This window comes from Globicephala melas, chromosome 3 (genome assembly GCF_963455315.2).
Source record: "Globicephala melas chromosome 3, mGloMel1.2, whole genome shotgun sequence".
Lineage (NCBI taxonomy): Eukaryota > Metazoa > Chordata > Mammalia > Artiodactyla > Delphinidae > Globicephala > Globicephala melas.
In genome coordinates, this window is record NC_083316.1 from 77,628,388 (window position 1) to 77,916,745 (window position 288,358).

At 40.0% G+C, this 288,358-nt stretch overlaps 2 protein-coding genes across 16 annotated transcripts; one reads left to right on the plus strand and one right to left on the minus strand.

The window, feature by feature from the left end:
- The first annotated feature begins 48,040 nt into the window (after positions 1–48,040).
- On the plus strand, positions 48,041–181,046 carry CAST (calpastatin). 13 transcript variants are annotated; one of them, XM_060296040.1, is made up of 33 exons: positions 48,041–48,230; positions 50,574–50,674; positions 67,368–67,430; positions 85,848–85,919; positions 117,940–117,999; positions 132,701–132,766; positions 133,511–133,552; positions 134,954–135,010; positions 135,408–135,521; positions 136,521–136,604; positions 140,912–140,980; positions 142,108–142,206; positions 143,727–143,807; positions 144,458–144,496; positions 144,987–145,079; positions 145,224–145,313; positions 146,257–146,358; positions 149,648–149,731; positions 151,043–151,090; positions 152,255–152,350; positions 154,029–154,124; positions 157,678–157,779; positions 158,254–158,337; positions 160,611–160,661; positions 160,831–160,902; positions 162,020–162,118; positions 164,014–164,121; positions 165,458–165,550; positions 167,221–167,265; positions 167,699–167,791; positions 169,115–169,186; positions 178,033–178,098; positions 179,000–181,046. In XM_060296040.1, exons 5-32 carry the CDS (start codon positions 117,979–117,981, stop codon positions 178,081–178,083), a joined length of 2,151 nt encoding a protein of 716 aa, XP_060152023.1. In that variant the 5' UTR covers positions 48,041–48,230; positions 50,574–50,674; positions 67,368–67,430; positions 85,848–85,919; positions 117,940–117,978; the 3' UTR covers positions 178,084–178,098; positions 179,000–181,046. The 13 variants fall into 13 exon arrangements, with proteins under 13 accessions (XP_060152023.1, XP_030704069.2, XP_060152019.1 ...); XM_030848209.3 differs by lacking the exons at positions 48,041–48,230; positions 50,574–50,674 and adding an exon at positions 52,437–52,672; XM_060296036.2 differs by lacking the exons at positions 48,041–48,230; positions 50,574–50,674; positions 134,954–135,010 and adding an exon at positions 52,437–52,672.
- On the minus strand, positions 180,529–214,887 carry ERAP1 (endoplasmic reticulum aminopeptidase 1). Of its 3 annotated transcripts, XR_011377327.1 has the most exons (20): positions 214,692–214,887; positions 208,561–209,101; positions 206,390–206,528; positions 202,919–203,053; positions 201,733–201,853; positions 200,510–200,664; positions 200,039–200,152; positions 198,716–198,847; positions 195,151–195,282; positions 194,932–195,003; positions 193,498–193,652; positions 191,936–192,015; positions 191,184–191,367; positions 189,649–189,805; positions 188,770–188,954; positions 187,911–188,072; positions 187,282–187,422; positions 186,656–186,737; positions 185,573–185,702; positions 182,522–182,651 (listed from the first exon to the last, which is right to left on the minus strand). XR_011377327.1 is itself a non-coding variant. In XM_030848199.3 (19 exons), exons 2-19 carry the CDS (start codon positions 209,085–209,087, stop codon positions 182,496–182,498), a joined length of 2,829 nt encoding a protein of 942 aa, XP_030704059.2. In that variant the 5' UTR covers positions 209,088–209,101; positions 214,692–214,885; the 3' UTR covers positions 180,529–182,495. The 3 variants fall into 3 exon arrangements, 2 of the variants coding, with proteins under 2 accessions (XP_030704059.2, XP_060152017.1); XM_030848199.3 differs by lacking the exon at positions 185,573–185,702 and having other exon boundaries at positions 180,529–182,651; positions 214,692–214,885; XM_060296034.2 differs by lacking the exons at positions 185,573–185,702; positions 214,692–214,887 and adding an exon at positions 211,703–212,054 and having other exon boundaries at positions 180,529–182,651.
- Positions 214,888–288,358: the final 73,471 nt, after the last annotated feature.

The following is a 288,358-nucleotide window of genomic DNA, read 5'->3' on the forward strand; positions in this document are numbered from 1 at the left end:
AGACTTAAAAAACAACAACAACGACAACAACAGCTCCCTGGTGTTCAAGTTGAAAAGAGAAGAGAAAGAGGCAATCAATTTTACTAAATTAGATTATTAATCCAGAAGGTACAGAACTCTTAGTACAGTGAAAATAGCAACTTTAGCTTTATTATATAGACATGAACCCTCTTGGTGTTACCCTGGAGCTGATATTCATCTTCCTACTAGATTAGTCTTTTAATCTTTCCATGTTGCACATTTCCTTTGTGAATCTGAAAGTTGCAGAGTACATCCTACTCTTCATAGGCTCAGGCCAAAGCCCTAATCATAATTCTTACCATCCTGTCAAATGATGATGATTCCTGGTGACATTAATGTCACCAGAGAAAGTTATCCAGTGTTTGTTAAGCATGATGTTAATTGCTCTTGTTTGTATCCAAGAGCATCGTCACCTGCCACCTAGTGTCTTAATAAAAAACTGCAGTATATGATGCATTCAGCCAAGGTTCTCCCTGAACTCCCCGTTGGACTCCCCAGGGTTTAGCTTCAAACGCTTCTGGATGGCAGGCAGCTCACTCTATGAGAGGCTACTAGACCTGACTTCTCCACTCTGAACAGCAGAAGCCCACCTGTCACAGTCGGGTAGGGTCCCTGTGGGCTATATGTGAGAATATTCAAAGGCGTGTTCTGACTCAGAACTTCATGGGAGAGTCGGGGATGGCTGAGAATGGCTGAAACATACCATGGCATGAAAAGTATTCAAAGTACATACAGTTCATGTAATAGTGTTACTGCAACAATAATTGTATGTAACCATTACAACGATATTTTACTTTAACATTTCACAAATATTTAAGCGTTTACTACAAGCTGGGCACTGGGAACAAGGCAGGGAGTGTCAGATAAGGATCCTGCCCTTGTAAAGCTTATGTTCTATGGAGGAAGATGGGTAACAAACAACCAAGATAAGTCCATATTAGGATATATATATAAGGGAAATAAACAGGGTCACCAATTAAACTTACTGGACAGCTTTGTTTAAGGTGGTCAGGGAAAACCTACCCCAGAAAGTGGCATTTGAATGAGGCTCACATACTGAGAATATGCCAAGTGTAAAAGTGGCTGGGGAAAGTCGTTCCAGGCAGAGGGAACAGCAAGTACAAAGGCCTGGAAGAAGAAAGGGGCCTGGCGTGTCCAAGGGCCAGAGAAAAGGACAACGTAGATGAAGTGTGATGAATGAAGTAGAGTGATGTTTGCTCTCTAAACATTGCCAATTCAGGACAGGAAAAGAAGTAAAATTGCCCTCTGAGATTTAAATTTTGAAATCAGTACATGATGGATTATATATTTATTGGTACACTTTTTGTTTCCAAGAGACAGAAATCTGAATCAAACCAAATTAAGAGAAAACAAAGTGGGTGGGGGAGGGTTTTACTGGTTTATGTAATCAGAAAGGACACAGGTGAAAGGGGGCGCTGGAACCATTGATTCTCTGTCACCAGCTTCTCTTTCTCTACTTCTATTTGCATGTTGGTTTCAGTCTCTCCTACCACTAGGCTAGAACCATGGATGCTGACAGCTCTGAGCTCACATACAGCATCCTAATCAAGCAACAAACATTGCTTCTTTCCTCCCAACTCAATTTGAAAAACTCAGGGAAGGACTCTGATTACCCTGACTTTGTACTCACTCCTTGAACCAATCCCTGTAGCTAGGGAAGTGAGGAACTATGGCCCAGATAGCCAGTGTCCTGTGCCCGTCCCTGTGGCCAGTTACTACAAATGGAGAGGGAGTCTGTGGTAACACGGGTATAGCCCCTGGGATATCAATATCACTCTAATTTGTCTATCAGAAATGAGAAAAAAGATATGCTACATCATATTAAGGCTGGAATGTCAGTAAGGTATTTCTTTAGGTTAAATAGTAAAAGGAAGACAAAGAGGTATTGAGTGACATTAATACTACCCAAAGAAAGAATGTGTTCTTCTGAGTCTTGTTTAGCCATTAAAATACAGAAGAAAAAAAAAAAAAAAGTCCTGGAGGTGAAACCTGGCAGTTCTCACCTAAATGATGTCTGGGGGAAGAGAGTCCTGGCCAATGGCCCCTATGGTGTGGTATATTGTTGAATCAGCCACTGTCTCTGAGCTAGTCCCTCTGTGGCCCATCCCCTTTTAATTCAACATGATCACTGAGTTTCTGATATTAATTTGAAGTACATCCTCACTGAAGAACTTAAGAACATTTAACATAGCCAGGAATACTCTTAGTTCTTTTCCCCATGAGATTTTTTCTTCTTTCATGATCCAGGTTCTGTTGATGTGCCTGTGTCCCATACCAGCTCAGTTGGGATTTTGCTTCCTTTTAATATCCTTAACAAGCATATCTAAGTCTCTGCATCAACTGCTGCTGTTAGCTCACATAGAATTTGGTATCCTTTTTGCTAAAAAGACTTTACTTCTCTCTAAAGCGTTCTACAAAATGCTCTCCGGCTAGCTACTGGTTATGGGAAAATATCTTCTCCTTTGATTTGTATGACACTGCAGTTCAGGTGTGTGTGTGTGTGTGTGTGTGTGTGTGTGTGTGTGTGTCCCTCTGGCTACCTGCCTTGTCTTCGGCATGATCAGCAGGGAGTGTCAGACAACCCACTTTTTGGAGAAAGTTCTATATTCCATTGTTTTTGACATAAAAAGTAACGTTTAACCACTGGAAATAGGTCCAATCTTGGACAAAATTATGAATGACAAAGATTGAATGAAAAATATTAAACACCATTCTAGACTGCATAGTGTTTCTTTTATTTTCCCTGTGTATTCACTCACTGACTAATGTTTATTGAGCATTTTTTGGGGGGGGAGTGCATTGGGTCTTTGTTGCTGTGCACGGGCTTTCTCTAGTTGTGGTGAGCGGGGGCTACTCTTTGTTGCGGTGCGCGGGCTTCCCATTTGCAGTGGCTTCTCTTGCTGTGTAGCACAGGCTCTAGGTGTGTGGGCTTCAGCAGTTGTGGTGTGCAGGCTCAGTAGTTGTGGCTCACGGCTGTAGAGCGCAGGCTCAGTAGTTGTGGTGCACGGGCCTAGTTGCTCCACGACATGTGGGATCTTCCCGTATCGGGACTCGAATCCCTGTCCCCTGCATTGGCAGGCGGATTCTTAACCACTGCACCACCAGGGAAGCCCCAGGGCAGTATCATTTTACAAACTATATATATATATGCATGTATATGTGTTTGTATATGTCTGTAACGATCTGTAATGGAGTCACACAGATACCCATAAAGCAGTGGTTCTCAATCCTGACAGCACATCTGAATCATCTGGGGAGCTTTTAAAAAACCATACCACCCTTGACCCCACCTGAGATTCTGATTTAATGGATCTGGGGCCCCAGCATCAGTATGATCCTAATAGGCAACCAACTGCCCCAAGGAGAGTGGTACAGAGAATTGAGGAAGAGCTCTGGAGTTAGATAAACCTGAATTTGAACCCTATTTCACTATCTATTGGCTTCGTCATTTTTGGTCTATTATTTAACTTCTCTGTGTTTTAGTTTTTCGTCTGTACAATAAGAATAACACCTATTTCGTGGAGTTATCCTTAGGATTAGGGATAAGATGTGCCCAGTGCCCTGTGCAATAAATGTTGATGGAATGGCTGAGAGCCAGGATGAGGGGCTAAGACAGAAGGAAGGGGCTGGAGGAAGAGAGAAGCCAGAGCAGAGAAGAGAGGCAGGAAAGGGCCCTACAGAGCAAACTGAGACCTGCCTCCACCTTTTAAAGATGTGTTTCCTGCTTCTCACATTTTTCTTGAAATCCAGCTAACAGCAAGAGGTTGGCTCAAAAAAAGTGTGAAATTTCACCCTGATGAAGCCCTACAGTGTGGAAAACCTTGATACTCCCAATCACCCTTCTCTTTTGTTTGACTTTGACTTGGGAATGCTTACAGCACCTGTGCACAACTTGAAACCTGGTTCTTGGGGTTTGATGCCAACATCACACCACCCTAATGGTCCTCAAGATGCCAGCCCCGTAGCATCAGTATCATGTGGGAATTTATTAGAAATGTGAAACTTTGGGGCCCTTCCCCAGACCTACTGAATCAGAGAATGGGGAAGGGGCCCGGCAAACTCTTTTACAAGCTCCCCAGATGATTTCGATGCTAAAATTTGAGACCCACTGTACTGAAGTATTATGACAGGTGCCCTCAGCAATAAAAACAGTTAGCAGTAAGTCAAAGCCACAGCACTTTTCATTTCATCCACTATTGTGTCATGTTAAATAAACTCCTAAGTCTTGTCTTCTTGGCTCAGTAAATTTAATAAATGAGGGGATATCCAAATAATTTAATTTTCCTTCAGAAAGAAATACAAAATCATCTTCTAGACTTCAGTTGCTAAAGCCCTCAGACAACACTTAAAATTACAAATTTCTAGTATATTTACTGTGTATGAATGTGTGTTCTTTCATATATTTAAATATGTATTTAATTATTTATTCACCTTTGCAAAGAGTTCCTTTCACAATCACTTTTCTAGATGTCACAGGTTACTCTGCTGCTCTTCCCAATTAGGTGTGTTCTTCCAGTCAGGTTGGTCTGTCACTGGTGAGCCTGATTTCCAGCCACAATGCCCTTCACAGCACAAGGAGAGACCCCCAGTACAGGATGTAAAAGTTTGGATTCTGGAATCAGCCAGGCATAGGTGTGATTATGTGTATATTATCAGAGACATTAAACTTGTATTTTGGAGTAAATTACTTATCTCTGAGACCCTTATTTCCTTATCAATTGAAATGGGGTCAATAATCCTACCTGTGCCTACCTTATGGGGTTTTTGCAGAACATGTTAAATACTCAGTAAATGCTACCTGTTGGTATTGTGACTTCCAGAAGTCTCTTAATGATGATGTGAAGTACTTGTCGATTTTTGAAGTAAGGAGACACAAGTGAATAATAGGATTTTTGTGGGATTTGTGATAAAGCATTCAAAGCAGTGCTTTTTGAAGCTTAGCATATGTATGAATCACCCAAGGTTCTGTTTAAAATGCAGACATTGGTTGATCCAGTATGTTTGAGGTGGGGTCTGACATCCTGCATTTCCAACAAACTCCCAGGGGACACCGATGCTACTTGTCCCAGTTTAAAGCACTGGGCTTATGCCCTGGAACGTGTTGAATACTCAATAAACATTAGCTATTGGTACTGGGACTTCCAGAAGGCTTGTGCTTTTAATAACAATTTGAAATACTTGCAGGGACTTCCCTGGCAGTCCAGTGGTTAAGACTCCGCTCTTCCACTGCAGGGGGCACGGGTTTGATCCCTGGTTGAGGAACTAAGATCCCATATGTCAGGTGGCGTAGCCAAAAAAAAAAAAAAATGTATGAAGTACTTGCAGAATTTTGAAGTAGGTAGACATTATGTAAAATCTGTATCTTTCAAAACTAGGAGATTACAAGATCTGGCTGTTCTTAATTGCTTTATTTTGGTAAAAAAAAAAAAAAGAAAAGAAAGTGAGGTGAGGAGAATATTTTTCCTCTTTATAATGAGCTGCTTCCCACCCCAATCAGAGGACTTTTCCTCAGGTGCTTCCTCTTCCCCTCTACCTGAAATCCCCTCCCTTCTCTTTTTTCCCACTCAAATCCTAACCTGATCTCAACCTCCAGCTCTTAGGAGAAATCAAGCTCTCAGCACATGAATGTTTTACTGTACAACTTTGCGTGGTGTGATTCCAAAATAATGATATTGGGTTGGCCAAAAAATGCCTTCGGTTTTTAAGTAAAAATCAAAGACACATTTTTCATTTTCTCCAAGAACTTTATTGAACAATGTATTCACCCTTTTGTTCCACTACCTTCTGCCATTTTTCAGGCAACGTCATAATTCCATCTTTCCAAAACTTTTTATCTTTTTGAGCAAAGAACTGTTCAAGGTGCCTTTTACAGTCTTCCAGGGAATTGAAATTTTTTCCGTTAAGAGAATTTTATAAAGACCAAAATAAATGGAAATCCGAAGGTGCAGTGTCTGGTGAATACGGCAAATGAATCAGAACTTCCCAGCCAAGCTGTAACAGTTTTTGCCTGGTCATCAAAGAAACATGCGGTCTTGTGTTATCCTCATGGGAGATTACACGTTTTCTGTTGACTAATTCTGGATGCTTTTCGTAGAGTGTTGCTTTCAGTTGGTCTAATTGGGAGCAGTAATTGTTGGAATTAATGGTTTGGTTTTCCGGAAGGAGCTCATAATAGAGGACTCCCAATCCCACCATGTACACAACATCACCTTCTTTGGATGAAGACCGGCTTTTGGTGTGGTCGGTGGTGGTTCATTTCGCCTGCCCCATGATCTCTTCTGTTCCCCGTTATTGTACAATATCCACTTTTCATCGCCCGTCAAAATTTGTTTTAAAAACAGAACGTTTTCGTTACGTTTAAATAGAGAATCGCATGAGAAATTTGATCAAGAAGGTTTTTTCCACCTAATATACGTGGAACCCAAACATCAAAGCGGTGAACATAGCCAAACTGGTGCAAATGACTTTCAATGCTTGATTTCAATATTTTGAGTATGTCGGCTGTCTCCCGCGTGGTATAACGTTGATTGCTCTCAATGAATGTCTCGATTTGATCACTATCAACTTCAACTGGTCTGCCCAGCCGTGGAGCATCATCCAGCAAGATATCTCCAGCATGAAACTTTGCCAACCACTTTTGACACATTCAATCAGTAACAGCACCTTCTCTATACACTGCACAGATCGTTTTTTGTGTTTTGGTTGCATTTTTACCTTTCTTGAAATAATAAAGCATATATACTGAACATGTTGCTTTTTTCTTCCATCTTCAATATTAAAATGGCTACAAAAATTTACCAATTTTGATGTCTTTCTTTTTTTTTTTTAATGTTACGCGGGCCTCTCACTGTTGTGGCCTCTCCCGTTGCAGAGCACAGGCTCCGGACGCGCAGGCTCAGTGGCCACGGCTCACGGGCCCAGTCGCTTCGCGGCATGTGGGATCCTCCTGGCCTGGGGCATGAACCCGTGTCCCCTGCATCGGCAGGCGGACTCTCAACCACTGCGCCACCAGGGAAGCCCCTGATGTCTTTTTTAGAATGCATGCTGATATGACAGCTGTCATATATAATCTAATAAAATCGTTTCAAATGAAGTTAAAGACAACTAAGTGCTACTAGAGCCATCTTACGGAAAAAACCGAATGAACCTTTTGGCCAACCCAATATCACATTTTAAGTAAAACCACAAGCACCAATATACTTGACAATCAATGCTGCCATTCTTACCATTGAAAGAGACTATGGGTTTATGATGATGCTGACATCGCTTAGAACAGTTTTGGAACTTGTTTTATTTTTTTCGAATTGTCTCTATTAGTATGCGCTAGGCTGTGTTACATGGCAAAAATATTCTAATATCTCATTAACTTAATACTATAAAAGTTTATTTCTCAGTCAAGCCATAGCCCAAAGCAGGTCTGGGGCCTTCCCTGGAGACTTTCTGCTCCAAATACTGATTTAGGAGTTAAGGCTCCTTCCATGGTGAGTTTCTGGCGCCTTAGAATGCTTGGCTACAGGCTGAGGGAGAGGAACATGGGACAGTTGCACAGGAGATCTATGATCAGGACCAGAAGGGCTCCCACAGTCCACTGGTCAAAACCCAATCAGGTGGCCCCCAGCTAACTGCACGCAGGATCTCCCAAATCTCTGTGCCCAGATAAAGGAAACGGTATGGGTGAGCGTCTGCCAGGTTCTGCCACATAGCCAGTGTCATTTTACAAGCTGGGCTGGACGATCAGCTGCACTGTGTTAAAGAGCTTTCCAGCCAGTGTCTGAGACACAGGCACATGCAGTGATTAGTTATAGGTGTGTGGAGATACCGTACACTTCAGGTCTCAGGGTGGCTGCACAGAGATTGTGGCAGCAGAGGGAGCTCCCAAGATCTCCACATCTGGTCATAAACAGCCTCATCCATTATTATCTAGGGTGCCATGCAAATAGCATTTCGTAGTTTGGGGGGAAAAAAGGCACTACTATTTGGTCATACCTAGTTATTGACCAAAAGCCATTTTATCTGACTTAGCCACTCTTTTGGCTCTTCTCCAGAATCAAATTTATCTCCCAGATATCTTCCCAATTAGAGAAACTCAAGCTAGAGTGCTATATACCCTGAAAGTAGTTCTAAGAGGAGTTCAAAAAATATTTTAATTACTAGTGAAATCACCAGGATAAATGTCCAAGTCATGAGGGGGCTACTTTGAATGGGATAGCCTTCATTTTTATGTATGAAGTAGTGTGTTTGCTAAAATAGCAGTGTGCAAGTTGACTCCATCCTGCCTGGGATATTTCTCCTCCTCTCCCTCCCCTCCCCCTTTCCCTCCCCCCCCTTCTCCTCTCCCCCGCTTTCTTTCTTTTTTTTTTCTTCTTTATTTCAGGTATGTTACAGGCCAGCTGTTCTTCCCCTTGTAGCCTCCCCCTAGTAAACAGCTTGCTGCTAGACCCCTGATAGGTGCCCAGAGAAAAGTTATTGGTTGATTAATTTGCTCTGTAGACATGTTCATAAAACAAAGTAGGCTTAAGAGATCTTTTAAGGTGAAAAGTTTTTTAAATTCCCTCCCAGATATAATTATTTAATCTCAGAATCATTTATTTGGAAGGATTTCAATCCTCTTTAATGATCATAGCCATATTTTAATATATGTCATTCATTTTATGTACATTATCTTTCTTTCTAAACTGTTTCAAACATAAAAATTCCAGAAAATATTATTTTAAAAGTATCACTAACCTTAAATTATTAAATGATACAGATCTTATTGAATTATTAAATGTTACAGATCCTATTCCAGTAAGGATACAGTATCCTTACTGGAATGCCATCATCTCTCCCTCACCAGACACAGCTACTATCCTAAATTTGGTGATTATTATTCACATACCTATATTATTTCTTAGTGCATATGTACATATACAGAAATAATTTTAATAATATTTTACAGGTTAGAACATTTTATAAATGGTATTATTTTCTTCCTGTATCTGACAACTGCCAATTTTTTTTTTTTTGTGCCTAACATTATGCTTCTGAGATATGTGGGTTTTTTATTTTTGGCTGTGTTGGGTCTTCATTGCTGCGCGTGGGCTTTCTCTAGTTGTGGTGAGTGGGGGCTACTCTTCGTTGCGGCGTGAGGGCTTCTCATTGCAGTGGCTTCTCTTTTTGCGGAACATAGGCTCTAGGCACACAGGCTTCAGTAGTTGTGGCGTGTGGGCTCAGTAGTTGTGGCGTGTGGGGTCAGTAGTTGTGGCTCACGGGCTATAGAGTGCAGTCTCAGTAGTTGTGGCACACAACTGCTCTGCAGCATGTGGGATCTTCCCGGGCCAGGGATTGAACCAGTGTCCCCTGCATTGGCAGGCAGATTCTTAACCGCTGTGCCACCAGGAAAGTCCCGGTATGTGTTGTTATGTGCATCTCTAATCCATTTGTCTTAACTGCCGTATAGTATTCAATACCACACGAAAATGTATTCATCTATTCTACTGTGTTAGTGTATTTCTAGGTTCTTCCCAATATTTTTGTTTTTACAAGAAAAGCTTTTGTTTTTACAAGAAAAGCTCCTTGTAAATGCCTCCTTGGGTGTGTTTCCAGAACAAACCCATAGGAATGGGATTGATGGCTTTACAAGGTTTTGCTGTTAACTTTACAAGGTCATGCCAAATTGTCTTCCAGGCGTGCTGGGCTAGTTTTCACCCCATAGTCAAAGAGAATGCTCCTTCACTGGGTATCATCAGACTCAAGCTGGTGGTTGTAAGATAATTTTTTAAATTTGCATTTTGCTGTTAAGTGCCAAGGCTGAGCACTTTGTCATATGTCTAACATATGTAGTATTTTTGTGTGTGTGAAGGGCACATTCATGACTTTTGTCCATTTTTCCATTGGGTTATCTGTCTTTATTTTCTTCATTTATAGGAGTACTTTATGTATTCTGATATGAATCCTTTGTCAATTATCTATTAAAATATCTTCCCCCAATCTGGGCTGGTCTTTTCACTTTGTTCATGGTGTCTTTTCTTGCACAGAATTTTAAAATTTTAACGTAATCAAATGTATCAAAATCTTTATAGTTTTGGCTTACGTGATTTTCTTTAATATTTTCTTCCCTACATTGAGATCATGAATATTCTCCAAGATTCTTAGTTTTGCTTTATACATTTAGATCTTTAATCAATCTGGAAACAATTTAACTTTGTATATGGTATAAAGAGATCAGATTTTGTGTGTATGTATAATTTTTCCATATGAATAGCCAATTATTGTAGGACCATTTATCAATTAGCGTATGCATTTTCCATTGATTTGTAATGCCACCACTGTCATATATCAAATTCCCAAATATGTGTAGGCCTCTTTCTGACTCTCTATTCTGTTCCACTGGTCACTATGTCCTTCAATGTGTCACGCCACACTGCCTTAACTATTATAGTTTTATAGTAAGTTTTGATGTCTGGTAGAGTGACTATTCCATCTGGTCTTCTCTTTCAAAGTTGTTTAAGCTATTCCTAGCCCTTTACTTTTATGCAAACTTTAGAATCAGCTTGTCAAGTTCAACAAAAATCCCAGTTGAGGTTGTCATTTGAATTGCATTAGAAGAGATGAATTGGAAGAGGACTGACAGCTTTACAATATTGAGTCTTTCTATCCTTGAACCTGGTTTCCTCTCTCCCTTTATTTAAGTCTTTTCAAATGTCTTTCAATGAAATTTCATACTTTTTTTTTTTTACAATTGAACATCTTTTGTTAGTTTTAATAGTAGGCACCTTATATTTTAAATTATGTTAATTACATTTTCTGTTTAAATCCTCACAGTGCTATGAGTTAGATATTTTCTTTTCTATTTTATAACTAAGAAAAGTAAGGTTCAGAAAGATTAAGCAACTCATCACATGTCATTGGTGGCAAGTGACAGGAATGGGATACAAAATAAGTGCTGTCTGACCCCCAATCCAGTGCTCTTCGCCTCCAGTCCATACTGTCTTGTGATGAGTGTCTTCAATGATAACATTTTTTAATTAAAAACTTTGCTTTCAAAAGCACAAAGTAGCAATAATAAAATCATTTATCTCTCTGGGGAAAACATCAAGAACAGTGCTTCTCAAACTTCAGTGTCTACACAGATAACCTTGAAATCCTGTTAAATGTACCTCTCGATCTAGTAGGTCTAGAGTAGAGTCTGAGAGTCTTCTTTTCCAAGGAGCTCCTTTATTTAGGCATCCACAAATATCTTTCAATGAAATGTTATACCTTTCTTCGTAATTACCAATTTTTTGTTAGGTTTAATACTAAGCTCTTTACATCTTTTATTATTACTGCTCGTGTTATCTACATTTTCTGTTTAAATCCTCATAATGCTATGAGTTAGACATTTTATAACTAAGAAAACTAAGCCTGAAAAGATTAAGTAACTCGCCAGTTGTCATAGGTAGTAAATGACCAGTAACACCCAAGGAGCTCACTTTGAGAACCACGGCTCTATAGTTTTCTCTGGAAAGTGACCCTCTAATTAACAATGATTAAAGGTGGTAATTCCACCAGATGGCAGCAGAAGTTCATTATTTTACCAGGACTGACTTTCCACTTCCCTCTTGATTGTTATTGGCAGATGCCTGACTTGTTAGATTGTTTCAAGGAGAGGAATCAGGTTCCCTTCACCCTGTGGTTCTGTGATATCCTACCTACCATAGCGCTTCGCTGTGGACAGTGGAGTTTCAGCAAGAGCACCCAGCTGGGCTAGGGTATCACGACCACAGCTTCTCCCGAAAAGCTTATTTCAAGGGGCTTATACATGAGAATGAAAAATGGTTTTCTATCAGTTGCTTTTCCATCATAGGAAGTTCAACTTAAACACTTAACCAAGAATGAGAGGCATGATTTGAAATGTTTGGCAGGATGTGAGAGGAGGAAATGATTCATTCGTTATGGCGGAAGGGAAAACTGTTCAGGCAGATAAACCTGAAGTAGAGTCCAAAGATTCAGGGAAAATCCAAGGACCATTAGCTTCATGACAGAGCCCAGGCCTAGCTTGTACTGAGGGTCCTCAGGCCATTCCTCTTACTCAGTTCTTTTTCTCTTCTTCTTCTGAAAAAAAAAAATTTTTTTTTTTAAATCATGGAATGGAATCCTAATGTTCCCACCCTGAGCTTGGTAAGGTGAAAACAGCCTCATTAAGAAGGAGAATGGACTCCTGACTTGTAGCTGCTCACGAGGATAAGCCTGTGCACTGGGGAGGCCCCAGTGTCAGCCTCAGTGTACCCTGAGCAGGCTCAAGTATGTGGTGGTTTAGGTCAGTCGCATCTCCTCATCTCTCCTTGTTCTACAGTTACCACCTCTCCCACCGATGCAGTCAGCATGCATCTTTCAGAGCGCACTGCCCCCGTCTTTCAGATTGCTTCATCAGCGGGGCAAATGGGCACTGCAGAGAATGAAGCAAACAGAAAAGGGTAGTTTGAGGCTGTGCTTGGCCGAGATTAGCACTGACTGAGAAAGTAACCTGCTCCACTGCTCCAGAAGCTAGGCAGGCCAGGGAGCCTAAGAGGATCGTGGTTACGAGATTTTCAGTGACCCTATTAGTTAAGGGTTGCTGCTTCAAGGTTTTGCTGGGACAGAGAGCTCAGAGAACAGGTTTCATGCCACTGGGGCCCAGAAAATGGAAGCTCAGAGAGGTCAGGGCCACTGCTCCAGAGTCATATGGCTACAGAGTGTGGAGCTGTGCTATGAACCCAGGACTCCAATGAGTGGGCTCTCAGACACTGGGCTATAACACCCGATAGTTGTTTATTGAATTCATTTATTTATAAGAGAAGCTGTACTTTGTAAAACAAACAAACAAAAATACAAAACACCAGAAATAAGAAACCAATCATCTAGAGATAGGTTAGAGACAAAGAGAATAAGAAAGTCTTAGGCAATCAGCTCTGAACCCCATGGCTTTCCTCTGGGTCTGAGGACCCTGGTTCTGTCACTGTGGGGCGTGGTGCCCCAGGCACTGGAGCTTTCAGCCACATTTCCCTGCTGCTACCGTGACCACATCTTCCTTATGGCTCTCTGCCTTCTTCCTTTGATGTATCAAGGCCATAGCCTGAATCACAGGTTAATACGCTGGGGTCAGTTGCTACAGTGAATCATTTCATAAAACAAAGATGTCTTTTCTAAAAAAATTAAAAGTCATCTAAGTTAATTCTTGCTATTTCACCAGGGCTTCTCAGCTCTCTTTTGGTCACAGATTCTCCTGAGAATGTAGTGAAAAGCTATGGACCTTCTACCCTATAAACACACACACACACACCAGGGAACACAACTTCAGGGAGGTTCATGTCCCCCCTGAATCCAGAAACCTCAAGCTAGGAACCCCTGTCTTAGATGGTTGTTATTTGAGTTATTTAAATTAAGACACACTCACAAAATGCCATTGACACCCTTTAGTAAGGGATAAGCTAAAATAGGAAGGGATAGGATTTGGAAGTTATTCATCTTAAATTTGTACCTTTTACAACTTTAGGTGGACGTGAATAATAATGCTTTTAAAACTCTGGAAAAAGCATTTTCATAGGAAAAATTTAAAGGTATTTTAATAGTTTGAAGTGGTTGTATCTGGTAAAAAATGAGGGAGAAAGATTTGGAGGACATTTCCCAGTGGGACAAGGACCTGGGTTCTGCCCCACGGAGCGCTAGGGTCTGCTCCCTGCACAGTACAGGGCTCTCACTTGCTGTTAGCTACTGGGTGCGTGGAGCTGGGGACAGGGGGTCCTAGTTTGGACTGGGAAGACAGACCAGAGGAGACTTTAGTTCCATCACACAGTCCTGCTAAGTCTACTCCACAGTCCACCTCTAGAGAGGGGAGCAGATTCCCAGGCTGAAGGTAAAAGTCGAGCATCTTAGGAAGCTAGAGCCAGCTCTTTAAGGAACTCTGTCTGGACTCTGTGCTTCTTGGGGCTTGAAGATGGTATAACAGAGCTTTGCTATCAGACGGCTAGAGTGACCAACCATCTTGGTTTGCTTGGTGCTCTCCTGAAAGATCACCTGCATCTCAGGAAACCCTTCAGTCTTGGGCACACCAAGATAGTTGGTCACGCAAATTGAGCTCTGGATTAAGTGATGCTTAATCTCTCTGAGCTGCAGTTTTCACGTCTGTAAGGTAAGGCTATCAACCCTGTGTTTCAGAGTTTGCGAAGATTAGATGGGGATAATGTATGTACAGGTTTTCCTCAACTTACAATAGGGTTACGTCTCAGTAACTCCATCGTACGTTGAAAATATCATAAGCACAACAGAAAATGCACTTAATACCCCTTAGCTACTGAACAGCGTAGCTTAGCCTAGCCCACCTCAAACGTGCTCAGAACGCTTACATTAGCCTACAGTTGGGCAAAATCATTTAACACAAAGTCTATTTTATAATAACGGGTTGGCTATCTCACGTAATTTATCGACTACTATACTGAAGGTGAGAAATGGAATGGCTGTGAGTGTATCAATCGCTTACTCTCATGATCACGTGGCTGACTGGGAGCCGTAGCTCTGTTGCTGCTGCCCAGCAACTCCAGAGAGTATCTACCGTGTATCGCTAGCCCAGGCAGAGATCGAAATTCAAAACTTGAAGTATGGTTTCTACTGAATATGCTCATTGCTTCCTCACCACCATAAAGTCAAAAAATCAAAGGTCAGCCACCGTAAATCAGGGACCACCTGTGTAGTACCCCCAGGATTTAGCAGGCAGTCAGCAAGCAGAGGAGCAGTCTTTCAGTGATGCTGTTGTTGTTATTGTTGCTGCTGCCTTTGTTGCCAGGAAGGCCAGGCTTTCTGGGGTGCCTCGGGGCTACTAAAACACCTGCAGTTCCCTCCTCCAAGTCCCCTAGGGCCTCTAGGGCAGGTTTGAAGCCTTCAATCCATGGGAGTCAGGAGGACATGCCCAAGATTAAAATGTGATAGCGGCAAAGCCAACCTTTAACTCCCTTTCCAAATCCTTGTTTCTCTTCCTCCCACACCTTCTTCCTCTTGAAACTCCCCACAGGCACCTCAAACACCCTGCCTCCCCCCTCAAAATCTGCCCTCAGGAAAGGGAGTTGCTAGCAGTCATCTGTAGTTCAAGTGATTTAAAAGATACTCCTAGGGACTTCCCTGGTGGCACAGTGGTTAAGAATCTGCCTGCTAATGCAGGAGACACGGGTTTGATCCCTGCTCCAGGAAGATCCCACATGATGCAGAGCAACTAAGCCCATGAGCCACAACTACTGAAACCCGCGCACCTAGAGCCCGTGCTCCACAACAAAGAGTAGCCCCCACTCACCGCAACTAGAGAAAGCCTGAGTGCAGTAATGAAGACCCAATGCAGCCCAAAATTAAATAAATTAATAAATTTATTTTTAAGAAAAGTAAAGAAACTCCTAAAAGTGTTGGCATTTTAAATCTGTCTTGTAAAATAAAAGTCTTTGTCTCCCAGTAAAGGAAATTCTCACACCGGAGAGTCTGACGCTTTGATGGCTACATCAGTTCCGTGAGGTTCAGCTGCCCATAGGAGAAAACATAAGATTATAGCAGTTAAGCAAGATGGAGGTTGATTTCTGCGCCCTCATGAAAGGTCTGGTTTGGCAGTTTTACAGCCGTCATGGACCAAAGCATCTTCAGGCTTTCTCTCCCTCCCTCTCAGAGCTGGCTTCCATCCTAAAAGTCACTTTCTGATCCCAGAGGGCTGCTGGAGCTCCAATCATTACAGGCCATTTAACGCATAAGAAAGAGGAAAGGTAAAAGTGTACAGAGTCTGACTGCTGAGTCAGTCTCATTTGAGCAGCTTTCCCAGAAGTCCAGGCAACACTTATGTTGACGTCTCATTGGTCAGGCTTAATTACATGATTACCACCAGCTGCAAAAGATATTGGGAAATATACTGTTTTCTGGGTAAGCTTCAGCCTTACATAAAATCAGGGGTTCAGATACTAAGGAAGAAAGGGGAAAATGCACCTAGAAAATGTACCAAGTGGGGAGCCCATACTTAGTGACAGTTTTGTTGTTTTCCCTGGCGGCTGGCTGTTAGAATCACTGTAGCTTCAGGTCTCTCTGTCCCCCAGTGCTGGTGACCAGCCCAAATGTAGTCACCCCTCAGTGATCAATAAAAGAAAGAATGAAGGGAATTATACTATTGGGTATACTAATCATTGGGTCAGATTTCCAAAGGATGTTTGGTCTCAGGATTTTAAAAACCTACAGTATAGACTTTTCATTTATCTGGGGGCTTAAGGATTGTTGTGTTCTCCTAGGTTCTATATATAGCTTCCCGATTGTTCCTCATCTCTGTAATGAAATTAACTTCTGAAAGCAGCCAGGAACGCTTAAGAACAGAGACTATTTCTTCTCTAACATTTATTGATCATGACTCACATAGGAAATATAAAATGACCAATGAACCTTCAGCTCATGACTTAGAATTGGTAATATAGTGGTGGCTGATTGCCACAGAAAAAGAAATCTTTTGAGACAATTTCTAGCCTGTCCAAGGAGTAAATCATTTCACCTTCGTTGCTATGTGCAAACTGGAGCTAACATTGCTAAAGACATCAGCTGGGTACAATGCACATAGTACTTAGCCTGATGCTAAAGAAATTCTTCTGATTCTTTTCCTAAGGACACAGGATTCTCTCTAATATTCAGGTTTAATCTCAGAAGTACAGGCAATAAACCAAATCAACCTTTGAGCTAAAATTAGTGATGAGAAGTAAGTGCTAGAGTTGGCTGCACAAATATGACAGCTATGACCAATGACGGAAGCGTCACTAGATATGTGAATTAAGTGCCTATCTAGGGAAAACACTGAAAACAAAGTCAACCAGGAGTTATCTTCATTTCAAACTGAAAAACAGGAACGGGCAGGCCTTTTTCTCAAGGAAGAAAAAGCAAGATTTGAAATGTACAAGCAGTTGCCATTTGCTGACTCATTCTTTGTGGAACCCTCTAGAAGGAGATGATACATTGCCAGGAGCAACTACAGTACATAAGCCCTGATGGAGAAAGGGCACTTAGTGCTGTTTTCTGAGTTCAGAGCAGTCATGTCCAATTGTGTCTCTTAGTGAAATGCCTCATTGCATGAGAAATATAAATTGGTTTTCCTCCACGAATAGATTTTATCTCTGGTATTTCATAGGTAGCATCATATCCAATGTGCCTCAGTAATTTTTATAACCTGATTCTCTTAACTGTCCTCTTCTGTGCTTGTGTCTAGGTGACAGGTCACAGGATCTAAAATAGCACTTGTTTTCATCAGTTCCAAAGCAATCAGTAAAGAGAACATTAAAGCTAACTGACACTGCTAAATCCATAGTATAATACACGGGCTTGAGCATGGAGCCCTTGGGTTAATTCTTCCAAAAGTCAGTACTAGCAATAATAACAGCTAAGTGGAGAACCCACTCTACATACAGCTTTACATTCATAGTCTCATTTAATTCTCTCAGCAGTGCTCTAAGGGAGTATTTATGTCCCCATTTTTCAAAATAGGAAAGAAAGTCTCAAGGTCTTGTTGAGATCAAGTGGCACTGTTATTTAAATCTGGGCCTGTCTGAATCCAAACCCATGCTACCTTCTCCTACATTTGATTGCCTCATGAAGGTTCAAATTCCTTTCTCCTCTGACATTATTTTAGCATACCTTCTTGGAAGAAAAGGAGAGAGATGTTAGGGCTTTTTTTTGGATCACAGTAATTTTATTAATTTTTCAATGAAATTTAAGCCACACTATTTTAGTCAGATCTAAGTTGCTCCCAAAGCTTTCTGTATCTTTTTCTAGATTATTATTGGACCTAGCATTTATCCATGTGCTCTACCAGCACTCTCCACAAATGTTTATAGGTATAATGAGGAAATAACCACTACTATTTCAAGAGGAAGTGTTCTGATACCCACCCTGTGCGTGTATTTTCTAGGCACACCTTTCTGTGGGAAAGGCAACGGAGCACTTCTACCCACTGATGCAGTGTATATCATTGAACAAGTTTAGAACTGTCTGGGAAAATAGTATAGTGAGATTCCAATCTTGTAAATACACACGCATGTCTAGTTTGTTTTATAATATATGCATGTAATCTGGCAAGAATTATACCAGAATTATAACAATAGTTACCTCTGAATGGTAGGATTCCAAGTGTTTTTTTCTTTTTGGGTTTTCCAAATTTCCTAAAATAAATGGGTATCGCTAATATAATGTACCCCAAAGTGATATTTTTAATGTTCCCAAAGCATGGAATAAGTGGCTAGAGGCACAGCCGTATAGCATGAAGCCTCATAGTATTACACTGTCTCTTGTTTATGAACATGATCATTAATAATAAAGATCTTTGATATTGACTTTGACACTTTTCATAAGCTGGAAAGAGAAACTGGTCTCAAAAAGAAAAAAAATGGCAAAGCCAAAGGGTTTACCATGGGGTTAATCACTACGAACCAGCATCATTTAGTGAGCAAATATTCTCATCCCTTCATATGGCTTTGTGTTTGTATTCTCTTTGTACAAGGATTGCTTCTAGAGATAGGAAATCATGGTATCATCTTGGTTATCTATTTCCATGTCAATACATAGATTCAGGGAAGAGCTCTTGTGCCTTTGCTATTTAATGTGTGCAATTTTTATGGACACATGGTCCTTCTAAGTTAGTAAGGTTAATTTCCTGTGAGACTGTCTCATTTGTTGTAAATATTTGAAGCAGAAGTGAGATACAATTTTGGTTCTCAGAATTTACATTTATGTCAGCAATTCTGAGCAGCAGTACAGAGCACTAGTACTCTGAAAAATATCTCATTTTTCATGAAAGTTCTCTCTTAAGATCTCAAAACAAAATCTTTTTAGGATTACTAGTTAGTGCAGAGTGTGACAATGATGGTGTTTCTAGTTTTCTAGTTAAGGTTCTATATTCTCTCTTTGCATCTCTCTCTCATATATACACACACACACACTGTAGAAAGTAGAATATGAATTCTCCCTTAATCTTTACTGAAATAGGATAGACCAAAATTTTGTCCAAAATTCTCTCCTTGTACTGTTTTCCTGGTAAATGCTTGAAACTAGCAACAAAATTGTATAGAACACTGGGAGGCAGAATTCTGATCTTATTTTACCACAATCTCTGTGATCGTGGACAATTTCCCTAATGTCTCTGTGCTTTCAATTTCTCATCAGTAAAATCATCTAAGCTAATAAAAGTAAGGCAACCTAGTTTGAAAGAAGAGTGAGAAAGCAGAAAATAGAAAAGTAGGATTGTCTCTATTCCCCACTCCAACACAACTTCTGTTCCCTTTTCCTCCATAAGTGCAGGGTTCACAGAAAGAAAGAAAAAAATGAAAGAGGTCGCCTTGCTGCTGGCCAAGTACGCATATGAACCCCCAAAGAATTTTCAGGTTATCGTTCACATCGGGTTCAAGCAATGTATTCACAGGCCCCCAAAATCCATACAGTTGGGGGAGACACAAGCTGGTTTATCTAATGGTACATTAAATTTATACCCACCCAATTTATCCCGACACTCAGGGATGTAGGTCTAGATTTTCAGAATAAACAACAACCCTCTCTCTCTTATTTTGTTACTCTCCCTAGTATTTTTTTAAGAAGAAAGGGAATTTGTTAAAGGATACTAGGGAGTTCATGGGCTTTCCAAGAGGGCCAGTCTCTGAAGAGCAGTATCTAATTACATCTGTCTCTCTGGGGTCTGCAAAGCCAGGGAGAAATAACCAGCACAAATGGCATCCTGCTGGCTCAGCCAACTGGACCCTGGCTATAATCTGGGAAATCCAGGAAAGACACAGAGTGACCCGGTCTTGGGGAGGTCACTCTAATCTGCAGGTGAGCCAAGAAGAGGCACCTGAACCAATGAAACTTTACCTACTCCTTGGCCCTCCACTAAAACTCCAGGCCCTCTGGGCAAGCTGACTGCATATCGCTCATCTAGGGCTTTCAGGTATTATTAAAATGTCCCCCCATGCTTTCCCGGCTGGTGAGCCGCGAAACCAGCATTCCAGCCCAGGATCTAGGTCTCTGACCCTCCAAGTGTGGTTTGTGGACGAGCTGTGTCAGCATCACCAGAGCTTGTTAACCTCACATTCTCAGCCCATGTTCTTGACAGGTAAGAGGAGAGTAGTACACGCTTCGCCTACTTTAGAGGCTGGTGGTGAAAGTCATTGACGAAAATTTTACTCCTCTGCAGAGAGAGAGAAAATTCAGGGTAGTGTAGCGAATTTTCCAAAAGGTCAATTTTAGGCGGCTTCAAGGACTCTTTATATGAAATGACCTCCTTGCTCCTTTGCTATGGTGATTGTATAGGATAATTTTTTCTCTCTTAAATATCTTATCTGACAAAATACAAGTTGGACACTCTGTTGATACTTTTTTTTCTTTTTATAATTTTACTAGTCGTGAAACCCAAAAATTCTGCAATCCACCATGTGAAAATGCTTGGATAGCTACAAAAGTGTAAAAAAAAAAAATGAGGTGTTAATATTTTCTTATTTAAGCACAAAATACTTTCTGAGAAAACTCCTGTTTGAAGGGAAGAAGGTTGTGTTCAGTGGCCAGAAATGTAAATGTCCTTACTGTCTCCTGGATTGATTGTGATTGCAGGGTTTTTGGGAAGGAAGAGAAGGGCCAACAAGGTGATTAGTTCCTTGTGCCCCTAGGATACCACCAGAAGGTGTTAGGACCCTCTTCAAGTCCCACGCCTCAGGCACCCTGTTTCCTGGTCATAAAGCGAATGTTGAAGGTGAAAGTTAGCCTTTTGCCATTCTTTCCTTTTCATTTCACTGGGCATGTGCCTCATCCTACAAGGTGAAGAGGAAAGATTTGTTGGTCCATTGATTGCTATTGGTGATTCTATCGTAGGAGCCCAATACCTGTTTTAAGTGAAAATAAATGTTACCTTTTCTTCTACAGACATTGAGAAGAGAAGTAAATCCTTTTAAACATTGTTGATTTTTGAAGCATCCTTTTAAAGTGACCATTTCAGTGCACAAAAACTTTTCTCTGCTTAATTATCCATTTATCATTCACCACACAAAGGCCCCATTTGTAATGATATGCACTAAATAGTTTTGGCGATTTACCTAAACTTGTTTAAAAATGCTCTATAGAAAAGAAAGTTAACGAATAAATTATGTTAGCAGATCAGATACTCCCCCATGGCTAAAATGTTTGAATTTTAAAAGGTGTCACTCAATTACATGCTGCTCAGAAGAGTTGCTTGCCCCCAAAGATGGCAAGAATCAGTTTTAACCCTTCTATAAATACATAGCATTAAAACTGCGCATGTGAACTGAATAAGGTTTCTATTTGCGTGTGATATGTATGCCCTGACAGCACACGAAACATTAACAATGGAAGGAAATATATCAATAGAAATCATCCAATCAACCTGTTTTAAGAATCTGGGAGACTGACTGATGTAGTTGAAAGTATGTTGGTTTAGAGCCAGGCAGGCAGGTCTGCCCAGGCTTGGCTCTGCCATTTGTCACCTGTGAGGCCTTAGGACATCATGCATCACTCACACCCCAGCTTCCTTATCTGTGAAGTGAGGATAATAATACTCTGAGATAACCTAAGTCACAGAAACCTGGGATGTTAAGTGGCTTTCCCAAAGTTACCCAGTTTAACCTTCAGAGCCCAGATTAGAAAGCAAGAATGCGATGCTGTTTCCCTGCACTATTAGAACACAAACGATTAAGAAAGACCTTGTCACTGAAGGAAGGGGTCATATGATTACACAAACTGCTTTTTATCTATGCTGGCCCTTCTTGGTTCCTGCGGGGTCTGCACTGCATATCTCATCCGGAAGTACTTAGAATTTAGCATCTGGAACAAATAAGACCTTGATTTCACAGGCATAAGTGGGAGCATCTTGATTCCTGACATTCAGTGACCTATCTGTGAAAGAATTCCTCCTAATTAAACGACACATAATATGGAAAGAGCCTGGCACTGGGACTTCAATGAAGTTCATTTCCTCCCTGCCTTTCTTTTCTCTTTTCTTGAAGATAGTAACATTAAAGGTAGAATTAAAGAGCTTCCGCTCGAGCAGCTTGGGCTTGCTTACTTCCTGTTTTTCAAATCCACTGCTCTGCTGCCTTAGAGAAATGCCCTCCCCACCCCTTTCTGCCCAACTGTGACTTACCCAGGCTGAGCCGTGTGTCACAGCCCTTATCCGGTGATGACTTTGGTAGACATGAACTTCTTTTGCTATCAAGTGCTATAAATTTTGCAAACACAAAATTAAACTACAGCCGAGCCCTAGACCAGCTAAGCCCAGGATATCATGGACGAGGCTCAAGAGTATTGGTTTCAGTCAAGGCAATGCCAGGCCGCTCGGGGCCTGACCTGGAGGAGGCTGGATCTCCTGATCACAGCTCTCTGCCTTTACAGTTAGGCATTCATTCAACTAATTTGTATGGAGCACTGTCCTAGGCACCTGGGACATATCACTGACTAACACAATTATGTTCCCTGACCTCAGAGCTTACTATTGGATTAGAGATAAAAACCCAATAAACAAACAAATAAACATAATTGCCTGTGCAGAATACTAACAGAATGCAGTGGTGGAGAACAAAGGTGAGAAGTGGGAATCTACTCATGGTGGGGTCGGGGAAGGCCTCTCTAGAAAAAGACATTTAAGTTGAGCTCAAAAGATAGGAAGTCGTGAGCCACGGAGAGTCAGGGGAAGAGCATTCCAGGCAGAGGGATTATACCCAGACATCCTTCATTTATTGATCAGTTAAGTTACTTCTAAGCTGAAGACCAAAATACAAGAGGAAAGAAAACCATCTTTTAATCATTCAAGAAAATGACATGAAAGTCACCGTTTTAAAGTGTATACTCTAGTGGGTTTTAGTATATTCACTATGTCTTACAGCCATCACCACTACCTGATTCTAGAATATTTTCATCACCCCAAAAAGAACTCTAGTACCTATTAGCAGTTAGTCCCAATTCCCCTTTACCCCCTTAGCAGCCACTGATCTACTTTCTTTCTCTATGGATTTGCATATTCTGGGTATTTCATATAATTGGGATCATACAATATGTGGCTTATTGTGTCTGGCTTCTTTCATTTAGCATGATGGTTTCAAGGTTCATGGAATGGATTAGTACTTTATTTCTCTCTGTGGCTAAATAATATACCAGTGTGTAGATATACCAAATTTTGTTTATCCACTCATCAGCTGATAGATATTTGGGGTATTTCTACTTTTTGACTATGGTGAATAATGCTGCTTTGAACATTTACATACAAGTTTTTCTGTGAACACCTGTTTTCTCTCTCAGGTATATTTAGGAGTGGAATTGCTGGGTCATATGGTAATTCTATGATTAACATTTTGAGGAGCCACCAAGCTGTTTTCCACAGAGGCTGCATCATTTTGCATTCCCACCAGCAATGTATGACTATTTCATTTTCTCCACATCCTTGCCAATGATTGCTATTGTCTTTTTTTAAAGTATTATTACAGACATCTTAGTGGTTATAAAGTAATATTTCATTATGACCCAAAGAGGGCTTGCATTTCCCTAATGACTAATAATGTTGACCATTTTTCATGTATATCTTCTTTGGGGAAATGTCTCCTCAAGCCCTTTGCCTGAATTTAAATTGGGCTGTTTATCTTTTTGTTGTTGAGTTGTAAGAGTTCTTTATATATTCTGGATACTAGACCCTTATCAGATGTGTGATTTGCAAATATTTTCTCCCATTCTGTGGGTGGCCTTTTCATTCCTTAACGGTGTACTCTGACACACACAAGCTTTTCATTTTGATAAAGCCCAATTTATTTATTATTTTAAATTGCTTATGTTTTGGGTGTCATTTCTAAAACACCATCGCCTAATACCATGTCTTGCAGATATTCACCTATGTTTCCGCCGAGAGTTTTATAGTTTTAGCTCTTATACTAGGTCTTTGATACATTTTGAGTTAGCTTTCATATATCGTGTGAGAAAGGAATGCACATTCATTCTTTTACATGTGGATATTCGGTTGTTCCAGACCATTCGTAAAAAAGACTATTATTCCCCCCATTGAATGTTCTTGATACTCTTGTCAAAAATCAATTCACCATAAATGTGTGAGTTTATTTCTGGATTCTCAATTCTCTTCCATTTGGTCTGTATTACCATCTGTATGCCAGTACCACATTTTCTTGACCACTTAGACTTGTAGTAAGTTTTGAAACCAGGAAGCGCATGTCCTCCAACTTTGCTCTTCTTTTTCAAGATTGTTTTGGCTATCCTGTGTCCCTTGCAGTTGGAAATTTAATAAGGATTGCATTGAATCTGTAGATTAATTTTAATAGTATTGCCATATTAACAACAGTAAGTCTTCGATCCATTTTTTCAGATCCTCTTTAATTTTTTTAAACAATGTTTTGTAGTTTTCAGTATATACGCCTTGTTCTTTGGTTAAATCTTTTCTTAAGTGTTTTTTTTTTCTTTTGGTACAATTGTAAATGGAATTGTTTTCTTGGTTTTCAGATTAAGCATCTTCTCATGTAAAACTTTCCGTGACCTTTACTCCCCCAAGTGAGAAGAAATAACTCTCCACTCAGTGTTCTCTCTTTACCTGGCATATATCCACATTATAATACCCACCGCAATACACCAAAAGGTCCAAATCTGTGTAATGTGCATTTCCCTTACTTGTGGGCAGAGACCATGTTCTGTTCACCTTTTTTGTCCCAAAGACTTACTTAGGGGCAGTCATACAATAGGAACCCAGTAAATGTTTATGGAAAATATAAAAGAGGAAAGAATTGCCACCACTGAGGCTTTTGAATAAGACTGAGCAGGTCAATTAGGAGTGCTAGGGAGAGGGAGGAATGGGGAATGAGTCTGGAGATGAAGATAGGACAGAGGCTGGAGCTGGTCTTTCACTCTCCACACAAAGGGGAGTAGCGACATGAGGATGATTCTACCAGTGTTTGAAGAAGATTGATAGGTGGTTTGTATTAGGGGAATGGCAGCCTGGAGAGTTCCTGCCAGGAACTTGCTCAAGTATGGTTGTATGGAGGTGAGTTTGGTGTATGTTAATATGTGTAGAAATGGGAAAGAAGGAAGGGATGGGAGAAGTGTTAGGAATTAAGAATTCTTGGGACTTGGTGGCTGGTTAAATCTGAAGAAGAGGAGGAAATCAATGATTATAATGTTTTGATTATGAGAGGCCAAGAAGACGGACAGAAATAGCAAAGTCTTGGTATGAAGCTAGGCCTGTCTCCTTGGTAATTTTAGCAAAAGCCTCAGCTTTACTCAGAAACACAGTCTACACTGGTCATTCTGGGAGATAGCATCTCAGATCTTCCCTTTCTTAAAATCTATTCCTCTCCTTTTAATCACAGCCAGTGTGTATCTCTTCTCTAACTTTCCAACCAATTAGAACAACTCATGACTCAACCTAATTCCCCCAGTTTAAAAAAGGAGAGAAATTATGTTTTTATTCCCTTAGTGTTTCTGGGTTCGGGCTAGCCTGGTAGTATAAGTTCCTTGAGCAAACCAAATATTATACTGTGTACACTATGGTCGTGTTCTCTGACTACATAATGAACTTATCATCTGTAAGAGCACAAAGCAATGTTTCGATTTTGGAAGAATGTGCACAATTTTTTTTAGCAGAGTGTGCATGTTCCATTTAGCTTTTTACTGTGCTTTTAAATCAGTTTAACTTTTATAATCGAATCAGAAAGAATAAAAGTGGTTCAAATCTTTGTTTTTTTATTCATTGACCTATGCCCATTATCTAAGTTTCATGAAAGTCAGTTTCTACAATGCACAGTTGTTGTAATGATTATCTGAAACTATGTATATAAAGCCCCTTGCAAATAGATGCTTAATGTATGTTAGTTTCTTCTCCCTTTCCTTCTTTTTCAAAATATGGCATGCTTTCCACACTTAAACTTCAGGTAAAGTGAGTCAAGCAGAATGGACTCTTATCTTGAAATAGGGGACCAGAGAGCTGGGATTGGAGAGGATAGAAGCAGCCTCATTTCCTGAACATTAAGGGCATCTCCATTCTGAACCCCATTAGTAAAACACCATCAGTAGTGCTCCCTCTGAAATGAGATGTGTTGTACCCAACATAGTTTACATTTTTGACCAATTTCTGGTATTCTACCAGGACTGTAATTTTTTTTACTCTTTTTGAGCTTTTAAGCTCATTAAACCTCAAGGATGAAAATAAACCTACAAAATTTTGTGTGATTAAAAACAAATATTTTCATTCTGACTGCTCAACAATTTGGGGGATACAGAAAAGCACTGGGCAAGGTTTCTTTACTTAAGGAACTCACAATCTATTTGGAAGTATAGGTATTGTATCACAGTGTAATTCAGCAGTAAACTTTGTGATTCAGACTTCAGGTATCATAGAAATTCTGAGAAGAGGATGATCTTCAAAGGCTTTATGACTAGAATGAGACCTTGAACACTGAGTAGAATATGACACATTAGGTGGGTAGATTGCCTATGAGAAAGAATGCTTCAAGTGCTGGAAGAGCCATGTGAGCAGAGACATTGTACCCGGAAATGGGTCTTGATGTTCAGCAGGGTGAGGAGATTTAAAACATGTTGACCTGGGCTTCCCTGGTGGCGCAGTGGTTGAGAGTCCGCCTGCCGCTGCAGGGGACACGGGTTCGTGCCCTGGTCCGGGAGGATCCCACGTGCCGCGGAGCGGCTAAGCCCGTGAGCCATGGCCGCTGAGCCTGCGCGTCCGGAGCCTGTGCTCCGCAATGGGAGAGGCCACAACAGTGAGAGGCCCACTCACCGCAAAAAATAAAAAAAAAACACCTTGACCTAAGGTAGGCTTTTGTGATGGGACGTTACGGGGAAATAATAGTAGGTGGAATCAAATTATTTAGCCTTCCCTATTCTCTTTTTTTTTTGTTTTTGAGTGGGCGAGATGAGAGTCTAGAAGGAACAAATATTACTAGGCACACATTGAAAGAAAACTTAGATACAGTCACCCTCTGAGTTGATTGGGAACTGTGGACTATTTATAAAATCAAGAGGTTGCATGGGATCTTGAATGCATGGACTCCATCTCTCTGGGCTGAGGCAGGGTAAGGTAAAAGTCGTCCTAGGCTGATTTAGAGCTGTATATTAAAGTTTCTAGATACAGAGAATACGATCTCCTTGGTAATTTTACAGTTCCAAATCAACCTCCACATCAGAAAATCATTTCTTTAGTACACTGAAGTATCTCTTGTTGTGACCTAAGCCCCACGCATCTGTTTCCGTCCGAGTGGATATCAGGAAGAGAGGCTCACCACCCATTCCGCTAGCTATTCCAAGACTGGGTTACTGCCATTCAGTTGCCTCTTTGAAATAGTAAATTACCTTCATCTGTGCTGAGTTAGAAAATTGCTTCTGCTTCAGGTTGAAGATTCTTCAACTCGGCCCATAAGAGATAATCTTGAATGGCATAATTTCCTCTGCTTTTTCCTATCATCATTTCATCCTCCCTCCTGCTTCCTAAGACCCTGGTTTTTCTCAATAACTAATATTTAATCTTGGAAGTGTCAAATTCCGTTTGGTCCAGGTACACAGCCACGTGTAAGAAGCAGGATTTTGAAAGTCAAAAACACTTAAATTCCCAACTTGATCTCTCTATGACTCAAGTTTTCTTACCTGTAAAAGGATAATAATAATAGTACTATCCTCATTTCTTACCTAAAATCTTAAACTTCAAGAAATTGAGATTTTCCATGATTTCATCAAAGCCTATGTTTAAAACTACCACCAAAATTGGGGAGAGTAAGGATCATCTCTTGACCAATGAGGTATACTTTATAGTATTTATTTTAAAAATGTGCAGTATATTTACAAATTTAAGATTCAAAAAAGGTAAAATGATATACAGTAAAAACTCTTCCTCTCACCCTGTCCTCCAGCTAACCTGTTCCTCCTCTAATAGACAATTAATATGAGTGGTTTCCTGTGCATCTTCCATAGATACTCAATACATATTCAAGCACATACATATCTTTTTTCTTTTTTCTCCCCTTTTAGCCAAATAGCTGCATCTTTTTCATATTGCTCTGCACTTTGCTTTTTATACCTTGGAGACCATTCCATAGTAATACAATAAGAGCTTCCTCATTCTTTTTTATGGTTGTATGCACCATAATTTATTTAATGAATACCCTATTGATAGAAATTTAGGTTGTTTCCAAAATGTTATTAAAAGCAGTACTTCAATTAAAAACTCCTAGAACCATTTTGTATATGTGCAAATATGTCTATAATATGCATTTCTAGAAGTTCTATGGGTCAAAAGTTAGATACACTTGAATTTTGATAGATATCGGTAATTATTTGATATCCTGTTTCTCTATGTTCTTACCAATACACCGTTATTGAAATTGGCTACATTTGCCAGTTCTGAGAGTAGAAAAAATGGTAATGAGGTATAATTTTAATTTTATTTTGTCTTATTATGAGTTAAAATGAGCATCTTTTCATATGTTAAGAGCTGCTTATGTTTTTTAATAAAATTTCAATTAATTTTTTAAACTAATTTTTATTGGAGTATCGTTGCTTTACAATGTTGTGTTAGCTTCTACTGCACAGCAAAATGAATCAGCCATTCATATCCATATATTAATGAGCCTCAAAATATAAAATCCTGTAAAAACAGGATTATATCACAATTTAATGATGTAAATAAATACCCTTTCTCTCTGAGCAGCCTTCCTATGCAGATAACACGGTTTTATAGGAGTAACCAAAGAGTAATCTTTAAAAGAAGCTGAATGGTTGGCCAATTATGTCTTAGGTCAGCACAACAGCAGTTGTACTAATACTAATGTAGTTTTACTACTATGTTTACTATGTGCTGAGTGCAATCCTAAACACTTTACATTTCTTTTCTCAGTTAATTTTCATAGCAACCATATAAGATAAGTTCCATTTCACAAATGAGAAACTAAGGCACGCGGAGGCCAGGTAGCTTACCCAAGTCTACTCAGCTAGAACATTCACACAGCTACTCAGAGATTTTTAACTCATGAGTGTCTCATATAACCAAAAATTTCCGGAATGTGGCTTTCTAGCATTCCATTATTCCATTTTAACTAATCCTAGTCCAGGAGTAAATGAACTCAGCTTCTTGGGACACATCTTGCAAGTAACTTCCCCTGGTGAACTGTTGTAGGATCAGTAACCAAAGGAATTTCAGGACCATAAAGTAACATTAAGCAGATAAAGACTGGCCTGGCTTCATGAACCTTTGAGAGTTAGGGTAAAGATATCTCCCCAAAAGAATAACATGAAAATAAGCCCAATAAAAGAGCTCATTTTTCTCATCTAAATACAGATTATTATTTTTTATTAATAACTAGTTGACATTCTATTTGATAAAACAATCTTACAATATAAATAAATTTTACTGTTTAAGCAAATTATGATAATGTAATATTCTGTCCACCTAAGTAAGTTTAAAAAGTTAAAGGTTAAACTTATATACAGGGTTCATAGTGTGAAGAGAAATGTGAGTGGGCCTTGGAGAAAGATGATTGGACCCCTGGGTCACCACTGTGTTTTGTAAAGCTTTAATGCAGATCTGAGACAGCCTTCTCCTCTGGGTGGACCAGCTGGAAAAGTCACCTTCCCTGAGTAGATGGAGTATCAGGCAGAGCACAGGGTTGGCAAGGGAGAGTTAGGGCCCCTCTCTGGAGTGTTCTTATGCACATACGAGATGCACAGCTGTAAGTGATGGCCTTACCAGGCCCTACACCTCAATTGCTTCTCTTCCTTTGGAAAAAAGCCTTTTACATCCTTCAGAGGATCCCAGAGACTGCCCCAAAGACCTTGGGTATTTTGTGCCGGAGAGTGTCAGGTTGGGGTAATACAAGGCAGCTGAAACTTCCTCCTTTCTTTATCATCTGATCATTGGTCTCAGACCCTCTGTCCTGGGGTAGCCAGAAAGAACACTATAAAAAGCCCAACTTGTACATCCCCCCACAGTGAACCTATTCACGGCCATTATCAACACCAAGGAAACTTTCACTTTCCATGAGTCTCTTAAACTCACAGGTCTCAATATTTTATATGCGCTCCATCTAATTCCAAGGGTTTCTTCCTGAAAAAAGCATACATATGCTGCAGAGGAACATTTCACTACCACGCATTTGTCTATCCCTTCTCAGTTTCCTCTCCTTCTCTCTCCTACAGCCCCCAGGGAGATTATTACCAAAAAGGGCCAGCCTGCCCCTGAGGACTTCTTCCCTTCTCTAGACCCACTGGGCCTGGTATGTGGCTCCTGTATTCTTCTTGAGAACTATTTCATCTTTTGTTTTTCAATTCATGTGTTGGCTCTTGGTCCTGCTCCATGTCCAGCATCAATAAATCATCCACCAACATTATATAACTCTTATTTTTAGACCTATTCATCCTATGCATCTGGGAAAGATGAAATTGCTGTAAACCAATGAAGGTGTACAAAAGGAGAGAGATTTCCCAGGAAGCTCATAAAGCTTGAACTGCAGGGACCCACACCTGTGATCAAGGTGTTTAAGAACTACGATCTATCCCTAGAGTTATGGAGGCCACAGTTAGCTCTTCTATGCTCTGTGGAATAGAAATGTGAAGTCTCAGCCAAACACTCATCTGTGTTTTTAATGACATACAAAATCATGTCTGAGAAAAAAATAAGTTGGCTTTTCTTGGAGTTTCCTCTGTAGTCTTCCTCTTTGAGCTAGTGGATTGTCCTCAGCTGTGGGCAAGCATGTACTATCAGGAGCCAAAATGTTTATAGAGGAATGTGATACTTGGTGCATGACATTGGGTATCTATAACTGGGGATTTCTTTTTGGTCAACAAAGCAGGATAGTTGCCCTTACAGCATTCTCTAGAGAGATTAGTCTTGATGTAATTGCTATTCAGGTCCTATTAATAGAGATGAGGGCAGTTTCACATCTAGACAACTTAACGGACCTAAGTTCTACTGTTACAGGTAGTTAGCTCACCAGACAGAAATGTGTTGGAAGTATTTTAGATCCACTTAAATGTACTAGAATTATTTTCTATGCCCTTGGCTTTTATCAAGTTTCAATTTAAAAATTGGTTACAGAATCATTTCTAAATCTTCTGCATAACCACTGCTGACTACAATGCTCCTTTGATAACTTACATAAACATAGAGAGATATACATATATGGAGAGAGTTCCATGTAGAGAGATACCTGTATTGATGTATATATCCATAGAGACAGAGGAGGAAAGAGGGACAGAACCAAATGTTAATAGTAGTTAATATAAGATAATGAAATATTCTTTAAACGTTGCTCTATTTTCCAAACATTCAACAATAAAACTATATTGTTTTCATAATAAGAGAATAATTTTTTAAAAGAACTAGGTAACTTTGGAAAGCACTGTTTTTCTTTTTTAACATCTTTATTGGAGTATAATTGCTTTACAATGGTGTGTTAGTTTCTGCTTTATAACAAAGTAAATCAGTTATACATATACATATGTTCCCATATCTCTTCCCTCTTGCGTCTCCCTCCCTCCCTCCCACCCTCCCTATCCCACCCCTCCAGGTGGTCACAAAGCACCGAGCTGATCTCCCTGTGCTATGCAGCTGCTTCCCACTAGCTATCTATTTTACGTTTGGTAGTGTATATATGTCCATGCCACTCTCTCACTTTGTCACAGCTTACCCTTCCCCCTCCCTGTGTCCTCAAGTCTATTCTCTATGTTTGCATCTTTATTCCTGTCCTGCCCCTAGGTTCTTCATGACCTTTTTTTTCTTTTTCTTAGATTCCATATATATGTGTTAGTCTATGGTATTCTTTCTGACTTACTTCACTCTGTATGACAGACTTTAGGTCCATCCATCTCACTACAAATAACTCAATTTCATCTCTTTTTGTGGCTGAGTAATATTCCATTGTATATATGTGCCACATCTTCTTTATCCATTCAACTGTAGATGGACACTTAGGTTGCTTCCATGTCCTGGCCATGCACATATGGTCACCTTATCTTTGATAAAGGAGGCAAGAATATACAGTGGGGAAAAGACAGCCTCTTCAATAAGTGTTGCTGGGAAAACTGGACAGGTACATGTAAAAGTATGAAATTAGAACACTCCCTAACACCACACACAAAAATAAACTCAAAATGGATTAAAGACCTAAATGTAAGGCCAGACACTATCCAACTCTTAGAGGAAAACATAGGCAGAACACTCTATGACATAAATCACAGCGAGATCCTTTTTGACCCACCTCCTAGAGAAATGGAAATAAAAACAAAAATAAACAAATGGGACCTAATGAAACTTAGAAGCTTTTGCACAGCAAAGGAAACCGTAAACAAGACCAAAAGACAACCTTCAGAATGGGAGAAAATATTTGCAAATGAAGCAGCTGACAAAGGATTAATCTCCAAAATTTACAAGCAGCTCATGCAGCTCAATATCAAAAAAACAAACAACCCAATCCAAAAATGGGCAGAAGACCTAAATAGACATTTCTCCAAAGAAGATATACAAATTGCCAACAAACACATGAAAGAATGCTCAACATCATTAATCATTAGAGAAATGCAAATCAAAACTACAATGAGATATCATCTCACACCAGTCAGAATGGCCATCATCAAAAAATCTAGAAACAATAAATGCTGGAGAGGGTGTGGAGAAAAGGGAACACTCTTGCACTGTTGGTGGGAATGTAAATTGATACAGCCACTATGGAGAACAGTATGGAGGTTCCTTAAAAAACTGCAAATAGAACTACCATATGACCCAGCAATCCCACTACTGGGCATATACCCTGAGAAAACCATAATTCAAAAAGAGTCATGTACCAAAATGTTCATTGCAGCTCTATTTACAATAGCCAGGACATGGAAGGAACCTAAGTGTCCATCAACTGATGAATGGATAAAGAAGATGTGGCACATACGTACAATGGAAAGCACTGTTTTAACTAAAGACAAAGGGGACTTCACATAAATGCTGTACTATAGTTGATAAAGCTGTTCCTTATGGGAATAAAGATCAGGAATTCTGGAAGCACTGTACATGTAAGCTGGGATTGAACAAATAAGTAAATAGTGGCAGACGATGAGATCCAATTTTCTCACTTTTGGGGCTGAAAGTTACAGATAAGCAAAAGAGAAGGCTAGAATGGACCCTGTAGAATGGATTAGAGTTGGATATATCAGTATGAACTCATGTTAAGCTTAATATACAGTAATAATTAAAGATCTGTATGTAAACATTGGTTAGTATACATACGCATATTTCCTAGCTCTATCCTAGAAGCTATGACACCTCAGTAGCAATGATCACACACACCCCAACCCCCAGAACTTTGTTTCTAATACCATTTTCCAATAAGAAGAATCAGGACTCCTTGAAGAAATGGCTAATTTCTAGTGCTGCAGCAGCTTATACATAAGATGAACCTGAAGCATCTTGTAGTGCCGGACAGTAAGGGAGTGTTCAAAAGCAAAACGAAACAAAGGGAAACATAGGCTGACCTGAAAGAGCTCCCAATGGCCAAATCTAGAACAATTTGAGCAACAAAAGAAATAGTGTAGTGTTAGATATAATCCAAAGTATAAAGTAAATATCTATGAGTTCACACTGATATAAATAAATAATTGAATAAATAAATAAGTAGGAGAGAAGAGACAAATATCCCATACGGGAGAACTCCAGCTACTTTATGTCGATACTCCCTCCTCAAGGAAGTTGAGCATAACTCTCCACCCCTTGAGTGTGGGCTGTGTCTCATCGCTTGCTTCCAAAGAGTATAGAAAAGTGTAAAATGTAACTTTACAGTGGAGGAACCTGACAAACACCGCAACATCCAGGCAATGAAGATCAACGTAATCAATGATAAATCATGTTGATAGTGAGTACTCCTGATATGATGTTATAAGAATGACCCCTCACTTCTATGGAACTTCCTCCCCCAAATTCATAATCCCAGACTAAAAAAAAAACATCATCAGACAAATCCAAAGTGAGGGACATTCTTCAAATACCTAAGCAATATTCCACAAAAGTGTCAAGTTCATCAAAACACAAGGGAAGTCTGAGAAGCTTTTATAGCACAGAGGAGCCTAATGAGATGTAATGACTAAATGTAGTGTGGTGTCCTGGATGGGATTCTGGAACAGAAAAAGGACATCAGGGGAAAACTAAGGAAATTAGAATAAAGTATGGTTTAGTTAATAGTAATGTACCAATGCTGGTTCATTGGGTGTGACACATGTACCGTGGTAACATGCAATTGTAGCAATAGGGGAAATTGGATGCAGGCTATATAAGAACTCTCTATACTATCTCTGCAACTTTTCCATGCATCTGAAACTATTCTAAAGTTAAAAATATATATTAAAAATAATTAGAAATAGATTTTCATACAAATATATACTGACTCAGAATTTCTATAGAGAAGTAAAGAACAGAGCCAAGTAAACACCAAGGTGAACGTCAGTTCCATTTGCTGGAGGCCATCATGTTTTGGCAAGACAGCAAAGTGCACGAAACACAAGAGCTTTAGCTTCACACAGCTGTGTTCAAATCCCAGCTCTGCCATTTACTGATTGCATAACCTTGAGCAAGTTACTTAATCACTCTAAGTCTCAGTTTCCTTATCTGTTTCCTGTGGATAATAAAACATAATACCTACTTCCTAGGGTTATTCTGATAATTGAGTGAGGTGACATATAAAAGCACTTAGCTTAGTGCCTTGTGTATGATAATTGTGCAAATAAATGCTGGCTGCAATTATTACATTGCATATATCATCATTATTAATTGAAAAATTTTAAACCATAGAGTATCTTTTGGACAATTGACAAACCAATTTTGGCTGGATCCCAAGTCAGAAGCAATGTCCTGTCCAGTTGATGAATGTTTTAGATCTGTCCCCATTCAGCCAGCATTCTGGACATTCTCTAGACCATAGGATGATCCACAGCTGAGTAGTACTCTAGGAAAGCTCTAATCCAGACTCACGTATCTGACTGAACTGGCAGGCAGAATTCGCCCTGACGTGTTCATGCCTGAAAATGGGTGCTTTTCCATTTCCTCAGGAAATATGAACTTGATGGAGTTATTTGTTTCATTTGTGTTTGTGCTGATAGAATGCCTGGTTATTTGAAATAGCTCCAGTATTTGCTAGGCAACAGGGAAACAAGTTTGGGATGATGTGTTCATGGTCAGGGATACCTCAAACCCTAAGTCCTGTAGTTCCCATCCTGGGATAGTACCATGTTCATTATGACCCCTCAGGCCTGGAGGCAACACAGGGATCAGTCATGCAATTAAATATTCTGGCTGGCAAGTGGATCTCTGGAAATTAAGTTATATTCTTGAAACCTGGCTGCTTCCCTCTAACTTCCATTTTTCTTCACTCACAAACACCATTTTTATTAAGTTAATTTTCTAGATAGAAATTTTAGCAGCCCAATTCTCTCAACAGCAAACAGCTTGCCTCAGATTCTTAACAAAGCCAGATTAATCCTTTAATGTGTTGTTTCTGTCTGGAATTTACCAAGACAAAGTTGTTCATAGGAATCAACTTTTATGTATGAATTATTATATTCTTGTGATACAGAAGTTTTCAAAGCAATTTTCTTATCCTTTCTATATGTCTTAATCTACCCTTCCCACTCAAAAAATAGTCATCTCATTTCCTCTCTCAGCATGTCTTTTACCCATTAAGAACTGTTGCTTGAAGCATGTGCAGAAAGTATTTAGACCGGGCTGATACACTGAGCAAACCATAATTCTTCACTATAGAGAAAAAGAACACAATTGGTCATCAACGTGACTCACCCAGGCTTCTACCACCACACCCAAACCATACGACACTGCAAATACTTTGGTTAGATTTAACCAAGAAAATAAAGCCATCATGCAGGGCAAGATTTTGTGTACCATTGTATGCCTAATATGACCTCTCTCTGGAGTTTATAATAGTCTTGGTCTTTCTTGTTGCAGATCACTTTACATTACATAGTTAATGGTGATTTTTATTTTTTCCCTACATTTCTGTTGTTTCAGGCTCATATTGTCACATGTGGGCAATGTGCCCTTTTTAAGAGGTTTTTCAATGACCTGCAAGCTCATCAGAGTTCCATATTTCCTTTTGTTGAGAAAAAGTCTTTCTTTGGTTATAATACTCAAAGTCGTTTTGGGCACTTGCATAATCTTTATTTTTTAACCCAATACATAAGAGATCCCCTAATTTCTGGAGCAGAAAGAGTTGAGAGCATGCACCAGGGACCATATGGAGTGTCCTCTCAGCCCAATCCAGTTCCTCCTTCTCTGGGGTGGAATCCCAGAGCCCATTAGGATTTCATTACTCTACCCCATTCCTTCCAACCCACAGTTGATTGGACCAAGGGTAGGGCTGACTTAAACTGACCTAAATGGGTTTGCTTCCCTCATTGGGAGGTAGGGACTGGATAAAGAAATGAAGGAGACAGAGAGGAAAACTTTCTAAGTGGCAAGAACTGTGACATGAAGCACATGTACCTGAGATTTGCTGTGGGAACTGACAACTCAGCAAGCCAGCCTGCAGAGAAAGGACATGGCAGGACCGTCAGGAGAGCAGAGATGAACGACAGTAGCAGAGGAGGCCGGCGTCCTTGCAGCCTACCAGCTATGAGTTCTGGTCCCAAGTGAGGCCTTGTTGCATTCCAGCTCTTTCGTTCTGGCGGACCCTTAAATCCTTGGAACAAATCTGCCCTCCTTTTTGTTTTAGTACAGTTGGCTTTTTCGGTTACTTAGCAACAAGGGTCTTAACAAATTCAGAGCATCACTTGAAAATCCTTCCTCTCACTCCTGCACATCACATTCACCATTCTCTTTCTGAGCTACCATTCAAACCCATTCCTCCCTGTTTGGTTCCTGGAGAAGATAAAGAAAAGTTGTCCTAAACCTTCCCTTTGCCTGGGTTCCTGCTTCCCCCAGTCATACTCCCCCTTCTCTGCAGGAAGTCAGCTGTCTCCCACTGGCAGGTCTCCTCACTGGGCCGCGAACCCTGCTCCTTTCCCCTTCTCTGCAGTTTTCCATTTTGTTGCCCTGCCTGGAGAGTCTCACCCCCTGATTACCTAAGCCTTGCACATTCTTCAGGGCCCAGCAGAAGCCCACCTACCATGAGGCCTGACCAATCACTGCCCCACATTTTTTCCTTTTCTGATCTCCTTGAAGTTTCTGCCACATATTTACTGACACTGAAAAAATTCAGGATCCTGTGTTAGGTGAAGAACGCATTTACAAAATAGCATATACATTCCAGAGCTTTAAAGATTAAAGCTATGCATCAATAATTTAACTGTGCAATAAGATTTGGGGGTAATTTTATTTCAGTCTTATTTTCCCAGTTCATGTTTTCTTAGTTATTTTTACATTAAACATATAAGGTACAATAAAAATAATAAAAGGAAAAATCTATGTTCCTTGATCTGTCTTTTAAGGACTTCCATAATTTGAGCGGTCTCAAAATTTAGAACAAACCTACGTGGTCTTTAATTGTTTTCTTCTCATATATTCAGGTTGGCTTCCACTTCCAAATGTATTGCAATTTTCAGATTACACTTTCTTCTGTTCGCCTCATCCTGATGAGTTATTAATTGATTAACTTATTCTTGATAACATCTGAGTAAAGTTATATAAGAGCTCATACTATGTATAAGTGTGTGCACTCCCTCTGAAGGATGCGGTAGTCAGACTTTCATTACTGGGGTCCCTATGGCTGCCATTTCTGTCACCAGCTTTTTTTGGGGGATACTTCAAGTAGCACATCTTATATTTTGCATTGCATTGTTTTAATACAGACAAGATGATCACGTATCCAAATATATATGTCAAGCTGTGAATTTTAAAATAAACAAATCGTATACAACTCATTCCTTGAGTGGGTTTGGCTGAATGCTATATGTCAGGAGGCTCTATGACATAGGGCGTTTAAGTGGAGGCGTCACAGAGGACTTGCCCAAATATGTTTTCCTCTTTGTGTGTAGCAACGAGCTGATTGTATCTGTAGCTAAATGTATAATTGGGTACTGTGGATTACTCAGTGGACTTTTCTGCTTTTTTTCCCCTTCCCTATGGTTTTAATTGAGTACTAATTAATGCTTCAGCTATAATGATATAAATCAATTATCTTTGCTTAAAAAGTTCCCTGTGACCCATTTGCTTTGATTATCAAAAAAACAAAGGCAAATATCACAGCCAGAGTTGGAAGAGGCCTTAGGGTTGTCTAGACCTTGCATTACCTGAATCATGTCTTCTTAGGACCATCCCCACCAGAGGTCATCTGACCTCTGCCCAGGTGACTACTGCAGGTAGGATTCTGTACTGGTGAAGGGTGTGGGCTTTGGACTCAGTTAAATATAGGTCTGAGTCACAGCTCTGGTGCTTAGCTGTGAGCTTTTAGGCAATTTACTGAATCTCACTGAGACTCAGTATCTTTATCTGTAAAACAAGCCTACTATTCCATACCTTACAGGGATGTTATTTTTTAAAACGTGTTACAGGGAACTTCTGACCAAATGCACAGATTGAACATGTGTCTTGATCCCTCCTCTCCCCTGAAGCCCCACTAAAAGGAGAGTAAATGAATTTAAAACAAATAGGAAAGTTATAAGCCCACAAGGATAAAGAGAATAGAACAGGAGACAATTACAGACAGGAGAAAACAACACATTCCCGGAAAATGGACAGTGAGAGTGGAGTAGTGGAAACTGATTTAGAGAATGGAGAAAGTGACAACCCGACCACCTATAGAGAAGCTACTGACAGAAGTGAGCCAGGCTGAATGCCAGGTTGAAGTTCAGAATTTGGGGGTGGGACATGGGCTGAATCAATCGAGATGGGTGGGCATCTACAGATTGCGGTTAGCACCTCAGGCCCTTTCTTCCATCCCACACAGCAAGATAACTACCCCTTTCCAACCTCAAATGAGATAGAAGGCTCACAAAGAAAAGGACCAGACCGCGGAGAGGATGAGAAAATTAGAGATCAACTCAAGACATGCAATAGAGAGGAGGATATAATCAAATAGTGCCATTTTTAAAAACCCAGAAGAACTGACCAAAAGTAGTTTACACAGACACACACACACACACACACACACACGAGAATCAGGTAGATAGGAAGTAGGTAGACAAATAGGTACATGGAAAATATATCTTGGGCTGATGGGTAGAGAAAGTGGAGGAGAGAACTTTGAACATTGCATAAAGTAACTTTTTTTTTTTTTTTTTTTTTTTTTTTTTTTTGCGGTACGCGGGCCTCTCACCGTTGTGGCCTCTCCCATTGCGGAGCACAGGCTCCGGACGCGCAGGCTCAGCAGCCTTGGCTCATGGGCCCAGCCGCTCTGCGGCATGTGGAATCTTCCCAGACCGGGGTGCGAACCCGTGTCCCCTTCATCAGCAGGCGGACTCTCAATCACTGCACCACAAGGGAAGCCCTGCATAAAGCAACTTTGCAAAGAAGTTTTTGAGGAGGAGGCATGTTGGAGGAGGATTGTCTGATTATTAACATTGACTGTCTTTCAACATGCAAAGAAAAAATACTAATATATTTACTTCAAGAAGCAGTATATTAGTCAGGATAGGATAGGCTATAATGCAATAACCAACAAATCTGAAACTTCAGTGGCCAATCAAATAGAAGAGCATTTCTTTCTTAGGCAAAGTTCACTGCAGGTCCATCGGCTCCCCAAGGCAGCTTGCTTTCAAGTTATCCATGCTGTTTTTGACTTATAATGTCATCATTTCAACTTGAGGCCTAGGCAGGGGAATGGAGAATGTATGGAAAGTTCATAACCAGTCTTCTTTTTTTATTGAAGTATAGTAGTTGATTTACAATGCTGTATTGGTTTCTGGTGTACAGCAAAGTGATTCAGTTATACATATATATGTTCTTTTTCATATTCTTCTCCATTATGGTATATTATAGGGTGTTGAATATAGTTCCCTGTGCTTTACAGTAGGTCCTTGTGGTTTATCTATTTTATATATAGTAGTGTGTATATGTTAATCCCCAACTCCTAATTTATCCCTCCCCCACCCCCTTTCCCCTTTGGTAACCATAAGTTTGTTTTCTATGTCCGTGAGTCTGTTTTTGTTTCATAAATAAGTTCATTTGTGTCATATTTTAGATTCCACATATAAGGATATCATACGATATTTGTCTTTCTCTTTCTGACTTACTTCACTTAGTATGATAATCTCTAGGTTCATCCATGTTGCTGCAAATGATATTATTTCATTCTTTTTTATGGCTGAGTAATATTCCAATGTATATATGGACCGCATCTTCTTTATCCATTCCTGGGTTGATGGACATTTAGGTTGCTTCCATGTCTCAGCTATTATAAATAGTGCTGCTATGAATATCGGTGTGCACATATATTTTCAAATTACAGTTTTCTTCAGAAAAATGCCCAGGAGTGGAATTGCTGGATCATATGTTAGCTCTAGTTTTAGTTTTTTAAGGAACCTCTATACTGTTCTCCATAGTGGCTGCACCAATTTACATTCCCATCAACAGTGTAGGAAGTACAACCACTCTTTTATGCTTCAAACTGGTTAACCTACATCACTGCACTTCCAGTCAAGTGGCCAGAACTACTCACAAGGCCAATATAATTACAAGGGAGTCTGGGAAATGAGGGGGTTCACATGGATATTTGGTGAGCGTTAAATGTCTCAACCACAGGCTGAAAGTGTGGATACGATGCCTGGCTCTGCCATGTACTGTGTGATTTACTTAACCTCTCTGTAACTCAGTTTCTTTAACTGTAAGATAGAGATAGTAACATCCAACTTATGGTGTTGTTATAAGGATTATATGAGAATATTCAAGTAAAGCATCTAGAGCAGTGTCTGTCACAGAGAAAATTCTCAGTGACTGTTAGCTATTATATCCCCATCATTATTATCTAGCTTGCTGTATCTACCAGGGTTTAGCTAATCTTCGTTACCTCTACTAACTTGAGGTTTAGGTGCAGTGCTAAGGAAACATATTACATATGCATAGCATTTTATAGTTTAAATACCCATAATAAATCTGTGAATCATGCATGATGAACATAATTCCCATTTAGTTAATTAAGAAAGATAAGAAACTGCTCAGTTGGGTCAAGGTCTCATCGCTGGTTCTGGGAAGAAGACTAGAATCCAGTTCTCATGACTCTTTGGATAGACTTGTCCACTGGCCCCAGACTGTCTTATCAAGGCAGAAACCAAGGTGGCAAAGGCTGACTGATCTGGGCCACAGAACAGATCAGTGGAGGAGAAAGAGAAATCTGGTCCCTTGACTTCAAATATTTAAGAGAAGGTGGTCAACAATGGATCCTGGGAGAAGCGACATTCCCAATCCCAGGCACCAGCGGTCTTTCATGGGGGAAGAACTTTAACCATGCCTATTGAAACAAAATGTCTGAATGTGAGAGAGCCGCTAAGGTCAGGAACACACAATGACAGAAACACAATAATGAACTGTCCTTGTCAGAAACCAGGGGTGCAATGGGAGTCAGAGCTCATGGATATGGGGGAAAAGTCTTAAAACAAATCAAGCAGCAAGATACTGAACCTTCTTTTAGCTTAAATCCATTTAGCAATTGTATAAGGTTAAATTGTATGAAGTTGTCATCTCTGTAGGTCAAACATTTTGAATATAGGCAGTTTTAGATGGTTCAACCTCATAATTGCCGTAGAGAGGTTTCTTCCCTTATGATGCCTCTTTCCTACAGCATAGTAATACCCATACAGAGCTACAAACACCTCCTGCAACACAAATATGAATAGTGCACCTACCCTGTGCTGCCACTCTTCTGAGGAAAGATTAGTGCCCTATTAGTCAGACTTGGCTTAGCAGGCCGTCTTTACTGAATGTGATTCCCAGAGTCAGGGCTTCAGAGTCCATCCAACCTGTGATGATTCCTGGCTCTGTGTGACCATGAACAAGTGTCTATATCTATATATATCTATATAGTGTCTCTCTCTATATATATAGTCTATATAGATGTATATATCACATCCAACTTGTGATGATTCCTGGCTCTATGTGATCATGAACAAGTGTCCATATATACGTTCATAGTACAGAGGTACTGAATAAATATTCTATAAATTGTAACCATTAGATTTATGAGCAATTTGTTGAAAGATCTTTTCTTCAAAGATTTTGCCATTTAAAGAAAAACAATATCCCAAAATACTAACTTAAGTGCTGAAACTTCAACCCAGAGAGAGAAATGAACAGGTTTGTGAGGGCAGGAATGTGAAGGTGACACCATAGAGCAGAGGGGTGTCGCTGACTGGCCCTGTTCTGAGAGGCTTGAGAGCGCCAAGACCAGCAAGGCAGTGAGCTTCAGACAAGTTGTGAAAGAGAGTGTTGAAAGAACGGAAGAAGAAAACTTGAGTAAGAAGATCCAGGGCTTCCCTGGTGGCGCAGTGGTTGAGAGTCCGCCTGCCGATGCAGGGGACACGGGTTCGTACCCCGGTCCGTGGCGATCCCACATGCCGCGGAGTGGCTGGGCCCGTGGGCCATGGCCACTGAGCCTGCGCGTCCAGAGCCTGTGCTCCACAACGGAAGAGGCCACAACAGTGAGAGGCCTGCGTACCACAAAAAAAAAAAAAAAAAAAGATCCAAAGCCTCATAGTAAATGTAACTTAAAAGGTGGATTCATCCACACAGAGAGAAGTGACATCGTAGCCCTTCTTCCTAAGAATGTTGTAGAAACAGAACCCCAGTTGAAGAGGTAGTTACTCTTTCTAGACTAAATGCTCAAATCAGAATTCAAATTCACGAGAGGCATTTCCTGGTACAGGAAAAAACTGGAGAAGGTCTGAGTCATTTTGAGCTGGGATCTTTATACTTGTGTCCCGCATTCCCCATCCTGAGTGTATTAGTTAGCTAAGGCTGTCATAACAACAGCTAGGGCTGGCTTAGAACAATAGAAATGTATTCTGTCATAGTTCTGGAGGCTGAAGCCCAAAAGCAGCATGTCCGCAGGGCCACGCTCCTTCTGAAGGTGCCGGGGAGGATCTGTCTCAGGTCTCTCTCCAGCTTCTGGTAGTTCCTGGGCTTACGGCAGTATAACTCCAGACTGCACATGGCATCCTCCCTGTGTGTGCACCTATGCCTCAATTTCTCCTTTTTATGACACCCATCATACTGGATTAGGGCCCATATAATGACCTCATTTTAATTTGGTAATCTCTGCAAAACCCAATCTCCAAATAAGGGCAGATTCTGTAGTACGGGGTTAAGACTCCAACATACCATTTTTGGAGGGACACAGAAACACAGAAAAACACAGAAAAAGGAAACTGATCTACTCATAAAAGTGCTATTGGCTTGAATAGTACCAAGTGATACCTCTTGGAAAATAATCCAAAATTCATATAAGTAAAAATCCTATTGCAGCAAAAGAGTATTACAAAGCAATGAAGCTTCTTTGCCAGAAGGCTATTTTTACCACAGAACTATGCTATGTTGATTTGAAAAACAAGTCATGCTTAAAGTATGATCTTCTGTAACCAGTGCCTTTAGACTCTGAACTGGATCTAATTAACAAACACAATATAATGAAACCAAAAGGGTACTTTTGACTCCGCAGGTAAGGAGAACTGGGCTGATAACAGAGTAGTTTTTCCTTCACAGTTCTCTGTACGTCACTAGGCAGCAACAAACCACCCAAGTACCCTTCACCTAATCCCATCATAAACATGACAATTATACCAGCAGAAAAGCCAAGCCACTCATAGAAACAAAAGTAACCCAAGTCTCAAAATTATTCCAGAAGAAGATGGCAAGACAGAGGATGTATGTTCATTATAACTTTTCAATTGCTAGTTCGTAGCAGAGAGGCTGGGCCTCAGTTAAACTTCACCCTCTCAGTCAATTGTAATCACCTTTGTAAGTCTTATAAAATATTTCAAAAAATAAGAATAATTTTCACATTTAAAAATAATTTGAGGGCTTCCCTGGTGGCGCAGTGGTTGAGAGTCCGCCTGCCGATGCAGGGGACACGGGTTCGTGCCCCGGTCCGGGAAGATCCCACATGCCGCGGAGCGGCTGGGCCCGTGAGCCATGGCCGCTGAGCCTGCGCGTCCGGAGCCTGTGCTCCGCAACGGGAGAGGCCACAACAGTGAGAGGCCCGCGTACGGCCAAAAAAAAAAAAATTTGAGTGTGAGCTGGACTTAATGACTTGCTTCCAAAGAATAGAGTATAAGAAGGGAGAGATTATACTTTTCAGTGGAGAAACCCAGCAAACACCACCTTACTCAAGTGACTGAGGTTACTATCACTAGTGATAAATCCCATGGATATCAGGTACCCCCAATACAACGTGATGATAAGCCACTTACCACTGTGGTATTCTTCCCCCAAACCCACAGCCCCAGCCTAATCATGAGAAAAACATCTGATAATCTCAAACTGAGGGACATTCTACAAAACATCTGACCAGTACCCCTGAAATCTGTCAAGGTCATGAAAGCCTGTCAAGGAAAGACTAAAGAACTGTCACAGACCACAGAGGAGTCTAAGAAGATGTGACCATAGTGCGGCGGGCGATATCCTGGATTAGAACCTCAAACAGAGAAAGGACATTGATGAGATAACTGGTGAAATCCAAATAAAGTCTGGAGTTCGGCGAATAATAGTATGCCAGTGTTGGTTTCTTAGTTTTGATGAATATATCACGGTAATATAAGATGGTAACTGGGGAAACTGAAACTGGGAACTCTGTACTATCTTTGCAGCTTTTCTGTAAGTCTAAAATTATTCCAAAATAAAATTTTAATAGAAAAATAATTTTATGTTTAACAAGAATTTTCTGAGAATAAACACCCCTAAAATGTTTGAAATAAATTTTTATTCATAATAACCATTTTTAAAGGTTTAAAGATAATCTTCCAGCAGCACATTCATTGCTTAAGTGGCTAACCAACATGCAACCTGAATCTGCCAAGTAGAAAAGTGCTCCTGTTGTGAGTATCTTTCCAAAACCCTTGGAGGAGCAGCAAATGTTAAGTGGGTAAACAGAAGTTTAAGTGAAAGACTTGTACTACAGAAGGATCTTTTTTTTTTTTTTTTTTGCGGTACGCGGGCCTCTCACTGCTGTGGCCTCTCCCGTTGCGGAACACAGGCTCCAGACGCCCAGGCTCAGCGGCCATGGCTCACCGGCCCAGCCGCTCCGCGGCATGTGGGATCTTCCCAGACCGGGGCACGAACCCATGGCCCCTGCATCGGCAGGCAGACTCACAACCACTGCACCACCAGGGAAGCCCAACAGAAGGATCTTAAAGTGTTCTTTTGAAATTCATAGATAGCTATCATGTTGAAGACAGATTTATAAGGAAGTATTTTTTAAATAACAGCTTAATTGAAATATCATTCACATACTACACAATTCACCCAATTTAACTATGCAATTCAGTGGTTTTTAATATATTCACAAACATGTAAATCACCAGTCAATTCTAGAATATTTTTTATCACCTCAAAAAGAAACCCCAAGCCCTTTAGCTATCTCCCTCCTGTCCTTACAACCTCCTCGCTCCACCAGCCCTAAACAGCTGCTAATCTACTGTCTGTCTCTACAGATTTGCCTATTCTGAACATTTCATATAAATGGAATCATATAATATATGACCTTTGGTGACTGGCTAGGTGTATTATTTTTATCATCTCCAGATACACTCTGAAGACCAGATAGTTAAAGTACCTTAGAAAAATTTACTTTTATCATTGCAGATATTAAATTACTAATTTAGAAATATAATCTCAATCTCCACCCGCAAGGTGTCATGCAGCCCATCCACATCCCCAGTCCATTATCAATGTTTGTATACAGCAAAGAGTAATCTTAGAGCAGTGGTTAGGAGCACACACTAGAGAGCTAGCCCACCAGATTCAAATGCTAATGCTGTCACTTCGCAGCTCTGCAACCCAGGGCAAATTATTCAACTTCCCTGGGCCTTAGTTTCCTTACCTATAACATGGGGCAAATAACAGTTCCTACCTCACAAGGGCGAAGTGAGCAAATACATGCAAAGTCCTTTAAAAATTCCTAGTACATAGTAAGTACTATACGTGTTTGATTTACTTACAGTCATTATTGACTGTGAGAGCCATTCAATACAAATAGTATCACGAAGTGTTTAGACAGTTCTTCTGACCTCCTGATCTTATGTGATCAGAGACCATTTCAATTATAAGTGTCTTTTTAAATTACCCAGTCTACTCCTTTCATCTTTTAAGAAGGAAGGTTAGCCTGGAAAGACCCAGCAATGTGTTCTTATTCATTCCACAGATATTTATTGAGGACATATTCTGTGCCAGGCAGAGTCTCACGTTCTGTGAATAAGATTGAAATGATCTTTTTGGCCATGGAGTCTAATGGAGGATATAGACAAGCAGTTATGAGGCAGATAAAAGAACATTAATATTCACAATGATTTTACCTCCTTCGGACCCTTTAGGAGGAATTGTGTCATTGCAGAAGGAAACAAGAAGGGGGAATAGAACAAGAGAGCATCTTCTGGTTGATTTTCGGAATGTTTATAGAAGAAGTTTCTCAGCATGGGGGGAGACAGTGGGAGTGAGATAGAGAGAGGATTTTTAAGATGTTTTGCTGAGTGTTCAGATTGTGTGCCCATTCAGGCACTTTCAATTGCAGTAAAGGGATTGCAGTGAAGATTGAATGATTTTAGTTACTTTTGGAACACTGGGCCCCTGTTTCTTTAAATATAAGCCGAATTTAGTATTGAGCCATGAGGATCCTGGGCTTTATATGGGCTTAGACAGTTACAATATAATGCAGTGTTGGGGAAAGTTAAAGCTTTGGGAATGGGAAGGGAGGAGTATTTCAGGAGAAGGAAAATGAGCAAAGGCAGGAACTCTGGGAAGAGTCCGGTGTGTTCTGGCATCTGAAAGCAGGAAGGCATGGCTGGAACACAGTGGCATGAAGGCACAAAGCTGCAGACAAGGCTGCCCAGGACACAACCTGCAGGCCCTGGGAGGCCATGTTAAGGGATCAGAATGTCATCCTGCTGGCATTGAGGAGCCATCAGGAACTGCGAACCAGGAGAGGGATAATCTACACATCTCTAGTTAGTTGTTGACACCGCAGAGCATAGCGTGCTAACTGTGCAAGCTGAGCTCTTTTCGTGAACCCACAGCCACAGGACAGAAGGTTGCAAACCTAAGGGAAATCATCAAGGAAATCAGAAGAAGCTGAAGGCTTAGAGCTTCCTGGCAAGCAGAGAGTGTCACACCTACTTCCTCACCAGCTGCCAGACCTCCAGAGCAATCTCTTTTGTTTTGTTTTAATACCACTAGACAAAATTAGAAAATAAAAAGCTTATTTTATCTTTATACCCATTCTCAGCAATAAAAGTGGTAAAGTTGTTGTTTCTGTATATCTGGATAGTAGTATTGACTCTATGGAGGCTGGCTGCTCTGTGAAACAAAGTATTCTTCACTATTGCCTTCTTGAAGACAAATGCCTTTGTAAAAGGGGGGGAAATTTAATAAAATGGGTAATGTTTTCAAACCTAATGTTCTGTTATACAGCAATATGACAGCATACTTTTGCAATATTGATTCTCTCCTCCATTCTTTTTCCAAAGTTTTATGATGTTACATAGCCTTGGGGAGTGTAGCAGGTGTGATCAGCTACCTGAATCCCCGTTGGGGATAAAAAGGCCCTACTCCAGCTCCTGGAGTGCCACCAGCTGACAACACTCATCAGCCACTTGGAGGTTGCCACAGCTTAAGGGAGATGCTTCCCTTCCTTAAAGCCATGCTGCCTCCCTCTTCAACCATATCCAAAGACTGGTTGATGCAGGCTTATAAGGGCTCAGCTCTCTCTTGCCAACCCTGGACATCTCTGAAGGGCATCACATCTTCGTCGTTCCCTGAAGGACCATGTGAGGCTTCTACTGGATCTGTATCCCAGCTGAACTTCTCCCTTTGCCCATCTTTCCTTTGCTTCGACAGGTATTGATCCCAAGAGCACTCCCTAGTACAGCCCTGGAAAGCAGTTGTGACTCAGCCCTCTGTGTTCCACACAGACAAGAAGCAGAAAATTGTGTCACGTTAAAGAACAAGGCCTGAAGGTATATGCAGGTGTTTCACTATCTGGAGGGACGTGAAGAATGAGAAGTAAAACCTGAGGTCCCACCTATAGGTATGTGTATGACTCAAGTTCTTGTTTGGTAGTGGTGAAAACTAAAAACTACTTCATCTCCTGTTGGTTCTCTTTCTTGTCTTCTTCCCCTGTCCCTCCAACCTTCCATCTCCATTCTTTCCCCCTTCCCCTACCTCATCTGCCATCCATACACAAGCCCAGTGAACTGAGAAGCAAGGTGTCTTAGCCCATTCAGGCAGCTATAACAAAATGCCACAGGCTGGAGGGCTTAGAAACAACAGAAATGTTTTTCTCACAGTTCTGGCGGCCAGAGGTCTGAAATCAGGGTGCCAGCATGGTAGGGTGAGGGCTTCTTCCAAGTGGTAGACGTCTTCTTGCAGCCTCATAAGGTGGAAGGGGCAAGAGAGCTCTCTCAGGGATCTTTTATAAGGACATTAATTTTATTCATGAGGGTTCTGCCCTCATGACCTAATCACTTCCAAAGGTCCCACCTACTAATGCCACCAACTTGGGCATTACCATTCCAATGTAGGAATTCGGGAGAACACAAACATTCAGACCACTGCACACGGCAAGGCTCCTATGGTCTAAACATTGTCTCCTACTGGCCAGCCCACCTTCACCTCCTTTACACACAGAACTTCACCACTGAAGCCATTCTTCTAGATAATTCAGGTCAGAAACATGAAGCTCCTACTCAGATACATGCCTGTTAAAAGGGAAAGGAGACTCTGAGAGCCTTTGCCTATTTTGCTAATTAGTCTTTGCCTGTTTACAAGGATTTTTTTTTTTCTGGTTTACTTAGGAAAACATTACTATGGAGTGGGGCAAACTTGGCTGAGAATCTTGAGATGGCAGATAGGACGGATGAGTTTCAGCAGGATCAGAGGGCACTTGGATGTCAGCCAGAAGGTCCAGGTTTTCTGGGGGTAACTTCCCCTCCAAGAGTGTAGAAAGAAACACCATCCAAAGTGAAGGGCACTGTCCAAACTGTGGGTACCTTGGAAAAATGCCCTGCCTCCTTCTCAATTTTACCCCCTGGCTGGTTTATCAAAAACCTCTCAGCTGTCAGAGCAAATGGACACTCCCTGCATTGTCTGACCCAACCTTTGAGTGACGTTTCATACTGTGGGCCAGCCCTTCCTTTCAGAGGGCCTCCTCCCTGGACCTTAGCGTCCACTTTTCCACTATCTTCCTTCTGCAGCACCTTCTCAGGCTCCCCTGGCTCCTTCTCTGGACACCATCCTGCCTTTATTTTCCTCATTTATACATTTCCCAATGAGAAGTGATGAGTTCCTGCACAACTACAGCAGTAATGGGGACAGGGGGAGAGGAGATACAATGTGGAGATTATTCAGAGGAGGTTTCAACTAACTCAAGTCAAAGATGTGGGGAGGAAGCAGCCCTGGGCTCCCCCCTCTCCCCAGCCTGCCCACCCTTCAGTCAGAATAAGAAGCCCCTCCAGGGATCCAACAGCACTCTTGGAATACATCTGCCGGCCACTGCCCTCATCACATGGTCATTGTGGATTTATTTGTCTGTGTTTCCTACTAGACTGTAAGGCCCTTGAGTGCAGAAGGTCCCTGTTACCTCCACAGAACCTGTCACATAGCAGGCATCCTGTTACTGAGTAAATAAAGAAATAAAATACAGGCATCCCCTCAGGTTTTATTGCACCTCACTTCATTGTGCTTTGCAAAGATTGCATGTTTTACAAATTGAAGGTTTGTGGCAACCTGACATCGATCAAGTCTATAGGTGCTATTTTTCCAACAACATTTGCTTAGTTCATATCTCTGTGTCACATTTTGGTAAATCCTGCAATATCTCAAACTTTTTCATTGTTATTATACTTGTTATGGTGATCTATAATCAGTGATCTTTGATGTTACCATGGTAATTGGTTTTGTTTTCGTATTTTTAAACTAAGGTATGTACATTACTTTTTTAGACTTGCTATTGCACACTTAATAGATTACAGTACAGTGTAAACGTAACTCTTGTATTCACTGGGAAACAAAATATTCGTGTGACTCAGTTTATTGTGATATTTGCTTCACTGCAGTGGTCTGGAACCAAACCTGCAATATCTCAGAGGTATGCCTCTACTTAGAATATGTGCAAATAAAAATGTAGCAAAAGGTGTCATACATATTTAAAACGAGCTTCCCCAAGATGCTCAAATGCTGGTCATGGTATCAAAGTTCCAAATTCCTCACTGACTGCAAGAGAAAGTGAAAACATCATCCTCTTCTTCAACTTCTTTGAAATTCTTCTTTACTTACAATCATTAATGTGCTGTTTAGCCTGTAATTGTTCTGCTTATATGAGTTCTGACTCTTGAGCAAAGCCTGAAGGCTGAAGTCATTCATTCTCTTACAGATTTTGGTATCAACTGTATCAGAAGCATAGTGTGGCTGCTTAATAAATAAGTTAATACATGGATTGATTACTCCGGACCTTGGACCAGAGGCTCCAGCCAGGTGGGTGGGCTCCATTTTATTTCCTGATCTGTCCCCACCCTTTCTTCTTCTGACCACATCCCACCAGCCAGCCAGCCCTTTCAAGCCTCCTTTCCCTTCCTATAATCCCCCAAACCCACAGAACCCCAAATTCCCAAAGCACATTTGTACTTATTCACACACTGTATGTCTTTCAGTGCCACCCAAATGATCATGTGTTACAAATGCCATATGACTTCAGCTAAACTCTAAGTTCCTGGAGGGCAGGAAATATGTATTTTAACTTTTATATCGCTCTCTCTATAGTTCCTTTCACTGTGCTTTACATGGAAGCCTTTCAAAATATAAAACCAACTGGTTTAAGTTCAATTTTAAATACTCTGTTAGAAAATACCTCAACTTTAACAGGAACCGTTCTTCCAGAGTCAGAATAATGTACTCGGGGGATCCTGAATCTAGGCCCTCTAGGATCCTGAGTTAGATGCTTCCAGGTCCTGGGCCTGGAGGTGGGTCTATTATCTCACCCCGTTAGTTCTGTGTTTGCTTAAATTACTGTAGGTGTTTGGTCACAATCATAAAAGCATTTTTCATGCTTATGACATATTTTCCTTAATTATAAATGTAGTTGAGGCCACCAATCAATTTTTCTTGAATGGACAATCATAGGCCCCATATCCAAGTTGATTCATTTCTACGTATAAATTCCTGTCCTACCGCCTGTTTGTTGGAAATATCAGATACATAGATCGTAAGTGGAGCCCTTTAAGAGGAATTGCGTTTAAATCATTCCTCCCTGCTGCCCCCATCAAGAATGAGGCTAGCCAGTCCCTTGAATAAACGGAAGTTAGAATCCCTAAAAATGAGAAGGGGGAAGAAAACAAGAATTCGATTCTGCCAAATGCCATGCACCATTGACCAATCTTTCCTTACAACCTGCCCCCTCTCTCTCCAACGGTCTAAAACACAACATGGAAGGCAGCAGTGACCCTGAGTCCCAAACTGTCAATGTCATTGCAGGGTAACAAGTTTTCTTCTGTCAGATCTGATCACAAACGGGCAGCAACTACAGGCAGACCATCGCTGCAGAGGAGCGTTTTCTAGTCAGGCTTGTTATATTTCACTTCAGGCTTGTTACATGTCACGGCCCCAAACCAGGAAGTGCTGTTTAAAATGAGCCAAAGACAAAAGCAATCCAGCCTCCAAAACAAAATTCGGCAGTCTCCAGAAAGCCTATAGGGGCTTAAACTTGGGACTGTTCTTCGGTCACACACACACACACACACACACCACACACACACACACACACACCACACACACACACCACACACACACACACACCACACACACACACACACACACACACACCCCACACACACACACACACACACACACCCCAATTTGGTTGTTAATCCGCTTCCTAATCCAGACGGTCCAGGCTTGGGCCCCATTTCAGTTGGTAAATTCTTCTCCTAGCTAAACCAGGGCAGATTGCAGAAAAGGTGTCTAATTCTTGAAATTCTTAGGGTGGGGTATTGAGGCGTAGACGGGCCACGCCCGGGTCCCGCTCGCCCGTTGCAACTGCAAGCCAAGTCTGGGCAAGTCGAAGGAGGAACCCCGCGACCTCCAGCCTCTCCTCTCTGTGAGCCACGGGGAACCCAGCAGTGCTAGGGTGGAGGTGGGGGCATCACTGGGAGAAGATTCGGGGCCGAGGGTGTTAAGTTGCAGGCCGGGAGCCCCGGACCGCTACAGCCCGGGCACAGCCAGCGGCGGGCAGGAAGGGGAGGGCCCAGCGGGGTGAGACAGAGCCCCGGCGCGGGTTCGGGGCTGGGTCGGAAAAGCTGCCTCACGGGGCGCGCCCGCCAGCCCTTCCACTCCCTCCCTCCCTCGCTCCCAACGCTCCCCGCCCGGGCCTCCCTTCCAGTCTGCGCTCCCCACGGCCTCGCCATGTCCCAACCGGGCCAGAAGCCCGCCGCCTCCCCGCGGCCCCGGCGCGCTGCGGCGGCCCGCCACACTCAGGAGGTGAGTGGCACTTGTGCCGGAGCCGCAGGGCTGAGCGCGGGGAGGACCCCGGCCCCGGAGCCGTGGGCCGCCTCCTTGCGGTAGCCTGCCTGGCCTGCTGCCCCGTGCGCCCCCTCCCGAGCCTGAGAAGGACTCAGAACTCAGAACCTGCCTCTGGGCAGGTGACGGGAGGTGGCTGGGTACTGCCGGGCCTGGGCCAAGTGTATTGGGCGTGGAGCAAGCCAGATTGGAGTTCGCCTGCGTTGGGAAAAGTTGATGGATGAGACCGGGGTGAAAGGCGGTTGAGGATAAAAGGGTAATACATTTCATTCGGGACCCCGAACTGGGTGGGGTAGTTCAACTAAAAGTCGGGTCTTCCGCGTAAAGTCCGGGCTGCAGGGCGTGGCTGCCTGGAAAAATAACACTTCTGCCCTAACCAGCCTTGCGCCAAATTGGGCGGGGCGGGGTCAACCCGGCAGGGCAGGGCCGATGTAGGCCCCGCCCAGGTGCCTCCCCCGCTGACAGCTGTGGGGCTTGAAAAGCTCAGCGCCAGCCAGGTCCGGGGCTGGTGGAGTGCGATCCCGCCCTTGCTGCGCTGCACCCAGTGTCCTCGCCGGGTTCTCCGCTGCGCGACTCAGAGCAAATCGGTTGTCGCCATGGCATTCGCAAGCTGGTGGTACATGACGGTAAACTGGAGCGATCGTGCCTGGGCAGGACCGGAAACGGAGTGGGCTTTGCTTTTCTGGGCGTGCAGGAGAGGTTATTGTGCAGGGTTTGGCGGGGAAGGGGTGGGGACCAGGTGCGACGTCCTCTCAGACCTTCAGTTTAGGCTCCGGGAGAGGCTGAGACCTACCCTGTGGTGGTATGTGCGAGCGAGCCCCGACGTGCAAGTCGGTGTGAGCAGACGCACCAGACTCAGCTCACGCTCATGAGTTGAATGGAGCAGGAATTGTTGCTGGAGGAATTCCGCCCTTGGACGCGGATTCCTGGATGAACTCAGACTCAGATCGAAAGAGCGCAGATCGAAAGAGCTCAGATCTAGTATTTGTTTTTAAGTCATAAGTAAATCTCAAAACTTTTAGAGGCATGTTGTTGGACGTGCATTCTCCAGCGCAAAGAAGAGGCAGCTGGGATTGGGTTCAAGGAGAAAATCCAAAACTCCAAGGAGCAGAAGCAACCGAGATCAAGACCCTTGTTGAGAATGAGAAAGAGGGAGAGAGAGACAGCGAGAGAGAGAGAGAGAGCCCACTGCTCTGTAGTTTATTACTTGGATGAGGGACAGAGATGTTCCGTTTGTTTAGTGCATTGAATGCTTGTCCAACCAACTAGGTGTGATATCCAGTCAAGCTGGTACTTGTAATGTTTTGAACCTCCAGGAAGCATGATTTAACATTACGATGCTTTCCAAAAAAAAATACACAAATTTTGTTGACAGAAAGAATAAAAATATTTATATCCCATTGATTTATGGTGAGAACTTAAAAAAATAGTTAAAGTACACCTCTCTCGGCATGTGGTATTGGGAAAAGCAAGGGTGTTGTAATAAGACAGTATTTAGAGAGAAACAGCGTGTTGGAATCAGACAGTATTTAGAGAGAAACGTTGTGTTGGAATCAGTAAAATGTCCCTTTTCAGCCAATGGCCATTCACTGAGCACCTACCAAGTGGCAGACCCAGTAGTAGCCTCGAAGTGGAAAACAAGACAGAGTTCTTGTTCTCAAAGGGCAATGAGTCAACCTTTTTGAACCTGTTTCCACATCTATAAAATGTGGGTGATAATAGGTACCACATAAGGGTTGGTGAAGACTATTTACATTCATGAATCAAAGTACCATACCCATATACCTTTTTTTTGAATTTTATTTATTTTTTTATACAGCAGGTTCTTATTAGTCATCAATTTTATACACATCAGTGTATACATGTCAATCCCAATCACCCAATTCATCACACCACCATTGCCACTCCCCCGTGGCTTTCCCCGCTTGGTGTCCATATGTTTGTTCTCTACAGCTGTGTCTCAACTTCCACCCTGCAAACCGGTTCATCTGTACCATTTTTCTAGGTTCCACATACATGCGTTAATATACGATATTTGTTTTTCTCTATCTGACTTACTTCACTCTGTATGACAGTCTCTAGATCCATCCACATCTCAACAAATGACCCAATTTCGTTCCTTTTTATGGCAGAGTAATATTCCATTGTATATATGTACCACATCTTCTTTATCCATTCATCTGTCAATGGGCATTTAGGTTGCTTCCATGACCTGGCTATTGTAAATAGTGCTGCAATGAACATTGGGGTGCATGCGTCTTTTTGAATTATGGTTTTCTCTGGGTATATGCCCAGTAGTGGGATTGCTGGATCATATGATAATTCTATTTTTAGTTTTTTAAGGAACCTCCATACTGTTCTCCATAGTGGCTGTATCAATTTACATTCCCACTAACAGTGCCCCATATACCTTTAATGATTGGAAATTCCAGTTTCCCTTGAGATGTTTCTTCATGAATGCTTCCTACTACATTTTCTGGGTTTTTTAAATGTAGCATCTTATTGGTGTGCTAAAAGCAAAAGTTTGCTTTGAGTCATTATTGTTCTAAGGTTCTTATCAAAATGCATCACATGAATTATCTGCAAATATGGATGGCAGTTAATATGGATGGTTTAGAGTTAACATCAGTCTTCTTCCAAATTCATGATTCTCTAAAGGAAATTATGCTGGAATATCTGGATGAAAATAGTTTAAATCTATGTTTTTAACCCTGTTATGTTTAGGCATAGTCTGACATTTTTTGCTAAAACCTCTCTTATAATCCAATGTTGGAACTATTCTAATTTTTTTTTTTCTGCTAGTAGGAACCTCCTAGAATCAGCAACCTGCCTGTGATCAAGCTTTGACTTTTCCCAAACCAGTGCTGTACAATATAAATATAGTGTGAGCCACATATGTAATTTTAAATTTTCTAGTAGTCACATTAGCTGACAGGTGAAATTCATGCTAATAGCATATTTTATTTAACCCGCTATATCCCAAATGTTATTATTTCACATGCAATCAATGTGCAAATCATTGGGATATGTACAGTTTCTTTTTCACGTTGATTCTTCAAAATCCAGTGTGTATTTTATACTTAGAGTGCATCTCAGTTCACACTTGACACGTTTCAAGTGCTCAATAGGCGTTGAGTGGCTAATGGCTACAGTATTAGGACAGTATAGCTCTAGACATCGGTTTCTAACCATTTTCGTTTGATGGCTGTGAGGGGATGACCACAGCCCATTTTGAGAATTAAATGAAAGTTTGTGCACCATTTTCCCACAACAAAATATACATATACACACACAAAAGCCCATCCATAATCCCCTAGAGATATATGGAGCCAATTTATAACATATATATATATATATAATTTATAGTATTATACACTATTATATATAATATTTATACAATTTATTAATACAAAAGTTTTATACAAAAACACACTATATATAATATATGTATGTATGTATTATATATATTACATATGTCATGCTTTTGGTAAATCCTGTTATTAAAATATTTTTACTGGGATCCTTTACTGAAAAAGATTATGAATGCAATGACCTAACTTTAAAAATTTAGGCAGAATAAGATAAAATAATTGAAAGATGTATCTATGATGTGTTTTGTTTAAGGGACTGCCACCTATAAAGCCAGTCAATGAAACATTACAATGTACATTTCCCCATTGAATACCATCAATATTATTGATCTTATCTTTTGAAGAACTATGTGGTTTTAGTAAAAAAAAAAAAAAAAAACTTACAAAGCTAGATTTCAAGAACATCTGATGAGCTTGGTAATGATGAAGCATGAAAGAGGGTAAATTTGGTTGGCTGACACCTGTTATCACATTCCTGGGTCAAAAGTTGACTCTAGTAGTTCATGTTAATTAAAGGTGTTTCTTAGCCTAATTAGACCTGTCGGTCCAGTGGCAGCGTGATCAAGGAGCTCAAGTCATTTGGGAGGCCCCATCATTGTGGCCAGCCTGGGAAGATTGTCACAAGCCTTCCCTGCAGGACAGACCACTTGACTGCAGTGACTTTTAGGAGTAAGGAATGCAGATTACATATTCTGCAAAAAGGGCACAGGCTTTAGGGTACTGGGAGAATGGAGGTCACACAACTGTCCTCTTTTGTTTTTTGGGTTTTTTTTTTTGCAGTACGCGGGCCTCTCACTGTTGTGGCCTCTCCCGATGCGGAGCACAGGCTCCGGACACGCAGGCTCAGCGGCCATGGCTCACGGGCCCAGCCGCTCCGCGGCATGCGGGATCCTCCCGGACCGGGGCATGAAAACGTGTCCCCTGCATCAGCAGGCGGACTCTCAACCACTGCACCACCAGGGAAGCCCCAACTGTCCTCTTTTGTTTCACAGTTTCTGAATTGGTTTGCTTCCCATTGCAAATAAGACTTAAATTAAGAGTATACCTTGACATTATTCTTTAATCAATTTTGATACTTCCCAGAAAGTTAATTATATTCTACAGGTACTTTTTAAAGAATGATGTAGCTTGCTGGTGGTGGAAACAGTGGGTGGCTAGTTGATATTCCAAGGTGAACTGGTGGGAAATTAGTTCTGAGTAGGCTGTCTCACTGGCATACTAGATTTCTCTAAGCAACACATCTTTATTCTATTTTTTCCTTGATGTTTTTAAAATTTTTTATTGTGGTAAAATACACATAACTTAAAATTTACCATCTTAACCATTTGTGAGTGTAAAGTTCTGTGGAATTAAATACATTCATAATTCTTGTACAACCATCACTACCATCTAGCTCCAGAACTATTTTAATCTTGCAAAACTGAAACTCTATACCCATTAAACAATAAATTTTCATTCAATTTACATATTTACATTTGAATACATAGGACTGTATTCAAGTATCTGTGTTCCTTATCATTTTTTTATTGTATTGTAAGAACACTTAACATGAGATCTACCTCTTAACCACTTTTTAAGTTTATGGTACATTGTTGTTGACTATAGGTACAATATTGTACAGCAGATGCCCTCAAGATTCATCCATGTTAAAGCATATGTCAAAATTTTCATCCTTTTAAAATGGCTGAAATATATATATATTTGCTTATCCATTTATCTTTCAAGGCACACTCAGGTTGCTTCCTGGTATAGCTATTTTTTGAGGAACCACCTTACTGTTTTCCACAGTAGTTGTACCATTTTACCTTCCTATCCTCAGTACACAAGGGTTCCAATTTCTTCATATACTTGCCAACACTTGTCCCACTGCCTTCTGACCTCCAACATCTCTGGTGAGAAATCTGTTTACAACCTTACTGAGTATCCCTTATATGTGATAAATCATTTTTTATTGCTACTTTCAAGATTCTCTCTTTGTCTTCCAATAGTTTGATTGTAACTTGTCTCCATGTGAACTTTGAGTTCATCCTACTTGGAGTTTGTTGAGTTTCTTGGTTTATGTTTTTCATCAAATTTGGAAAGTTTTAGGTCATTATTTCTTAAAAAAAATCTTTTTCTCTCTCTTCATTTCTTTGGAACTCTCTCAATGTGTAGGTTAGTCTACTTGATGGTATCCCTCAGGTCCTGTAGGCTCTATATACTTTTCTTTAATCATTTTCCTTTCTGTTCCTCAGACTCAATAATTTCAATTGTCCTATCTTTAAGTTCACTGATTCTTTCTTCAGCCTGCTCAAATCTGCCTTTGAATCCCTCTAGTGAATTTTTCATTTCAGTTATTGTACTTCTCTGCTCTAGAATTTTTTTTTTTTTTTTGGTTTCTTTTTAGGTTATTTATCTTTTTATTGATATCTCTATTTTGTTTTTACATTGTTTTCTTGACTTTCTCCACACTTCTTTTAGTTCTTTGAGCATCTTTAAGACAGTTGTTTTAAAGTTTTTATCTAGTACATCTGCCATCTGCTCTTTCTCAAGGACAGTTTCTGTTTTTTGTTTGTTTGTTTTTCCCATTGAATGGGCAATAATTCTCTGTTTCTTTGCATGCCTTGTGATATTTTAGGTTTAAAACTGGACATTTGAATCTAATAATATGAAAGCTTTGGGAATCAAATTCTCCTCCTTCCCCGGGGTTTGCTGTTTTGTTTTGCTTTGTTTTGTTTTTGATTATCATAGGCTGTTTTTTGTGCTGTTTTTTTCAGCCACAAGTGTACACTTAAGAGCTTCTCAGGTCTTTTCTGATCCTGCACTTTCCCTGGGCATGAGCAATCGGTGATCAGAATACAGATCCCCAGTATTTGGAGGACAGAGTCCTTTTTGCCTTTCTGGTTCCAAGCTGCATGCTCTAATGCACAACTGCTTGCTGTGAGTTGGGAACGGAAATGGGCAGCTGCTGCTGAGCTGAGCCGAAATTGATGAAAATTAACCAAAACTTACCATTTAAATCTTCCCCTGGAAGTTGCAAGTCTTTGATAGACTCCAGAATTTCAAAATAGTTATATCAGACACATTCTGCCAGGGAGATTTTTGTCTCGATGGGAAGATGGATTCCTGGTGCCTCCTACTGCACCATCATCCCAGAATCCTCTCTTTAAATTGTTTTAAGGATTGAAATCCTATTAATGTGATTCTAAAGCTCTGTTCTTCAAGTTATCTCATAAAAACTTACCCAGAAAGCTTTGCAGCTACCATAAAGGGAAAAAAATCAAGTGTCTTTCAGTTAAGAAAAATGTACAATAACTCCATCCAATGAGTACCTTTTATGTAAGTGCCTCCTCAGATGGGAGAGTCATTTAACCCAAGAAGAAAAAGGGTCTATGGTTAGAGTTTTCATAAAATTTATGGAATTCATTCTGACTGTGGGGAACTTATAGAACACAGAAATGATTTGGTAAAGGCCAACGATGTTCACAGTTGCTTATCGTCCACCTACTATGTGTCAGGTTTCATACTGTGTGCCGTGGACACAAAAATAGTGCTGATAGTACATTTCTGGTTTTTTCTTGCATTTTTCATAGATAAAAATCACGAGCACATCCTAATGACTACTATAAAAGCAGCAAAGTAACTATTGAAATTCTCATGGCATCATCTTTGACTTACAGGAAGTTCAGAAAGCCTTACTGAATGTGGACCCCCTAAGCTAAACATGGCAGAAAGGCAGTCAACGCTTCTTCTGAAAACTGGACAAAAAGAGGGTGTGCCCTTACCCTGCCACCTGGGCATATCCACCAGAATGTTGAAATATTAGAGAAAAGTGTATGGAGTTCAGGTGAAATATGGGGATTTCAGAATTATAGTTATGCAGTTAATCCTTAATATGTGTCTTCTTTTATGAGAAGCCCAAAGAAGGTTATCCTATATTTCTATGGTTTGATAACAAATGTTTCTAGAGAAGAAGAAAGATATCATGTATCACACCTTTCATTTACTTACTTTTAAAAAATAATTATTCTCCCCACAACACCTAGCCCACAGTGGCTACTCACTGATTATTTTTTTAGTAAATGAACTCTTCCTCTGACACTAGCCTTCTCCATTAGTTTGGGGTTTTCAGTATTAAAAACAAGTAAAATGGCTAGGATATTCCCTTTGTGTGACTCCAGGGAGGTACATACTCTTGAGATAAGACTCAAAAATTTTTTAAACTTTTTATCACAGAAGAGAGAATAATATAATGTACTCCTCATGTACCCATCACCTTCTATAATTATTAACATTGTAACATTGTGCCTATCTTGCTTTATCTATCCAACTCCCAGACCCACCAACACACACATATGCACACACACATGCACCACACCCTGACGAAGTATTTTATAGTATAGGAATTGCACATTAAACGTTATCCCTGTGACCAGCTTGGTATATGTTGTTTGAAAAATGAATTATCTATTCCCTGTGTACTTTGTTTCCTTATTTGTAATATGGAAATATGAGACTAATATAATACAGTGTCCTGAGACAGGCAAAGTACTAAACATAAAGTTATCAGATGAATCTGGTTCCTCTGTACTTATGAAAAGTAAAACACTAACTTCTCTGCTGTATTATTTACAGCCTTAGAAAATGAAACCTTAAACCTTTGCTTACTTCTCATATTCATTTTATTGTCTCATAATTAACCACAATCAGATTGATGCCAGAGAAGAAGAAGGGAGTGGAATAACTTTTATTGTATTCTTGAAATGAAGGAGGCAATGGGCCAGGCTCCTCATTAATATCAGCTTGTTTCATAAGTAAGCCAGCCCCTGGGGTAGACACCATTACCTCCATTTTACAAGAAGAAAACGGAAAGTTTATATTATTTGCTGAAGGTCACATAGCCTTTCAGACCCACATTCCTTCTGTCTTATTAGAGTTTGTCAGGGAATGGAATGCAGGGAGTTGGTTACCCAGGTAACAGAGAGGCTGGGAAGCCAGCTGGGGTGGATGAGGCAAAACAGAGATTAGAAATCTCAGGAAGCTGCTACCATTCCAAGACTGGAAAGAAAGAGGGAGAAGCAGGATCACCCTGCAGAAGCTGAAAGCACTACTGGCCCATCCTGCAGGAGACCCTACTGGAGGGAGCCAGTACACATCCCTGCTACACCAACTGACCAGGGTCAGGGCAAGGAATCCACCTCAGGGCAAACAGGTCCACATCTACACCAGGGAGACTGTCTTAAAGCAAAATCAGCTTTACAACTTGGGCCTCTGTTTGTTTGCTGAACAGTCTTGTTTCAGAAAGCAGAATACATACAAAAATAGATTTTAAGGGATTTTGCAGGAAATATCAATTTGCACATTGTCTCTTAATTTTTTAAGCTATTTTTTTCAACTTTTAAAATCTTTTATCTTGTTTACTAACCTGAAAAGAACGAATGTACTTCTCAGGGAACTTTTAGAGGTTTGTGGAAATGCAGTCATTCAATTATGAATTATTTGTCACATCCCCACCACAGGACTAGAAAAAAAAAATAATATAGTTTACCATCTGGGGACTTCCCTGGTGGCGCAGTGGTTAAGACTCCACGCTCCCAATGCAGGGGGCAACTAAGAGTTCGCATGCCACAACTAAGGAGCCTGACTACCGCAACTAAGGAGCCAGCGAGCTGCAACTAAGGAGCCCACCTGCCACAACTAAGACCCAGCTCAACCAAATAAATAAATAATAAAATAAATAAATATTTTTTAAAAATTTACCATCTGGTTGAAAAGGCAAAATATATGTTTATGAAGTAATCAGTAAGCAGGAGCGTATACAATAAAGTGCTAACTTGTTTGCTTTACTAAGAAGCTAGAGACTAATATGCAATATGAAGGTATGGTGTGCCATTAATAGGGCTAGTCAGGAAATGTTGGGTTGAACACAGGAGAGTGGGTTCCTGCATTGAGCAATCGGTTTACCCAGGAGGCCCCGAGCTGCGCTGGCCTGCCTGACCTGGGGAAGCTCCCATGGGTGCCGACTCAGTGGGGTGATTGGAGGAGCAGAAACCTCCACTTCCTGTTGTGGTACCCACAGATCTCCTCTCCAAACAGTGGTTTCCAATCCTAGCTGCATATTAGAATCAACTGGGGAAGTTTAGGAAAATATATCTGTGCCCACGCTCCCCCTGAACAAACTAAATCTAAATCCCCGGACTCTGGTTTGAGTGTTTCCAAAAGTGCTCTGGGCGCTTGTGACCTGCACTGAAAGATTAGACCCGTAGCTAAATGAAGGCTTTCTGATCCTTAGGAAGCAACCCACCCACCCCCTTCCCTTGACAAGCCTTTATCTCTGTGTGCAGCGGTGGAGCAGTGAGGGAGCTGAGCTGTGTGCACTAGAGTCCAGAGGGCACCAAGATTTCATTGCTTCGTGATTTTGCCACAGCTATCACTGGACATGCAAATATTGACCTCTATTGGCATTCTCCAAGTTGCAGAAGGAAAATCTTCAAGCTGTTTTCAAATAACCTTTCCTGTTTTCTTAAACAGCTTTATTCAGACATAATTCATAAAATATCATTTCATTAATTCATTAATTCATCAATTCATTAAAACATACAATTCAGTATTTTTTAGTATATTCACAGGGTGGTCCAAACATCACCTCAATTTAATTTTACAATGTTTTTGTCACCCCCTAAAAGAAACTCAGTACCTTTTTTGAAAAAAATTAAGCAGAGGCATTTCAGAAGCACACTAGCTTTTGGTGCTCTTTCATAGCTGAGCTTGGATTTGCAGAAGCTCATTTTTTGTCTGTCTTCTTTCTTATTTAATATGTGTAGAAGTTTGATTTTTATCTTATCCTGTGATGTATACCCTTGTCTGTGCATGTATCAGGGTGTATCTAGGTAACGATGGGGAGGGTGCCCCAAATGCTCCAGAGTGGAAGACTGGCGCTGGCACAAATCCTTAGCTGGGTGAGAGCAAAGCTCCAAGCTTTACTGCTCCTTGCTCCTGTTGATTTCCTGACAGGTTTATGCGTTTGCTATGGCAGAAAATTTTATGCATATTAATGCTATCTTCTAGAACGAGGACAAAGGACAGCTGTACTTACCAAATATGTAGTGATGCCAGGAGGTGGAAACAGTTTGGAAAATTATTCCTTTTTAGGCAAGATAGCAAAACTTTTATCTGGTATCTTCCCTTCCTCTGAACTCCTGTCACTCCATTCCTTCATCTATCTTCATCTTGGCTCCAGTGTTTCCTGTCTTCTGGGGCCTTATCCTCCCAATGAAATGTTTCCTGCCTTAGGGCTGGTATCTTGCACTTCCTGTCTTTGCCTCCTCTCCAGCTTCTAATACAGAATGAAACTTATAAGCCTTGTGTGTCTGATTAATTTTATAAAAACAAACCAGTTTTAGAATAGGAAGGTTTTGTTGATTTGGGGCGTTGTTTTCTCTTTTATAGCATTGGATTGAGACTTTCTTGATGGGCATCAAAAGTTTTTAGCTAGCTTTTGGGGCTTCCCTGGTGGCGCAGAGGTTGAGAGTCCGCCTGCTGATGCAGGGGACGCGGGTTCATGCTCCGGTCCGGGAAGATCCCACATGCTGCGGAGCGGCTGGGCCCGTGAGCCGTGGCCGCTGAGCCTGCGCGTCCGGAGCCTGCGCGTCCGGAGCCTGTGCTCCGCAACGTGAGAGGCCACAACAGGGAGAGGCCCGCATACCGCAAAAAAAAAAAAAAAGTTTTTAGCTAGCTTTTAACTAGCCTGGTCTCTGGCCCACAGACTTATAATCCTGATACATAATGTGACTGAGGAGGATCTTACCTTTCAGATCCTTATTTCTTTACCCATAAAACGAGCTGCCAGTGTGTCCCTAGAATTTCTGTGGCAGTAAAGGAGACCACATAGGGGAAATGCCCAGCACTGGGCTTAGCACAAAGGAGATGCTTAGAACATGTTAGTTTCTTTCCCCTCTTACAGAAAAGTCCTTCCCAAATTTTTCAGGTTTGGGGTTCAGTTCCCAACCTATCACTCCTTCCCTTCTCCATGTTTCTCTCACCTCTTCCCAACCCACCAGCTATGTGTAGTAGTAGTAGACGAAGTTTTCTGTCTTCACTCTTTGAAAGACTTGCTGCAGGTTCCTATGCTGGATCAAATTTGACATATATCATTCCCAAACATTTCATTTCACCAGCAGAATGGAAAGTATGTGGAAAGTACTCAGTTATTCCATGAATTTAAAAATCAGTCACCTTGAATTTCAGTGAAAAGCTATAACTGATTTTATATCATTAATAGACTCCTGAATATTGAGTAAGCCCCAAGAAATGGTCAGGGCAATGATTCATTTATAAAGTCGCTATTTACTGGATATTGAATGGTATTAGGTGATTCTTATTAATTCTGTTAGAGTTTTGTTGGAGTGATGATGTATTGTAGCTTTATGTAGGAAAAAGTCCTCAAATTAAGGAGATGCTTGATGAAATGTTTAGGGGTAAAGTTTCAGGATATCTGCAATTTACTTTTAAATGCAGGTACATATACAAATATAGATAGATCTTTGTCCGTAATATAAGCAGATATGGCAATATACGGCAACAATAGTTAATAGCTGTTGAATCTAAGTGATGGGACTATTGACATTCATTGTATTATTCTTTCAACTTTTCTGTATCTTAGAAATTTTTTATAATAAAAAAGCCAGATTAAAAAAACTGGAAAAATATGATCCATACAGTTCCTAAAAAATGTTGCCCTTTCATTGTGTGATTTTTATGTCATTATATCATTATGCTTACTCTATTGAGAGCAAATATATCTTTTGAAATTACAAAATACCAATTCTTATAATATATAATTTTTATGTTGTCATTATATCTCAACATTTTAAAAAGCATTTGCTATATATATACATCATTCTCAAACTATTATTTGGAAACTGCATAATTGTGAGGGATTTGAGCATTTCAGTGGAAGCAAATAACTGATGATGTTGGTTAACCTGGAGGACTGCAATTTTGAAACACCACCGGGAAACAACTTTATAAATGTTTTTAAGTAAAACATCTATCTACCTGTATTTTAGAGAGAAAAGGCTGTCTGCATGTTTACTTTAAGGTAATAAATCATAATATATGTTTGCCAACGAGCAGGAAGCGGAGTGGGACCTTGCGGAGAGCATGGAGCCTTGCTCTAGACGAGAGCCAGTTGCCTCTTTAAGTTTTCTCATTTGTAAAATGGAATAATCATATTTCCTACAAGTAAATGAGGCACTCAAAACAGTATGCTCAGTGGATATTGTTGTTATTAGGTATTACCTATATCTAATCTGAAAAAGGTATAGAATTGGTGATAAGAAATGAATGTGATATCAGTTCTAAATTTACCAGCTCTGGAAGGAGACAGATTGGGTAAATCTGCGTCATTGTAGACCCATCCCTCTCAAATTCTCTCTCCAAATGTTGAATAATTCTTCTGCCTACTCCAGCCTTTAAGAATCTTTTGCTTACCAATTATTCTAAAACTTATCAATTACCATCTAGCTCTGATATATATATATGTGGGCTTTTAAATGCCTCCTGTTTTTTCAAGATCCATTAATTACTCAATACCGATTGCTCTCAACTGTGGACAAACTCTTGACTAGGACATCTGGGTTAAACGAGCCCTGCAGAGAGCTTCATTCACCAAGCTGCTGTAGTCTGCCTGCTTTTCTGTGGGGTCTACCCACTAATCCATGAGAGGCTTTTGTCTGGGGAAGAATTTTCCATTCATGAAAGTGATTTCTTTCTAGTTTTTTATGCAAAGAACTACTGAAAGATTTCACCCACATGTCTAATATTGCTTGGCCTTTTTCTTTTTTTTTACAAAAATATCTGTTGATATGATCAAAGGGAATATTATCTTATTTCATTTATCATAGTATAGTGACAAACAATAGATTTGAAGTCAGAAAACATGCTCTGCAAACTTCTCATTTACTAGGTGTATGTCCTCACTGAAAGCACATCACATGACTTTTATTCTTAGTTTTCTTAATCTATGAAATCACACGAGCCTCTTTTTTTGTATCAGATAAAAGTGTATATGAAAGAGCCTTGTAAATAATAAAGAATGATAAAAATTATTACTATTATTGCCATTCTTTTTAATTCGAATAACTTAAAGTGTCCTACATATTCAGGTTGTGATTCAGCTCTAGAGAACATAATGGGATTTTATGTTTTGATTTAACTAAAGGTGATTGGGGTCGAACCCAATGGTGAGCTTTTTATTTTCTTATATTTAGATTTCTTTTCCCACTTTCTTGCACATCCCACATGTGCAAGAAATGAAATAATTCTTTTTTATTCTTTTATTTTTTTTTGCGGTGCGCGAGCCTCTCACTGCTGTGGCCTCTGCCGCTGCGGAGCACAGGCTCTGGACGCACAGGCTCAGCGGCCATGGCTCACGGGCCCAGACGCTCCGCGGCACGTGGGATCCTCCCGGAACGGGGCACGAACCCGCGTCCCCACCATCGGCAGGCGGACTCCCAACCACTGCTACACCAGGGAAGCCCTGAAGTAATTCTCTGTACCCCCTTTTCAGGAACATACGATTTTTTTTTATTTCTCAAAAAAATTCAATAATCTTCATGGCTTCTTTTATCTTATCAAAACAAATGAACATGTGAGCTATTTGAAGCTTTCACGTACCACGTAAAAATATTTCCTTTAATCACCAGTGTTCTAGTGAGAAAAATAATTCTGTTTCAGAACATAATGAAATTCTAAAGCCATAGTTAATGAAAGTTGCAGGTATGGTCTTTCCAGTGCAGGATTTATTATCTTTCTGTGTTGGTAAATACTCAGACAGAAAGAACTCCAGAGAATTTCCAAGAGCCATTGAAAGTGATGGTTGATAAGGGGTGGCCCTCCCTTGAGTTCATGCTGAACTGAGGCTTAAGTAATGGCGTAGGCTCAGCATGGTCCTCAGACATCTCATCTCCATGAGGAGCCAGGTGTCTCTTATGCTGGCTTAATTTGGGCTTTAAAATTCCATGAGACATTTTGTAGGAGACGAGATGCCACCTTAGCATCACCATCAGATCTGTCTGGTTAATTACAGACTGATTTTCTGCATCCCAAATGAATGTCTGTAGCTTCCCTTAATTTTTGAAGGCCACCTACGTTGGTATCGAATTATCAACAATTCTCAGGAGGAAGATGAAAGGGGTCCTTGTTTTTACAGTCTATATATTTAGCCCTTTGGGATTAAAGTCACTATTATATTATCTTGTATCACCTCCCTCTATTAAACATTATCTTTTTAAATACTTTTATAGCATGCCGATGGAAAAACCAGTGGATCGCCTTCAAAGTCAGGAGAAAAGAAAGGATCAGATGAGGTAATTTCCACAATACTGGGTTTTCATTTTCTCTTGTTTTTAAATTGTGAATTCTGTCTTGAAGTAAATAATGAGGTAGCAAATATCTCCTACTGGAATATTGGTAAATTTAATTTTAACTACGATTTGATTTAACACTATAAGTGGAAATCATTAAAAATAAATTAAAAAAATAAAGTTCCTTGGAGAGGAACATCTAGAAGTTGTTTCCGTTCAGGAATAGAACTCAGTTATTTAGGGTGTTTTCCCTGTAGGAATTGGTGAATCTTAACTGTTTTTTGTTTGTTTTGGTGAACGAAACATGTAGGAGGGGAAACCAAATGCTATAGTTGAAAAGGAAATCTTTTTTTGTTGTTTTGTTTTTTTGTTTTTTTGTTTTTTTGCGGTGCACGGGCCCCTCACTGCTGTGGCCTCCCCCCGCTGCGGAGCACAGGCTCCGGACGCGCAGGCCCAGCGGCCATGGCCTACGGGCCCTGCCGCTCCGCGGCACGCGGGATCCTCCCGGACCGGGGCACGAACCCGTGTGCCCTGCATCGGCAGGCGGACTCTCAACCACTGCGCCACCAGGGAAGCCCCAGGAAATCTTTTTTTATGAGAGTCACTGTGAAAGGAGGGCAGTGATAACCTAGATCAAACCAGTTATTCAGGTTCATAAACAAAAGGGAGAGAAAAGGACTATTTTTACTTGGATCCATTCTGTGGAAATACTAGTAAAACCAAATCTCCTCACTTTGAGATGTGTTTTCTTTGAGCCTGTGAATTTCTTCTTTCACTGAATGATGCCTCATTATGTGCACTGTTAACATGGCCTGCTCTCCATGGAAGAGTCATGTGAAAGTTCTATCCTCCAAAAGGGTACTGGGCTTGCCTTCCTTTTGCTGCTTTTCACATTTTAAATCTCAATGGAACATTCATCTTCATTCAGTAGAAATTGTTATCATTTCCAGTTTGTAAAAGAGCCAGGTCCTGAAAGGTAGCTGGAAATTTAGAAAGCAAAAAGTGATCATTTTATTTTTCTCTATATTATTAACGTGTTTCCAGAAACCTAGAATCTAGCTCCTCTTTCTGCTTATTTGCTGCAGTTTTGAAATATTCAATATATTTCAATATATTCAGTATGAAGGCCATTATGACTAGAACTTGCTATGAATTCTGCACTAAGGTTTTGTCCACAGCTGTCTGTTATTGTTTCCATTACCAACACCCATGAAAATATATTTTAGATTATTTCTTACCACGCAAATTTGCAGTAAGGTTTTGTACCCATGGAAGGCAAGATTTCTTTACAAAGTAAAAATAAACTTTTATTAAGATTTTATCCTGCTTCTTGGTTATATTATTTAAAAATTTTTTCCATGGGAAGAATACCACATTTTTCCCCTTTTACTAGCATGAAAATCTATATAATATCACTCAGTTCCCCATCAACCCTACTCTTTAAATATATTCCCAGATATCTATCAAACTGTTTGAAAACTATAGTGTCTCTTTTTTCTCCAGACTAGGAAATAATGTTTTTAGATGTTATTCTCTATTAATATTTATCAAGTTTAAACTATTTGCACAAAAAAGGAAATCTTCTTTTCCAGTACAATCAAGTGGATAGTGACCTAGTTCTTATAGGATTATTCTCAACAATTATGTTATTATGTGGAAGCTTAAATATTATGCCTTGAATGTACAGGTATTGTTGGTTTAGGCAACAACTGCTTGCCCAGTGATAGGTCTTTTATATATCCAGACTATAAAGTGCCTTATTTTCATATTTATAAAGGGCCTGGGAAAACTGATAAGTAGTCCTGTTATCAATGCAGCCAGGGGAGAATTTGAAACTTCTGTGTCAGTATGATGACTGTACTTTCAGTTTTTCGAAACTGAAAGGCTGAACTTCCACCTTGAGAGAAGAAAGAAAGAATTTTTCTTTTCTTTATCAGCAATTCAGGCAAGTCTGACATTGTTTCATAACACTTCTGAGAAATTCAGATTTACAACTCTTGCACTTGTGCCAGAGCCTGGTCATGTTGGTCTGTTCTGCTCCGTCCCAGCTGGCAGAAGAGAGGAGATAGAGGCTTTGCCCTGCTATCAGGGCATAAATCACTGCAGAGATTCAGATAGTCTGAGACTGAAGATTGTTCATTATCTCACCAAATTCTGCCCAGATCTATTTGATAGGGTGGACAGATGTGTGGGTATGATAACTTGGTAGTCGAGTTATATTTCCGATATGGTCTGTCTCTAAAGGATCTCTGATTCTTTATGTCATGTGCAGTTAAGTCATTGATGACATACTATGGCCCTGGAGACAATTCAAGGAAACCATCCTACATTAGACGTTATTTTAGCCTTTATGTTCATGATTATAAAACCATGTGCAATCTGGACTTGTAATCTGCCTATCCTACCACCCACAGTTGGCTGCCATCCTCTTAAGATTACCAGAGAAAGGTTTCCCAAAACTGATTCTTTCTCCCAAATATTTTCTCATCTACTGCTCTGTTGAACAAGAAGTAAGATTAAGAAGCTTAGTTTGGGTTTTTGGTAATCCATTTTCAAACTAGCATGTGCCTCCAAAGGGTGAATAATTTGTTGTCCCCAAGCATATGCAAACATACTGGTTAGGCTTCCAAGGACAAACTCAGGCCTTTGAAACAAAGTCAGTTTGAAAATGTACTTTCTATGCTCAAGGGTACTTCTCAGTGTTTTTTCCTTCTCCCTTTATTGTTCTGCTGCATTTCATTTGGAGATGCAAGAAAAAAGGTATAGAGGAGGGCTTCAGGAAGACTTAACCCAGAGTGAAAATGATTAGGGTTAGGCAAGAACCATTATTATATTGTCATATGTAAAAATATCTGGGGATGAATGCAGCTGTGTGAATTTCAGAGCTCTTTTTCTCCTGCTACCATAAATAGCTCTTACTTGTCTTGAGTATGACCCCTATACAACCACTAAGTGATCCTAGGAGGTCTGCAGCAATTTCAGTAGACTCTTGCAACTAAAATATCATTTGTCATATTGCATTTGCAATATAAATGCTTGAGGATGGAGTTGAGTGTCTATGAGAATTTTTTTTTTTTTTTTTTTGCGGTACACGGGCCTCTCACTGTTGTGGCCTCTCCCGTTGCGGAGCACAGGCTCCGGACTCACAGGCTCAGCGGCCATGGCTCACGGGCCTGGCCTAGCCTAGCTGCTCCGCGGCATGTGGGATCTTCCCGGACCGGGGCACGAACCCGTGTCCCCTGCATCGGCAGGCAGACTCTCAACCACTGCGCCACCAGGGAAGCCCAGCAAATGTTATTTTAAGGGGTGATAGGTTATTACAATCTCTTGTCTGTTTTAACTGTGGGGAGTTGATTGTGGCTGGACAAGTTCATGTCCCAGTGCCAAGAAGGAGGCAAAGCTGAACAGGTGCCCCAAGGGCAGTCCCACCTGGCTTACCTAGAGATCCAGAATCCCCTGGGTGTCTGATCTGGAAGGCTAAACTCACTAAAGGAAGTTCCAAAATCCTTTTCAACTGTAGTTTCCCCATTGTTTAGTTCTAAATTTTGATTTATTTCTTCATTGACTAGAATATTTTTAAGATAATTTTTTTCTGCGAAGGAACACAGATGGTGATTTTCTGTGTCTGTGTGGATCCTAAGCATGTTTTTCTGCTGGCTTCACACAAGAAATTAGTACAAAATTGTACATTTTGGGGTAACAGTTCTGTTCCCTTGAAGTTCAGTACCTGTTGCTCCATGGTCTTCTGACTTTTTGTGCTATAGAGAAGATGTCTGGGGAAGCCTTATATTTATTTTTAGAAAGCTTGTTTTTCCTGCTTCGGTGCATGTGCGGTTTCTTTTTCTTTTATTCTTACAATTTAGAATTTAGTATTTTCTTATGTGGAGCCTACCAAATGGGTCTACAAGAGCAATCCATGAATTTAAGTTCAAAACCTACAGTTAAAATACCAGACATTATGTAGACATTCAAATAGCCTATTTATCCTAAGACATGTATTCAGGTTGAATTCTGAGAAAAATGCGGGTAGTTTATAAAATTCAGGAGAAAAATGCTTTGCCATTCTGAGACCACAGTGAGAGCATCTTCTTTCTCACGTGCTGTGGAAGCTTTGAAGAGCCACACTCCTAATCCAGTTAGCCTGCCACCCAGTCCATGGTTCCCATGGAGGCAGCACATTGTAGTGGCTGCGTGCAGACTCTATAGAGTCCCACTGCATGGACTTGCTCCCAGCTCTGCCACTTCCTAGCTGTGTGTTCTTGGGCCAATTACTTTGCTTCACTAAGGGTACCTTCCTCATGTGTAACATGGAGATAACAATAGCCTCTGCATAAGTTAATGTGAAGATCAATGAGACCAAGCATATGAAGTGTCCAGGACAGTGCCTGGGACACACGAAGTGCCATATAGATGCGAGCTGCTATTATTGTTATTATTATTACTACTATTATTATTGTTGTGGCCTTATTATTAGTACTATTACTAGACAATGAAGAGAACTTTGTTTAGCAATAAAAGTGAGCCCCTTATTGATTTCTAACCAGGACTCAAATTCTTTTGTTGACTACATATTGCCAAGCCTTTCCCATTAAAAAAGGAAGGAAGTTTGGTAGTTCATTAAGCTTAGTAGTCCTTTTGTTTCAAAACAACTCTGTGTAACACCCAGAAACATATGCCAATTGCTAGAAAGTACAGTCCCTCTTTAACAAAGAATATGAAAATAATGTGCTTTTAGATTAAGAATCTGTGATATATAAAATGTTATATAAGTAGTAGGGAGTAGCTAATAAAAATAGTTAAGCATTTTGCCTCTATAAAAGAACATATAAATATATGAACATTATATCATGCAGCAATAAAATACCCTTCGTTCTTGCACTTTGGAGTAATGAGCCTAATTGCCCAAGATCGTAGGTCCCACCAAAATTGTCTCTGAAAAGTGTACCTTATAGCATAGGAAATTGGAATCAAAGTTAACAAAATATCAAAGGAATTGAATAGGAGTTAAATTTATTGACTTTAGAATAGGTCATAAGTCCTGGAAACCTGATGGACAAGTCAATTAAATATGAGTCCTGAAATATCCTGTTTTAAAGTTTTTATTTTTTCAGTCTTACCTCTAGACTTTATTAGCTTCTCAAAGATACAGGAATGACTGATTCAAGAGGGATGAAAGGGATGATAACCTGAAATTGTGCCCATAGCAAGATACCTGTGTCATCTAAGGACTGAATATGTATGATTTCTGTCATAAAGTCAATAATATTTTATCATATACCAAATGTACATAATAGCTTGTTGGCCTTCCAAAAACAGTTCATTCGTGAAGTCAAAATCTCTCAGCAAGTTGCCGTCATAAAGTCTTTTATGTTTCAATCAGCATTATTACAGAATGCTTGATGAATGTGTAGAGCACTGATTTAGTGTCATAAAAAATTATTAAAAACTCTCTATCCCTCACCTTCTAGGACATTATGTGAGATGATGCGGTGATTCTCAAGTTTTAACATGCCTAAGAATCACCTGGAGATAGGATGAAAATTTCAGACTCCTGGACCCCATCTCCAGACATTCTGATTTATCAGATCCAAGATGGGATCAGGGAATCAGTATTTTTACCAGTCACCCCAGGTGACTCATATCTTCTGATGGTGGTCTTCTGAGCACATTTTGAGTAACACACATAATTCTTATGGCGTGCATAACACAGTTCCTGGTACACATGAACTTTTCTTGGTTTTTTGCTCTTCTCATTTCCTTTTTCCTTTATTTTTAAAATGCCCCCCACCAACCCCATCCCTTAGCCAACTCTGCTTTACCGTGTCCTGGGGACAGGGTGGCTCTGAAGCACATCAAGGGTGCTGCAGTTTCAAGGGATCATTGAACCACATGGGAGGCTTTGGTTGCAGGGAGCTGGTACTAACCCTATTTCTTCCCACTTCTCCTAGGACCTTGTTCCTTCAACTATTCCCTCATTCGTTTTACTCTTTATTTAATGACTCCTCTTTAGACTACTTATCGGTTTAGTCTTCCTCATCGTAAACCATTTAAAAATATTTCTTTTGAAACTGCTCAAGCTCCCATTCCATCTTCCTTTCTAACCCTCACTGCCAAAATTCTTGGTTGAAATTATCGAAGAAAAGAGTGTAGAGAGAGAAGAGAGAAACTAAAAGCAAACGTTGATAAATGCCAGCATGGAGGATGTAGGAAGGAGAAACCAGTGAACAAGTGAAAGAAGAAGCAGCTAAAGGGGTGGGGGAACCTGGATGTTGCAGTGCCATCTGTGGGGAGGCTGGAAGAAGGGTCTAGGCTGATAATAGTTCTAGAATTGTGAGGGCTGAGGAAAGTTTCTTGTTTGGAGACTGGGGTATTGTAGGTTCCCTTGGGAGCTGTTCCTGTTATGATTAAGTGGATTGAGTAAGTGGGTGCTGAGTAAGTGGAGATTCTGCATAGATGACTGTTCTCTTCCAATGTACATGCATTTATATAGCAAACATCAGATAAAGCAAAAAAAAAAAAAGTTGAAATCAGTGTTCATTTACACAAAAAGAGATAAGTGTGACCAAGATGGCATCACACGGTACAGATTTCTTGGATTGTTTGCCAGATGTTCACAGGTAAATTGATTCATTTATCACAATATCAAATAAGAAAGACATTATTTGGAAAGCACTCTGGAGTGAATTCTAAACATATGTGTATCTTAATCATTAAGAATGTAGACTTCCTGGTTAGTTTTTCACAGTAAGGTTGGCACCCCTGTTCTCTTTCTTTTGCAGATCAAGCCTCTTACTCCTAAGTGGTCTAATTTGAGCTCAAGATGCAGAATATTTGGACTTTAGTACATTGCAGAAATATATCACTCTGAAATCTGCAAATACAGTCTCAAAGAAAACACTTTACTTACAGGAAACTGAGAGCTAAAGTGATCTCATATTCACATTTCAATTTTGGTTTCACTTAGTGCTTGGGATAAAAATTACTTCTCTGAATACAATTTTGTTACTTTTTTCTCAGCTTACTTTCTTAAAACACTGAGTAGACTCAGTAAAGTCTGAAACCATACATCTATTTCACTGAAAAGTGAAAGCCGAGTAGAAAGCTGAATGGCTAAATTTTTAAATAATGCATTTAAAAAATAATGAGGGGGTGCTTCCCTGGTGGCGCAGTGGTTGAGAGTCTGCCTGCCGATGCAGGGAACACGGGTTCGTGCTCCGGTCTGGGAGGATCCCACACGCCGCGGAGCGGCTGGGCCTGTGAGCCATGGCCGCTGAGCCTGCGCGTCCGGAGCCTGTGCTCCGCAACGGGAGAGGCCACAACAGTGAGAGGCCCGCGCACTGAAAAAAAACAAAAAAAAACAAAAATGAGGGTTCTTACTACCAGCTATGCGATGAGACGTTGCTGAATTGCTTGTTATATAGATCTGGTAATAGCTGTCTTACTTTAAACATACACTTCAGGGGACACCCAGTGGTTAAAAGGAGGAAATTTCTTGTACAGTGTTCAGTTGGAATAAAATATTTCTTGCCTCAGCAGTGATAATACCTTGCCGACTTTGTTTTTCTGAATGAGCATATGTTAGGAGTGTGTGTGTGTGTGTGTGTATGTTTTAAGAAGAAAGGGCTTTGATTTTGACTTTTATATAAATTTCTTCAAATATTTGAAAACTTAAAAATTATAAGATTAGAAATGTTAAAAATATGATTAAACTTTTCCTTTAATGAAGACATAAATGGTATTTAGAAATGAGAAATAAGTGACTGAGAGTCATGAATAAGAAAAAAAATTTAATCTTTTTGACCAAGAAATTCCAATTCTAGGAATTTGTTTCAAGTACATAATCAGAGGTGTACTCGATAGCTATGTACAAAGATATTCTCCATAGCTTTATTTATAATAATAACAAACTAGGGGAGAAACAAGTGTACAGCCATAATGAATTGGTGAAATTACAGCACAAACATAGTGACTAAGGCATCTTTAACACCATGCTTTGCAGAACATGTAGCAGTGGAGGAACGTGTTTATGTTATAGGTAAAGAAAACTGATGAAAGACCAGCAATTCCATGTATTTAACAGATTGTGCATATTTATGTATTTGCATAAAAATAGAGAAATAACTGAAAGTAGTTGTCTTGATTGGTAAGATTGGGAGTAATTTACGTTTTCTTCTTACTACTTTTCTCTTTATTCTAAATGTATTTTCTTTTAATCAGAGGAAAAAGAATAATAAACAGCATAGATAGTAAAAGAATAATGGAAGAGAGTGTTTTAACAATGATCAAAACTAAATCTATGCATCTGTCTGCTTAGACCTTAAAGGGAGAAGTGTTTTACATGTGCATCTTTTTCCTTTGGAACCTTCCAGAGTAAGGCGGCTGCCGCCACCGTGTGTGTGGGGGGGCGCGTGTGCATGTGTTTGACTAGAAGTGCATCTCTTAGATATGGACAGAGAATTAGGATTTAAGCACTAAGGCAGCTTAGAGGGCAAGGATTTTTTTTTTTTTTTTTTTTTTTTTTTTGACTGCGTTGGGTCTTTGTTGCTGTGCACGGGCTTTCTATAGTTGCAGCGAGCAGGGGCTACTCTTCCTTGTGGTGCTTGGGCTTCTGATTGCGGTGGCTTCTCTTGTTGCAGAGCATGGGCTCTAGGCGCGCGGGCTTCAGTAGTTGTGGCATGCGGGCTCAGTAGTTATGGCTCGCGGGCTCTAGAGCACAGGCTCAGTAGTTGTGGCGCACGGGCTTAGTTGTTCCGCAACATGTGGTATCTTCCCGGACCAGGGCTGGAACCCATGTCCCCTGCATTGGCAGGTGGATTCTTAACCACTGCGCCACCAGGGAAGTCCCAAGGATTATTAATTATTTTTAGCTTATGGTCCCTTCAAAATCCGATGAAAACTGATCTTTTTCTCTGAAAAGGACATACATATGTGAATACAAGAATGCAAAAAAAAAAATGTGACATACAACTTAAAGAGGTTTAGAGATACACACCATCCCCACCCCTGAGGTGGGGGCAGTCTTGTCGAGTAGATATATTCAGGAGGCATCATCTAATATTTTCCCAGTTGGCTTGTTGTTGACGGCTGAAATTCCACTGTTAGCAACTTCCTTAAACTTTGAGTTAAGCATTGCCTTCCCTTGGGTCCTCTTTTAAATTGTGGATGTTCCTAGGAGGGATAATATGTTAATTATTAACACTTTGGTGAGAAGTAGTTTAATAAGAGGGAAAATGAATTATGTAAGAACTACTTTTACAGATTTGTTAAAGGTAGTAGAGAACTATCGATCATTTGATATTGATAGCTAACACATATGTAGGCATTACACACACACACACACACACGCGCACGCACACACACACACACACACCTTACAAGCACCCCATTCTCCTGATGAGAAAATTGAGGCACAACTTGATTAAATGACCTGTCCAGGGTCACACAGTTATATAATAGTGGAGCCAGGATGGAACATATTTTCCAGAGTCCATACTTTCAACTAGTATCCAAAACTGTTCATAAAATTATCTATTTTCAGAATTCTACTTAAAGCTAACTCCATAGACTTTCTTACCACTGTTGTCAATTTTTGTAACTCACTTCTCTGACTTTTCACTGCCTTCTTTCTTCCTTGTATTATACCCTCTTTTTACTCAGGAAGATCATAAAACAAGGTTAAATCATTCCCATTCCTTTGGATCTAAAATGTAAGTGTAGGTACAGCTGCTCCCTCCTTACGGATAGTAAATGAGGCAGGGAAGGAAGCTAAGTCACAGCAGAGGTAGAGCCAGGAGAAAGATAGCGTTCTCCTGACTCCCAGTCAATGCAGCCATCTCGAGAGTAGAAAGACATGAGATAGACCACTTCAAGGACTTCCAGTTGGAGATAATGAATGGCACTGAGTAATCAGGAAAAAAAATTCAGTGCTGGCCACCATAACGTGTGTTATTAAGGGCTTTGTGGAGGCGACGTTTCATTCACTGAGTAAATTTCTATGTTAGGTTGTGAGTTAATAAGAAGACATCATTATGACCTATTTATCAGTGTTTCCCAGGGGACTAACATATCCTATTTACCAAATTGCATTGGGGGTAGCACCCATTTATACTTCCTTCTGTAGTCATAGCAACTTGTACTTGTTTGTAGACTACTTAGAACCATGGTGTAAACGAACATTTGCGAATAAGAGTCACAGCCTTGTGATTGCTAGTGTTGGGGTACCTGACCTCCCTTTGAAAGATGTCTTTTCCTAGATACTATTTTCCAATAAAGCATGTGTTTTCATGTGGAAACACAATATTTCTTTTCATTCTAGGGGGTGACTATTAACTAATGGAACTGATTTGTCAACAAATGTGTCAAAACATATATTTTAATGAGAATTCTTATCCTGAAAAATACTACATTTCATCAAGCCTAGGACACCACTGATCTAAAAATGCACTGATTAGAAAATGCTAAGAAAGAAAAAAACTGTCAGCTAAAAATAATGTTGAAGTTTCTGAAGACCATTCAACAAACAGGATTTTAAAAATGGCTTGAGCAATTATTTGAATGTGTTAGCTACCAAGTTGAACCCTTGAGGGTTTCGATGTTCATTTAATGCAAACATTCTTGTGTATTTGTGTGCTCACAAATTCTGTCAAATATAACATCTAATCTGTTATGTAACGGATTATCTCAAACTGGAGAATTCCTAGCCTGCTTTCTCTTGAGGGCTATTACTTTGGTGGAAATGTGGACCAGCTCCCTTTCTCACACTTCGGGGTGGAGAAGAGAATCGCTGGATTGGAACCTTCAGGAACTCTTTGACACCTTCATGGCAGGGAAGGGCACTGTGTCTTAGCTGGGGCAGAAGAACTCTCACCCACAGGTTGACTTCATTATCACTGGAATCTTTGGGGGATGGGAATCTAAAACCCAACTTGACCCTTTCTTCGTACCCAGCTCCTCACTCTTAAAAGGTATTTGTTGAGCTTCTTGGATTGGTGAGTTTATAGTTTTGATCAAATTTGGAAATGTTTTGACCATTATTTCTTCAAATATTTTGTTTTGTCTCCTCATCTCTCTCTTCTTTGGAGGCTGCGGTTGTATATGTATGGGCTGCTTGGAGTTGCCCCACAGCTCAGTGATGCTCTGTTCCCTGTCCTCTAGCCCTTCACTCTCTGTTTCATTTTGGATAGTTTCCATTGCCAGATCTCCAAATTCACTAATCTTTTCTTCTGCAATGTCTCATCAGTTCTTAATCCCAATGTATTTTTTATCTCAGACATTTTTATCTTTAGAAGTTTGATTTGGGTGGTTTTTAAAAAAATATTTGCGGGTGGTTTTTAAAAAAATATTTGCTATGTCTCTCCTGAACATACTTTTAAAAAACTTTTTCTTTTGAAATAATTATAGATTACCAGAAAGTTGCAAAGATAGTGTGGCTGGTGCCGTGTATCCTTCACCCAGCTTCCCCATTGGTTACATCTCCTGCAACTATAGTACAATAGCAAAACTAGGAAACTGCCATTGGTACACGTATATATAGTTCTATGCCATTTTGTTACATGTGTAGATTCACGTAGTCAGCCCTGCAATCAAGATACTATGCTTTTTTGGGCTTCCCTCGTGACGCAGTGGTTGAGAGTCCGCCTGCCGATGCAGGGGACGCAGGTTCATGCCCCGGTCCGGGAAGATCCCACATGCCGCGGAGCAGCTGGGCCCGTGAGCCATGGCCGCTGAGCCTGCGCGTCCGGAGCCTGTGCTCCGCAATGGGAGAGGCCCCAACAGTGAGAGGCTCGCGTACTGCAAAAAAAAAAAAAAAAAGATACTATGCTTTTTGAACATTATATTTTCCTGTGTTTGGAAAACAAAGTTGTATTTTTCTGCTTCTATGCATGCCTTGTAATTTTTGATTAGATGATAAACAGATATGAATTTTATATTGCATTGAGTGTTTTTTATTATTGTTGCTTTAAGTTTTCCTGAGCTTTGTTCTGGGACACAGTTAAGTTACCTGGAAACACTTTGATCCTTTGGGGTTTGCTTTTAACCTTTGTTTGGCTAGAACAGAGCAACCTTTAGAGGAGGCCTACATTTTTTTTTTCTTCTTCTTATTCAATTGAACCTGTGCCCCCTGCAGTGGAAGCATGGAGTCTTAACCACTGGACCACCAGGGAAATTCCAGTCCTACTTTTTCTTCTGCATTCTCTACCCAGTGATTCTGACTGCTGGAAACATGTCCTATTCCTGGTCCCTGGGAGCCCCTGTGATTATGCCTCTGCTCCTTATGGGTGGTCTTTCCCCAGACTCAGGCTCTCCTCACAGGCATGCACATGCAGATTTCTGGAGCTCACTTTTGTAGCTCTCCTCTCTGGCGCCCTCTCTTTGAGCCCCTCGAGTGCCCTTGACCCTCAAACTCCCAGCTCCATCTCCTCAACCCAGAGAGACAGACAGCCGTTGCATGATCCGGCAGCTGGAAACTCTGCAGGCAGTAAGCTGTGGCGATCACAGGGCACCCCTGGTTTGTTTCCCTCGCAGGGAATACTGTCCTTGCTGCCTGGTGTCCAGCCTCTGAAAACCACTGTTGCATATAATTGTCGAGGGTTTTCTTGAGTTATTTAAGGCAGAAACACTCCTTACTTTTTAATCCAAATTTTCTTACATAAGAACATCATTAATGTAAAAAGGAAACAAAGCTGTATTTGAAAGGAGGCTGTGGCCCAGCTTACAGACTGAAGTACCTTCCTTGACTATGAAGTTGAGTTAAATTTTTCTCATTTATAAGCCGAGTCACCGACTTCCTTCTTTGTTCATTTACTAATGAGTTTTAGTGTTCTCCAGATATTTTACTAATATATGTGCCACCCAGGCTGTTGAAATCACCTGTTCCATATCCTGTCCTGACACCCTGTAGTACCTCAGCAGGGTCCTTGCCACTCTCAGGAAACATATTGAGGTCATGTCTATTCCTGCAGATCTTGTTGACCCTAAATCACACCCCCCCCACACACGCCCACACTCACACACCGTGTGACAGTGACGACACCTATGGGACCTATCAGAGCAAGGTCCAGAGGGGCCGTCATCTTTGACAGCTGATGCACGAATATCAGGACCTGCTGATCTGGCTCTGGTCGGCCTAACTCATTAGGTAGGCCTTTCAGCATCAACCCTGGAAGTGGTCCCGGGTTTCCCTTAGCTAGCATTTATTGAGTCATCATAGTATCTCTGACTGTGGGCTTAGATGCATTGCATTTATACTTTCATGTAATCTCCAGACCTCACACAAGGCCAGGAACAGGACATGTTCTCACCAGTCGGAATCACTGGGTAGAGTACTCAGAAGGGTATCATTGCTGTATTGAAAACAAATTACTTCTATCTGAAGGCTGCTCTTGTCCAACCTAGCAGCGCGTAAAAGCAAACCTCAAAAGGATCAAACTGTTTCCAAGTAACTGCATCCATTAATAGAATCATGGCTAGTCCTAAAGAAAAATCACTTTCTATCCAATGCAGAAACAATTCTTTTTCTATTATATAAATAACAAAAGCTCATAGAAAATTCTCAACAGCCACTAAGACCCCTCATGAGTTGAAATTAGATGCACTGGGGTTGCCCTGGAGAGATGAGTCTGTCCCATTGCTACCTGTTCAAGGCCTTGGGCCTCTCTCTTCAGAGCGGGGTTTTCCAACATGTGGGCCACAGAATTCAGGCCATACCTCATCTCATTTAATCCTCTCAGTCTCTCTCTGAGGTACAAGTAGGGTTATTCTCATTTTTCAGGTGAGAAAATTCGTGTTTAGAAATGCTCATAAACTTCCTTTTCTCACAGCTGGCATTGGGTACAGCCAGGATTCCTGCCACATGTGTCAAAAAGTAGGACCATTGTTCTAGAGAATTCGGCACTTTTCTTTACAGATTCACTAGGTCTCAGGATGACATGAAGCCTCATCGAGGGGCCTTTCCTGAGATTTTAGGAGATAATGACACAGCTTTGCCTGGCTCTTGGAATTTCACTGTTACTTGAAAACAGTTTTTAAGACTTGAGTTCTGATTCATTCAATAAAACCTTTTATTATGAACCACAACAAACATACAAGAAAGGCACGCCATTAATTCTATTCATGTCTTCCTACAGCAGCATATAGGATGGATCTAATCTGTGCGTTCTTTATCGATCTTGTCTGTGCAAGCAGAGGTGCCTGTTTTACCAGTCTTGTGGCTGGCAGACTCTGAACCTCTTTTGAGATGGGGGAGGCTGCTTCCAGTAGAAGGTGTGGATTCATAGTCCATGGGAACAGGACCTGTGTATACTCAGGAGTCTGCACCCAAGCAGGAGAAATCACACAAGTTCTCTGTAAATGGACGGGACTTGATGTCCTGGGGTTAGAGTCCAGTAGAGGTAAATCTGGTGTGGACGATTACACTTCTGCCCCTGTCAATCATCAGGACTGAGGCCCTGTGACAGGCTGTCCTGCAAGGAACGAATGACTCAGCCAGGCCTGCGACCTGATATAGAGGAATGAGGGCAAGCTGTTGCTGACCATTGCCTTTCTATAAAACTTAAGTTAAACAAAGAAGTGCTCATAAATAATAGAGGGAATGTGATTGAATGGCAAGGGAAAATCTGCTCAGTAACCTTTAGTCTATGGGTTTATGGAAATGAAGAAAAATAGTTTAACTCAAAATTTGAATTATCCTAGGATTGGTGTTCTCATTTAACATCTTAATCTTTTAGAGACCACAGCATACCTGTGTGTTAGGACAAATGCAGAATCATGTATGAGTGAGCTTGTTTTGAGTTTTCACTTACTTTGAGTAAATGAATTCTGTTCTATCTGAGGTCAGATCCAGCCCTATCACAGTTGTGAATATGCAGACCTAGCTGGGTGAGAAATGTGTCCAGGCCAGAGTGGGATTTCTAAGGACCGATGCTGATGGTGAGGGTGAGCGGGAGTGAGGGTGAGGAAGACACTGCAAAACTAAGGACAAGGTGATGTGAAGTCAAAGGACTTTGAGAACTTTTCACATGGAGGCAAAGGAGGACTCACAAGGACTAGATGGTACTCAGAGAAGGTCAGGAAGCAAGCCAAGGCCTGGAAGAAACTGATGATCCCAAACACACCCGACTGCGGGGCCATAATGAACCCACCTCACTTCAGACCAAATATCTTGATCCAGCATCCTGTATCATCTCATACCATGTATGCCTGTGCCCATCTTGCTTCAGCTGCAGGAACATATTTCTGTTCCTCCAACTTGCCAAACCCATCCCATCCTACCTCAGGGCCTTTGCATGTGCTACTCTATCCACCTAGAATGCCTCCCTTCCCCCATGCGATATTAACATGATTGGTTTATTTATAGTCAGGTCTCAGTCAAATGTCTTTCTTTGTCTGTCCTGTCTGAAGGAACCCTCAGCCAGCCACTCTCTGTTACATGACCCTGTTTTATTGACTTTATAGCACTCATCACTCTCTGAAATCATCTTGGCTTTTGTTGACTTATTTAGAATCTGAGTCCTCCTACTGGAATGTAAGCACTACGAGAGTAAGACCTTTTTTTGTTTGTTTGTTTAATTGGTCATTATATCCCCACTGCCTAGAACAGGACCAGGCTCCTGGCCAGGGTTCAATAAATGTCTGTCCAATAAGTAGAGGGATGCATGAAGTCAAACACAATTGAAGAGAGAACCACGTCATATATCAGCCAAAACAATCTGTATGGTTACTAATCTGAGAATAAGGGGTCTGTGCTCTGGTATGTATGTGCATTTCTAAGCTTTTGTGTTGTGTTTTAAGTGCCTGACATTATTAAGCCCTTTATAAATATTAGATAATAGAGGATCATTTTTACAAATTCTACTCTTGTTTCAGCTAAACTAAATTGGTCCTTTGTAGACTAAGTAATTCAGGCAGCTCAGAGGGCAAGGCAAACTTCAATAGGTCATACCCACAGGAAATCTGAGATATCCTCAGTTGAGTTTAAAAATATTGAATTTATTAATAAATTATTTTTCAGAGTAAATCTTAAGTTTATATACAGTTAAAATTAAAATCAGCATGTGTGCTGAGTTTATATAAACAATCAGCATGTGTATTAAGTTAAAATAGTTATTTTTAACTTAATAGTATCATAACTCAGCCAAAGAGCAAGTTTTTTTAATTCTCACGGGCAAATCTTAGCTAATGTGTTGTAGTGGAATTCTTCTACAGATAAATCAGAGTCTGGTATGTGCATTTTGATTGTGAGAATTGAAGCTGTAGTTAGTGCAGGATTTAAATGGGACCTTCCTTGATTATAGCTGAGACCACAGGCTAATAGCTAGAGTGTGGGACAGCTATGGAACAGTGTACACTGACCTGACCTTTCTGGGCTTCAGTCTCCTCACTGGAAAATGAGGAGGTTGAATTGGAGAATGAGATTAAAACGAATAACCCCAATGCTGTATTCTTGTCTTCATTTCTTATATCCAACCCCTTACACGGAATCCACGTATACATTATGGTTATCAGAAGCTATTTGTTAAGACACCTTGTATTTTGAAAAGAGACTTGTGATATGGATAAAACTTAGGCCATCCCCTCCTTTTACCATCTCCCATATCACACTCAAATTACTAACTTTTTAGCAGCCTCCTTTATTTCTATCCCATTTATCTAGGATTTTTTCTTCCTTTGGTTGATGGTAGTGCATGAATGCTTAGGATAGACTATTTGGTCTACAGGTAATACCTGGCTTCTGCAAAGGCCTCTCAAGGCCCTCAGATACCCATCTTATTAAAATGTGTCCACCCTGTTGTTTCGGGGATCTTCCTGAAGTGCTCTGAGAATGGTCAACCCGTGGACACATAAAGATTGTACTCTGAGGACAGCAAGCTAAGTTCTGTCTTTTCTTCTTGCTAAGGTAGTATTTGCCCTGAAGGAAGAGAAGGCTTCAGCTCAAGCTTCCGTGGCAGGCATTTTTCACAAAGTTAAGCAACATAAATTTTGCTAAATATCTTCTAAATGTTAAAGGATTCAACCAAATTGTTCTCAATTATATATTTTTCAAAAATTTTCAGAAGTTGTATGTATGTGGACATACAATTCTTCACTGTGTTATATATCACCTAATTAGCATGATCATCCCTCCTGTATTCAATTCTTACAGTACATTCTTCACATTTTATAGATGTTGGATCATACTGTCACCATTTTACATTATAAAACTTTATACGCTTGCTTCTTTGAAATATAGATATTCATAAGTAAAAGATAGAAGATATCAAGTCCTTGTTGAGAAAGCAACTGTGTATTTTACCTTCCCCCCCCCCGTTTATTGTCCTTTCAACAGTTAAGTAGTTATAGTTATATAAGAAATTACAAAAAAAGCACAATGAAGCACTCTTAACCCCACTATCAGAAGATAACCCCGTATGAACTTGAGACCATATCATTCCTGTTATTTTATAATGTGACATTTCTTCATGTGAAATATTAATAATATACTTGCATTTAATGGAATATTCTTCTAAACCTGATCATTAAATAACCATATGATATTTCATCCTGTAACTGTTCATAACATAACCCCTTATGTGGGAGGCAGTGTAGGTAGGTAAGAGAATAGGGACTGAAACAGACATGCTACTTTTGACTAGCTGTGACCATGGCCAAGCTGTGTACTCATCCCATTCCTCCATCTCCTTACCCATAAAATTGGCATAACAACTTTATTTTGGGTAATTTGAAGATTGAATAAGTTGTAACACATGGTACTTAAACAGAGCACTGACAATAGTGCTGTACTATACTCTATTATTAGAGCATTATTATTCTATTATTACCTATAATTTTATTATTCTAGTAGAATAATTAAACACATGGTAAGGCACATGGTAAGAACTCAATAAACATTCATTATTACCTATATTGTTTTTAGCTTTTTGATGTTAGAATACTGTGATGAATATATTTGAAGAAAAAAGGCTTTTGCTCTTGTCATATTATTTCCCTAAGATAAATTTTTAGATGTATTGCCATCTTTGATACTTGCTGCTAAGTCACCCTCTGTGGAGGCTGTACTAACATCTGCTCTCCGTAGCACTCAGGGTAAGAGAGAAAGCACGTACTTTCTCACGGTGAGCGATGATGTTCTGGGAGTGCACTGTGGTGGAAAATGACAACTCCCATGTGAGGATTTCTGTAGTGCTCCAAACCACTGAATATTGAACAACTGGGGACTATTCAATGTACAATACTCTTTGTTTTTAATATTTATATAGTCTTCTGGCGAAGACATGAAAAAATAAAAACATGTTCTTTTTTTGCGTACTTAGTATATTAGTCTGAATTTTGCCTGAAAAGATATTTGTATTGATAGGAAAATGTACACTTGACTACGTTGTGAAGATGTCTCCTCCTATAGAAACTAATATTTCCTATTTTCAGAAAAAAGCGACAAAGCTTGGGAGCAGTCAACCCTCCAGAACTCAGGCTGGTGGAACAGCTCCGGTCACCAAGGTCAGTCATTTCCTGAGCAAGAAAAGACCCCTACTCTACAGGTGTACCATTAGTGGGTGGGACTTGTAGGGAAGGTAAACAGTGTCCATATATCACTGAAAGTTTTTAAACAAAGTACCAATTCTGTGCTGGTGGGGGTAGTGTGAGGCAGGAGGCATGTAATTTCTTACTAATGATTTGAATGATTTAAAACTTCGCAAAGCTATTTATGTTATTATTCTTACTGGCATATAATAATGTGTCCAAAAATATGCATTATTACCACAAATATCTATAAATAATATTTGACTTTTGCACACACCAGATTTTCTTCATGAGTATTAACCACACCAGGCTCTTTGCTAAGCGTGCTATATAATTATCTTAGGTAATCCCGTCACAACCTTATAATTATTATTCCTTTATACCTGAGAAAACCTGGGCTCAGAGAGGTTAAGTAACCTCGACAAGATCACAAAGCCAGTAAGATGGAGGTAGGGTTCAAAGCCAGGTTTCCAGTTCACACAAGGTCCTGGACCTTATAAACTCTGATTGAGCCTTCTTTGGTAATATGACACTACAAAGCTTCGCAACTTATAAAAATCACTGAAATTTCATCTTGCAAGATAAGACGTAACTACCATTTTAGCTAGTAGTTTTCAATATATAAAATAGTTTTGTTCCTCCCATTTCAGCTTGTGATCTTCCAGTGTGTCCAAGATTATCAAAAACCTTAACCTATTTCAGCATTGCCTATACAACTATTGTAAATAAGCATTTTTCCTTTAAAACTGGTAGCTCTCCTATGGAGGGCTGTGGACTTTCTCATGGATGTTACTTGCTTGGTGAAGAGTTCGTATTTTAGTGCCTTCTGGAGTCTCAGCTGCTCTCCTAGCCCCTAAAATGTACCCAAAGTAAAACTCAACTGAGAAATGAGAAGAGGCTGGGCAAATGTATCTCTGCTGCGGTTGCCCTCGGTAGTCCTCATCTTCTATTGTTTGGAGGTCTCCAACTAAAAAAGATTTTCTGGATACTTCCTATCTTTTACAGTATTAGGACCTGTATTTAACTTATGCTTAATAATTTAAAATGAGAAGTCTCATTAGCAAAACCCCAACCTCATGAGGTTTAGTGAATCATTTGTAAATGGTTTCTAGAATTATCATTACCTAAACTCCTAGAGGGTCGGTACCTTGTGGAAAATCGTGCTTAGTTTTTGTTTTTGTTTTTCCCTTGAATTTCGTGGTAAGAAGCAGTCCCTTTCCCATCATTTTTCCACACAGGAGTATCATCCAATCATTTCAAGATGGAATGCTTACAAAGAATTTGGCCATCCTCCCCAAACCCTGCTAGGTCTCAGGAAGCTGTGGGAGGGAGTGTAACTGGGAGGTGGACACATTTAGCCACATAGTTATTGTTTTAGTTTACTGGCAAACTTGTAATTCTTTCCTTGGCTTCTGACACTGCCTTCTCCTATCTCTCCTTGGCTTCTGACACTGCCTTCTCCTATCTCCATTCTTCTCTTGATTATTCGTTTTCACTGTGGTTTCCTGACTCAATTTCCTTCACCAGTTTCCTGAATATTAGTTTTTCCAGGATTTAATTCTTCATTCCTTCCTTTCTATATCTTTAACTCTTATAGAGTATTAGAAGAAAAAAATACATATGCTTTCTTGTTTTTCTTATTTTGTCTTTTGATGCCAGATTGAAAGGGCTTGGTATCATCATCACCTAAAAATGATCATTCCCATGCATCATTCAGAAAAGCTGGGGGTAATAGCATTTGTGATCCCTTGAAGCATTTTATTACACAATTAATTATCATAACACACACAGGCAAATAATATTCTCCCAACACATGACATGACAAAATAGTAAATACAATTGGCAGTGAGAATTAGGCCTGGTTTTCTTGATTCTGGACACATTCAACTCGAAAGTTAAAGTGACAATTTCACAATTATTAAGAAAATCATAGTCTGTATTAAGGATTCAGTATTTAATGATAGAATGGTTAGTTACCATGTATTGCAGAACTGTTTTATGAGACTTCTTACAAAATCAGTAATTATGTGCACAAATAATACCACTTCTGCCATGCAGTCCTGGGCTTGGAGGATCCAGAGCACTTAAATGGCATAGATATCTCTATTGAATAACTCAAAATAATTATTATAAGATGTTTAGTGATTAAAATTAAATTTTTGATAAATTAATAATGAGGACTAATGAGGCTATAGAAATTAGACTCTTGACCCGGGTTCTTGGGTGGGGCTAATGGAGGACTCTCGGAGGGCTCACGCAAAGGAGTACTTCCCAGGACTTCTGTTGCCAGTGTCCTTGTCCTCACGGTGAGAGATAGCCACCCCTACCTCTGCAGGAGACCCTCCAACACTAGCAGGAACAAGAACTTGATGAAGAAATGCAGATTCCAGAATCTTGGACAGAACATTTACAAGCCGTGTGGATGAAAGGCTCTTGGTGCTACAGCCAGGAGTCAGTGCTGTGCCTCTGAGGTGGGAGAGCCAACTTCAGGTCACTGGTCCACAAGAGACCTCCCAGTTCCACGTAATGTGAAATGGCGAAAATCTCCCAGAGATCTCCATCTCAACACCCACACCCAGCTTCACTCAACGACCAGCAAGCTACAGTGCTGGACACCCTATGCCAAACAACTAGCAAGACAGGAACACAACCCCACCCATTAGCAGAGAGGCTGCCTAAAATCATAATAAGTCCACAGACACCCCAAAACACACCACCAGTTGTGGACCTGCCCACCAGAAAGACAAGATCCAGCCTCATCCACCAGAACACAGGCACTGGTCCCCTCCACCAGGAAGCCTACACAACCCACTGAACCAACCTTAGCCACTGGGGACAGACACCAAAAACAACGGGAACTACGAACCTGCAGCCTGCCAAAAGGAGACCCCAAACACAGTAAGATAAGCAAAATGAGAAGACAGAAAAACACAGCACGTGAAGGAGGAAGGTAAAAACCCACCAGACCTAACAAATAAAGAGGAAATAGGCAGTCTGCCTGAAAAAGAATTCAGAATAATGATAGTAAAGATGATACAAAATCTTGGAAATAGAATAGAGAAAATGCAAGAAACATTTAACAAGGACCTAGGAGAACTAAAGAGGAAACAAGCAACAATGAACAACACAATAAATGAAATTTAAAATACTCTAGAAGGGATCAATAGCAGAATAACTGAGACAGAAGAACAGATAAATGACCTGGAAGATAAAGTAGTGGAAATAACTACTGCAGAACAGAATAAAGAAAAAAGAATGAAAAGAACTGAGGACAGTCTCAGAGACCTCTAGGAAGACATTACATGCACCAACATTTGAATTATAGGGGTTCCAGAAGAAGAAGAGAAGAAGAAAGGGACTGAGAAAAGATTTGAAGAGATTATAGTTGAAAACTTCTCTAATATGGGAAAGGAAATAGTTAATCAACTCCAGGAAGCACAGAGAGTCCCATACAGGATAAATCCAAGGAGAAACATGCCAAGACACATATTAATCAAACTGTCAAAAATTAAATACAAAGAAAACATATTAAAAGCAGCAAGGGAAAAACAACAAATAACACACAAGGGAATCCCCATGAGGTTAACAACTGATCTTTCAGCAGAAACTCTGCAAGCCAGAAGGGACTGGCAGGACATATTTAAAGTGATGAAGGAGAAAAACCTACAGGCAAGATTACTCTACCCAGCAAGGATCTCATTCAGATTTGATAGAGAAATTAAACCCTTTATAGACAGGCAAAAGCTGAGAGAGTTCAGCACCACCAAACCAGCTTTACAACAAATGCTAAAGGATCTTCTCTAGGCAAGAAACACAAGAGAAGGAAAAGACCTACAATAACAAACCCAAAAGAATTAAGAAAATGGGAATAGGAACATACATATCGATAATTACCTTAAATGGAAATGGACTAAATGCTCCCACCAAAAGACACAGATTGGCTGAATGGATACAAAAACAAGACCCATATATATGCTGTCTACAAGAGACCCACTTCAGACCTAGAGACACATACAGACTGAAAGTGAGGGGATGGAAAAAGATATTCCATGCAAATGGAAACCAAAAGAAAGCTGGAGTAGCAATTCTCATGTCAGACAAAATAGACTTTAAAATAAAGACTATTAGAAGAGACAAAGAAGGACACTACATAATGATCAAGGGATCGATCCAATAAGAAGAGAGAACAATTGTAAATATTTATGCACCCAACATAGGAGCACCTCAATACATAAGGCAAATACTAACAGCCATAAAAGGGGAAATCAACAGTAACACATTCATAGTAGGGGACTTTAACACCCCACTTTCACCAATGCACAGATCATCCAAAATGAAAATAAATAGGGGAACACAAGCTTTAAATGATACATTAAACAAGATGGACTTAATTGATATTTATAGGACATTCCATCCAAAAACAACAGAATACACATTTTTCTCAAGTGCTCATGGAACATTCTCCAGGATAGATCATATCTTGGGTCACAAATCAAGCCTTGGTAAATTTAAGAAAATTGAAATTGTATCAAGTATCTTTTCTGACCACAACGCTATGAGACTAGATATCAATTACAGGAAAAGATCTGTAAAAAATACAAACACATGGAGGCTAAACAATACAGTACTTAATAATGAAGTGATCGCTGAAGAAATCAAAGAGGAAATCAAAAAATACCTAGAAACAAATGACAATGGAGACATGACGACCCAAAACCTATGGGATGCAGCAAAAGCAGTTCTAAGAGGGAAGTTTATAGCAATAAAATCCTACCTTAAGAAACAGGAAACATCTTGAATAAACAACCTAACTTTGCACCTAAAGCAATTAGAGAAAGAAGAACAAAAAAACCCCAAAGTTAGCAGAAGGAAAGAAATCGTAAAGATCAGATCAGAAATAAATGAAAAAGAAATGAAGGAAACGATAGCAAAGCTCAATAAAACTAAAAGCTGGTTCTTTGAGAAGATAAACAAAATTGATAAACCATTAGCCAGACTCATCAAGAAAAAAAGGGAGAAGACCCAAATCAATAGAATTAGAAATGAAAAAGGAGAAGTAACAACTGACACTGTACAAATAAAAAAGATCATGAGAGATTACTACAAGCAACTCTATGCCAATAAAATGGACAACCTGGAAGAAATGGACAAATTCTTAGAAATGCACAACCTGCCAAGACTGAATCAGGAAGAAATAGAAAATATGAACAGACCAATCACAAGCACTGTAATTGAAGCAGTGATTAAAAATCTTCCAACAGGGCTTCCCTGGTGGCACAGTGGTTGAGAGTCCGCCTGCCGATGCAGGGGACACGGGTTTGTGCCCCGGTCTGGGAAAATCCCATATGCCGCGGAGCGGCTAGGCCTGTGAGCCATGGCCGCTGAGCCTGCGCGTCCGGAGCCTGTGCTCCGCAACGGGAGAGGCCACAGCAGTGAGAGGCCCACGTACCACAAAAAAAAAAAAAAAAAAAAATCTTCCAACAAACAAAAGCCCAGGACCAGATGTCTTCACAGGTGAATTCCATCAAACATTTAGAGAAGAGCTAACACCTATCCTTCTCAAACTCTTCCAAAATATAGCAGAGGGAGGAACACTCCCAAATTCATTCTACGAGGCCACCATCACCCTGATACCAAAACCAGACAAGGATGTCACAAAGAAAGAAAACTACAGGCCAATATCACTGATGAACATAGATGCAAAAATCCTCAACAAAATACTAGCAAACAGGGCTTCCCTGGTGGCGCAGTGGTTGAGAGTCTGCCTGCCAATGCAGGGGACACGTGTTCGTGCCCCGGTTCGGGAAGATCCCACATGCCGTGGAGCGGCTGGGCTCGTGAGCCGTGGCTGCTGAGCCTGCGCATCCAGAGCCTGTGCTCCGCAACGGGAGAGGCCACAACAGTGAGAGGCCCGCGTACCGCAAAAAAAAAAAAAAAAGCAAACAGAATCCAACAGCACATTAAAAGGATCATACACCATGATCAAGTGGGGTTTATTCCAGGAATGCAAGATTTCTTCAATATACGCAAATCAATCGATGTGATAAACCATATTAACAAATTGAAGGAGAAAAACCATATGATCATCTCAATAGATGCAGAGAAAGCTTTTGACAAAATTCAGCACCCATTTATGATAAAAACCCTCCAGAAAGTAGGCATAGAGGGAACTTTCCTCAACATAATAAAGGCCATATATGACAAACCCACAGCCAACATCGTCCTCAATGGTGAAAAACTGAAAGAATTTCCACTAACATCAGGAACAAGACAAGGTTGCCCACTCTCACCACTCTTATTCAACATAGTTTTGCAAGTTTTAGCCACAGCAATCAGAGAAGAAAAGGAAATAAAAGGAATCCAAATCAGAAAAGAAGAAGTAAAGCTGTCACTGTTTGCAGATGACATGATACTATACATAGAGAATCCTAAAGATGCTACCAGAAAACTAGTAGAGCTAATCAATGAATTTGGTAAAGTAGCAGGATACAAAATTAATGCACAGAAATCTCTGGCATTCCTATACACTAATGATGAAAAATCTGAAAGTGAAATCAAGAAAACACTCCCATTTACTATTGCAACAAAATGTATAAAATATGTAAGACTAAACCTACCTAAGGAGACAAAAGACCTGTATGCAGAAAATTATAAGATACTGATGAAAGAAATTGAAGATGATACTAATAGATGGCGAGATATACCATGTTCTTGGATTGGAAGAATCAACATTGTGAAAATGACTCTACTACCCAAAGCAATCTACAGATTCAATGCAATCCCTATCAAACTACCACTGTCATTTTTCACAGAACTAGAACAAAAAATTTCACAATTTGTATGGAAACACAAAAGACCCCGAATAGCCAAAGCAATCTGGAGGAAGAAAAGTGGAGCTGGAGGAATCAGGCTCCCTGACTTCAGACTATACTACAAAGCTACAGTAATCAAGGCAGTATGGTACTGGCACAAAAACAGAAAGATAGATCAATGGAACAGGATAGAAAGCCCAGAGATATACCCACGCACATATGGTCACCTTATCTTTGATAAAGGAGGCAGGAATATACAGTGGAGAAAGGACAGCCTCTTCAATAAGTGGTGCGGGGAAAACTGGACAGGTATATGTAAAAGTATGAGATTAGATCACTCCCTAACACCATACACAAAAATAAGCTCAAAATGGATTAAAGACCTAAATGTAAGGCCAGACACTATCCAACTCTTAGAGGAAAACATAGGCAGAACACTCTATGACATAAATCACAGCAAGATCCTTTTTGACCCACCTCCTAGAGAAATGGAAATAAAAACAAAAATAAACAAATGGGACCTAATGAAACTTCAAAGCTTTTGCACAGCAAAGGAAACCCTAACCAAGACCAAAAGACAACCCTCAGAATGGGAGAAAATATTTGCAAATGAAGCAACTGACAAAGGATTAATCTCCAAAATTTACAAGCAGCTCAATAACAAAAAAACAAACAACCCAATCCAAAAATGGGCAGAAGACCTAAATAGACATTTCTCCAAAGAAGATATACAGATTGCCAACAAACACATGAAAGAATGCTCAACATCATTAATCATTAGAGAAATGCAAATCAAAACTACAATGAGATATCATCTCACACCAGTGAGAATGGCCATCATCAAAAAATCTAGAAACAATGTATGCTGGAGGGGGTGTGGAGAAAAGGGAACACTCTTGCACTGCTGGTGGGAATGTGAATTGGTACATCCACTATGGAGAACAGTATGGAGGTTCCTTAAAAAACTGCAAATAGAACTACCATATGACCCAGCAATCCCACTACTGGGCATATACCCTGAGAAAACCATAATTCAAAAAGAGTCATGTAGCAAAATGTTCATTGCAGCTCTATTTACAATAGCCAGAAAATGGAAACAACCTAAGTGTCCATCATCGGATGAATGGATAAAGAAGAAGTGGCACATATATACAATGGAATATTACTCAGCCATAAAAAGAAACTAAATTGAGCTATTTGTAATGAGATGGATGGACCTAGAGTCTGTCATACAGAGTGAAGTAAGTCAGAAAGAGAATGACAAATACCGTATGCTAACACATATATATGGAATTTAAGAAAAAAAATGTCATGAAGAACCTAGGGGTAAGACAGGAATAAGGACACAGACCTACTAGAGAATAGGCTTGAGGATATGGGGAGGGGGAAGGGTAAGCTGTGACAAAGCGAGAGAGTGGCATGGACATATATACACTACCAAACGTAAAATAGATAGCTAGTGGGAAGCAGCCGCATAGCACAGGGAGATCAGCTCGGTGCTTTGTGATCACCTAGAGGGGTGGGATAGGGAGGGTGGGAGGGAGGGAGACGCAAGTGGGAAGAGATATGGGAACATATGTATATGTATAACTGATTCACTTTGTTATAAAGCAGAAACACCCCATTGTAAAGCAGTTATACTCCAATAAAGATGTAAAAACAAAAAAGAAAGAAAGAAAAGAAATTAGACTCTTATTAAATTAGAAAATAGTTGCGATCCTCAGTCAGGCAACTGTGTTACTGGAAAAGTTCTCAGGCAACTTCTATCGTAACCATCAACTTATTCAGGTAAGGAAAGCGAGGTTGAACTTGCATCAGGACTGTCTCTGCAGGAGAGCACAGCTATTAAGAAGAAGTACTGGTTAAAGCTGTCAGTTCCAATTGGAATTTACTCTGACTAGTTCAAGCTAAAAAGGAATTTCTTAAGGGATGGCGGGTAGCTCCTAGAGAAATCCAGAAGTCTCCAGCAGAAGGAATGTAGTTTCACAGCCAGGAACAATGCCCGGACACACCTTGGGAGCTTCTCCTTGCTGCCACTGCAGCTCAGCACCTATCACATTTTGGACTGGAGGCCAGAAACTCTGGCACTGCCAGTCTCAAATGCTGAAAGGCCTTATAACACAGATCTACCGGTGGGTGGCGCCTCCACACAGGCTTATTTTCAATCTCACTCTTGTGAGGCACGGCTGATTGGCCAGTGCAATTCCCATGCCTCAGCTCTGCTGCGCGGAATCTGGGGTTGGGAACGCTCTGGTTCTCCTCTGGGAAGGTGCTTATTGATTAGGTGGGAAATGATCCGTGAGTAGTGAGGATTTTTCAAGTGTATTGCCAGCTATCCACTACAGAAAGGAAAACAGGAGAATTACCTAATTGAACTGGAGGAAAATCACTGATTATAGGTTGTTTAGCAGCATTAGGCCTTTTAAACAGAAGAGGGTACAAACAGCTTTTCTCCCAGTTAGAGAGGAGAAAATCTGCACAGGAGTAAGCACCCACCAGAGAAGTCCTTCTGTGGTTTTGGCCCTGGTTCTGCCATAACTAGCTGTGTTAACTTTGGCGGCACAGCCCTCCTCCCAGGCCTTTACTTTTCTCATCCATAATATGACTGAGGGGCTGAATAAACTCTGCATATTGTGGGAGGTATTCCATCGTTCAGTGTCAGCCTCACCCACAGAACCGCTGGACCACATGTGGTGTGTTTGATGACTCTGTTCGCTAAGCAGGCAAGCGTTTCTATTTCAAAAGTTCTGCATGTATTTTAATGTGCTAGGAAAGTAAACTAGCACTTCAAACCGTGATCCCATGGATGGTTTTGCTTAAGACAAGGCTAGATTAATGGTTAAAAAGGTAAATCTATTTTTTTAAAATATTAAGTACATGTAGCTGTGGCAGATTAAAAAATATTAAGTAGGTAGTACACAAATAACCAAGGTTTGGGAAACAAGATCAGAGCAGTAATTCTCATATTTTAATGTACATACTGAATCGGTGAGGTGTTTACTAAAATGAAGATTCTGACTCAGAAAGTCTGGGGCGAGGCTGAGATTCTTTCTGCTTTTCTAACAAGCTCCCAGTTGCTGCTGCTGCTGGTCTGGCGACCACACTTTGAGCAGCAAGGATGCTGAATTGTGCTGAATGGGTAATTTAGACCACCTGTACCTTAGATTACTTAAACATCGATTAGAAAATCTGGTTAAAATGCAGATCCTCAGCTTCCAAGCCAAAAGAATCTGATTCACCAGGAGGGGGCAGGTCCAGGATTTTCTCTATTTAATAAGTACCCTCCAGTTTTTCAGATGCGGGTGATGTGGAGGCCCCAGTGGGGGAAAGGATGAGCCTCAGGGACTGGGATAGACACGGCACACCTGGCAGTGATACATCCCTCTTCATCTCCAGGGAAGGGAGCCCCTTTCTACCTGTCCTGCAGGACAAGAACCTTTGGAAAATTTACTTCATAACCATGTAATTACTAACCTGTACTCTTGAGGAGCTCAGACATACTCACCCTCATTGAGGGAGTTATGCTGCCTAACAGTGGGGCTCTGGGACCCAGGACTCATCCCTCTCGGGGAGTGGCCCAAATAAGTCATCCTAGTTGTCTTTTGTCTCAGGAAAACCTAGACAAGCTGAGGTTTATTTGAGAAACAAAAAAGCAGAGAAAATACTGACAGTAAACAAAAAAGGAATTTTAAGCTGAATTTTCATCAAGAAGAATTATGAAAATCTACAAACAATAAATGCTGGAGAGGGTGTGTGGAGAAAAGGGAACCCTCTTGCTCTGTCGGTGGGAATGTAAATTGACACAGCCACTATGGAGAACAGTATGGAGGTTCCTTAAAAAACTAAAAATATAACTACTATATGACCCAGCAATCCCACTACTGGGCATATACCCTGAGAAAATCATAATTCAGAGTCATGTACCACAATGTTCACTGCAGCACTGTTTACAATAGCCAGGATATGGAAGCAACCTAAGTGTCCATCAACAGATGAATGGATAAAGAAGATGTGGCACACATATGCAATGGAATATTACTCAGCCATAGAAAGAAACGAAATTGAGTTATTTGTCGTGAGCTGGATGGACCTAGAGTCTGTCATACAGAGTGAAGTAAGTCAGAAAGAGAAAAACAAATATCGTATGCTAACACATATATATGGAATCTAAAAAAAAAATGGTTCTGAAGAACCTAGGGGCAGGACAGGAATAAAGACACAGACGTAGAGAATGGACTTGAGGACACGGGGAGGGGGAAGGGTAAGCTGGGACGAAATGAGAGAGTGGCATGGACGTATATACACTACCAAATGTAAAATAGATAGCTAGTGGGAAGCAGCCGCATAGCACAGGGAGATCAGCTTGGTGCTTTGTGTTCACCTAGAGGGATGGGATACGGAGGGTGGGAGGGAGACGCAAGAGGGAGGAGATATGGGGATATATGTATGTGTATAGCTGATTCACTTTGTTATACAGTAGAAACTAACACAACGTTGTCAAGCAATTATACTCCAATAAAGATGTTTAAAAAAAAGAATTATGAGGACAGGGTCTTCTCAGGGAATTATAATAAAATATTAGAGTTGGAAGGGCACTTACTTCGCCACCTTTATTTAACAGAAGTAAAGGAACACTGATAATAGACAAGGTGGTTGTGAGGAACACCTAGCAGGAGAAGTCAGGGCGACCCCACGTGCTTTGACTGCCGGGAGCAGGCGGGTGCGCCGCTGTGCGCTGTGCCGCTGAGCTCTCCGCCTTCGGAATGCTGTCACCTCTGGCTTGGAGGCTGAAGGACTGGCTGCTCAGTTGCCACTAGCTATCGGCCTGAGGCCTCGGGTCCTCAGCCTTCCGCCACCGCAGCCTCCTCCACTCATACCCCAAGCTCACTGTCCAGAGTCTTCACTGTGATTGCTTTATGGCTTTGGGAAAAGTTGGCTTCCCATATTTCCTTTAAATTTTGGAACTCTTCTCTCTAACCCCATCACTTACATATATTAGTTGGCATTCTTCTATAAGGGAGAGCATTTCCTTCTCCCCTATATACTTATTCATTCATTTATTTATTTATAGCAATATGAATTCATGAATTCTTATTCTGTGGCTTAAAATCCCTTCTTAGTTATTTTGAAATGTTTAGTCATAATGTACCACGTCCAGTAATTCAGTAGAATTCTAGTTCTGTTCAACTGCTCTTTAAAAAAAAATCCGTTATACAGTGTGAATTGTTAACTTACTTTATAGCTTCAAAAGTAATATTTGGGGGCGTGTGTTTGCAAAGAGCCCACTTTGGGCCTTTGGCGACATCCTAGGAGTGGTAGACCTCTGCCATCGGCCGGTGGCCTGCATCACAGGCCGCGCTGTTTAGTCTGCCAGCCTCCGGGATGCCAGCCCCGCGATGAGTCGGCGGCGGCGGGCACCTCCCTCCTGGAACCGCGCTGGGGGCGGGCGAAGGGGGCGGGGAGCGGCCAGCGTCGCGTCCTGGGGCCGCCCCGCCGCCTCCCTCTCTGCGGGCTGGGCTGAGGCTCCAAACGGAAACTGAGAGGGCCGAGCCCAACCGGGAATGCAAACATCCCCCAAACCCCGCTGAAGTCTCTGGGCCCGGAAGCCGGACGCGGAGTGAGTACTGATTTCGTCTGCTTCCCAGGCGGGCAGCCCGCGCTGCCTTCGCGCCGGCCCTGCGCGTCCCAGGCTCGGACCCTGCCACGGCTCCCAGACTTGGACGTGCGCTCTTACCCGTCTCTTACCCTTGAGAATCCATTTCCTTCCAAACGGATTCTAAGTTCACTTGTGTTACTAGTCAACCCCTCCTCCCTGTCGGCGCCACTGTTGCTGGCTTCTGGGCTGGGAATGTGTCTGGTGATCGTACACGGTAGGGTTACAAAACCAGGAGTTTGTGTGATCCGGAGAAAATGCTGAAAGAAGGAAAGCAGGAGCTCTGTCGATTTGGTTTGGCACTTTTATCTCTAGGGTTAGACCCAATCTTCTCCCCGAGCCCTGCCCCCTCCACTGTGATGACCTCCGTTTTAGAGAATGCCGCCTCACTGTGTATAACCTCTCCGTTTACCTGATACATGCTGGGTGTGGTGTGGCAAATGTGACATGTTTTGGTTCTATTTCCTTGAACACAGCCTGAGACTGTGGTCGGATGACATCACTGAGGGGTACTTTGTACCTGTATTTCAAGAATGGAAATGTTTTCATGGAGATTTGACGATCTTTTATGTATTGTTAGGGTCCTAGCATTCCTCAGTTATAAACGGGTAAGAGGCAAGTTCTTTATACCCATTTTACAGCTGAGAAAACGAGTCAGAGTTTAAGAAGCTTCCTTAAAGGGCTGGACCTTAGGGCCTCTGACGAGCCCTCTAGGAACCCACCTATATCTACATCAGAGGAAGGGAAGTGCTTAATCAGCAGCTCTGGAAAGTTCCTGATATATGAGATGTTTCTAGAGAGAAAACCTCTGCATTGCAGCGAAGCTCAATAAGGAGTGGCATCTAGTTCAAAAGGGTAAAGTTTATTTTCTAATGAGTAATTTAAAGAGTGCCTCTTCCTGACATTTTGTTTGTGGGCACTGAATTTAACTTTTGCACACTGATTTTTCAGTATCTAAAGGATATTTGTCGCTGGGAATGCTGCCTGGCTTCTAGGAGACAGTATAAGATTAAAACAAAGTAGTGACGTTTAGCAAAATCATGCCGAACTAGCAAAGGCCGTATCTGCTGACTGATGGAGAAGGGCTAGGTGGCCAATAGCAATGAGGATGGAGTGGGAATCCTGGTGGATGCAGCAAGGACCCTTGGTGACTATTACAAAAAAGTGAGCTTCACAGACTGCATGACAGTGTTTATGAAGCAGTGCATTCAAGTGTAAATGTTGGTTATGGTTCAGTTCACATGCTTTGAGAGAGGATTCCCACTGCAGAGAGGAGTTGATTATAGTACAGTATTAGTGGTAGGTTCAGTTTCTTGATGGTTCCATGAATTGGCTGAGTATAATTCTTCTCTCACAATGAAAATTTAAAAGGTATCATGTGAAATAGCAGTTTGAAAGAATGAAACAAACAAAATTAAGAAAACATGAGGAATTAATTTGAACTAACTTTTTAAAATCAGTCAAATATTTGTGTTCCTATTCATTGTTTATAATAACAATTATATCTTTAATGCATCACCAATTCTTAGGTAGGACTATTTACTTTTCCCAAAATATGAACCATCTAATTGTTTAGTCCTGTTTAAATATAAAGCCCACAGCCTATGTTCTCCTGTATACATAGATGTCTTTGTATCTTTTCTTTCATTATACCTCAGAGTGCCCTCATTTTGAAGACTATAGGAATCTGGAATATGTGTTTTAGCATCAATGTGTCTGGCCTCATAAAGAGGAACATATTTTATCCTATAATTTTTGATACATTGAATTAATAATCTGCATACTGGGAAAGTACAATGGGTCTTCAAAAACAATTGTGTTTTATTTTTTTCTCTGTGAATAGCTTTTAACTTAAAAATGTCAGCTACCCAGTGTTTCTCAACAGAGTTCTAATGGCATTTGGGTTGATGATTCTTAGTTGGGCAGGGCTGTCTTGTTCCCACTGAATGCCAGAGCATGACAAAAACACTGTCTCTCACACGTCTTAAAATACCCTTTAGTTGGGTGCTACTTCCCCTTAAGAACAATTGGTACACTATTTTTATGGTAAGCCATATAAATAATTACTCAGTCCCATTATTTCCAATTTTTAAGGCACTTTACAGTATCCCTTAAGACATGTTGACTTCTGAGCAACATGACTTCCGTATATTGACTTCCGTTGACTTCTGTATATTTGGACGTTGGAGATTTGGGTGGAGTCTATGTGTAATCCTATTGCTAGTGAAGTGTCACTCTTACCCTTGTGCCCTTCTGTCCACATTAGGCAATAATAATAAATTATTAGCAAGTGACTTTAATAGGTTTCAGAAAAAAGAACAGATCAGTACAATCTGTATTAGATCTGAGTATTAATAGTTATAGCTACATTTACTGATGATTACTGGGTTCTAGGCATATGTTGAACACTTTACATGATGTGATGATGATGCAGTGATGAAGTAGATACCCTTATTATGCCCATTTTTCAGATTAAGAGCCTGATCTCTTAACCATTGCACTGTATTGTTTCTCAGGACATGTTGAACAGCTCTCCATAAAATACTTTCCAAAAAATGAGTTTTAGTGGGTGAAGTTAACACACACTAAAGTCTCGTTTGGTTACATAGTCTCATTTGGCTACCTTTGGTTACCTCTGATTACCTTTGTTCTTAGAATACCAGCTTTTCACTATACTGGGAGCCCTTTGAAGACAGAATCCACATCTTTGGACCCCCATCGCATCTACCACGGTGCCTTCCACATAGTAATTTCTCAATAAATATTTATTGAATTGAAAAAGAATATTGGTTTTATCTTAATATGAACAGAGCCTTAAGATACCACTGCACTAGTTTAGAAATTTTTCCTAGGTAGGCAGAAAAAGTAAAATAATATTCATTTTTGTTCTCTAGAATTTATAAGTAGAGTTTTTAGAACTTAACATCTGTTTGTCCTTTAGCTAAAGATTAAGGAGTAGATAATCAAATTATCAGTAATGAACTCTTTTCTTATTAACTTCTACAATGGCCAGACATGGTGCTAGGAATACAGAAGTGAAGTATGGTCCATATAACAAATATAAAGACACAGTGTAAAAGGTGCTAAAAATCATTGCTATCAAGGTGCTATGAAAGCACAGTGGAAGGTTGAGGGAAGGGGGCTGAGGTTAAGCTTGGCCCTGTTTTTCTGGGAATAAACATTAGGAATGTTAACATTATAAACATTAGGAATATGAGTCCCTTAAAGCAGACCTGCAACCAGTCAGTTGGATGCAGGACTCTTCAGAGGTCTGAACACATCCAACTTCCCAAGCGTTGGCTCTCCTCCTTCAGTATTTTCTTAATCCCAGCTTTCCAGACTTGCCCTTAACTACCAGTACCATGGTCTCCCCCTGTATACTTTTCTGTGTGCTGTTATGTAGGACAGAGAGTTCTGATTCATTCTAGGGCTCTCTTATGAGATGTTCTTGACAACTGTCCCTTGTAGACAGACTGGATTTCCATCCGCTGTCAACTATACCTGAGGTTTCCATTTGTCCTGCACTCTACACAGTTGAACTGGAGACCCCACAGCTGACTGAGTCTGTGTTGTCCGTCTTCCAAGCCAGCTTTGAGGGTGACAAGTTTCCGCTGCTCATCTTCCTGTTTCTTTCTTCACCACCCAACCTAAGGTGCAGGGGAAGACAGACAAGCGCGTCAACAGAATAACCTGCCCCTGGATTCCAGACACTTAGCTCTAAGGACACATTGTCTCAATTTAGTTTCTTATTTCGCATTTGGCATCTGCCTCGCCGTGGGTACATATCCTTAGCGAGACAAGGAGAACCTCAGATGCCTATCTACTCACCTATTATCTTTTTTACTGACTCCTTCCCTAGGAATAATTGGCATACATTAGTTACAAAGGTACTGCTTGGCCCGTTTTGTTGGTAGTGTTTATTTCTTTTCCCACAGATCCCTTTGCAACACTTAAAAAAAAAAAACAACTAACACTAGTTGTTTTAGTTTTATTTGGGAGGATTTCTTATACGTTGGAAAGAGGATTTGGGTCTGCTTTTACTGATTAACCAAGTTAACTTTGGTAAACAGTTTTTTGTTTTTTACATATTGCCAACACGCTTATAATTATCCTCAGTTTTCCAGGCCCCATGGTACATACTGATCCTAATGGCTAAGATATGGGTGAGTGGTGATGACGCTGTGGCTTGTCATCATCAGAGTCCTGGAATAGAAGGTGTTTCCCAGTGAGTCCTGCCAAGGGACTACTGAGGAATGAGGAAGCTGACTGTAATCAAAGCAAGGCTTCCTTAATTGCACAGAGCTGTGCTTTAACAGTTGGGGGTCTCTTTAGAAAAGAGAAGTTTCTTGGTTCTCAAATAGAAAATGCAGGCCAGTAGGATAATTCCAGACTAATCCATGGCCCTGGGGCTCTCCCGATCCTTGTCCTGGGGATGTACTGCACCCCCTTGGAATGCTCTAATTCAGTGTTTCATGATATGTAGTCTGGAGAGCATCTGCGTCAAATTCACCTGGGATACTTATTTAAAAATGGAGATTTCCCAAGCCCCATCTCAGACTTACCCAATCAGGATCACTGAGGAATCTATGCCTTAATAAGCTCTCGAGGTAAATCCTTACACCTGTTAAAATTTGATGAGCACTGCTCTAAGAAGTGAGTTGAGCTAGCCAGAGCCTATCTGTGGGCAGTCGTCTTCCGACCTTAGCAATGCAGTGAAATCTTGGTGAGAGCTGTAGCTGTTCACAGGGGCTGAGACTTTTGAATCATACTGAGGGGCCCCCATGAACGGGCGTGATTGATGTTTATGGCCCTCTTTTGGAGCCCAAGAAAGGGCCTGGACCACTCCCATTTCACTCAAAGTTGCTATAAGAGATTGAGCCCGTTTAGTGTGCAGGCATACTCTTTGGACTCTATAATGGATTAAGGTCCCCTGTACAAGTGACCTCAGTATAAAGACCTAGGTGAGACCTTGGCGCCTCCAGAGATGCCCAGAATAGAGGTGTTGCGGGAGAACACTGTTCCTACAGAGAAACCAGGGGCTTAGTCTCCTGCATATTGTTTCTTTATTAGCTGTACTAAGGGTGGCCAGACAAAGGAGCAAAGAATAAAATTATTTGTATGTTTTTCAGTTGTATAAGCCTTTTCTGTTTCCTCCTTATCATGAAAATAGGAAATTGTGTTTATATCCAACAGGGCAAATAAGATCCTCATCTAATGCCATTACCATGGCTTGTCATCATCAGAGTCCTGGAATATAAATATCCTCATGCTTTTAGACACGCATCTTTTCATAATATTTTATTTACAAAGATGTATCAGGTTCAGAGGCCTTGGTCTACAGCAGGGAATTGAAACTTGTTGCCAGAATTTTCATCTTCCAGAGTTCTCCACTTCTCTTTCATATTCACCATCTCTTGATTTATCTCTTTATTTAATTAATGTTTTAATGTTAAATTTTATACAGTATTGCTTTGTGTCTGGAACAGAAGGGGGCTCTTGAATCAGAATTCAGATTAATTTTATTAAGCCTGCACAATGTATTTAAAATGTTTGAAAGCCTTTAGATGAGGAACACATGTTCTATTTTGTCATGAGGCCTCCTACTCCCTCTTCATACTGGCCTGATACACTCATTCACATCCCCCAACGTATATTTTCATTTGAGTTTTAGACTCCTGATTTACAGAGATAGGCAAATATTATTTTTCTGAAAACTCAATAAATATTTTGAAAATCGCACTTTTTTTTTTTCTTAAATCCTTGCAACTGAGCTATATACTAGATGTGTGGATGTGTATAGCATTAAGAGTTTCTCTAGTGGTCCAGAATATCTGCCTATAAAATGACAGCACTGTTGGGCTTGGTGATGTCTACAGCGTTCTATATTTTTCTGTTGTAAGAAAAGTGTGCACTACAGGCATAATCGCAAGTATCAGGTGTCCTCAGGGTTTAGGGTCATGAGACTGGAGAAGACAGATATTCTTGGGGTGTTGCAGGACTGTCTTTTTAGGGAACATATAGGCTCTTTAGTAACCTGGGCTGGCAGTATCAGCACTAAAAATCTTTCTTTCAAAACCAGCTGGAGGGCTTCCCTGGTGGAGCAGTGGTTGGGAGTCCGCCTGCCGATGCAGGGGACATGGGTTCGTGCCCCGGTCCGGGAAGATCCCGCATGCCGCGGAGCGGCTGGGCCCGTGAGCCATGGCCGCTGAGCCTGCGCGTCCGGAGCCTGTGCTCCGCAGCGGGAGAGGCCACAGCAGTGAAAGGCCCGCGTACCGCAAAAAAAAACACAAAAAGACAAGCAAAAAAAACAGCTGGAAAGTACTTTTGAAAAGTAACTTTGTGAATCTATCCTATTATCTAATGCATTCTAGTACCTTCCTTTTGACCAAATGAAAGCAGGAAGAGGCTGTTTGTCATCAGAAGGAAAGTGCCAGTGGATAACAATAGACCGTAGAAAAGAGTGGTCATTTCACCCACCCCCTATAAAGCCATCTTGTTTAAAACAACCTAAAGCAGTCATTCTCCATGTAAAGGAGTTTGAGAATCACTTGGGGGGGGAGGGCTTACAGCTTTTTAAGCTGTAATCCTTGCTCCCTCTTCCTCCTGCCCTTTCCCTTTTGTAAGTTTCTAAGTGTCCACTGCTGCCCTCCCCTGATCCCCACACACTGGCTATGAGTGATTCTGGTCCTGGGCCCAAAACCACTGAGCTAAGGTGTTAATGCTCGGCCAGTCACATTGTGCAATAGCTTGGCATAACATTCGTTGCCTGGAATCATTATATACAATTTTAGTATAAAATAATTAAATATCTATGAATATTAATTAAATATTAATTAAATGTGTATGAATATCCTGCATATTTTGCATATAGTTTCACTGATTAGAATTAGTGATCATTTTTTCCCCCAGCAATATTATAAAATTACATCATCTTCCATGTGATGGAATCTAATCTTGAGTTTTAAATCAATTAATTAGTTAATTATTAATTGTTTGGAATTTTAGCCACAAAGGATCCACATTGCTAAGAAATAATGTACCCCCTTGCTGAATATCTAGAGATTAACAAGGAAAGGCTAACTTCTTTTGGTTGTTGAGTTTGAGCCCTCCCTTGGCTTTGAGAATCTTTTTAATTATTGTGGTAATGGGTGCTGAATTATTCTCAATGTTCTTGTGATAGACCAGGATTCCTAGCCTAGCAAAAGAGAATTGTTTCCTTCTCCAGTCCTCTGACAATCATATTCTTGCACCTCTTCAATGTTTCCAAAGACTGAATGTGATGAACACTGATCTACATATTTGCAATTAAAATCTTGGCAAAATACCCCGATTGATTTCCAGTTGAACCAGTGATAAACCATATACCATATCTTTTCCGCTTGTGTATAACTTCTCCACCTTCTCCTACTGATCAATGAACTGAAGATTTGGTTACTATTCAAAATGGAAAGACAACCAATAGGAAACAAAAGACGTTCTAGCTAGTTCTGATAATCTGAAAATAATTCTGGAAAGCTGTAGGAGAGGGGTTAGGTCCAGCAGTATGTATGTAGTTTGGAGAAGCTCTCCAGGATCTAGATAAATGAAAATAAGTGGAAAGAAGAAAAAGAAACCAACCATTTATTAATTTGTTAAACAACTACTATGCTAAGTGATTTACATAGGATTTCATGTAATCCTCTTAAGAGTTGCATATTTTGCAAATGGGTAAGTGGGTATTAGGACAATTTTTAAAATGAGAAGACTAAGGCCCAGAGAGATTAAATAACTTACCCTGGGTCACACAGATAGCAAGATTCTATTCGATTCTATTGCTCTTTTCTGTAGACCAGTCTTATAAAATCCTAGACTCAGTAGTTTATATCCAGGCAGTTTAAATAACCAAGAGAGGAATTTGTATCTAAATTCAAAAAGCACTATAAATTAATATTGTGCCCTCTATTATTATGCTCAATATCTTAATGCTGTTGAAATTCTCTCTGATGAATGAAATTTCCTGCTTCTGTGAAAGAGAGCATTGTACACTGATTGGAATTAGCAAATAAGAGTTTTGTTGACAGAGTTTCTTTAGATGTCTTAATAAGCAGTAGAGAAGGGATGAATTAGACACCTTTGAATACGGTGAAATTTTTAAAAAGCAGGATTAAATTACATAGCAAAAAACTCCCTTATCGTGTAGGAATACAGTTGCTTAGACGGAAGGATAAGCTGCACTGTTCATATTTTTACATCAAGTTCAAATGAAGCCTATTTTAAAATCAGTTCTCCTATTGAATTTTTATTTTAGGTGAAAGTGGGATGAAATGTGGTAGAAGATATTATGATTATTTCCACTTTACAGATGAGGAAACAGGCGCAGAGCAGTTAGGGAATTTGCTCAAGGTCATATAGCTGGTAGCAGAGCTGGAATTCAAACTCAAGTGGTCTGGCTCCATAGCCATTCTCCTAACTACGTAACATCACCTCTTTAACATTTGCAAAGATTAAGCTTGCTGTTAGTGTACATTTGTGAATTTGTTTTTCCTATGTGGTTTCCAGAACGACGTTTTATTGCACCCCACATTTTCATTTTGGTTATTCGGAAAGCATCTTGGAGAAGGGAACTTTGTAATAATTCCTGTCATTTAAGCCTTCTTATTAAGAGCATGCTTCACTGAGAAGCCAGCTGCAAGAACAGTCACGTGACAGGCTCATCTCTCAGCCGCCACACAATGGCTGTATGCCAGTATTTCCTCGTACGTGCTCTCTCAGTTGCGTTGAGACACTTTGAGTCTGTCATCCCTGTAGAGACGGAGGCTGGCAGTTGGTCTTATAACACAACGACCCATAAAACTTCTCATTTCTCTCACACTCTGTTAGGTCTGTGCCTAAGGAATGAATTTGAAAGCACTGTGGAAACCAAGCTGAAAGGCTCTGAGGCAACTGTTCAGCAGAGCTCAGAAGTTTTTATTCTTATACAATAATCATATCATCAGTAACCATGTATGCTTTAGATGAGCTCATAATCTTTTAGGATAAACAAACCATGCATTTCAATCCAAAAAAAAATTCTTAATGTAAAATAGTGTTGCCCTTTGTCTTTAAGATAAACAACATGCGTGTGTAACTTCTCAAAGCAGTCAGTGGTCACCACAGAAGTGCTCCACCATTCTGAGACTGAGGAGAACTTTTGAGGTTGTTGATATTTGTAAAATAATACAGATCACTTTTGTTTCCTGACTTACCATGTGCCAGGCCTTATAAACACACCCTCATTAAATCCTCACTACCATCTTATGAGGTAGGTGTCATCTTTATACCCATTTAACAAATAAAAAACACAGGTTTGGAAAGGTTAAGCAGCTTGCTTGAAGTTGCACAGCTAGAATGAGACCCCAGGTCCATGGGACTCCAGAGGCTAAACTCCTGTGTTTCCCATTTGAACATCTATCATTGGGTACGTTATTTAATAAGCTTTACATATTTATAGCATATCATATTAGAGTTGCAGAACAACAGAGTTCGCAAGCCTGACAGTTTACAGATGAGGAAACTGTGTTCTAAAGAGGTTAAGGCTTAAGTTCAAAGATCTTGTCATGGGCTGTCTTCCTCATTGTTCATTATATCGCTTCTAATCTGCTGAAACTGCGTGACTCACAGGCTTAAGAAGATCCTAGATGCACAAACCTTTACTAGGGGAGGGGCCACAAGAGGAAAGTAGGCTGTCTTTTCTGGGTCTAACTTCTCTGCTTTGTCTTGGGCAGCCAAATTCAGACATAGCTGGAATTATTTCATGCATCAAGAAAAGCAACCAGAATCCCTAGAGGCATGGACGCAAGTTAAAAAATAAATAAAAGCTGCGTTTCTACTCTTTGATGACTAATCCAGGCTGCGTGCCTTGCTCTCTTCTTACAAAATAATCATCCCGGGGCAGAGAGGGGGAAAGGGGGAAAAGTGGAGTTCACAAAGCAATGAAAATGAAACAGTTGTTTTATAGTACTGGAAGTTCAGCTTCATGCGTTTTGTGGATTTTTTCTAAGCACTTGGGGTGGTCCTGTGTTAGACCTCATAATCAGGCACTCACAAGGTGTGGCCAAATGTTCTAAGGTCTCTCTGGCTCTTGGATTGCCATCACAGATCAACTGTGGTTACTGTCCCAGTTGCCAGGCAACATATGGATGTTTATTTTGAGGTCTGCCCACAGGGTTGCATCAGAAACCAAAGCTGCCCTGTGCTCTCCACTTCCCAGAGCAAGTAGAGCTCAGGCATTCTATTTTTATCATAATATATTATTAAGATAATATATCTTAATATATTTTAATTATATTTAATTAAGATAATTAAATGTATTTTAAAATATATTTTAATATATTTAACTCTTTAATGTAATATATTTAAATATATTTATTTTTATATTATTTTAAGATAGTTCATGAATGTATAGCATACTCAGTTGAGATAGAATCATACTCTGTTCCCCCAGGCAGTGTTCAGTTTGCCTCATTTTGCCATGTTCTACTTCATCCAACCGGTTGTACTCTGGTCTGATTATCTCTGGTACTTTCCCACCTCGAAGTCTTGCTCAATCTGTTCTGCTCACCTGGAATGACTACCCCATCTCGGGCTCCAACTCCATGTTTTGTAAAACTAAAATCTTTTATTTTACTTTTTGAAAGTAAGGGAGTCAACTTGTTACAGCAAAAAGTTCGTGGGCATTATCGTCAATGTCTGTGTTCAGATCCACGCTCTACAACTTCTTAACTGTGAGATCTTAGATAAGTTACCTAACTTCTCTGAGCCTCAGTTTTCTCATTTATAAAATGCAGATAATAATGATTAGGTCCTAGGATTTTATAAAGATATATTGAAATCAGATGCCCAAAGCCCCTGCCACAGTTCCTGGCATATGGAAGATTCTATTAGTCCTCACCTACCTCCCCATCACACTGCAATTAATACTAAGTAAATTGTTCCCATCTCCTCTGTGAAGTTTTTCCTAGCCATCTTCAAACCCACACCTCAGAAATAGTCTCCCTCTTCTGATCTCTTATAACTTCATATTGTACTTAAGATCCTATCGCAATTGACCTGCTCTTATATTACATACATGCTGAGATGTAAGTTGGTGCCCTGATTAGATCTGCTGGCACAAAGCCATGTTCTCCCGGAAAGAGATGGCTCAACTTCATTCATAGATGACCCATTTCATCAGTATCACGTTTTCTGTTACGATTAAATACTATACTTTGTTAGGTGACTGAGTTGCAGTTCTCTTTAGAAGCACCATTATTATGTTAAATAATTAAAGGCATTGCAAGACAAGACGGTATGTCATGGTGTGACTGCGTGGCAAACAATAGAAAGAGCTAAACATCTGAATATTCATCTCCTAAAGTGAATAATCCATCACCGGGAACCTGTTCTCACTGGGTCCATGAATGGTGTTTGTAAAGAACGTCAGTGCTTTTTTTAGAAAGCCCCTCATTAGCCGTCTATTGTTTGTTCCAGGTGTCTTACAGGAAGCAGCTCAGGGATTTTTTTGTGTATATGCGTTTTTTTAAAGTTATACAAGTACTGGGTAATGACAATAAAGATGTAAAAGACTAGATATTTATGTTTTCCTAACCAGTTTTCTGACCTGTGCTTTGGACAAAATTTCTGATGATTGAATAAAACTCGTATAATGTTGCTTTTGAGCCATCAGATAATACTCATGTTTATTCATGTACAAATGTATACATTTATTTATTTAACACATACTTATTAAGCAACTACTGTGTGCGATGCTTGGGTGCCTGCAGCAGCTGAGACAGGCATGGTCCCTGCCCTCATGGAGTTCAGGTTTGGGTCTGTCTGACAGATCCTGTGAAGAAAGAACTTTAAAAAAACCCCATGATTTCTTTTCTTTCATTTTTGGGATATGTTATTAAGGTAAGAATCTCATTATGGTTCAGAAGCAAATTATACATTTCTCTCTTGTGCATCTAGCAGAGCTAACTTTAAAAGTTAAAAATCAGTTAAGTTGATTTTGATTTGTCAGAACTTCTTAAATTAAAAAAAATTTTTTAATATTTGTTTTGTGCTTTGCCCAGATTGCCCTAATATTTGGTATGTAATTGACTCTCGCAATAGCCCTGTGGGGTGCATGGTATTTCCACATGGGAAGCCAGTTGCTCTTCAGGTTTAATCGACTTACCTGTGGACTCATCACCACTAAGAAGCTTTCAGGCTGAACCTTTCTTCTGAGTTATTAATTATATTCTTGATTCTAGCTTTTTTTTAAAAAAGAACCAAGGTATTAAAACTATACTTCATTCTTTGTTTAAATGAAACTTTAGTTGACATTTAGAAAATGGAAACAAATATTGGAATCAACAGTGATTTTTGAGCTCCTCTCTGCTATTAAACACTGTGGTAGGCACTGTGGAGAATAGAAATGACCCCTGCCTCTTGATCAATTTACAGCTTCATTGATAAGACATGACATACACTTAGAAAAGACTCGGTAACCCTGAACAGCATATATGATTACGTGTTCAAGTGAGAAGTACAAACATATGAGAGTTGAGAAGGTAATATGAGCTAAAGCAGATACAGGTGTTGTTATCTTGAGCTAAATCTTCAAGGGGAGGGTAGGAGCTGTCTGAGCAGGGAAAGGCTTCCTCAGCCGTGGGGATGACAAGAAAGGCTTCCTCAGCGGTGGATGGGAGCCTGATGGTGATGATAGCACCGACCAGCATTTGTCCAGCACTTACCACTTGCCAAGTGCTGTTGTAATGGGTTCATGTACATCAACTTATCCTTAAAACAACCCTATAAGGTAAGAATTGTTACTATTCTCATTTTATAGATGAGGACACTGAGGCACAGAGAGGTTAAGTAACTTGCTCGAGGTTGCACATGAATTCAATGCTAGCTGGAATTCCACCAGTCTTGAGTCCAGAGACGCCTCTCACTCTCTTAACCAGTGAGTTATGCTGCCCGATGAGGTTCTCCTGAGACAGGAAGGACAGCATCCTGGGAGGTGGGGAGACATGGTGTGGGGCATAGCAAGAGACGTAGTGGAATGAGGAGATTAGGTCAAATATGGAAAGTCAAAGGTTCAGGCAGAAGACATTGGACCTTATCTAGGACAGTGAGAAACCACTGAGAGTTTAGTATTTCATCAGAGTGGGAACATGGTATGCATTGATTTCAGGTAAATTAGGCAGCGATAGAAAGGAATGGGAGCTAGAAGTGGGGGTGGGGATAGGGGTGGGAGAGAACAAGGCATGGAAACTATTAGAAAGGCCTTGATGTAATCCAGGTGTGAGAGATACCTGATTAGACCAGGGAAAAGGATGGAATGGTAATGAGGACTTGGAGGTAGACTCCAAGCAATTCAGCGGCAGATGAGTTTCCCTGAATTACGTCATTAGGCCCTTACAGCAACTCCAGAGGCAGGTGGTGTTACTCCCATTTTGCAAATGAGGTTGAAGCCTTCTGGGAGGATAATTAATGTGAATGAGTAAGTGCTGGAGTCGGCATTTGAGCCTGCATCTGACTTTCTTGGCTTCCTCCCTTTAAGGTAAAATAATGTTGTCTGGTAATAAAGTAGGGCTGCTGATAAAGTATGGAGAACTGTTCACATAGTAAATGATATTTAAAATCATGGGCGGAGGGTAGGGGGAGAAGAGGGACTTCCCTGGTGACGCAGTGGTTGAGAGTCCACCTGCCGATACAGGGGACACGGGTTTGTGCCCCGGTTCGGGAAGATCCCACATGCCGCGGAGCAACTAAGCCCGTGCACCACAACTACTGAAGCCGGCGCGCCTAGAGCCCCTGCTCCACAACAGGAGAAGCCACTGCAATGAGAAGCCTGCACATCGCAACAAAGAGTAGCCCCCACGCACAGCAATGCAGACCCAACGCAGCCAAAAGTAAATAAATAAATAAATATATTAAAAAAAAAATAAAGTCATGGGGAGAAATCAACTCTCCGAGGATGCAGTAATATAAGAGAGAAGGCAGAGGGTTTGTGACTAAATATTAAAGAAAGAGAAGAATGGAGCAAGTGGAAAAGGCTTCCAGAAGGAAACAGGTCAGAGGGCTGGGGATTGGACCTGGAGCTCCCTGCGTCACAGCAGCCCTGGGGAAGAGGATGGTCAGTGATTCAAAGTGAAACTGCGGATGGATTATCAGGTGGAAAAGGGCAGCACATACGTGGGCTGGCATTCTCAGTAACCTCCGCAAACAAAGGCAGCTGGGGTGTGTGAAGGGTGACGTGCTGCCGGTGGGAGGCTGTGGGAACGCTGGCAGTGAGGGGTGGGGAGAGGAAGCAAGGTATGGGGTGAGCGGCAGCCGCTGACTCATCTGCTGGGTGTGCTCTGGGTGCACTTTCTGAACTGAACTGGGGCAAGGAGGGAGATCAAAGTGAGGCTGAGTGACTGGAGGGGAGGGTTCCCATGAACCAGCTGACAGTGCCTGGAAAGAAGCTGTTTTTTGGGAGCCCAAGCAAGTGAAAAGACTCTAGGACATGGGAGACAGAGAGGTAAGGAGCCGAGGGAATGAGTTTTTCATCAGCCAGATTTAATGGCAGCAGAATGGATGAGTAAGCCCTCTAGGACCCCGCCCCTTCTGAAGAAGCCCTTGGGTCCAGCCAGGACCTGTGGGCGAGCTCACAACCCTCTCCGCTCACATCCAGCATCACAGGATCGTTGGCTTGGTCCTAGGTCTTGCTTCTCTTCTCGTGCAGCCTCACTAGGCATCCTGTAGAATCAAGGGAAAGCCTTGGATAGAAACCTGCCGTGAGTAAGAGTGGGGGTGAGCAGATTAGTGTACCCAACAGACAGCTCTTTTAAAGGGACCCCATGTGGTGGAGGAGAGACTTCATGCCGCAATTAGGTCATTACTTGCCTGTATATGGTACTGTAAGTGAGCGGGGATTGGCGAAGGCGGATGGATGCCCACTTAGGATTGCAGTGGTTCGGAAGTTACAGTGCCAGGGCTGGCGCTAGTGAGATACACCTGAAAGGAAGGGCATGTAGGATTCGGATATTTGGGGAAGAGAAGCATCCCAACCAGTGGCACTTATGTGAAAAAAAACATAAAGGGGGAGGTGAGAGAGCTGTGCTCTGAGAAAGGGATGGGCTGGCTGCCTGGAGCAGATGTTCTACGCTGGGAGATGCGGTGGGATTGGAGACTAGGGTCTTTAAAGGCAAGAGAAAGGATTTCTGTGTGATACAGGGGGTAACAGGAGTCATCATCGCAGGCTCTACTATAGAGGGAGGCATGCGCGTGGGAGTGACACGTGCGAAGACTAGCGTAGCCAGAACAGGTGAGAGAGCTAAAAGGCTGTAGTATGGGAGACCTTTGCAAAATATATGTGAAAAAGGAAAGCAGTTTCCATTTTTCAGGGATCTTAAAAGCATACCATCTCCCCCTCATATTTCTAATCATTTCCTGCAGTGAACTCCAAAATTCTTATTGTAGCAAGTAAACAAATTTAAAGAGGTTTTGTTGAATAAAGCCAGAACGTTAACATGCCATACTGGATAAGTACAGGATTAAATATTAATTTTTTCTAGGCTGCAATTACTTTCTTTGATCGATATTGCTTTGTTTTAATGAGATTTGACAACACAGTAAGATTACTTCAGGTGGGCCTACAACTGACTTAGAACCAAAACATTTCTTCGGTCACCTAGGATTTTCTTCATACCTGTTAGAGCACTTAAGTTGTAACTAAACCTGTTTGATGTCTGTTTATTGCGCTGGACTGTGAACTCTTTCAAGGCTGTGACAGTGACATTCATTGTGTATCCTCAGCCCCAGGCTCATTGCTTTTTAAACAGCAATTGTTGAGTGGCTGGGTGGAAAATAATTATATTAAAGTACTTTTTCTCTGTTCTTTGTTACTCTGATTTGTGCCCTAATTAAAGATTATAAATGATTCATAATACTCTGGATGTCAAGAGATTTGCATGGGTCATTTAGGAGGGAGAGTATTGTTATGGCCGCACTTTAGTCTGATATACAGTCCTAATTCCATAGAGAGATTTTGGTATTTGAGCACTGATGTTGCTTTAAAACCGTCTATGCCTTGATATTAGGACCGGCTGAGTGGTCGGTCCTGCAGCAGAGAGTCACTGGTTTAAAAGTCAGGGGGCCTGGCTCAGCCCTGGCACAGACATCTCGGAGGGTCCTCCCCGCCTTCTGCCTGGGTGATGCCCCCGTATCCTTCAATCTCCACATTAACTGTCACTTCTTCAGCATCACCTGTCCTGACTGTCCCCTGAATTAGATCTGGTTGCCTAGTCTGTGGGACATGGGACCCTGTGATTTTCCTTTATAGCACTTATCACAAGTAGTTACTAAAGTGGTTATTCTTTTTTTAAATTTATTTCATTGAAGTATAGTTGATTTACAAGGTTGTGTTAATTTCTGCTGTACAGTGAAGTGATTCAGTTATACATATGTATACACATTCTTTTTCATATTCTTTTCCATTATGGTTTATCACAGGATATTCAATATAGTTACCTGGGCTACACAGTAGGACCTTGTTGTTTATCCATCCTATATATAATAGTTTGCATCTGCTAATCTCCATCCCTCTCCCCCTTGGCAACCACAAATCTGTTCTCTATGTCTGTGAGTCTGTTTCCGTTTTGTAGATAATTTCATTTGTGTCATATTTTAGATTCCACATGTAAGTGATATCATATGGTATTTGTCTTTCTCTTTCTGAGTTACTTCACTTAGTATGGTAATCTCTAGGTCCATCCATGTTGCCGTAAATGGCATTATTTCATTCTTTTTTTATGGCTGAGAATATTGCATTGTGTTTGTGTGTGTGTATACATATATATATACATATACACCACATCTTCTTTATCCTTTGTTGATGGACATTTAGGTTTTTGTCATGTCTGGCTATTGTAAATGGTGCTGCTGTGAACATAGGGGTGCATGTGTCTTTTTGAATTATAGTTTTGTCCAGCTATATGCCCAGGAGTGGGATTGAAGTGGTTAGTCTATTAATGTCATCTCTGACCAGACTGTAACTTTCACAAGGTCAGAGACAGGTCGGTCGGTTTCCCATCAGCTAACACAGTACTTGACACAAACTATGTTCTGGATAAATACTTACGGAGCCAATGAACTGTGGTAAATTTTGATGGGTCACTTAATCTTTATGAGATACCATTTTCCTCATCTGTTTAAAACCTACACATTCAAAGTTTTTCTCTAAGGTTCTTCAAAGATTTATGGTTAACTCTTCAAAATTCTTAAATTATAAGTTATTCACACCTATGATTAGAAAGTCAAACCATGTAGAAGATTTAAATTGAAAGTGTATATATTCCCCCAGTAAAGGTAAGAAATAGTAAACTTTCCTTGTCTTTACAAATAAGATTGAACACACTACACTTAGCCAGAGTTGAACCAGCCCATAACAGGGTGGGATTATTTGCCTCCTTTCCAGCCCCCATGAAGTAGTTTTCCTATTTTAGTTTCAAAATGTTTAGTACCTTAGTGACGGGATAAAACTTTCACGGAGGAATCTATGCTGAGAACAGGTGTGGCCAAGGCCTTCAGCTAAATTCCCATTACAGCCTGCTCCATGCTTACTTATAGGCATTCCATGGAGATCTGACTGTCCTTGGTGAGCCTTTGAAAGTCTTCTTTCTAGGATTTAAGGATCCCTTCCAGCTATTGCTTAATAAAGCAGTAAGGCAGATTGGAAAACCCAAGGCTATGTAATTTCAGGAATGTTTTAATAAACTTGGATGTTTAGAAAATGAATGTTCACCCGAAGATTTGCAGCTTAAAAAGAACCTTTGTGTGGAGTGTTTGTCTTGGGTGGTTTTAGATGGCTGAGGGAAATCACTGAAGGAGTGGGATGTAGCTAAGTGGAACTTCTTGAGTTTGAATGGACCTTTGTACAACCAATTCTACTTGTGGAAAGACAGAATTGTATAGAATGGGAATGTTAATCCCCACAAACTAAAAAAAAAATTCTCCAGGAAAAATGCATATTCACATATTTGTCCATTAATTTGATGAGGGAAATCTACTTTGGTACCTCTTCCAGTTCTTTATCCCAAAGAGAATGTGAGAGAGACAGCACATGCCTGCCACAGTGACAAGGTGTGTGTGTGTGTGTGTGTGTGTGTGTGTGTGTGTGTGTGTGTTTTAGGGTGGGGGGCTGCTTAAGGGTGCTCAGGAATAGTTAAGTTCATATGACTATGTTTGAAAAGTCAGTATACTAAAGCTTTGGGCTTTTATCTGTAAAATGTGGCAATTTAACTCTAAGCGCCAACATGCTCTACATTAAATGAGGTCGGTGGGGAAAGTGATCGTGTTCGTGGGCCATGGGTTATAGTGGGTTCACGCAGTCACCTTGAGTGTGGTGTGTCGAGGTAGGGGAGCTGGGGCACCAGCAGGGATGGGTCCATCCTGCCCGGGGACTGAGCTTCTGAAGTGGCTCAGGGCCAGGCATCAGGGGATGGGGCTCTGGGTGCTGCTGGCAGGGAGCAGCTGTTTACTGACAGCCAGTTACTTAAGAAGACAACTGGTGCCAGATGGAATCCCTGGGCTCTAAAACCTAATGGAACTCAAATGTTAAGGAGGTTTAAATGAGCCTGAGTTGGAATTCACAAAGAATGTAATTGTGAGTTTAATATTAACCAGTGTAAGTTACTAGAGTATGTATTTCTCAATACCATGCAAGTGTCCACATCCACATCCCCCTGCTTGGGTGATTAGATTGCAGGGGCTGACTCCACATCCCTAGGAAAGGTGTTTCTTGAATACTTCAGTTACCATTCATCACCTTTGCCCTCCAGGGAGGAGCCTAGATGAGACAGATAATATAGCAATATCCCCTCTGCAACACGATCTCCCACCTTCTCTTCCTTACATGACGATTCTAATCTACCTGAGCCTATTTCCCAGAGCTATGCCTACTTGTCTATCTTACAATAGCCTAGGAATAATGCACTAGCAATTTAATGAACACCTATAATGTGCCAGGCATTTTACCCACATTATCGCAAATAATTACAACCCTGCAAAATAGACATTATAGGCCCCATTTTATATACTTGGAAAACTAAGACCCAAAGTCACAGAGCTAGTAATAGGCAAAGTGGCATTTGAACAAAATTCTGTAAGTTTCAAAGTCCATGTTCTTTCTGAAAATAATACAAACAATAATTAGAATAATATTTACTGAGTACTTAAATACCAGGCAGTAATAAACTTAGAAGGTGGTTGTTACCTACGGAACAAAAACTGAGAAAGGGGAAACCAAAGATCAGAAAATTTAAGTAGCTTGCCCAAGGATTATTTAGTAAGTAGCACACTCCAAATGTGAACCCATTTGATCTGGTTACAAAGGCTTTTTACCCACTGGGCAACACCACGTACTGAACTTTTATGGGAGTGGTACTCTCGGTGAGGTAAAACCAAGGTAAAGAGTTAAGAGTAAGTATGGTTAAAAGGACCTGAAGGACAAAGAAGGTTGTAGGTTAACTATAATTAAGCTTCTTATTTCTTTCCTTTCTAGGTGACAACTTCCTCTGCTTCAACCAGGAAGTCTTCCAGTATGAATCCCACAGAAACCAAGGTATGGAGAATCTTCAAGGGTCAACTTGGGTGAATGCCTTTCAGTTGATTATATGGTAAAGCAAAATGAATGTGGGCTGTTGACAGATGGGTTATGTGTCCTAGGAAACTTAGGCTATGGAAGTAAACGTTTTCTTCCTAATTAATGAGAGTCTTTGGAAACTCAACTTTCCTTTCAGTATTTCCCTCAAACACCATCTATACACTTATACGTCATTTTAGAATATCTAGAAAAGAGTAGTCAGCAAGAGTTTTTTGGGTTCTAGACTTGAGTTTTTTAAATTGTAAGATAATTTCTCTAAATACATTTCTCTGGATCTAGAAAAGAATATAAATTCTTAATTTCTTGCTAAAATGGTTTTATTATCCTGGCCACTTAAAACTAAATCTAAGAATGAGAAAGGTTACACTAAGTGAACATAGAAAGAAGTGATACAGATACTGGTTATTTCAGATGCTTTCTGAAGTTTCTTTCTGAAATTTGAGTCATGTGGGGTACCATCTTATTGATAAACCTTTGTCAAGTTCTTGGGATTTATTCTGATTATAATTTCTTGGAATTTCAGAAGAAAAAATACAAGCATGTCCTCCAGTGTGATTGCCACGTGGAGTAAGCCTAGTTCTGAAGAGCTGGCTGAGCTGCCTTAAACCCTCTCCCCTAATTACCATGACTCAAACCGTGTTTCTTGGGAGTGTTTTGGGATGGAAGATTAAAGAGAGAGCATTCTCAAGATGCTCTCAACTAATTCTTATGAGCTAATATTCTTTAGTGCCTTTAAGAGTTACCCCAGCTCCATTATTATCAAATTTCGCTTGTTGAAAATTACCCACATACTTTTGCTCTTTATTTTCCTTGTAACTTGACTATCCCAAGTAGGATCCTATGCCATAACTTAGTACTGGCACCATAACTTAGTGCTACTGAGGGATCCTATGGCCTCATCTTGAACTTTTCTTTAAAGGACATTGCAAATACCTTGAAACACACTGTCCCACTCTAAGCTCTTATAAATGTCATTTAGCACTCATTTTAATTTTTAAATTTATTTTTAATTTAAAGTTATGTTTTTACTTAGTAATTTACATTTACATTAATTTCTTAATTATTTTCAAAATATATGTTAACTGATCCGTAATTAATCTATTAGCTGTCACTACTTATTTATACCAAGCTTAATCTTAAAAAATAAAAAAAATCTGACCTTAATCTTAAAATAATCTTAAGACTGTAGTAGAAATATTTACCCCCCCCAAAAAAAAATTCTCATTGAACCTAGAGTCCATGAAAGTTAAAGTAAGGAGAGAAAGGAAAGCCAGAAATACAGGATTTCTGTTTTATTATTTTGGTTTCATTTGACACAATGCCTGTTTATAATCCACCCCTGCTGACTCTCAGCTTGAGGACCAATGATTATTTCAAGTGTGCCCTGTTATCCAGAGTAAGTGTCAGCAAACACTTCAGCCATTGCTAAGCATGAATCATGAGAATTCCTGGCACTTCTACGGAACTGGATGAAGAGAAGAGAGAGAGAGGAAAGTAGGAGAGAGAAGGAGGGAGAGACAAAAATAAGATGCACATGATGAAGTGTCACCAGTGGCTGACTCAAGACCACTTTTTGCCTCAATTCTCTTTCCTTGGTGGATTTCAATCACACTATTCTCATTAATCATCTTATCTTCATGTGCTGCTTTTAAAATTTTTTTTTTAATTTTAAGAAATGTTTATTTTATATTGGAGTATAGTTGATTTACAACGTTGTATCAGTTTCAGGTGTACAGCAAAGTCATTCAGTTTTACATATACATGTATCTACTCTTTTTCAAATTCTTTTCCCGTTTAGGTTATTACAGAATATTGAGTAGAGTTCCCTGTGCTATACAGTAGATCCTTGTTGGCTATCTATTTTAAACATACTAGTGTGTATATGTCAATCCCAAACTCCCAATTTATCTCTCACCCCAACCTTTCCCCTTTAATAAGCATAAGTTTGTTTTCTAAGGCTGTGAGTCTGTTTCTGTTTTGTAAATAAGTTCATTTGTATCATTTTTTTTAGATTCTGCATGTAAGTGATATCATGTGATATTGTCTTTCTCTGTCTGACTTACTTCACTTAGTATGATAATCTCCAGCTCCATCCACATTGCCTCAAATGGCATTATTTCATTCTTTTTAATGGCTGAGTAATATTCCATTGTATATATGTACCCCATCTTCTTTATCCATTCATCTGTCCACAGACATTTAGGTTACTTCCATGTCCTGGCTATTGTAAACAGTGCTGCAATAAACACTGGGGTGCATGTATCCCTTTGAACCATTGTTTTCTCCGGATATATATGCTTAGGAGTGGGATAGCTAGATCATCTGGTAGCTCTATTTTTAGTTTCTTTTTTATTTTATTTTATTTATTTGTTTGTTTTTGCGGTACACGGGCCTCTCACTGTTGTGGCCTCTCCCGTTGCGGAGCACAGGCTCCGGACACGCAGGCTCAGAGGCCATGGCTCACGGGCCCAGCCGCTCTGCGGCATGTGGAATCTTCCCGAACCAGGGCACGAACCCGTGTCCCCTGCATCGGCAGGCGGACTCTCAACCACTGCGCCACCAGTGAAGCCCCTATTTTTAGTTTCTTAAGGAACCTCCATACTGTTCTCCATAGTGGTTGTACCAATTCACATTCCCACCAACAGTGTAGGAGGGTTCTCATTTCTCCACACCCTCTCCAGCATTTATTGTTGGTAGACTTTTTGATGATGGCCATTCTGACTGGTGTGAAGTGATATCTCATGGTAGTTTTCATTTGCATTTCTCTAATAATTAGCAAGGTTGGGCATCTTTTGATGTCCCTCTTGGCCCATCTGTATGTCTTCTTTGGAGCAATGTCTATTTAGATCTTCTGCCCATTTTTTGATTGGGTTGTTTTTTTTTTTTGATATTGAGTTGCATGAGCTGTCTGTAAATTTTGGAGATTAATCCCTTGTCGGTCACATCATTTGCAAACATTTTCTTGCATTCTGTAGGTTGCCTTTTCATTTTGTTTATGGTTTTCTTAGCTGTACAAAAGCTTTTAACTTTAATTAGGTCCCATTTGTTTATTTTTGTTTTTACTTCCATTACTCTAGGAGACGGGTCCAAAAGGTATTGCTGTGATTTATGTCAAAGTGTGTTCTGCCTATGTTTTCCTCTGAGAGTTTTATAGTATCTGGTCTTACATTTGGGTCTTTAATCCATTCTGAGTTTATTTTTGTGTATGGTGTTAGAGAATTTTCTAATTTCATTCTCTTACATTTAGCTGTCTAGTTTTCCCAGCACCATTTATTGAAGAGACTGTCTTTTCTCCATGATACAATCTTGCCTCATTTGTTGTAGATTAATTGACTATAGGTGCGTGGGTTTATTTCTGGGCTTTCTATACTGTTCCATTGATCTATATTTCTGATTTTGTGCTGGTACCATACTGTTTTGATGACTGTAGCTTTGCAGTATAGTCTGAAATCAGGGAGTCTGATTCCTCCAGTTCTGTTTTTCTTTCTCAAAATTGCTTTGGATATTCGGGGTCTTTTGTGTTTTCATACAAATTTAAAAAATTTTTGTTCTAGTTCTGTGAAAAATGCCATTGGTAATTTGATGAGTTGCATTGAGTCTGTAGATTGCCTTGGGTAGTATAGTCATTTTGAAAATATTGCTTCTTCCAATCCAAGAACACGGTATATTTGTTTGTGTCATCTTTGATTTCTTTCATCAGTGTCCTATAGTTTCTGGAGTACAGGCCTTTTACATCCTTAGGTAGGTTTATTCCTAGGTATTTTATTCTTTTGATGTGATGGTAAATGGGATTCTTTGCTTAATTTCTTTTTCTGATCTTTTGTTGTTAGTGTATAGAAATGCAACAGATTTCTCTGTATTAATTTTGTATAATGCACTTTACCAGATTCATTGATTAGCTCTAGTAGTTTTCTGGTAGCATCTTTAGGATTTCCCAGGTATAGTATCATGTCATCTGCAAACAGTGACATTTTTACTTCTCCTTTTCCAGTTTGGATTCTATTTCTTTTTCTTATTGCCATGGCTAGGACTTCCAAAACTATGTTGAATAAAAGCAGTGAGACTGGACATCCTTATCTTGTTCCTGATCTTAGAGGAAATGCTTTTGGCTCTTCACTGTTGAGTATGTTGTTAGCTGTAGGTTTGCCATATATGGGCTTTATTATGTTGTGGTATGTTCCCTCTGTGCCCACTCTCTGGAGAGTTTTTATCATAAATGGGTGTTGAATTTTGTCAAAAGCTTTTTCTGCATCTATTGAGATGATCATATGGTTTTCATTCTTCAATTTGTTGACGTAGTGTATAACACTGATTGACTTGCAGATATTGAAAAATTCTTGCATCCCTGGGATAAACCTCAATTGATTGTGGTAGATGATCCTTTTAATGTATTGTTGGATTCAGTTTGCTAGTATTTTGTTGAGGATTTTTGTGTTCATCAGTAATACTGGCCTATAATTTTCTTTTTTGGTGGTTCTTTGTCTGGTTTTGGTATCAAGTTGATGGTGGCCTCATAGAATGAGTTTGGGAGTGTTCCTTCCTCTGCGATTTTTTGGAATAGTTTCAGAAGGTAGGTGTTAACTCTTCACTAAGTGATAGAACTTGCCTGTGAAGCCATCTGGTCCTGGACTTTTATTTGTTGGGAGTTTTTTAGTCACAGTTTCAATTTCAGTACTTGTGATTGGTCTGTTAATATTTTCTATTTCTTCCTGGTTCAGTCTTGGGAGATTGTACTTCTCTAAGAATTTGTCCATTTCTTCTAGGTTTTCCATTTTATTGGCATATAGTTGCTTGTAGTAGTCTCTTATGATCCTTTGTATTTCTGTGGTGTCCATTGTAACTTCTTTCTCATTTCTAGTTTTACTGATTTGAGCCCTCTCCCTTTTTTTCTTGCTGAGTCTGGCTAAAGGGTTATCCATTTTGTTTATCTTTTCAAAGTACCAGCTTTCAGTTTCATTGATCTTTTCTATGGTTTTCTTTGTCTCTATTCCATTTATTTCTGCTCTGATCTTTATAATTTGTTTCCTTCTACTGACTTTGGGTTTTGTTTGTTCTTCTTTCTCTAGTTGCTTTAGGTGTAAGGTTAGATTATTTATTTGAGATGTTTCTTCTTTCCTGAGGTAAGATTGTATCTTCCCTCTTAGAACTGCTTTTACTGCATCCCACAGGTTTTGAATCATCATGCTTTCACTTTCATTTGTCTGTAGATATTTTTTCATTTCCTCTTTTATTTCTTCAGTGATCCATTAGTTGTTTAGTAGCATACTGTTTATTGTTTAGCCTTCACATTTTTTTCTTTTTTACAGTTTCTTTCTTGTAGTTGATTTCTAATCTCATAGAGTTGTGGTTGGAAAAGATGCTTGATATGATTTCACTTTTCTTAAATTTACTGAGACTGGCTTTGTGGCGTAGGATATTATCAATCCTGGAGAATGTTCTGTGGGCACTTGAGAAGAAAATGTATTCTGTTGCTTTTGATTGAATACTCTGTAAATATAAATGAAGTCCATCTGGTCTGATGTGTCATTTAAGACCTTTGTTTCCATATTGATTTTCTGTCTGGATGATCTGTCCATTGATGAAAGTGGGGTGTTAAAGTCCCCCATTATTATTGTGTTACTGTCAATTTCTCCTTTTATGGCTGTTAGCATTTGCCTTATATATTAGGGTGCTCCCACGTTGGGTGCATATTATATTTACAGTTGTTATATTATCTTGTGGATTGATCCCTTGATCATTACATAGTGTCCTTCTTTGTCTCTTGTAACAGTCTTTATTTTAAAGTCTATTTTGTCTGATATGAGTATTGCCACTCCAGCCTTCTTTCAATTTCCATTCCCTCACTTTTGGTCTGTATGTGTCCCTAGATCTGAAGTGGGTCTCTTGTAGACAGCATATATAAGGGTCTTGTTTTCTATGTCTTTTGGTTGGAGAATTTAATCCATTTACATTTAAGGTAACTAGATGTATATTCTTATTGTCATTTTATTGTTTTGAATTTGTTTTTGTGGGTCTTTTTTCTCCCCTTCCTCTAGTTCATTATTAAACATTTCTTGTGTCTTCTCGATCTGTGCCTCCATTCTTTTTCTGAGATCTTGGATCATCTTTACTGTCATTACTCTGAATTCTGTTTCAGGTAGATTGCCTATCTCCACTTCCCTTTGTTGTTCTTCTGGGGTTTTACCTTGTTCCTTTGTCTGGGACATATTTCTCTGCCATCTCATTTTGTCTGACTTTCTGTGATTGCAGTATCTGTTTTGTAGGCTGCAGGGTTGTAGTTCTTCTTGCTTCTGCTGTCTGCACCCTGGTGGATGAGGCTGTCTAAGGGGCTCGTGCAGGCTTCCTAGTGGGAGAGCCTGGTTCTTGCCCACTGATGGGTGGAACTGGGTCTTGTCCCTCTGGTGGTGGGCAGGGCTGTGTCAGGGGGTGTGTTTAGCTGTGGGCTTAGGAAGACTTTAAATAGCCTGTCTGCTGGTGGGTGAGGCTGTGTTCCTGCTTTGTTGGTTGTTTGATCTGAGGCATCCCAGCACTGGAGCCTACAGGCTGTTGGGTAGGGCCAGGTCTTGGTGAGAAAATGGCAGCCTCCGGGAGGGCTCACACCAATGAGTACTCCCCAGAGCTACCGCCACCAATGTCTTTGTCCCCAGAGTGAGCCACAGCTACCCCCTGCTTCCACAGGAGACCATCCAATACCAGCAGGTAAGTCTGGCCCAGACTCCTGTGAGGTCACTGCTTCTTTCCCTGGGTCCTAGTACACACAGGACCTTGTGTGTGCCTTCCAAGATTGGAGTTACTGTTTCCCCAGTCCTGTGGAATTCCTGTGATCAAACCCCACTGGCCTTCAAAGCCAGACGCACTAGGGGCTCCTCCTCCCAAAGCCAGACCCCCAGGCTGCAGAGCCTGACATGGGGCTCAGAACTTTCACCCTTGTGGGAGAACCTCTGCAATATACTTATTTTCCAGTCTGTGGGTCACCCATCCAGCAGGTATGGGATTTGATTTTATTATGATTGCGCCCCTCCCACCATCTCATTGTGGCTTCCTCTTTGTCTTTGGATGTAGGATATCTTTTTTGGTAGGTTCCAGTGTTTGTTTCTTTGTTTGTTTTTGTTGATGGTTGTTCAGCAGTTAGTTGTGATTTTAGTGTTTTCATGAGGAGAGGAAAGCTCACGTCCTTCTACTCTGCCATCTTGTCTCCACCTCCCTTCATGTACCTCTTTTTTTCTTTTTTTTTTAACATCTTTATTGGAGTATAATTGCTTTACAATGGTGTGTTAGTTTCTGCTTTATAAAAAAGTGAATCAGTTATACATATACATATGTCCCCATATCTCTTTCCTCTTGCATATCCCTCCCTCCCACCCTCCCTATCCCACCCCACTAGGTGGTCACAAAGCACCAAGCTGATCTCCCTGTGCTATGCTGTTGCTTCCCACTAGCTATCTATTTTACATTTGGTAGTGTATATATGTCCATGCTACTCTCGCACTTTGTCCCAGCTTACCCTTCCCCCTCCCCATATCCTCAAGTCCATCCTCTAGTAGGTCTGTGTCTTTATTCCCATCTTGCCCCTAGGTTCTTCATGACCAATTTTTTTTTTTTTAGATTCCATATAAAATGTGTTAGCATACGGTATTTGTTTTTCTCTTTCTCTGACTTACTTCACTCTGTATGACAGACTCTAGGTCCATCCACCTCACTACAAATAACTCAATTTCGTTTCTTTTTATGGCTGAGTAATATTCCATTCTTTATATGTGCCACATCTTCTTTATCCATTCATCTGTTGATGGACGCTTAGGTTACTTCCATGTCCTGGCTATTGTCAATAGTGCTGCAACAAACATTTTGGTACATGACTCTTTTTGAATTATGGTTTTCTCAGGGTATATGCCCAGTAGTGAGATTGCTGGGTCGTATGGTAGTTCTGTTTGTAGTTTTTTAAGGAACCTCCATACTGTTCTCCATAGTGGCTGTATCAATTTATGTTCCCACAAACAGTGCAAGAGGGCACCCTTTTCTCCACACCCTCCCCAGCATTTATTGTTTGTAGATTTTTGGATGATGGCCATTCTGACCAGTGTGAGATGATATCTCATTGTAGTTTTGATTTGCATTTCCCTAATGATTAATGACATTGAGCATTCTTTCATGTGTTTGTTGGCAATCTGTATATCTTCTTTGGAGAAATGTCTATTTAGGTCTTCTGCCCATTTTTGGATTGGATTGTTTGTTTTTTTGATATTGAGCTGCCTGAGCTGCTTATAAATTTTGGAGATTAATCCTTTGTCAGTTGCTTCATTTGCAAATATTTTCCCCCATTCTAAGGGTTGTCTTTTCATCTTGTTTGTGGTTTCTGTTGCTGTGCAAAAGCTTTTAAGTTTCATTAGGTCCCATTTGTTTATTTTTGTTTTTATTTTCATTTCTCTAGGAGATGGGTCAAAAGGGATCTTGCTGTGATTTATGTCATAGTCTATTTTTTTTAAAGGGGTGACACAAGGGGTGTGCGTGATGCAACTGTTCTTTGTTTTTTATTTTATTTATTTTATTTATTTACTTTTGGCTGCATTGGTTCTTCGTTGCTGCATGCGGGCTTTCTCTAGTTGCAGCGAGCGGGGGCTGCTCTTCATTGCGGTGTGTGGGCTTCTCATTGTGGTCGGAAAAGATACTTGATACGATTTCAATTTTCTTAAATTTACCAAGGCTTGATCTGTGACCCAAGATATGATCTATCTTGGAGAATGTTCCATGAGCATTTGAGAAGAATGTGTATTCTGTTGTTTTTGGATGGAATGTCCTATAAATATCAATTTAGTCCATCTTGTTTAATGTATCATTTAAAGCTTGTGTTTCCTTATTTATTTTCCTTTTGGATGATCTGTCCATTGGGGAAAGTGGGGTGTTAAAGTCCCCTACTATGGTTGTGTTACTGGCGATTTCCCCTTTTATGGCTGTTAGTATTTGCCTTATGTATTGAGGTGCTCCTATGTTGGGTGCATAAATATTTACAATTGTTCTATCTTCTTATTGGATCGATCCCTTGATCATTATGTAGTGTCCTTCTATGTCTCTTCTAATAGTCTTTATTTTAAAGTCTATTTTGTCTGATATGAGAATTGTTACTCCAGTTTTCTTTTGGTTTCCATTTGCATGGAATAACTTTTTCCATCCCCTCACTTTCAGTCTGTATGTGTCTCTAGGTCTGAAGTGGGTCTCCTGTAGACAGCATATATATGGGTCTTGTTTTTGTATCCATTCAGCCAGTCTGTGTCTTTTGGTGGGAGCATTTAGTCCATTTACATTTAAGGTAATTATCGATATGTATGTTCCTATTCCCATTTTCTTAATTCTTTTGGGTTTGTTATTGTAGGTCTTTTCCTTCTCTTGTGTTTCTTGCCTAGAGAAGATCCTTTAGCATTTGTTGTAAAGCTGGTTTGGTGGTGCTGAACTCTCTCAGCTTTTGCTTGTCTGTAAAGGGTTTAATTTCTCCATCAAATCTGAATGAGATCCTTGCTGGGTAGAGTAATCTTGCTTATAGGTTTTTCTCCTTCATCACTTTAAATATGTCCTGCCAGTCCCTTCTGGCTTGCAGAGTTTCTGCTGAAAGATCAGCTGTTAACCTTATGGGGATTCCCTTGTGTGTTATTTGTTGTTTTTCCCTTGCTGCTTTTAATATGTTTTCTTTGTATTTAATTATGGACAGTTTGATTAATATGTGTATTGGCGTGTTTCTCCTTGGATTTATCCTGTATGGGACTCTCTGTGCTTCATGGACTTGATTAACTATTTCCGTTCCCATATTAGGGAAGGTTTCAACTATAATCTCTTCATATATTTTCTCAGTCCCTTTCTTTTTCTCTTCTTCTGGGACCCCTATAATTTGAATGTTGGTGCATTTAATGTTGTCCCAGAGGTCTCTGAGACTGTCTTCAATTCTTCTCATTCTTTTGTCTTTCTTCTGCTCTGCAGTAGTTATTTCCACTATTTTATCTTCCAGGTCACTTATCCGTTCTTCTGCCTCAGTTATTCTGCTCTTGATCCCATCTAGAGAATTTTTAATTTCATTTATTGTGTTGTTCATCACTGTTTGTTTGCTCTTTAGTTCTTCTAGGTCCTTGTTAAACATTTCTTGTACTTCCTCCATTCTATTTCCAAGATTTTGGATCATCTTTACTATCATTATTGTGAATTGTTTTTCATGTAGACTGCCTATTTCCTCTTCATTTGTTAGGTCCGGTGGGTTTTTGCCTTGCTCCTTCATCTGCTGTGAGTTTCTCTGTCTTCTCATTTTGCTTAACTTAGTGTGTTTGGGGTCTCCTTTTCGCAGGCCGCAGGTTCGTAGTTCCCGTTGTTTTTGGTGTCTCTCCCCAGTGGCTAAGGTTGGTTCAGTGGGCTGTGTAGGCTTCCTGGTGGAGGGGACTAGTGCCTGTGTTCTGGTGGATGAGGCTGGATCTTGTTTTTCTGGTGGGCAGGTCCACGTCTGATGGTGTGTTTTGGGGTGTTTGTGGCCTTATTATGATTTTAGGCAGCCTCTCTGCTAATGGATGTGGTTGTGTTGCTGTCTTGCTGGTTGTTTGGTGTAGGGTGTCCAGCACTGTAGCTTGCTGGTCGTTGAGTGGAGCTCAGTGTTGGCGTTGAGATGGAGATCTCTGGGAGATATTTGTCGTTTCATATTATGTGGAGCTGGGAGGTCTCTTGTGGACCAGTGTCCTGAAGTTGGCTCTCCCACCTCAGAGGCACAGCCTTGACGCCTGGCTGGAGCACCAAGAGCCTGTCATCCACACAGCTCAGAATAAAAGGGAGAAAAAAGAGAAAGAGAGAAAGAAGAAAATAAAATAAAATAAAGTAAAATAAATAGTTATTAAAATAAAAAATAAAATTTTTTTAAGTAATTAAAAAAAGAAAAGAAGAGAGCAACCAAACCAAAAAACAAATCTACCAATGATAATAGGTGCTAAAAACTATACTAAAAAACAAAACAAAACAAAAAATGGACAGTCAGAACCCTAGGACAAATGGTAAAAACAAAGCTATACTGACAAAATAACACACAGAAGCATACACATACACACTCACAAAATGAGAAAAAGGGAAAAAAATGTATAGATCGTTGCTCCCAAAGTCCACCTCCTCAATTTGGGATGATTTGTTGTGTATTCGGTATTCCACAGATGCAGGGTACATCAAGTTGACTGTGGAGATTTAATCCACTGCTCCTGAGGCTGCTGGGAGAGATTTCCCGTTTTCTTCTTTGTTCGCACAGCTCCTGGTGTTCCGCTTTGGATTTGGTCCCGCCTCTGCATGTAGGTCGCCCGGGGGCGTCTGTTCTTCGCTCAGGACGGGGTTAAAGGAGCAGCTGATTTGGGGGCTCTGGCTCACTCAGGCCGGGGGGAGGGAGGGGTACAGAGTGCGGGGTGAGCCTGCGGCGGCAGAGGCCGGCATGACGTTGCACCAGCCTGAGGCATGCCATGTGTTCTCTGCGCCTTGTGTTCTCCGCGCCGTGTGTTCTCCGGAGGAAGTTGTCCCTGGATCATGGGACCCTGGCAGTGGTGGGCTGCACAGGCTCCCGGGAGGAGAGGTGTGGGAGTGACCTGTGCTCGCACACAGGCTTCTTGGTGGCGGCGGCAGCAGCCTTAGCGTCCCATGCCCGTCTCTGGGTCTGCGCTGAAAGCCGCGGCTCGCGCCTGTCTCTGGAACTCCTTTAACTGGTGCTCTTAATCCCCTCTCCTCGCGCACCGGGAAACAAAGAGGCAAGAAAAAGTCTCTTGCGTCTTTGGCAGCTCCAGACCTTTTCCCAGACTCCCTCCCGGCTAGCTGTGGCACACTAGCCCCCTTCAGGCTGTTTTCATGCTGCCAGCCCCAGTCCTCTCCCTGCGATCCAATCTCTGAAGCCTGAGCCTCAGCTCCCAGCCCCCGCCCGTGCTGGCAGTGAGCAGACAAGCCTCTCAGTCTGGTGAGTGCTGGTCGGCACCGATCCTCCGTGCGGAAATCTCTGCTTTGCCCTCCGCACCCCTGTTGCTATGCTCTCCTCCGTGGCTCCGAAGCTTACCCCCTCTGCCACCCGCAGTCTCCGCCCGAGAAGGGGCTTCCTAGTGTGTGGAAACCTTTGCTCCTTCACTGCTCCCTCCCACTGGTGCGGGTCCCGTCCCTATTCTTTTGTCTCTGTTTTTTCTTTTTTCTTTTGTCCTACCCAGGCACATGGGGAGTTTCTTGCCTTTTGGGAGGTCTGAGGTCTTCTGCCAGCGTTCAGTGGGTGTTCTGTAGGAGTTGTTCCACGTGTAGATGTATTTCTGATGTATTTGTGGGGAGGAAGGTCATCTCCATGTCTTACTGTTCCGCCATCATGAAGCTCCTCTCCCCTTCATGTACTTCTCATGTTTGTTTCATAACATTTATATCAGCCTCCTCTTGGAGATTTCTGTGAACTTTATGAGCATATTTCTCTAAATATTTTGAGCTTTTAGAGAAAAGATGTTAATTCAAATAAAGCCTATATCAAATCCTTGTCATGTTCTACAGCTTTGAAATGAAAGTCAGTCTAGCTCTGGAGGTAATATGTCTAGATCTATGTTCTCTCTCTCTTGTCCCTCACACTAGAATTGGTAGTCACACTGCTGCGTGTAGGATGAAAGGTCAGATCATTGTTAATCAGGTTGAGATCTCTGAGAGGCTTTGTAGAGTGGACACTGGAGCCAGACGGCTTGGCTGCTATTCCTAGTTCTATGCTGCCTGTGATGCTGGAAAATTCCTCTTGGCTTTCATTTCCTTTTTTAATTTAATTTTTATTTTATATTAGATTATAGTTGATGTACAATGTTGTGTTAGTAGTTTCAGGCATACAGCAAAGAGATTCAGTTATATATATACAGATATCCATTCCTTTTCAGATTCTTTTCTCATATAGGTGATTATAGACTATTCAGTAGAATTCCCTGTGCTATACAGTAGGTCCTTGTTGATTATCTGTTTTATATATAGTAGTATGTATACGTTAATGCCAAACTCCTAATTTATCCCTCCCCACAGCTTTCCCCTTTGGTAACCATAAGTTTGTTTTAGAAGTCTGTGAGTCCTTATCTGTACAATTTGGAGGAGGATGATAATAGTACCTTTCTCACAAGACTGTAAGGAAACAGAGATAAGGCTATTGAACAGTGCCTGTCCCACAGCAGGTGCCCAGTAGGAGCTGGCTGGCACTGGAGAGACAATGCAGTGCAGTGCAGTGATTGAGAACACATAACCCCAGCTCCACCATGGGTGTCCTTGGGAAGTTATTTAACTTCCATGTGCCTCAGTTTTCATCCATGAAATGGGAATGATGATGATGATGGTGATGATAATAATGATACTCATTATACCCGTCTCAAAGGATTATTATGAGGACTAAGAGGGTTGGACTAAGAGAGTTTCAAACAGTCCCTTGTACTGAGAGGCTATAATAAGCATTAGTTATTATTGTCATCAGTATTATGTTCATCAGCCTCACCACCACCAAAAATAAATTTAGGAGATGTGTCAGTGATTACTGATTAAAATGTATATTTCATTAGAAGCTGCTTGCGCCTGTGAGTATACATTCTTAATTGTATTGTAGAGTTCTTCCATGCAAAATATTGCCAAAATGCCAAATTACAAATTAGAAGCTATTAATAGACTCAAACCTTTAAAATACCAGCTGGCTTATTTTCCTTGTTAATCATTTAATAAATTCCATTTGCATAAACTCATAAAAAAAGCAGAGTAGCATGTACAGAAACTCATTAACAAGGATCCAGTTTGAAAGGATCCAAAATTTTAAATTTTAAAAACATTTCTTTGTTCCTGAACTTTGTTTCCTTTCCAAAACAATAAGTGTGTTGGCATAACAAGGGTCTATTATGTGAGGAACACATGTGCCTTCATTACTGAAGCACAAGACATGATAAATTAAGAGGATATTTGGCATCAGTCTCTTCAAATGATAGAATAAAAAATAGGAGTTTGTGGGCTTCCCTGGTGGCGCGGTGGTTGAGAGTCTGCCTGCCGATGCAGGGGACGCGGGTTTGTGCCCCGGTCCGGGACGACGCCACATGCCGCGAAGCGGCTGCGCCTGTGAGCCATGGCCGCTGAGCCTGCGCGTCCGGAGCCTGTGCTCCACACCGGGAGAGGCCGCGGCAGTGAGAGGCCCGCGTACCGCAAAAAAAAAAAAAAAAAAAAAAAAGTAGGGGTTTGTGCTGATATCACCGAGCAGATAAAAGGGGAAGAAATGGCAGAAGCATCAGGCCTAATTTTTAATCTCTTACTTTGAAAAGTTCATAAAATGTTTAATCAGATTTTATTCTTGTTTTCATATCTTCCCTATACGGAGAATGCATGTGTATACTTAAGTAATTGTCTTTTTTGACACAGGTAACTTTTGGGTGGGTAGAATTGTAAAATACTCCACTAAAGATCCTAAATAACAACCAGCTCTTCAGAAGCATTCCTAGAACTTTAGATTCGATTGCTAGATTTTTATCATGCTACAAAAATCCATGCGCTATTTACAAAATTGTTGTAATATTGTGCTGACAGAATTTCAGAAAACTTTTGACAAACCTTTAGCCCTGTTTATTCATGTTACTTATTTGACTGCCAAATAAAATAAAATCACACTTGGGGCTGTTCTCTTATATATTAGGCCATTCCAGTCAGCAAACAGTTGGAAGGACTGCATTCTCCTAATAAGAAAAGACACAAAAAACAGGTGATGTGGTTCATTGTACTAGGGGACATTTCTGTTTACTAATGGTCACTTCAGCTGCTTAACACGTGCTAATAATTTCAGTTCACAATCTTCTGCAACACTTTGACCCATCAGGGGCTTCTGGTAGGTTTAGTTACCCATGGCTCACATTCTGGCACTAAAAATCAATTTCACTGCTTCCTGTGTTCTTGATACTGTCAGCCTCCCATTGTTTTACATCATCAGCTGAAACCTATGCTGAGGATTTCACTCATAAAGAGATAAACGATGTTAGTGGCTTTGAAGGATGAGGGTTTTTATTTTAGTTTGCTTATGTATTAGCTACCATGTTCATAGTAATAAATCTTTACATAATTTTAATACACACAGAAGTAAGATGCAAATTGCCATCTGAGTAGTAAGAGCAGACTGTTAATTAGTGTGCTTAAGTGTTTATCTAAAGAGTTACAATTCCGGGAATTCCCTGGCGGTCCAGTGGTTAGGACTCCATGCTTCCACTGCAAGGGGCACGGATTTGATCCCTGATTGGGGAACTAAGATCCCACAAGCCAGGTGGTGTGGACAAATAAATAAATAAAGATTTACAGTTCCAAGAAAAGTATAATTTTAACTCATGAAGTTTATATTTATAAATACATAAAAATTATCTTTTTTAGCTTCCTTAGTTGAAGAAAATATATGATAAACTTTGTAAACTATGTTCATTTTTCCTTCCTTTCTTTTTCTTTCTTTTTCTGAATTTAGGCTGTAAAAACAGAACCTGAGAAGAAGTCACAATCAACTAAGGTAAATGATTTAAGTCAACTAGTGAGTTATTTGGAGTCTTTGCAACAATAATGAATAACTCATTTCCTCTATTGGTGCTACTAAATGGTAAAAAAAAATTTTGTCAGCTAATTAAATTAATTTTAGATTACCCTTTTGAACATGATTATATAGAGTGTATATAAAATAATTATAACATTAAATCCATATATTGCTAAAATGAATAGTATTTTATAAGTCTACTTCAGAAGGCATTTTATTCAAATCTAGATTTTTGTTATAGCTGAAGTAATTTTAAAAAAAAGCAACAGGAACAAAGGACAAGGGACAAAGGGTAATGAGTATTTGATTACTGATTAATGATGAGACATCAAGAATAAAGGTGTCTATTGAACCCAACACCTAGATAACTTAAAGATGAGAGTCTCTCCTTAGACTAGGCCCTGGGTTTATCTTGATGGTCTTATTTCCATTGGTGGAACTAGTTATCAGTTACTCAGGAGACAGCTCTGACTTTCCCTTTGGAACGGCTTCCCTTGCTTTCCTGACTCATGGCTGTCTAGACTGAAAGCCAATTCCAGTCCATATGGAGATGACCCCAGGGTGTCTGCAGGCAGGGCAAATGTTTCTCTTCAATAAGGTGCTATACTTTATTTCTTTCAAGTACACTTGAGCAGTTGCCTCAGACCACAAGGTTTCCTGTAGGGAAGCACAAAGATGATTTGGGCTGAAGTACTTTAAGTGCAGGCAAGGGTGGGGAGTGCGGTGGGCAGAGTCATCTGGGTGAAAGATGAAACTTATATGATTTTGTGTAAGGCCTCTTGGCCCCTGAGGATGGTAATTATATAGTCCCCTATAGAAGAATAATTCAGCAGCCGGTGGAAGTTGTCTTCTATTCCATATTTAAATGTTTTTGGTTACTCAGTTGGGCTTCTAGTGATACCTGTCTTCTCTACTTGTAGCACAGAAAAAAACATATAAATCATTTAACTAAAAAAATACAGTGTTCATCTCCTATGAAAGGAGATTTTTTTTGAAAATCAATTTTAATTTCTAAAGTAGGATTCCCTATCAACAAACTCAGTGGTCAAAGTGATCATTTGATGTCTCTGTGGATGGACTTGCCGTTATCAAATGATCTACATGAGTTGTGGAAAACAGCCAATAATTTAGAGATACATAGCTATTTGAAAAATTATTCTAGATGAAATACTACATTTTTCATTATTTTTCTGATAATTATCATTATCAGACTGTTGGTAGGATTATTATCAACCAGACAGCAACATCTACTTCTCTAACTGGGCCTTTCCTAAGAGAGGCAGAATGGTCTAATTGGGATTTTTGGTTTTGAGCTTATTTGGAAATATAAAAACAATGTACTCTGATGTAATTGAGATTTTATCGTTTGAAATTTGACAGCCATCTGTGGTTCTTGAGAAAAAAACCCAAGAAGTAAAGCCAAAGGAACACACAGAGGTAAATGATCATCATTAGGACTTGATATCATAAGGGGAAACTTTTTTTCTTTGTTTTTTGGTGAAGGATAAAATTCTGAACTCTCATCTTTCAACGTTCAAGTCCTACTGAGCATGGCTGGTGTTTGTTTTCCCACTAAAATGGCACCACCATGTGGCATTAGCAGGATTTGCAATTTGCTCAGGTGATTCTTGCTGAATTTGGGAGGAAGGATTTGCATTGTTTCAAATTTTGTACTCAAAGTGAAATTTTGTCACATATCATTCTAATTTAAATTTGCACAATAAAAAACTGCATAAAACACAGTTGTTATGAATACTTTCTATTCCATAGAGAAAAGTAGCAATATTTATCATATCGTTAACATTGTGGGACGTGTGTGTGTATGTGATTTCAGCCAAAAAGCCTACCCAAGCACTCATCAGGTACGGGAAGCAAGCATACTTATAATGAAAAAGCAGTTTCCAGACCAAGTGAGCAGCCAACATCAGAGAAATCAGCAATACCAGAGGTAAATAAAGCAGACCGATAGGAAAACACTAATGTCAACTAGGGAATTGACAGGTCCTCTATCTACATTGATGTGTGTAGGTGAATCTACAGAGCTACGCCAAATATATCTTGTATTGTAAAGATTTGGTGCTCTTATTTTGCTGGTGTTGCAAATAAGCTTGTGGAAACTTGGGACTAAGTAAGGCCCGAGAAGGGCATCAGATAGGTCTGGGGGATGTTCCATCGTGCCCTCTCCACCGTGTTGTGACTTTGAGGCAGCCGAGTCTGGTGTCTCACAGATGGGAAGCTTGGGATTGAGGCTGCCTCCTGGACCCCTCTCCTCGTGGGCTGTGGGAACTCAGATGCACTGCGAGATCTGCTCTTTACCTGGAAGTCTTAGAGTTTTTAGGGTCTTGTTGTAGGAGAGATCAACTTACAGAGCCAAAAGTCAGACATATATTCTGTATTTCCAGAATACAACTATTCAACTGCTAGAAGAATAAACATCTATGAGAACTTTTTCATTGAGAGCTCTTGGAAGATAGGAAATAGGCCTGCTTAACAATATACCTTCTATCAGAGACTGCAAATTTGTGGCCCACCAGTTGCAGCCACTTGTGTATTTTATTTGGCTTACAGTAATCAAAATGATCTTTAATTAGCTGCCAACAAATAAAGTCAGAATACTTCACATAAAATGCAAATTTCTAGCTTCTCTTGAAAAATTGGAATATCTGGCAACAGTAGGCTCACATGGCAACAATTGACTAGAGGCTTTACAACCTTGTATGTGCCCACGTGGCCCACTTCGCCTATGTGTGTTAACCTGCATGGGCTCTGTAAGCTCTTGAGTCCAGCTGTATGTGCCCAGCATTGCATCATATGCAGTAGAAGCTAGTGACCATTTCCCTACAAGATGTCTGCTAGGGGAAACTGGCTCCTTAGTGACATTTGAAATGTATGATCTTGAAAATAGTCATTCAGAGATACTTAGTTCTGTCAATCTTTTATCCTTTAGACTAAGTCACAGGACACAATTTCCAGTGGTGGAAAGAGTGCTGTTACTGGCATAGCTGCAGCATCTGGCAAACCAGTTGACGAGGTGAGCACACATAAAAGATGTAACGTGAACAGGGGCCTCAATGCTTATCAGGTCTCTTTTATGAGAAACATATGCTCAGCGAAGACCCACTCTACCTGGCTGGCTCTGTTTAACCATTCAGTGTTCCAGTGCTGTCACAGTCAAATAACCTGTCATTTGCTAAAACTGAACACTTCATACGTGAAATTTTGTGAAGAAGAGCATGCATCTGAAGGACAGAGAGAAAGCAAGACACCAAAAAGACACTATTTATTGAATGAATGATTTTAAAATTCATGCATTCAATAAATAGTTACTATTCAGTGGAATATTACTCAGCCATAAAAAGAAACGAGATTGAGTTATTTGTAGTGAGGTGGATGTACCTAGAGTCTGCCATACAGAGTGAAGTAAGTCAGAAAGAGAAAAACAAATACCATATGCTAACACATATATATGGAATCTAAAAAAAAGAAAACAATGGTACTGAGGAACCTAGTGGCAGGGCAGGAATAAAGACGTAGACATAGAGAAGGGACTTGAGGACGTGGGGAGGGGGAAGCTGGGATGAAGTGAGAGTAGCAGCGACATACATACACTACCAAATATAAAACAGTTAGCTAGTGGGAAGCAGCCGCTTAGCACAGGGAGATCAGCTCGGTGCTTTGCGATGACCTAGAGGGTGGGATCGGGGTGTGGGATAGGGAAGGTGGGAGGGAGGCTCAAGAGGGAGGGGATATGGTGATATATGTATGCCTATGGCTGATTCACTTTGTTGTACAACAGAAACTAACACAGTATTGTGAAGCAGTTATACTCCAATAAAGGTCTATAAAAAAATTTTTTTAGACCCCATAAATAAATAAATAAATAGTTACTGAGTGCCTGCCACGTATAAGACCTCATCAATACCAAGGAAATTAAAATGTGAGTTGACTCAGATCCTGCCTTCAAGATTTATGGCTTTGAAATAAAGCACATAAAATGGCCATGAGCATTTGAATAAGCATTACTCTCAGATCTTAATATGAACACTGCCATCTTGAAATGAGCAAATTATGTGCAGTCATGACACGTACACGGATTGATATTGGGAGGTTTTCAAAGGAGCGTCACAAGCCCTCTCGGGAGAGAGTATATGTACCCCACTGGCAAATCATGGGCACCTTCCTTAGATCCTTTGGAGAGACTAGCTTGGGAATGTAAGACAAGAAGTAGTCTACCTTTTCTACCCATAGGAATACAGAGTTAGTCATCAGAGTTAGTAATCAGTTTGGAAGCCATATCGTCCTAGAAATGCTAAGACGTATTTCTCTTAAAGCCACAAGTAACTAACTGAAGCAACAGTAAGATGGAAATGAAAGCAGAAAAAAAGTAATACGTGTTTATCTATTTTCCCGCTTCTCAAAATGGGAACAGTTATCCCTCTGCAGGCTAAGGAAAGTAAGGAAAGTCATAGGATAAAAGTATGGCCCATGTCCCTGAAACATCAGTTTTTCTTAGATTTCGAAAAAGAAAAGGCACATTATTTTTCTCCAAACTAATGCAGAAAGCATGTGGCATGATGGCAAAATTTACATGAACTTTTCAATGAAAATACTCAAAATAAAAAATGTTTGATTTTTTTCCAGCAGACCCCTTGTATATACCTTGAGATCCCTACCCCCATCCTGGGGATACACTTCACTCTCTTGTGTTGAGGAGGGATAACTAGATGCCATGGTTTGGAAAATGGATAAATTTAAGACAGAGGCTTAGATCTCTTAGAATAGGTTTAAAATGTAATTTGAACCTATTCTGAGAGATTTGTAAATGTAATTTTGTAACCTATCTGTAAATGTGTTTTTCAAATTTTGATAATTTGAAAATTTATGCCACACATCATCTAGCCAGGGTTATCCGTAAAATCTAAGCAATAAGATTAGGCGAGGTTTATACGGAATTCTGCTGTGCATTGATTGACTTGTGCTACGACTTGTGGCAAATCATTTCACTTTTCTTTGCCTCTGATTTGTCTCCCAGAAAACGAGATTGGTCACATCTGCTTTTTCTTTTTTAGTCCGTACCATGTGTAAAGCACTGTGGACTGTGGTCTGACACTGCAGGACACTGAGCTGCAGGCTGACCCCTCTAGGGGTGGGATAAAACTATGTACCCAGGACTGCATTCAAGGCAGATTAAGACAAGTCCCCACAGGGAGCTGTTTAAGGAGAGAGGGGGTCTGTCTGATTCGGGGGAATCCTTGGGGACTCTGAGTAGATCCAGTTTAAGTTTGGCATGAAAGGATAGCTAGGATTGCAGGCTTGCAAACATAACAAGGGAGAAAAATATAAGATGTGATCTGGGTACAAAGTGCATTACGGTGTGGGTGAAGCACAGGAGAGGTGAGTGGGACTGTAAGATCAGAAAGACAGGTCGAGGCGCTGCTGTGGAGAATGTAGAGGTGTGTTAATCCATGTGGTAGTGATACAACGGGCAGCAGGTAAGCATTGAAGATTAGAGAACAGATGGAGAGATGCGATTAAAACCAAGTGATTAAAACCGAAGAATTAAGCGACCGCAGTGGCTGGGATGAGACGGAATAAGAGATCTTAAGGTGGGAGGCTGGTCAGGGGCTGTTTCAGTCATCCTGGGGAGTCCAAAGTTAACCTAAATTAGAACTGGGATAGAATAAGTGAGCGGGGAGCAATGCAGGAGGCGTTGCAGAGGTGAAACTTTCAGGTTTTAGGAAATTAGTGGCTGCACTGGGCAAAGGTGAAATAAAATCTCAGGTAACCTGGGGCTTCAGCGTCTCAGTGAACCAGGCTGCTAACCCTAAGGTGAGGCAAGGGAGGCACCCACGGCCAGGTTCGTGCCAGTGCAGGGGCAGCACCTGCAGGAGTGAGCGCCTCTTAAGTGAGCCCGGTCCTGATTGTCACTGACAGGTGGACAGAGGTCAGAAGGGGAACTGCTGGAGACAGAAAAGTGATACCTGCTTTTAGACAGGTTGAATTGAAATGTCTGAGGTGCCCCGAGAGAGAGGCGATTAGCACATTGTTTTGGAGTCCAGGTGAATGGAAAGGGAGAAGCAGGGAGAGAGGGGAGAGTGAAACTGAATGAACGTCTCCATGAGGTTGTGGTTCAGTCAAGGAGCTGGATTCAATTGCCAGGACTCAGGCTCACCCTGATGCTCCCCATGATCTCTTTAATATAACAAGTACAGCAATCACTTATTTAGTACTTATTTATATATCTAGTACTTATGAGTACTTAACGTGTGCACAACTACCGGCTTTCATACTTTAATAGATGAATTCGTTTAATCCTCACAACCCCTTGCAGTAGGTGCAGTCACTGTCCTGGTCTCATACATGAGGGTACAGAGGTTCAGGAGGAGACGTGACCTGCCTGAAGCCTCCTGCGGCCAGTGCGTGTGGGCTGGTGTGCAAACCAGCCTGTGCTCTCCACCTCCAAGCTCTGCTGCCCAGATTTCAGAGACCTTCACAGAAGACAATTCCCTGTTGTCTTAAACCCAGCGACTTCACCATTTCGTTCCTGCCTGTCGCTGAAAGCATTTGGCCCCTGACCGTAGAGAATGATTGCCTAGGACCACCAGTACAGGCAGAAACATGTGTGTGGCAGGGAGCAAAGCAGGAGAGATGCCAGAGGTGGCAGAGAACAGAGGGCACAGATGCCAGCACAGAACGGGGATGGTGCTGTGAGAGATGAGAGTCGGGAGAGGGGTGCTCACCAGAGTAACTCCGAGAAGATTATGTCTGGGTAAAGCCATGGAAACTGCAGATTGGAAAGTTATTGACAATCATTGATGGAGCAACTGAAGCCGTGGTGGGAAGGACATTGATTTTAGGGAGATGAAAGAAAGAATGAGCGATGAGATACCAAAGCAAGGCAGGGTGGAGGTCTTGATGTGAAGGGGCACAGACCGAGAGAACAACATCTAGACATAATGGCTGCTTGTAATAAGAAGGAATTCATGGGTGTTGCAGAGATTAGCTGTGGGCCCTGGGAGAGGCAACCAAGAGCAGTGAAGAAAGAGAAGGGCAGTCCTGGATTCAGATCTCAGTGCTGTACTTTACTGTGTGACCTGGGAAGTTACTCAACCTCTCTGAGCCTTGCTTGTCACATCTCTAAGTGAGATTAATATTATCAATATTAATATTATTTATGCTTTTCTGAAAAAGGACATAACACATAAAGTGTCTGGCACAGAGCAGATGTTTAGTATATGAGCCATGTTATGTTATAATGTATTCATTTTAAAGTCTGTAATATTATTGAATTTTATAAAGATATATGAGGAGTTTTTCTTTCCTTCTAACCCCCACCAGAATATAGAAAATAAATCATTAATGTCAGCCGTACCAGTTGAATCCAAACCAAGTGAACCTTCTGGAAAGGTATGAAGATAGCAGTGCCTTTTTACATATTTATTCATAGTCTCCGTGTCTCTTGTGATCTGATTTCTTGAGGGTAAACAATATGAGGTGAGGGTAACTTAAAGGACCTTTTTAATGAATTATTGTTTGAAGCTAATATGACTGGGTTGAAAGTGGGATTTTCTCACGTATGTTTGTAACATTTTACATTCTAACCCTGTGTTCTGGAAAGTCCAGTTATGTCTCATGGAGTTTACATTCCAGTTTCCCTCCTGCAAATGCACCTTCTCTAAGCAGAGGTATCACTAAAGAATGCCAGGCACTTCTTCATTCTGAAATTCCCAATTGAATCAGTCTAAAGCTAACAGGCCTCACATTCTATTACACAATCAGGTGAGTTCCCAAAGTTGTAGTGGAAATATGGTAGTTGCAAAAAAAAATGTAAACAATCATTTCTAAGCTGAGTTAAATAGTAAAGGGTCTTTCCTCAAATTGTTTTCCCTTTCAAATGTAGCTTATTCTTCACAATGAATCATTCTTAACCTCAAAAACAGGATGGAAGCACTCTTTCATTCATTATACTGAGTTAAGCCCATATTGACAGAATAAACTGTCACTTCTTGTAAATTTAACGTCTCTCTCAGGGAATTTCTATTTGTAAGCATCTTCAGACAAGCAAGTAAACAAAAAGCCACAAATGAATAAAAGAACACAGGGCAATCCATTTTTGAAATATATTTTATTTGGTAGAGGTGGAAACGATTGATAAGCAAAAATACTAAGCATTTCCTCTCTTGCATATAGCAACATGATTATAATTCTCTGTAGTTTGTTTCCTTTTTTCTTTAAACTATCAGTACAGTGGTCTGGCAGCTGTAATGAACCATACGCTTGTCCATGTAGTTCATGCCTTTAGACTTATTGAAATTGTGGTTCTTAACCTGAATGTGGCTTTCTATCTTGCCAACCTAGAATCTGTACTCTGGGACTTTAAATAATAAGTTCTATTACAGACGAGATTTTAACCATTTAAGAACTTTTGGTGTTTGGTGTTTTTCTACACAGAATTTTTTTTTCGGTAGTTAAAAAATCAAAATGAAATATGTATAACAAATAACATTTACATACCTGCTCTTTTTGTTTTCCAGTTAGGCATGGATGTGGCTTTGGACGACTTAATAGACACTTTAGGAGAACCTGAAGAAACCAAAGAAGATGATACAACATATACTGGACCTGAAGTTTTGGTAAGTGATCTTGATGTCGATAAAGATTCATACTTAATGAGTAGGAGAGCTAGTAGGTCATGGTCATGATGCACAAAAGAATATATAGTGTTCTGTCACTTGGAGAGAAACAGTATGCTGTCAGTATCAGTAATAGCAACTGAAAATTAGTGTTGTGGATGGAAACTGTCCTAAGGTGGCTATGCGATTCCGTTGGTCAGCAAATACTGATTGATTGTCTCTGCTGAGACTGCAGCTGGGATATAGTCTGTTGGATCACAGAGACTTATTTTCTTTCTTCGAGGCTTAAGTCCAGTGGCCTTCAACTTATTTTAGTTTCTAGATATTTCCCATCCTATCACTTGAACTTATCTTGATTTCTAGATATTTTCTATCCTCAGTTCATCTCTATTCCTGATTCATGAAAAGCAAGAAAGTTATGTTCCTTGGCATTAATAAAAGACATTCCATAGACTGTAAGAAAATATTGCAACAGTCATAACAAAGGATTTGTTTCTAGAATTTATGAAGATTTTTTAAAACTGAGAAAAAGACAACCCAATAGAAAATTAGGAGAAAATTTGGCCAATAGACACATGAAAGTCTCCCTAGTAATTAGGAAAATGGTACTAAAACACAGAGAGATAGCACTTCATACTCATCTGATTGGCAGAAGTGTAAAAGTCTGACAACTGGCCCAGAGCCTGTGGATGTCACATGAAGATGTGCACACCCTCTAACCAGCAACCCCACGTCTAGAGAGACTTGCTGAAGGGAGCCTTGCCCAGGTGTATAAGGAGTTCTAAGAACAGGTGAAACATTTGGAAATGATTTTGTTCAACAGGAGACAAGATGATATATTGGCACACTTTATAGCGGTTAAAATGGCTTATTCATGTATCAAGATGGATAACATTACAAAAATATAACTTTGAATAAAAATAGTACATTACCAAATGACATAAGAATTTGATACCATTTATATAACACTTGAAAATAGGCAAAGTAATGGTGTATATTGATTATGGGTATCTACATGTGGAATAATTGTTTTAAAATATACTCAACTTTACGTTGATGGATGTGATAAAGTTCAGGATGATGGCTATCTCTGGAAAACAAGGAAGAGGAATTGGATTGGAGAGTGCTAAAAAAGAAACATCACTCTGATTTTTTTCTTATTACGTACGAAATAACTAGATCTGTTGAGTTATATAGAAATTCAGTTATCAACTGCTCTTTTGTAGGTATAGAAATATTAGATAATGAAAAATATTTTTAAATAAAATGCATTTTATATATGAATGAAATTTAATATAGTGGTTTGAATATTTTATAGCATTACTAATGGGTTAGCCAAGTAAATATGGGCAAGTATTTGTGGAAACCTAGAATTTCAGAGTTGTGTAAAATATTGGCTTCTAAATGATTTATATTTACTCTCGATAGTTCCATAAATTAATAATGCAATAGTACTTTGGTTTAAGAATATGTGTATAACATTCTCAGCTAATAGCCTTATGTGTACGGTTTTCTTCTAGGATCTGATGAGTTCTACTTACATAGAGGAATTGGGTAAAAGAGAAGTCACACTTCCTCCAAAATATAGGGAACTTTTAAATGTAAGTTAAACAATCATTGACTTATACTTTATTGTTTCTTTTTTGGAATTATAATTTTTATCACATTAATATATCCAGGTTTTTTTAACTTAGATAATATAATGGGCGTGCAAAATTGTCATTACTCTGAAGCTCACTGTATTACTTTGGTAGGGCTGCCATATCAGAGTATCACAGACTGTATGGCTTAAACAGCAGAAACTTACTGTCTCACAATTCTGGGGGCTAGAAGACTGGAATCAAGATGTGGGCAGGGTTGGCTCCTTCTGAAGGCTGTGAGAGGAAGATCTGTCTCAGGCCTCTCTCCTTGGTCTATAGATACCTCCATGTGGAGTAATTCCACATCTTCTATGTGTACATATCTGCATGTTGTCTTTTCTCTACGTGGATCTCTGGGTCATTTCCCCCTTTTATAGGAACACTGGTCCTATTGAATTAGGGCCCCTTTTAATGTTCTCATTTAACCTTAATCACCTCTTTAAAGGCCCTGTCTTCAAATACAGTCATTCTGAGGTTCTAGGGGATAGGACTTCAGCATATGAATTTTGGGAGGGCACACTCAGCCTATAGCATTCACTGAGCTATGCATTTTGCCAGTTGTAAGGATTAATTCTGACTTCTCAGCATCATCAAATTAATATTTGTTTCAGAAAAAAGAAGGGATCACAGGGCCTCCTCCAGACTCTTCGGTGAGTTCACGTAACTGTCTTCTAAGATCAGATTTAACACTTTTTATATCTTTGGTTGGGGGGATAGAGTTATCAATTCTATATTTTGGGATTATGACTATATTAATCTCTAACTCAGATGAAGTTTCCATCTGTTCCGAGAACGGGGGTGGGCCTGGGGGTTGTTTCAATGCGTGTTTATTTCCTAAGTAGATTTTTGAGGGAAAGAAGAATGGGGACAAGAAAGTTTTAGGATAAATTAAATGTTAATAAAAATAGGATGAGGATATCCTAACATGTAATATGTTGAGAAGAGAGAAACAGGAAAATAATATTTATTGAGCATCCAGTTTCCTCCCAAACATAGGCTTTCCTCTGAGTTATTTCGTTGATCATCTCATTTGGTAGTCAAGGAATTGCAAAAGTCCATTCTTCGTTTGCTGGGTTTATAATCTGATCTGTCACTTGAATGATTCCCGCGTGTGACCCGTCGTGCTGCCTGTTTCTTTAGAAACCCCTGGGTCCCGATGATGCCATAGATGCCTTGTCATCAGACTTCACCTGCAGTTCTCCTACGGCTGATGGGAAGAAAACCAAGAAAGAGGTATTGTTTTTAATGTAATGAGGCAAACTTTTAGAAACCATCTCATACTTTAAGACAACAACAACTTTTTAGTTCTGGTTATTACGATTTGGTTAATACGTTTCCTTCTTCTGTAAGTCAAATCTTTTGTATTTTGTTTTTCAGAAGTCTACAGGAGAGGTTTTAAAAGCTCAGTCAGCTGAAGTAATCAAAAGCGCTGCTCCACCCAAGGAGAAAAAAAGAAAGGTGGAAGAGGTATAAAAAAATTACTTCTTTAAAATTAAGCACGGTCCGCCTGACAGCAGTTGCTCTCCTGAGGCTCATCTAGCTGACTGGGGAGAACCCCAATAGTGCATCCCACCTACTGAGCATCTTTGCTCCCTCGGGCCTGTGTAGAATAGTGAAACCAGTCAGGGTTATATTGGTCATCTCCAGGCAGGCCTGCTCCGTTTCTACAAATGCTTAGGGGTGATTTCAGCACACTTGCCTCGGTTGTGGAATAAGATTATCTCACCAACACACTACACAGAAGAGCAGGATCCCAGAGGAACTGCACTCTTGGGACATGAAATCTTCAACTTGATTTTCTAAAGGAGTTTGAGTCCTGTGAATCACTAGGGGGATGTTGTTATAGCTGCTTCTCTCCACCTTAACCACAGTTGACTATAACTTAATTCTTGTGAATCCTGAAAGGTGGCACTGCAGCTCTGGGCTGGATGAGAAAACATGCCCCATCTGCAGGTGGTCCAGCCGCTTCAGGGCCCCCTGCTTCCTGGGCTTAGCTGTCGTGCTGAAGGACAGGGTTGTCAGAAGTCATTTTTAGAGACATTTTTAGAAAAAGAAAAGCAGGATACTGAAAGTTTACTTCTTGCAGCTTTTATTTTGATATGAGTATTTTATAATATAATTATTATTACAGTTACACTTCTAGCTTGCTAAGTAAGAGGTGAAGTGTACCTCTGAGAGCACTGTTACTGTAGAAACGAGTCCTAAGCCCCAGTTTTCACTCACTGGTAAGTTCTTCTTTCTTTCTCTCTTTTACTAGGTTTTAAATAAAATTGCCTTCCTAGAGTCCTTCCCCAATCCACAACTTATTCTTAGAGATTTAAAATTTTGAATTTCACAAAGAAATGGGTGGATTGTTCAGGTTGAGGAGATGTTTTCTTTTTAATGTACAGAATTTTTTTTTCCCTCACAGGACACAATGAGTGATCAGGCACTCGAGGCTCTGTCAGCTTCGCTGGGCAGCCGGAAGCCAGAACCTGAGCTCGACCTCAGCTCCATTAAGGAAGTCAATGAGGTACTGACCTTGGAGTTCACATACAAAACCTGTTAGTCTTCAGGTTACAAGGTTACAAAGCTAATGCATTACACATGTTTAGAATTCTTGTACCATTTTTATCTTCTTAGAGATTTTAAATGAACTGTTCTTTGTCCTGCCTTACTTTCAGGGTCTGGCTAATTTAGATATTTATTGCTGGGGAGTTAGCAACCAGAAAGGATATTTCAGTGTTTGTCTTGTTAACCATCTAGAATTTTAATACTTAAAATGAACACTAATCTTCTTTGCCAATTCTCAAACGACACCTGACTAAACAAGATAACAACGAGGCAGTGGCCTGGTGACAAATAGTTTTGTCCGCTCTCATGGAAATTGGACATTTGTATTTTCAAAACGTTCCAGGTGCTTCTCTTTATAAGGAGAGAAGGATGGTTGCAGATGGGGTGGGAGATCCTTTTTATAACTATGGGGGAAAATGTTGAAAACTTGTCCCAAATTAGAATAAAATCAAGCAACAATTACTTTATAACTGGATTTGCCGCATGTTTAGAGTGTGATGCTGGGGAGAGTTTACCCCACCACACGCCAAGACCTTAACAAGCCTTACGAGCCCAGGCAAGCTTGTATTTGGCGGAAGAGAGTGTTCATATTAAATTTCAATTTTTAAAGAATTGTTGAACTGAGTCCTCTGGGGGAAAAGAGGAGGGAAGGCATAGAGCCGCCCGGCGGGCATCCTTGGCCAGGCAGTGTGGTGGTGGGGACCCTCAGGGGCACCAGCCTGTCAGCTCAGGGTGGGAGCTGGCACTTGTCGCTGTCACAATGCTGCTGCCTCCGCTGTCACTTCCTGTTCTGAGTCACCGGGGAAGGTGAGTCTCGCTGACTCCCAGCAACGCCCCCTGAGTCTGGGACTGCCCTGGTCTGAAATGGGCCAGTTTCTATCTTCGACTTTCTCTGAGGTCTTGCCGGGCGCAGTGTGGTACGACAGACTTTGTGAAGGCGAACACAAGGGAGCAGGGGAAGCAGTCCTTGTCCTCCAGAACCAAGTAATGTATTGGGAGAAAGGGAAACTTTGATGACAACATAGTGCGAGGTGCACAATGTCTCAAGGAAAGGGTGGTCCTGGCAGGACCCTGGCGGTCCACCACCGAGGGCTGCATGGCAGCCGGCCAATGGCACATCTGCCTCAGGCTGTTTACAGATGGTTAAGGTGATTTAAGAAGATGATAATTTGGGGGCAGAAAGTATAAACATAATCCCAGGATGAAAAGACTCTTAGAGTGACTAAAATCGGATAGGTAGGTGTGAAAAAGTTATGTGAAAATAACTTTTAAACAGTTTGGGTTTAGGGATGCATACAAATGTATTAAATTTCCTCTGGAAAGTTAGCAAACTCCTAAAGTTTGAACAAAAAGGACTATTCTACTCTTAACACTAGTTTTCCTTTTTAATTGTGTACAAAGTATAAAGATTCTCCAATCCTCTGGATTCTTAAGTTGAATTTTTAGTACCTGATGGTGAATTCACTACTTCCTGGGTAGTCTGCTGTGATAAGGCTCATAAAGGTCGATATGCTATAGGAGTCCACGGCCACTCCAGCACGTTCCGCACCAGATGATGCTTCAGAGAAGAGGTCCATGCCTACTTGTCATTCTCATAATGTATCATAATGCATTGATTCTGTAGTGATACCTCATTATTAATCTCCCCTATTTCTAGTGTAGTTACCTAGTCTGGAACTATTTCAATTCAGGGGATGTTTGTTTTCACCTCCTACTGGATACAAACCACAATGCAGTCATTTAAAGAATATAAAGATCAAAGAATAGAAAGGATCTAGCTGTGCATGTGACTCGCTGTTCACAAGCCTAAGTGGAGAGGACAGTCCTATACAGGTGACGCTTTCATGAGGACTGTTTTATAGCCAATGACCTCACAAACCCCTGAACTGGGGAGTACCACTATATAACAGGACTTACTTCATATCCTGCAGTAGAATGTAACGGGAAATATTTTTTTAAAAATCCTTTCATCCCAGTTATAATTCTATAGAACAATACAACTATAATTCCAAAGCCTAGAAAAGTACCTGCCTTATTAAAAGTGCTCATCAAATATTTTAAAATTAATCAACTAACTAAGCATTCAATGGAGAACCACAATCTTAGGCTGAGATGTAGATGGGAGCAATAGGCTGAGCTACAATCAGCTAAATACCCATGCCACCCGCCCCCCCAGCACACACACTTTTGTGCCCAGGAGCTCCTTGATTTGTGATTTAAATCCATACCTTGATACAGGTACAAATTATTACATATCATAGAACTTCGTATTACCCACCAGGAGTTTAAAATCAAATGTTACATCCTAGAAGCCACTGATCTGCCATGGAACTGCACTTTTATTTGTAATGCATTTGGTTGTGCATGGTTCAGTAATCCAGTGACGTCTTGGTGTTACTGAAGGGAGTTCTTTTAAAAGCAGTAAAACCAGGGCCTCCCTGGTGGCGCAGTGGTTAAGAATCCTCCTGCCAATGCAGGGGACACGGGTTCGAGCCCTGGTCCGGGAAGATCCCACATGCCGTGGAGCAACTAAGCCCATGTGCCGCAACTACTGAGTGTGTACTCTAGAGCCCGTGCTCCGCAGCAAGAGAAGCCACTGCAATGAGAAGCCCATGCACCACAAAGAAGAGTAGCCCCCGCTCGCCACAACTAGAGAAAGCCCGCACGCAGCAATGAAGACCCAATGCAGCCAAAAATAAATAAATTAAATAAGTTTTTTTTTTTTAAAAAAAGGGAAAACTAATTATCCTTGGATCAGCCAAGATTTGTGATGGGATGCCTCTCCCCTTTCTGAACCGTGTTTAACATTCATGAGAACTCGTTGTTTTCTCCCCCTTAGATAACTGCCTCTTTCAGTACGACAGGCGGAGGCTGTAAAATGATTGCAGCCAGCTTGTGCACTGTGCTTACTTTCTTCAAAGGATATCTTACTTAATTTTCTCTGCTGATCCTTCCTTACAAGTCAGCAAGCTAGGTAAGGATTCTTAGTAGCCCCATTTTACAGCTCAAGAAACTGAGCCGAAGAAAGCCTGGGTGGCTTCCCAAGGTCATAGAGACAGGGCAGGGACACCTCCCCGGGATTCCTGGCTGTGTTGTTTTTTTGTCCATCACCCTACACTGCCTTCCTCCTAACGGCTCACTGGGCACTTTAATCTGATTTGGTCTCCTCCACGACACCCATGGATAAAGTGATGTCTTATTTCACATGTATTATCGAAATGCTTATTTTTTTTCTCCACCTTCCTCAGGCAAAAGCCAAAGAAGAGAAACTAAAGAAGTGTGGTGAAGATGAGAAAACAGTCCCACCAGAGTATAGATTAAAACCAGCCACGGTACGTTGTTTGCCACGGTGCGTGACAGCAGCTCACTCCTCCTGCCTTCGCATCGCATTTTGTCCTGTCTGTCCCCATGATGCTTAAGGACGTGTCTGATATTAACTCTGAAGACCCCGAACGCTTTATTCTCTGTCTTCTACAGTTGGACCCTTTAAAAGAGGGTTTCCTAAGTAATGACCGTGTGGTCATTAAAATTCCCTCAAATTCAAGTGTTTCAACTATTAACCATGCTTGACATAGGTCCTTAACCTTAAAGCAGAGGAATAATTTGGGAGTAATATTTTCTCTAACTGCTATATGGATAAAAGCACATAGATCTTCTAAGTGGTAGATAAACATACAATGATTTACCAGTATCCTCAGTGAAGATGGTTTTGTTATTGTTGGTTTCAGTTTGACGTGAGGATGGTGGACTTATTCCTGTACTTACATTTGTAATTTATCTTTGAAATAATACACATAAACATATGGTGGAAAATAGCTACAATGCTTATATATGGAAAGTTTCTCATTTTTTAGAAACATTCTAAATTGTGAATTCTGAAAAACCAGTTTTATAGGAATGATATCTCACCTCTTCACCCTGGGTTAGAGAATTGAAGCTTTTTTCAGTCTTTCATTGATGCAGCTGCATCTTTCTAGCCAAAGAACTTTTTTAAAAATTCTACTTCCTTATCCAAAAGATGGAAATTATTTTTCAGTAATTTTTTAATTTTATTTATTTATTTTTGGCTGCACTGGGTCTTCGTTGCCACGCGCGGGTTTTCTCTAGGTGTGGCGAGCAGGGGCTACTCTTTGTTGCGGTGCGCGGGCTTCCCGTTGCGGTGGCTTCTCTTGTTGTGGAGCAACGGGCTCTAGGCATGCAGGCTTCAGTAGTTGTGGCACGCGGGCTCAGGATTGTGGCTCGTGGGCTCTAGAGCACAAGCTCAGTAGTTGTGGCACACGGGCTTAGTTGCTCTGCGGCATGTGGGATCTTCCCGGACCAGGGCTTGAATTCCCCATGTCCCCTGCATTTTGGCAGGTGGGTTCTTAACCACTGTGCCACCAGGGAAGTCCCTTCAGTAACTTTTAAAGAAAAGTAATTGCATTATATTTTATAGCATTTGGTTTCTTGATTTTTGCAGCTCAACTCCTTATTCTGATACTTTCTAAATAAATTAATTTGAAACACAAACTCACTCAGATATATGGCAAAAAAAAAAAAACAATCTCTCCTCTCATATCCTGGAATTTCTAAAACAAACTTAATGGGACAAGAAAGCAAAATTTTCTATTCATTTTAAATGTATTTTTAATTTCATTTTACAGGATAAAGATGGAAAACCACTCTTGCCAGATGTTGAAGAAAAACCCAAGGTTAGGAAATAAGTGTTTTTTGGTACTTAGAAAACAATAGAACTGTAAGGTATAAACAGATAATTTTGACAGACCAGATCTCACTGTAGAGACTTGCATGACAGCCTACTATTAAGGAAAGAGGAACTTTTGACAGCAACACCTGGCTTAGATCTCTGACTCTTTTTCACATATTTTAATGATTATTTATCTCATGAATTATTACTAAAATATTACAAATTTACAGGTGATGTTCGTTGAACATTAGGAGCCGATATCAAGAGGGCCCTTAAATTAGGTTGTTAGCACTTGGTTTGATCCTAATTACAGCATCAGGTGCTCTAATGATTCTATGCTGCCTTTACTTAATTTGGTGTTAATCAGCATAGTTACCTATCATGATGATATTAAGCAACTACATTTATTAGTCACTTACTATGTGCCTGACACTACACTAAATGGTGTTGTGTGTTATCATTTTGAGTCCTCACTGAATGAGGAAGGCACTATTATTATTCCCATTTTACAGGTGAGGAAATTGAGACACAGAAGGATTCTGTAAATAGCCCAAAGTCAAACAGCTAGGGAATAGCGAGGCTAGGACTCGAAACTCTGTCTATCCAACCCTGGGGCCCAGCTTCTGAATTACATGCCATTCTGTCATAGATCAGAGCATGTGGAGATTTTGACTAATTACAGTAAACGAATAATACCACTTCACCTGAAGGAACTAGGGATAGCAGAACTTTCCTGCCAAAACCGCATGTAGTCATAGGGAAGGAGTATATGATCTATGTTTCCTCTGACTTATTCATAAGGAAAGTCGCTGGAAGTAGGAAAAACCATCACATAAGGAAAAACGATAAAGATCTTCATTGGAACAAACAGGCAATCTTATTTGAGCAAAATTACTCTGAAATTGAAGTATCAGGAAAACTTTTAACTAAATAAACCATTAACATGTTTGTGGTACTGAGGTGTTTAGTATTCCTTATTTGTTGCATGACACTTACCTTACATCGATAAATGAAACATATACCCTGTATAAATTAACTTTTGGTTTTAGATCCTACAATATGACATAATATGTGTTTACCAGAAAACCTTTTTCTCTATGAAAGCTTTTTTCTTTTCTCAAAGTAAAAATAATTTTCTTCATATTATATAATATTTCTTATGTTACAGCCCCTGAGTGAATCAGAACTCATTGATGAACTTTCAGAAGATTTTGACCAATCTAAGTGTAAAGAAAAACAATCTAAGCCAACTGAAAAAACAGAAGTACGTTTCTAAAAATAAAAATCGCTAGTTTTTGTTGCTTTTTAATGTTTGTCTATAATCTTAAAAATGTGAGACCAAAACTTTTAACAGGAAGTGGCTGATAAAAAGGCCCATTTTGCCATCTTTTTTCACATGCAGTTTTCATCTTGCCTGTTTCTGGATGTGCTTTATTTTCCCAGGCTGACCCTCATATTCTTGCAGTTTAAGTCCTTTAGTTAATTATTCCTTCAGGAAGGCATTCACACCCATGCTTTTCTTTCCATTCCTGCTTCTGTAACTGACCTAGTTAAAGTTGTCATCACTCGTCACCTCAAGATGGCAATGGCCTGTGTCTTTGTTCTCCTTCTGGCCCATCCCATATGTCCACCGGCATTATTCTTTCTCAAGCATGTTTGTAGCCACAACATTCCCCTGCTCCAACCCTCAGGAGTTCCCATTCCCTACAAAAAAGTTCCTGCTCATGCATTTGGGCCCCAGCTTCCTTTCATGCCAAGATGTGTCCCCCTATCACTAAACTCAGATTGTAAGTACTTGTGTGTTTTCCAAGGCTTTTCTCATATGGTTCCTTCTGCATAGAATAACCTCTCCAAATTCTAGATCAACTAAAATCGTAGTCATCCCTTTAAGGCTCAGCTAAAATATGGCCTTTGTCTCCTGCATTTCCCTCCCCAAACCGTACCACCCTTCCAACTCTTGTTAAGCAGAATACAACACACCAGGGAGGTCTGTCATGCTTTCTTTATATATCCCTGTTGAGGCATGTTGCAAACAAGATTTTAGCTGCGCTGGGCTTTACTTCTAACATTTATACATATTTTTAAATAGTAAATTCCTTGAAAGAAGAGCTCATGCCCTATTAATGATCATCTGCTGAGCACCTTGCATACAGGATAGGCTTCCATAAATGTCTGGATTAAAAGCAATCTGTTTGAAATTTTACTCTTGTAACAAAATAGCACAGTGATTCTCAAACTTCAGTACACATCAGGATGACGTGGAGTGTTTGTTAAGGCACACATTACTGGGTCCCAACCCCAGAATTCCCGATTTAGTGTGTTGAGGGGGGGATCAAGAATTTGGATTTCTAACAAGTTCCCTGGTAGTGCTGAGGCTGCTGGTCCAGGGACCTCACTTTTAGAACCCCTGGGATAGTCTTACTACCTTGCATTTGTACGTAGCTATTTACAATTTACAGGGTGCTCTTAGATATGTAAAAATGAGGTATTTAAATAAAATATTGTATTGCATTTATAATTGGTATATTATTATTGTTACATATTATATGATGGCAAATAATATAAATAATAATAGTTGATAAAATTCACTGAGCTTACTGTGTTCCCAGGTACTATGCAAAGCACTTAGCCTGTTTTATCTCATTCAAGGCCCCTATCAACCCTTGAGATATAGGTACTATAATTGTCCTCATTTTGCAGAAGTGCAAACTGTGTCTCAGAGAGGTTTAGTAACCTACCTAAGGGAAGAGGTGAAACCAAGGTGAAGTCATGGTAGCTGAAGAGTTTCAACATGCCTTGACTTATTTACTGCTCAAAATCCTTGGGCATTCAAGAAAGTCATGCTCACAGCATATGGTGTAGCAGACTGTATTGTTGGTCTATCATTGTTCAGTCTTAATAAATTTCTAAAAATTCGTCATTGTACCTGCTTCTTTCTGCAGGAGTCTCAGACTGCTACCCCTACTCCTGTGGAAGCGGCCGTGCCTCGGACCTCCTTGTGTTGTGTGCAGTCGGCCCCGCCCCCGTCAGCCTCGGTGGTGAGTGGTCCTCTGGGCACTGAGAAATGTCTTGAGAAAGTAATGTTCTTCCTCCTCTGCCCTTTCTGCTGTGTATTACCGTCATATTACTGTATTCTAACAAAATAAAAATAAAATCTTAGATAGCTATATTATCCTCTGTTTAGGCTTCTGGGAGGAGCTAGAAACTCAGGCTAGATTTAAATTTTTAATTCAACTGCTGCAAACTGTTTTGTTTTGTTTTGACCTTCTGAAATTGTTTCTAGCTCCTCGGCTACTGTGGTTAATCATGCTTCTTCACATTCCTGTGTCTTTCAAGCTGATTTGGTGTCCCACAAATAGCCCGATATTACTTTTTATTGACTCTCCTGGTGGAATCATCTGTACCTTTGTCATCATGACTCCTCTCGCAACTGAAGGGAGACAGGTGGACTCACTTCCTTTCCCCTTCCTTCTTTTCTTGCCTCTCTCACTTTCTAATTTTTCTATAAAGTATGATATTTAACTAGTTGAATCTGTTTTCTTTGGAATTCAGTGAGTTTTGTTTCCATTAGCAGACAGAATCTGACTCAGAGAATAACAGCTGATGGAACTATGTTTCGTTAGTACAGACTTAATGAATCTACACTCTGAGTAACTAAACTTGTTCTAGATGCTTTGCAATATCTTCTCATTAAAGTTTCACAAGGACACTGTGAAGGCTGTTCTGATCATGTCTCTCTTATAAACGAGGGAAATGAACTTCGAGTTGACCTTGAGCAATTCACTTGACCTTTCAGAACCTCAGCTGAGATGTAAGATATGGCCCCTGCTCTCAGCCCCCTTCAGGTCTAGTTTGGATATGGGCCAGGTTCAGGCTTACAGTTTAGTTTGATCATTCTCATATGGGAAAAGGGCAGCAGGAACATGGGTGAAGGAACTGCTTTCCAGGAGGAACTCAAAAAGGTTTGCAGGTGGAGGACAGGATCCTGCTGAGAAGTGGGAACAGCACGGTTCTCCTGGGGAGACCAGCAAACCCAGGACAGCCCAGCACAGAGGTGTGGAGCCCTTCAGGTATTGGGGTATGTGCATTTAGTTGTTTGAGAGAAGAGGGCCTTGAAGAATATGTAGGACAAGGGTCCTGGGTACCCTGAGTGGCTGCTTCCTGCCAGGGAAATCCTGGGTGCCAGTCCCCTCACAGTCCAGGGTCTCCCTCCTGCCTTAGGACGTGACCTCCTTTTTATTTGGCGGGAGAGTCTCAGGGTACCCTCCAAAAACTTTTACATTGTGGTATTCAGGCACAGGCCACAGTGGTAAAGAACAGGAGAGGAAGAGAGAATCTGGGAAGAGACTGGTGGAGGAAGTAGGCACAGAGGCAGTGATTGGAATCAAAAGACAGTAGCCAATATTCCAGGGCAGAACTCTTGTGACCTAAACATGTGTCATCTACCTGTTGTGTCAACTGTGACTGCCAGGGCCTTAGAGCCGAGTTAGTTCCTTTCCAGCTTTATCCTGACTATAGAGAGTTGAGCATTGGATTTTTAATGGAGAGGAAAAAATTAAAAAAAGAGCTCTTGTTTTTCTATTCTCTGACTGCCTTTCCTGGGCCTCTACTCCACCAACTCTGGTTACCACAGTTGCCGAGTTTATCATCACTGAGGTCAGTTGGCATTTCTGGGACTGTGACACCCATGGGAGCCAGAAAGAATAGCCACAGAGTGTGATAAAGGTCAGAGAACTCAAGAGAGGCTGGAGGATCAGTGAGCAAAAGGAAACAGAAAGCCCAGGGGAAGGAGATGAATGTCTGCCCTCTGCAGTTCTTGTTGTAGAAAAAGAAAGTTTATTGAGCAAATCCAAAGACCTGAGCTCTAGTTCTGAACCTGACAACAAAAATAGAAGCTTTGGGGCTTCCCTGGTGGCGCAGTGGTTGAGAGTCCGCCTGCCGATGCAGGGGACACGTCTTCATGCCCTGGTCCGGGAAGATCCCACATGCCGCGGAGCGGCTGGGCCCGTGAGCCATGGCCGCTGAGCCTGCGTATCCGGAGCCTGTGCTCCACAACGGGAGAGGCCACAACAGTGAGAGGCCCGCGTACCGCAAAAAAAAATAGAAGCTTTTGTCATTGGTCCTGTTTCCAAATTCTTTAGCTCTTAAGACTGCTGCTTCTCCTAGCTTTTCTAACTCGGTTTCACTTATTTCCTGAGCCAAAGGGCACAGGCTTGGGAAGCAGTAGTTTCCAAAGATTCTGCAGCAGAGAGTAGAAAACAGAAGTGTGAGCAGGTGACTTGGATCAGGTAGCAATCAGATTGCTTGGCTAAGACTTGGGGACCGCTGCAGCTCTTAGTTACAATCCCAAGCAGGTTGGAAACATCAGGGATGTTTGTTGCCCCCCAGAATAAAATCTATGCAGTGTCCAACCACTAGATGGTGATAAATCACTTTCCACTCAACGGCCCTTTTTTCACTGGTGATCTTTACTTTTGTGGTGCAGCTTAGCAACACTTTTCTTACTTAGGACGATGGCTAATCTATATAAAACAGAAAGACGCTTTTCCTCTAAAAGTCCAATATGTACTCCATGTGAAGTCAATATTCTTTTACAATAAGAATCATCTTTGAGACTGTTTAATTCAGGAGCTTTCACACTTTTGACCAAGACCAGAGTTGGAAATTCATGGATTCTGCAACCCGGGACCCGCACAGTAGAACAATAGTTTAGTAAATGATACTTATCCTTGGTATGCATGACGCATTCTATTTTATATTCTTCATTTAAAAAAAGTCCTGACCATGAACTACTAAATTGATTTTAAGAGCTCATCATGTATGGATCATGACCTGTGCTTTGGAAAAAGCTGGATCTAGTCCTCTCTTTAGCCCAAACATAATTTATCCTTTATTTTCCCTTTATGCCGTTTATGTTCTGTGTTCATCCAGTTTCATTTTAAATACCCCTGTGGTCAGAGCTCACTATATCACAGGGAGCACATTTCATTTTCAACAACTGGACCCCAGGTAGACTGTTCTCATTGGGCCACTCGGGTTAATAAGTCACAGGCCGTCACCTGAACTGGCGTGAATCCACTCTGACCAGTAGAAGCCCCATAGAGAACGCAAGCTTCTGTGCCTCAGTAGAGGCTCAGCCGAAGCCGTTGCCTCCGGGGCCCAGCTGTTTCACTGGGAAGAGTGTCCTCTCGAGGGCTTTTCTGAAAGCTTTCCTGTGCCATCTCTAAAACAGTCACATAAAGATCACTTCTTTCTTCTTTCCTGGCTTTCAGCTTCTGTGTGGTGTTACCCATTCTCTTAACTTCCTAATTTCTCAACCAAAACGTGGGTTAGATCTTAAAAGTTTCTCACTGTCAGTACATAAATTGCACACACTTGATGTTTAACCTAAGAAACTTGCTCTAACTTTTAACACTTCAGGATTTTTAAACATAGATTCTAATTCAGTTGATTTTTTAGATGATTAAAAGATGACATGTGCTTCTTATCTAGGCCTGAAATAAGGCTATGCCCATCTGAATTGTTTGTTGTAGTCTCTTTTAAAAGGAATGCTTAACCACCTACTTAGTATACCCCCTGGTGTGCTTTTAGAAGGGCATGGGGCCACGTGATGCTGTAGAAGCCTTGGCTGGAAGCCTGGGGATAAAGGAAGCTGGTCCAGAAGTTGGAAAGCCTGTGGAGGATAAAGTCAAGGTAATGGCAGCTCAGATACTTCTAGGAAGGAGCTATCGTTGATCGCCCTGACTCCCCAGATAACTCAGTCATTTTTTAAAATTTCCTACAACACATGACCAGCTGTCTTTCTCTGTTATTGTGCATGTCCTGTTTAATAAGCAAACCCTGAGTGAGCATCAGTGTTTAGGTGCAGCAGTGGATGGCTGGCGTGCACATATCAGAGTTCTGAGTCTCACCTTGTCCACCTGCAATTCTGTTGCTGAGGAGTCAGGAGAGAAGTGGCACTGCCTCTACCGCTCCTCACGACTGCCTCTTAGCCCAGCAGGCTAAAAGTGGTGCTGTCTGAGCCTGCTAAACCAGGATACAGTGTCAAAGATGGAGTTGCTGTAGGAACCTAACAATGGATTTGTTGACCTCAAATTTAGTCACTCAGGCCTCCACTTTATGAGAAAAAGATGTATTAACAATGAAAGTGGTTTCATTTTTATTCAGGAGAAAGCCAAAGAAGAAGATCGTGAAAAACTTGGTGAAAAAGAAGAAACAATTCCTCCTGATTATAGATTAGAAGAGGTCAAGGTAAACAGGCTGGGATCTTTTTCTAATTTATTTTAATTTATATTGAATTTCATATACATGAAAAAGGGACATGCGAACAGACCTGGGATATAAAGATCACGTTTCTTAGTATTTCTACACCAAATAGTATCAGTTCACTAATATCCTGTTTGCACACCAGCTAGGAAACTAAAATATTCCTAAGTGGGCTTTTACTCCTCCCTTAGGTGAAAGAAATATAATGTCTTAACTACCTAATTTTTGCCTAATAGGTGGCTTGTTAGAATACCAGAAGCAGAGAAAACTTAGGAAACCTTCATACAGATAGGAAAACCAAAATGAGCAACAATCACTTCCTGAGGAAAGATTTACAAACCTTAAATATAAGTTGACAGATAAGAGAGCCTACTTGACACTGAATATAGTGAGTGATAAACTGACCCATTTCTTTTCTTTTGAACGTAGCTTGTACAGACCAAGTGTCAAGGGGGAGGCCGCTACTTAAGAGATATGCCACTTCATGGATAATGCAGGAAAATCCGATTGATGCTCCTCGTATGCAGCAGGTGTACTAGTCCATTTATCTGGCAAAGGCAGGAAATATACTGAGCTTTCCCTGATTGAAAGTTTATTATTCTGGATACCTTTAGTCTGCTTCCTTTCTGCATTTCACAATTCAGTTGAAACCACGGACTTCCTATTCATTTCGGCTTGTTTGTTTGCAAGGTTCTTAGACTATGTGGCCCTTAAGCAGCTGTCACATTTGAAAAAAGGCTGGTCAGGTGCCCGTAACTCTCTTCAGAGTAGGAGGCTGGTTACTTTCTCTCTCCTTTTGCTGAATTTTAGTAGCAGTTTTTAAGAATGCAGCTGATTAGCTTTCCTGACCGCTCTATTCTGCGGTAGTTTCATCCTTCTCTGAACTTGTTGATCCCACCCATTACTACTTACCTGTAGCTTTATAGCATTTCCAGGTGCTGGCTTGATCTCTTGTTTAAATCCTATGTTGTTCTTCTTCAGCTCTGCTCCCATCAGGCCTCTTCAATAGATTCAGCTCCCTGAGGGTAGACCACAGGTTCCCCCTTCCAGACACGGGATGATCTCAGTTTGAGTGTGGAGCAGACGTGCCCTCGCCCCTGCTCCTGTGTGTCACTTGGGAAATGTGCTGCCTTTGCAGCTAAAGGATGGTGGAGAGCAAGCCTCAGGCTGTTTCCCTCCTCACTGAACAGTGGTCAGAAGGTATATGTGAACGTGCAGAGGAGGTGGAAATGGGGGTAAAGGAGTTTGTCAAAAGGGAAGCTGCTGATACTCTCAACCATTGCATCTCCTTGAATTTTAACAAAACAAAAAACACCTTGACCAGTTCATCAGGAGAAGTACACGGTTGACCCTGGAGCAACGCAGGTTTGAATTGTGTGGGTCCACTTATATTCGGATTTTCTTCAGTAGTAACACTACAGCACTATACCTTCTGCAGTTGGTTGAATTCATGGATGCAGAACCACAGACACAGAGGGCCGAGTATAAATTATACACAGATTTTTGACTGCTTGGGAGGTCCATGCCCCTAACCCCCGTGTCTTCCAAGGGGTTAACTGTGTGTTTAAAGAGAGAATCTTGCACTTCTTTTTGCGTGTGTAGATACATGGGATTTACCATTTATTTATAAATCTTCTTTTACTGAAGAGCCCCAAATGCTTTAGCGATTTTGTCCTGTTCCTCAGAAGTGGCACTCAGAGTCATTGGAAGGTTGGCATCATCTGAGCCTCAGGGTGAGCTCCCCGAGGGCAGGGATGTGTCTGTCCTACTTTCTGTGGTATTCCCGGTGCTTAGTAGAGGGCTTGGCGCAGAGGTAATTCAGGATGTGCTGCCTCTACAGTTAACCAGCTTTTTCAAGGCAACTTGTGCAAAGCCCACTCCCCAGGCAGGTGAGGGTCTCATCCCCGTGCTCCCTCAGTGTCCTGTGCACACTGTCACAGCCCCACGTGCCACGCACTACATTAACTGTTCACGTGCTCCCCCTACAGTAGTGTGGGCTTCTGAGGTTGGCAAGCCACGCTCTATCCGTTTGCAGCCCCCGTGCCTAGGGAATGCCCGATGTGTGCCAGCTGTTTGTTGACATGAGCTAATCAGAGGATATTTCCTGGTGAGAGAATCTATTTCCTGAAATGATGAATCAAATTTGTAATGTACAATATCATCAGGTATAACCTGTCGACCTCGTATAATGTTTACAAGGTGCGTACGTAGGATACACGTGAAATGACCCAATGCCATGTTTCTGTCCCCCTGCATAGGATAAAGATGGAAAACCACTACTGCCAAAGGAGCCCAAGGAACCACTCCCAGTAAGCAAGCCAGTTTTCTCTGAGTGTATCTCTCTCCTTTGGCCCCGATGGTTAATGCGGGGAGGGCATAGCTTTCTGTGGAATGAGTTGATCAGCATATAAACAGTGACAACATTTTGAAGAGACTGATGAGGTGGTGTTTGTTGATACATTTCCTGGTTCTTTGCAGCCCTTGAGTGAAGACTTCCTCCTTGATGCTTTGTCCAAGGACTTCGCCGTTCCCCCAAGCACTTCACCTCTTGTAAGTCTTCTGAGATTCCTGGTTTTATTTCCGTACTTTTAGGGTAGCAGAAATAAATGGAAACTTGTGACTTAGAACCTGATGTGGGAGCTGAGGAAACAATCACAAAATTAATGGCCCTCAACACACTGTAGCCATAAAAAATGTGTTCCATTTGAAATATTGGTCCAGCACAGTGGATGTTTTCGACCATGTAACTAATTGAACCAATGAGCATGTACTCTATCACGTATACCTATGAAAAGAGAATTTAAAATTGAGTTGTCCAATACATTTGAAAAATAAATGCATAAAAATATGAAAAATACTGAAAAGCATTTTTCAGTATTTTTAGGGAAGATTAACCCAACTAAACACCAGGATTTATTAACAGTAATGACAAAAAATACAGTTCTGATTCAGAAAGCGAAGCCACAGGCCAATGGGAAAGAAATCCAGAAATGAACATAAATGACAGATTCAGTGTTTCTTTAAAATGAGAAAAGAAATCATTATTTCAGAAAGATTCTAGAATAATATACCATTTAACATTAAGAAAAAAATGATACAACTGAAGCTTCTTCATCCCATATACCAAGTATTAAAACAATAGTAGCACATAATTTTACACCTAATACATGATCAGAATTAAAATGTGATAAATCTCTAATTTAGGCAAGCAAGGCCATGGGAAACAGGCATGGCCATTCGTTGCTTGTGGCACTGTGAATTTCTAGCAACTTTGAGAGGGCACTTGGCAGAATATAGCTAGCACCATAAAAAAAGCCACTTCTAGAAATTATTCAGAGCAATTAATTACAGAGAAGAAAGCTGAAAACTCCAAACAACCTAAACGTGCAACAAGAAATGTATAAACTACAGTACTCTAAATCAGTAGCTTGTTGAACGTTTAGGATTAATAAATGGGAATAGGAAATTGTATAAAATAATGTATGGAATAGGACGTAGAATAAAAATGGCTCTTAAGATGCTGTGTTGCTGTGCTTCCATTTGGATCAAGAGAAAAACAATCAAAAAGCTATACTGAGAGTTGTATTTAAGAGATGGTATGTGGGCATAATTTGCATACACCATATGACTGGTCAAAATCTTTTTTTTGTTTGTTTTCTTACAAAAGCAATTAGAAGATGCTAAACTTTCAGCTGTCATCTCTGAAGTGGTTTCCCAAACCCCAGCTCCAACCAACCACTCTGCAGATCCACCCCCAGACACTCCGGTAAGCAACAGAGTTTATGAGTACTTTCTTCAGCAGCAACAACAAGGAGAAAGAAAATAGGACTCCTCCTCAGAGTAAATGAAAATCAACAAAATTGTTAGGAAGAACAGGCACCTTCCGTTTCAGAAGAGGTAAGACTGGTGAGACAGGGAGATGACAGAGAATATCTAAAATGATTAAATTTATAAAACAATGTATATGAAAGTATTTTACACACAGTGAAGGAGCTTAATATTGTTGCTTTATTAGAATTGAAGTACAATAATGTGCACTGTGTATATGTTCAGATTAGATTTTTAAAAATTATTTAGCTTTCCTGATAATTGATGTTCTCCTCCTTTATATTTTTCCTGATCCATGCTATAAATACTACTCATTATTTAACCTCAAGTTTACTTTAAGGAATTGCTCAGTGTTTGAGCTTCTCTCTGCCCCTAAAATTCACAAACTCCTCATGGAATAGCATTGTCTTCCTCCCATTCACACCAGTAAAAACTTGTCATTTTCATGCTAGTAATAGAAGAACCTTAGTATCAATACTGTTTTAATTATTTACATGTTCTGAGGTAAGACTGTGGGACCAGAGCTTTTCCAGACTTCCTTGATTGATTTTCTTTGCAGTACCAAATTATACATTATCCAGGAGACCACGGCACATCAAAAGATAAAGAAATCGCCCTAAACCAGATCCCCATGGTTGAGACCCATCCTTGGTTGAGAAGAAGTGCCCCATCTGCTAGTTGGAGATGAAGTAGCTTTAGTGAAGTCAGCTATGCTTCCTTTCCTTTTGATGAAGCATCAAAGCTTACTTAGTACTGTACTCTGAGATTCTGAGTGAATTTTCATCCTGTTGGGTTAATGTGGGATCATCTGAGAACATCCAGAGGCACAAATGACAAAGCCCAGACCCAGCTGTGGGTAGCACCACCATTAGCTGCTATAATCCTGGGCTCTAATGAAGCACTTAAAACCAGTAAAATGCCCTCTCTCCATGTGTCTGTGTGTGTGTCTGTGTATGTACACACAGCCACAATGACAGAAGTCCCTGTGCAACAGAAAGGAAGGCTGCCATTTACACTTCAATTCTTTTTTTTTTTTTTGCGGTACGCGGGCCTCTCACTGCTGCGGCCTCTCCCGTTGCGGAGCACAGGCTCCAGATGCGCAGGCTCAGCGGCCATGGCTCACGGGCCCAGCCGCTCTGCGGCATGTGGGATCTTCCCAGACCAGGGCACGATCCCATGTCCCCTGCATCAGCAGGCGGGCTCTCAACCGCTGCGCCACTAGGGAAGCCCTACACTTCAATTCTTAATACTCAGATTCTAGGGGCCCCTGTGATTGAGGCTGTTAATAAACGTCCACAATCAAAAGCCTTTTTGCGTTTCACAGGTATGTTTTAGAATGACACCTTTACCATCACTTTTCCCATCAGAGTTTCTAGTGTTAGTTAATATTTTGTTTGAAGATATCATTAAAACTAGGTATAAATCTTTCTTTACAGGAATACAGTTGGGAATCAAAGAGTAAACTAAGCTATCATAATTCATGTGACTTTTCTTTGCTGGGAACATACTGTTACATATATTGAAAGCATCATAAGACATAGTTTCTAGAAGAATCAGTCCAGGAACCCCATCTTTTTAGGGAGGGACCTATTTTCTCAGAAGAGAAAGACATCCAGGGGTGGGGCGGGGTAGACGGGTGCAGACAAGTGCTGAGAGTGAAAGACAAGAAGGAGCACCAAGCAAGGATCGCCGATCCAGCGCCTCTGCCCACCTGCCCATCTCCCTGGTGACAACCCCATAAGCTTATAGAAGTCTTAGTGGCAGTGTCAGGGCTGCACTCCAACGGGCGACCTCATTTGGCTAACCAGTGACTGATTCAGATTTACTTTTTAGCGGAGTGACGACAAAGAACTTGACGATGCCCTGGATCAACTTTCTGACAGTCTCGGGCAAAGAAAGCCTGATCCAGATGAGAACAAACCCCTAGAGGATAAAGTCAAGGTAAAAGAAAAATCATTAATAAGTGAAAATTGAAAGTTATTATAGCACAGAATACCCTACCCTCCACACAAAGGGGAAAACCCGCTCTGACTTTGCCTGGAGTCAGTGAACAGTTGGATAAGTTCAGCCTCTGACTTTGCCTGGAGTCAGTGAACGGTTGGATAACTTCAGCCTAATTTTTTCCTACTCCATGGTCTATGTCGTGTCTCTTTCCTCTCTGAGGTCTGTGCTATGGCACAGATTCAGGCAAACGTCCTGTTCATGAGGCTAGACTTTGTGATGATGGAAAAGCCAGCCCTGCTTTGTTAATTTTATTCTCTTCCCACATTTTTTCTTGGTTGTATCTGGCAGTAAGTTTATCATACATATCTGATGCACACATGTGCATTTTTTAGGTTCACAAGTTGTGTAAATGTAGTGGCAGAGTCTTCCCTAGCAGTCATCCCTGCTATCGAAACTAACTGCATTGGACCAGGAGTTCAGCACCACAGAGGTGTCCACAAGGTGCAGACTCTTAATGCTATATATCTTGTACAACATGTAGAAGTGTACTTATTTATACTTAATATTCAGTACTTAACAGTCCATTTAGCTTGGAACCAGAAAGGTAACGTCCCACACAAATCTATGTCTCAAAGACAGGGCATTTCAAAGAATCCTTAGGTCTCGATTCTACCATTGTCATAGGAATATCGAGGTGAACTTAACCTGTATTTGAAAAATGAAATTATAATGATGCAGAAAAATAAAATCTGTACCCCACCCCTGGGATGGGGAGCTGTTCCTGAATCCAGGACCGAGAGACCAGCCACGTCCCACTGAGGCACGGATGCTGGGAGGTGGGTACTGCTTACTCAACAGCAGGTATTTGCTCACCTGCAACACAAACAAACAGCACGTCCCTTCAGATTTGCTCCTGTCCTGGTCCTTCAGGGCTCCTTCTAAAGAGGCAAAGTTGTAAATAGTACCTCTTAAGTGCCAAAGTACAGCAACTTGATTTTTTTATTTAAAAAGTGAAACAGTGAAAGATATTTCATAACCGTGGGTTTTTATCTCCTTCCATGGTTTCTGAAGATAATTATTTAATCATTTACTTCCATTTAAGATACAGGTAGAAAATTAATAGGTGTGGATTGACAAACAGAAGCACTGGGTTTACTTGTTTCCATCAACTGAAAGTCTGTTGACATTGTTGTTCTCTCGCTTACAAATTTAAAAGAGACCCTATTTTTTTTGCCTCAGAAAAGTCCAGTAAATGCTGAATGCTGCATTTTAGAATGTACTCTCTAAGTGAAGGCGGAACTGAATCGTAATTATATACGTTCAATGTTTACAGGAAAAAGTGAAAGCTGAACACAGAGACAAGCTGGGAGAAAGGGATGACACCCTCCCACCTAAATATCAACATCTCTTGGATGATGACAAGGAGGTAAATGAGGGCAATGTCTAGGTTAGATGGATATATGCTCCAAAGCATTTGAGATCCACACCTCACTTGAAATGAATAGGAGGTACACTGTAACAATAGCATAAAAATGTAACATGACTGATGTTTTTAATCTGTCCCCACTGAGCAGGCTGTCTAGAATTCTGTTTAATATTTATTTGAGCCAGTACTGTTGGATGTTTACTGCGCTGGGCACTGTGGCATAGAGAGTTGAATAATGTTCATTCACTCACTGATGCTTAACAGTGATTCTGTGGCATGTACATATATGAATTCTCCTTGCAAGAAAAGGCTATAAAAAGAATGATATTTGTAATCTTGACTGAAGCAGAGTTTCTCTGTTGAAGGAGAACAGAAAAAGAGCTAGTATTGGAATAATTCATAGGGCAAATACGACCCCTCCAAGACCTGCTGTCTCTCTTTCTTCTCCTACAACACCACCTGTGCTGTTGAGAGTGAAGACAGACAAAGCCATATTCCCAGTCACAAGTCCTATTTCTCTATCTAAATGCACTCCGTCAAGAAGTCTCTGTCTTTGTCTCTAACATGGAAGCCAGTTTCGCTTAGGTCAACCTGGTCTGTACCCTACCCCTTCCTATTTGGCTCTTAGTTGCAAGTCCATTAGATGTTAAATAACCCTTTCCAGGTCTGTTCACCCAATAAAAAACAAGGAAGTGTAAATTACATCATCTTTCTCATTCTGCATGTGAGGGGTTTGATGGCTGTGGTTTATAGAATATTATCAGCTGCAGTGTCTTCTGTTACAGGAATCTGTTCTCGCTTGTGTCAAATAGTCACAATAGCAGCTGTGCATCCTGCTAGAATCCTCCCTGCTTTGATAGTCACGTGTGACTCTGCTGTATTCTTTAGGAAATGTATTATTTAGTAGCCTTGCCTTTGCAGATGGGAAAAATCCCTGATGAGTTGTCCTTGTAATCTTCACTGAAAAAAATCTATCTATAGACCATTCCTTCCCAAGTGTAATAAGCTATAGTAGATAAGCATATAGTCAATTAGTAAATAAGACATAAAAACACAAGTTACTTTTTGTAACATTTTAACTAGAATTATACAATGACAAAGTTGCTAAAATAGTGTTTCTTTCACTTCTAGGAAAAGACTCACCCTTGCATTTTCTCCAAGGCTATTGAAATAGTTATAGGGTAGGCGTTAAGCAAAGCTGGTGAAGAAATGATAGGGACACAGGTTTATCAGTTATGCAAGTCTATACAGTCGTCCCTTGGTGTCCATGGAGCATTAGTTCCAGGACCCCCAGATACCAATGTCTGAGGATGCTCAAATCCCTTATATAAAATGGCATAGTATTTCCCTGTAACCCTACACACATTCTCCTCTATACCTTAAATCATCTCTAGATCACTCAGAATACCTAATACAATGTAAGTGCCATGTAAGTAGTTGCCAGCATGTGGCAGATTCAAATTTTGCTTTTTGGAACTTTCTAGAATTTTATTTCCCTAAATATTTTCGATCTGCCGTTTGGTTGAATCTGCCAATGCAGAATCCACAGATGCAGGGGGCTGACTGAACTCCATTTCAAGTCACTGGATAAGAGATTATATAAATACCGACTACACCTAAGTAAACCTTTACAAAAATTTGTTTAACCAAGAGTCTGCTTTGTTTCTAAGGGCAAATCAGCGACGCCACCTACAAAGAAACCCGAGGCATCAGAGGTAAATACCGTATCCGCGTATTTCCGTAAAAAAGATTTTTTTAAACTCTAGCTGCGACTTTTACATTTTAGAAATCTGAAATTCACTGAATGCCTACCTTGTGCTTGGTGGGATGCCAAGGCACGTGTGTAAGAAAGAGTGTATTATTTCTGTCTTCCCAAGTCCATTCAAGCTAGGCAGTTCCATTTTCCAGGTTAGAAAATCAAAGCTCAGAGAATACAAAGAAACTTGTGTAAAACAGTAGAAGAAAATAGAGCTGGCAAGATTTTCCTGTTTTAAAATATCTCTTTTGTAATACACTAGTCTGTTAGGAAAAGAATGTCAGCAAGGTTTTCTATTAAACAAACATATTTTCAGGGATGTGGGGAAATGTCCTACGTAGCATCTTTGCCTTGTGCTTCTTCCCTGATGGTTATTTCTGTTAAAATCTCAGAAAGCTGCAGATGCCCAAGACCCCATTGATGCCCTCTCAGGGGACTTTGACAGCTGTCCCTCAACTACAGAAACCTCAGAGAACACAGCAAAGGTACTGTGCTCTTTCCTATTGACTTGCTTTGAATGTCTATATATACACAAACACACACATATGTATATAATACATATATATTTTTATATTGTAAAATAAACTGGTTAATGCCATCGAGAACTTGAAAAGAAAAAAATTCTATAATTCTGCTACTCCACAAACACTATTATTTGGTATATTTCTTACCTTTTTCCATATGTATATTTTACATAGTTGTACTTATTGTCCACATATAATACATTGCTTAACATTATTTCTTAAATGTTTTCCATGTTGCTTTATAATCTCCATAGCTACCATTTTTGATCGCCACACTATATTGTTGTACAACAGTAATGCTTCATCTGTGTTCATTTAAAATGAGAGCAGTCCCTCACTATATACCACGCCCCTTGCCCTCTGGGGCTTCCTCCCCTTTTCTGCCCGGAGCAGCTGGCTGACTCTCCTACTCACCTGTCAGGACCCAGTTCAAACATCAGCTTCTCCTGGAAGACTTCCCTGTCTGCTTCTCCCTTCGCAGATCAGGGATGTTGCCTACGTGCCCTCTCTGCACTGTGGGTTACCTGTCACATGTGCATCACACCACTGAGCTGCATGCAGCAGTGATGTGTCTGGTACCTCTGTGCTCAGCATTAGCAAAATGCCTGGTACACAGCAGGTGCTTAAAACATGATCAAAAGCGAATGAAAAAATGTGTAATCCATCAACTAGAGGGAAAAGTGACATGAGTGCCCTTCATTGTTATTTCAGAAAAATTAAAATTGCACATCTCTTTGCTATTGTTTTGGCTGTTATTAAACATATCTCCCAATCAATCAATCAATCACTGAATTGTCAGTCTTGCCCATCTTGGGTGATTTAATTTCTAGACCACATCAGCATCCTATCTATCTCTCACTCCTGGAACTTCATAAATAATGCCTTTCTGGTGAATGGACTTTCTTTTTGTATAGGACTTGCCCTAGGCTCTCCCTGGTTGTTACATTCTCTTCCATAACACTGAAAACAAAGTGTCCTGTTGGCACAGAAAAACCAATCCTGATAGAAACAAGCTGTTTTGGTGAGCAAAATACAGTCTGGGTGAACGAGCATCATCAGTGTGACTCATCTTTTCCTCATTTTTATCCTTTTTACCCGCCACCTTGAACACCTCTGTGTACTTTCAGTGTTGTTCGAAAAATCATGACTAAAATACTCAATTTAATTAAATTGGAGATTCCAGGCTACTAAAAAGAATAATCTGGATTGATTTGATAGCAGCAGCAGTTAATTGCTAGATGGAGTGTTGATAGCAAGAGCCTCATTACATTTCCTTTGCTTTAGGACAAAGACAAGAAGACTGCTTCCAGCTCCAAAGCACCCAAGAACGGGGGTGAAGCAAAGGATTCTGCAAAGGTAAACTGAAGAGTAAATAGACTACAAATTAACTTGGCAATGACATCGAGTGGTGTATCCCTAGTCAGTTAGTTTCTGATTGGGACCTATTCAGAATAAAATAATTTTTAAATACTATCTGTCCCCTAGCATGTCTTGGTAAAGAAATTGAAGTTTTAGAGACATTTAAAGTAACTGATACTTTAGAAATCCGAGTGAACATTCTTAACACAATTGAAGTTTCCTGCATTCCTAGCCCTTGTCACACAAAGTCCCACTGTCAGCTGTGCTAGTCTGGAATGAGTGCAGGCCCTCTCCCCTTCATCAGACCCCACAAACCTCATGCTCTCTCGTAGCTGCTTTCCCTCACTGTGTGCAGATAGCCTTGCCTTCTACTTCAAAGAGAAAATCGAGGCTGCCTTGCAGAAAATAACCAAGATCCCCTTCCTACCTGCCTCCCAACAAACCCTCTCCCCTCTTGCCCTGCAGCCCCTTCTTTCTCTCAGGGGGTCAATAACTCTCTCCGGTATCTTTGTCTGAATTCTTTTCCCTTGTAATACAAACACATTCAAATTCTTTCATAACTTCAAAAGCCCTATTTCCCTCCATCCCTTCACCTCCTCGAAAGATTTGTCCCTATGACCCTGCTTCCTCTTTCTGAGCTCTGCCCGAGAACAGCAATGACACGCTGGTTGCTTTATCGCTGGTACCTTATCTATCCTTAGTTTACGTGATCTCTCAGGTATGCTCTTAGGCATCAGAGTTGATGCTGTAATGGACTGTGACTTCGGGGAATGTTGGGATGGGTGAATCTATTTTATGCCTTCAGCTCTCCAAAACCCAGACTGCCACTTCCTACTCCACATTTCCACTTGGATAAACACTGACAGTACAGATCCATATACTATATTTCATCAAATCTAAATCACCATCAGTTATATATCATTAAGAAAAAATGTCAACAACTTGATTATGATGTTATTCATCATAACAACCAGCAAATTAAGACATGTTAAAATGTGTGTGTGTGGGGGGGGGGCAAGGGAGGTGACACCACCAGGGAATGTGGTTTATATGAATCTTGGAACATGGAAGTAGTATATGAAATTGAGAAGATCTTACAGTTTCTGTGATTCAATCTACTCACATTAAATACTAGTAGTCTTTCCTCCCAGGTGATACCTAATTTTTCACATTGCTCTAGAAAGCAAAACTAAGACTAATGAGTAGAAGTTATAGGGTCTGGTTTCTTAGAGTTGGGCATTAATTCAGCACAACACTTGGAAGTTTCCTATTAAAATTACTGAAACTGTGGCCAGGGAAGGAATGGAAATTGGATTAGAAAACTTCTAGGTCCCCTCCAATTCTAAAAACATAGGATTCAAATGGTTATGACTATGATCCCAAGTATAATGAGAAATAAAAGATACAGGTTTAAAAACAATAGTCCAGCTGAATCAAAACTCTTAAAAAACAAGATAGTGAGTTCCAGTTCAAGATGGTGATGTAAAGAAGATCCTCAACTCACCTTGTCCCATGGAAACACCAGATCTACAGCTGCATATGTGACCATTTCCTCTAGGAAAAAACCCCCAAATTATCCGTGTGACTCCTATTTATCTGGCAAATGAGAGAAGGCTGGCATCAAAGAGGGTAGGAGAGGCTAGGACACAGTCTCAACATAAACTCCACCCCAACACAGCAACCGACCATCAGGAGCAAACTCAAAACTTCTCCCTGCAGATCAAAAAATTTGAAGCCCACATCAGCACCCAACCTTAAAGACCACCTGAGAAATGAGCCCCCAAAACATCTAGCTTTGAAAGCCCATGGAGCTTGTGTCCAGAAGACCCACAAGGCTACAGCAAACTGAGAAACAGTTCTTAAAGGACTTGTGAGCTCTGACTCATCTGCCCACCCCAAAGCAATCAGAGATACAGTTCTTGGCCGGCTACCATCCCCAGAGTACTGCACAGACAGCAGACTAAAACATATACCCCCAGTCTTTCTGTGTAAGAGGCCTACTTGCTTGTCCTGGAGCTTTGGCCTGAGGGGCAGGCTTCCGGTTTGGCACACATCTAGACACCTACGGATGTGCTCTTAGGAAATGTAAGCCATCTTTGTGCTGTTTCTCCACCTCGCTCCAGGTCACCAGCATCTCTTAGAAAGGGGGCTTATACACTCATCTAGAGGTCCAATTTTTGTAACTGCCACCCAGGGGACACTTGCTGATCACCTGGCTCTGGTAGCCAGCAGGACTTATGCTTGTGGTCCATCCTACAAGACTATATATATTTGTATATTTTAAAACCTGCTACCTGTGGAACTGGCTTCCATTCAGCCTGAATCTAGGTGCTGAGATTCTCCCCTTTGGGACACTGACACACACACGCACACCCTCAACTACTGTGAACCACTGAAAATAAAATAGGCAGCTTGAACACTTACAATGTTTTGAGAGACGATCAAGAGTTAGGGCAGGGTTTAACAGTACGGTTCATCTCCTACCTGAGGCCACTCCTTTAAGACTGGGAGAGGTGGTTGTTTTATCTAATGCACAGAAACCAACACAGAGAGTCAAGGAAAATGAAGAAACAGAGGAGTATGTTCCAAACAATTAAAACCTCATGATAAAAATCTTAATGAAGTGATTTACCTGATGAGTTAAAAATAAGTCATAAATTTGCTCACCAAACTTGGGGGAGGAATGGATGAACACAGTGAGAACTTCAACAAAGAGATAGGAAAATACAAGAAAGTAACAAATAGAAGCCACAGAGCTGAAATATACAGTAACTGAACTAAAAAACACACTAGAGGGGTTTAACAGCAGACTAGAAGAAGCAGAAGAAAGGATCACTGAACTCAAAGACAAAGCAATGGGATTCACCCAATCAAAGCAGCAAAAAGAAAAAAAATGAAAAAAAAAAAAGTAAAGATCACTGAAAGGACTTATGGGACAACATCACACAAACCAACACAGACGACCATCTGCATTCCAGGAGTCCCAGAAGGAGAAGTGAGAGAGAAAGGGACAAAGAACTTATTTGAAGAAATATGGCTAAAACTTTCCCTAACATGAGTAAGGCAACAGACAACCATATCCAGGAAGCCCAGAGCCTTCCAAATAAGAACCCAAAGACACCCATATCAAAGACACATTACAATTAAAATATCAAAAGTTAAAGACAAGGAGAGAAACTTAAGTGAACCAAGAAAAAAATAACTTTTTACATACAAGGGAACTCCCTCAAGACTCTCAGCAGATTTTCAGCAGAAACTTTGCAAGCCATAAAGGAGTGTCATGATATATTCAAAGTGCTGAAAGAAAAAACTTCCAAGAATACTCTTCTTGGAAAAGTCATTCAGAATTGAAGGAAAGAACAAGTTTTTCCAGTAAGCAAAAGCTAAAGGAGTTCATCACCACTAAAAAAGACTTCTTTAAGCTGGAAAGGGTGCTAATTAGTAACAGGAAAACATATCAAAGTATAAATCTCACTGGTAAAGGTTAACATACAGTAAAATTCAGAATAGTCTAATGTTGTAAAGCTGGTGGATTAATCACTTATAAAGCTAGTATGAAGGTTAAAAGACAAAAGTAGTAAAAATAACTATAATTATAATAATTAATGGATACACAGGATTAAAAGATGTAAAATGGACATCAAAAACATAAAATAGGGGGTGGGGGAGTAAAAATGTAAAGCATTCAAACATAACTTGTTATTGACTTAAAATATAAATGTTAAGTTGTTATATGTAAGCCTTATGGTAGCCACAAAGTAAAAACCTATAGTAGATACACAAGAGAGAAAGAGAAAGGAACCTAAGCATACTACTATAGAAAATGATCAAATCACAAAAGAGAGCAAGAGAAGAAGGAACAAAGGAACTACAGAACAGCCAGAAAATAATTAACAAAATGGCAATAAGTACATACTTATTAATAAATATTTTAAAAGTAAATGGGCTAAATTCCTCTATCAAAAGACAGAGTGGCAGAAGGGATAAAAAAGCAAGACCATCTATATGCTGCCTACAAGGAACTCACTTCAAATTTAAGGACAGACTGAAGAGATGGAAAAAATATTCCATGCATATGGAAACCAAAACAAAGCTGGGGTAGCTATACTTACACCAGACAAAATAGTCTTTAAAACAAAAACTGTAATAAGAGACAAGAACAACATTAAATAATGATAAAGGGGTTGATGCACAAGAGGATTTAACATTTGTAAATAGTTATGTACCCAACATAGGAATGTCTAAATATATAAAGCAAATATTAACAGATCTAAGGGGATAAATGGTAGGGGACTTTAATACCCCATTTTCATCAACTGATAGATCATCCAGACAGAAAATCAATAAGGAAACACTGGCCTTAAATGACATGTTATAGCAGTTGTACTTAATAGCTATATACAGAACATTTGATCCAGAGCCACAGAATACACATTTCCTCAAATGTACATGGAACATTCTCCAGAATATATCATATGTTAGGCCACAAAACAACTCTTAATAAATTTAAGAAGACTGACATCATATCAGGCATCCTTTTTACTACAATGGTATGAAACTAGAAATCAATTATAAGAAGAAACTGGAAAATTCACAAACATGTGGATTTCATAAACAATATGCTACTCAACAACCAATGAATGGGTTAAAGAAGAAATCAAAAAAGAAATTAAAAAATACCTTGAGGGCTTCCCTGGTGGCACAGTGGTTGAGAGTCCGCCTGCCGATGCAGGGAACATGGGTTCGTGCCCCAGTCCGGGAAGATCCCACATGCTGCATAGCGGCTAGGCCCGTGAGCCATGCCTGCTGAACCTGCGCATCCAGAGCCTGTGCTCCGCAACGGGAGAGGCCACAACAGTGAGAGGCCCGTGTACTGGGGAAAAAAAAAAAAAAAAACCTTGAGACAAATGAAAATGAAAACACAATATACCAAAATTGATGGGATCCAGAAGAAGTAGTTCTAGGAGGGAAGTTTATAGTGATAAATGCCTACCTCAAGAAATCAGAAAAATCTCAAACAACCTAACTTTATACCTCAAGGAACTAGAAGAAGAATAACAAATGAAGCCCAAAATCAGTAAAGGAAAGGAAATAACAAAAATCAGAACAGAACTAGATGAAAGAGATTAAAAAGACAATAGAAAAGATAAATAAAACTAAGAGCTGTTTTTTTGACAAGATAAAGTTCAGAAAACCTTTAGCTAGGCTGACCAGAAAAAAAAAAAGAGGACTCAGATAAAATCAAATGAAAAAGGAGACATTACAGCTGATACCACAGAAATACAAAGGATCATAAAAGACTGCTATGAACAATTATACACCAAATATTGGACACCTTGAAGAAAGAAACATACACCTACCAAGACTGAATCATGAAGAAATAGAACACATGAAAAGACCATTACTAGTAAGGAGATTGAATTGGTAATCATAAACCTCCCAACAAACAAAAGTCTGGGATCAGAGAGCTTCACTGGTGAATTCTACCATACATTTAAAGAAGACTTAAAACCAATCCCTCTCAAACTCTTCCAAAAATAGAAAAGGAGGGAATACTTCCAAACTCATTTTACAAGGCCACCATTATCCTGCTACCAAAACTAAGCCAGGGAACCAGAAGAGAAAATTACAGGCAAATATCCCTGATGAAAATATATGTATAAAATCCCCAACAAAATATTAGCAAACTGAATTCGACAGTACATTAGAAGAATCATACACCATGATCAAGTAGAACTCATTCCAGGGCTGCAAGGTGGTTCAACATCCGCAAATCAGTCAGTGTGATGATATGCCACATTAACAAAATGAAGGATAAAAATCATGATTATCTCAATAGATGCAGAAAAAGATCTGAAAACCCACATCCATTTATGGTAAAAACTCTCCACAAAGTGGATACAGAGGGAACATACCTCATCATAATAAGGGCCATACATAACAAACCCACAGCTATCATCACACTCAACGGTAAAAAGATGAAAACTTTTTCTCTAAGATCAGGAGAAAGACAAGGATACCCACTCTTGCCACTTATTAAACATAGTATTGGCAGTCCTAGCCACAGCAATTAGGCAAGAAAAAGAAATTAAAAGCATTCAAACTGGAAAGGAAGAACTAAAACTGTCCCTATTTGCAAAACTGACATATTATATAAAGAAAACCCAAAAGACTCCACCAAAAACTGATAGAATAAACAAATTCAGTAAAAGTGTAAGATACTCTTTCTAGACACTAATAACAAACTACAAGAAGGAGAAATAAACACATATATGCCATTTATAATGGCATGAAAAACCCTCAGAATAAATTTAACTGAGGTGAAAGACCTATCCAATGGGAATTATAAGACAGTAATAAAAGAAAGTGAAGAAGACATAAATAAATAGAAAGTTATTCCATGCTCATAGATTGAAAAAAATATTGTTAAAATGTCCATACTACCCAAAGCAGTCTATAGATTCAGTACAATCTCTATCTGTACTCCAGTGACATTTTTCATAGAAATAGAAAAAATAATCCTAAAATTTGTATGGAACCACCAAAGATCCCAAACAGCCAAAGCAATCTCAAAAAAGAAAAAGGTAGAGGCATCATGCTCCCTAATTTCAAACTATATTACAAAGATATAGTAATCAAAATAGTATGGTATTGGCATAAAAACAGACACATAGACCAATGGAACAGAATAGAGAACCCAGAGAATTCCCTGGCGGTCCAGTGGTTAGGACTCTGCGCTTTCACTGCTGAGGGCATGAGTTCAATCCCTGGTCAGGGAACTAAGATCCTGCAAGCTGCACGGCACAACCAAAAACAAAAAATTGAGAGACAGCCCAGAAATATGGTCAATAATTAATGATAAAGGAGCCAAGAATATACAGTGGGGAAAGGACAGTCTCTTCAATAAATAGTGTTGGGAACTGGACCTCTATCTCAAACCATACACAGAAATTAACTCAAAATGGGTTAAAGACTTGAATATAAGATCTGAAACCATAAAACTCCTAGAAGAAAACATAGGCAGTAAGCTCTTTGACATCAGTCTTAATAGAGATTTTTATGGACTTGACACCAAAAGCAAAGGCAACAAAAGCACAAAAGTAAAAACAAACAAGTATAACTACATCAAACGAAAAAGCTCTGCACAGCAAAGGAAAACATCAACAAAATGAAAGGCAACCTACTGAATGGGAGAAAATATTTGCAAATCATATATCTGATAAGAGATTGATACCCAAAATATATAAAGAACTAATACAACTCAACAGCAAAAAAAAATCCAAATGAAAAACTGGGCAGAGGATCTAAATAGGCAGTTTTCCAAAGAAGACATACAGATAGCCAAGAAGCATATGAAAAGGTGCTCAACATCACTAATCATCAGGGAAAGTGCACTATTGGTAGGAATGTAAATTGTTATAGTCACTATAGAAAACAGTATGGGATTCCTCAAAAAATTAAAACTAGAACTACCATATAATCCAGGAATTCCACTTCTGGGTATTTATCAAAAGAAAATGAAAACTAACTTGGGAACTTCCCTGGTGGTCCAGTGGTTAAGACATTGCCTTCCAGTGCAGTGGGGGCAGAGGTTCAATCCCCAGTTGGGGAGCTAAGATCCCACATGCCTCGCGGCCAACAAACCAAAACATAAAATAGAAGCAATATTGTAACAAATTCAATAAAGACTTTAAAAATGGTCCACATCAAAAAAATCTTTGAAAAAAAAATAACTTGAAAAGATATCTGCATTCCCATGTTCATGGCAGAATTATTTACAATAGCTAAGTTATGGAAACAACCTAAGTGTCCATTGATGGATGGATAAAAAAAATATGGTATATATACCCAATGGAATATTACTCAGCCATAAAAAAGAATGAAATCTTACCTTTTCAACAACATCAATGGACCTCGATTGCATTATGCAAGTGAAAAAAGTCAGAGAAAGATGAAAGCTCTATGATCTCACTTATATGTAGAATCTAAAAACAAAAACATGAGCTCATAGATTGGTGGCTGCCAGAGAGGTGAGGGATGGGGGAGTAGGTGAAATTGGTGAAGGTAGTCAAAAGGTACAAACTTAAAATATTTAAGTCATGGGACTGTTATGTAAAGCATGGTAATGACAGTCAATAAATACTGTATTGCATATTTGAAAGTTGCTAAGAGAGTAGATCTTTAAAGTTCTCATCACAAAAATTTTGTAACTATGTATGGTGATGGATTTTAACTAGATTTATTGTGTTATTCCACAATATTTATAAATATGGAATGCTTACGTTATACACCTGAAACTAATATGTCAATTATACCTCAAAAAAAGTGAAATCCATGAAAGATACAAGAAAACAGATTGATAATTAGTTGCTCATGCCATTATATCTGATTAAATATTTATTATTTAATACAAAGTACATACTCAAAAAATAGAAAGCACAGTAACCCTATATGCTGAGTGGATTAGCTGCCGGGTAAGCCCCCAAGTATAAGAGAAGGATGGATCACTGTGGAACGAATGGATACCATCCATGAACACCTATGTATTTTTTTTCTTCAATTATGCTGGCCTTCAAAAACAAAAATCCCCACAAAGTCTAGAGTAAAAAATTTAGAATCATTTAAGGTTATTTTTAGTTTATAAACTTTAAGGGGAAGAATTCAGTGTATGGGCTAAATGAGATACTTTAAAAGGACCATCTTATTTTCCCCTGCTGACTGCCATTTTTGCCCTTTTAATTCTGAAAAGCCTATTTCCTCATAAGCCTCTTCTGGTTGATCAGTTTTTGGCACTTAATCCAGAAAATAAAGAGCTCACTGATGGTTTTTGCTTGTCCTTCTAGGCAAAGGAGGAAACTTCCAAGCGAAAAGATGATGGAAAAAGTACAAGTTAAAGTTCACACTATTTGGTAAGTTTGGTGCTTGTTGTAAATGAAGACGATTGTACCTTCTACCAGCCTATGTGTTATAGGTGAGAGAAACGAAGTCCCCTTCTTGAGTATTTCATGTTCTCTTTATGCTATTGGCGTGAAATACACATTGCAAAATCTATAGAGTAATTCCCTGTAAAGTAATAAATGGTGCTATCGGAATGTTTAAAAACATTAATCTTGTAATTAAGAGCTCTTTAAGATATTAGGCCAGGCTCTTAAAGAAAATGACTATCTAAGTCTACTTGACTGAAACCCAAATGCTCATGACTGCAGGTTACTGGGGCAGAGCAGAACTGGCATGTTACATCTTATAGTGAAATGGCCTTATGATATAGATATTACCCAAAATACAAACACATTGTGGAGTGAGGAGAAGTACCCCCCTAGGGTCTGATGGTAATTAGAGTTTTGAGAATAGGGCAAATGAAAAGATTGACAACTTTTGTTCATCTTAGTTTGAGAAAGTAAAGCTCTGTGTTTGATTCTACTGTATGGTAACTAAAGAGCTGGTATGGACGAGGGAGTCTGTGAGATCTATCTTGAGAGCTGGGCCCTTATTAACTTCAGAGAGAACAGGTCTTATTCTAAACCATAAAAGCTTACAACCACTTGCTGCCAAAAACCTAAAAGAAATGAAAATGTAGGTTAAATTGGGTTAGGCTCTCTCACCGTGAATCCACTTTTATTTCCTACAAAGAGGGAGGTATACTGATTAGAACTGCTCCAAAGATTTTCCCCAAAATTATAAAAATAAATTTCTTTTAATTTTTGACTCTCATATCAACTTTAGTAAATTCCCCCTTAAATTTATTATGCCTGTAATAAGAAAATTACATATCAAATGCTTCACTGGATTTTCTTCTTTGAATTTTTCAAGGTATCCGCATATAAAATCTTCAGCTGGTCGATGGTGACTTCTGAAGAACAAAAGCCTTTGACAGCAGAAAAATTTTCTGAGTGGCTTCTAGACAGCAGTATTTGTTGAGTCTCTTGACATCCTAAACATTGTTTGTTACTCTTCTCCTGAAAAGAAACTGAATTTGTCTGGTTCACCTGTGTTATTCTACTGAGTACTGATAAACTTCGGATTTTTAAAAATTGTCTTCAGTTGGGAGAGAAAGGAGCTTTATATTTCTAAGAGATATATTTGATAGCTTCTTAAAGCAACACACACAAAAGGAAAAACCTTTGCAAACTTTTGCACCTTCTACCCTGTGCCTGTAAATCTCATTAGTATTTTCAATTTGCACTTAATTTTTTTGTTGTTAGCATTTGGAAAACAATGCTTTACATATTCTTCAGTATTCTGATTTCTCGTTACCCCTTTCCTCTTGGGCTTTTGAACTGTATTTGATGTTTCTTTGGGTTCATGTTTATAAGGCAAACATAAAATATCGTACATTGGGCACATGTCTCTTCTTGAGCTGCTAACAATAGATAACCTGGACAGACGAGGAAGCACTGCGCCCCTTTTCAGGCTGAACTCTTCTTTGCCAGAGGTTAGGACGTCAGCACAGGCCTACTGAGACTTGACTCGAGTCAGAAGAGCAAAACGCAGACTCTGCGTCTTGCACAGCAAGTTCCAAGAATAACAAAATCTAATTCTTAGAATACTCATATGGCTTGAACTCTGCTGGTTTACTGCATTAAGCTGGGCTTTCCAGCCTCTCTCTGTAAAACCTGAGCAGCAGTTGTTTGCTTAGAGCCATTGCCACATTAGTCTTGCACTGTACAGCATGTAGCTTAATGGAAGTTGGGTTTACCAAAAACACAAACTTCTGCTTAAAAATAAAGAAAAAGATCTTTTAAAAAATTTAAAAATCTGCTTTTCCTCCACAGCAATTTAAGAACTAGTGTCTGATATCCCACAACTTGGAATGGTTTCTCATACCTCTCTGAACGGTTTATGAATACAGCACCAGTGTCATTGATGAAATTAAATATTTATCAGATCCCATCTTTATTTCCTGATAGCGAATGCAGGAAAAAATATCAGGTACACATCATGAAACTGATTTGGAATTCCTTGTTTTCAGAGAGCACAGCCTTCCTCAGCATCTGTTTAAACTATTTATTAGGATTTAGCAACTTCACTAAAAATAAGTAATATCACCAATACCATCTAATGGGGTGGGAGGCAAGCAACAATAACCATACTGCTTATAATGGGCATCTAGTTTTGTTAATACGACCTAAAAGTTGTCTCCAAAAATCATGCATATACCTCTGAGATTTCAAACTGCATCCACTTCAAATGCTATGTCTCCATCCCATCAGAGATGCAGGCATTATTAGTCTAAATCTGGGAAATATAAGCCAGGATTATGGTGACTAAACAGACCTTTTCAAGGCACTAACAAGAAAATAAACTTTTCCTGAGGGATTTCAACTATGTGTCTATAGGTAGTACAAAGTGGTTTTGTTTAAAAAAAAAAAAAGTGAAACCTTTGACATTGACAGATGTGTTTGCAAGGATATGGCTGCAGTATTACTCATTTACATGCATACATATAAGTATTTTAAAATTACATACCAAAATCCAGACATTTAGGAAATACCTGTTAAAGTAAACATATAGTTAAGGTACTCAGAATATGCCTTTTTGTTTATTAGAAACGTGTTCAACACTTGGGTGTTTGCTAGTAATTAATGATGAGTTGAGTAAGCTACAGGATCTAAATCAGTCCTTTTTACCCATCTAATTTGGAGTAAATAACTGCAAATATTTGCTTAGAGGTAAATAACAATTTTTTATTACCAAAAAGGGTTTTGCACATTGTGTGGCAATATTGTGTCTCTTTAGAAAATGGACTTCTCTAAAAGCAAATGAAAATAGGTTCCTCAGGTGACCAAAACTGAAAACCACTATTTTCCATGTTTCATTAATCAAGATATAAGATGCAATTAAAGAAAAATATTTTACATTAAAATCTTGGCTTTGTATGTTTTTTTAGAAGAAAAACACCTGGGGATGGAAATTACCAGTGATTTCTGGTTTTAGTTCTCAAGCCATTAAGCCATGCAATATGTATAAAAATGGAATTGCAAAACACATTTACGTCCAGAAAAGATCCTCTATTCCATACTGTATTAGAAAAACACATTGACATTTTTCATATCATATTCCTTTATCATAAATTTTGCAATATATTAAAAAAGAAAACTCATAAAATACTTCAATTCCAATACAACACACTGTCTTCACTTACTTAGGCTAATATAAGCAAGTATTTTCCATTTCTTATCAATACCTTATCATTTACTAGAGACTGCAATGCCTTACTGGCAATAAGTGCCAATAACAACTTATTTAGAGTTCATAAACTGGGCCAAATAAGGAGCAAGGAGAGGAAGCCTCACCTACCTAAGGATCAAAAGCTCTGAGGTTCAACTTCAAATGAAAGGTTTCTCTTCCAGACCTGAACGCACTTGGCTTTTTCAGAAGAGACACTATTATTCAGGGTCCTGAGGACATAGATGGCACACTCAAATTAGGATTATCCGAGGAGGGTTCTATAAAAGGTTTCTGTGGAGTTTTTTGTTTGTTCTTTAAACAAAAATGTGAGCAGGATGTATGGAAACCACAAGTCCAGCCAGGACTAATTAAGCCAGGCTCCCACTTCACCCTTCACCCTGAAGGGATGTGAGGAGGAAGCACTTAGTAGAACGCACAGATGGAGAAGGCTTGTGGGAAAGAGGGCCACCTCCCTAGAGCTGAGACCTTCGGTGGAGGCCAGCCTGAGGCAACCTGCAAGGGAACCTGGGGAATAAACACCATCATCACCTACTCTCTCCCCAACCCCAGCTCTTATCTGCGCTCCTGGGAGGTCAACCAAAAGCCAGAGGCCAGGGAAGTCTCATGATGTGGCCCTCCAACAAGCCAGCCCCTGGGCACGCAGCCAGGGAGAGAAAGGTGGAAAGCGGATCCGGGCCCTCCTGGCTCAATCACTGCCCCAGGGGTTCATGGTTCAGTAGCCACTACCGTTCAGAGTCTTCCCAGGAGACTGACACAACAGTTTATGAATGACAAGCACGTGGGGAGCAGGGTGTGGGGACCAGGGGTTTGGAGACCACAGGGCTTAAGTATAAAATATAAAATAGAAGAATAAGGTACTTCACTTCTCCATAGTAGGGAACCCACCACTTGGGTTTACATTTGGGGGTAACACCTATAATGGAACACGTGGGGGCAATAACCCCCTGATGAAAAAGTTAACAGCCAGTCTTCATAAGAAGGGACGAATGAATAAGGAGTTGAAGGAGCAGGAAATATCTTCACTGGGTGCCAAGACAACCATCTCTATTTTTAAAATATTCACATTCAATAAAATTTCGGAGATTACACACCACAGGAACCAACAAGGAACGGATTGTTACAGCAGTTCAAGCTTTTCATTTTGTAGCCACACTCTGATTTTATCAAAATTCTTATCCATCCAACGTATGTTTTCCTCAATGGTTTCAATTGTTTGCTGGACACAACGGAGCTGAGACCCATTTTCCTTCAAAGAGCTGAAGAATTCTTTTACCTTGTGAGGAAAAATTGGTTTTTTAAAATTTTGTTTTATTAAGTTACACAAAGTTCAGGCTAGTTAAAAGAAAACTGAAGCCAAATTTCCAGCATTTTTCAAAATTCTACATAGAGAACAGGGCCAGGTGTCTGGATACGATTATGTACATAAACTTAAGCTCTATGAAATGAGCTCATGCCTCACGATGTCAAGTTTTGTGTTTTTTCTCTGCAGCTTTTTTATTTATTCACAGTTGCCAGATTCTAAAAGACTTCACTGTTTACCATTTCATAATTAAGTTTTAATCGCATGTATCTAATGTGTATTCTGTTATAGACACACAGATGCAAACTTAACTTTTTTAAACATAGCTGAAAAAGCAGAATGTGCAGAGTATCTTCTCTGCCAAGCAAAACAGTTTCAGCCACATACGTGCAGTCTTCCTCCATGGGCCTGGCCTTGTCTGTTATGATAGAAACACTGGGGAATGGGGTTCTTAGCAAGTTATGGTGGTAATACCCCAAACCTTGCCAATTTTTTTTATCCTAATCCACAATTGATGTATTGTTCCTTCAAGATGAAATCCACCCAAAGTTCCCCGTGGTTTTAAAGAGATAAGAATCGCTTGACTATCTCCTCAAAAATATCTTTGCTATTGTTTCACCGATGGGTACTTTATCCCCTTTAAGCTCACAAGAGGAATAGGTTGGCTTTGCAACAGCATTGACCATTGTGCTACTCTGTCTCACCTTCAAGTGTTCTTAAACTTTTCCCATACACTTCACGTTAATCCATCAATTTTTTGATTTCGTAGACAGGAAGAAAGTCTAAGCCAAGATACATTATTCATTCAGCATGGATTCCAGACAGTTAATTCCTTAAAAATCCATGTCATAACATCGTAAGTTTGGGGAAAGGAGGGGGGTAAGAATAGGCTTTTTGAAAGATCAAATTCCAATTTTAAATGATTCGGGGTTGTTTTAAAATTAAATCTCAGTAGAACTTTTCTGTGAGCTGAAGGCATGCCCTCCTACTATAGCAACTTAGAAAACACTTAACCCGCTTCACTGTCCCGCCTTAAACTGTAGCACAATCTACTGTTTTGTCTCTCAGAACTCAAGATTAATTAATAGGCAGTTTAAGAAGTAACTCTGGCAATATCCTGTGATAAACCATAATGGAAAACAATAAAAAGAATATGTGTATAGCTGAGTCACTTTGCCTATAGAGCAGAAATTAACACAACATTGTAAATCAACTATACTTCAAAAAAAAAATCACTCTGGGCACTCTTCAGTCAAACCACATCAATATTTTTACTAATTGGTCCAATTAATTAATTAATCCTGAAGAAGCCTACCATGATAGTACTGAAAAACAAGCCTGCAAGAGCTCTAACAAAGCCAGCTGTTAACCCCTGCCTGCCCTTCTACTTCTCCTGACCCCAATTTATCACTCCTATCTTCATCTGCCTTGGGAAATTCAGCATCTCAACTGAGTACGTATTTGATTCAAACCTGCCTCCTTGAGAATATTTTCTGTGCATATGGGTAGAAAACCAGATTTATGCTACTAGTTGGTGAGTAAATGATTAACTTCTCTGGGACTAGGATTCCTCCTTTGTGACACTGCAGAGCGTTGGTGAGGATGTCGTCGTGTAATGTGGGTGAAGTGCAGAACCTAAAGCCCAGCAGGTACCAGGGACTCCCCCTCACCCATTTCTTCATGAATCTCTACTCTGGTACTTATTCATTTCTCCGGCTTGATTACTGTGCGAGACACTGAGGATGAGGCAATGAATCAGGCAAGCACCCTACCCTCATGAAGCTTACAGTCTGCCTGGGGAGACAAGCAATGAACTCTGCTGACTCTACACTGCTGAGGAGAAAATAAACCGGGGCTATGATAGCAACTGGGGAGGGGGTGGCCTGCTTTCGACAGAGTGGTCTGGGAAGGTGACATCTGAGCTGGGGCCTCGAAAGGATAAAATGAACCCTTCCGGTCTAGAGTTGGGGAAAGAGCAAGCCAGGCAGAAGAAGAAAGCGCAGAGGCCTCGCGCAGGAGAAACACCTGGTGGCCCAGGAGCAGGCTGAGGGGCTGGAGTGGGCGAGACAGTGAACACAGGAGCATGTGAGAAAGGGCCGGAGAGGCGGGCAGGAGCCAGGTAAGGACTTTCTCATCCACATGGGAAGGAGAGGTTTGCGACTTCAAGAGTGACAGGCAGGGTTTCAAGACAGGGTCAGTCGTGGGTTGTTTTTCCGTTTTAAAGGTGGGAGATGGTGTGGTATTGGCAAAGTGGCAGGAGGGAGGCCAGTTAGGAAGGAGGCTGTCACCATAGGCCACACAAGAGGTGAGAAAGGCTCGGCCGGGGTAAGAGCAGAGAAGTGCACAGATGGGGTGTAGATGCCGGAAGCAGAGCCAACAGGACTTGGGATGAACTCGATGTGAGGGGAAGGAAGGGCTCAGGATGACTCCTGCATTGTAAATGTCAGTAGGACACTCTGCATTCGGACAACATCTCGGGCTCTTTCATTTACATGTCCTGCCACAGGGTTTCTGCACCCGAGGTTTCCTCTGCACACAGCACTCTCCGCCTAGATATCAGCATTTCCTTCAACATCTCCTCAAAGGTCCGCGAGTCATCCCACAGGACACAGCACCACTCCCTTACCCAGTCACTCGCTCTCCTTCCCTTGCCTTTTTCATCTTCAGAGCATGTAACTACCTGACATGAGTTGATCTGTCTGTAATTGTCTGGTTCCCCCAGTAAAATGTAAGCTCTATGAGGGCAGGGGCTTTGTCTATCCTGTTCGTCATTGTAGCCCTGGAACCTAAAACCACACCTGTTGTAGAGTAAGAATGTAATATGTCTTGAATGAATTCATGAGAAAATTAATGAAAGAACAAGATAATGAATGAAATGTTTTGTTGCTACAGACCTGGTCTATCTGGTCCCAGCCCATAGATGGCTCTGCTGTCATCACACAGAATATCTCTGCTGTAGACTTCGCTAGAATTCAGGCTTGAATTATTATGTGCAAGTTAATCTTACAAACCTGGGTGAGGCTACTGAAAAATTGGAGAAAAGGGTTGTGACATTTCTTTCCCATTTTCAAAGCACTCTCCATCGAGCTAGATCATGGTGTAACCAGACTACACAATGGAACCACCCCTAAAAAAGTTAATATTAGGCTCTCAGCTTTTATCTAACTGCACCATTTTTAAAACCATGTAAAATCTGCTCTACAGCTTTACTATAGAGAATATTATTATAGAAAAGCCACCGCAACAAAATGACCCATACAGCAAACTCCTCAGAAGTTTAAGACTGAGAGAAAAGTCTGCTTTTGTGGAAAACTTGTATGTTCCATGGTTCTCTCTTACCTGACAATAACGCATACTGTTTTCTCATCTTTCTTTGGCCGCTAGGAAGCTATGATAAACTTAGGGTACAACTGCAATAAATTATCCTCAGCATAAATCCCTCATACAATTTCCTTTCTGAACATTATGCAGCTTTTTGTTCTTTATTTTAGCATTATTTTATATATGGACCTTAAAAGTTGCCTAGAATTCTTTCTGAAAGTAGATGGTTCATAAGTAAGTAATAGGAAATCATGAGCTCAAATAGTGGAGAGCCTAGCTTCCAGACCTGCCTCTTTCAAAATAACTAGAGGATCACTTCAGTCACTTAAACCTCCGATAATCACTTGTAACATCCTAAACAGGGATTAAATGTCTAAAGTAATTTTTAAGCCCTAAAATTTTTAATGGCAGAGCTAAGACTTCTAAATGTGTTTGGGAAGAGGCACAGTTTTCAATGGTTTATTTGTAACTGATTTTTGCTCATGTCAAAAACACCACACTAAACAAAACACCCATCCAAAAAGAACGTTTACCAAGTGACCAAATCCACTTCTAACTCATCAGGCCCTTAAAGTATTTTGCCTACCTCATATTTATTAGATAATTGTCACTGAAGTTCAAAAAGAAAGCTTTTTATTTATTTATTTATTTTTTACCTCTTCAAGCCGTGCTCTTGTCGAGAACTGATTTGTTGTTCCCATTACCATGTAGGCTATGGAACCTGAGCCAAGTTCAAACCTAGAAATAGAAATTGTCAAAATGTATTGTGAAGTATTTGTTCATTCGACATGTGTTTTTAAGTGCCTCATATATGTGATAGCAATTAACTAAAAACTGGTTAGGCGTGAAAAAGATAAGACGTGATCCTTTGCTCCAATGGGCTAAGATCTAGTTGTAAAAAATCAACACACCAGCCGCTGAATAAAAGATGAAGTACCCAAAAGAAAATGACAGAAGCAGTAGGTGCTACAAGAGTTTGGGCAGATACAACAAGTGGAAGTACTAAACAGAAGACTTGCCTGAACTGTGCAGGCGGCTTCTGGTAGGTCACGGGGTGCGGGAAGAGATTATTCCAGATGGAGTGAAACACTTGACCATCCAGATCCATTAGTTAGCACTGAATTAGAGTTTCATATTTTCTAAGGGTATTTAAAGTACCTCTACTTCCTTTCTTCAGTCAAAAGAATCCCTTTAGATAATCACTGTTATTTTACAAACGTAGCTAAAACAGCCAGGTTTAGGAATTTTTGCCAGTCACAACACAATTTTGGGCACTACTTACTTTTGTACAAGTTTATTCCAATTTTCCCTCAGAAACTGCCAGGCCAGTGGATATCCCACTGGGTTTCTGCCGATAGTTCTAAGAATATCTGGAAACTCTTGAGTTTTTATTGTATCTCCCTTAAAACTTTGATCTAGTAGCCTAGAATGATTAAGACAAGAAGTGTTAGCAACGAAGAGGCCCTGAAAAAGTTCCAAACAACTTTAATAAAATAATTTGGGAAAGAAAAAAGCTGATCTGCCAATAATAAAGACACAAAAGATAAATAGGTTACCAGAGAAACTCCCTATAGCTACATAATAATAAAAACTAACATTTGTACAGTGTTTACAACACCGATTCTCATATATTCTCTCATTTGCTCACAAATGTAGCTGAGATAGATATATCCGGTGTAAATTTCTAAATGTGTTATTTTAAAGATATACGCAAATACATACTCCTTTAAATATTTTTCCTGACACCCGCTGCTCTCTAATTGTTTACCGTACACATTAGATGTGTGCCCTCTTGCATAAATGTTCCCAGCAGGAAATGCAGTTCCTGGCCAAGAGGACAAAAACAGATGCCAGAAGGATCTGATCTAATTTAATTCCTCTTGGCTACCTGAACATGAATGAATTACTTACCACTGAAGCTTTTCTTTATTGTGGGTAATACAGAGAGCAAATTCAATTTGGTGTTTCTCAGTACTGGACAATGACGATTGATATTTACTATAAAGAAAATCCCATCCTTCTGGGTTCTGGGCCCCTACAGCAAACACTGCCAAGGTCACATCGCTGGGCAGCCTGTGGAAAAGAACACACCCAGGGAGAGGCTGAGATGACGGAAGTGCGTTTGCATGCACGAGAGAGGCAGATTATGAAACGATAAACTGGACCCACAATCAGAGAAGCATGCCTGGAAATATAAACAAAAATAACTTCTTTCCCTCAGTAACACTTTAGGAAAGAAGCAAGAGAAAGTAACTGAAAGTAGGTTTTAAGTAGCCTTCTCAAAAATACATTGTGAAATGCCACTTCTATAAATACCTACATTTCTAACATACTTTAAGGATGCTGAGTGACTCAATAGGTGGTCACTTTTCAAGTCAAAAGAAGGAAATTCAAACTAGACTTAAAATGCAGTCCATGAACAAAAGTCAGGAATCCAATAGGACCACCTGTTTGTAAGCACTTTTATGAATAGAAGCATGTATATTGTTGGCTTAGTATTTCCTGGATAGGACTTAAGCCCCAAGTCTAAAAGGACCGAATCCCTGCCGCCCGCCTCCCCATTAACCAAACCCCCGGCCTCCTGTCAGGAACTTAAAACAGAAAGTTGAGCAATGCATAGATAAGTCTAAAAAACAAAAAATTATTTTCCCAAAAAGGACAGCAGGGGAGACTTGTTATACTTGTTTTTTCTCCCAACATTTAGCAATGATGGTGGAAAAATAAAAGATACCCCTTATCTGAACAAACCGGTTGTTCGATAAAAACAGACCTCAAATTCCCATTGGCTTCCTGCCACTGTCTGAAATAGCCTTCTGCCTTCTGCACACAGGGCTGGTACTTGCGCACACAGGCCAGGAGAAGCAGCTGACTCCGCAGCATTCGCTCTGAGATGGAACCCTCATCCGTCCAAGTCTGCTTATCAATGAGGTCCCTCAGCAGCCCGATGAGAAAGGCCTGTGGGAAAGCCACACATGTCACCAGTCCCGTCCCAAGTCATCTCATGGTTTATATAATCCAATACACCCTCAGGTGATGGGGATTATTTTTTAAAGCTTAGTCCAATTCATATTTCCAAAACCATGCAGTTGTTTATATTTAATTATAAAAGGGGTCAAAAGCAAGAAATGATGAACGATTTCAGTATTTGTGTAACAATCTTTTATAAATATATCCTTATCTACTTAAAATCAAGATGAACTGCCACTTTCAAAGCAAACTAACAGAGACAGTTGATATGACTAAATTTTGAGAGCAAATTATACAAGACGTCATTACATTTTGCCAAAAGGAGCAATTTTGTGCCTCTTGCTTAAGTACCTGAGTCCCAGAAAATCTTAATAGCAACTACCACAGTACAGAAGTAAAGTGACATAAACAATTAGCCTAATGAGGGAATGGCAAATCTGTGAAACTTAAGAACAGAATCTAACAGTGCCATGCCTATTTTTAGTGCCAAAATAAAACCAAAGTCTTCATTGGTCAACCCAAATACTGAGGTCATTGTGATTTTCTTTAAAATATATCAAGATATATATAAGATACATATATTATATATATATAATATACACCATGATAAGAACTCTTTTCCACACCTACACCAAAGCAAACCAGTTATCTAAAAACTATTCAACTTATTTCAGGCTTTTACCTTGAATTGAGTTTCCACTTCATTCATATCTCTTTTCTCCATTAACTTATACATAGGTATCAGTTCATTCAAACCTTGGAACACTGGCATGATTTCAGTTTCACGTTTCAAGTACAAGGTTAAATCCAAGGCTTTTTCAATGGATAGCTTTCCAATGCTGGTCAAGAGACACCAGGGTTAGCAGTTTAAAAGAAGATCCAGGAAATCAACTATTTGTTTCAAAAGTTATTTGAACAACCTTCCAGCAAAACATTCAATCAGATATAAACGCTCCCTTATAAATAATTACCTTTATACTAACATCTTTCCTGTCACATACATCACAACATGTGGCATGTTTACACTGTGAAGGAACTTTCTCAAATAATAGAGCTAGGGTTAACTAGCTCTATGAGTTGTGGTTAAGATGCGATGGGAACAGGTCAGCATCTATCCCTCTGTGAAACGTCGGACTGTGCTGAACTTGCAGAGTAAAATGGAAAATTTGATCAAAGATCCTTCAGGAAGCCTCACCTGAGACTGCCACTCAGTCACAAGTATGAGTCCCTGGAGTCAACACATCCTCGTCTCCATTTCAAAAAGAAACTGAATATAGATATCAATTCTTCATTACAGAGGGTTGGTGTTAAACATCTTAGTGGTAGGGTGCACGCTCATGTAAATAAACACAAAATCCCCTATGATGTCATCAGTAATGCGCTATGGAAGGGAATATTTAGGCAGGGCAGAAATGGCTAGATAATCAACCCCTATCTTTATTCCCCACTGCTTTCTGTCACCTCAAGAGGCCCAGGAAAGGAAGTCCACAACATTTAGAGCAGAGACACGTGGGGCTGAGAATTACAGTATTCCCTCCCACTTGGGTGATTCCCCTTAGACTTCAGTTCTACCTAAATATTGAAGAAGGTTGAGTTTTAGGCTTGGGGAACATTTCCTGAAAAGCCAATGTTATGGGGCAAAAAAAAAGAGTGAACACTATCCTCACCCACTCAAAGGTCACCTGGTTGGGCCACATTCTATGAGCCATAAAGATGCTATGCAGTTCAGCTATCCAGTTTGGGTGGGGTGGGAGTGGGGCGTGTGGATATCTCTCCTTTAGTCTGAGAGATGTAATGTCCACAACTTGGGCCTGGGCCACTTGGTCTTCCAAGAAGGCTTCCGGATTGTCAGAGACCCAGCGGGGAGAAACCTGATCTGTTACAGCAGGGCCAGAAAAAGCCGCAGGACTAGGCTTTAGGGACCAGGCAAAGGGCTTCTCCAGGATGTTGGTCTCCTGGTTTTCTACACTTTTGTCTCAGTCTGATCCGAGTCATTAATGATAAAGATTAAAATACAGATTCCTTACTTTTGCCTTACTCAGCGGACGCAGATAAGAGGTTAATCCTAAGACTAAAAGCAACCTTGAACTGTTAGAAGAACTTAGGAGAAAACACTCTTCAACTTATTAGCAATCACTTTCATCTTTAGAAATCAAGGATTTGAATGACAACAGCAGCTTTCAGAAACAAACCAAGACTGTGAAGAGCTTGTATTACCTGACAAGCTGAAAAGCATTGTTAATGAGACTGGCCCGATCACTACTGCTGATGGCCGTGTGTGTTCCTTTTAAAAGGCCAGTCAAAGAATCCCATCCATCATCCTCATAATGCACTATGTAATAGCCATTCATTCCAACATTAAATTTGATCCATTCCACCTCTTCTGGGAGGATGAGCACATCTAGAGCAAATAAAATAAATCATAGCTCCATTTTCTCTCTTGCCTGGAGAAAGCTTTTCTGATCAGAGACTGGACAAGGAAATTAAAGGCGAGTTTAATACTGAACAATTTTAATACTGAAATGAGTTTCATATTGAACACATTCCTTTTAGAAACCAGAAAACAGCATCCCAATAGACAAAAGCCAATACTAGTTTTAGACACTAATTTTGTGAGATTTATAGACCGATGAGAAGAATGCCATGTTTCAGGCCATATGTATGATATAACCCAGCAATGTTAAAGTAAGGGGAAATTTTCCCAAGTATCTCTTCTCCTCAGCATTACATAACTCAACTGTTTTAATCCCTATCTGGCAAGATACTGTCCTTCCTTTTTGGCAACCAGACAGTATTTTCAAACCTATATTCTTCACTAGAAATTGGGTCACAGATCTGCTTAAGATAAAGGCTGACCTGATCCTTTTTGTTTTAACCAAGATAAATAGCAAAGAAAACTTATTATCTAAGTCCTACACATTTCCATAGTTCCTTCTTGAAGAAAGCTAGTTAGTTCCACAACAAATTACCTGTTCTTGTCTTCAGCAAAAATCGCTGGACTGAGTCTGAGTTGCTGGTAATGAATGTCAGTGGGACGTGCCACAGGTACCTGCAAGAAAGGAGGATGGATTTGTTCATTTGCTGATTCACTGCAACAAGCAGTTCTTAAATCTCCTACCACGCTCCGGGCACTGGCTCATTTAAAGAAGGATGGTACCCAAAACTGCTACTGTAAAGAGCTCAAAACATCCCCAGCCCATTTTCCAGCTTTGTAGGAGTGGCCAGCTGGGGCACTATTCATTCTTCTTGGACTCCTTGAATAGAGCTAGGAATTTGGGCTCGAGTGAGCCCTGACAGCCTGCGCAGTGATTGCCTCAAGGGATCTCAGGGTGCCTAACTTTAAAAATGTGACCACTAGTAATGGCAGAAATTGATAGCATGTGCCTTCTAAATCATATACTCAGAAGAACACAGCATCGCTTCTGTGGAATTCCTGCCAAGGATGCATAAGCTGAACCTGATCGTGAAGAAACAGCGGAAGACCCAAATTAAAGGACATCCTCTAAAATAGCTAGCCTGTACTCTTCAAAAATATCAAGGTCAAGAAAGACAGACTGAGGAACTGTTTCAGAAAAAAAGAACTAAAGAGATGTGAACAGTAATACAATGTGATCCTATGTAAAATCCTGAACCAGGTTTCTTTCTTTTGCTATAAAGATATTATTAGGACCACTGAGGAAAGTTGAATAAGGTTGATACATTTGATAATAGTATTTATCAAGTTCACTTCATAATTTTGATAAAGGTACCGTGGTTACATAAATGAATTCTCTTGTTTTTTAGGAAATACGACACTGAAGTATTTCAGGGTAAAGAGGAAATCATGTCTCCAACTTACCCTCAAACATTTAAAAAATATATATATGCCATATATATATAGAAAGAAATAAAGATCATATTTTTTGGAACTGTTTGATATTTTAGGTTATATGGAGAGAGAGAGAAAACAAGTGTGGTAAAGAGTTAACACATATCTGCGCAAAGAATATATGGAACTCTTTGCTCTCTCCTTGTATTTTCTCCATAGGTCTGAAATTATTTCAAAATAAAAAGTTTTGTAAATAGTGTCCATCCAGGGTCAGTCCAGTTGCAGTGTCTCATTTCCAGTGATGTCCTCTGTAGTGTTAAGCTGACAAACAGGTTCTGGGATCTAACTCAAGACTTCCAAAGAAGAGAATGGAGTCTCTTGTATTTCCCAGAAATCACCTAAATGTTTATGTCCTTAGCTCCAACCCAAATGCCAGGCACTATTGTAACTAAGTGGCAAATGCTTCTACTGGAGTTGATTTCAAGCCAGTAACTGGAAATTACCATCATATCTAACTACAAACCATGAGAATGTTAAAATAATTATACATCATCTTCATCCTTTTGAATAGATGGTGGTGGATAAGTCAAATTCCTAGGATATATAGATTTGATTAAAATATTTTAGCAACAAAGTTAAGGGCACTACTTCAAAAATAAGGGTTCACCCTACAAGACAGATGTTACCTAGGCAACAAAATGAGTTTCTCTCTGTGAACGTTACCCAGTTTCTGGGGCGTCGTCCGGGCCTTTCACATAGTGCTCTTGCTTCATGTGTACATTCCTCCCTCTCACGGTGATGGTTATCAGGGGAAAGCCCTTCTGAAGCGTCCAGGTGTTCATCATGGTTTTCACATCAAGGCCTTCCTGTCGCCAGTGCTGGTTTATAAGAAAAAGGCAGACGCGTGACCCACTTGGACCCAACTCTAGGAAAAGAAAGAACCCAAGCTTGTGCTCACAGCGCTGCAACCAGTGAAGCTCTTCTGCGTCCCTTCCCCTGCTCCCTTCCCCCGCTGTCTCCAGCCACTGTATGCCCATTAAAGCACTGACTGTTTACTTTTCATTCTCTTTCTGTACACATAGATGTCTTGAGAACAGGTACCACACCTGGTTCTCCTGGGCAGACCTTAGCTTGGCACCAGGCACAAAGCAGGAGTGTGAATGAATGCAGGGGGAGAAGGGACAGAAAGTGGCCACGCGTTCAACACCTGCATAACGATGCTGGCTCTCAGACAAGCAAGGTGGGGAAAACATGTCCCATCAAGAGCCTGTACTTCCCAAGCGATAACACCGACATGGCTCACACTTAACAGATGGCCGTGAACTCAAACAAGGATCTATTCTTTGATACTAAAAGTTTTCAAAAAATATTTAAGAGCTAATAAAAGGATAAAACGTACTACAGGACACATCTAGTAACTACTGAATAAAGCTGTCTCTAAAAGCAAAAAAGCCAAGAAAAGAAAAATCTGGTGGATAAAATCCTGTTGGATCTCCAGACTCACCCTCAGCTACCTATGAAAATACTCCACAAGGCCAGATAAACAGAGACTCAGACTGTTTTGTGATTCAGGTGTTATGAATTCTTTATAGTTTAGCAGTTAAAGACATGAGTTAGATCTAAATTCAAATCCCCACTCTACAATTTACTAATCATATGCCTTTGGATTTCCTATTCCCATCTGTAAAAACAGGGATAACAGTACTCGCTCATAGGCGTGTTGTGAAGAGTAAAGCAGATGATACACGTAAGTGCCTCAAACGTGCCTGAAACATAGTAAGCGCTCAAGAATGCTCCCATCATATGTTTTTTCACAAATGAAGAGCTATGGAAACGATCGACATGGCCTGATGGATACAGTCCTGACCTACCACAGAAACATGTCATAAATCCACTGCTTTACAGAGAGTGAAGCTGAAGAAATTAGTATCAGTGAGATGTGGTACCAAAGAAGGTTGGACAACTCCCTTGCGTAGATAGATATAAGAAAAATTGTGGAAGTCTGTCAGTCTGGTATAGTTTAAACGCAGCCTTATCTATAGAGAGACTGATATCATCAAGGACCTCGGAAAGTTCAGCACAGAGCTATCTATCCTTCAAACAAAACGGAGTCAAAGAATGTGCTTCGGGGGAACGTGTACAGATGTAAAAACTTACTGAAGATGAAGATGAATGTTCACCTCTAGAACAAAATCCATCCATTTGTTGCGTGCCATCTGTAGGGCAAATCTAAAAACCAAAAATAAACACATCACTCAGTTCTGTAAAACACACTCACGATTCTTCTCAGAGGGATTAATGTGGTGCAGAGCAAAAACAAAACAAGATAATAGGCCTGTCAGTCCCAAACACAGAGATACACAAAAACATACTCACACTTGCCATACTATTCCAAAGGTCCTCGTTTTTTGTGTTTTTATAGCTATACTTCTGCAGATAATTTACAATACCACTTTTAAATGCATCGGCACCAAGATAATCCCGCAGCATATTCAGAACACAAGCTCCCTGAAAAGACAACGTAAATAACTGTTAGCTGTAGTTTGCCTCCATCTAATCTACCCTCACACTATTTTGGAGTCATTCTTTAAAATGCAGATACAGTAACCTTTTTAGTGTCTAGCAATTCAGGGAACAATTAGAGAAAGTGGGTTAAACCTGGACCTGTTGAGGCAGGGGATCAACATGACTGTTTATGCTTTTAGTCCACTGGAACCGTTTTCTATCACTAACCAAGCCTCCCCAACATCTGCGACCTTCCATTATTCACAGGTGAGTGGACAACGTACAGACTAAAACTGAACTTGAACGAACCACCACGTGGCTCTCCTACTGCCGCTCTGGGGTGGGAGTGGGGAGGGGTAGAAGCAAAGGTGAGTAACCGGTGAGGAATCTTGGAGCCCAGGCAGGCTTGAGCAAAGAGAACTGGCAGGGCAAGAGTAACAATGAGAAAGGGAGCAAGAGAATTCCTAAATACTCTGCATTCCCCTGATAAGAGCTCTTCTCCCCTCCACTCCCATTCTTGTAGATCATGGGTCACAAACTCAAATGCCTCCAGTGGTCAGACAGGTGACAAACGAGGGAAGTAGTCCAAGGATAAAAAAATGTTCTTTTACGTTCTTTGTTTCCCCCTGAACTTTGCATACAACTAACCACCAAGGACTCTTCCTTCCTTCCTCCATCCCTGTCTCTCAACAACCACCCTCTTTCAAGTCTTCTTTTCCTAAGAAATCATGATTCCCTCTTCCGAGAAAGCCCTTTCTACATTCTTTACTTCCTGAAAAGCCCCATTTCATCTATTTTCTTAATTAATTTTTATTGGAGTATGGTTGCTTTACAATGTTGTGTTAGCCTCCACTGCACAGCCCAATTCATCTTTAAGACATAACTCAAAATCTTCTTTTCCAGGAAAATTTCTTAGGTCCCCCCTAGGCAGAGGTAGTCTCTCTCTGGTTCTAGGGGATCATAGAGTCACTAGATAGGCAAGGCCCAGGTCCCTGAATGTCTACATGGTGTGCATATTCCTGCCAACAGGACTGGTGTTTTTTTTGAGGTATAATTGACATATAACATTAGTTTCAGGTGTACAACATGAATCAATACTTGTATATAGTGCAAAATGATCACCACAATACACCTTGTTAACATCCATCATTACACAGTTACAAATTTTTTTCTTGTGAGGAGGACTTTTAAGATCTACTTTTAGCAACTTCTGAATACACAATGCAATATTATTAACTATAGTTGCCATGCTGTACATTATATCCCTATAATGTATTTTATAACCTGGAAGTTTGTACCTTTTGACCTCCTTCATCCATTTCACCTACCGCCACCCCTCGCCCCTGGCAACCACCAATCTATGAGCTCATTTTTTGTGTGTTTGTTTTTACACTTAACATATAAGTGAGATCATACAGGATTTGTCTTTCTGACTTATTTCACTTAGCATAATGCCCTCAAGATCCATCCATGTTGTCACAAGTGCCAAGATTTCCTTTTTTATGGCTGAATATTGCACTGTGGAATGGTCACTTACGGAAACAATTATCTTGGCTGTTGTAAATAACACTGCCTGGAACGTGGGAGTGCACATAACTCTTTAAGCTAGTGATTTTTGTTTTCTTTGAATAAATACCCAAAAGTAGAATTGCTGGATATGATAGCTTTATTTTTTAATATTTTGTTTTCCACAGTGGCTGGACCAATTTACATTCCCACCACAGTGCACGAGGGTTCCCTTTTCTCCACATCCTTGCCAACACTTGCTATTTGTCTTTATGAGATGAGCCATTCTGACCAGCGTGAGGTGATGTCTCATTGTGTTTTTTGTTTTGTTTGTTTTTTTTTTTGCGGTACGCGGGCCTCTCACCGTTGTGGCCTCTCCCGCTGCGGAGCAGAGGCTCCGGACACACAGGCTCAGCGGCCATGGCTCACGGGCCCAGCCGCTCCACAGCATGTGGGATCTTCCCGGACCGGGTCACGAACCCGTGTCCCCTGCATCGGCAGGCGGACTCTCAACCACTGCACCGCCAGGGAAGCCCTCTCATTGTGTTTTGATTTGCATTTCCCCAATGATTAGTGATGCTGAGCACCTTATCATGTACCTATTGGCCATCTGTTTGTCTTTGGAAAAGTTTCTATTCAGTTCCTCTGCTCCTTTTAAAATCAGATTGTTTTCTTTAGTCATTGAGTTGTATGAGTTCTTTATATATTTTGGATATTACCCTTGTCAGACATATGGTTTGCAAGTATTTTCTCCCATCCAGTAGGCTGCCTTTTCATTTTGTTGTTTTTTTGTGCAGACAGCTTTTAATTTGATGCAGTCCCACTTGGTTTTTGCTTTTGTTGCTTATGCTCTTATACTTTTGGTGTCATATACCATAAAAATCACTGCTAAGACCCATGTCAAGAAGCTTTTTCTCTCAGTTTTTATGAGTATTATGGTTTACAGTCTTAACATTTAAGTCTTTAATCCATTTCAAGTTAGTTTTCGTGAATGGTGTAAGATAGTGGTACAGTTTCATTATTTTACATGTGGTGTTGGGAGAACTAAATGATCATTTTTTTAAGAGACTCTCCATTCCCCATTGTATATTCTCAGGTCCTTTGTCATAAATTAACCATATATGCATGGGTTGATTTCTGGGCTCTATTCTGTTCCATTGATCTATGTGTGTGTTTATATGTCTGTTTTATGTCTGCTTTTATCTCCTCTGCACTATTGGTGGAAACATGCAAACAAGATATACTTTTCCATTTGCTACACATAAAACAGCCAAGCATAATGATAAATGACACATTCTCTGCCAAGCATAATGATAAATGACACATTCTCTGCCTTGGTGAGGATAACAGAAACGGTTGGGAATGGAAGGGAAAGTGGAAAAGCAGAACTCTGATCTCATAAAGGAGCCATGACTTAGCTCCAGTCTACGCTGCTAAGGGAAATATAGGCCTGGTATGACCAGAATCCTTTTTCCCTCCAATCGAAGCCAAAAATCTGGATTTTTATTTAAAATCTCCCAATTATTATATGTTGGCAACAATTTCCAATTCTTTTATTAAACACATTGTGCAGGACAACTGTTTCTGAAGGCACCAAAAGCTATACAAGGGCAGAGGCTTTTGCCTGGTACACAGTTGATGCTCGATCAAGACCTATTTATTGAAGGATAAATAAAAAGCTTCTGTAGGCCATGAATATTCAACTTAAGAGAGTAAACAAACTGACCACAATATAATCTTTAGGATTTTAAGCTAAACTTCAAGTTAGGCCTAAAAGAGTTAACTCTGGGCAGCATGGGTGAGAAGAGAAGGAATTCAATCTGGGCTAGTCCTTATGAAGGGAAAGTCACCCCAAAACACTATCTATAACCTCTCCACCCCACATTTTTAAGTGTAGGGTCCAAACTGTACCCTTATAATCCATTTTTACCTTTTCATAAGAAACTTCATCAAATAGCTCCCGAATCTGAGCAGGATTCTCCACAGGTGTGGACACAGGGTGTGAGGAGTTTAATGCATCTACCTCCATAGCATTAAAACACTTATCAAAGAAATAATCTTCCTATTGAGACACAAAAAAAGACAACATCACCAATGATTTACATTTACTTGAAAAAAATACGAAATGAGGATGGTCTGACCTGGGATAATAGGTTCACACTCTCAATTTCTAATCTAACCTTTTCCATATTTATAGAATTTACAAAATTAAATAGAATTACTATCTTCTAAAGAACAGCCAAGAAACAGTGATCTTAGATCAACACTGAAATTTTTGTTTAAATACTTATCACCTTAGAATAAAGAAAATTTCCTATTAAAAAGAAAAACATTATGCCTACAGTCCAACAGTGCCAAAATCAGAAACTAAAATGTATAGTGATTTAAGTATCTCCAATCATCATCTATACTATTTTAAAGCAAAGAAATTTAGCTTTAAAACCATGTAGTGAAAGAAAAAGTAATGAAAAACAAATCCCAACTATAACCTGATTAGGGCATATTATCCAATAGAATAATATCCATATGTAATCATTTTTATTATTAAAGACTATGTGGAAACAGGAAAATATTTATGATCCACTCTAGTGTAATAATTATATGTACATTATAATTATAACTACATAAAAGTTATGTGTATTGGAAGATGAAAATGGGATACGAATATGTCCAAATGAAAATTATAATATGATAAAGGATTGCTTTTACATAAAGTTTCTTTTTAATTTTACTGCATTTGATTTTCACAAGTTAAACACATGATTTTTAAAGTCAACACGTAGAGGTTCCAAAGCATTAAGTCTGTGACCCATGAGTCTAGGTTCTTATACAATCAAATGTACAATGATCTTAAACATAACTCATTTCATCTGGCAACCAGGACCCTATTGAAATAACAATCTGTACCTAATACTTCTTCAGTGAGCAACCCGAAGGTTGGGGAAGTGATATGGAACAGACAGGTTGTCACTATTTCTATTTCTTTGATATTAAGGGAGGACAAAATTTAATACTAACTTCATAACAATCATAGATTTGGAAATAAGCAATTGAGTTTGGAAATAAACCTTTGCAATGTATCTTTAAAGTTCACTAGCATTTTGGAAACCTGATTCATATTTAAACTCCCAGGGAAGTTATCAATCTTTCTATGAATTCCATGATCTAACATCAGTAAGTATTTTCCAGCAACATTAAACAACACAACAGATTGATCTAAAATGTAAAAAAAAAGTAAGTAAATACAACTTACAACTTTCAGTTCTGGATGAGTCACACTGACAGACACGAACTCCATAAACTTGGCAAATCCCTCATTTAGCCAAAGATCATTCCACCATTCCATAGTGACGAGGTTCCCAAACCACTGAAAGGAAAACATTACTCAGGTTATTCACAGATTTCTATGGAAACTAGATTATCTACATGGTCATAAACGTCAGACATTCAGAAGGAAATATATTTTATATGTGTAAGGTCAGTATATGAATGTTAACATATTTATAAAGCTAATATTTTTTTCAAAGTAAAAAGAAAAACTTCACAATGTGTATTATAAAACATGGTACCTAATGCTTTAAAGAAATCATTTCTTCTTCTGGGAAAAAAGACATAGTAAAAATGAATTGGTAGAATTCATACAACAGTATGAATAGCCTATGTCCCAGAAAAGCAATATAGATATAGTTAACATTTTTTTGAAAGTGTGATTGAGCTTATATACCTGGTGGGCGAGTTCATGGGACACAGTCATCGTGATGCCAAGCTTACTTGATGCAGAAGACTTTTCAGCATCAAACAGTAGAGAAGATTCCCTGTATGTTGTCAGTCCCCAGTTTTCCATAGCACCAGACTGAAAGTCAGGAATAGCAGCAAGATCTTGGGAAGGAAACAAAAACATCTTACCAATCTCGAGCTACATGTTGCCCAAACACACTAACTTTCAGAGTGGATGGGCGTAGGGATCAAAGAAAAACTACGTGGCTCACGCAGAATCATGGATTATTCTAGACTGAAGAACCTTTCACAATAAAGAAAAAGGACTCAGTGACTCATACAGAGTTACTTTGCTGCTGCAAGACAAAGTCAGGCTTGGGTTTCAGACCTCCTGACTCCATTTCTAATTCTCTGACAAGGTGCTTGAGGACTAGACAATTTTAACAATTGTCTCAATAATCCACTCGACCTTGGATGCCCAAGACTCCCATACACCTAAAAACTCAAAACACACAGTAGTTTTAAGGGCTCATGTAAGAAAGAAAATGCAGATTTTCTCATGCTCTATCAATGAATTCATTCGAAAAATTCATTGAGTACTCTATGTTCCTACCAAATGTGTGCCAATCATGAAAAAAATACAGCCTCTGTCCTTTGCTATCTGCCCAATAATATAGTTGTGCTTGTCTTTAAAGTCAGAAGGCAAGGACTTCCCTGGTGGTGCAGTGGTTAAGAATCCACCTGCCAATGCAGGGGACACGGGTTCAAGCCCTGGTCTGGGAAGATCCCACGTGCCGTGGAGCAACTAAGCCCATGCACCACAACTACTGAGCCTGCGCTCTAGAGCCCGCGAGCCACAACTACTGAAGCCCGCGAGCCACAACTACTGAAGCCCGCACACCTAGAGCCCGTGCTCCGCAACGAGAAGCCACCGCAATGAGAAGCCTGCGCACCATAATGAGTAGCCCCCGCTCACTGCAACTAGAGAAAGCCTGCACATAGCAACGAAGACCCAACACAGCCAAAAATAAATAAATAAATTTATTTTAAAAAAATTAATTTAAAGTCAGAAGGCAAAATTATCTCCATGACATGTGTCTCAGGAACCTGCCAGGTTTTAACGACTTGTGGGCCTGCCGAGCTGAGGGGGGAGATGCCAATTAGGAGGATATAATCTACTGCTGGGGTCAGTAAATGCCACACTTTGTAATACCTGTGCCAAATCTATACCTTGTTTGGATAAGGGATATGGAATGCTGAAATAATCCTCATAAAATTCTAGAAGAGTCACCGCGGCATCCAGTGCATAACCTGCCTGATTTATCTTGTCTGGGACAGCATACACGGAAACCTGAAGAGAAAGGTACACGGAAGTTATCCAAATGCCACAGTGGCTTCTCTAGAAGACTGACATTAACAGCTTCATATTGTGGGATATGGTTGCCAATATTAAGAAAGACAATTGGAAGTTCTATTTCTTATATTAATGCTGACTGTTCCTGATCAAACCCCCCTTCTGAAAACTACAACAAACGCTGGATAACAAACATGTCTTTTTAAATGTTTACATGAGATAGTGAAAAAGGAAAGCCGACTTAGTTGCCAAAAATGAGAAGTCAGCAGAGCACTGCAGCCAGCTTTTGCCCTGAGGACACTGGCCTAGTACAGATGGACTTGAGTTTGGGTTTTCATGGCATTAAAGAACTCAGGGGATAGGAGACAAAGTCCCAAGCCTGCCCAAGGTGGGAAACCTGATAGGAAATGTACCCCTATTTAAAAAAATGAGGTAACTTCAAATAAAGTATCCCGTCCCTCCTCTCCAAAAATCTTATTTGCATTCAGAGCCACAGCGTACAGTTGAGCAGGTTGTTCACTACACAATAGTACCCACCCGAGTGGCAAGTGCTCTTTGAAACAAGATCTTTTTCTCTAGTACTCCAGTATTCCCTGGCCCAAATGCTCTCCCCAGAGCCATTTAATACTCCAAGCAGACTGCTCTATCTTACTTCCTTCCCATGGTTAGAAACTCCCGCTCAGGTAGTCCGTGACATTCACTTCCAAACTGCATGAAGTTATACACAGGAGCAACCTTAGAAACCATTGCAGGATCTAGTCCAACTTACACATTTTAAAAAAGTATAAGCTAACTTCCAAGGGGAGCAGGGCAAAAGGGAGCAGAAAGTCAGTTAGTGGTGGAGCCAGGACCATGACCCAGGCCAGGCCAGGCCTCACCGCATGTTTTTGCTATTAGAACCCCACTGTAAATATGAGTATCTGAGACAACGGGATGACCAACCAACTGGTTTGCCCAAGACTGAGGGGATTCCTAGGATGCAGGACTTCCAGTTTTAAAACGAAGACAGTCCCAGGCAGGCCAGGACAAGCTGGTCACCCTATGTGACAATCGCAGGTTCACCTTGATGCCACTTTTGGTCATCTTGCTGACAGACTTAAAATCTGAAACAATGAAGGCCACCAGGTAGGTGCTCATCTTCACGGTCACATCAAAATGGTCTTCTACGAGTCCTTCAGCAATAGTCACAGATTTAACCTAAAATCAGAATAACTGAAATCATCAAATACAATTACCCAAGACATTGAAAACATTTTATAAAGAGAAATTTCCTAACTCTCAGACATACTGAAAGTATATGACATGACATTTGTATAATTATTTAGAAATATCTCTTTCCGGGGCTTCCCTGGTGGCGCAGTGGTTGAGAGTCCTCCTGCCGATGCACGGGACGCGGGTTCGTGCCCCGGTCCGGGAAGACCCCACATGCCGCAGAGCGGCTGGGCCCGTGAGCCATGGCCGCTTAGCCTGCGCGTCCGGAGCCTGTGCTCCACCACGGGAGAGGCCACAACAGTGAGAGGCCCGTGTATCGCAAAAAATATATATATATATCTCTTTCCGATATCTGATTACAATTTAGACATTAAGGCCAAACCATTCTACTCCATTTCTTTCTTTATCGAGATATAATTCACACACCATAAAGTTCACCATTTTAAAGTATACAATTCAGTGGTTTTTATTATATTCAGTTATACAACCATCACCACTTAATTTCTTTTAAATAATCCAGATGATCACAAACTCACTCATATTTGGCACATGAGGATTGATAACATGGGTGGGACAAAGCAAAACTGAGATTGCTGGCTTCGCCAAGATGTAGCTCACTTAAATACAAGGTATGAGAATGATCTGGAAATGCAGAGTCTAATAGGGGTCACCGAGGACCACCTAAAAAGAGCTTCTGCTTTCCTAAACAGTTGAAAGTAACCCATGCCTGGGCCTGACCCTGCAAAGCCTCCTCCAAACTCTGATTTGCTTCACTGGAATCAGTTTTTCAATGCAATCAGGGAGCAGCGTGGCAGAGTAGGGTTGGGGTGATAAAGGTACAGTCTAAGATGTCGGCTTCCAGAGAAGAAAGTCTAATGCCTCAGCCAACAGAAAGCACTGGGCAGGACCCTGGAGAGAAGACCATCCAGAACGAATCTGAGAAGTTCCATGTTAACACATGCATTGTTCCTGTAATCTTATTTCTACCTCTATTTCTCTGCCCCCTTATCCTTCTTCTTCTTCTTCTTTTTTTAAAATTTATTTATTTATTTATTTATGGCTGCATTGGGTCTTTGTCGCTGTGCACGGACTTTCTCTAGTTGCGCCGAGCAGGGGCTACTCTTCGTTGCGGTGCGCGGGCTTCTCATTGCGGTGGCTTCTCTTGTTGCACGGCACAGGCTCTAGGTGTGCAGGCTTCAGTAGCTGTGGCATGCGGGCTTCAGCAGTTGTGGCTCACGGGCTCTAGAGCACAGGCTCAGTAGTTGTGGTGCACAGGCTTAGTTGCTCCGCAGCATGTGGGATCTTCCCAGACCAGGGCTTGAACCCGTGTCCCCTGCACTGGTAGGCGGATTCTTAACCACTGCACCACCATGGAAGCCCCACCTCATCCTTCTTTTTAGTACCCATAGCCACAAGCTATGGTGCCTGCTGGTCACCCTTTGGTCATTCAAACCCTAACTCTGATAGCCAACCTAGGTTTACTCTTGAAGGACCCGAAATTACCTTTCTTTATAAAATGCCTTCAACCTACCCCTAACAGTAATTTCTATTCTTGACATTGTTTTAATTATTAGCACAATGTCGAGAATAGAAATTTAGATGTGATTAACTCCTGCCCCAAACACTTCAGTGTTCCAAAGGTGTATCTGCTTTTCTAGCCTCCAAAAAGATCCTTTGAGACCCCACTGCTCTTCCCCTCAACCCCAAGTCTGCATCTAGAGTGCAGGCCACCCTGTTAAATTTCTGCCAAGGGAAGAGCTTTCTTGTTCAAGAGCAAGATTACATTAGATTTTCTGATCCTCAACAAGTGGGTCCCGGACGTCCATGGATTTAGACTCCAGCATCTTTGGGGAGCCTTGGGGCTCTTGCCTTCCCCCTGCAAGCCTACAAAATCTCCACCAATCTTGTTTAGTGGGTCAGTCTGTCCCTCATTTCCAAACCACCCCTGTTCCTTTTTTCTCCTTAAGCTGTAATTCTCTAATTAGAGAACTCACTCCCATCCCAGGGAGCAATACCATAATATTTGGGGAGGGAACTATAATTTGAAAAAGGATTTTCTCTATCTCAAATTTATATTAGGAAAATGGCATAACTGTTTCTTATCTTGCTATATACAAATGCGGTGGGGAGAGAGACAAAAGTTCTTGGCTGGTAAGGATTCACAAAAGTCTGCTTTTTATACAGCCTTCTAGGAGGGAATGGCAGACTCCCTTTTAAGGGATCCTTAAGGGACTCAGTGAGCAATATAGAGTTCTAAAGGTTGAGAAATACTGTACTAGAGGTTGGCTTGTGGCTCTGTGAGTCCCTTCCTGTGAAGCTAATGCCTCCCGAGTCAGCACAGGGATGAGGCGTGATACCCTTCTGGACTCTGGGCAAAGCCTATTCCACCCTGAGTCTCACCCACAGTGAGCTTCTCTGATCAAAGGGTGTGTGTGCTTCTGGAGTTGGTACGCATCGGGTGTAGAATGACAGCTCAGCTTATGTTTTCCCAGTGCTACCAGAACCATAGGATAATGGCACTTACTAAGTAATGTTATTCATTTGGCGAGGTCATCTTCTCCTCACTACTTTTAAAAATCAGAGGGGTTTTGGACTAGCAGATGCAAACTATTATATATAGAAGAGATAAACAGCAAGGTCCTATTGTATAGCACAGGAAACTATATTCAATATCCTATAATAAACCATAATGGAAAAGAAAAAATAATAAAAATAAAGAAATAAGAATCAGAGGGAAAACTGTCCACATCTGCTTTGAAACTGGGAACTGAGCTAGCTATCATTACTTACCTTTACTACCATAATAATCTTAAAATATTACTGTTTTTTTCTTTTTCCATCTGACCAACTTTGTGCCATAGTTACAAATTGCATAGCTAATATTATTAGTAATATAGTATATAGAAATTATAGAGAATGACTATATCATAGAAACATGGCCTTATTCAACAAAGCATTCCCTTTAAAATCCTTTTAAAAGAGCATATGAGAAAATAAAAGTGAAAGTGCTTTGTGAAGGGCACTCTCAGTTAACCTGACCTGAATTGTCTATAAAGTTTCCCTCCCATCAACACCGCACCTGCAATGTCACTCTTACCTAAATTTTGCATGTTTTTAGGGACAATTTTTTTCTTTGACTATAAATAAATTGTTACTTGAACCAAAAGCATAGGTTGGAAATGAAATAGAAAAGTTAGCTATCTGTAGGCAATAAAACAAACAGAACAGGCAACCTGAATGTTAACTGTCAGTGAGGTAATACAAATCACAGTGAATCAATGGACTTGTCTTGTGAGTAGACACACAGGAGTTTAGACTCACCAGTGGCATGTTGGAGATGGCGAGGTGTCTTGGTTCCCTTCTGATCTTGATTGAAAAACTCGCTTTGAAAGCAGGTTCATCAAAGCAGGGAAAGGCCATTCTGGCCGCAGTCGGTTCAAAATGTGTTGATGCAAGTATCCTAAAATTACGACAAGGGAAATAAAAATATACCATGAAGCACCAGGGACTATCAGTTAGGTGTGTGATCATTTTTTAATTCCTAAAGTTATCATAATCTTGATGAATCTCACTATTAAAAATTTTTTATATGACCAAAGCTATCATAAACTAAAAGACAAGCAAAAGAAAACAGGGAAAATTGATTGAAAGGTATTTGACAAAAGGTTAATAACCTGAACAGATAATGAGCTCTTAAAAAATATGTAAGAATTATACCCAGCAACCAAGTAGAATAGCAGGCAGAGGTCATAAATCAGCAACTCACAAAAGAAGAACCTACAAATAGTCAGTAAACACATCCGAAGCTGCACAGCTTCCTTAATGATCGATGTAATAAATTAAAGGGAAAAATCCATTGGCGTTTTGGCTTTAAGAGGATTGCCAATACACAGTATTAGTGAGGAATATGGCAAGGGATATCAAAAGTTTATGGACCCTTTGACCTAGCAATTTTACTTCTAGGCATTTATTCTGAAGAAATGATGTACGAAGATGCTTGTCAAATTATTGCTGATGGCCAAAAAGTTGGAAACAACCTAATTTCCATCCATCAGGGATTAGTTAAATAAACCAACACACAAACATATATTTTAATAAAGTCGTTAAAATGATGTATAGGGATAGTCATCCGTGTAAAATACATCTCCTCAACATATTAAAAAACTCCCTCGTGAAACAGAAAATATAGCATGGCTCCATTTACATAAAATAATGTGTACGCATATCCAGAAAAGAGTCTAAAGGCTATTCCCCTGGAATAGAAGCAGTAGTTATCTCCAGAGGCTATAATGAGGGTACATTTTACTTTTGAAAAAAATCTTTTTGGTAGTATCTGACTTTTTTTACCTCAAAAAAATAATATGAAATCTGAAAGTAAGTTAGTATAATCTACTAACAAATGAAATTTGATTTTAAAATTTAGTATAAAATCTCCCAAAATATCTCATTAAAAACAGAACTAGGGCTTCCCTGGTGGCGCAGTGGTTGGGAGTCCGCCTGCCGATGCAGGGGACGCGGGTTTGTGCCCCGGTCCGGGAGGATCCCACGTGCCGCGGAGAGGCTGGGCCCGTGGGCCATGGCCGCCGGGCCTGCGCGTCCGGAGCCTGTGCTCCGCAGCGGGAGAGGCCACAGCAGTGCGAGGCCCGCGTACCGCAAAACAAAACAAAACAAAAAACAAACAAACAAACAAAAACACAACTAAAGCAAGGCAGGAGAGGATCCCTAAAAAAGTTTTAACTGAGACAAAAATCTTAATATTTCCTCTAATTGTTTGTATGGGTTGAATTGTGTCCCCTAAAAAGATACATTGAAGTCTTATTACCTAATATCTGTGTAACTTTATATAGAAATAGGGTCTTTACAGATGTAATCAAGTTCAGATGAGGCCATCAGGTTGGGCCCTAATCCAACAGAATCGGTGTCCTTATAAGAAGAGGGAAATTTGGAGAATGGCCATGTGACAGGCAGGCAGAGACTGGACTGATGTAGCTGCAAAGCCAAGGAATGTCAAAGACTGACGGCACCACAAGCTAGCAAGAGGCAAAGAGGGGCTCAGAGACTTAGAGCATAGGCCTCCTGACACCCTGATTTTGGACTTCCAGCCTCCAGAACTGTGAGAGAAAAAACTTCTATCGTTTTATGCCACCCAGTTTACGTGCTTTGTTAAAGCAACCCTTGGAAACTAGTACATAGGCCAAGAGAATTTAAAATATTTATTATATGCCAGAAATCTAATTAAATAAACAAATAGGTATTCCCTCTGATAGAGCTGGAGGAAAGAAAACTGGTTAAAACAGATGAAAAAGGAGATCCCCCAAAACAGGGAAAAAACTATAAGCCATTTTTAAATCTACAAAGAGATGCAAAACAAAACCAAAGAAAGAATTCAACAATCAAGGGAATTTTAAAAGACAATCCACCTGAAGTAATAAATTTCGTGTGGGTAGCACTTGAACCTTTAAAAAAAAAGAGAGAGAGAGACGAAAAAATACCTCACTTCCCCTTCCTTGGTTCTGTAGGTGCTTTTATAAAATCCATAGAAACTCTCAGAAAGATTGCCAGCATAGTCAATGACAATGGTGTACGGGAGCCCAACCACCAGGGGCTCAGGAGCCAGGAGTGCGATTTGCTCCTGAGGCGGGTATTCCAGGACTCTCAGCGGCTCTTCAGACTGCCTCTCACCAGCTCCCTTCCTCAGGGCGGCCTTAGATATTTGCAGGTGGTGACTATGCAGGATGATGGTACTGGTGGGCTTGCTGGCTGTGATTTCTATTTCCGTGGTTCCCCCGAAAGTCAGCGTGGTGAGGTTGGCGTGAATCATGAGATCGTAATGAAGTGGGATGATGTGCTCAGGAAGTCGCATTTTATTCCAAGGAAATGGTGCCCTGTTACTAGCCTTTGGAGGTGTTGTTTCACTGCTCTGACACCCGGATGGAGTTGCCACAGTTAAGAGCATCAACAGTGATGAAAGCAGAAGGGACACAGTCACAAGGGGCCGTTTGACGGACAGAGGTATCATCTTGCTTGAACTGCCTAGTGGCACAAATGTGTAAAAGAAAAAAAAAGAGTCACTAAAATATTATCAAGACAGCATAATCTCAGAATGTATCCATCCAGAATGAACAGATACAGATACAAACTTTCAAAAGTACTAGGTCTTTTCCTGAAAGTAAAATTACCTTCCCTGTGTTAATGATTCATAAGAAGAAAGAAGTTTATGGTCAGCAACAATCATTAACACCTACTGTAAGGCATCATCTGGCATTCAAAGTTTAAATTAACTCTGACCAGTCAGGGTTCTCTGTTGAAAGAACAAGCTCTGGCTGAGGATCCCGGGTAGCTCACTAAATGGGTCACAGGGTTGCCAGGTCATTTGGGAAACCAGGCTCATAAAACAGGCAAAAATGGGCGGCCAGAACCACATCAGAGAAACACCTGATCAGGTGACCACCCCCGACCCACACTGGACCTTAGAAGGAGCCACCCTACTGCCTAGAGATTAGACTCTGAGAAGAAGCCACCCTACTGCCTAGAGATTAGATTCGGACACCCCTGCAGCCACCAGCAGAGTGAGGTCTCCACTGCCCCTGCAACGTTCTGTTGTTTCAGCAGAAGCGAGGTGTCCACACTACCAGGCTGGGAGGTGGAGAGAGCAAGAATCTGGGCTTACAGCTTCCTCAACGGGAGACAGGCCTTGCTTCCCACTAAGCTTACAACGCAGAGAGTTCTTAAAACACAGGAAGTATAGGAAGGAAACATACATGCTCAGTACTAAGTGTGGGGGGAAAGGCAAGTATTTGTAACAGTAAGGCTTCATAACACTGGCATCTTTGTCAAACTGTCCTGCCAAAACCTGATTTAGTATCTATTTAGCCAGGGAAGACTTTAGAGTGACTCTTCATGATAGTGTGTGACAATCCCCTGGTTTCTCTCTTACACTCTATCCAACAAGTAAGTGTTGCATGCCTGCTACCTACAAGGCTGTGTGCTGAGTACCGTGTGGGATATAAGAAGATACAAGACACAAATCCCATAATCAAGGACTTCAAAATCTGGAAGGGCAGAAAACATATATACACAAAGAGTAAAACACAACAAAGTGTGGAGTGCTTTAAAAATAATAATAGGGACTTCCCTGGCAGTCCAGTGGTTAAGACTCCACGTTTCCACTGCAGGGAGCATGGGTTTGATCCTTGGTCAGGGAACTAAGATCCCACATGCCGCGTAGTGTGGCCAAAAAAAAAAAAAAAAAAGGAAGAAGAAGAAAAGAGTGCTGAGGGAGAATGGAATGGTATTTCCAAAGGGAGAGAGTGACTTTGGCTGCAGAGTGAAGCTGAGATGCCTTTATGCAAGAGCAGCATTGGGAGTGGTCTGGAAGGAGAGGTCGGATTTGGAAGTGAAGGGAGGGCATCAGAGGCACTGCAGGTGGAGCAAGCCATAGCAGTAGCTACAGCACAAAAGGTGAAAGGATAGGGCTGTTCGGGCAATCCATGTGGACAGAAGCAAACCCCAGGAGAACTTGCTGGAGAATAATTATTCACAAGGCAAGGAGGGGGGTGACTCTAAGGTTACACTCAAAGCACACCAGGAGGCATGATGCAGACCATATTTTGCACTTCATTAAGGCCACGGGACATAAAAGAAATGCGAATTTTAAGGGAGTTGGCAATCCATGCCCAGAGAACCAAGCATACATTTTTCTCTCTCTTAGACAAAGCTGCCTCTCTAATAGCAGTTGGCCAGGAGCGGCTTCTGTCAGGTGAGCTCAGGTTATTGAAATGATGGTGGTACACTGGATTCTTCCTCTATGTTAGTGGTTCTCAACTTTGGCTGCATATTAATGTCATCTAGGAAGCTCTTAAAATAATGACTGGGGCTTCCCTGGTGGCGCAGTGGTTGAGAGTCCGCCTGCCAATGCGGGGGACACGGGTTCGTGCCCCGGTCCGGGAGGATCCCACATGCCGCGAAACAGCTGGGCCCGTGAGCTGTGGCCGCTGAGCCTGCGCGTCCGGAGCCTGTGCTCCACAACGGGAGAGGCCACAACAGTGAGAGGCCCGCGTACTGCAAAAAAAACCAAACCAAAACAAAACAAAAAATAATAATAATGACTGATGCCTGGATCCCTAGGTCAGGGCATCATAATTTTTTTTAAACTTCCCCGAAATTCTATTGAAGAGCCAGATTGAGGAACCTCCTAGATAATCCTTGCCAAGCCATGGTCTTATCCCTTGATCTCTATGTGGGAAACACGACTTCAGGGGAATGACTGATGTGCTATCCCCACCCTTCACTCTCCATTCTGCTCCCTTCCGAAGCACACAGCTACAAGTACTGACCTCTCGCTTCCCCACGGTGTAGATCTGCAGGCTAAATAAACAGAAAGGATGCAAGCACCGTAGAGACAGTCAACAATGGAGACACCATAATCCCAGCTCAAAAGGCACCACCCAAATGAGACAGAAAAGAAATGTGAACAGGAAGAACAGGGGTTTCTGTTTTTGTGTTTCTTCGGTTTTGTTGTTGTTGTTGTCTAGGAACCAACTAAAGGATGCTTCCAGCCATGGAGGATTGGAGTGATTTGGAAGAGAAGAATAAAGTTTAAACACCAAAATAGTAAAGAGTTCCTGCCCCTACCTCCTCAGGCAGAATCCCAGGGCAGAATGATGGATCTCCCTTGACGTTGAGGGGCCAGAGGTAAAAAGAACTTGCATGATGCTTCCATTTGGAACTTCTGATGACAGTAGCTTAGTGGGTGTGGCCTGCGCCTCAAGATGGCAGAGAGCACAGGGAAGGTGGCAGGTTCAGGCATGCAAGGGCTCTGGGAATCCTCAAGGGTTCTCCAACAGCCCAAGAAGAGATCTAAAAATTCCAACTGGTTCTGAGCTGACAGCAAGGCCCCCGGGCTGCTGAAGGGGTTGGCGGTGGCACCTCACAGCAAAGGCCTTGCAGTGTTGGGTCCAAGAGAGGAGGAAACCAAATAGATAATGGCTGTGTCTCAGAGAGGATGCAGGGCCAGGAAACCAAAGTAGAACACGTGATATAGACAGCATAAATGTTGGAATTCATACATACATATGTAATTATCGCTATATCCACAATATATATATTAGGTTTACAGTCAGAAAAGAAAATCTGGCTTTGAGTTCTTGCTCTGACACCTACTATGACCTTGGGCAGGTTGTTGAACCCTGGTTCCATTTTCTTCGTGTGTAAAACGAGATAACACCTCTCTCACAAGATTGTTGTGAAAATTAAGTTAAAATATGTTCAATTACTCATTCCACAGATATGTATTGAGGGTGTATTATGTGCGAGGGTTTTGCGGGGCAGTGCAAGACAGCACAGGTCCCTGACCTCAAAGAGCATATACTGGGGGTGGGGTGACTTTTAACAAGTTTACACAAATACAAACATAGATAGTTACCAACCATGATTTAGCTATGAAGAAAAAAGCAACACACATACTGAAAGAGAGTAACAGGGTGGACTGATGTACACTGGGGGCTCTCTGAGATGTTTAGCTGAGATTTAAAGGACAAATTCACGTCAGCTGAGGAAAGAGGGAGAGTTTTGCCAACAGAGGGAACGGCACACATACTTGCAAGCTCAGGGGCAGCAGAGAGTGCTAGTTATTTATAAAGTCAGTGAAGCTGAAGCCCGGCATGTGGCAGGAAGATGCGCCTGGAGAGGTGGGCAGGGGCCAGACCACCACACACCTTCTAGGCATCTTAAGGATTTGGATCCTATCCTAAGGGCAATGAGAAACCACAGGGATTTGAGCTAGGAGATCTAGCTAGGATCCAGTTCACATCTAAAGAAAATCACCCTTGTTGCTGTGTGGAGAGTGGAAGACTGGAAAGAAGTAAGAGTGAAGGCCAAGAGACCACTTAGAAAGTAGTGTAGACAAAATAAGAGAGTGGTTCATACTCAGATGGTGTCAACAGAAAGAATTGGGGGGGGCGGGGTGGAGACAGAGAGATGGATGGATTCAACATCTATATTTAGGATGGATTAGAAGTAGGGAGTGAGGGAAAGGACAGGATGTATCAGGATGGCTGCCAGGTTTCTACAGTGAACTTCTGGGTAGTCACAGGTGCCCTTTATTGAAATGGAGAAGGCCAGAGGTGGAAGAGATTGAAAAGGGAGAAGAGGGAATGAAGGGTTCATTTTTTAGTATGTTTAATTTGTGCTGTCTACGAGATATCCAGGGGGATTTATCAAGAAGGCAGTTAAATATACACAGATTGAGGGCACAGAGATAAGGGTTTTAAAGGAATTTCCTGTACTTGACTGTACGCCTTTAAAGTTTTCAAAAGTATCTTCCTTTGGCATCTGATCTTACCAAAGCTTCTTTCACAATGTTGTGGATAAAAGTGCAGCAGTAACAGAGTACCTAACTTTACTTCACAGCCAGAAAGAGTTCAAGATGCTTTAGGAACCTTACTGCCTTTGGTGATTCTGACTTTTCCCACTTACACAGGAAGTCAGGGGCAACTGGTCCTGGGCTATCTCATACTTCCCTTCATTGGGACACTATGGAATGTGAAATCCATCACCAAGAGGTCATGGACCTTCTTCCAAAATGGTCTGAACGATGAAATTAACAAGCATTGATAAGAGCTTGTCACTGCTGGTAAATAATAAAAGTGTTTAATCAGTTCAATTTTCTAACATATTAGAATTTATCTATTTAGGCCCACCTGAAAATGTGCTACATATCAGTACAATTCCAACTCCGTGGAAAAAGAGACAACCCTGGCCAATTTTTTTAAGTTTTGGGTTTTTTTTTTTTAAGTTGTCGACCACATCCCGAATTGAGAGCAAATACTCTGGGGATTCAGTAGAAAACAGAGCATTTCTTTCTGAACCTGGCCTCACAAAGACCCTCCATGAAAAAGGTAAGGAAGTGTCTGCACGTCTCCTTCCTCATGAAATTAACTTGCAGGCCCACCAGGCGTGTAAGACACCCAGAGGGGGAATTTTCATTTGCTCAAACAGTAGTGTTTTAACTCGATAAACCCAGGCTGAGCCAAAGAGAAGGGAGGACAGACAACTACTAGCAACAAGTACAGGAGACGAAGGGAGAGAACTGATCTTGAGGACACTTAACTGTTGTTCCCAGAACACCCCCGCGCCTGCGAGTAACCAAAGCCACGTACGTTTCTCTGACTATTATCTGCAAGGCGCCGTCCTCGGCCTAACCCCACAATCCACCCACCAGTTCACTTGGCCCTACTCGTCAGTCCGGTGGACGGGGCGGGCAGGAACCCAGCCTCCAGGAGGAGCGCAGAAGGAGGCTCCCACCTGCCGGCCGGGAAATGGCACAGCCCGGGGAGCGCATGGAGCGGACGCACCAGCCCTGCGCCCTTGTCCATCTCCCAGTGGAAAAGAGGGACAAGGACGCGAGCAGGACTGGGCCCGCGCCAACCCCGCCGCCCTCCCCACGGACATGATCCCCAGCCCCACGACTCCCCCCAGCCCCACTTCGCAGCCCCCTGGTTCTCTTCCTCCCCGCGCCCTGGACCCCAGGCCTCCCCAGCATAGGGGGGATGCCTGGGCCCCGTCCTTTCCCAACCACGCAGCCCCCTCCCCGCGGGGCGCACTGGGGACGGTAGCGCTGTACCTGGGGCTCGGGGACCACACCGCTGCTGCCTGCCTTGGCCGCCCCGGGACCGAAAGTGAAAGTGGAGCCGGAGCTGCACGCAGAAGCGCGGGGTCGAGCCTCGGCAGGCGCAGGGGCGCCCCAGGCCGAGGCGGTAGCTGGGGAAGGGAAAGCCCGGAAGTGGGGACGAGCAGACATCGCTGTTCCCAAAACAGGAGTTCACAAAACAGTGCGGCAGCAAGGGAAGCCGCAGGGTTGCACTGCTGGGGGCCCAGGCGGGGCGGAGCACCCCTTTAGGAATGCAGAACATTTCCCCTGCGTGTGTCTCTGGAGTTTTGGTTTGGTTTTTCATTGATTAGCCTTTGGTGCAGCGGAGGTTTGGGGCTTAAGAATTGGGCCGGGGCTCTTAGAGGGCTCTTCGGTGGCCCGGAGCTCCCCTCTATCCCAGCCTGAGCCAGCTCAAAGCCCCTTGGACGCAAGGGGTGTCCATCATCTCACCTCCGCAAATGGGCTGAGAGCCCTCGGGCCCGCCTCAGAATGAAACAGGAACCCACAGCAGTTCTTGGTTTCTGCAAAATGCTGAACTGTCCGGGCTTTCACCGGTAGAGGGGTTCGGCTGGAGACACCGAAGAGGAAGAAAGGGAAACAGAGGCCTGGAACTGCCCCACCAATACCAAGGGGCCCTTGGACCCCAAGGGTTTGCTGCTCCCCACATTAAAAACTCTCCCTCCCTGCTTTTTCAAATCAAATGACCTTTGCTCCCCTTAAAACATTCAGACTGGATGAAATGTCTCAGAAAGCCCATCTTTAAACAGTTCAGGGTAAATGAGGTAACAAGCCAAGAAAACTCAAATATTCACACTCACGAAAGGCTGCCCCGGCCCCTCTGGGATTTTTCCTCACTATACTCGGGCTTTCTCCTCTCACTTCTTTCTCTGCTGCCTTGCCTTTGAGAACCTGGGTTTCCAAGTCGCTAGAACAGTATTTCTCAGCTTTTTCCCCCTCAGTCTTATGCCTCCTTTTGAAAAACATAATATTTTGTTCTGCATATTCTCTCCAGTCAAGGATATTTTGTAACATACAATTAACACCCTGTCCCCAAGCCCAACCAGAGTGGAACCAAGGGAAGATTTTTCACTAAAATTCAACAAGAAACCAACTTTGGGATCAGGTAGTTTCTGCGTTTGAAATCTCTGCATGTTTGCAGGGGTGTCAGTGGACAGCTATAGCCTCCAAGGCCTCTGGGTGTCAGTGAGAGCTTCCTGTCCAGTAAACTCATGCATTTCTTTGTTTTCATATTTATATTTTGGGATATGATGCTTTCCCTTCAGTTTCTAATAAGTTTAGTTTCTTTTAAAAATATTTCTTGATGGTCAGGATGCAAGTGAAGGCACCAAACAGGCTGGAGGCTGCTATAAGTGACAAGTGAGAAGGCAGGAAGAGGGGAATGCCTTTACAGATACCTGGGAAGACAGACGGGAGCCAGACTCGCCCAGACTTTAGACTCATTTACAATGGCCAAGAGTCCCTCTTCAGAGTCCAAGGGCACTACCAATAAAGCAATTAAAGACAGGATTTGGCAGTATTCCCTTGTAGTTTCAAAGCTCTAACAGGGATCTGTGGGATGCAGGCCTTGGAGTGAGGACTTTAAACTTGAAGGAGTCCCACTTGTAGAGTCTGTGATATCAAAACTTAGCAGCTACCAAGCTTAGAAATGGTACTAGAGGGAAGCAGACAGAAAGAAAGGGCATCCTGGTTTATGGATTACTTACCAACTGTTAGATACTGTGCTAGATGCTAGTCATGTGCGTTTGTGTGTATATGTATGTATAATTTAATCTTTCAGCAGTCATGTAATGTAGGTATTATGCTTCATAAATGAGAAAAGTAAGAGAGGCTGTTTACTTGCTGGAAGAGAAAATAAGAAGTGAAACCTAAATGTGAGCCCTGGGGGGGTCAGTTTGACTCCAAAGTGCATGTTTTTTCCACTGACTCACACAGCTTCCTCAGCTAGCTGTTATTTACTTCCTCTCCCTCCTCACCTAGCCCCCAACTTCACTTGGCACTTCTAGCTTTGCTCTCTTCCAGGCAGCCTCTAGGAATTTCCCACACTGAAAAACCTTCCTGGAGCCTCCACATTTCCTCCTAGTGGACATTCGCTTACGCTGCTGTAACTAAGACATTAGTGGTTTAAGGACACAAAGCTTTATTTCTCACTCATGGTACACAGCCATTGTCTGTAGGCAGGGTCCTCTGCCCTGCACAGCCCATTGGGGCTCAGTGTGACAGAGGATCGTCATCTTGTAGGTGCCTCCATCTGAAGCTTTTGGCCTTCTTCATACCATGGCAAGGAAGAGGAAGCCCAGAGAATCATGGGCTTTTCCCACCTCAGCGCCGAATAATACGCATCCCTTCCACTCACATTTCATTGCCCAGAACTAGCTACAGGGTCTTCTGCAAATGCAGGGAGAGGTTGGTAAACACTAATACTGTCCTCCACACAGTGTAAGAGGGTCAGTTGGGCCTATGCATTTCAAAAGCTTCTCAGTGTCCTTAGTCTCAGATGGAAGGTGGGAGGAGGAGGGAGTCGACCTCAGGCTTTCGCCATTGTGATGGGTACAACCTTGGCTTATTACTAATCAATTTCTTTTTTTTCAGATTGGATTCCAGATTTTGATCAAGTGGTGTTCAGTTTTGCTTTAAGTAATTGCATCAGTTCTGTCTTCATTAGCTTTTGTCAATTGATGTCAGCATTTGGCTCATTTCTTCTCTTTTGCCGCCAAAGTTGCTGCCATTTTAACTATATCACCACTCTTCTTCTTGATGTAAAATCTTACCCGGAATCATGATGTAGAAAACAGACAAACCAGGGCTGTTCTGACGACAAACCCACCCATTTAGTCCCTGCCAGCTGTCTCTCAACCCCATTCCCACACCTCCCCCACCCACACACTGTGGGTCCCTGAGGCACCTCCACAGGCGCCTATGGCCCCAGAACTTAATTTTTTTAAACACCACCTTAAAAAAGAAAAAAAAAAAAAAAAAAAAAGAATAGCAATGTCCTTCATTCTTGCTAAAGAGGATGATACTTTTTTTTCCTACATGCCAAACTGCAAGCCAGGCCTACTCAACAAAATCTATACCATTTTATTGAACATCAGAAACAAGGAAGAAGGTATAGATGCCAAGTTAAAAGAAACACTGCTTCAAAGCAGGCCACTGACCCCATAAGAACAAATAAACCTCTGAAACATTGTGGTTTGAAAGCATTTACATATACTCTATCTCATTGGACCCTCAGAGTGCACTTGTGTAGGTGGCTTCTAGTTCCATTTTTCTATAAGGATTTGAGATGGTGAGTGACCTACAAGGCAGGGCCCACCACGTGGAGACAGCTTGCTCTAAAGTGAAGCCAATTCAAAGTAAAGTAGAATTGACAGAGAGAAACAGACAGAGAAAATAACCCCATTGAGGCTGTCAGCCCCAGCTGTCCTGAGCAAGCCCTACCCTTGGACCTTCCAGTCAAGAGAAGCAACGAATTCCTTTCTTGATTCAGCCAGTTTGTCAAGCTTCAGAAAGAGTCCTGAGTCGCCGCTATGACAGAGCACTAGAGAGGGAGTGATGGATGCCAGCTTCTGTAGGAACAATGAGAGTGACCAAAACTGCTGTCAGACTGCCTAGGACTGCTAGGTCCTGAAGAACTTTCTGGGTGACTTGAGGACTGATGACTTGTTTCCCATTTCCCCCCTCCTCAGACATCTATTTGACCTACTCCTGCCACAGAGGGAAACCTGAGCATGCCCCCGGTTCTCACAGCCTGATGGAACCCAAGGACCACACCCCTCTTCTGTCCCTCCTCAGTAAGCAGGAGGTCCCCCTCACTACTCTTCAGCCCACGTTCTATATTCCTATGGCTTTTCCCTTTGCTCATTTCAACTAGGAGGTAAATTACCATAATGCATGTTTTTAAAATTTGCATTTCTTTCATTACTATGAGATTGAACACTACACTGAACATATGTTAATTAGATGTTTTTACTTTTTATTTCCTCTTCCGAGAATTATATGTTTTTGTTTGTTGCCAATTTATCTACTGGAAAATCATTACTTAGTTATATAAAAATTATCTATGACACACAAGAGAAATCCATGAATTCCATTAAAATGTAAAATATCACAATCAGTAAGGCTCTGTTGTTTCAAAGCAATCCCACAAATACATCTAAATGAATCATGCCAATTTCTTTAAAATCCAGACCTATGCCTGCTGTTAAGTTATTTGAGATGTTGGAGCTTACCAGATATTGTTAATCTGACATTAAAGCAAATCTTGGTTCAGGAAACCTGGTATTTAGGTTTGATGTTGTTTATAGCTCCCTCTGCCACAGCAAATGCACATTCCATCCAAAAGCAGAATACACATTCTTCTCAAGTGCACATGGAACATTTTCCAGGATTGATCACATGCTGGGCCACAAAGTGAGCCTCAGTAAATTTAAGAAAACTGAAATCATATCAAGCGTCTTTTCCAACCACACTATGAGATTAGAAATCAATTACAAGAAAAAAACTGTAAAAAACACAAACACGTGGAAGCTAAACAATATGTTACTAAACAACCAATGGATCAGTGAAGAAATCCAAGAGCAAATCAAAAAGTACCTAGAGACAAATGGAAATGAAAGCACAAGGATCCAAAACCTAAGGGAAGCAGCAAAAGCAGTTCTAAGAGGGAAGTTTATAGCAATACAATCTTACCTCAGGAAACAAGAAAAATATCAAATAAACAACCTAACCTTACACTTAAAGCACCTGGAGAAAGAAGAACAAACAAAACCCAAAGTTAGTAGAAGGAAAGAAATCATAAAGGTCAGAGCAGAAATAAATGAAATAGAGACAAAGAAAACCATAGAAAAGATCAATGAAACTAAAAACTGATTCTTTGAAAAGATAAACAAAATTGATAAACCTTTAGCCAGACACATCAAGAAAAAACAAAAGAGGAGAGGGCTCAAGCAATAAAATTAGAAATGAAAAAGGAGAATTTACAGTGGACACCACAGAAATACGAAGGATCATAAGAGACTACTACAAGCAACTATATGCTAAAATGGAAAACCTAGAAGAAATGGACAAATTCTGAGAAAGGTACAATATCCCAAGTCTGAACCAGGAAGAACTAGAAAATATGAACATACTGATCACAAGTACTGAAATTGAAACTGTGATTTAAAAACTCCCAACAAACAAAAGTCCAGGACCAGGGCTTTCCTGGTAGTGCAGTGGTTGAGAATCTGCCTGCCAATGCAGGGGACACGGGTTCGAGCCCTGGTCTGGGAAGATCCCACATGCCGCAGAGCAACTAGGCCCATGAGCCACAACTACTGAGCCTGCGCGTCTGGAGATTGTGCTCCGCAACAAGAGAGGCCACGACAGTGAGAGGCCCATGCTCGCCGCAACTAAAGAAAGCCCACACACAGAAGCAAAGACCCAACACAGCCAAAAATAAATAAATAAATAAAATTAAAAAAAAAAAAAGGAAAGCAAGGATGTTTTTCAATAGTCACTGCAATGTTGAAAGGACAATGGAGCCAACTTAAAGTTAGTCCTGGTTAACTTACCTCAATATGAACTTTCAAAAAAAAAAAAAGATAATTATGGCTAATTGAAATGAGTTGCATCTGTGAAAATCCATGAGTCTGTAATGGTGCTCAAAAAAAAAAGAAAAATCTACATATATTGTATAAAAGGAAATTGTGACCTAAATATGGCAAATAAAATAGAATATGCTTAATTTAAAAAAAAAAAAAAAAGTCCAGGACCAGATGGCTTCACAGGCGAGTTCTAACAAATATTTAGAGAAGAGTTAACACCTATCCTTCTGAAACTATTCCAAAAAATCACAGAGGAAGGAACACTCCCAAACTCATTCTATGAGGCCACCATCACCCTAATACCAAAACCAGACAAAGATACCACCAAAAAAAGAGAAAATTATAGGCCAATATTACTGATGAACATAGATGCAAAATTCCTCAACAAAATGCTAGCAAATCGAATCCAACAATACATGGAAAGGATCATACACCATGATCAAGTGGGATTTATCCCAGGGATGCAAGGATTTTGCAATCTCCGCAAATCAATCAGTGTGGTAAACCACATCAACAGACTGAAGAATAAAAACTATATGATCCTCTCAATAGATGCAGAAAAAGCTTTTGACAAAATTCAACACCAACTTATGATAAAAAAAAACTCTCCAGAAAGTGGGCATAGAGGGAACCTAACTCAGCATAATAAAGGCCATATATGATAAACCCACAGTTAACATCATATTCAACAGTGAAAAGCCAAAAGCATTTCCTCTAAGATCAGGAACAAGACAAGAATGTTCACTCTCACCACTTCTATTTGACATAGTTTTGGAAGTCCTAGCCATGGCAATCAGAGAAGAAAAAGAAATAAAGGGAATCCAAATTGGAAAAGAAGAAGTAAAACTATCACTGCTTGCAGATGACATGACACTATACATAGAAAATCCTGAAGACATTACTAGAAAACTACTAGAGCTCATCAATGAATTTGGTAAAGTTGCAGGATACAAAATTAATACACAGAAATCTGTTGCATTTCTATACATTAACAATGAAAGATCATAAAGAGAAATTAAGGAAACCCTCCCATTTACCACTGCATCAAAAAAGAATAAAATACCTAGGAATAAACCTACCTAAGGAGGCAAAAGGCCTGTATGCAGAAAAGTATAAGATGCTGATGAAAGAAATCAAAGATGACACAAACAGATGGAAAGGTATACCATGTTCTTGGATTGGAAGAATCAATATTGTCAAATGATCATACTACCCAAGGCAATCTATAAATTCAATGCAATCCCTATCAAATTACCAATGGCATTTTTCACAGAACTAGAATAAAAAAATCTTAAAATTTGTATGGAGACACAAAAAACCCCTGAATATCCAAAGCAATTTTGAGAAAGAAAAATAGAGCTGGAGGAATCAGGCTCCCTGACTTCAGATTCTACTAGAAAGCTACAGTCATCAAAAACAGCACAAAAACAGAAATATAGATCAGTGGAACAGGATAAAAAGCCTAGAGATAAACCCATGCACCTGTGATCATTAATCTATGACAAAGACAGCAAGACTATGCAATGGAGAAAAGACAGTCTCTTCAATAAGTGGTGCTGGGAAAACTGCACAGCTACATGCAAAAAAAAAAAGAAAAAGAAAAAGAAATTAGAACATTCTTTAACACCATACATGAAAATAAACGCAAAATGGATCAAAGACCTAAATGTAAGGCTGGTTACTATAAAACTCTAGAGGAAAATATAGGCAGAACACTCTTTGACATAAATCACAGCAATATCTTTTTTTTTTTTTTTTTTTTGTGGTACGCAGGCCTCTCACTGTTGTGGCCTCTCCCGTTGCAGAGCACAGGCTCCGGACGTGCAGGCTCCGCAGCCATGGCTCACGGGCCTAGCTGCTCCGTGGCATGTGGGATCTTCCCGGACCGGGACATGAACCCGTGTCCCCTGCATCGGCAGGCGGACTCTCAACCACTGCGCCACCAGGGAAGCCCAGCAATATCTTTTTGAATTCCCCTCCTAGAGTAATGGAAATAAAAGCAAAAATAAACAAATTGGGCCTAATTAAACTCAAAAGCTTTTGCACAGCAAAGAGAACCATAAACAAAACGAAAACACAAACCACAGAATGGGAGAAAGTATTTGCAAATGATGCAACTGACAAGGGGTCAATCTTTAAAACTTACAAACAGCTCGTATGGCTCAATATCAAAAAAACCCAAAAAAAACCAGTAAAAAAAATGGGCAGAAGACCTAAATAGACATTTCTCCAAAAAAGACACAGATGGCCAATAGGCACGTGAAAAGATGCTCAATATCACTAATTATTAGAGAAATGTCAATCAAAACTACCATGAGGTATCACTTCACACCAGTCAGATTGGCCATCATCAAAAAGTCTACAAACAATAAATGCTGGAGAGGGTGTGGAGAAAAGGGAACTGTTCTTCTACACTGTTGGTGGGAATGTAAATTGGTACAGCCACTATTGAGAACACTATGGAGGTTCCTTAAGAAACTAAAAATAGAGCTACCATATGATTTAGCTATCCCACTCCTGAGCATATATCCAGAGATAACAATGGTTCAAAAGGATACATGTATCCCAGTGTTTATTGCAGCACTGTTTACAATAGCCAAGACATGGAAGCAACCTAAATGTCCATTGACAGAGGAATGGATAAAGAAGATGTGGTACATACATACAATGGAATATTACTGAGCCATTAAAAAGAATGAAATGATGCCATTTGCGGCAACATGGATGGACCTGGAGATTATCATACTAAGTAAAGTAAGTCAGACAGAAAAGGACAAATATCATATGTTATCTCATATGTGGAATCTAAAAAAAAAGATACAAATGAACTTATTTACAAAACAGAAACAAACTCACAGACGTAGAAAACAAATTTATGGTTACCAGGCGGAAAGAGGGGAAAGGGATAGATTGGGAGATTGAGATTGCCATGTATACACTGCTATGTTTAAAATAGATAACCAACAAGGACCTACTTTACAGCACAGGGAATTCTGCTCAATATTCTGTAATAAACTAAATGGGAAAAAAATTTGCAAAAGAATAAATATATATGTCGGGGCTTCCCTGGTGGTGCAGCGGTTGAGAATCTGCCTGCCAATGCAGCGGACACGGGTTCGAGCCCTGGTCTGGGAGGATCCCACATGCTGCAGAGCAGCTAGGCCCGTGAGCCACAACTACTGAGCCTGCGCGTCTGGAGCCTGTGCTCCGCAACGAGAGGCCGCGATAGTCAGAAGCCCGCACACCACAATGAAGAGTGGGCCCCGCTTGCCACAACGAGAGAAAGCCCTTGCACAGAAACGAAGACCCAACACAGCAAAAATAAATAAATAAATTACTAAAAAAATATATATATATATATGTATAACTGAATCATTTTGCTGTACATCTGAAAGTAACACAACATTGGTAATCAGCTATACTCCAATATAAAAGAAAAATTAAAATAATAATAAACTACATTGTTATTAACCTCGAAAATAAATAAATAAATAAACAAAAACGTTGCTAATGCTAAAAAAAAAAAAAAAAAAAAGAGTTATCCAGGAGTGGGCATGTTCTTTGCATATGCCAAAATGAATAATAAAAATAGGTTTAAAAACATAGGTACATTTGTCAACTGTATTTTCTAAAGAACCATAGCATCATGCTAGCAAACAGTTCTCATGCTCTCTCACATACAGGGGGGAACAGAAGAATCTATCTACCGCATTAATGTTACTGTACATTGAAGGTATTTCTGTTATTATAATCATAGGATGTGCTAGCCTATGTCCTTGATGCAAGAAGGATATGTAGATCAAGAAAGTGATTGATGAGGGAACAATTGGTCAGAAACTAAGGAAGGACCTTGACTCTAGAGACTAGAAAGATTTGATTCTTCATTGGGCTGAAAATGTGAATATCTCCCAAATAAGAAATGAGAAATTAATAGCTGGCTGAAATTTTTCACTTATGGAAAATGAGTCATCTTCTGACTCCCAAAAGAACTGATTCCAAACTCAGGAGAAAGATGACATCTGAGATTATGACCAATAAAGAGTCCAGAGCTCAATAAATTGATTTAAACAATAAATGGATTTGATAAAGAAGATGACTAAATGTAGAAAGAGCTTTTACAGGCTAGGGAATATATTATAGGCCCAGTAAAAGCCCAAAGTCAAAGAGAGTTTTGTGAGAGAGACAAAGGAAGACAGGTCCATAGGGCTGGAGCCGGGGCAAGCCCTGAGAAGGCCAGGGCAACTTCAGAGAAGCACTGCAGATCCGAGTCATCTGAGCCCAATACCAGAGATTCCAGAGAGACCCAAAGGATGAACCAGCTCCAGCAGAAGGGCCAACCAAATCTACCTCAGGGCAGAAGTCTGAGGATCTTTGCCTCATGTCCATTGCCCAACTCCCAACCCAGAAAGACTACAAGGAGTGGAAGGGTCAGGAATGAGTAGGTGGATCAGCCAAAGATGTCAAAACAAAACTCCAATTAAATTATTGAGAATTCTGGGCTCTTCTGTTTTTGTAGCATTGTTTTGCTACAGAGAAAGCCCTCTCTGGCTTCCCAGTCCTGGTGGTAGATTGCTAAACTCTTATAGAATCTGTATTAGCCTAGCAGTCCAACAATTCCCCATCTAAAGGATGAAAACTGCAAAATCATAATATAGTAAAATTTTATATTACTCACTTAACCTTTGTAGTGCACTAGTAAATAAAATACCCAAACTACTGAAGTTTCTTCCTTCCTTTCTTTTCTTTTTCCTTCTTCCTATCTTTCTTTCAGCAGTTATTAACTGATGCAGTGAGTAAAGAGAAGCAAAGGAATGCACCAGAATAATTTAGGAAACTTGTCTTACAAAGAAAGATTCCTTACCTCCACCATGAGAAATTCTAATTCTATAGATCTTTTTTAAACTTTTTAAAAAAATTATTTATTTATTCATTTATTTTTGGCTGCATTGGGTCTTCGTTGTTGCATGCAGGCTTTCTCTAGTTGTGGTAAGTGGAGGCTACTCTTCCTTGCAGCATGCAGGCTTCTCATTGCGGTGGCTTCTCTTGCTGTGGAGCATGGGCTCTAGGCACGTGGGCTTCAGTAGTTGTGGCACGTGGGCTCAGTAGTTGTGGCACGTGGGCTCAGTAGTTGTGGCTCACAGGCTCTAGAGCGCAGGCTCAGTAGTTGTGGCACACGGGCTTAGTTGCTCCGTGGCATGTGGAATCTTCCAAGACCAGGGCTCAAACCCATGTCCCCTGCATTGGCAGGCAGATACTTAACCACTGCACCATGAAGGAAGTCCTGATTCTATAGATCTTGACTGATATATACCATAGAATTCAAAGGCAAGTATAAGCTTTCTTAGAGAAAAAAATTTTTTTTTGTTTGGTTCTACAATGCTGTACTGAGGGCAAAGGGGATTCTCCATACCTTAGCCAGAAAAGTAGGAGGATTAGTGAACTCCTGAGGGCCAGCCCTCAAAAGTAGGCAGCAACAGATGTTTGACTTCTGGAACCTAAAAGGAACTACTAAAAACGATGCAGATAGAGGAGGAAAGAGAGGTGGACAGAGTCTGGAGTCAGCTATGGTCATTGACAACTGTCTAGATTATTTCATCAGACTCTTCTTCTAAACCAATTAAGAACAGGAAAATTGCAAGTTTGGAGATCAAAGTATAGGTACTTAGTGCAGGGAACGGAACAGAGAGGCCATTCTATTTGTGGGTTTTGATCTCTGAATCCTCAGTTTTCAAAAGAAGCTGTATGGTGAGGAATTAATAAATGTTAATTGTTTTTAGAGTACAAACTCTAGGGAGAAAGATGGTCCACAGATAGGAGGACTATATCAACAAGGACACTTTTGAAATATAAAGTGAATGTTTACCTAATGGTGAGGAGGGGCATGGAGGGACAGATGACCAGCATAAACCAGATCTCCTCATTCGCAAAGCCAGAGGGCAAGGGAGCCCCATTGCCACTTGTCAAGCCCAGGGCATAGGGTGGCGTGAGAAGGGTGGTGAGTGACCTGGAGGGGCAATTGGAAGTTCTCCAGCACAGGCTTATTGAATAATAACATGTGTTCCTAGGAATCTAACCACACATCAGTTAGGAATGGTGATCACCTTCCAATTGACCTGTTCATCGAAAGCAACAATGATGCCAACCTCACTTCACGTTTTGTATCCATGTAATTACAAAGATGGAAAAGAAAAATAAAATTACCGAAAACACCAGTGACATTTTTAAATCTAAAAATGTATCAGTCAGGATTCAGTCACAGAGAACAAAATCCATTCAAGCTATTTAACCAGAAAAGCATTTATTGCAGGCTATTACATAATCATTGGGATGGCTTAAAAAACCCATACTAGAGGGAGCTTCCAGGAACAAATCCCAAAGCCACCATGTAGAACTTGGCCACCAATGAAGCTGCTTCTCTTGCCATGACCTAGAAGTCATCTGCTAAACTGGGCAGTGGCTACCACAGCTGCTGGCTCCAGAACCATGTCAGGGATGCTACAATCTGTCCCAGCCAAATGAATAACTCAAGCTTTGCCTCTCTCCCCACTTATCTCAGTTCCAAATTCGAGTCTCCCACCAGCACTTCTGCTTGGTGGAGCCTAATGCACCTCCAGAACCTAGGAACACTGGATAACGTACTGAGTGAACCAGATACAATATCTACCACAAATGTTAAACTGTGCTGAGGCTGAACAAATGAAAAAGAAATAAAACAGGTATGAGGAAACCTCAGGTAATTTTTAATGTTCCTCTGGACAAAAATAATTGGGAAGTCAATGGTAGATTTAGATTATGAGAGGCTTGGGGCACTTGAGAGTGGGATGAATACTTTTGTGACATAAGCATACTGTCAAGCATCAGGTTATGATGTGGTATCTTTGAAATGTCTCTAGGGACTCTTTTTTTCTTCCCCTCCCTCTGGGAAATCCATAGGCACATGGCTCAATCTCAGTCTGGGATGAACAGAGCATCCACATTCTCTGTGGTACAGTGATTGGTCCAAGGACTGGCACGTGACAGAAGCCAGGGCAATCAGAGGCCTTGCCCAGGATTATTCTGGCTGAAGCTGACAGGGAAGCCTCTTTTTTTCTTTTTCTTTGTGGTTTCAGTACTGTAAGAATTAGTGTTAATGGTCAAGTTCCCACTGTGGGGCAATGCCTAAGGAAATGAAACTAACACCAAAGAGGAAAAAAGAAATGAGAGGCACAACTTAAGAGATTCCTTTGTTATACACATTTTCTGATTTCACCCTTTTGGCTTGGAGTGGCCTCCTTTCTGCAGTTATTTCCTCAGTTCTGTGAGCCATCCAGCATCCTTCCAATAATTCTTCCCTTTCGGATTGAGATTGTTTGACTGAGTTGGGTATCAGTTGCATGCAATTTTAAGAGTCATAACAAATCACAGTCTCAATTTTATAACGTACTATTTCAATAGTCACTTGAAGGAAAGTAGTGTCCTTTGGGTCCAAGGGGAAAAATGAGATTTTTTTTTTTTGGCTTTGCTTCCCATACATTGTTTGAGGTTGACCTAAATTCCACTGAAGCCTAAACCTGAACTACATTTTTAATCAACCAACTTGATTTAAGTAATTTTGATAATGTCACTCAGTTTTAGGTAAGCAGCCTCAACTTCATGTCTTTTTTTTTAATTTTATTGAAGTATAGTTGATTTACACTGTTGTGTTAATTTCTGCTGTACAGCAAAGTGATTCAGTTATTCTTTTTCATATCCTTTTCCATTATGGCTTATCACAGGCTATTAAAAATAGTTCCCTGTGCTATACAGTAGGACATTGTTGTTTATCCATTCTATATATAATAGTTTGCATCTATTAATCCCAAACTCCCAATCCATCCCTCCTCCATCCCCCCAACAACTTCATGTTTTAAAAGACTCATTTACACCTGCTGCCGCACAATCACCTATCTTCACTCTGCAAACAATTGTCAGCTGTGTACTCTGGAAAGCCCCAGAGATTTCACTGGCAATGGGGAAGAGCCAAAGAAAATCTACTGTGAGACCAGAAAGGGAGGAGAACCTATAGCTCCATTGGGAAAGCTTGGAAAGCAAATCACCTAAGTAAGCCAGTACACAGATTTTAAAGAAATGTCTGTGAAAGTGATGATAACCACAATGAATAGCAAAAGGATGAACATGAAGATGTAAAAGAGGACATCAAAAATCATAAAATGTGGGGGAGGAGAGTAAGAAAATGTATATATTTTTTCATTTCCTAGAATGTGTTTGAGCCTATATGACTACCAGTCTAAGGCAAGTAGGTATAGGATGGGGTTAACATACTTGAAAAACAGGATAGCCACAAATCAAGAACATACAATAGATTCAGAAAAACCAAAAAGAAGAGATCATAAATGTAATACAAAAGAAAACCATCAAACCACAAAAGGAAAAATGAAAAAAAAAAGGGACAAAGAAGAAATGTAAAATCAATGGGAAAACAAGGCTCAAAATGGCAATAAATACATATCTATCAATAATTACCTTAAATGTCAACAGACTAAATGCTCCAATGAAAAGACACAGAGTGGAAGACTGAATAAAAAAACCCCAAGAGCCTACAATATGCTGCCTACAAGAGACCCACTTTAGGGCAAAGACACATATAGATTGAAAGTGAGGGGATAGAAAAAGATATTTCATGCAAATGGAAAGGCCAAGAAAGCAGGGGTTGCAATACTCATATCAGACAAAATAGACTTTAAAACAAAGGCTATAAAGAAAGATAAAAGAAGGACACTATATAGTAATAAAAGGATCAGTACAGGAAGAGGATTTTACACTCACCAACATATATGCACCTAATATAGGAGCACCCAAATACATAAAACAAATACAAAGCAAGAAATTGACAGGAATACAATAATAATAGGAGACTTTAACATTCCATTCACATCAATGGATAGATCTTCTAGACAGAAAATCAATAAGGCAACAGAGATCCTAAATGATACAATAGAACAGTTAGACTCAATTGATATTTTCAGTACATTACATCCAATAAAAAACAACAACCAGAAGATACATTCTTTTCACATGGAACATTCTTGCACATGGAACATTCTTTAGGACTGACCATATGCTAGGGCACAAAACAAGCCTCAACAAATTTAAGAGTATAGAAATTATCTCAAGCATCTTTTCTGACCACAACGGCATGAAACTAGAAATAAACCACAGAAAAAGAAATGAGAAAAAAATGATTACATGGAGACTAAACAACATGCTATGAAAAAAACAATGGGTAAATGATGAAATCGAAGAGGAAATTAAAACATACCTTGAGACAAATGACAATGAAAACAAAACCATACAAAATCTATGGGATGCAGCAAAAGCAGTTCTTAGAGGGATGTTCATAGTGATACAGGCCTTCATCAAAAAAACAAAAAAAAAATCTCAAATAAACAACCTAGCCTACCACTTAAAAGAATTAGAAAATGAAGAACAAACAAAACCTAGAGTCAGCAGAAGGAAGGAAATAATAAAGGTCAGAGAGGGAATAAATAAAATAGAAATTTTTAAAAAATAGAAAAAAATCAATAAAACCAAAAGCCAGTTCTTTGAAAGGGTAAACAAGACTGACAGACCTCTGGCCAGGCTCACCAAGGAGAAAAGAGAGAGACCCCAAATAAATAAAATAAGAAATGAAAAAGGAGACATAAAAACTGATACTGCAGAAATACAAAAAATCATAAGGGAATACTATGAACAATTATATGCCAACAAATTCATTCAACAACCTAGAAGAAATGGACAAGTTTCTAGAAACATACAGACACCAAAATTGAATCAAGAAGAAATGGATAATTTGAACAGACTCATCACTAGAGGTAAAATAGAATCTGTAATTTAAAAACTCCCTAAAAACAAAAGTCCAGGACCAGATAGCTTTACAGGTGAATTTTACCAGATATAAAAAGAAGAACTTATACCAATCCTTCTCAAACCCTTCCAAAAATTTGAAGAGGAGACAACATTCCCAAAGACATTCTATGAAGCCACCATCATCCTAATACCAAAACCAGACAAAGACACCACCAAAAAGAGAAAATTATAGGCCAATATCTTTGATGAATATAGATGCAAAAATTCTCAATAAAATATTAGCAAACTGAATCCAACAACACATAAGAAAGATCATACACCACTACCAAGTTGGATTCATCCCAAGTTCATGAGGACGGTTCAACATATGCAAATCAATCAATGTGATACAACACATCAACAAAAGAAAAGATAAAAACCACATGATCATCTCAAAGATGCAGAAGGATTTGACAAAATTCAACATCCATTTATGATAAAATTCTCACCAAAGTGGGTATAGTGGGAACATACCTCAACATAATAAAAGCCATTTATGACAAAGCCACAGCCAATATTATACTTAATGGTGCAAAGCTGAAAGCCTTCCCACTAAAATCTGGACAAGGATGCCCACTCTCACCTCTTCTATTCAAAACAGTATTGGAAGTCCTAGCCATAGCAATCAGACAAGAAAAAGAAATAAAAGGTATCCAAATTGGAATGGGAGAGGTAAAATTGTCATTCTATGCAGATGGCAAGATACTATATATAGAAAACTCTCAAGACTCCACACAAAAACTACTGGAACTGATAAACAAATTCAGCAAGGTAGCAGGATACGAGGTTAACATACAGAAATCGGTTGCATTTCTTTACAATAACAATGAAATATCAGAAAGGGAATGTAAGAAAACAATATCTTTTAAAATTACACAACCAAAAATAAAATACTTAGGAATAAACCTGACCAAGGAGGTGAAAGACTTATATGCTGAGAACTATAAAATATTAATAAAGGAAATTAAAGATGATTCAAAGAAATGGAAAGCTATCCCATGCTCTTGGATTGGAAAAATTAATAGTTAAAATGGCCATACTACCCAAAGCAATCTACAGATTTTATGCTATTGCTATCAAATTACCCAAGACATTTTTCACAGAACTAGAACAAATAATTCTAAAATTTATGTGGAACCATAAAAGACGCAGAATTGTCAAAGCAATCCTGAGCAGAAAGAACAAAGCAGGAGGCATAAACCTCCCAGACTTCAGACAATACTACAAAGCTACAGTCATAAACACAGTGTGGTGTTGGCATATAAAACAGACATATGGATCAATGGAACAGAATAGACAGCCCAGAAATAAACCCACATACCTATGGTAAATTAATCTTTGACAAAGGAGGCAAGAATATGCAACGGGAAAAAGACAGTCCCTTCAGAAAGTGGTGTTGGGAAAGTTGGACAACCACATGTAAATCAATGAAGTTAGAATACAACATCTCACCATACACAAAAATAAACTCAAAATGGCTTAAAGACATAAACATAAGACATAACACCATAAAACTCCTAGAAGAGATCATAGGCAGAACATTTTCTGACATAAATCGTACCAATGTTTTCTTATGTCAGTCTCCCAAGGCAATAGAAATAAAAACAAAAATAAACAAATGGGACCTAATCAAACTTACAAACTTTTGCACAGCAAAAGAAACCATAAACAAAATGAAAAAACAACCTACAGAATGGGAGAAAATATTTGCAAATGATGCAAATGACAAGGGCTTTATTTCCAAAATATACAAACAGCTCATATAACTCAACAACAAATAAACAAACAATGCAATCGAAAAATGAGAAGACTAAAATAGACATTTCTCCAAAGAAGAAATGCAAATGGCCAATAGGTACATGAAAAGATGCTCAATATCACTAATTATTAGAGAAATGCAAATCAAAACTAAAATGAGATACCACCCCACAGTGGTCAGAATGGCCATCCTTAAAAACTCTACAAATAACAAATGCTGGAAAAGATGGGGAGCAAAGGGAACCCTCCTACACTGTTTGTGGGAATGTAAGTTGGTACAGCCACTATGGAAAACAGTATGGAGGCTCTTCAGAAAACTAAAAATAAAATTACCATATGATTCAGGGACTTCCCTGGTGGTCCAGTGGCTAGGACTCTGTGCTCCCAATGCTGGGGTCCTGGGTTTGATCCCTGGTCAGGGAACTGGATCCCACATGCCGCAACTAAGGGTTCACATGCCACAACTAAAGATTCCACATGCTGCAACTAAAAAAAGATCCCGCATGCTGCAATGAAGATCCCACACTGGCAGCGAAGATCCTGTGTGCCACAGCTAAGACCCGGCGCAGCCAAATAAATAAATATTTTTAAAAAAAGAATTACCATATGATCCAGCAATCCCACTCCTGGGCATATATCCAGACAAAACTCTAATCCAAAATAGGTACATGCACCCTTATGTTCATAGCAGCACTACTCACAATAGCCAAGACATGGAAACAACCTAAATGTCCACTGACAGATGAATCAATAAGGAAGATGTGGACATGTATACAATGGAATACTAATCAGCCATAAAGAAGAACAAAATAATGCCATTTGCAGCAATATAGATGCAACTATAGATTATCATACTAAGTGAAGTAAGTCAGAAAGAGAAAAACAATTACCATATGATATCATTTATTTGTGGAATCTAAAATATGACACAAATGAAACTATCTACAAAACAGAAACAGACTCACAGACATAGAGAACAGACTTGTGGTTGCCAAGGGGGAGGGGGTTGGGGGAGGAATGGAGTGGGAGGTTGGGGTTAGCAGATATAAGCTATTATATATGCAATGAATAAACAACAAGGTCCTATAGTATTATAGGATACCATATTCAGTATCCTATGATAAACCATAATGGAAAAGAACATTTTTTCTAATAAGAACCTACTGCATAGCACAGGGAACTCTACTCAATATTCTGTAATGACCTGTATGGGAATAGAATCTAAATAAGACTGGGTATATGTATATGTATAACTGATTCACTTTGCCGTACAGCAGAAACTAACATAACATTGTAAATCAACTATACTCCAATTAAAATTAACTTAAAAAAAGAATATTGTTTTAAAAAGAAGATATATATATGTAGAATTGAATCACTTTGCTGTACAGCAGAAATTAACACAACCTTGTAAATCAATTATACTTCAATAAACACACACACAAGTGTTTTCTATTTCCTTAGTCTTTGCTCAGTCTCTTCAGCTAGCTTGTAAATTCCATGAGGCTAGAACTTATGTCTCTTTTTTTCCTAAGCACTGTTTTCACTGCATTCCACAAATTTTCATAGGCTGTATTTTCATTTCATTTAGGTCAAAATACTTTTAAGTTTCTCTTGAGACGTCTTCTTTGACTTATATGTTATTTGGAAGTGGGTTATTTGGTCTTCAAATATTTGGGGATTTTCAGCTATCTTTCTGTTTTTAATTTCTAGTTTAATCCCATTGTGTTCTGAAGCTTACTTTGTATGACATTTATTCTTCTAAATTTGGTAAGGTATGTTTTATGGCCCAGACTGTGGTCTATCTTGTCAAATATTCCATGTGAGCTGGAGAAGAATGTGTATTCTGCTGCCGTTGGATGAGTTATTCTATAAATGTCAATTAGATACAATTGATTAATGGTTATGTCTCTTTTTCGCCATTGAATTCCTGGGATCTAACAGAGAGCTTGGCCTATAGAATGTGCTTCATAAATGTTTATTGAATAAGAGAGAAAGCAAGAGGAAGGGAAGAATGAATAGAGAGATTTCAATGTTATTCCCCTGCTTAAAAGCTTTCAATAGTTCACTATTATCTACACAATATAGTTTAACTATTGTTCATCCTACCTGGTGGTAATATGTCACAATCTATTTACTGTATTTCTTCTGTTATAACACCCACAGTTATTTTATCTACCACTCTAGTAGGATGTAAAAACCCACTGCCAAGAAAATTGTGAGATGCCATTAATTTCAAAGGCATTTTAAATATGAAAAAATGTGAGTCACAGAGTTGATGAAATATTGTATAGTTAGCTCCAAGTCTGTCTTACCTGCTGGATGGAGCCATAGCTTATTGATCTTCATATTCCCAGCACCAAACACAGCATATGACATAGAATAGATGCTCAATAACATTAGTTTAGTTATTTGATATGTCATGTATTCCCTACCACCAGCCACCTGGCTTTCCTTCATTCCCAGCCCTCATACCTCCTGCGCTGTAATGCTCTTGGTGTTCATGGCGGGCTGGAGATTTGAATTTCTTTTGAAATGCTCCACAAAATCCTGACCCCTTTTCACCTTTCTCATGACCTTGCTGTAGGCTGTCAACTACATTACAGCTAAATATCTGCCAAAGTCATGTTTGTGCTCTTGAAGCTCCTGGGAGAAACTGACATCCTACCCTACTTGCCCCACTCCCTCAATGCGGCTGCATTGAGCCTAATGATGTTAAGAATCCACTAGGTGCTGTGGCAAACCAGTAAGAAAGAGAGTTTAAGCAGGGAGATCTTTAGGAAACTTCAAATAAATTGCTAATTGCTCCTGTCTATTCACTGGCCTGGCTTTTCCCTAAGTGTTGTTTATTTTTTAATATCTATTTAGGAAAAGCAAAAAGAAGTAAATAAAACTCAAGGATCTTTACGCCAGTCAAATAAATCCTATTCCTTTTAATCCCTTTTGTATAGGACCTCTTTAAAAGAAGGATCCCAAATGGGAATTGTGGTGGAGTAAGTGTAGCCACTCAGTTCAGCCAGCAGGGTGTTTCTAATCATGTGAATTGGCTATGCAGTCTCCTGTTGGCCAGCACATCATTTCCTAACAATTTTACTGCAGTAGTTTCACATATTCCTATTACCCACTGGACCCTTGAAAGTATCTGAAATTTTTGACCCCTGCCTTGAATGTGTGGTTTTTCTTCTCCAGGAGGACCTCTGGCTCACCACATCCCCTTAATTTTCTCACCCTGATTTTAAGATTAATTGGCCATTAGAGATAGGTCAATTTCTCTAACTGTAGAGAAAACTATACCCTGAAGTTGAAACAAATTGGTTATAGAAATGTTTATTAAATATACTTATTGGTACAGGGTGTAGCTATAAAAATAATCCCTGCCTCTATTCCCACAAGGCTCAAACAGCCATGGTATTTATGAGGCAGTTTGAAGAGGGGAGGGGATAGAATAAAAAAACTAGTGTCACAATGTTAACATTTAAAATTGCATCAAGCATTTTGGGATGTGAGACCTCCCTCTAACCCAGCTCTAATTCACACCTTCCAAAATAGATCTTTCCTGTGTTTTTGCTTGGATTTTAATAAAGCAGAGGCAGGGATAGATAGTACTGGATGAAACTGCAGACTTGGAGTAGTTCTAGTGAGCCCCTTAATTCATGGGCGCAAGGGATAAGTGTTCTTTCATATCTTTTTAAAAGTCAATTGGCGATAGAAGACAAGTGACTAAAGAAGTTAAAAATAAAACTGAAATGCTTCCCTCTGTTTAAGGAATAAAAATATAAAAACGTTTTCTGGAATTGGCTACTTTTCATCTTTTAATAGTAGTTTTCATTTCACTTTTCCCCTCCACCTCACGTTTTCCCCTGCCTTCTCTCCCCTGCCATGTTACTCACCCCCTGAAAAAAACTGAGCTTCTCAAATGCTTATCTGAAGAACACTGAGACCCCTGTATTGGTTGAAACTCCATGAGGGTAATAGAAGAGTAGTGGGTTCTGAAACAGTAACCATTATTTTTTTTCTACTGGGCCAAATTAAAGTCAACTTTATTAGGTTTCATAATTATTTTCCAAGTAAGACTTTTTCATTCACAGACTAACCTATTTAAAGCTACTGTGATAAATTAAGCCTATTAGAAATGAACCATGCTCAACTTGTAAATTATTTTAAATTTTAGCCTGAAATTCTCCTAGCATTTATATAAAAGTAAAAATTTTCTATTAAACACACAAAGAACAGAACCATTGAAAATAGACACGATGTCTCCTGCCTTTTGTGATGTCTAATCCCAGGTAATTTTTTATTTTCTATCTATAACAGGGTCAAGTCTTTAATTTATGGATATTTTTTATTATTGAGATATAATTGACATATGAATTTGTGTAAGTTAAGGTGTATAACATGTTGGTGTGATCAATTTATATATTAAAAAAAATGATTACCACCACAATATCGGCTAACACTTCCATCTCATCACATAATTACTATTTTGTTTTTGTAATGAAAACATTTAAGATTAGTACTCTCTTAGCAACTTTCAAGTATATAATACAGTACTGTTAACTATAATCACAATTCTGTGTCTCGCCATGATTACAGACACTGAATTGCAATTCTCCGAGAATACAGAATAAACCCATCTTTGCTGGAGAAATATTTGGCAGTCTATTTGTTTCAAGTCAACATTAGTGGTATTGGGCATCTTTTCATGTACATGTTGGCCATCTGCATGTCTTTTTTGGAAAAATGTCAGTGCAGTTCTTCTGTTCATTTTTATAATCAGATTGTCTTGTTGTCGTCATTATTGAGTTGTGTGAGTATTTTATATCTTTTGGATATTAACCCCTTATCAGGTATATGGTTTGCAAATTTTTTTCCATTCTATAGGTTGCCTCTTCATTTTGTTAATTGTTTCTTTTGATTTGCAGAAGCTTTTTACTTCATGTAGTCCCAATTATTGATTTTTGCTTTTGTTGCTTGTGCTTTGGTGTCACATTAAAAAAAAATCATTGCCAAGACCCATGTCAAGGAGCTTTTTTCCTATGTTTTCTTCTAGGAGTTTCTGGTTTCTTGAACAGTAGACTTTCTTCTGCTGTTTCTGGTCTTACCTTTAAATCTTTAATCCACTTTGAGTTAATTTTTGTGAATGATGTAAGATAGTAGTCCAATTTCACTTTTCTGCATGTGATGACCCAGTTTTTCCAACACCATTTACTGAACAGACTATTCTTTCACCATTGAGTACTCTTGATTCTCTTGTAAAATATTAGTTGGTCATATATGTGGGGATTTATTTCTGGGCTCTTGATTCTGTTCCATTGCTCTATGTGTCTATTTTTATGCCAGTACCATACTGTTTTGATTACTATAGCTTGGTAATATAGTTTGAAATCAGGAAGTGTGATACCTCCAGCTTTGTTCTTCTTTTTTCTGGATTGCCTTGGCTATTTCAGGTCTTTTGAGGTTTCATACAAATTTGAGGATTGTTTTTTTCTACTTCTGTGAAAAATGTCATGGGAATTTTGATAGGGATTTATTGAATTTATAGGTGGCTCTGGGTAGTCTGGACATTTTAACAATATTAACTCTTCCAATCCATGAACATAAAATATATTTCTATTTGTTTATTTTTCAATTACTTTCATCAAAGTCTTATAGTTTTCAGTTTACACATCTTTCACTTCCTTGGTTAAATTTACTCCTAAGTATTTTATTCTTTTTGATGTTATTGTGAAGGGGATTGCTTTCTTTCTTTATTTTTCATGTATTTATTTGCTAGTGTATAGAACACAATGACTGCTGTATGTTGATTTTATATCCTGCAACTTTACTAAGCTCATTGATTAATTCTAACAGTTTTTTGGTGGAGTCTTTAATCTTTTCTATATATAAGGTCATTTCATCTGTAAGAACAATTTTAGTTCTTCCTTTCCAATTTGGATGTCTTTTATTTCTTTATCTTGCCTGATTTCTCTAGCTCAGATTTCCAGTACTATGTTGAATAAGACTGGTGAGAGTGGGCACCCTTGCCTTATTCCTGATCTTAGAGGAACAGCTTTCAACTTTTCACTATTGAGCCATTGAGTATGACATGGGTTTGTTATATGTGGCTTTAATTATACTGAAGTATTGTATGTTCCTTCCATACCAAACTTGCTGAGGGTTTTTGTCATAAAATGATGCTGTATTTTGTCAAACACTTTTTTTTTTTGCATCTATTGAGATGATCTAATTTATATGTCTTTTATGGATCATTACATTTTAATTATAACTACAATATAAATATTGATACATTTAAAAAGTTTATAAGAAACTAATTCAAATGGATTACTAAGAATATAAAAGGGTCTAGATTCAGTATAAATGTATATTAGTGATAATAATAATACAAACATTTATTGGATACTTATCATGTGTTAGTCTTTTCAATATTAAATTCTCAATTATAAATATTACTTATTTAAATATGTATTAGGAGGGACTTCCCTGGTGGCACAGTGGTTAAGAATCCACCTACCAATGCAGGGGACACGGGTTCAAGCCCTGGTCCAGGAAGATCCTGCATGCCACAGAGCAACTGAGCCCGTGCACCACAACTACTGAGCCTGCGCTCTAGAGCCCACAAGCCGCAATTATTGAAGCCTGAGCACCTAGAGCCCATGCTCCCCAACAAAGAGAAGCCACTGCAATGAAAAGCCCACACACCACAACGAAGAGTAGCCGCACTCACCACAAGTAGAGAAAGCCCACACACAGCAATGAAAACCCAATGCAGCCAAAAATAAATAAATAAATTTATAAAAAAATAAATATGTATTAGGAGAAAATGAGAGTTGATGACCTTAGTAATTCATTTAAAAAATGTTTATTCATTACAGGCAGATTCTCCAATTAAGCAGTAACTGGGTACCACATACCCAATACAGTGGTGCACTTACAATTTTTGAAGGGTCATTTGGATCGTAATTACAGAATCATCAGGGTAAAGAGAGGGCAAGAGACTTTCAAAGCCATCCTTCTGTGTGAGAGGAGAGTCATACTGACATCATCCTGTATGAATGGGAATCTGTCCTAGTTTTGAATATGTTACATTTCAGCACCTCTAGACACCTGGGAGGGAAAGGCCAATAACCTTCAAAATAATCTAGATTTTAAGAAATTACTCACTCATTGGCAATCAAAATTAACTTAGTATTCTTCTTCATGACATTTTAATTCTACTTTTTCATGGCTTTAAACAAACTCTGCAGTTCCCTGGGATCTCATCCCAAATAACTTATACACGTGAACAGATATTATTGCCCTAATATGAAATTCCTTGTTTTTTTTTTTTTTTTTACATTAAATAAAATACAAAGGATTTTCAAAATTCAGTATGAGTTTCTTTAAAACATTGCATCCTACAGCATTAGTACTACTGGCATGCTGACATGTTTTGAATTTTACTAAATCCAAGAATTCCCTTAATGGGACAGGAATTGAAAACATCATTTTCTCCATAGCAACAAATGAACTAGTAATTTTTCTGATATACATTAAGAGTTCCTGATTGAATTTTTCCCATCACTGTGATCTTTTGATACATTCTAATCCAGCAACACTAACCATTTTAGATTCTGTGAACACAGCCATCTTTGTCTATTAAAAAAATTTCCTGGCTGGCATAATAATCAGCTCAATATTAAATTAAACACTAGGAAGCAGGGTTAAGAAGTTGCAACATGTGGTTTAGTTTCCTTGAGGGCAAACTGCCTTCTAAATTAATGATGATTCACTCTTTTTATTTTTCACGATTTTTATATGTATTTTTTGAATAAGTAATATATGCCCAGAGCACAGAAGGAAAAGAGTACAAGATGGTACACATGGGAAAGTAAATCCCTTTCATCAGTGGAAATGCTGTTTACCATTAGTGAGTATATAAAACACATCTGGACAGCAAATTGGCATTATAGTTAATGCCAATAAAATTCAGTAAGGTTGAAAGTGTGGAATATCTGTTAATGACAGACTAGGTAAAGTAGATCAATTCTCCCAATGATAACTAAAAAAGCTTGACAGCTTTTAAAAGGAATCTTATCAAAGAGCTAACAAGATGATGAAGAGGGACATTTGGGATCACTTTGAAAGAAATTTTGAAAAAGTTGGAGTCTGGGGACATCCAGAGGTGGGGACCCTGGGAAATCCTATCTCACTGTAGGATGAGACCCTAGGAGGCTGCATCCCAGGAATAAGGATAAACTTGGAAGGAAAGTAGCCATAGCACAAGACTGCAGACCAGCTCCAGGTCCTCAAGGAGGCCCTGAAATTGGGTGTCGATTCTGGCACTGGATAGAAGGAAATTAAAATCCTCTCTGGAGGAACATAATATCATCCTAGGCCCTAAATGTTCTCTAGAAAAGAAGATGTGCAGACCCTATGATTCCTCCACCCCCATCCAGGTATGTAACTTCAGAAAACTGTAGCAATATGTACCAGGGGACATGCACAGGAAATTCACTGCAGTGTGGTGATGACTAAAAACTGGAAACAATCCAAGTGTTCATGAACAAGATGAGATATTCATATAATTGAACAATATAGAGCAGTAAAAATAAACTATTGCTGCATGCATCAATATGGATAAATCTCATGAATATAATATTCAGCAAAAAAAACATGTAGCAGGAGATTATATATGGTGTGATACTAATCATATAAAATTCTAAAGCAAGCAAAATTAACAACATGTTGTTTAGGAATATATAATGTAGTCAAACTTAAAAGCAAGGGAACAAACATAAAATTCAGGGTAGTGCTTATCACTGGTGCAGGAAGTTTCAGCCATATTAGTCATGTTCTCTCCAGAGACAACCTTCTTGATCCTTCAAATATATCTTAGGCACACAGATTTACTCTGGAAGGGCAAAGAGTATGTCCCTTTTGTTGATTATAAGGCCAGTCTACAGTTTGTGCAATGGCTACTTCCTTCAAGATTTATCAATACTCTTGGGCTGCAGTCCCCTAGGGGCCCATCCCAAAGTGGGAACTTACAGCATCTCTCAAACTACATCAGTCAGATATAGCCTAGTGAGCCCCTTTCTCTCCCAACAGTCCTTGGAATAGCATTTGTCTTGTCAGGGAAATGCTGTTATTGCTTCCTCCAGAATCCAGGCTTAGCAGGGGTAGAAGACATAAAGAAGTAGAGAGGCAGCTAGCCTATGCCCACCTCCTTTCCCATACAGACTTGTCTCCTGGAGTGGGATCAAGCTGGGGCTGAGGAGAGCTTAAGCTGCCAATGAGGTTCTGTTTTTTTGTTTTTGTTTCTGTTTTTTAAATTAAACTGTTCTTATTGACTACTGCAGTGAGAGTATTTGGAGATAAAAGTAATTAGAACCTTTTATTATCTGTGAATAATCAGAGGAAACTATGGAGCCTGCCCGTGATTTTACGCAAGAGATGGGAAAGTGCCAGCTCCATGGAGTGAGCCTGACTGTGCAGGAATGTTGGGGAGAGCTCGCTTCAGCAAGTCCCACCTAACATACCGATTTCACAATAATAATTGGGTATAAAAATGGATTCACTAGGTTAACCCAAGCTCTCTATTCCCTCTGGAAAATATGCTGACTGATATCACAGCAAACTTAGCTTCTCGTGTACCTGAGAACCCTGATTAGGGGAATGCTGGCCAGGATTCAGTTGTGTTTGTTCCAAACCTGTTTATGTTATGTGTTCTTAATGTGGTTACTTAAGTTAATAAAATGTTATGAAACCAGTGGGTGGAAAAAGAAAGTTGTTGCATCTATGAATACCAAGTTGAATCTTTTGGAAGGTTTTAATAAAGTTGAGCAGAGTTGGATGCGCATACAACAATTGCAAAAGACTGAGAAAAAATGTAAAAATATAGAAGGATTCTGTGCTCAGATTATTTCACAAATATCTCTACAGTCTTCCTCTTAAATGAGAAAAGTATAAAATTAAAGAATCTGTGGAAATTATTTGCAGCTCCTTTCCAGCTGTGTCATTTTATAATTTTTACACATAAAAATATTTATATATTTGTAAAAATGGACAGCATTTGTTAAATGCATTTAGTCTCTGAAAATGTACTATAAATAGCAGATAACTTTGTACATTCAAAGGGAGAATATGCTAAAAATATTTTACATTTCAGGTTTCTTTATATAAATACTCTTGCATACTGCTTGAATTAGATTCATTATTCCTTTAGTCTGATAAGCTTTTGTTTGGACCAATAAATATTTAGACAGAAGTTAAGATTAGTGATTGCATTATTCAATCTGCCAAAGGTAACATTTTTTAGGACTGCTTTTGTCCAACTGAAATCTCTTTATGTCCCATCATATTTCTCCAGTGAATGGGATCCTAAGCATCAGAAGTATAAGATTTCAGTGTTGTATGCTTTGATGACATAAATATTCCTCAATAAGTTATTTTGGAAATGTAGCTTTGTTTACTGAGATCAAAAGGGTTCTGTGTATGGGGCTATTTTTTGTCATTGATGGTGATAGTGGTAAGATAAAAATATATGCTTTGAAGAATCTATGTGTTCTCCACTATAAAGTCAATTCAAAATGTTGGTTCATTCAGGGCCTACTATATGCAGGCCACTACTTTAGGGATTGAGAAGACATCAAAATAAGTGGAATTTGGTCACATAACTCCTGGCTTCACCTTGCATAAGAAAATGGCATGCAAATTCTTTGACAGGATTTTCTCTTTCCCAGGTAAGTCCTCTATGTGTCTTCTGTTTTTTCCTGTCCATACATTTTTGTCTTTGTATATGTAAATAAAACAGGACATTTCCAACATAATGCAGTAGTCATGATTCATTGCTGATTGTAGCAAAATTCTTATGGTTTGGAGTGAAGTTATTAACAGGGCAGCCCCAAGTAACTCGAAATAAAAAACTGAGACTTAAAATTGTAGATATAGCTTCACAGAATGAATAAAGAGTTGCTTTATCTCTTAACTTCAAATGCATTTCAAATATCCTGCATTTGTACTCTCCTCCTCTCATGATTACTGGTTTTAATATCATATTTGTATGTGTATGATTTTCTACCTTTACTGTATGTTTGCCTTTACTGGTGAGCTCTCCCACTGTGTAATTTTCTTTTTTATAGTCGTGGCCTTTTCTCTTCTGCCTAGAGAAGTTTAGCATTTGCTGTAAGGCTGGTGTGGTGGTGCTTAATTCATTTAGCTTTTGCTTGTCTGTAAAATTTTTGATTTCTCTGTGAAATCTGAACAAGAGCCTTGATGGGTAAAGTATTCTTGGTTGTAAGTTTTTTCCTTTCATCAGTTTAAGTATATCATGCCACTCCCTTCTGGCCTGCAGAGTTTCTACTGAAAAATCAGCTGATAACCTTGGGGATTCCCCTCTATGTTATTTCTTGCTTTTCTCTCATTGCTTTTAATATTTTCTCTTTGTCTTTAATTTTTAACAATGTGATTACTATGTGTCTTGGCATATTCCTCCTTGGAATTAAGAGATCAGCAACTTAAAACAATCATATACTTATATAGACTGCTAACTCAAAACCTCATGGTAACCACAAACCAAAAATCTATAATAGATATACATACAAAAAAGAAAAAGAAATCCAAACACAACATTAAAAATAGTTATCAAATCACAAGAGAAGAGAAAAAAAGAGGAAAGGAAGAAAAAAGACCTACAAATCCAAAACAATTGACAAAATGGCAATAAGAACACACATATTGATGATTACTTTAAATGTAAACAGATTAAGTGCTACAAACAAAGGCAAATGTTAACAGATATAAAAGGAAAAATTGACGGTAACACAGTAATAGTGGAGAATTTTAATACCCCACTTACATCAATGGACAGATCATTCAGACAGAAAATCAGTAAGGAAACACAGGTCTTAAATGACACATTAGACTAGATGGACTTAACTGATACATATAGAATGTTCCATCCCAAAGCAGCAGAATAGACATTTTTTTCCAGTGCACATAGAACATTCCCCAGAATAGATCACATGCTGGGCCACAAAGCAAGCCTCAGTAAATTTAAGAAACTAGAAATCATATCAAGCATCTTTTCTGACCACAACACTATGAGATTAGAAATCAACTACAAGAAAAAAAAACTGTAAAAAATACGAACACATGCAAGCTAAACAATATGTTACTAAAGAACCAATGGATCACAGAAGAAATCAAAGAGAAAATCAAAACATACCTAGAGACAAATGAAAATGAAAACATGATGATCAAAACCTGTGGGACTCAGCAAAAGCTGTTCTAAGAGAGAAGTTTGTAGCGATACAAGCTTGCCTCAGGAAACAAGAAAAATCTCAAATAAACCATCTAACCTTATACCTAAAGCATCTAGAGAAAGAAGAATAAACAAAACCCAAAGTTAGTAGAAGGAAAGAAATCATAAAGATAAGAACAGAAATAAATGAAACAGAGATGAAGAAAACAACAGAAAATCAATGAAACCAAAAGCTGGTTCTTTAAAAAGATAAAATTGATAAATCTTTAGCCAGAATCATCAAGAAAAAAAGGGGGAGGACTCGAATCAATAAAATTAGAAATGAAAAAGGAGAAGTTACAATACACACCATACAAAGGACCATAAGAGACTACTACAGGCAACTATATGATAAAATGGACAATCTAGAAGAAATGGACAAATTCTTAAAATGGTACAAGCTCCCAAGACTGAACCAGGAAGAAATAGAAAAATGAACAGACAAATTACAGATACTGAAATTGAATCTGTGAATTAAAAACTCCCAAAAAACAAAAGTCCAGGATCAGATGGCTTCACAGGTGAATTCTACCAAATATTTAGAGAAAAGTTAACACCTATCCTTCTGAAATTATTCCAAAAAATTGCAAAGGAAGGAACACTTTCAAATTCATTCTATGAGGCCACCCTCATCCTGATACCAAAACCAGACAAAGATACCACAAAAAAAGAAAATTATAGGCCAATATCACTGATGAATATAGATGCAAAAAATCCTCAACAAAATACTAGCAAACCAAATCCAACAATAAATTAAAAGGATCATACACCATGATCAACTGGGATTTATCTCAGGGATGCAAGGATTTTTCAATATCTGCAAATCAATGTGATACACCACATTAACAAATTGAAGAATAATAATCATATGATCATCTCAATAGATGCAGAAAAAGCATTGGATAAAATTCAACATCTATTTATAATAATAAAAAAAACTTTCCAGAAAGTGGACATAGAATCTACCTCCACATAATAAAGGCATACATGACAAATCCACAGCTAACATCATGCTCAACAGTGAACAGCTGAAAGCATTTCCTCTAAGATCAAGAACAAGACAAGGATGCTCACTCTTACCACTTTTATCCTCAACATAGTTTTGGAAGTCCTAGCCACAGCAATCAGAGAAGAAAAAGAAATAAAGGAATCTAAATTGGAAAGAAGAAATGAAACTCTCACTGTTTGCAGGTGACATGATACTATACATAGAAAATCCTGAAGACACTACCAGAAAACTACTTGAGCTCATCAATGAATTCAGTAAAGTTGCAGGATACAAAATTAATACACAGAAATCTCTTGCATTTCTATACACTAACAACAAAAGATTGGAAAGAGAAATTAAGAAAACAGTCCCATTTACCATCACATCAAAAAGAATAAAATACCTATGAATAAACCTACCTAAAGAGGAAAAGGAACTGTACTCTGAAAACTGTAAGATGCTGATGAAAGAAATCAAAGATCATACAAACAAATGGAAAGATATACCATGTTCTTGGATTGGAAGGAACAATATTGTCAAAATGACTATACTACCCAAGTCAATCTACAGATTCAGTGCAATTCCTATCAAATTACCAATGGTATTTTTCATAGAACTAGAACAAAAAATTTTTAAATTCATATGGAAACACAAAAGCCCCTGAATAGCCAAAGTAATCTTGAGAAAGAAAAACAGAGCTGGAGGAATCAGGCTCCCTGACTTCAGACTATACTACAAAGCCACAGTCATCACAACAGTATGGTACTGGCACAAAAGCAGAAATATAATTCAATGGAACAGGATAGAAATCCAGAAATAAACCAGCACACTTATGGTTAATTAATCTATGACAAAGGAGGCAAGACTATACAATGGAGAAAAGACAGTCTCTTCAATAAGTGGTGCTGGGAAAACTGGACAGCTACATGTAAAAGAATAAACTTAGAACATTCTCTCACACCATACACAAAAATAAACTCAAAATGGATTAAAGACCTAAATGTAAGATTGGATACTATAAATCTCCTAGAGGAAAACATAAGCAGGACACTCTTTGACATAAATTGCAGCAATATCTTTTTGGATTCACCTCCTAGAGTAATTGAAATAAAACCAAAAATAAACAAATGGGACCTAATTAAACTTAAAATCTTTTGCACAACAAAGGAAACCATAAGCAAAATAAAAAGACAACCTACAAAATGCGAGAAAATATTTGCAAACGATGCAACCAACAAGGGATTAACCTCCAAAATATACAAGGAGCTCATACAGCTCAATATGAAAAACAAATAACCCAATCCAAAAATGGGCAGAAGACCTAAATAGACATTTCTCCAAAGAAGACATATGGATGGCCAAAAGGCACATGAAAACATACTCAGCATTGCTAATTATTAGAGAAATGGAAATCAAAACTACAATGAGGTATCACCTCACACAGGTCACAATGGCCATCATTAAAAGGTCTACAAACAATAAAATCTGGAGAGGGTGTGAAGAAAAGAGAACCCTCCTGTACTGTTGGTGGGAATGTAGATTGGTACAGCACTATGGAGAATAGTATGGAGGATCCTTTAAAAACTAAAAATGCTATCTTATGATCCAGCAATCCCACTCCTGGGCATATATCTGGAGAAAACCATAATTTGAAAAGATACATGCACTCCAATGTTCACTGCAGGACTTTACAATAGCCAAGACATGAAAGCAACCTAAATGTCCATCGACAGATGAATGGATAAAGAAGATGTGGATATGTATACAATGGAATATTGCTCAGCCATAAAAAACAATGAAATAATGCCATTTGCAGCAACACGTATGCAACTAGAGATTATCATACTAAGTGAAGTAAGTCAGACAGAAAAAGACAAATATCATATGATATCACTTATGTGTGGAATCTAGAAAAAAATGATACAAATGAACTTATTTACAAAACAGAAATAGACTCACAGACTTAGAAAACAATCTTACAGTTACCAAAGGGTAAAGGTGGAGGCAGGGGAGGAATAAATTAGAAATCTGGGAGTAACATAGACACACTACTATATGTACAACAGATAAACAACAAGGTTCTACTGTATAGCACAGGGAACTCTACTCAATCTTTTGTAATAACCTATATGGGAAAAGAATCTGAAAAAGAATATATACACACATACATATATATATATTATATACATATACACACACACACACATATCTGAATCACTTTTCTGTACACCTGAAACTAACACAATTTTGTAAATCAACTATACTTTAATTAAAAATTAATAAATTATTTTTTAAAAGTTGTCTTAAATTGTTAGTACCATTGGATTTTTGGCTCCTTAGTAACTCAACTACATCCACAATCACAGAGGGATTTCATTAAAGAAAACTGTTCTGATTAGCTCATTCTAAGTCTCCTTTGATTAATTAATTCTATTTTTGCCAAGGTAAGTGTGTACTTTGACAAATACGCTTAACTCATGGGTTTGCAGTCAACAGACTGGGTTCCTACTCCAGTGCTGCCACTTCTATCTGTGAGAGTCCATTGAGCTTTCTAGCCTGGGTTTTCTCCTCTGTAGAATGGAAATAATAACCCCAGTCACAAAGAGTGCTGTGGATAGTGGGCATATCATTAATGTTGATCCTTCTTTTATTTCAACACAGTTATCAGACCATGTCCAATTTCAGGAATTTTAAACTAGTTGCTAAACTGTGGTATGGAAAGAGGAGTCCAGGGTTGATGAATATAAACTTCCATTGAGACAGAACTTCCACATTTTGCCCGGTACACGGCAAAATGAACTACTTGAAGAAGAATAAAGAAAGATTAGGGATATAATCAAAATAAAATCAATCAAAATTAGTAACTGCAATTTGCTTATATTCTTCTGTAAAGAACATTGAGGGGGGAGGAGGAAGATGGCAGAAGAGTAAGACGCAGAGATCACCTTCCTCCCCACAGATACATCAGAAATACATCTACACGTGGAATTGCTCCTATAGAACACCCACTGAATGCTGGCAGAAGACCTCAGACTTCCCAAAAGGCAAGAAACTCCCCCACGTACCTGGGTAGGGCAAAAGAAAAAAGAATAAACAGAGACAAAAGGATAGGGACGGGACCTGCACCAGTGGGAGGGAACTGTGAAGGAGGAAAGGTTTCCACATACTAGGAAGCCCCTTAACGGGCGGAGACTGCAGGTGGCGGGGGCGGGGGGGGAAGCTTCGCAGCGGTGGGGGGAAGCTTTGGAGCTGCGGAGGAGAGCGCAGCAACAGGGGTGCGGAGGGCAAAGCAGAGAGATTCCCGCACAGAGGATCAGTGCGGACCGGCACTCACCAGCCTGAGAGGCTTGTCTGCTCACCGCCGGCACGGGCGGGGCCTGGTAGCTGAGGCTTGGGCTTCGGAGGTCGGATCCCAGGGAGAGGACTGGGGTTGGCTACGTGAACACAGCCTGAAGGGGGTTAGTGTGCCACAGCTAGCCAGGAGGGAGTCCGGGAAAAAGTCTGGACCTGCCAAAGAGGCAAGAGACTTTTTCTTCCCTCTTTGTTTCCTGGTGCGCGAGAAGAGGGGATTAAGAGCGCTGCTTAAAGGAGCTCCAGAGACGGGCGCGAGCCGTGGTTAACAGCACGGACCACAGAGACGGGCATGAGATGCCAAGGCTACTGCTGCTGCCACCAAGAAGCCTGTGTGCGAGCACAGGTAACTATCCACACGTCCCCTGCCGGGAGCCTGTGCAGCCCACCACTGCCAGGGTCCCGTGATCCAGGGACAACTTCCCCAGGAGAACACACGGTACGCCTCAGGCTGGTGCAACGTCACACTGGCCTCTACCGCCACAGGCTCGCCCCGCATCCGTACCCCTCCCTCACCCCGGCCTGAGTGAGCCAGAGCTTCAGAATCAGCTGCTCCTCTAACCCCGTCCTGTCTGAGCGAAGAACAGACGCCCTTAGGCGACGTACACATAGAAGCAGGGCCAAATCCAAAGTTGAACCCCGGGAACTGTGAGAACAAAGAAGAGAAAGGGAAATTTCTCCCAGCAGCCTCAGGAGCAGCGGATTAAATCTCCACAATTAACCTGATGTACCCTGCATCTGTGGAATACCCGAATAGACAACGAATCATCCCAAATTGAGGAGGTGGATTTTGAGAACAAGATATATTATTTGTTCCCCTTTTCCTCGTTTTGTGAGTGTGTATGTGTATGCTTCTGTGTGAGATTTTGTCTGTATAGCTTTGCTTTCACCATTTGTCCTAGGGTTCTGTTCGTCCATTTTTTTTTTTTTTTTTTTACTTAAAAAATTTTTTTTTCTTAATAATAATTTTTTATTTTAATAACTTTATTTTTTTAAATCTTACTTTATTTTGTTTTGTTTTATTTTATCCTCTTTCTTTCTTTCTAATTTTTCTCCCTTTTTTTCTGAGCCATGTTGGTGAAAGGCTCTTGGTGCTCCAGCCAGGAGTCAGGGCTATGCCTCTGAGGTGGGAGAGCCAACTTCAACTCCACAAGACACCTCCCAGCTCCACGTAATATCAAACGGCAAAAATCTCCCAGAGATCTCCATCTCAACACCAAGACCCAGCTTCACTCAATGACCAGCAAGCTACAGTGCTGGACACCTTATGCCAAACAACTAGCAAGGCAGAAACACAGCCCCACCCATTAGCAGAGAGGCTGCCTAAAATCATAATAAGTCCACAGACACCCCAAAACACACCACCAGACGTGGACCTGCCCACCAGAAAGATAAGATCCAGCCTCATCCACCAGAACACAGGCACTAGTCCCCTCCACCATGTAAGCCTACACAACCCATGGAACCAAACTTAGCCACTGGGGACAGACACCAAAAAAAATGGGAACTACGAACCTGCAGCCTGCAAAAAGGAGACACCAAACACATGTAAGATAAGCAAAATGAGAATACAGAAAAACTCACAGCAGATGAAGGAGCAAGGTAAAAAACCACCAGACCTAAGAAATGAAGAGGAAATAGAAAAAAGAATTCAGAATAATGATAGTAAAGATGATCCAAAATCTTGGAAATAGAAGACAGAAAATGCAAGAAACATTTAACAAGGACCTAGAAGAACTAAAGAGGAAATAAGCAATGATGAACAACACAATAAATGAAATTAAAAATACTCTAGAAGGGATCAATAGCAGAATAACTGAGGCAGAAGAACAGATAAGTGACCTGGAAGATAAAATAGTGGAAATAACTACTGCAGAGCAGAATAAAGAAAAAAGAATGAAAAGAACTGAGGACAGTCTCAGAGACCTCTGGGAAAACATTAAACACACTGACATTCAAATTATAGGGGTCCCAGAAGAAGAAGAGAAAAAGAAAGGGACTGAGAAAATATTTGAAGAGATTATAGTTGAAAACTTCCCTAATATGGGAAAGGAAATAGTTAATCAACTCCAGGAAGCACAGAGAGTCCCACACAGGATAAATCCAAGGAGAAACACGCCAAGACACATATTAATCAAACTGTCCATAATTAAATACAAAGAAAACATATTAAAAGCAGCAAGGGAAAAACAACAAATAACACACAAGGGAATCCCCATAAGGTTAACAGCTGATCTTTCAGCAGAAACTCTGCAAGCCAGAAGGGACTTGCAAGATATATTTAAAGTGATGAAGGAGAAAAACCTATAAGCAAGATTACTCTACCTAGCAAGGATCTCATTCAGATTTGATGGAAAAAATAAAATATTTACAGACAAGCAAAAGCTAAGAGAATTCAGCACCAACAAACCAGCTTTACAACAAATGCTAAAGGAACTTCTCTAGGCAAGAAACACAAGAGAAGGAAAAGACCTACAATAACAAACACAAAATAGTTAAGAAAATGGAAATAGGAACATACATATCAATAATTACCTTAAAGGTAAATGGATTAAATGCTCCCACCAAAAGACATAGACTGGCTGAATGGATACAAAAACAAGACCCATATGTATGCTGTCTACAAGAGACCCACTTCAGACCTAGGGACACATACAGACTGAAAGTGAGGGGATGGAAAAAGTTATTCCATGCAAATGGAAATCAAAGGAAAGCTGGAGTAGTCATTCTCATATCACACAAAATAGACTTTAAAATAAAGACTATTACAAGAGACAAAGAAGGACACTACATAATGATCAAGGGATCGATCCAAGAAGAAGATATAACAATTGTAAATATTTATGCACCCAACATAGGAGCACCTCAATACATAAGGCAAATACTAACAGCCATTAAAGGAGAAACTGACAGTAAAATATTCATAGAAGGGGACTTTAACACCCCGCTTTCACCAATGGACAGATCATCCAAAATGAAAATAAATAAGGAAACACAAGCTTTAAATGATACATTAAACAAGATGGACTTAATTGATATTTATAGGACATTCTGTCCAAAAAAACAGAATACACATTTTTCTCAAGTGCTCATGGAACATTCTCCAGGATAGATCGTATCTTGGGTCACAAATCAAGCCTTGGTAAATTTAAGAAAACTGAAATTGTATCAAGTATCTTTTCCAACCACAACGCTATGAGACTAGATATCAATTACAGGAAAAGATCTGTAAAAAATATAAACACATGGAGGCTAAACAATACACTACTTAATAACGAAGTGATCACTGAAGAAATCAAAGAGGAAAGCAAAAAATACCTAGAAACAAACGACAATGGAGACACGATGACCCAAAACCTATGGTATGCAGCAAAAGCAGTTCTAAGATGGAAGTTTATCACAATACAATCCTACCTTAAGAAACAGGAAACATCTCGAATAAACAACCTAACCTTGCACCTAAAGCAATTAGAGGAAGAAAAACAAAAAAACCCCAAAGTTAGCAGAAGGAAAGAAATCCTAAAAATCAGATCAGAAATAAATGAAAAAGAAATGAAGGAAATGATAGCAAAGATCAATAAAACTAAAAGCTGGTTCTTTGAGAAGATAAACAAAAGTGATAAACCATTAGCCAGACTCATGAAGAAAAAAAGGAAAAAGACTCAAATCAATAGAAATAGAAATGAAAAAGGAGAAGTAACAACTGACACTGCAGAAATACAAAAGATCATGAGAGATTACTACAAGCAACTCTATGCCAATAAAATGGACAAATTCTTAGAAATGCACAACCTGCCAAGACTGAATCAGGAAGAAATAGAAAATATGAACAGACCAATCACAAGCACTGAAATTGAAACTGTGATTAAAAATCTTCCAACAAACAAAAGCCCAGGACCAGATGACTTCACAGGCAAATTCTATCAAACATTTAGAGAAGAGCTAACACCTATCCTTCTCAAACTCTTCCAAAATATAGCAGAGGGAGGAACATCCCCAAACTCATTCTACGAGGCCAACATCACCCTGATACCAAAACCAGACAAAGATGTCACAAAGAGAGAAAACTATAGGCCAATATCACTGATGGACATAGATGCAAAAATCCTCAACAAAATACTAGCAAACAGAATCCAACAGCACATTAAACGGATCATACACCATGATCAAGTGGGGTTTATCCCAGGAATGCAAGGATTCTTCAATATATGCAAATCAATCAACGTGATACACCATATTAACAAATTGAAGGAGAAAAACCATATGATCATCTCAATAGATGCACAGAAAGCTTTTGACAAAATTCAACACCCATTTATGATAAAAACCCTGCAGAAAGTAGGCATAGAGGGAACTTTCCTCAACACAGTAAAGGCCATATATGACAAACCCACAGCCAACATCATCCTCAATGGTGAAAAACTGAAACCATTTCCACTAAGATCAGGAACAAGACAAGGTTGCCCACTCTCATCCCTCTTATTCAACATAGTTTTGGAAGTTTTAGCCACAGCAATCAGAGAAGAAAAGGAAATAAAAGGAATCCAAATCAGAAAAGAAGAAGTAAAGCTGTCACTGTTTACAGAGGACATGATACTATACATAGAGAATCCTAAAGATGCTTCCAGAAAACTACTAGAGCTAATCAATGAATTTGGTAAAGTAGCAGGACAAAAAATTAATGCACAGAAATCTCTAGCATTCTTATACACTAATGATGAAAAATCTGAAGGAGAAATTAAGGAAACATTTCCATTTACCATTGCAACAAGAAGAATAAATACTTAGACATAAACCTACCTAAGGAGACAAAACACCTGTATGCAGAAAATTATAAGACACTGACGAAAGAAATTAAAGATGATACAAATAGATGGAGAGATATACCATGTTCTTGGATTGGAAGAATCAACATTGTGAAAATGACTCTACTACCCAAAGCAATTTACAGATCCAATGCAATCCCTATCACACTACCACTGGCATTTTTCACAGAACTAGAACAAAAAATTTCACAATTTGTATGGAAACACAAAAGACCCCGAATAGCTAAAGCAATCTTGAGAAAGAAAAAGGGAGCTGGAGGAATCAGGCTCCCTGACTTCAGACTATACTACAAAGCTACAGTAATCAAGACAGTATGGTACTGGCACAAAAACAGAAAGATAAATCAATGGAACAGGATAGAAAGCCCAGAGATAAACCCACGCACATATGGTCATGAATGGACTTGAGGATATGGGGAGGGGGAAGGGTAAACTGGGACAAAGTGAGACAGTGGCATGGACATATATACACTACCAAATGTAAAATAGATAGGTAGTGGGAAGCAGCCACGTAGCACAGGGAGATTAGCTCAGTGCTTTCTGACCACCTAAAGGGGTGGGATTGGGAGGGTGGGAGGGAGGGAGACGGAAGAGGGAAGAGATATGGGAACATATGTATATGTATAACTGATTCACTTTGTTATAAAGCAGAAACTAACACACCATTGTAAAGGAATTATACTCCAATTAAGATGTAAAAACATCACAAAACATTGAGAATAGACCTGGAGATGTGATCACTGGAAGTGCTTAATGCTGTGTGAAGGATTAATTTTTTCTTTTTCACTGTTATTACTCAAGCATTGCTGCATTGTGTTTAACCCACACTGTATAAGTCATCTAATGAAGGCCCTTTTCTATCTAATATTTTGCTTTGAGATACAAGGCTGATAATGCCAAGAAACATGAGATAATAATTACCTAGTAATATGCAGTTTTTCAAATCAACTGAATCAAAGTTTGATTTAGGGACTTTTTATTTATTTATTTGTTTGTTTGTTTATTTATTTACTTTGACGTATAGTTGATTTACAATGTTGTGTTAGTTTCACATGTACAGGAAAATGATTCAGTTTTTGGATTCTTTTCCATTATTGGTTATTACAAGGTATTGAATATAGTTCCCTGTGCTACACAGTAGGTCCTTGCTGTTTATCTATTTTATATATAGTAGTGTGTATCTGTTTATCCCAAACTCCTAATTTATTCCTCCCAAACTTTTAAATTTACATGTTAAAGAAGCACCCCACATGATTCTTAAGCATACAACCAGTTTGGAACCACTGGAATAGGGGCTTTTATTAATTGCTGTATATTGAACACTTCCAGATCTTAAGGAATACTGTGAAGCTGTTAGGAGTGTCCAGGTGGTTAAGAAGTTTGCTTTGATATCAGTGAAAAAGGTAACACTATGGATTGTCTGTGGCTTAAGGTAAAATTATGACATTGCCTGTTGAGAAAGGCAAAACCCTTCTGTTGACTATCCCAGAAGGCTCAAAGGTAACTGGAGTTGCCAAGTAGGTTATTACAAAAGCTGCTTTGCAACTGCTTTGGTGCTTGTTGAGTGATTCTTGCCACATTATGGGGTCCTCAGGGACCTGTCAAATTCCCTGAGGGCACTGAGGACAGGACTTTTCCCCCATTAAATGGTATGAATCACTACAGGGATCTTGAAAAACACAAATGAAAATCAGATAGAAGCTCAAATACTAATCCTATGGTCAGAATTTCCTACCATATATCTTTTAACAATAAAAAGATTTTCCATTTTATTAGTATGAAATCATGTAAAAAAAGAAACCAGGTGCTTTAAAAAATTTTATTGCTAATTATTTTCTTATTTGGTATCTCTATGTAGATGATTTTAAAGTCGAAGTTTATAGTGTGCTCTTTTCCTGTATAACCATGTTTTAAACTGCACTATGACAGTTGTAAAAACATTAAATCCTCCCAAAGCAGCAGTAGCGGTAAGGAAGACCCATCACCATTAGTTACCACAAACCTCATCAGCTAGGTCAGGGCCTTCAAAAGGATTAATCAGGCCTCTGAGAATACAAGGACTACACAAGGGATACCCAGGCAGACAGGTGGCTCTCAGGGGATCAGTGCCCAGAACCCCAACTTCTTACATATCTCAACAGTATCTGAGAACTTCCCGAGATTTAGAGTTCATACAAGATCTCCTTTCCACCTTTGCTTTACTTTACAAAGACAGGCCAAACTCTCGCCATGGCTAATCTTACTATGATGTAATTCCTAGGTTGAGAAAACCTCCATGATGCAAATAAAGAAAAATGTGAAATATTTTTGTTGATATTGAGAAAATGAATGCCTCTAATGACTGGGTAACAAATCCTTTTTCATTTCTAAATGACTTCAAGATCTTTGCTTTCAACAAAATTAAAGGAATAACTAACTAATAGATAATTTTAAATACTTCTTAATGATAGATCGCTGTGTGATTTTTGGCATGTAAGTGGCAAGGAGTTCAAAGAATTGAGTGACATTACCAGAACAAAACTCATTACGTTCTCAACTAACTTACATGAGCAAAGTTTCTCAGCACTTAAATGAAAAATAATCTAAAGTAGGAATAAAACTGAATCCTGACTCATTCTAGCAATAGTCATACACAGATGATGCATTGTTTGAAAAGTAAGACTCATTCATCTCCTTAATAAATGCATAATGTTAAATAATTTAATCGTCAAATTTTGTTTTGTCAGTTGTCCAAAAATTGTCAATATTTATGTTGTTTTGATCAACTGTGTACCAATAATGATTGTAATGATAATGAAAGCTAGAGATTTAAAACATACTTAAATTTTAAGATTACTGGAAATTAAATTTTCATTTACATTTCCATTTATATACATATTTTTGTTTCAGAAGATCATGATTGGGTAAATACTGTCAATCACAAAATATATTAGGTTAAAATTCTGGAGAATAAGTGAAGTGGGGAGGAAGGAGAAATTTTGAACTATTAAAAAAGAAGATGTTCATCTTTTTACTATAGATATGATAAGTATCAAATCCTTGTGATATTCATATTCCACTGGACAAATTTTAAAATGTAATATTAGGGTTGTAGATGTCAATATTTACAACATACCAGAAATTACATCACTTTCAACTACTGAAAGTATCTAAGTATTTTAAATATTTAAAATTTAGATATAAATTTAAATGTTTTAAATGTTGGGAGGGTACATAGTTTTTCGAAATTATTAGGCAAAGCAGCAAAACACTTAAGACCACTGGTAGACTAATAGTGAGCTGTGAATGTTAATAATATAGCAGTTCTTGCCTTGCAATCTGAATTGTTTATTCAAATTATTGAATTCTTTTTATTCTTTTATTGTGGCATAAAGTTGCCCAGTTTTATAGTTTTACTTCCTTACTGCTATCCAGATATTTCCTCCCAAAGTCCATCCAGGACAACAGCTTCAAGTCATGTAAGAAGCCATAAAAACTACTCAAGTTCAATGAGCAGGACTTTGCCTGTATTGCCTCCACCTTAACATTCATTCATTCAGGGCCTAGGATGGGACCTGAGGATCTGACAAGCTCCCTGCCCTCAAGTAGCTCTCAGTCAAATGAGCCGTGTGAACCAATATTTTTCATACATTGGATAAACATCAGAACGAAGAAAAGAATGAAAGACTTTGGGAACACTAGTACAATAAGGAGCTGCCTTGAAGAGTTGGAAAGGTTTCTAAGAGAAAGTGACAGAACTAAGTTTGAGCCCAAAATAGCAACATGGAAGAATTGAGTAAACCACTTGCCACAATACACACACACACACACACACACACACACACACACACACACACACACCCCTATCTGCAATGCAATTGTTATAGTGACTAGCTAGAGTTAGTGCTCAATTCACAGGTTAAGGATATAACCTCCCATGGGACTTCCCTCACTTCAGACATCAGTCACAAGCTTGGGGATTCCCTGCCATCCATACTTCTGACCAACTGTCTACAAATTCAAGGGTTCCCATAACCCCTCAGTTTTTATAATTTCTAGAGTGACTCACAGAACTCAGGAAAGCACTATACTTAAGATTACAGTTTTATTGCAAAGGATGCATGGGAACAGCCAAATGAAGAGACACAGGGGCAAGGTCTGAGAGGTTCCCAATGCAAAGCTTCTGTGTCCTCAGGATATTTCACCATTGGGCATACTGATATGTATCACCAACCAGAAAACTTACCCGAGCTTTGGGCATCCAGAGCTTTTTTTAGAGTCTTATTACCTAGGCATGATAGATGTGGTCACTGGCTGATTGAAGTCAATCTCCAGCCCCATGTCTCTCCCCAAAGATTAGGCTAATATCATGTGGCTCCAAGTCCCAAATCTCTAGTCACATGGTTGGTCTTTCTGGTGTGATCAGCTCCTATCCTGAGTCATCACATTAGCATAAATGGGGGTGTGGTCCAAGGGGTCCACCATGAATAATGAGGACAGTCCTATTAATCATGGAAGCCCAAGGATTTAGAGGTTATCTCCCAAGAACCAGGGAAAAAGACCAGCCAAATCCTTTATTATACAACATTATTCTTAAAACCCTTTCATTGTTTTTCATTACCTTTGGGATGTATATCAACATGGTCTATGTGGCCCTGCATTATCATTTTCCAGCCTTCTTCACCAGTCTTATTTTCGCCCTTACTCCTGCCCAACAGATTCACTGGAAGGAAAGAATTCAATTCTTCATATACATTACCCCCTTTCAGCCAAACAGCCCTTTCCACAGGCCATTTTACCTTCTAGAAACAATCTCCATTCTCAACTTTCCTTAATAAGTCCCACAAATATTCAGATCTTAGCTCAAACATCACTTCCAGAAGGCTCCCCTGACCTTACCTGACTTCCCAGAATAGGTCTCAGGTCTCAGATCTTTCTGCTCATGGTTTCATAAAATCTGTCATTTTCTTTCATAACATCGTTTACATTTGTAATTAAATGCTTAATTGTGTAACGATTTGTTTATTTCTTGCTTCTTCTCTAAAATGGAAACTCAGCAGGATCAGATGCTACTTTTACCAGGGTCTAATGCAGCATCTTGCATATAATATTTGCTCTATAAATAATCGCTGGATGAAAGAAAGAGTGGAATCAATAATTGAGTAAATGCTGCTTTTAGGCATTCCTAAAACCCCTATCTTTCCAATAGTGAAAACTCCCTGATCTGTACTATCTGCCTCAAAACTTTAAAAATCCATATATAGGGACTATGTGATTTATTAACCCCAGCAGTGTGCCTGACACCTCATTGTCAAGTTCCTAGACCCATCACTTTTCAGTTTATCAGCCCCAAATTATACTCTTTCTCACTCCTCAGGGAGTGAGGTTGTTCCTGACCCTGGAGGGCATGTCAATTGCTTTATTTTCACTCTTTCCCCCTGTTCCGCAATGAATCAGGAACCATTTCAGAATCTGTGACATCAAGTAAAATTTAAGTCTGCCATATGTTGTGGTGTAAAAGTCTATAGATAACAGTTCTGATTTAGCAGCAAGTGACAATCATGTAAAGATTTTACTTCCCTAAGGCCCTTAATGATGTCAGCTCATAACCTCAGTTGTTCTCAATCCTGGCTGCAATTGGAATTATATGAGATGCTTTCTTCTTTTTTTTAATTGAGATATAATTGACATGTAATATTGTATTAGTTTTAGGTGCAGAAGATAGTGCTTTGATACATGTATGTATTGTGAAATGATTTAGTTAACATCCATCACCATGTATAGTTACAAATTTATTTTTCTTGCTATGAGAACACAAGATCTACTTTTAGCGACTTTCAAACATACAAAACAATACTGTTAACTATAATCACCAGCTTAGGTGTTTTAAAACATACTGACACTCAGTTAAAGCAGAATTGGTCTGATGGGGCCCAGGAAATGGTCTATTTTTAAAGGTCTCAGGTGATTACAATGTGCAGTCAGTTGTGACCCACTGGAGTGGCTGTAGCATTCATCACAGTCATGGATAGGTACATAAATTCTCTCCCAGTAAGGGCACATGTCCTATTTCCTAACTTCTTAATTGCTTAAGCCTGTTTAAGAAGCGAATATATTATCTGCAAAGTGATAGCAACTGTGCAGAAAGCCCTTGGGTGGCTGCCCAGTTCATAAAGATCCCCTTTCCTGAGGGCATCATTGATATACAGTTTGCTATGTCTGTATATCATAAACCTGTTCTCCTGGCCATACATAATTAACACAGAAATGGACACATCAACTGCATCATTCCAATACAGCTCTTTGGAATTTGAAGTTTGGAACAAAGTTAGAGCTGAGTGGTAATATGCTGGTAATGCTTTTTGTAGCATCTGCCAATTTCCTTGGTGTAAATACATCATGGCCAATTTCAAAGTACTAATGTAATATCATTTGGTTTGCAAAACTCCAGCAAATTTAACAACTGGTTTTCCCAAGCCACTATGAACCAACTCCAACACAGCCATGGAGATGAGTCACTTTAATGTCAGCCCCTTGGGTAAGATTCAAGTACACTTCCTGCCCTGTTTCCTAAATTTCCCAGGGCTAAGTGATGCGATTCTTTCTTAAATTCTCTGAGACACCTCTCCCTCCCATTCATTTTTCTTTCATTAAATTTTTTTTTTGTTTAAGCTAGTCACAACCAGTTTTTCCATGTGTGCAATAAAAAGAACCTAAAATAATATGGTCGTCTATTAATGTACTATTAACATGTATGAATCTAAATCTAAATCTATCAGATACTCAAATCCCTGAGAGATGTGGGAAAAAATTTTAGAGGGCGGGCCTGGTAGAAGAGTTCCAGTGAGGGAACACCAAGCAACCAGAGGGCAGCTCAAGGGCACTGTGTGCTTGTTGGGAGACAGAGGGGGTCACAGGTGGAGTGGAGGGCAAGGGAGTGTGAAAAACACAAACCTTATTTTCAGAATTCTGCCCAGCATGGCTGCTGCCCCTCTCTACCTCCTTTGGAGAGAATTGCTCAAACATTTTAAAAGGCCTATTGATCCAAACACTGTGGAAGCTAGGTTTGTTTATTTCCAAGTACTCATCTTCAATCTTGTAAGGAAGCTCAGATACTGCAGCTTTGAGGAGCAGGGAAGAGAGCCAGAGGTGTCAGAGAGAGCAAATGGGGCAAAGACAATTGTATCTGAGCCTCTTCCCAGATACGCTGGGGTGCTAAGGCTTCTACTGCTCAAAGTTTACAAACTTGTCTACAGAATGGCATGTATGTTTCATAGGACAAACTATGGATGTTATTGGGGAAAAACTAAGCTCGTGCTGATTGTATATAACACAGAATTAAACGGGGGATAGAATATTTGATAAAAATAATACAAAATTTTAAATCTTTGAATTTTTTTTTCCTTAAAGATCCCGTATAAAAAATGTTCTTAGCAGTACTAGGCTAGCAAACAATCAGGGCATGATTTAATCCCTGGAAGAATCAGTTCTAGATACATATTAGGTGATAAAATAGGAAGGTAATACAATAACCACACAGACGCTTGTATCAGTGTTCTAAGTCATAAAAAACAGAACCCAAGGGAGATCCCCAAAAACTTCAGAGGCCCTGAAAGCTGCCGATAATTATATATGGTTTCCTGGTCCAGTGGCTGTTAAATGTTGGTGTTTGTCAGAGCCAGCTGGGAAACTTGGCACATACAAGGGCACAGGGTCTATCCTACTTCAGCAGCCTGGCCCTCTGTATTGCTTTACTGCTTTATTTGGGGGGTGATATACACCAAAGATTGAGGACCACTACCCTGGTCTATTTACCCTTCCACTCTCCTTGACCAGTGATTCTCAAAGTTTTCTGTACATAAGAATGACCTAGGGAGCTTTGTACAAATCCTGATGCTTAAGCCAGACCCCATACCAATTGAATCAGAATCTCTGCAAGGGGAAGCCAGGCATCAGAACTTTTTAATAACTCTTAGGGTTATTGCACTCTGCCACCAAGTTTGAGAACTGGTCTACTTAAACTTTAACATGCATGTGAATTTCATAGGAATCTTGTTAATACGCAGATTCTGATTCAGTAGGTCTGGACGGGGTATGAGGTTCTACATTTCTAATAAGCTCCCAGGAGATGCTGCTGCTGCTGGTCCAGGATCACACATTGAGTAGTAATGTTGTGAATGACAATTTAATCTTTTTATTCTCTTTCCCAGACCCGCAGCATCTCTTCCCCTATCCAGCCAACCAGAAAATGAATCAAAATTTAGAACTCAGAAATCGAGAAGTAATGGTAAAAGAATTAGTTGATTTTGAGAGTGCTGCTGATGATGTAAAGAAATTTAAAACTGGAACAAATGGTGAACTTGAGGCCCTATTTAGATGCTATCATCAGCTGGTCATTGAAATGGCATACTAAGTGTCCAAGAAAATAGCATTTAAAAGTTAAGTCCAAATGAGAAAAATCCTTTTAAAAAATATGCAGATAACCTGAAAGCTAATATTTGTAAATGAGAAGAGTTGAGAGAAATGAATGGATGCTAAAATACTGCTTATGAGAAAGTTTTCCTAATGAAACTTCTTTTTTTTTTTTTTTTTTGCGGTACGTGGGCCTCTCACTGTTGTGGCCTCTCCCGTTGCGGAGCACAGGCTCCAGACGCGCAGGCTCAGCGGCCATGGCTCATGGGCCCAGCCACTCCGCGGCACGTGGGACCTTCCCGGACCGGGGCACGAACCCTTGTCCCCTGCATCGGCAGGCGGACTCTAAACCGCTGTGCCACCAGGGAAACCCTGAAACCTTCTTCTTATAATAAAAACTTCAGATCTGGGGAGAAGTGCCCTATAAACTCTTCAAGCTTCATTTTGTGATTACTATATTTTTGTAAACTTGAAATAGAAGTTCTCTCAATCTACTTAAATAAAACTTTGGCTGCTTGAATAAGAAGCTAAACAAGAATGATTTCCATTAAATCTTGATGATTTTTTAAATAACTCATCGAAGTTTCTGCTAAATGTACACATCAACATTGTGTATTTAGTTTAGCTGCCTAATAACACCGGTAAGACTGATACATGTGTAAATGAATTCTGGTGAAGTTGGACCAAGTGTAATTGCTTCAGTATACCTCTTAAGGCCTTTGTGTTGCTCTTTGTGTTATTAACTTTGAACTGTCATTTTACTCTAAATACCATATTTAAATGTGTCCTAATAATTTTTTTTATTACTTTGTGTAGACTTCCCAGAGTGTGTTCCATAGAATGTCAGGACAGCAAGATCTACCATTCTGTTCAAATAACGCTGGGAAATGTTGCATGTGTTTCTTTCTGAGATTTAAACTGCGTATTAGCATTGTTAATAAAGGCTCTGTTATTAAAGCCTCTTGCAAAAAATACAAAATTAAACTTCTCAACCTTTCCTAGGCCACTGCTTTCCCAACCTATTAGTCCACAGAAACCTGCCCATAGTCCCCACCCCACCACGCCTCCCCTGCTGCCACCATCTCTGCCCCAACTACATATCAGCATTCCACGCCATGCATTTTGTAAAATGCTGCCCTAGGGTCATAGACCTAATAATAGAGGTTGAGGGAGTCAGAAAACATCTTGGTGTGCTCAGTTTCTCTCACTTTTCTTTCTACTCCCTCAAAAATATCTATTTGAATATATAAATAGCATCCATGAACATTATTTCTGATAAGAAAAGATTTCAGGTAATTAAAAACCTGGGATAATCAAATTATGGTCTATATTTAATGGATGCTTTATAATAATTAAACAAACTTTTCTTCTAATTGAAGGCATGATTTTAGAGCTGATAATCTGAAAACAATTTTCTAAGCAATAACTCTGTCTCTGTTGAAGCATGAGTTTGAGAAGGGGGTGAACTTGGACTACACATGTCTGACATCCGGGTCGCCTACTGATGAAGAATGAGCAGAGACACCAGAACTTACAAATTAATTAGATTAGAGACTAATCACTGAGAAAATAAAAGTCTAGAGCCCTCTGCAAACTTGGGAGACAGATCAGTGCTTAGCATGGTCTACCACTGTAGTTAAGACTGGAATGCTTGATCAATAGATAACATCAAACACTTTTCTTTTTTTTTAGAGCTCAAAAGTCATTGTTTTTATTTATTTATTTAGAATTTTATTTATTTATTTATACAGCAGGTTCTTATTAGTTATCCATTTTATACATATTACTGTATATATGTCAATCCCAATCTCCCAGTTCATCCCACCACCACCCCCAACCCCCGCTTTTCCCCCTTGGTGTCCATATGTTTGTTCTCTACATCTGTCTCTATTTCTGCCCTGCACACCAGTTCATCTGTACCATTTTTCTAGGTTCCACATATATGCGTTAATATACGATACTTGTTTTTCTCTTTCTGATTTGCTTCACTCTGTATGACAGTCTCTAGATCCATCCACGTCTCTACAAATGACCCAATTTTGTTCCTTTTCATGGCTGGGTAATTTTTTAAAAATTTTTTATTTTTTTAACATCTTTATTGGAGTATAATTGCTTTGCAATGGTGTGTTAGTTTCTGCTGTATAACAAAGTGAATCAGTTATACATATACATATGTCCCCATATCTCCTCCCTCTTGATGCTGTTTTTCCTCGTTTGGTTTTGTTTTGTTTTCCCAGCCTGGGTTCTATAGGTTTGTGTTCAAACAACCTACAAGCATGACACAGCAGACCTACACACAGATGCTGATTTTTCCTTATGTATGCAACCAGAACGGTGAGTACAATCTCTGTTTTCTGGCAATCTGCCTCATGAGCCCTGGAACTAGAACAATTAGGACATGCCTTCCCAGTGTTGAAGCAGCAGATGCACAGTCACAAGGAACCAAAGAACACAGCTCTGTACCTTACACTGGGGCCAGTAATGCATGATTAGTCTTGCTGAAAAGGGCAATGAAATATTAACCTTTTCTCAGGAAAGTTGAGGCACATAGGAGAAAGAACAAGAGCCAAAGGAAATAAAAAGAAGAAAAAAACCAGGAAGAGTAAAGGAGACCAGTGGCAAGGACAGCACAGGTAAATGGCAAGCAGCAAGTCCTCTGACAGCTGAGAAGAGAGCAAGTGATAAATAAACTTAGACCAGTTCTGTTACATGGAAAGGGGATAAATAGCCTCCTGGTCCTCAAAACTGTAGCAATAGAAACATTTACTTATTTACTCATTCATCCTTTCATTCATTCATCCAACAAACACCAAGTTCTCTCTGTGGGAGAAGCCTAAATTGGATTCACTTCCAAACTCCCACTTTTTCTATTGCAATGGACCAAGGTTATTAGATTCCCTGATCTGCTGTAACAAGGAGATTGTCACTGCATTTTTCTGGCCATATATACTCAGGAGCATGAAATCTGGCAGTGATAACATAAATGAGTAATATTATTTTTATGAGAAGGGAATGCCAGCAAGGATGAATTCTGTTAGAGGAATGGGCCCGTCTCCAACCTCCCCCATCTGTGTGTAACGTAAAGCCCTCTCCCCACTTCTAGATAGTAAATAAACCCTGAACAAGAGATAGAGAATCCTGGAATTCACTAATAAAACCCTGCATTGACTCCTGAATTTCTAAAATTAAGTCTCTATCATTGGGTGTATTTGGGACCCAAGATCCAAAAACAAATACAATTTTTGCATGTCTAGGTCTGTAGCTTAAGAAAGATATGTTCTTAAGTTTGTTTTGAGAGAAATATTGAAAAAATTCCATTCCCAGAATTTTCTAGTTAAAATTTTATGACAAGATGTAGTACTTCTATTTAATTCCAAAAATGGTATTATGTTTCCCTAAATATAATTTAGTGCTTTCCTACTTTTGAAAAAAGAACTTATTTTAGATGCAAAGTCTCATATTCAAGTCTGACAATTAAAATAGACTTTTCAAAAAACCATATTACAATCCCATAGTTTTTAATTTAGTTTCACAATGTTCAGATGGTAATGTGAAAAAAATGGTAAGTCAACTACTTTTCAAGTGAAGTACCTTGATGAAATATATCCATTTTCTCCTGACAGGGAATTATTATTGCCTTAAATTTAATCTTAGTTCTGCACATGCTACAGGGATTTTCATGGCTAAATTGTTTTAAATTATCTTATGATTCATCTACCTTGAAAAATGAATGCACTTTACCCACAATAAGGCAAAATATATGTTGTAGGCTGTAGAAGACTTTAAATTTGATTTTCTAGAGATATTTTATTAAGACATTTCTCTTAGGCGGCCAAAAATCAAGTCCCTTGATTTACTTTAGGGGCAGGGTTGGGGGATTAGACCGAGCTATGTGTACTTGTTCATTCATTCAACAAATACAGAGTAAAGAAGATAAAGGATCAAGGCCAGAGGCTCTACTAAAACCAAGGAGAGAAAACCAATCTTCAGGTCTAGAAGTCGACCAAAGAAGGAAGGGCAAACCAGTGCTCTCTAAGGACAGGATTGGGGTCACTGTTTCCAGGGCAGATGTTGTTTGCTCTCTGTCCTAGTTTGAAAAAACATATGAACAAAAGGTAGGGGAGAACAGAAACTAGACTATAGTAGAAAGAAACCAGAAGTCTTCAGGTAAATCTGATTAGATGAGGCCAAAACAGAAAGGCTAAACTCGCCTTCACCTCACACATATTAAGAACACGTACACTATAGAGTTCAAAAAATTATTCCAAAGGTCAGTATCAATGCCTTGTATACTTATCTTTAGTTAAAAATGTGTAAAGATAGACAAATGCCAAGAACTAGAAGCTATAAGATCACCTGTTAGGTAACAGGGGCAGCTATGATCAGCTTAATTGGGCCCAATGGACCCATTTTCCCCCAGAAAGGTTTTGGATAATATGAGTTGTATTTATTCACATTGTAAACTAGAAAACAAACTTAGAAAGGCCAAGTGCCTTTTCTATACAGGTCAGTGGCAGACATAAATTTGGAACTCATGGTGAAATGGGGCTTTGGAAAGATTGTTTTCTTCACACGTTATTTTAAAATTTGTTTTTGTGAGCAGAGTGCCTAAGGTGGTACAAGACAGTGTTACAAGTCAAGTCTGAATATCAATCAACTTCAAAGTACTGAAAAGTTCTTAGAAAAGATGACCTTAGAAAGGTAAGCAGACTTTTATTAATGGTAGCAATTGCATTTGTGCCTAAAGGAGAGGAAGCATTTACTTATAAAGGATGGTAAAAGATGGGTTTTTGAAGGATACCACCTCACTGGAAGAAATACTTGGTCATGGACATTTCTGACTCCTTCCTGAGTTATATAATCCTGCTCTAACCACTGTCCCTCCCCCAGGCTGTATACACACATACAAGACCCATATATATGTTGCCTAAAAGAGACTTTAGATCTAAAGACACACACAGACTGAAAGTGAGGGGTTGGAAAAAGATATTCCATGCAAATGGACATCAAAAGAAAGCCAGAATAACGATACTTCTATCAGACAAAATAGACTTTAAAACAAAGATCCTAACAAGAATCAAAGAAGGACCTTGCATAATGATCAAGGGATCAATCCAAGTAGAAGATATAACAATTGTAAATAAATAAATATAGATAGACAGATATCCAACATAGGAGCACCTAAATACATAAAGCAAACACTAACAGACATAAAGGGAGAGATTGACAGTAACACAATAATAGTAGGGGACTTCAACACCCCACTTACATCAATAGACAGAAATCCCAGACAGAAAATCAATAATGAAGCACTGGCCTTAAATCACACATTAGACTAAACAGAATTAATAGATATATATAGAACATTACATTCAGAGCAGCAGAATATACAATCTTTTCAAGTGCACATGGAACATTCTCCAGGATAGATCACATGCTAGGATACAAAGCAATTCTCAGTAAATTTGAAATCATATCACATATCTTTTCTGACTACAGTGCTATGAGACTAGAAATCAACTATAAAAAAAAAAACTTCAAAAAACGCAAACACATGGAAGCTAAGCAATATGCTATTAAACAACAAATGGATCACTAAATAAATCAAAGGAGAAATTTAAAAATACCTGGAGATAAATGAATATGAAACACAAGAATCAAATATGTATAGGATGCAGCAAAAGCAGTTCTAAGAGGGAAGTTTATAGTGATACAAGCCAGCCGCAGGAGACAAGGAAAACCTCAAATAAACAACCTAACTTCAACCTAAAAGAGCTAGAAAAAGAAGAGCAAACAAAACCCAAAGTGAGTGGAAAGAAAAAAAGAAAGATCAGAGCAGAAATAAATGAAATGGAGACAAAAACAAACCCAAAAAACAATAGAAAAGATCAATGAAACTAAGAGCTGGTTGTTTGGAAAAATAAACAAAACTGATAAACTTTTAGCCAGACTCATCAAGAAAAAAGGAGAGGGCCCAAAGCAATAAAATCAGAAACAAAAAAGAAGTTACAACCAACACCAAAGAAACACAAAGGATCATATAAGACTAGTACAAACAACCATACAGCAATAAAATGGACAACCTAGAAGAAATGGACAAATACCTAGAAATGTACACTCTCTTGAGACTGAACCAGGAAGAAATAGAAAATATGAACAGAACAATTACTAGTAATGAAATTGAATCAGTAATAAATCTCCCAACAAACAAACATCCAGGGCCAGATGGCTTCACAGGTAAATTCTACCAAACATTTACAGAAGAGTTAACACCTATCCTTCTCAAACTGTTTCAAAGGTTTTCAGAGGAAGGAACTCTTCTGAACTCATTCTACAAGGCCAGTATTACCCTGATATCAAAACCAAAGATATCACACAAAAAAAGGAAATTATAGGCCAATATCACTGACGAACATAGATGTAAAAATTCTCCAACAAAATATTAACCAAACAAATGCAATAATACATTAAAAGGATCATACGCCACGATCAAGTGGGATTTATCCCAGGGATGCAAGGATGGTCCAATATTCACAAACCAATCAATGTAATACACATCATTAACAAAATGAAGAATAAAAACCATATGATTATCTCAATAGATGCAGATGAAACTTTTTACAAAATTCATCATCCATTTATGATAAAAACTCTCCACAAAGTGGGTATAAAGGGAACATGCCTCAACATAGTAAAGGCTGTATATGATAAGCCCACAGCTAACATCATACTCAATGGTGAAAAACTGGAAGCATTCCTTCTGAGATCAGGGACAAGACAAAAATGCACACTCCTGCCACTTTTATTCAACATAGTAAGGTAAGTCCTGGCCACAGTAATCAGACAAGAAAAAGAAATAGAAGGAATCCAAATCAGAAAGGAAGAAGTAAACCTGACTTCGTTTACAGATGATACAATACATAGAAAATCCTAAAGACACCACCAGAAAACTACTAGATCTTGTCAATGAATTTGGTAAAGTTGCAGGATACAATATTAATATAAAGAAATGTATTGCATTTCTATATACTAACAATGACCTATCAGAAAGAGAAATTAAGAAAAACAATACATTTACCATCACATCAAAGAGAATAAAATACCTAGGAATAAACCTACCTAAGGAGGTAAAGGACTTGTTCTTAGAAAAATATAAGACACTGATGAAAGAAATTAAGGACACAAACAGATGGAAAGCTATACTGTGTGCATGGATTGGAAGAATTTAAGTTGCTAAAATGACCATATTACCCAAGGCAATCTATTTCAATGCAATCTTTACCAAAATACCAATGATACTTTTCATAGAAATGGAACAAATCTAAAATTTGTATGGAAACACAAAAGATCCAGAATAGCTAAAGCAAACTTGAGAAGAAGAACAGAGCTGGAGGTACCATGTTCCCTGACTTCACACCATACTACAAAGCTACAGTAATCAAAACAGTATGGTACTAACACAAAAACAGATCATAGATCAATGGAACAGAGAGCCCAGAAATAACCAATGCACTTATGGTCAATTAATCTACAACAAAGGAGGTAAGAATACGCAATGGCGAAAAGACATTCTCTTCAATATGTGGTGCTGGAAAAACTAGACAGCTACATGTAAAAGAATGAAGTTAGAACATTTTCTCATACCATTAAAAAAAGTAAACTCAAAATGGATTAAATACCTAAATGTAAGACTGTAAACCATAAAACTGCTAGACGAAAACATAGGCAGAATACACTTTGACATAAATCGTAGCAATATTTTTTTGAGTCTGTTTCCTAAGGCAAAGGAAACAAAAGCAAAAATAAATAAATAGGACCTAATTAAACTTAAAAGCTTTTGCACAGCAAAGGAAACCATAGACAGAATGAAAAGACTACATACAGAATGGGAGAAAGTATTTGCAAATAATATGACCAATAAAGGGATAATATCCAAAATATATAAACAGCTCATAAAATTCAATATCAAAAAAAAAAACCCAATTGAAAAATGGGCAGAAGACCTGAGTAGACATTTTTCCAAAGAAGGCATACAGATAGATAACAGGCACATGAAAAGATGCTCAACATCACAAGTTATTAGAGAAATGCAAATCAAAACCACAATGAGATATCACCTCACATGTATCAGAATGGCTATCATCAAAAAGACCACAATAACAGATGTTGGTGAGGATGTGGAGAAAAGGGAACCCTTGTACACTGTTGGTGGGAATATAAATTTCTACATCCACTATGGAAAATGGTATGGATGTTCCTCAAAAAATTAAAAATAGAAATACAATATGATGCACCAATTTTATTCCTGGGTATGTATCTGAAGAAAAAGAAAACACTAATTGGAAAAGATAAATGTACCCCAATGTTCATAGCAGCATTATTTATAATAACCAAGATATGGAAGCAACATAGCATTCATCAACAAATGAATGGATAAAGAAGATATGGTGTATATATAAAATGGAATACTACTCAGCCATAAAAGAATGAAAATTTTGCCATTTGCAACAATGTGCGATGGACCTGGAGCTTATTATGCTTAGTGAAATAAGTCAGACAGAAAAAGGCAAATACTGTATGTTATCACTTATAGGTGGAATCTATAAAATGAAACAAATGAATGAACATAACAAAACACAAACAAGCTCACAGATATAGAGAACAATCAGTTACTGGTGGGGAGAGGGGAGAGGGGAGGGTCAGGATAGGGGTAGGATATTAAGAGGCACAAACTACCATGTATAAAATAATTAAGCTACGAGGATATATTGTACAGTGCATAGAATATAACCAATATTTTATAATAACTTTATATGGAGTTTATCAACATTTTGAATCACTATGTTGTATACCCAAACTAATATAATCAAATATATCTCAATTTAAAAAATGCAACTTTGAAATCAGCACCCTAACAAAACCAGTTAGAATCCTAATAAGAAATTATGCTAGTATGGTTAAATTTCCATGGGCATTTGACATAGAATCTCAATCATTCAAATTGTATGGCCTTTTACACTAAAATCATGCTTCCTTCTACTTTTGAAATGAATGTCCTTGAAGACAGTTCCATAGAAATCAGTTTATCCAAAACTTAAAATACAATCCAAGAACAGCCTAATTTATCATTAATTTCTCTTTTAACATGGAGTAAATATCTTTTGGCTTCTCCCTCTCTACCTGCAACTGCCCAGAGAGCTTAACGTAGAAAATGCAGCAATTCTTGAAGCCTATAACAAGCTACATTTTATACAAAGGAAAGGTATTTCTGCAGAATTTTTAGTTTTTATCTTAAGTTTTAATATACTGAAAAGCTTTTTCTCTAATTGTGAGAAAGCTTGGCTTTAAAACATTAACATGCTGAGGAAAATTATGTATGAACCCACTCAACTTCCACAACATACTGACCCCATTCTCCAATTTACAAATACATATGTTAAGTTAATCAAACAATGAAGCCAACAGAATGAGGTGGCTCTAACATGTTAGCAGACTACTAAGCAAACCAAAATCTAAGCCTGTAAATGTCTCAAGGTTAAGAAATGAAAACCTAAGGAAACCAATCACAAACAGCCAACTAGTCTTCCCCAAATAAAGCAACTGCTTAAACTATAGCCAATCAAATAATTTCCTTGCTTTGCTTCCACTTCTCTGTTAAAGTCTTTCCCCTAGGGGCTTCCCTGGTGGTGCAGTGGCTGGGAATCCACCTGCCAGTGCAGGGGACACGGGTCCTAGCCCTGGTCCAGGAAGATCCCACATGCCAGGGAGCAACTAGGCCCATGCACCACAACTACTGAGCCTGCGCTCTGGAGCACATGAGCCACAACAGCTGAGCCCACGTGCCACAGCTACTGAAGCCCACATACCTAGAGCCCATGCTCTGCAGCAGGAGAGGCCACTGCAACCAGAAGCCCACGCACCACAACAGAGTAGCCCCTGCTCGCCACAACTAGAGAAAGCCCGCACACAGCAATGAAGACCCAACACAGCCAAAAATAGATAAATTAATTAATTTAAAAAAAAAAAGTCTTTCCCCCAGCTCCTGTTGGTAGAGCACGCTGGACACTTCTGGTTTGATGAGGCCTGATTCAAATTGTTGCTTAAACTCTCAACAGTTTTAATATGTTTCAGTTTATTTTATAACACAATTCATTTGAGTGAATTAGCATTAAAGAAACACATGGGATAGGAGAACAGATTACATGTTTGCATTGTCATTATTATAATAACAACATAATGAAAGTACTCACCACTAAGTCTTGTTGCCTGTGATGAGGGAAGTTGAAGAAATATCCCATGCACTTGAGCTGCAAAAATGTAAACAGTAATTCTGTCAAAACTATTTTCACAGGATACATTGAATCTCTCACTCTTGAAAAACTGTGTAACAGGAAGGCTTTGGAGGAAAAGTCAACCCAAGTGGGTGGGCAGAGGTGTGACCAGATCAAAGCTGCCCCTGGGGGTTCCCTAGTGAATTGCATAGCAACCTCTGATTTTAAGATAAAGACTATGGCTCTTCTCTGTGACTCACAGCAACCAGACATTTTGCTCAAAAAATAAATAAATAAATAAATGGTGATGCAGTTTTTAAGCTTTGGCTCACCACCAGAGGAGATGGCAGTAGAATTTTGGCCACTTTGGGGTTATTTCTACCTCTTTCACTTAAGGGCTTGAGCTACACTTAGATCTGCTTTCACAGTCAAGTGAGTTTGAGTTCCAAGACATCTCCTTCTTGGTCTTGTAGGTAAGAGGGAATAGAAAGATATAGAGGAAGGGAATCTTCAGTTCTCTGGTAATTAGTGCAAATACACACACACACATGTACACACATATGTGTTTGTGGGGATGTGTCTTCCTTCTCAAGTATAAACCCATCGCATCACAGGTGGATTATCTCTCTGCCTTTCTGCCCCTGCACATCTCCTCTCAGCATCATGGAAGCCCACAGCTGGACTCAGAAAATAATAGAGCTAAGTAGTTTACCACGGTACCAACCTTTGATGCGTGTCAAAACTAGCACTGATATTTAACAGATATGCATAGCGTAATTGTTCCAGTAGTTAAAATGTTGAAATACTTCCATACGGTTTTCCTGAGCCCACGTCTCTAGACCACCATTCTGGTCTCCCTAGTTTCTCCCCTGGGACTTCCAGAAGTCCCCCACCCCAGCTTACCCACCTCTGGACTTCTTCACCAACCAGAAACAGAAGGTTTAATGTCTGGCCCAGCAGGGCATCCAGGCCTTGCTCTGCACAAAGGCAGCCACCATTCTGATTGGTCTATGGTATGTGTATAGTACTGAGTATTAAATATCTTTAATGTCACCCCGAGGTAAAACATCACTGCAAATGTCACATGATGGGGGAAATTATATATGCTGAAACTTTTGTCAAGAAGACAACTGTATGGAGTTAGGAGGAACAGTGTTAAAATTCCTGAGGTGAAAAATAGGATGAGACCTCAAGCAACGTGCATGACTCATCTAAGAAAGAGTGGGTCTTGTTAAGTATAGTGCTGGGAATCACCGTGGGCCACAGGTGAATTGCTGGGACAATTGGGGAAAAACTATTTTCCCTTCCTCAAATGCAGTCGTCAACCCTCCCTACAAATACATTTTGGACAAATATTTAAAGATTATTAATTTGGAAAGAGACAAATTATTAGCCTCTCTGGGGTAGGAACATATTTCAGGCTAATACAGTTTGAGCGATTTGACATCAACTTCTACCTTACTCTCAGCACGCTCGAAGCCTCCCTCACATCTCGGCACCCATCCTGTGCTCAGGAACAGTGAAAGAGCTAGTTCACAGCTCGCTGGAACTACTCATACCAGCGTGGCTGCTGCTTCTGCTCTGTTGCCCTCATTCCGTTAATTAGCCTTTGGCTGCAGATCCATAGCTGGCTCCTCCAGCAGCCCTTGGTCCATCCCCCTTTCCCTGTCTCCGGCACTGTTCTCGGTGGGGCACTGTCTTCACTGGTCTCTCCCATGTAACACCTTGTGAAATGGGTACCACCAGTTTTCTGATGTAAATACCCTTCTTTGACTCATTTCACTCTTCTGTTGGGTTTTCCATCTGTTACCTCTTCTGGACCTTGTGGACACTGACCAGCCACTTCTTCTACCTCCCCTCTCCACACCCTGATTTCCATCTGGTCCTTCTGCCTCCTGATGCCCTCAGCTGGCTCCTTCCCTCAGAGCCTCATTCTTATACACCTTTCTCGTCCAAGGCTCTACCACAATTGCTCCACTGAACCATTTACTGTTCCTCCGAGTGTGACCTATCCTTTCTTCTGCCTCCAAACCTCTGCATGTGTTGCTCTCTTTGCTTACAGCGCAATAACCACTCTGCCTGGCTCACACCTTCTCATCTTTCAGGACTTAGTGTCATGTCACTTCCTCAAAGAAGCCTTCCTGGATTGCCCAGGGCTGGGTTAAGTTAGGCTCCTATGTGCTCTCAAAGCATCTTGTCTTACTCCTCCCACAGACTTATGACACTAGGTTATTGCTGCCTTTTTGTTTCTTTCTCCCAGTAGAAGTGAGCACTTTGGGGGAAGAAATTGCATCTTGTGCTCACTTTATCCTCAACATCTAGCATAATGCCTGACATAGAAAACCCTCAATAAATTTTTTCTGTAATGAACTACAACAATAAATTGTAACACAAATAGTTAATATTTCTCATGTAACCCTGTGAAGCAGCTATCTTATCATCATTCCCACTATACAGATGAGGAAACTGAGCACAGAAAAATTAAGTGACTTTCCCAAAGTTACATAGCCAAGAAATACAGACGTGAGTTCCAGATCCAGGTAGGCTGTCTCCAGAGACTATATAAATTACTACTCTATACTCTATGCCTCTTGCTTTTGAGCTGTTAGGGATAGAACCACAGCGATAATACAGTATCATTTCCCATTAGTTCAAAATAACCTTAAAAGCCACGTATTTGGTGAGAAAACATATTTATTCAGCCTATCTTAATCCTGACTGAATATAATGTATTTTATATCCAGGCCTAGACAACAGGTCCCTAGGGACTAGGGAAAAGCGTAAGGAAGGAAAAAGGTGGGGTCAGAGGGAAAATACCTAAAAATCAGGTCCAAAGGATAAAGCCAAGATCAGGTCCCCAGTATGTGTTCAAAACGGGTCAGAGGGCAAAGGTGAGGTGCGAAGCTGTGAAAGCAAGAACAAGGAAAAGCCGGTTGGAAGGGCAAAGAGTCTGAACTGTAAATTCTACATGTTTTTGCTGTTAAGCCACAATGGGAGACCAATTTGGTTACAGCAAACATTGAGCCACGAGTACATTCATAAACTTCCTCTTCATGTAATTGCACCTGATGACCTTGAAACAGTAAACTGATGACTGGTGACAGCCATTCAACTTGGGGTTTATGCCAGCGAATACCGAGTATCTCTCAGGTATCTCTGAGCCTTATATCTGGCTGACAGCATTTATCTTCAATAACAGAGTTAACTAGATTTACAGTACATGAAATTGCTCCCCTGGGCCAGCATTTCATTTGTTAGATGTGCTGTCTTAATAGAGCCCAGAGAAGCCCCTAACTTAGATTAATCATGGTATGTAAATAAATTGTCAACATAGCTAATATTTCATGCCCAGAATGGAAGACCAACAAGGAAATAAAAGTGAGAAAAGAAAGAATAACAAAGTGGAATACCAGCAAGTTGCTTTCATTTTAAAACTCCCCTGTGTCCTTGGTTCATAGGCACACACAAATCAAATGGCGGCAGCCACCAAATAATTCTAAGAAGTCTGGCTCTGAAAACTGCTCCTTCAAAACATAAAATTGGGAGAGACCTTCAATATGGCAGAAGAGTATTGGCAGAAGAGGTCATCGAGATGACCTTCCTTCCCACAAATACATCAGAAATATATCTACACGTGGACCAACTCCTACAGAACACCTACTGCATGCTGGCAGAAGACCTCAGACCTCCCAAAAGGCAAGAAACTCCCCACATACCTGGGTAGGGCAAAAGAAAAAAGAAAAAACAGACAAAAGAATAGGAACGGGACCTGTACCAGTGGGAGGGAGCTGTGAAGGAGGAAAGGTTTCCACACACTAGGAAGCCCCTTCGCGGGCAGAGACTGGGGGTGGCGAAGGGGGAAGCTTCAGAGCCACGGAGGAGAGTGTAGCAAAAGGGGCGCGGAGGGCAAAGCGGGGAGATTCCCGCACAGAGGATGGGTGCAGACCAGCAAGCACCAGCACGAGAGAAATTGTCTGCTCACCTGCCGGGATGGGCTGGGCTGGGAGCTGAGGCTCGGGCTTCGGAGGTCAGATCCCAGGGAGAGGACTGTGGTTGACTGTGTGAACACAGCCTGAAGGGGCTAGTGTGCCACAGCTATCCGGGAGGGAGTCCGGGGAAAAGTCTGGACCTGCCTAAGAGGCAAGAGGCCATTGTTTTGCGGTGCGTGAGGGGATTCAGAGCACCTCCTAAATGAGCTCCAGAGACAGGTGTGAGCTGCGGCTATCAGCGCGGACACTAGACACAGGCATGAGATGCTAAGGCTGCTACTGCAGCAACCAAGAAGCCTGTGTGCAAGCACAGATCACTATCCACACTGCCCCTCCCGGGAGCCTGTGCAGACCACCAATGCCAGGGTCCCGTGATCCAGGGATAACTTCCCCAGGAGAATGCATGGTGCACCTCAGGCTGGTGCAACGTCATGCTGGCCTCTGCCGCCGCAGGCTCACCTCGCATCTGTACCCCTCCCCTGCTGGCCTGAGTGAGACAGAGCCCCAGAATCAGCTGCTCCTTTAACCTCGTCCTGTCTGAGCAAAGAACAGATGCCCTCAGGCGACCTACGTGCAGAGGCGGGGCCAAATACAAGGCTGAACCCCAGGAGCTGTGCGAACAAAGAAGAGAAAGGGAAATTTCTCCCAGCAGCCTCAGGAGCAGTGGATTAAATCTCCAAAATCAACTTGATACACCCTGCATCTGGGGAATACTGAATACACAATGAATCATCCCAAATTGAGATGGTGGACTTTGGGAGCAATGATATATATATATTTTTTCCTTTTTCTCTTTTTCCGTCTGGGTGACAGTGTCTTGGTGCTCCAGCTGGGTGTCAGGCCTCTGCCTCTGAGGTGGGAGAGCCAAGTCCAGAACATTGGTCCACCAGAGACCTCCCAGCTCCACGTAATATCAAATGGTGAAAATCTCCCAGAGATCTCCATCTCAAAACCAAGACCCAGCTCCACTAAATGACCAGCAAGCTACAGTGCTGGACACACTTTGCCAAACAGCTAGCAAGACAGGAATACAACCCCACTTACTAGCAGAAAGGCTGCCTAAAATCATAATAAGGACACAGATGCTCCAAAACTCACCACCGGACACGGTCCTGCCCACCAGAAAGACAGATCCAGCCTCATCCACCAGAACACAGGCACTAGTCCCCTCCACCAGGAAGCCAACACAACCCAAGAAACCAAACTTAGCCACTGGGGGCAGACACCCAAAACAATGTGAACTACAAACCTGCAGTCTGCAAAAAGGCGACCCCAATCACACTAAGTTAAGCAAAATGAGAAGAAAAAGAAACACACAGCAGACGAAGGAGCTAGACAAAACCCCACCAGACCAAACAAATGAAGAGGAGACAGGCAGTCAACCTGAAAAAGAATTCAGAGTAATGATAGTAAAGATGATCCAAAATCTTGGAAATAGAATGGAGAAAATACAAAAAAAAAAACACATTTAACAAGGATCTAGAAGAACTAAAGAGCAAACAAACAATGATGAACAACACAATAAATGAATATAAAATTCTCTAGAAGGAATCAATAGCACAATAACTGAGGCAGAAGAAAAGATAAGCAACCTGGAAGATAAAATAGTGGAAATAACTACTGCAGACCAGAAGAAAGAAAAAAGAATGAAAAGAATTGAGGACAGTCTCAGAGACCCCTGGGACAACATTGAATACACCAACATTTGAATTATAGGGGTCCCAGAAGAAGAGAAGAAAAAGAAAGGGTCTGAGAAAATATTTGAAGAGATTATAGTTGAAAACTTCCCTAATATGGGAAAGGAAATAGTTAATCAAGTCTAGGAAGTGCAGAGACTACCACATAGGATAAATCCAAGGAGAAATATGCCAAGACACATATTAAACTACCAAAAATTAAATATAAAAAGAATATTAAAAGCAGCAAGGAAAAAACAACAACAAATATACAAGGGTATCCCCATAAGGTTAACAGCTGATCTTTCAGCAGAAACTCTGCAAGCCAGAAGGGTCTGGCAGGACATATTTAAAGTGGTGAAGGAGAAAAACCTACAACCAAGATTACTCTATCCAGCAAGAATCTCATTCAGACTTGATGGAGAAATTAAAACCTTTACAGACAAGCAAAAGCTGAGAGAGTGCAGCACCAGCAAACCCCCTTTACAACAAATGCTAAAGGATCCTCTCTAGGCAAGAAACACAAGAGAAGGAAAAGACCTACAATAACAAACCCAAAACAATTAAGAAAATGGTAATAGGAACATACATATCAATAATTACCTTAAATGTAAATGGATTAAATGCTCCAACCAAAAGACACAGACTCGCTGAATGGATACAAAGACAAGACCCGTATATATGCTGTCTACAAGAATATTACTCAGCCATAAAAGAAACGAAATTGAGCTATGTGTAATGAGGTGGATGGACCTAGAGTCTGTCATACAGAGTGAAGTAAGTCAGAAAGAGAAAGACAAATACCGTACGCTAACACATATATATGGAATTTAAGGGGAAAAAAATGTCATGAAGAACCTAGGGGTAAGACGGGAATAAAGACACAGACCTATGAGAGAATGGACTTGAGGATATTGGGAGGGGGAAGAGTAGCTGTGACAAGGCGAGAGAGTGACATGGACATATATACACTACCAAACGTAAAATAGATAGCTAGTGGGAAGCAGCCACATAGCACAGGGAGATCAGCTCGGTGCTTTGTGACCACCTAGAGGGGTGGGATAGGGAGGGTGGGAGGGAGGGAGATGCAAGAGGGAAGAGATATGGGAACATGTGTATATGTATAACTGATTCACTTTGTTATAAAGCAGAAAATAACACATCATTGTAAAGCAATTATACTCCAATAGAGATGTAAAACAAAACAAAACAAATACAAGAGATCCACTTCAGACCTAGGGACACATACAGACTGAAAGTGAGGGGATGGAAAAAGATATTCCATGCAAATGGAAATCAAAATAAAGCTGAACTAGCAATTCTTATATCAGATAAAATAGACTTTAAAATAAAGACTATTACAAGAGACAGAGAAGGACACTACATAATGATCAAGGGATCAATCCAAGAAGAACATAGAACAATTGTAAATATTTATTCACCCAACACAGAAGCACCTCAATACATAAGGCAAATGCTAACAGCCATAAAAGGGGAAATCGACAGTAACACAATCATAGTAGGGGACTTTAACACCCCACTTGCACCAATGGACAGATCATCCAAAATAAAAATAAATAAGGAAACACATGATTTAAATGATACATTAAACAAGATGGACTTAATTGATATTTATAGGACATTCCATCTAAAATCAACAGAATATACTTTCTTCTCAACTGCTCATGGAACATTCCAGGATAGATTCTATCTCCAGTCACAAAACAAGCCTTGGTACATTTAAGAAACCTGAAATCGTATCAAGTATCTTTCTGACCACAATGCTGTGAGACTAGATATCAATTGCAGGAAAAAAATCCGCAAAAAATACAAACACATGGAGGTTAAACAATACGCTATTTAATAATCAAGAGATCACTGAAGAAATCAAAGAGGAAATCAAAAAATACCTAGTAACAAAGGACAATGAAAACACGATGATCCAAAACCTATGGGATGCAGCCAAAGCAGTTCTAAGAGGGAAGTTTATAGCAATACAATCCTACATCAAGAAACAACAAACATCTCAAATAAACAACCTAAACTTACACCTAAAGCAATTAGAGAAAGAAGAACAAAAAAACCCCAAAGTTAGAAGAAGGAAAGAAGTCATAAAGATCAGATCAGAAATAAATGAAAAAGAAATGAAGGAAACAATAGCAAAGATCAATAAAACTAAAAGCTGATATTCTGAGAAGATAAACAAAATTGATAACCATTAGCCATACTCATCAAGAAAAAAAAGGAGAAGACTCAAGTCAATAGAATTAGAAATGAAAAAGGAGAACTAACAACTGACACTACAGAAATACAAAGGAACATGAAAGATTACTAGAAGCAACAATATGCCAATAAAATGGACAACTTGGAATAAATAGACAAATTCCTAGAAAAGCACAGCCTTCTGAGACTGAACCAGGAAGAAATAGAAAATATAAACTGACCAATCACAAGCACTGACATTGAAACTGTGATTAAAAATCTTCCAACAAACAAAAGCCCAGGACCAGATGGCTTCACAGGCGAATTCTATCAAACATTTAGAGAAAAGCTAACACCTATCCTTCTCAAACTCTTCCAAAATATAGCAGAGGGAGGTACATCCCCAAACTCATTCTACGAGGCCAACATCACCCTGATACCAAAACCAGACAAAGATGTCACAAAGAAAGAAAACTACTGGCCAATATCAGTGATGAACATAGATGCAAAAATCCTCAACAAAATACTAGCAAACAGAATCCAACAGCACATTAAAAGGATCATAAACTGTAATCAAGAGGGGTTTATTCCAGGAATGCAAGGGTTCCTCAATATATGCAAATCAATCAATGTGATACAGCATATTTACAAACTGAAGAATAAAAACCATATGATCATCTCAATAGAGGCAGAAAAAGCTTTTGACAAAATTCAACACCCATTTATGATAAAAGCCCTCCAGAAAGTAGGCATAGAGGGAACTTACCTCAACATAATAAAGACCATATATGACAAACCCACAGCCAACATTGCCCTCAATGGTGAAAAACTGAAACCATTTCCACAAGGATCAGAAACAAGACAAGGTTTCCCACTCTCACCATTATTATTCAACATACTTTTGAAAGTTTTAGCCACAGCAATCAGAGAAGAGAAAGAAATAAAAGGAATCCAAACCTGAAAAGAAGAAGCAAAGCTGTCACTGTTTGCAGATGACATGATACTATACATAGTGAATTCTAAAGATGCTACCAGAAAACTACTAGAGCTAATCAATGAATTTTAGTAAAGTAGCAGGATACAAAATTAATGCACAGAAATGTCTTGCATTCCTATACATTAATGATGAAAAATCTGAAAAAGAAATTAAGGAAACACTTTCATTTACCATTGCAACAAGAAGAATAAAATACTTAGACATAAACATACCTAAAGAGACAGAAGACCTGTATGCAGAAAACTATAAGACACTGATGAAAGAGATTAAAGATGATACAAATAGATGGAGAGATATACCATGTTCCTGGATTGGAAGAATCAACATTGTGAAAATGGCTCTTCTACCCAAAGCAATCTACAGATTCAATGCAATCCCTATCAAACTACCACTGGCATTTGTCACAGAACTAGAACAAAAAATTTCACAATTTGTATGGAAAAACTACAGACCCCAAATAGCCAAAACAATCTTGAGAAAGAAAAACAGAGCTGGAGGAATCAGGCTCCCTGACTTCAGACTATACTACAAAGCTACAGTCATCAAAACAGTATGGTACTGGAACAAAAACAGAAATATAGATCAATGGAACAGGATAGAAAACCCAGAGATAAACCCATGCACATATGGTCTCCTTATTTTGGTTAAAGGAGGCAACAATATACAATGGAGAAAAAACAGTCTCTTCAATAAGTGGTGCTGGATAAACTGGACAGCTACATGTAAAAGAATGAAATTAGAACACTCCCTAACACCATACACAAAAATAAACTCAAAATGGATTAAAGACCTAAACGTAAGGCCAGACACTATCAAACTCTCAGAGGAAAATATAGGCAGAACATTCTATGACATAAATCACAGCAAGATCCTTTTTGACCCACCTCCTAGAAAAACGGAAATAAAAATAAACAAATGGGACTTAATGAAACTTAAAAGCTTTTGCACAGCAAAGGAAACCATAAACAAGATGAAAAGACAACCCTCAGAATGGGAGAAAATATTTGCAAATGAAAAAACTGACAAAAGATTAATCTCCAAAATTTACAAGCAGCTCATGCAGCTCAATATCAGAAAAACAAACAACCCAATCCAAAAATGGGCAGAAGACCTGAATAGACATCTCTCCAAAGAAGATATACAGATTGCCAACAAACATATGAAAGAATGCTCAACATCACTAATCATTAGAGAAATGCAAATCAAAACTACAATGAGGTATCATCTCACACCATTCAGAATGGCCATCATCAAAAAATCTACTAACAATAAATGCCGGAGAGGGTGTGGAGAAAAGGGAACCCTCTTGCACTGTTGGTGGGAATGTAATTGATACAGCCACTATGGAGAACAGTATGGAGGTTCCTTAGAAAACTAAAAATAGAACTACCATATGACCCAGCAGTTCCACTACTGGGCATATACCCTGAGAAAACCATAATTCAGAAAGAGTCATGTACCAAAATGTTCATTGCAGCTCTATTTACAATAGCCAGGACATGGAAACAACCTAAGTGTCCATCGACAGATGAATGGATAAAGAAGATGTGGCACATATATACAATGGAATATTACTCAGCTGTAAAAAGAAATGAAATTGAGTTATTTGTAGTGAGGTGGATGGACCTAGAGTCTGTCATACAGAGTGAAGTAAGTCAGAAAGAGAAAAACAAATACCATATGCCAACACATATATATGGAATCTAAAAAAAAAAAGGTTATGAAGAACCTAGAGGCAGGATGGGAATAAAGATGCAGACCTATTAGAGAATGGACTTGAGGATATGGGGAGGGGGAATGGTAAGCTGGGACAAAGTGAGAGAGTGGCATGGACATATATACACTACCAAATGTAAAAGCGATAGCTAGTTGGAAGCAGCTGCATAGCACTGGAGATCAGCTCAGTGGTTTGTGACCACCTAGAGGGGTAGGATAAGGAGGGTGGGAGGGAGACTCAAGAGGGAGGAGATATGGGGATATATGTATATGTATAGCTGATTCACTTTGTTATAAAGCAGAAACTAACACACCATTGTAAAGCAATTATATTCCAATAAAGATGTTAAAAAAAAACCAAACATATTATTGGCTGCTATGCGCCAAATGAAAAGGTGAAACTTATGTTGGATGACCCTCCCCACTACACACACACACACACACACAGACACACACACAGACACACACACAGACACACACACACACACACACACACACACACACACTGTAGGCAGCAGAAGTTTTTCCTCATCTCTGGACCCCCATGACTAGCACAGAGCCTGGCTTATTAGGCATCGGATGTTTGCTGACTTGGTCTCTGAGCCACACAGGAGCACTCTCCTTGTTCCTTCCGGCCTGTTCTCGGGCTCTGTTCCACCTGAGCACAAAGCCCCTCAGAGTGACAGGGCAGCAGTGCACAGCAGGCCAGGGTTTGTCTTCACCCTCCCAGCTACTAGCTGCTCTTCTGCAAGTGTGTGTTGAGACCAGGGAACAGTTCTGCTGGCCACTGTGCTGCCTGGCACTGCCAGACTGTGCTCTGTGATGTTAGATGGACTGGACCAGAAGGGATGTTCTCCCCTGTGGGGAGAGGGATCCCTGCACATATCTCTCCAGAATGGGCACAGTCTGTGCCTCAGTGTCACTCTAGCTGCCTTGTAATGTGGAGAATGCCCCGGACAGAGCTGGAATGTTAGACCCCTCCCTTGACCCTTCTACTGGTCACTGTTAAGATCCCAGCAAGTGACTTAAACTCACTGAGCTTCAGTTTTCTCATGTGTGAAATGAGCTGATACATGCCATGATTTCTGTACAGAATTGCTCTGAGGATCAATGGCATAATATATATGAAAGTGCTTTTTCGACTGTAAAACAAGCCCAATAAATATAACTGGTATTATTGGTAGTTTTTGTGGGATTATCAACGTTGGCTGGTTTCTATGACTTTGATCTACTGACCTCGGCTTCATAAAATCAGTAAGGTCAAGAGGGCTGTGCTACTGTATGAGGGGGATTTTCACATATGAAATTTAAAATACAGTCCAAATGGTATAAAAGCATGGCCAGCATATTGCGTGTCTTGAGCAGCTGGGCTGAACTAAGATCTAGTTACCTGACATAGACTGGCATTCCAAGTTTGTGATTTAGCATCATTTTGAGATAAAATACATCCTCAAAATACATATTATCTACCAATCTGGCTGCATTTCACATGTCCTAATTATAAATCAGGCCTGGGTGTCTGATTGTGGTGATATTAGACTGGATTACAGGCTTTTATTTACAGAATAAATAGCTTATATTCATTTAACAAATTTATAGCTACTGTGCCAGGCACCCTGTGTTAGATACTAAGGACACAGCCCTGAGCGAAATAGACATGCCCCCACCCTTATGAATTACCGTCTGGTAACCCAGCGTAGTCTAGGGCATCAGGAAGGTTTCCTTCGGCAAGAGTCAGTTTATAGAAGACTTCCACGAGAAGGAATTTTCTGGAATCCTGGGAAGTGGGATAAAAAGGGAAGTGGAAGAGCCTCCTGGGACTGTGTCACTCAGTAGCTGTTTATCGTCTTCAGAATGACTGTCTCATGTTTGCAGTCCCACTGCCCCAAAGAACGTACACTCAAATACCCAGCCTCCCTCACAGCTAAGCTGCTCTGCTAATCCATGCGCTAATGTACGACTTTGATTCAGAAGTGAGCAGCACTCCATGGTAACCAGCCTTCAGGTAGCTGTGGCTTTTTTTTTTTTCCCCAAAAAATAATAGTGTAGGCAGAGGCATCTAGCTAGTTACTGAGAGCAATTATTGTAAGGTCACAATTCTGACATGATTCTGTGACTAAATTGTGGGTGTTGTCTTCTGAGAAGTTTACAAGTCTATTTATTTCTACAGCCCTTGCAACAATTCTTTGAACTGCCAAAAATCCTTTAATAAATTCCCACTGTCAAATGAGTTAAACAAGGAGGCCATTAGTCTGAGGCGGTTCTATTATCTTAGCAGCCTACATAAGCAAACCAAAGCTTAAGCCTATAAATGCCTCAAGGTTAAGAAATGGAAACCTAAGGACAACCAATCACAAACAGCCAACAAGTCTGGCCCAAACAATGCAATGGCTAAAACTATAACCAGTCAAATAACTTCCTCACTTTGCTTCTACCTCTTCTCTATAAAAGTACCCACTCCCAACCTGTCCCCACCCCAGAGTCTGTCAGTGGAGTGCTGCTAACCATTTCTGCTTTGGCACTGGTCCACTGGAATCTAGTTTTGTGCAAGTAAGCTCTTACAATTTTTAATATGCCTCAGTTTAATACCACAAATGCTGCATCCAATCATTTCACAGCAAAGGAGGTGTGAGAAAGGTTGCCGGACCATAAGATCTTCTGGTCTTATTATCTGCTGCAGCATACAGAAGCAGCTGGCATAGGCGTGAGGTTTCCCTGAAAACATAATGATGTCACAGAGATAAAGAACTCATGGATACTTCAGCAGGGCAATCTGCAACTAACTCTCAGGCAAAACAAAGGACTATCTTAGTTTATGAAGAATATGAACCCCAGTAGTAAAAATCTAAGTGGCTTTCGACGGATACTTGCTGATTCTTATTTAAAGATTTCATCAAAATAGTCTCAAAGTTCATAAGCAGCTCCAAATATACTGGAAGATATTTCTGAAAATCTTAATCAGATTTGGCAATGTTTCCTGTGATGCTGCTGCTAACATCGGTCACTATCAGTAAGAGTAATGACTAATATATACTGAGTACTTATATGCCAGGCCCTATCACATACCATGTCACTTGATCTAGCTATAGCTCTTCAAGGTAGGAGGTACTTTAATTATCCTCATTTTACAAATGGGGAAACTGAGGCAACAGAACTTAACTAATTGACATAAGTGCTTGACACAGCTTTGGACCCAGGCCATTTAACTCCAAAGCCCTTGTGTTCAACACTCCACTAGTAGAGAAGAGGTAATGTCCTGTGGAAATTCTATGGCATTTACCCAGTAGTAATTTTGCCCAGTGCTTTTTAATGATCAAAATAAATTTGCAATTTAAAGCATCCCAATACCTTTCTTGTTCTAAAATAACTTGTGTGATTTGTGAACCAAGTTCACAATATTGTGATTCTTGGTCTGATCCAGGAAATCACTCACATAAATAGGAGACTAAATCAATCTTTGTAAAAGGTAATCACTACTATTAGGCTCTTTAGTTGATAAGACATTGTCATATAAGTGCCATGTCTCAATAAAAAGCAAACTCTTTAAACTAACTAACGTGCTTTCTTATTAAGGAAATTGAGGCTGCCAAATGAGGTAAAGGTGGCCTGGGAATCAGCTAAACCAATCAGCCACAGACAATCAGAAGGCAGCTATTAGCACATATCTCAGCGTATGACAGCCAGCGATGAGATTTGGAACTTTTGATAGAAATTCTCTGAAATTTGAGTTATCTGGTAAATAGTTGATTTTATCATTATCTGGTAAATAGTTGATTTTTAGTAGCTAATGAGTTCTAAAGACCTCCTTTGTTACATTTTAAGCTGATCTCTTCCTGATGGCAATAAGGTCACCTTCTCTGAAGCCACAATGGACTGATTATATATTATTCTTTAGGCCGTGCTGCATTCCAAGAAAGATATGAAGCAACTGAGAGAGTAAATAGGAAGAATCATTTTCCTCGCAAGAGCCTCCCTGAACCATTCTCCAGGCCCATCCACAGGGAGGGGTCTCATTTTGACCCTATCCATTTCCCTGCCATTTTGCTGTTACTCCTTTCTTGAGCTGCCTCGGACTTTTCAGAGCTAACTGTCTTACCCTCAATTGTATCCAGGTCAAATAGGATACAGTAAGTCTCCTACATACAAACGAGTTCCATTCCGAGAGCACGTTCGTGAATCCAATTTGTTTGTAAGTCCAACAAAGTCAGCCTAGGTACCCAACTAACACAATAGGAATCGGCTATATAGTACCATACTGTAATAGGTTTATAATACTTTTCACACAAATAATACATAAAAAACAAACACAAAAATAAAGAAAACATTTTTAATCTTACAGTACAGTACCTTAAAAAGTACAGTACAACAGCTGGCATACAGGGGCTGGCATCGAGTGAACAGGCAAGAAGAGTTACTGACTGGAGGAGGGAGAGGAGGTGGGAGATGGTAGAGCTGAAGGATCGCCAGCAATAGGAGACTGAGGACAAGCTGCAATTTCACTCACGCCTGACGCTGATGGCACAGGTTCTGGTTCCTTGCTGGATTCAATTCTATCTACCCTCTTGAAAAAATGATCCAGTGATGTCTGGGTAGTACTGTACCAGCTACATCACTGCTGCTTTTACACTTGCTTCCGGACAACCTGGGCTTGAAATAAAGATACTGTACTACTGTACTCTATACAGTAAAGTACACAAAAGCACAACCACTCATAGAGGATGCACGCACGTGACAGTGTACACCAGACAGGTGAACTAACTTATGTGATTGGACATGCGAACGCACATTCGCATCTTTGAAAGTTTGCAACTAGAATGTTCGTGTGTAGGGGACTTACTGTATAATAAAAGTGGCAAAATTGTCACGTTAACTTATGCTTCTTGAAATCTTAGACTTCACTTCCTTTTTTAAAATAAATATTTTTTCTTTCAAGACCCACCTGCACTATCCCCTCAAGCCTCGCTTCTCTAAATCCACCATCTTGCCTTAATCTTGGCCTCTCAAACTTCCCATTCCCTGCATGCTCTCCTCTGGCTCCTCTCCTCTCTAAGTCCTCCAAGGTTTTTCCCAGTCAGTCTTACTAGCCACAGCCCCCTCGCCCAGTCACCCTCTGTCAGTGGCAGAGCCTCTATACTACAGTCACCCTCTGTCAGTGGCAGAGCCTCTATACTACAGTCACCCTCTGTCAGTGGCAGAGCCTCTATACTACAGTCACCCTCTGTCAGTGGCAGAGCCTCTATACTACAGTCACCCTCTGTCAGTGGCAGAGCCTCTATACTACAGTCACCCTCTGTCAGTGGCAGAGCCTCTATACTACAGTCACCCTCTGTCAGTGGCAGAGCCTCTATACTACAGTCACCCTCTGTCAGTCTCTATACCAGTCTACAGATTTCCATCACCAGCTCGCCTCCCTCCAGCCACTCCCAGGCTGCCAGATACCCAGGCTCCCGCTGCCACTCTGCTCCTATCTTCCTGCTGTTGTCTTCATCTTGGGACCTGTCACACCAGCCCCAGATCCACTTATCTCTGGCTTGATCTCACCCTTCTAGCTTCTTCTTTTTCTGCTGCTCTTTCTTTTGGAAGTTATGGAACTTTCTACCTCTTGCACTTACCTTATTTTTCTTATTCATTTCCTTTTAAGATGAATATATATTCTATATATATATACTATATATATACATATACTATATATATATACTATATA

Excerpts from the sequence above, each read along its gene's own strand:
- ERAP1 (XM_030848199.3), bottom strand. The coding sequence starts at position 209,087 with ATGATACCTCTGTCCGTCAAACGGCCCCTTGTGACTGTGTCCCTTCTG. Across the intron at positions 203,054-206,389 it reads CCATCTCCAACATGCCACTG|GTTAAATCTGTGACTATTGC; the intron begins GTGAGTCTAAAC and ends TTCTGATTTTAG. Across the intron at positions 200,665-201,732 it reads ATATCCCTTATCCAAACAAG|ATCTTGCTGCTATTCCTGAC; the intron begins GTATAGATTTGG and ends TTCCTTCCCAAG.
- CAST (XM_030848209.3), top strand. The coding sequence starts at position 52,598 with ATGTCCCAACCGGGCCAGAAGCCCGCCGCCTCCCCGCGGCCCCGGCGC. Across the intron at positions 135,522-136,520 it reads AGAAATCAGCAATACCAGAG|ACTAAGTCACAGGACACAAT; the intron begins GTAAATAAAGCA and ends TTTATCCTTTAG. Across the intron at positions 167,792-169,114 it reads CCTCAGAGAACACAGCAAAG|GACAAAGACAAGAAGACTGC; the intron begins GTACTGTGCTCT and ends CCTTTGCTTTAG.